At 38.0% G+C, this 214,220-nt stretch overlaps 11 protein-coding genes and 1 non-coding gene across 16 annotated transcripts; 9 read left to right on the top strand and 3 right to left on the bottom strand.

Annotated features, from left to right (window-relative positions):
- The first annotated feature begins 3,839 nt into the window (after window positions 1-3,839).
- Window positions 3,840-5,996, top strand: polr2j (RNA polymerase II subunit J). Its single transcript, XM_052103943.1, has 4 exons — window positions 3,840-3,925; window positions 4,402-4,491; window positions 4,603-4,777; window positions 5,866-5,996. The coding sequence occupies exons 1-4, from the start codon at window positions 3,873-3,875 to the stop codon at window positions 5,899-5,901; spliced, it is 354 nt and encodes a 117-aa protein (XP_051959903.1). The 5' UTR covers window positions 3,840-3,872; the 3' UTR covers window positions 5,902-5,996.
- Window positions 5,997-6,756: 760 nt separating this feature from the next.
- LOC127627516 (alpha-ketoglutarate-dependent dioxygenase alkB homolog 4-like) lies at window positions 6,757-9,835 on the top strand. Its single transcript, XM_052103929.1, has 3 exons — window positions 6,757-6,885; window positions 7,373-7,564; window positions 8,978-9,835. The coding sequence occupies exons 1-3, from the start codon at window positions 6,757-6,759 to the stop codon at window positions 9,494-9,496; spliced, it is 840 nt and encodes a 279-aa protein (XP_051959889.1). The 3' UTR covers window positions 9,497-9,835.
- A 2,786-nt stretch (window positions 9,836-12,621) lies between these two features.
- lrwd1 (leucine-rich repeats and WD repeat domain containing 1) lies at window positions 12,622-28,699 on the top strand. 2 transcript variants are annotated; one of them, XM_052106667.1, is made up of 16 exons: window positions 12,622-12,656; window positions 13,330-13,411; window positions 13,568-13,802; window positions 13,956-14,075; window positions 15,256-15,399; window positions 15,524-15,613; window positions 16,742-17,236; window positions 17,830-17,950; window positions 19,625-19,731; window positions 21,917-22,124; window positions 22,208-22,280; window positions 25,025-25,165; window positions 25,271-25,374; window positions 26,641-26,799; window positions 26,978-27,087; window positions 27,618-28,699. In XM_052106667.1, the coding sequence occupies exons 2-16, from the start codon at window positions 13,332-13,334 to the stop codon at window positions 27,765-27,767; spliced, it is 2,337 nt and encodes a 778-aa protein (XP_051962627.1). In that variant the 5' UTR covers window positions 12,622-12,656; window positions 13,330-13,331; the 3' UTR covers window positions 27,768-28,699. The 2 variants fall into 2 exon arrangements, with proteins under 2 accessions (XP_051962627.1, XP_051962618.1); XM_052106658.1 differs by having other exon boundaries at window positions 12,635-12,720.
- A 2,578-nt stretch (window positions 28,700-31,277) lies between these two features.
- On the top strand, window positions 31,278-60,754 carry LOC127632578 (3-methyl-2-oxobutanoate dehydrogenase [lipoamide] kinase, mitochondrial-like). Its single transcript, XM_052111240.1, has 11 exons — window positions 31,278-31,713; window positions 36,848-36,916; window positions 38,352-38,462; window positions 43,703-43,750; window positions 44,421-44,540; window positions 44,721-44,819; window positions 46,616-46,689; window positions 49,573-49,701; window positions 56,384-56,473; window positions 57,385-57,540; window positions 59,225-60,754. The coding sequence occupies exons 1-11, from the start codon at window positions 31,465-31,467 to the stop codon at window positions 59,367-59,369; spliced, it is 1,290 nt and encodes a 429-aa protein (XP_051967200.1). The 5' UTR covers window positions 31,278-31,464; the 3' UTR covers window positions 59,370-60,754.
- Window positions 60,755-64,366: 3,612 nt separating this feature from the next.
- orai2 (ORAI calcium release-activated calcium modulator 2) lies at window positions 64,367-74,126 on the top strand. Of its 2 annotated transcripts, XM_052093229.1 has the most exons (4): window positions 64,367-64,493; window positions 68,587-68,632; window positions 69,361-69,596; window positions 71,191-74,126. In XM_052093229.1, exons 2-4 carry the CDS (start codon window positions 68,593-68,595, stop codon window positions 71,761-71,763), a joined length of 849 nt encoding a protein of 282 aa, XP_051949189.1. In that variant the 5' UTR covers window positions 64,367-64,493; window positions 68,587-68,592; the 3' UTR covers window positions 71,764-74,126. The 2 variants fall into 2 exon arrangements, with proteins under 2 accessions (XP_051949189.1, XP_051949195.1); XM_052093235.1 differs by lacking the exon at window positions 68,587-68,632 and having other exon boundaries at window positions 64,377-64,493.
- Window positions 74,127-78,412: 4,286 nt separating this feature from the next.
- LOC127633996 (Z30 small nucleolar RNA) lies at window positions 78,413-78,510 on the top strand. Its single transcript, XR_007969297.1, has one exon. It is a non-coding gene; the product is annotated as a Z30 small nucleolar RNA (small nucleolar RNA).
- A 2,661-nt stretch (window positions 78,511-81,171) lies between these two features.
- pex12 (peroxisomal biogenesis factor 12) lies at window positions 81,172-85,594 on the bottom strand. 2 transcript variants are annotated; one of them, XM_052108797.1, is made up of 3 exons: window positions 85,263-85,594; window positions 83,299-83,834; window positions 81,172-82,217 (listed from the first exon to the last, which is right to left on the bottom strand). In XM_052108797.1, the coding sequence occupies exons 1-3, from the start codon at window positions 85,386-85,388 to the stop codon at window positions 81,833-81,835; spliced, it is 1,047 nt and encodes a 348-aa protein (XP_051964757.1). In that variant the 5' UTR covers window positions 85,389-85,594; the 3' UTR covers window positions 81,172-81,832. The 2 variants fall into 2 exon arrangements, with proteins under 2 accessions (XP_051964757.1, XP_051964747.1); XM_052108787.1 differs by having other exon boundaries at window positions 81,172-82,223.
- A 206-nt stretch (window positions 85,595-85,800) lies between these two features.
- ap2b1 (adaptor related protein complex 2 subunit beta 1) lies at window positions 85,801-133,660 on the top strand. 2 transcript variants are annotated; one of them, XM_052101900.1, is made up of 22 exons: window positions 85,801-85,894; window positions 86,320-86,374; window positions 86,511-86,616; window positions 86,764-86,899; window positions 87,559-87,804; window positions 90,185-90,375; window positions 93,612-93,833; window positions 94,077-94,197; window positions 96,510-96,605; window positions 96,843-96,958; window positions 98,748-98,913; window positions 98,995-99,093; window positions 102,846-103,105; window positions 103,534-103,726; window positions 109,498-109,539; window positions 110,045-110,191; window positions 114,797-114,942; window positions 115,927-116,056; window positions 119,055-119,139; window positions 119,333-119,419; window positions 127,074-127,228; window positions 132,105-133,660. In XM_052101900.1, the coding sequence occupies exons 2-22, from the start codon at window positions 86,338-86,340 to the stop codon at window positions 132,177-132,179; spliced, it is 2,856 nt and encodes a 951-aa protein (XP_051957860.1). In that variant the 5' UTR covers window positions 85,801-85,894; window positions 86,320-86,337; the 3' UTR covers window positions 132,180-133,660. The 2 variants fall into 2 exon arrangements, with proteins under 2 accessions (XP_051957860.1, XP_051957869.1); XM_052101909.1 differs by lacking the exon at window positions 109,498-109,539 and having other exon boundaries at window positions 85,875-85,894.
- A 6,315-nt stretch (window positions 133,661-139,975) lies between these two features.
- LOC127633055 (ras-like protein family member 10B) lies at window positions 139,976-162,534 on the top strand. Its single transcript, XM_052111927.1, has 3 exons — window positions 139,976-140,206; window positions 146,385-146,509; window positions 162,197-162,534. The coding sequence occupies exons 1-3, from the start codon at window positions 139,991-139,993 to the stop codon at window positions 162,465-162,467; spliced, it is 612 nt and encodes a 203-aa protein (XP_051967887.1). The 5' UTR covers window positions 139,976-139,990; the 3' UTR covers window positions 162,468-162,534.
- An 8,374-nt stretch (window positions 162,535-170,908) lies between these two features.
- LOC127624246 (GAS2-like protein 2A) lies at window positions 170,909-189,279 on the bottom strand. Its single transcript, XM_052098985.1, is given in 6 exon segments — window positions 170,909-172,538; window positions 182,211-182,469; window positions 182,907-183,003; window positions 185,515-185,622; window positions 188,477-188,703; window positions 188,916-189,279. Coding segments are annotated over 6 exon segments (2,685 nt in total).
- Window positions 189,280-191,391: 2,112 nt separating this feature from the next.
- On the bottom strand, window positions 191,392-195,492 carry im:7138535 (uncharacterized protein LOC797998 homolog). The gene is made up of 8 exons (XM_052105589.1): window positions 195,118-195,492; window positions 194,924-195,030; window positions 193,833-193,955; window positions 193,473-193,732; window positions 193,292-193,372; window positions 193,045-193,161; window positions 192,804-192,947; window positions 191,392-192,670 (listed from the first exon to the last, which is right to left on the bottom strand). The coding sequence occupies exons 1-8, from the start codon at window positions 195,159-195,161 to the stop codon at window positions 192,518-192,520; spliced, it is 1,029 nt and encodes a 342-aa protein (XP_051961549.1). The 5' UTR covers window positions 195,162-195,492; the 3' UTR covers window positions 191,392-192,517.
- Window positions 195,493-196,630: 1,138 nt separating this feature from the next.
- Window positions 196,631-213,661, top strand: hnrnpul1l (heterogeneous nuclear ribonucleoprotein U-like 1 like). The gene is made up of 16 exons (XM_052098635.1): window positions 196,631-196,720; window positions 197,120-197,358; window positions 197,877-198,239; window positions 198,688-198,877; window positions 198,960-199,033; window positions 199,268-199,407; window positions 199,497-199,596; window positions 199,730-199,842; window positions 199,967-200,233; window positions 200,660-200,782; window positions 200,864-200,992; window positions 203,654-203,822; window positions 204,521-204,799; window positions 210,562-210,743; window positions 210,870-211,037; window positions 211,491-213,661. The coding sequence occupies exons 2-16, from the start codon at window positions 197,154-197,156 to the stop codon at window positions 211,620-211,622; spliced, it is 2,634 nt and encodes an 877-aa protein (XP_051954595.1). The 5' UTR covers window positions 196,631-196,720; window positions 197,120-197,153; the 3' UTR covers window positions 211,623-213,661.
- The last annotated feature ends 559 nt before the right edge of the window (window positions 213,662-214,220 follow it).

A 214,220-nucleotide genomic window follows, 5' to 3' on the forward strand; every position in this document is an offset into this window, starting at 1 on the left:
AAAAACAGGAAGGCCAGATTAGAGTTTGCCAAACAACATCTAAAAAAGCCTTCACAGTTCTGGAACATCATCCTATGGACAGATGAGACAAATATCAACTTGTACCAGAGTGATGGGAAGAGAAGAGTATGGAGAAGGAAAGCAACTGCTCATGATCCAAAGCATACCACCTCATCATTGAAGCATGGTGGTGGTAGTGTCATGGCGTGGGCATGTATGGCTGCCAGTGGAATTGGTTCTCTTGTATTTATTGATGATGTGACTGCTGACAAAAGCAGCAGGATGAATTCTGAAGTGTTTCGGGCAATATTATCTGCTCATATTCAGCCAAGTGCTTCAGAACTCATTGGACGGCGCTTCACAGTACAGGTGGACAATGACCCGAAGCATACTGCGAAAGCAACCAAAGAGTTTTTTAAGGGAAAGAAGTGGAATGTTATGCAATGGCCAAGTCAATCACCTGACCTGAATCCGATTGAGCATGCATTTCACTTGCTGAAGACAAAACTGAAGGGAAATGCCCCAAGAACAAGCAGGAACTGAAGACAGTTGCAGTAGAGGCCTGGCAGGGCATCACCAGGGATGAAACCCAGCGTCTGGTGATGTCTATGCGTTCCAGACTTCAGGCTGTAATTGACTGCAAAGGATTTGCAACCAAGTATTAAAAAGTGAAAGTTTGATTTATGATTGTTAATCTGTCCCATTACTTTTGGCCCCTTAAAAAGTGGAAGGCACATATACAAACTGTTGTAATTCTTACACCGTTCACCTGATTTGGATGTAAATACCCTCAAATTAAAGCTGAAAGTCTGCAGTTAAAGCATATCTTGTTCGTTTCATTTCAAATCCATTGTGGTGGTGTATAGATCCAAAAAGATTAGAATTGTGTCGATGTCCCAATATTTATGGACCTGAATGTACGTATTTGTTAAATAGGTTAATAGTTCAATCCTTGCACAACCACAAGGTCTTTATATACAAAATAAAAAACAAAATCTTTGGCTCTGACTCATTATTCAAGTACATCAAATGTGGAAGGAGTGAAGAATCTTGTGAAAGTCATGTGGTTTGAGAGATTTCTTCACCCACACCTACTAGACATACTATACTGGCTATACTATCCTACTCCCATATGTAAACACACCCACATAAATACAGAGTTTATTTTGGTTTGAAGCCTATGATATTTCTCCTTCTATGTATTGCATTTGTAATACAAAACCAACAAAACCGCACCTGTTTGTACCAGAAAATATGTGGATTTTTAAAGGGATAGTTCACCCAAAAATAAAAAACAATCAGTCATTGTTTACCCACACCTGTGTTGTCATAACCCCATATGACTTTCTGTCTTTTTCTTAAAACAAAGAGAAAATTTTTGAGAAAATATTGTGCTCAGTGATGTCATACAATGGCGGTTTATGGTGACCACCTCTTCAAGCTTCAAAAGAATGTAAAAGTACATTTCAGAAGTCTAATAAATTATTACATAAGACTCGTGATTGTTATGAAAGTATACGATAAGATTTGTTGAGAAACAAACTGAAATCTAATGTGAAAATGTTCACTGACCGCTTATATCCTGTGATAGGGAACAAGAGCACAGAACTTGCTAAATGTGTCTGAAGAGTTTGTAGTCAAAGAATTTATGCATTTTTATGCCCTTTCTTATTTGTTTATTTTATACATTTTTGGACTGGTGCCAGTTCACAGTGGATGGCGTTACCCGCGCAATGCTGAAAATAGAAAACAAGTGAATGCGAATGATAGAATGTATTGTCGCTCATCACGGCTGCTTAGGACAAAAACTCTGATTGCCATACACTTAAAAAAATACTATCACCTTGCAGTACTGGCGATAAAAATGTGAAAGAAGCACTCAGACCTCCACACTTGGTGACAATAATTTTGAGTAGAAAACTTAATAACTTAATAACTTAATAACAAAACAAAAAGTTACCAAATATAACAACAAAACAACAATAAAAATGGTGAAACCATGTAATCTCATTAATTATTCAAGCCTAGTGCATGCTGGGAACACCAGCTTTGAAAAGTTAAGTAAAATTGACTTATTTTACTTACCAGTGAAATTTACTCAAATTATCAATAATTATGAAAAGCTGTTCTACTTCATGATTAATATATGATGACACATTGTAAAAAATAACAAACAATCATAAATAATATTTACATATTAGCTAGAGTATTCATTTTTACATATTTGAATGTAGAATTTACTTAATATTTTCAAGTTCACGCTTAGACTAACTTCTTCAATGTAGAAAGTACTTAACCTTCTCTGCTATATTAACTAAACTACTAAATATTTTTTTTCAGAGTAGAAAATATACCTTTTATCTGGTGTTCACACCAGATTTGAATTTCTTATTAATTTAAGCAAATTGCACGTGTTTTGGCACATGTGTGCAAAACAGTAAGTACTTTTCTCTACAATTTGAACAATAACTAAATGCACATGGCTTGCTGATCAAAACCGATGACTTGATTTCATAGAAAAAGGATATGCACATTTGTATGTATACAGTAAATGTATTTTTTTTAGCAATGTGTTACATGTAAACAGAAAATTGGCACAAAATAACATTAAAAAAAATGACAACAATGAAAAAACCTGCAGTAGTTCTGTAAAAAACAATAAATTGTACCTCCTCACATTACGTACCACAACAAGTTCCCATCTTCTTGCTGGACATCCTGTCGCTCTTGTTGGTCAGAGATTTAGCAGACATCACAAACTTTACATGTCATAGATATCAATGGTTCTTCATCAGGTTAGGACACTGTGTGTTTGCGGCTGCCGGTGGCCTACTTTATGTTTCTGTTTAATTTCCGAGTACTCCATAAAAAATAAGGCTGGACATAGAAATGCATCCATTCTTCGACTACAAACTCTTCAGACATGTTTAATAAGTTCTGTTCTCTGTTTTGTGTGCAGCTGTGTTGGTTTCTGTTGTCGCTGTTGCTGTGGAGGACCTGTTTTTAGATAAACAGAACATGTTTTCACTTGAACGCCCCAATTTCGTGAGGGTGCCGTGTGAACTGTTGCTCTCGTGCCCTATCATGAATGCGCACAGGAGATCAATGGTCAGTGAACATTTTCAATACAATACATTATTTTTTGTTTGTTTCTTACCAAATCGTATCATATGCTTTCATAACACTTGTGAGTCTATAATGTAATAATAATTTATTAGACTTCTGAATTGTACTTTTGCATTCTTTTGAAACTTGAAGAGGTGGTCACCATAAAGTGCCATTTTATTATCACTGAGCACAAATAAGCAATAAGCATTTTACATGTCATTGAGGAACTGGCTATTATTAGTCAAAATGATATGGCAAAAGACAAACAGGATGTAAATGGGAATATTCCCAAGAAAACGTGCTTTGTTTGAAACATTTCAATTAGAGTGATTTTTATTTATTTTTTTTTTTATATAAACTTTCAGAGTGTGTTGTAATGCATAACACCAAGGGACAAAAAAACGTGTTGAAAATTGGCGTACAGGTGGTCAGTTCATTAAGCGATGAGCTGTTTCCTCACAAAAGAAGTTTATTCAGCATACTGAAGCGTCTCCTCCATAGACATCCATATAAATAAACGGCCTCTTGTCTTCTCGTCTGTGTTACCGGCCACAGGTATGTATTTTGTTGCTAACCTTGTAGACTATCCATGGTAAAAGGGCTCTGGTACATCATATTATGATCTACGGCTCATCACAGCCCTCCAGCGGTCTTAAATCAACAACACTACTGTTCACATTAGGCCTTTTGCCAGTTATGTTGTGCGCATGCGCAGTGCAGTACGAGCTCGTTATTAGTAGAAGTGGTGCTGGTTTTCAAACAGGATGAACGCGCCACCAGCATTCGAGTCGTTTTTGTTGTTTGAGGGAGAGAAAAAGTAAGTGCAGTATATCGTGATCTTTACTATTAAGTGACAAACTGATAGCTGTCTGTAATAAAATAAAAGCTCATTGTGAACACAGTAGATATTCTTGCAAAGTGTTTAGCTTTCTGGCTAACAGCAAGTACTACGACTAAGCAGTCCATGTTAATGCACTACAACAATGTTAAAATTTGAGTTTTAATAACTTTTTTTAACTTTTACATTGAATGGGTAGATGGATTTACTGTACAAGACTGCACCTTTTATTTCACTGCATAGCATGTTTGCGTACATTAAAGAGTGCTGTGGTACTACTACTATGTTTTTTTTATGTAATGACAAAGAGAAAATGTCCCCATTCACAGAAATGTGTGCAATTAAATAAAACATCTGACTGTGGGGGAAGAATTGGCCGAGGTCAGTTTGACGGTCAGAGAGCTCAAACATGAAGTTCTGGAACTATTAACATTCTTGTTAAATTCCTTTTACAGGATCACAATAGTTAAGGACACAAAAGTGCCCAATGCATGTCTGTTTACACTGAATAAGGAGGACCACACGCTGGGGAACATCATTCGGTCGTAAGCACACAATTCTTGATCCACCATTCATATTTCAATCATTGTTCTTACGGTGCCATTATGTTGGAAGCTTATGTGTTGTAACCCTATGACACTTTCTTTATCTTTCAGACAACTGCTAAAGGATCCTCAGGTGCTGTTTGCTGGATATAAAGTTCCCCACCCTCTGGAGCACAAGATTGTGATCCGTGTTCAGACAACACCAGACTACAGTCCGCAGGAAGCCTTTACTAATGCAATCACTGATCTGATCAGTGAGCTCTCACTGCTAGAGGAGCGGTTTAGGGTATGTGCATGGCTGTCTGTTTTTATACATTAGTCGCTTTTACACTATCGGGCCAGTGCGAGCCAGAGCTATCAACTGCTCTGCCGGGGGCAATAGCCTCGAGCCACAAGAACAAATTAGATCTGCATTCCCACCATCGTGCCAATAGCCCCACAGCATTGCCCTAAAACCCACCCTTAATACTCTGCCCTGGTGCCAACGTCACACACCCACCCATTTCAGAAGCAAGGGGGAATTCAAGCTGAGATATCAGACTCTGGAGACTAGGTAGCCCTTGAAATTAACACTGAATTGTATGCCAGAATCTCTACTGATGTGCGCTAGATACACAGCCTGGCAAGTTCCGTGTCTATATACTTAATCACGTCTTCGTTTCCAGAGATGCTGTCGATCGGACTCATTTTATTCAGCGAAACTCTGCCTTTGACATTGAACCCACCTCAATCCCCAATTGTCTTCTTTGGCCCAGGGGTAATCGGTGGTCCAGGGTGCTTGGCCGTTGGCCCACAGGAGACACAATGAAGCCCCGGGAGTGACGGTGGGAACGCAACTGGCCCTGGCGCACTAGCATGCCCTCATTTTGTACAATAGTGGAAACGTGGCTATTGATTGGTGATGTGATTTAAATGACAGTATTGTTTATTAGTTGTTTGTTCTTAACCCTTAGTGTTAAACATAAATGGGTAATTCATCCTGCACCATTTGCCACAAATTAGAATGATTGTTGGGCTGTACTATTACTTTTACATGTAAGAGGACTTGTGCTTTTTGCATGGCGGATGATAAAACATGCACACACAAAAACATCCTATAGTTTTGTCATATCGAGAGACCAGAATATCATTGAGATTTAGGGATGGGCTCTTTTGACTAGGTCCAGTAAGCAATCACTAAGAACACCTAAGCAACTTGCTATAAATTGTCTAGATCATCGTCTGGTATCTTGGTGCCGAGTTCTACACAGACGAGCACTACTCACATTTTCTTGAGAAATTGTAAACATTTTGATTGAATATTATTGTCACCTTTGTTTTCATGAAGTCTGTATTGTGCATTTAGAAATTGATTTGATGTTTTCTTGATTTTAGGTTGCCATCAAAGACAAGCAGGAGGGAATAGAATGAAGAACCGTTGCAGTCTACAACTAATTCACAATGGACTGAATTTCCACACTTAAACTGGGTTCTTACAATGCGCTACAGTGTTTAAATAATCCCATTTATTTATTTTCTTCAAATATTAAGAGGGTGACTGACAAGCTCTCATTTAAATAATAAGAGACCTTCAACAGTCTGTAACCAGATTGAGGTTAAGAACTTTGAATGTGTCTTTCACGATTCTTAAATTTGAACATTCCAAAAATTTAATTGCACAGTAAATTCATGCATAAGAGAATAATTATTTTTAGAGGTCCCATTCATTTGTGATGTACTTTTGGTTTTTGCCATTAATAAATGTCCCTTTTTTTTCCTAGATTTTTTTTGTTGTTGTTGAGAAATGTAAAATGTTGTTTGATTTATTTGAGTCTTAACCATGGAGCTCTAAAATACCAGGAGAGAGCTATCTGTTAACATCCCTGTTCATCTCTATATGGGCTTTTCCACTGCATGGTACAGCTGGACTTGGCATGCTTTTTTGGGATTTTCCACTGTGGATAGTACATGGTACGTGAACCTTTTTTTAGTACCACCTCGGTCAAGGTTCCGAGCGAGCCGAGCCGATATTAAATGTGACGTCAAAATTCTGCAGATCACTGGTTGGTCAGGTAGAATCGTCACTACCAGAGTTACTGGATTTCCGACACACATCATGATATTTGGTATTTCGTCATAAAACACGGCTACTTTTGAATGGGTGTCTATGGAAAAACGTGCTTTTTGCCATCGGGTGGTGTAGCTACAGCATCTACCATCTTTATTGTGTAAATTGGGAACTATTTTAGCCTCAGGTAGTTGCTTCTAAGGGGACACATTAAAGTGATGCGCATTTGTGGCTTGATGGCTACCGGACAGAGGCAGCGTTTTGATTGTGGTTGTAAAGGAATACGAACTTGCCTGAGATGCGAGCAAGAGCAGTCTAAGCAAAACATACTGCATAAGAATGAGCTGGTAAGTAAACAGTACATTTGAGACAGACTTAAACCCTTAATCTCACAAGTTGAGTTCTGATGTCTGATTTGGCTTAAAAATCCTTACGATTGTGATTTTTAAAGGAGCACATCCTCTATTTAAAAGGTTGTACTCCTAAAATAATACATTGTAATTTTGCAACAAATATATAAAATTATTACCACTCACATGAAATGAAGACTTCAGTCATATCAGTAACCTTTTAAAATCTGTTTTATTCTACATGGAGAAGGTCCACACATGGTGGCTGCCATGTTAGAATCACTGAACTCGTCCTGTTTTTTGACACTTTTACTCAGTGACTAAATTGATCCTGGTTTACTGTAAATAGTGAATTTCTACTATGGCATATGTACCTAAAACTATTGTATAAATTATGCTACACCTTAGGTGTCCACAATGACAAAATTACCTGGAATCTGTAAATATGTTACATTGAGCACTTTTCCCAAATGTTCTGCAACAGATACATTATGATTTCACCTATGATCCCATGTCGAAGTCAGCAGTCCAAGAGGACAAAGGTGTTCAACAGTCCTTTGCGTTTCCTGGAGTGTTTTTGTGGGAGGATTTTGTCTCGGAAGATGAAGAGAAAGAGCTAGTCGCAAGAATGGACGAAAATGTCTGGAAAGAGTCTCAATCAGGCCGACGGAAACAGGTGATTTAGGAATACCTTTGCAATGTATCAGTTGTCTACATTTATTTTTCTTTATACATTTCTCTCTATTCCTCTTTCTTTCCTTTCTATATGTTGTTTACAATGATAAATACTTACAGCTCTTGTTTAATTTGCAATTGTGAAATGTAAATAGCCTCTATACAGCATCAATATTTACATAAATGTGTATATTTTAGGTGCTGTAACTGGTCAAATTTTTTTCATTTATTTTTTTATACCCTTTTCTCCCATTTTGGAATGACCAAATCCTACTACTTAGTTGGTCCTCGATGTGGCACGGAGACTTACAGCATGTGGAGGCTCAAGCTATTCTCTGCGATCCACTCACAACTTACCACACGCCCCATTGAGAGCGAGTACACCTAATCGCAACCACAAGGAGGTTATTTATGTGCCTCTACCCTCCCTTAGGAGACCTGGCTGGAGTCACTTAGCACACCCTGGATTCAAACTTGCGACTCCAGGGGTGGTAGTCAGCGTCAACACTCGCCAACCATGCGTTCAGACAAGAGGAGGCTAGAGCATCAAAATTCACTCTGGCTGCCCTGCCAACAACGCTATCAAAGATTCGTGGATGCTCTGACATAGTTGAAATAGGCGACAACGTTAGTTCGGAATGCTTGGATTTGTGAACTATATTTAAAGGGGCCACAAAACATCCAGACATGTTGACCGGTATCTTTTTGCCGACATATCACAAGTAGCGTATATCCTCATGAAATCTTTTAAATGTGAAAGTAAGAAATCGATCGATGGCAGAAAGTAATTAAAATTATGGTTGTTTGTTACCAAAATAAAATGCATATATCCCTGTAAACAAACAGGGACAGATTGTATATTGTGGGAAAACCTGCCACGGCAATAATTCGTTTCTCCTCCATTTTGTTTCCGAAGCTATTGTTTGGTGGGAACCAAAGTTTACACTGTTATGTTCTCTAGACTTCACTAGAGCAGAGCACTTCTATATTCCAATAGGTTGCCGCAGAACCACGTCCAAGCTCATTATCATAATGTTGCCCGCACTTGAACTTTTCTCTGATGCCCACACCACCCAAGATGCGCCGGCCATGGATGCGCCACTTCTCGCCACTGAGAGATGCTGGCTGCCATAGAAAATTAACTGATTGCGCTCGATTTGACGAAATTTATTGCATTTTGCAGTTCAATTAAATGCATTTGCTGTGCGATTAAAAATGTTAAAAGTACAAATATTCCATGTAGTCTCAATATGACATCATAAACTGCATGTATAATAATTATACACATTGTGTTTTAGATAATGTATAGCATAACAGACTTTAGGAAACTGCTGTCACTGCTTGACATGTCAACTTTGAGTTGATGCCGTCATAATAACATCCAACTAAAAATATATTTTTCCTTTATCTGAAGGACTTTGGGCCAAAGGTGAACTTCAAAAAACAGCGGGTCCGTGTGGGGGACTTCACTGGCCTCCCCGCGATCAGCAGTTACCTGGTTAATAGGATGACACAGGCACCTTTGTTGTCCTCCTTCAAACCAGTAGAACAGTGCAACTTGGACTATGATCCAATGAGGGGCTCTGCAATTGACCCTCACTTAGATGACAGCTGGTTAAGGGGAGAGCATTTGGTAACCATTAACCTGCTCTCTAACACCGTCTTCACAATGAGTTTGGATAGAGGATGGGGAGACATGGACAAAGGGGAGGTGAGAGTGGCAGTGCATCTACCGCGGAGATGTTTGGCTGTACTTTATGGAGAGGCACGGCTTCGATGGAAACATGCCATTCACAGAAAAGACATTCACAGCCGTAGAGTGTGCAGTACCTTCAGAGAGCTGTCGGCTGAGTTTCTACAGGGTGGGGTACAGGAAAAGTTGGGATCTGAGTTGTTAGATATTGCACTGAGCTTCAAGGGTGTACCACTGTAAGCCATCTCTGCCTATTTATGTCCAAAGTGAAATGTATGTTCAGTTTTCTTAACACACAACTGTAAAGTGATGATTTTTTTATTCTAATTTATATAAACACTATTTACATTGTACACCGTGTTCTGTTGGATAAAATAAGTTGGAGTTTTGAATGCAATCATTTAATTCAAGAAGCCTTTTAAACGATTAATCAACTATATTGAATAAAAATAGTTCTATCTGTGCCTTTTACATTAAATCTAAATATTTCACGTTTCGGTTTAAATTTGTGTGCTTGAAACATGACTTAATACCTGCTCAATATGGCAGAATTGTGTTGATGCCACAACCAAATAAAGAACAACTGAAGAAAAAATCAAATTAATTTTGTTTCCATTGACTAATTGATTTTTAATGATAACTTATAGAATTTTAAAGACAGGTCTACCATGAGCCCTGAGCTTGTTTATTGATGGTATGTTCTTCCATTGAATCCACCTGTATGCGTTACTTCAACTTAATTAAAAAATTGTGTTGGATAGCGGAATTCATGGTAGACAACTACAAAACCCATAGTCCTGCAGAGAAAAATCCACCAATCCAAGAACTGTGGCCAACAAAGCCCTCAAAATGAGCCCAGGAGCAACCACCGATTCCCATGACGCAATTGAGTCAGTCTCCCAAAACCCTTAAACTACATAACTCTTTTTCAGGACACTATTTTAAAGATAATTTTGTAAAAATCCAAATAGTTTTACAGATCTTCGTTTAAAAGGGTTTAATCAAAGTTTTTCAAGCTTGTTCAATGAACCATAAACAATTAATGAACATGTGGAACGGTCATTAAGACACTAACGGCTTACAGTTGGGACACTAAAGAGTCCTTTCTACTGACTCTGAAAAACACCAAAAGAAAGATGCCCAGGGTCCTTGCTCATCTGCATGAACATGCCTTAGGCATGCTGCATGGAGGCATGAGGACTGCAGATGTGGCAAGGGCAATAAATTGCAATGTCCGTACTGTGAGATGCCTAAGACAGCACTACAGGGAGACCGGAAGGACAGCTGATCATCCTCGCAGTGGCAGACCACATATAACAACACCTGCACAGGATTGGTACATCCGAATATCACACCTGCAGGACAGGTACAGGATGGCAACAACAACTGCCCGAGTTACACTAGGAATGCACAATCCCTCCATCAGTGCTCAGACTGTCCGCAATAGGCTGAGAGAGGCTGGACTGAGGGCTTGTAGGCCTGTTGTAAGGCTGGTCCTTACAGACATCTCCGGCAACAACGACGACTTTGTGCACAAACCCACCTTCGCTGGACCAGACAGGACTGGCAAAAAGTGCTCTTCATTGACGAGTCACGGTTTTGTCTCACCAGGGGTGATGGTCGGACTTACGTTTATCGTCGAAGGAATGAGCGTTACACCGAGGCCTGTACTCTGGAGCGGGATCAATTTGGAGGTGGAAAGTCTGTCATGGTCTGGGGTGGTGTGGCAGCATCATCGGACTGAGCTTGTTGTCATTGCAGGCAATCTCAACGCTGTGTGTTACAGGGAAGACATCCTCCTCCCTCGTGTGGACCCTTCCTACAGGCTCATCCTGACATGACCCTCCAGCATGACAATGCCACCAGCCATACTGCTCGTTCTGTGCATGATTTCCTGCAAGACAGGAATGTCAGTGTTCTGCCATGGCCAGTGAAGAGCCCAGATCTCAATCCCATTGAGCACGTCTGGGACCTGTCAGAGGGTGAGGGCTAGGGACATTCCCCCCAGAAATGTATGGGAACTTGAAGTGCCTTGGTGGAAGAGTGGGGTAACATCTCACAGCAAGAACTGGCAAATCTGGTGCAGTCCATTAGGAGGAGATGCACTGAAGCATTTAATGCAGCTGGTGGCCACTTTTGTTACTTTTTCCTTTGTTCAGGGACACATTATTCCATTTCTGTTAGTCACATGTCTGTGACTTGCTGAATCATTTGTGCGTGCTCTCACTTGTCAACAAGCTCACTGAATATTTTATAACATGGAAAATAAAGATATCACTGGTTGTATTGGATCTAAAATCAGTGGAAACCAAATCTACAAATACATCCTATCGTTTGTATTTGTTTGTCAGTAATTTGTCAAGTCTTTATAAAGTTCAATACGTGTGCAGCTTGTAAATAACTTCTGCAGGTAAAGAAATTTTCCAACCAAGAGTATCAAAACACGTATTAGCCTACACGAAAACACATACCATTACTTGGACAAACCATGTAAATAAAATAGTATATGAATGTGGTAATCCTATATCAAATTACCATGGTATTACCATCTGATACCATCAGAAATCATATTGTTATTATCAAGATGTGCTCAAATACACACACACACACAAGGAACTTGGCCTAAGTAGCATATCTAAATATGAATTTACGTATTTTTTTTTATTTTTTATGTGCACATAGGTATTGTGCCTACTTGTATACAGTATTGCACTAAACTGTAATATACTGTACCAAGGCTTTGATAAACATCATGTGAATAAGTCTTTTAGGTGTTTTGTCTGTGACAGTATGCTCTGTGCATCTGTGGTTGAAAAAAATTTAGTTTAAATGTTGCAATGCACTTTTTGGTGTGTACAGCTTGTAGTGTAACTTTCTACTTTCTAAGAAGTGTCGCTTTTAGCTTAGCTTAACTATTTTTTCCCAACATTGCTTGCACCTTTTTTTTTTTTTTTTTTATACTTTTTTGTGTCAACAAAGCGTGTAATGTTGAGACTCAACTCGATGCTGGTTGCTTAGGTTCATGGCTTACAACTCATTTATGGAGGATTTTATGAAAAGCCAATGCAACCAACAAATAAATAAATAAAATGAGAAAAATACTTCTGGAACCCAGGTGATTGTTTTTATTTATTTAATTATTTGTATTAAATACGTTACAAATACTTTCAACGCTTTAAATGTAATACAATATTTATACACTAGAGGGACCTTAATACTATATATTAAAGAAGTTACACATTTTAACAGTTTTGATTGCCTTTTGTTTCACAGGAAATCGAATTGAGTCAACCGCTCAGCTAGACGGCTGAAATAAGTGGGCGGGCACTGTTGCGCTCTATACGTCAACGTCGGTCAAAGTTCATTTGTATTTTCCCGGGAAAGTGTTCTGACTTCACACGTGAGTGCGACTGCTGTATATTATTTTTAAATATCTACGTCCTCGTATGCTCGTCAGAAGAAAGGTGTGTAAATTGCTTGATCTCAGTAAAGTTGTTTGGGTTTTTGCCAACGTCTCTAACAATGTGTATATCATTCAATGTAACTAAACGCAATTGTGTAAACATTCATGTGGCTCTAGATTGTTTTCATCACATTAATAAAGACGTTAATACAACACATAAACATAATCGCCTTCTTTATTGCGCAATCTTGCGTTATAAAATGAGTAGGTAGTGCAATTTTAATCACGTTTATTAAAACCTTTATTACACTTAATTCACGTTCATGAATCTACATTAAGGTAAGTACTAAGTGAGTTTAGACGTTCATAATTTAACTGATTTGTTCATTTGTTTATCTTTTAACATTGGTTTAGAAAGCCTAATGTTTAGTTTCCATTTTTCTTTGTTTGCGGGAAACACGATGTTACAGTTGCTCTGTATTCAGAACCAACCCAGGGTGCGAGCAGACCTCTTCTCCTGAACCTTTGCATAACAATACTATGCGCAATGTGTCTCACACTTACATACCCAATAGCAAGAGTTTTTCAAAGTCTTCGAAACCTCTGATCACTGCAGCACACCTTTATAAGGTCTGGAAAAACACTAAACTAACACGTTCACTCTGTGCAGCCATGGATAAGATAACAGAGACGATACTGCTAGAGAAATGTTCTACAAAGACAAACAAACTGGAGCAGATAAAGACCCTCAAGTAAGTGTTCATGTCAATAAGAAATGTATTTCGTATGGATTTTAGTTTATTTAGGTACACTGTGTTGTGCTATATTTAATTTCAATTTAAAACAAGGCTACTATTAAGCCCTTAAATAAAAAATCTGTCTAAACTATATTAAATTATTGTATACAGTCTCTCATGCATGGGTCTAAAGGGAGAGGATATGCCGGTGCCTCTGCTATCTAAACTACACAATCTGGAGGGGTTGAATTTGTCAGGGAACATGCTGCAGGAGTTTCCCAGAGGCCTTCGTCTTCCCTGCCTGAAGACCCTTGACTGTTCCAACAATGATATGGAGGATGTGGTGTCACTGGAAGCCCTGAGCAACTTAGAGGAACTGCGATTGGAGGACAACCTCTACCTCACAGTAATTAATAACAGAATTCAAATGCACATTTTAATACACCTAAAAATTGGATGTTGCATGTCCTAATAAGATTAATAGCTTTTTATCCAGAGAATGGTGTTTATAGATGTTGTAGGACTAAAGCTGTCTGTGAATTGTTGTATGTATTTTTAGGTCAATGATGAACACAAAGCGATCTTCCTGTTACCCAAGTTGAGGATGTTTAATGGGAAAGATATCAGCTTTAAAGCCCATCACATCCGCAATGGCAGCACTGAGATCCTCAGGAAGAGGGTAAGAACTGATTTTCTTCACTCATCACTTTAACTGTTTTTGGTTTTTATTATTGTCATAATGCAAACAGTTTATCTATGTGATACGTTTGTAAGATTTAGATTTATAAGATGCTGGTTGTTTTCAGCATATTTGTAAAGACCCTCATGAATTTTTTTTTTTTTTTTTTTTTGTTGTTAATGTCATCTAAATGTAAGTGTGCTCTTTAAAAGAATAGTTTCCCAAAAATGAATATTCTCTCATCATTTACTCACTCTCGTGTCATCCTGGGATGTGTATTACTTGCTTTCTTCAGCAGAGCACAAATGAAGATTCTCAGCTCTGTAGATCCATACACTACAAGTGAATGGTGACCAGAATTTAAAGCTCCAGAAAACACAGACAATCATACTAGAACTTATCCATACTTTCTCCTAAAAATCTTCATTTGTGTTCTGCAGAAGAAAGTAAGTCATGCACATCTGTCTTGCATGAGGGCGAGTAAATTATGAGAGAATTTTCATTTCATTTGGAGGCCGATATATCGGTTGTACTAATTAATCAGTATTTAAATGCTAATTACTATTTAATTACTAATAAGGCTGCTTTTTGAAACTTAAAGTTTAGGTTAGTTAATATTTAAATAAAGAGCATTCTAATGAAAATTCATCATTTCAAAATAAGAGTCTGCAGTGTTTCAGGTTTGATTAAAGTTAAAATGTCCATGTTATGCACCAAATCTCAATTTCTTAAGACTATTATTGGGAGTTTGGTTGAAAAATAAACCACATTTGTGATTTTTTTTTTAAATCTATTCATTTTGCACTCTTGTAGCCTCTATGTTTGTGCCTGTTATAGGAAGGAAAGACTAAGATTAATATCTGCCTTTCCCACCACCTTAGTTATAGGAATTGGCTAAATCCAATATCAGTCTACCGCTAATTTCAGTTTTTCTCTTCCAGAAAAAAATGAGACCATAATGTTTGTTGAATAAATGCTCTCTATTTCTGATTAGTAATAGCAAAGTAACCGCAAGGTACACGCCAGTGACATAAACCGAAAACTATTGGCTATATAAAAACAGGCAATGTTGTTATGACCTGACTCCATATGCTATTTCAATAGGAAACTACACAAGTCAAGTGATTTCAATTAGACACATTTGTATTGATTATAATTCATTTATTTTTGTAACCTGCAGGTGATTGGTGTATGGGAACGGAGCTTCAGTCTCCCTAATCCGGTTACGGCACAAAGTCTGGCTGCTGTTGAGAAGAGCTTTAAGTCTGCCTGCGCCCAAATCAAATACGGTCCCAGTTCTTTGAGTGATTACACAAAGTGGAGGGTAGGTTGTCTAGTTTTAATATTGTGTTCACTGATTCCTGTTACATACTGCATTTGTATGATGTCTATGTTGTCATGGTTTCAGTGTTGGTGCATTTCATCTAATTTAAATTCCTTTTTTCTAGGTTGAAATGATCGCAAAAGAATATTTAAAGTCACTGACGGGCAATGAAGAAGGCAGTACCACAGACACCACTGCAGTAACAGAGAATGAGGTAATTTCTTCAGTTTTTAAATGTGGCGTGTGCAATTATTTTCATTAAGTAATTTCTCTTATCCCAGCTATATATGCAGAGAGGCTAAAAGTAAGCCATTCATGGGTTGATTGGTATAGCATAGATGTCTTGTTTTATGCCTGGCCCATATTAAAGGAATATTCTGGGTTCACTACAAGTTAAGCTCAATCGACAGCATATGTGGCATAATGTTGATTTCCACAAAAATTTGACTCCTCCTTTTCTTTAAAAAAAATAAAATCTTGGTCATAGTGAGGCACTTATAATGGAAGTAAATGGGGTCGATCTGTAAACATTAAAATACTCGTGGTTTCAAAAGTATAGCCACAAGACAAACAAAATGTGTGTTAACATGATTTCAGTGTGATAAAATCCCTTTCTAACTTTTCTGTGGAATGTTATAGCCAATTTTACAAGACCGTGACAATGTAGGGTTTGTTAACAAAATGACTTTAAATATGACTTTTAATGTCATATTTAAATCAAATCAAATAATGAGTTTTAAGTGCATTTATAAAATTATGGGCTTCAAATTTCGACCTTTAAACCCTCCAAAAATTTTATTTTAAGTAACCTCGAGGTGCATTTACTTGCAAAACCCTCTACTGCATCAATGCATTGCACTATGAGCAACTTGCGATGAACATCGGTTGTGTGAATAATTTTTCCGCGCTGAGCTCTTATGATGTCTAGCGCAGTTTCATCACACTTTAATAGTGTTTGGCTTCCCATTCAGTTCATAACTACATAAAACAGAATGCACAATTAAGAGGAAGGATTGATGCAAGAGGAATATTTGGCATGCAGGTTCGAGGGACTTCAATGTATCAAATGACTTTAACAAAATAAAATGCATACTATTCTCTCTCGCTAGTGCTTGTGTGCAAGTGATTACATCGCATAGCAAGATTGGCACAACCAATGGTTTAAGTTGGGGCAGGACTACCTGTTTTGTTTGAAATGAATAATATTTTTTTGGGTGACACTTGTGGCTCAGATATTGCACACTTCACCTTTTAGGTTTGTGAAAAGGTTTTGCTTTAATTTAAAATGGAATAGTTTGGAGTAATACACATTGCTGAAGTTGTGCCTTTTTACACTATATAGACTCCTGTTGAGAGAAAAACATGTGACCTTGGTGCTAACGGTACCACAAGCCTTCAGAAGAGAACCAGAAACAACAGTGAGGTCAGTGCAGAGGCCAGTCCACGAAAGTCAAGCCGCTTGGCAAGTGCAACCTCCATTGAAGGCAGTCCGAGAAAATCCACTCGTGTACTCGGTACTCCACAGAAAACTGATCCTATATTGCCCAGTTCCAGAAAGCATGCCAGAATGACTAACGTGGCAACTCCAGAGGGTAGTCCGAGAAAAACATGCCGTCTGGAAAATGTGTCTCAAAAAGATGCTAGCAAAACTGGAAGCCCTAGAAAGGTGGCTAAGAGCACAGTCATCTCCAACCCCAAGTCAAGACTAGCTAAATGCGAAAGCCCAAAGAAAACCCCTAAAGATCAGCCTACAGCTCAACAGGGCAAAAACACTGCTGCCAAAACTGAAAACAGCACACCTCGGAAAACTCTCAACGCCAAACCCCAAGTTCCTCAGGTACAAAAAAACTGTTTATTTTCTGACCTTTGATAAAAATTGGCCCTAATGTTTACCCCTTTTACTAACATTAACTGGTCAGGTGGGATAGATTGCCATTTTATTTTAAAGCCATGTGCAACTTGCGTAACTTATAAACAAGGGTATGTTTAAAACCCTTGTTTTTGCGCAGTAGATGATTGAGAGGGGAGTGTATATAGTCATTTGTTGTCAGTATGCATGAGAACAATTTGCTGTTTAAACTAAAATGCAATGTGGTCACATTCTTTTCTGATAACCTCCGAAAGTGGTTTCAGTGATTGAATCACAAATGCCTTTTTGAACCCTGTTTACACCTACATTTAATCACCCAAGACATATGTTAAATTCAGGTGTTAACAGGGCCATTCTGACGATGGCTTTAACAATGTTTGCCTCCGGTATTTCCTTATTGTGCCTGATTATTGTATTTGCATATGTATTGTTCCAGAATAAGCCTTGAGTTGTGGATTCCTGTTGTTGCTTCAAATGCATTTGTATTGTTTACTGTCAGTTGCTTAACACTCAGTCATTAATGCAGTGTTAATGTCCGTCTCTCTCCCCTTCGGTTATAGGATCCGGTGAGTCTGCAGCCTTTGCATGTCCTCCAGTGCCATAGTCGACTTGACAGTCCAAAGGATTTCAGCACTCAGCTTTGGGCCTGCGCTTTTGAACCCCCCCAAGACTGCAGTGGTGGTGAGCACTATCAAGTGATGAAATTAAATGAAATCAGTGGTATACTTGCATGTATATTTGAGAGTACAATTTAAGTTTACAATAAAAAAGATTTCATATTAGCAATCTATATTTTTGGCAAGTCGTTTAGGACATCTACAAATAATTTTTCCAACAATAGTTTACAGACAGATTGTTTCACTTTTAAATGACTATATCACAATTCCAGTGGGACAGAAGTTTATATACACTTAACTGTGCCTTTAAGCAGCTTGGAAAATTCCAGAAAATTATGTCTAGCCTTTAGAAAATTAGCCAATTAGCTTCTGATATGTGTACTGATTTAGAGGTGTTCCTGTGGATGTATTTTAAGGCCTACCTTCAAACTCAGTGCCTCTTTACTTACATCAAGGTAAAATCAAAAGAAATCAGCCAAGACCTCAGAAAAACTATTGTAGACCTCCACAAGTCTTGTTCAGCCTTGGGAGCAATTTCCAAATGCCTGAAGGTATCACGTTCATCTGTGCATACTATTGTATGTACAGATGAACGTAAGTATAAACACTATTGGACCACGTAGCCATCATACCGCTCAGGAAGGAGACGCATTTTGTCTCATAGAGATGAATGTAGTTTGGTGCAAAAAGTGCAAATCAATCCCAGAACAACAGCAAAGGACCTTGTGAAGATGCTGGAGGAAACGGGTAGACAAGTATCTATATCCACAGTAAAACGAGTCCTATATCAACATAACCTGAAAGGCTGCTCAGCAAGGAAGAAGCCACTGCTCCAAAACTGCCATGAAAAAGCCAGCAACAGTTTGCAAGGGCACATGGGGACAAATATCGTACTTTTTGGAGAAATGTCCTCCGGTCTGATGAAACAAAATTTGAACCGTTTGGCCATAATGACCATTGTTATGATTGGAGGAAAAAGGGTGAGGCTTGCAAGCCAAAGAACACCATCCCAACCGTGAAGCATGGGGGTGGCAGCATCATGTTGTGGGGGTGTTTTGCTGCAGGAGGGACTGGTGCACTTCACAAAATAGATGCCATCATGAGCAAGGAAAAGTATGTGGATATATCGAAACAACATCTCAAGACATCAGCCAGGAAGTTAAAGCTCAGTCACAAATGGGTCTTCCAAATGGACAATGGGGGTCATTGTCCATTTGGAAGACCCATACCTCCAAAGTTGTGGCAAAATGGCTTAAGGACAACAAAATCAAGGTATTTGAGTGGCCATCACAAAGCCCTGACCCCAATCCGTTTGAGCATGTGCGAGCAAGGATTCAGACCTTATTCAGTTACACCAGTTCTGTCTGGAGGAATGGGCCAAAATTCCAGCAATTTATTGTGAGAAGCTTGTGGAAGGCTTACCAAACATTTGACCCAAATTACACAATTTAAATGTAATGCTACCAAATACTATGTAAGTGTATGTAAACTTCTGACCCACTGGGAATGTGATGAAAGAAATAAAAGATGAAATAAATAATTGTCTCTACTATTATTCTGACATTTCACATTCTTAAAATAAAGTAGTGATCCCAACTGACCTAAGATGGGGAAAGTTTTCTACAATTAAATGTCAGGAATTGTGAAAAATACATGAGTTTAAATGTATTTGGCTAAGGTGTATTCTTCATGTATAAATTTCAACTGTGTGTATCTGGCATTGTTTATATTTCGTTAGATTTGAGTACTGGGTCTCGGACAGTTGCCACATGTGGAGGGGAAACTTTGTGTCTGATTGACTGTGAGTCAGGACATGTGCTGAAGAAATACAAGGTTCCTGGTGAGGTGAGGAGCTCTGAATTCTGTGCAATACTCTTACCACCAGGTGGTGTATAATCCATCAGTCAAATGTATGCATTGCAGAAGAATACACTATATGGCTATACTTGAAAAGCATACACTACATCCATTCTCTCTGTATACTTCCAGTGCACTGTGCAAATTTTCAGTATGCATGAAATATTAACGATCTTCGAGTAAAAAAAAAGTGGTTAGCTATACTACAAGTTACTTATAAAAAGTTGCCAACTACATTGAAGCTTTTTAATGAAGAATATATTTTTAAATGTATAACAATACGATAATATTAAGGGGGATAACATTAAATTGAAAATTTTAGATGTATATTAAAGGAATATTCCAGGTTTAAAAAAAGACAGCATTTGTGGCATAATGTTGGTTACCACAAAAAAAAAATTCAACTCGTCCCCTTTTTTTCTTAAAAAAAAAAAAAGAGCAAAAGACTGGGTTACAGCAAGGCACTTACAATGACAGTGAATGCGGCCAATTTTAGAGGGTTTTAAGGCAGAAATGTGAAGCTTCTAATTTTATAACAGGACTTATTAATTATTCAGTAAAAATGTGTGTATTATTTGAGCTTTAATGTTGTTTAAATCGTCATTGGCACAGTCGTTTTATATTGTTATGGCAACAAAATTGTAAAATTGGCTATAACTTTACACAAAAGGTTTGTTAGGGATTTTATCGCACTAAAATAGTGTTAACACGAATGTCTTTTGGCCATACTTTTGAAATAGTGTGTTTACAGACTGGCTCCCATTTACTTCCATTGTAAGTGCCCCACTGTAACCCCGATTTTTGTTTTTTTAAAGAAAAGGGTCAAGTCTAAATACATTTTTGATCTTAACTTGTATTGAACCCAGAATATTCCTTTAAGGCAGCACAGGGGGCACAAGTGAATCGGGGAATCATTAATGTGAACTAGTTAATTTATAAGCAGTGCTGGGTAGTAACGGTTTACATGTAATCTGGATTACATAATCAGATTACAAAAATCAAGTACTTGTAATTGGATTAAATGACATCTTTAAAATACTCTTATTTGGACTATACATATTAACAAGGCAACCGCTTTAAATTGTTAATAATTTATTGATTATTTTCATATCAATATCATCATATTCTTACCCCTAAATGCAATAGTCTCACAGATGAACATTTTGAACATGTGCTCCTTTTACATTACAACAGTAAGATATGCACCTCAGCTAAGGAATAGGTAAAGGACTATTAATAAGTAGTATTACTTAAAATTAACTTAATTTCTCAGTGTTTTGAATAATAAACATTGGCCATGCACAGTCATTGCTGATAGATTTAAGGTTTATTTCATTAATTTAATATTTAATGCACTTATAAAAAAATAATACAAAGCTGTTTTTTTAGGCTCTTTTTTAGTTATACAGAATGAATACATATTCTTCCTCTTTGTACTTTTATGTTAACAGTATTAACTTACTCAAATGCATTTGACATAAAATAGAATTAGGTTGAAAAAAATCCAAAAATAATTGTATTAGATTACCCCAAAAATGTAATCTACGGGATTACATTACTGACTGCATTTTTGACACATAATTTGTAATCAGTATCTACAAGCAATCCGGCCAGCACTGTTTATATGAAGCATTCGAATGAACAGGCTTACTAAAATGAATTGCCGTTTCCAACACTTAATAAAAGTGAATCACTTATTTTAACTAGTACTTTTACATAAACTGTACAAAGAACTGATTCTCTTACATTAGTTGGATTTTTCAGATGTACGTATGAGAGAAAGAGAGAGAGGACTGTTTAGGTGAGAGCGGTTGATTACTGCCTCAGCAGCACCATTGCTGGAAAAGCTACACTATTGTGAAAATAGCAGAACTACTGAAAAATTTAGTTAAACTAGTGATGTTGCTACTGTTAGTTATTAACTCCACAACACTAACTGGATGGCACTCGCAGAATTTAAGAATTATCACGTGATTAGGCCATATGACAATAATGTACCAGTCCACAGATTAAATGTTTTTTGCATGAGTGTGTACTGTTTCACATAAAATAAAATAGTAGGCACTCTACTGTGTATACTGCACAGTATGCAGTACACTAAATTACTTGTTTTGCACATATGTAAAAGCCTATAAAAGGTCTTTGCATGTAACTCTTTATATTGTTCTTGTAGGAATTCTTCTCGCTGGCATGGTCCATAGTGCTAATGTCCCGGACTGGTGGCTCTGCCCGTCCCTGTAATATCCTGGCTGCTGGGGGTAAGAGGGGCCTGGTAAAGTTAATTCATCCCAGAGTCAATCTGGCATTCGGAGAATTTCGCGCCAGTCGCCGTGCCATTTCCATTGTGCGCTTCAGTCCCCGGAACACAAGCTTTCTCTTCAGTAAGTGAAAGATTTGATCAATGACTAGAATGAAAACTTATTTGAGTTATATATGTAAAAATAACATTTGTTTATATATGTAGCTGGGACATATGAAAATAAGATCATTTTGTGGGACATTGGTGGATTGGACCGTGACTACAACTTCAAAATGAGGTTAGATCAGTTATTTTCTGTGGATATACAGTCTACGTTCACTTGGGTTGAAGTCATAAACTCATGTTTTAACCACTCCACAGATTTCATATTAGCAAACTATAGATTTGGTTGTTTAGGACATCTACTTTGTGCATGTTTGAGTAATTTTTCCAACAATTGTTTACAGACAGATTGTTCAATGTTCAATTCCAATTGGTCAGAAGTTTACATACACTAAGTTAACTGTGCCTTTAAGCAGCTCGGAAAATTCCAGAAAATTATGTCAAGCCTTTAGAAAATTAGACAATTAGCTTCTGATAGGACGTGTACCTTGGGATGTATTTTAAGGCCTACCTTCAAACTCAGTGCCTCTTTGCTTGACATCAAGGGAAACTCAAAAGAAAGCCAAGACCTCAGAAAAAAAAAATTGTGGAACCTCCATAAGTTTGGTTCATCCTTGGGAGCAACTTTCAAATGCCTGAAGGCATCATGTTCATCTGTACAAACAATAGTACGCAAGTACAAACACTATGGGACCATGCAACCATCATACCACTCAGGAAGGAGAAGCATTCTGTCTCATGGAGATGAACGTAGTTTGGTGTGAAATCTGCAAATCAATCCCAGAACAACAGCAAAGGACCTTGTGAAGGTCCTGGAGGAAACATTAACTGATTAGACTCTGGTGGCCCGCACAGTCTCATTTGTCCCGCAACAGTCTCATAATGAACAGAAAACATTTTTACACTTCTCATCTAAAATATTTTTGCACTTCTCAGTCTCTTAATAACATAAAATAAAAGGTTGTGTTTTGCGCACTCTCTCGTGTGCCAGTCAGCTCCTCACCCGCTGCTGTAAGCTCACACACTGATGGAGTGTGTGAATATGGAGTATTTCTGGATCTGTTTAATGTTATTTGGTTGAGGAGGTAATCTTTGAGGTAATTAACATTAACTAACATTATATGTATCTATCCACTGCATTTATGCACTACTCCACACACAATTTGTAAAAGAACAAACAGATAATATTTCTGCCAAAGTTACTATCATGATGATTAACGTAAATTAACGTAAGTGTTACTAGGTTAATTGGCATATCGTTACACTACTTATGGCTTCACTAGCTAGCTATCGTTAGCAGTCTGAGGTAACATTAAAAGATAAAAAGCTGAAACTGACATCCCTAGTTTTTACCCTGCTTTTCAAAATGATATACAAAAATATTTTTTAAGAGATGTCAAACCCCAGATAAGGAAGAGACATGGTGTCTAAGTTAAATGAGGCCCTGAGAGAGATTAGTTAGCACCACAGACTCTAGCTCCGAGTGAAAATTGGGGGTTTGGTAGTGTCAATCCAGCTAACTTTAGCCAATCACTTTTGGCGAGGCAGGCCATGGCTGTCAATTAAACCCCAGCTGGTGGTGAAGAGCATCATGTATATGGGAAAAATTGGGGGCACTGTTTCTCACAATTCAATTTATTTCAAAGTTGCCTACTGCAGCTTTAAGAGCACAAAATTGTTTACAAGAGCCAACACAAAAGGTGCACTAAAGTGTGCTATCATAGTGCACCAGATGGAAGTATTTAACTTTAAAATGTACAAAATTGTCTTATGGGGAGCATGCTCCCAAACCCCCCTACAGGATCGGAGGTCCACCCACCATAGTCTCACAAAATCCTGTGGGAATCACTGAGACAAGTATCTATATCCACAGTAAAACGAGTCCTATATCGACATGACCTGAAAGACTGCTCAGCAAGGAAGGGAGCTGCTGCTCCAAAACTGCCATAAAAAAGCCAGACTACAGTTTGCATGTGCACATGGGGATAAAGATCTTACTTTTTGAAGAAATGTCCTCTGGTCTGATGAAACAAAAATTTTACTTTTTGGCCATAATGACAATCGTTAGTTTGGAGGAAAAAGGGTGAGGCTTGCAAGCTGAAGAACACCATCCCAACTGTGAAGCATGGGGGTGACAGCATCATGTTGTGGGGGTTCTTTACTGCAGGAGGGACTGGTGCACTTCACAAAATAGATGGCATCCTGAGCAAGGAAAAATATGTGGATATATTGAAGCAACATCTCATGACATCAGCCAGGAAGTTAAAGCTTGGTCGCAAATGGGTCTTCCAAATGGACAATGATCCCAAGCAAACCTCCAAAGTTGTGTCAAATTGGCTTTAGGACAACAAAATCAAGGTATTGGAGTGGCCATCACAAAGCCCTGACCGCAATCTGATAGGAAATTTGTGGGCAGAACTGAAAAAGCGTGTGAGCAAGGAGGCCTACAAACCGGACTCGGTTACACCAGTTCTGTCTGGAGGAATGGGCCAAAATTCCAGCAACTTATTGTGAGAAGCTTGTGGAAGGACACCGAAACGTTTGACCCAAGTTAAACAATTTAAAGGCAATGCTTTCAAATACTAACAAAGTGTATGTAAACTTCTGACCCACTGGGAATGTGATGAAAGAAATTAGTTGAAATAAATTATTCTCTACAATTATTCTGACATTTCACATTCTTAAATTAAAGTAGTGATCCAAACTGACCTAAGACAGGAAAGGTTTTCTATGATTAAATGTCAGAAATTGTGAAAAACTAAGTTTAAATGTATTTGGCTAAGGTGTATGTGAACCGCTGACTTCAATTGTACTTTTCCAGCACCAATCTGGCTGTTGTTAAAATATACCTTTACATGTTTGTTTAAAAAAACCAAACAAAATGTTTGTTTCATGACCAGTTTGTTCCTTTGATTTCAGTAAGCTGCTAGTACTGGAAACTTGCTCCAATCCTCTACATCTCTCCATGATCCCCTCCTCTCCAGACACTCATCTCCTCTTAGCCTGTGATGATGGGCTCTACAGCTTTGACATCCAGCTCAGTAAAAATACACAGAAGAGGTTTGGATTCTCCTTCAATACAACTTTTGTTGTAAACGCTCTGCTGATAATCTGTTTTGAAAGAAAAAAAGTTGCTTTCTTGAAATCTTCGTTTATGATTTTCAGGAATGAGGAGATGGAGATTGTGTTTCCTATTTACAAGAAAAAGGACAAGAAAAACACCTATCATACTATTGATGGCCTGAGCTTCCTCTCGGATGATGTAGTCGGTGAGTAAATGGTTAGTAAAATGTAGGACTGGTTTACCACATAACGCATTCTTCTATTTGTTTTCATTTAAAGGTGCACAATCTTTTCTTTTTGAGATTCACCGGCTAATAAAACAGTGGTTATCAAATTCATTATATTAATTGGATACATGTTGTAGAATGGCAATATTCCATTCCCAGGTGCATTTGTCACCCATGATACATTTATTGTGCAACTGTGAAAGTGTCAATAATTGGGAGGGCTACCGAGATAAAGTAATGTGATCTCAACATGTCTGCCACCATGAGGGTTTGACCACCCTTTTCCAGAATAAAACAGCTTTTCTAGGCTTTTCTATACCATATAATAGAGCCTTAAGCTGTCTCAAATGATGCCCTTACAATTTACACTGCACTCAGCCATGTAGTGTATGAATTTTCAAAGTGTATATCATCCCAAATGGAGCACTTCACTACATGGAAGCATTCGCCATTTAACAGCTGACGGAAATGAAAGTTTAAAACGCATGCAATGTGTTGCCGCTAGTTTTAGCTCGTTAGCCAACCTCAGTTCAACACTTGTATCTCAAACAACATACAAATTCACACATTGTGGTTTAGCTAGTTGCAACATTCTCCATTATTTACAATTGTTTTGCTAGACCAGCATCACGGTCAGGTAACTCTGCCCCTTCCAATATGTACGGCAAGCTGCGAGCACTGAGTGCATGAAGTCTCCAACATTCCACACTCCTGGTGCATATCAATCAGCTCCCTTGTTCAGTAGTCATGGAACTGATCAGGGAGTCTGCCATTTTTAGGGCTGTCTCAATCGCACAATTGTTCCCGTACCTCAACTTTAAAAGTGCGACCTCGTAATTGTGTTGCTTGTGATTGAGTCATAAGTGTTCCAACTCTCAGTGAATCAAAATCCTTGCCAGTGCACAAATTTATGTTTAAACACATACTTAAGTGCACCATTACATTTTCCACTTTAAATTGTTCCTAGTAAATGCCTAAGCTTATTTTCTATTTTAAATAGATTTTTAAGTGGCCATATTAAATATTCATTTGTAATATTTCATATTATGTAACATATTGGGAAATTTAATGTCCATCCAAATCCATCTTGGACAACAAAGTACTGCTTACTTGTCAATCATCCTATGTGCAAAAACAAGGGTTTTAAAATTTGCAAGATCTGTGAGGCTTGCAATGAAAATAACCATCTGATTTTAAAATTACACATTATTATGGCTCTTTTTAATTCTCTTATTTTCCTTCCAGCATCCAAGAGCCACATGCAGGGCTCCATCTACCTTTGGAGCTGGAGTGCTACTTGGGCATCATGGAACGGCAAAAAGAAAGTGGTGCCAGCTGTTGTACTAGCAGAGCTTCAGTGGTCCTGCACTGATGTCCCATACTTGTCTTTAGGCACCTGCCCAGGTATTCATCTTGTGTATGACATGCAGCACAGTGTATTATTTGCATGTCACTTAAAGGATGCAGAATCTGCCTGAACATTTCTCATTATTCATCGCTGTCAAACATCCTAGAAATCTAATGGATTGCAGAGATACATGCATAAGGAAGCTTAAGGCAAAACTGATGTTTTTTTTTGCAGGTTATGGTTATGTTGCATGTGGGGATGAGAAAGGAGGACTGTGGATGTACCATATCACAGACACCATGATGGAAAACTTCAAGAGTGGAAAAACAATCTCCGCCACTGAGGTAGATTGACTATTGTTGGCTAGGGCCTGTTTCACTAATCCTGCATATTCATTTTGGCATCTTTATTAACAGGTTACAGAAATGCACAATTGAGAGACAAAGCACCCAAAAGCGCCACTGAAAATACAGTTTAAGTGATCAATTCAATTTGTGCATTTCACCTGCTGAGCTCAGTTGAAAACATGTTATAATTTTACTGTAAATCCATATATTAACATCATCTCTTGACAATGCAAGCTTTGGATTGGAATGGCAAATCTGTTTGGTTCCAAATAAAACAAAGTAGGCAGTGTTGGTTTATTTAGCAGTTTTCAGTCATGCAAAATAGATGGTAATCCTACTGCCAATAATTTGGCATTATCTCTTACTAGAATAATCCTGTTATCTATTGTATAGATACCAACTAAATCCTTTTAGATCTTCTTTCAACAGGAGACAGAGTTGACCATAGAGGAGTGGTTGTTTTTCATGTTTGAATACAGAGTTCCTGGATCTCATGATCCTTTTCTGCTGTTATGATGTTATTTCAGGTGCTGAAGTGGCCATCACCGGTCAGAGCTGGAATGGGTGCAATAGAGGGGCCGTCTATAAACAGCGTTGCCATGGATCCTGATCTTCGTTACTTGGTTGCCCTTACAGACAAGAACATGGCCGTGGTGTGGAGGAGAGAGAGCCCTTGAGCAGCAAAAGATGTCCAGTTGCTAGCAATATTTCTCTGTGCACTGCAGATCAGGGGTTGAATTAGTAGTGCTTAGAATTCTATGGGGAAAGCGAAGTCTTAAAGCGATAGTTCACCCATAAATGACAACTCTCTCATCATTTACTCATCCTCATGCCATCCCAGATGTGTATGACTTTCTTTCTTCTGCTGAACACAAACAAAGATTTTTCTGAGAATATCTGCGCTCTCTAGGTCCATACAATGCTAGTTAATGGTGACCAAATCATGAATGCCAAGGAAACGGCAGATGTTAAGATTTACAGTGGAAAAAGGTGTTATATTTTGGTCTGTTCTTCCCCAAAACCAACTGGATCACTTAAGACATGGATTAAACCACTGGAGTTATATGGATTACTTTTAAGCTGTCTTTATGTGCTTTTCGGAGCTTCAAAGTTTTGGTCACCATTCACTTGCATTGTATCTTCGTTATTCGTTTGTGTTCAGCAGAAGAAAGAATATCATACATGTCTTGGATGACATAAGGGTGAGGAAGTGATGTGAGAATTAAAATTTTTGGGTGAACTATTCCTTTTTAAACTAAAGGAGTTTAAATGAAAATTGGTCCCATTACTTCATCTATTTTAAAGATTTGTTGTCTAATTGATCCATCATGTAATTTTTTTCCTGATACACTGTTACAAACGTTAGTAAGGCAACCGTGTAGTCTTAAAAAAAAAAAAATCTTTTTTTATTTATTTTTTTTTTATATTGCTTGTTTTAAAAATTTTTAAACATTGTTTCCAAGAAAATATATCAATTGGAGAGGAAAGATTATCAGAAGAGGAAAAATATGGTACAAATAAGAACTGCCTTACTGTGTTTTTCTTCAATGAATGAACTGGTGTCATATACCAGTATTATGTTTTAAAGGACTTGTAATGTTAGTGTCAAAGAAACAATAAACCAAACATTTGTGTCCTGTATGTATGTACTTGAATAACTACTACATTAGTTAATGTATTTTGAAATTTGCTGCCGTTCTTAGGTGTTATTTGCATTAAGACCATGTTTGATACAACCTGCGTTTAACATAATTCAAACCTAGGTGGGACTGTAGCCCCCTCATTTGTGGACTACAGCTTTTTGCAATGAGGTTTATTCATGTAGGATGGAAAACTTTAACATAACCATAAATACTATGGCAGTACAATGGTACAGTGATGTTGTCAGATGGTAAATCATGGTGCTTTGGTGCCGTGGAAGTCAGAAGTTTACATACACCTTAGCCAAATGCATTCAAACTCAGTTTTTCACAATTCCTGACATTTAATAGAAAACATTCCCTGTCTTGGGTCAGTTAGGATCATTATTTTAAGAATGTAAAATATCTGAATAATAGTAGAGAGAATTATTTATTTCAGCCTTTTTCTTTCATCACATTCCCAGTGGGTCAGAAGTTCACATACAGTTTAAGTATTTGGTAGCATTGCCTTTAAATTGTTTAACTTGTGTCAAATGTTTTAGATTGTTTCTCACAATAAGTTGCTGGAATTTTGTCACATTCCTCCAGACAGAACTGGTGTAACTGAGTCAGGTCCACATCATTTTCCTTGCTCATGATGCCATCTATTATGTGAAGTGCACCACTCCCTCCTGCAGCGAAACACCCCCACAAAATGATGCTGCCACTCCCATCCTTCACGGTCTGGATGGTGATCTTCGGCTTGCAAGCCTCACACATTTTCCTCCAAACATATCCATGATCATTATGGCCAAAGTTCAGTTTCTGTTTCATCAGACCAGATGACATTTATTTAAAAAGTAATGTGCACTTGCAAACTGTAGAAAAAAAACTTTTTATGGCGGTTTTGGAGCAGTGGCTTCTTCCTTGCTGAGCAGTCTTTCAGGTTATGTTGATATAGGACGTTTTACTGTGGATATAGATACTTGTCTACCCGTTTCCTCCAGCATCTTCACAAGGCCCTTTGCAGTTTTCTGGGATTGATTTGCACTTTTCGCACCAAACTACGTTCAACTCTATGAGACAGAATGCGTCTCCTTCCTGAGCAGTATGATGCTGTGTGGTCCCATGGTGTTTATACTTGCGTACTATTGTTTGTACCGATGAATGTGGTACATTCAGGTGTTTGGAAATTGCTCCAAATGATGAACCAGACTTGTGGAGGTCCATCATTTTTTTCTGAGATCTTCACTGGTTTCTTTAGATTTTCCATGATGTCAAGCAAAGAGGCACTGAGTTTGAAGGTAGGCCTTAAAATAAATCCACAGGTACACCTCAAAGTTGTCTAAAGACTTGACATCATTTTCTGGAATTCTCCAAGCTGCTTAAAGGCACAATTAACTTAGTGTATGTACATTTCTGGCCCACTGGAATTGTGATATAGTCAATTAACATCGAAACAATCTGCCTGTAAACAACTGTTGGAAAAACTACTCATGTTATGCACAAAGTAGATGTCCTAAACGTCTTGCCAAAATTATAATTTGCTAATTTTTAGTGTGTGGAGTGCTTAAATTTTTTTTTTAATGACTTCAACCTAAGTGTATAAACTTCTGACTTCAGTTGAATAAACCATATAAATGATTGCCATATTTATGTTCCATGATACATGGTATTCCAAGGTACTTCAAAGAATACCATCGTACTACTTTAATGATATTGCCAAAGTACATTACAAGTTTGGCACTTGGGTTCTGCCTAGACATCTTAGAAGTCCTTTGTGACATGATATATAATAATAAAAAAACTAATTTTCCATATAGCACCTTTAAAGATTGCTTCTACTATCCTAGTAGTTCCAGATTAGGATGCATAAAGGGCATCTATCTAATTTGACCAATAATTACCAATTGTGTTGGTGTTGTAAAGGTGCACTTAGATTTTTGTTTATGTTTTGTCAATATGGCAGTCGTCTTGGACTTATACTGGCATCTAGTGGCTTGGATGCAAAACTATGCAATAGTGACTGATATGCTATTGTAAACATTCACTATCCAAAATAAGCCATGATTACTTTAATCAATGAGTGAAAGTGTCCAATAACAGGATGGTTACAGAGATAAAAAGCCATAGTCATATTCAGCTAGTCATGTGATCGGCAACCATGAGGGGACCCTCTCTATGTAGAATAAAACAGCTTTTATAAGGTTACTGATAGGACTGGTGTATTCATCTCATGCGAGTGCTCATGATTTTATACATATGCTTAAAATTAAAAGTTATTTTGGAATAAAAAAAATGTAATTAGGGGGAAATACTGAGTACACCTTTAACAGAAACTGGCATTTAGTATGTAGTAGTAAAAGTGCCATTTACAATCTTTGCATACGTGAATAAATGTGAGTCAAAAGAAGTACCGTTCAAACTGGTCTCGGTCACAGCCGCACTGTCTCTCATTGTTCTTGCAGCGTCGTGACTGTTTTCTGTTGCTGCTGAGGTCGTACGGAACACTAAGCCCCGCCCCCTCTGACCGCTGATTGGCTGATCACATGAGTCTTCTGATAAACAGCACAAGCGACTGGTGTTTCCATCTCCTTCGTATTTCACATCCAGCGATGTGATGGTGTCAGGGACGTGCCTTTGTGCACGAGCAAAACCACTCTTTTAGATGGCGTGGTAGTCGGATAGTCGGTTTTAACTAATAAGGGGTTGTGTTTTGTGATTAGGGTTATTTCCGTTATTAGGTTGTGTGAAAATGCGAGGGCGCGTGACTGGCCAGGCCATGGAGCTGTTGGGCAGTGGCGGCTCCAGGATCAGGGTGACCCGGCTCTTTCTGGCCACATCAGCCAGAGCATTAGCTCCACAGTCGGCTGTTGGACATGACATCGACAGAAGGTTTCGGTCTACATCGTCCATGTCCGGTTACACGGAACTGGCTCGTGAGAGGTCCAAAACCGTCACGTCTTTTTACAACCAGCCTGCCATCGATGCATCTGCCGAGAAGGTCAGTCACCATTGTTTCCTTAAAACTACAAAGCACACTCCGATGTCTCCTAACGGCCTAGATGCAGATCAATACGTTGCGGTCTCATCCGTAATATGGCTGGCTTGATGTACTGAAAAATATGTTGTAACAAGCTTTAAAGGGTAACTAAACCCTAAACCAACTTTTTTTAGTTAATGATCTGTAAGCATGGGGCTTTATTAGTACTGGTCATTGATTCAAGTAATTTTTTTGACATTTGTGTATAAAGTGTTTTAATTCTACAATATATGGTGTAAAAACGTCTGAGTGCTGCCCTCTTCAGGTTGAACGGTGGCTACTGCAGTTGAATTTTCCTATTGGCTGTTGCGGTACTTCGTGACGTAAGCGGTGACAGCTGACGTAAGCAGGTTCCAGCTCACCACGCCAGATTCATGTACATGTCGTCTTGTGACCGTGTGAGGAATAATAATAACATAGAGTCTGACAGCAGCTGTCATTTAATCCGTCACTACGAGTCTCAGGTGCCCCCCCGCTCAGCTCCGCACTCGGTTCGTTCCCTCTATCCCCGCCGGGGTCTGCCCACTTTTCCAGCATTTTCAAATATTTCTAGTGGGTGGAGTCAGACTCTGAGCAGGTGTTTAGTTACCCTTTAACCATACAATATCTGTCCAATTGGCAAATTGGACAACTCCGGTCTCAGATGGCTGTAGTCAACCAGTGTATGGTTGTACAGTTTACAGTAATGACATTGGAAATGAGCTATTTAGCGGCAGGAAATGTATATAGAACTGAAACAACAATAATAATAACCCTAAAAAATACAGAAATAGACTGACATCTGACATTAATCTTTGCATCCAGCTAAAGAGATAATGGAAATTGACAACAATGGAAATGTTCTATTTTGAGTAATTTAGTTGCTATAACTTTCATTTTGATGTCCCTTCTTAAATAGAGCCCATGGGAATGGGGGATCATGTCTGATAAATCTGATTTAAATTATCAGACTCTTGGATTAAGCCCTTTTAGGAAGAAATTGTGTTTGACTGTGCAATAGTATGAATGTGTAAACTGACTGTGTGTGTCCCTCTCTCTCACACACACACACACACACATGTTGTGTTTCCATGTTTTATGGGGACTTTCCATAGACATAATGGTTTTTATACTGTACAAACTTTATATTCTATCCCCTAAACCTAACCCTACCCCTAAACCTAACCCTCACAGAAAACTTTCTGCATTTTTACATTTTCAAAAAACATAATTTAGTATGATTTATAAGCTGTTTTCCTCATGGGGACCGACAAAATGTCCCCACAAGGTCAAACATTTCGGGTTTTACTATCCTTATGGGGACATTTGGTCCCCACAAAGTGATAAATACACGCTCACACACACACACACACAGGGCAAACCAGGGGCGTAGAATACACGGGGAATGCAGGGGACGTGTCCCCCTCACTTTCAATAAAACCAAAGTTCGTCCCCTGCACTTTTTCACAGGGCAAATGTGTTTACGCTGTGTCTTTCATACAACAAATGTGTAAATGCAAAAGTTAAAATACACCTGAAAAAAAAATTGAAATCGATCTCAAATCGATTGAGAGCCTTAAAAATATATCTTACATAGGCGCTAATCGTTCCGTCCCCCTCACATTTTAAATGATTGTTACACCCCTGGGTCAAACTAAAGACCGCAAACCTTAGTGAGATTTACCCATTTGAGAAAGCAAATTTATTTGCAAGTATTTTAGTTATACATTGAAAACATGCATCATGCTTATCTCATCAGATATAAGTGAGTTCCCGGCTGTCATACCAGTGTTCGAGCAAGCATGTGCTTCGTATCCTTATGTAACCTGCCCTACTTTGAGTAGGGGGCTTTCACACTGGCCGTTTAGTCTGAAACGGAGCACGGTTCGCATGAAAACTTGGTAATGTGAAAGCTGACATGTGGTGCTGTACCCGAGACTACCTGTAGGAGGTAGCAACCCGTACGTGGGAACACACTTGTTCAGAAGTAAAATGACTTGCGCATGCGTGTTTGCCGATTTAAGCACGATGACATCATCAGTTGCACAAAAACAAACACCCACGTGCATCATGAGTGGCAGGAAAACATTGCAGGACACAGAAATGGTGAAGTGCTTTTTATACTGTTTGAGTGAGCTCACAGCCTCAACAAATTCCAATGTGATTAGACATCTAGGTCACTGCTCCTTCTGTCCTAATAGATTCATTATGCATGTAATTAAAGGAATATTTAGCAAAAAAAGAAAAAACGGTTTCATTTATAAGCCCTCATGTCATTCCAAACTGTATGATTTTCATTACTTGGAACACAAAAGGAGAAGTTGGGTAGAATGTTCACACTGCCCTTTTCCATATACTGAAAGCAAACATAAGGTAGGGGCTGTCAAGCCTCAAAAGGATTTTAAAAAGCACTGAAAATTAGTCCATATTAATCATGTGCAATAGGTGTGGGCGATATGACCAAAATCTTATATCATGATAGGAGTAATTTTATATCACAATAAGTATATACGACACTATGTAGTTACATTTTTCTAAACAAACCCATAAAAGTTTGTTTATAATGTATATTGTAATATGGTTATTCTTATATTTCAATGATGAATTCAGTTAATTAAATACTTTATAAATGAAAACTACAGGCACAACAACGAGGGTTTCCATGGGTCTTAAAGTCTTAAATCAGAGCAACAAATCTTAAATTCATAAATTAATATTATTTTCTCGTTGTGTTTAAGTAGGCTGACCAGACGTCCTATAAGAGGTGTGTCCCGGTGTCCCGATAATTCTCTAAACATTGTAATTATGTCCTGGGTTCAGCTGGTAGACTGACTGATTTTATTCGACTTATATTTGTTGTACTAATTTTCCTTCTCGCTATTGTCTTTGGTATCGTTTGCAGAGAAGAGAAGCAATTGTGAAGCGTTGCACGTTGATTTGTCTACTATTTTGTCATGTGGAATATATCTGAGGATGTGTTATGTCAAATAGCTTCTTCGGGCCAGTACTAAATAAAAACAAAATGTAATTTTTATGATCCCTCATTTAATTTTTTTCACAGAAAATAAGCACTTTATAGTTCAGACAAATAACATTTCTGAACTTTTTCCCCCCGACATGCAGATGTTCGGTTAAAATGTACACTAAAGTACAAGGGAAAGTGTGTATTTTAGCTGCTGTTTCAAGTCAGCATTTCTTAAAAGTTTTTAAAGATATTAATCCCCTTTCAACTTTTTTGTAGAAGTGCAAATAAACTATTGTCTTAGTTTAAATGAAGTTGTGGAAACAACAAGTATAATAATAATAATATATTATATATGTCTTTATAGCTATACAAGATCATAAAATGTTGTTAGATGAAGAAAGCGTCACACAGCAGGACACTGATGACAATGCTTAAAATGTCATGTCAATTACTCACATAAATGTGTAAATGTTTATTTAAAAAAAAACTATTTTTAAACAAAGTTGGCCAGAATATGTATGTATGTATATATATATTAGGGCTGTCAATTTAACATGTTAATTCAGTGCGATTTAATTTTATTGAAAATGACACGTTAAAAAAATGTACGCAATTAATCCCAATGCCCCCAGACTGTAATAAGGAAGATGCCTGAGAAATGCAAGCTTGTAGTACCACCTGTTTACTGCAGAGGGCAGTAATTCAAATTTCAGCTGTATGGCAACGTGCAGTTTATACAGTGAAGAAAAACATCATTCAGCACCAAAACAACACAAAAATGCATTACGTTCTTGCGTTCAAAACACTTCAAGGAGCGCAATCCCGAACTAAGAGATCTCAAGATGTGTTCTAAGTATTAAACTATATTTAACTTGACACAGTGACCTAAAAATTTTATATTTATGACGCAACACACCTGAGACACTACACAAGCATGTCTGACGCAGGTGTACATTGATGGGCTCTTAAACAAGCCCTCATAATAAATCTCCAACTGATTGAAAAATTCACTTGTGAAATGGATTGCTGTGAACTGAATGCCAATGATTGACTTATGATCAATGATATGGTATTAAACAATACATTGTATTCTAAAGCTGCTTTTATATTGTTTTATCAATGATGAACTTTTCTTCTACAAGAATGTAAAGCATTTTAATTATCTGAATATTTTTTATTATATATAATATTTAAAGATAACTATGTATAATTATTTTATCATTATATATTTAATTATTGTTATATGAGGGGCTTTCTCAGCAAATATTTGTATATGCGATTAAATACGATTAATTAATCAGGACATCGTGTAATTAATTCGATTAAAAATTTGAATCGATAGACAGCCCTAATATAAATAAATATATGTAAAAATAAATAAACACCTCTTAAAATGTAGATCTTTGCAGATATTTTGAAGATTAATTGCTCATATTTTCACATATTTAGTGAGTTTGTTGTGTCTTTATATCTGCAGTGATTTTAATTATTTCCCTAGATTATTCTTGAGGAAAAGTGAAAAGCCCAATGCCTTGTCAAGCACTGTTTCTGCTATCCTTTAAACATTGTAAGTCTCAAAGACTCCAATAGCTACAAATCAATATTTACCATGGCTGTATTTGTGTCAGGCGTAAGCATTATTCAGCAATCCGCACTTCTGCTCCCAGTAATGCTTTGCGGTATGAGTAAATTATGCAAATGACTATGTACTGCTCATAGCTTTACTGTTTGCAGATTTTATATATCCTTCTGTCCTGGCATCATGCAGATTTCTTTAATACGCGAATTAAGCGATTTCCCGCAGTTGAGTCACTTCGCACCACCCGACATTGCATTGACTTTGTATGTAATCGCGAAACGCTTGCTTTGCATTGTATGTGAGCGTGCGCCATTGGTGTGAACAGAAGGCCAAAACATAGCAAATTTAATGCGTTGTAGTATGGGCGTGGCCTGGCTCACAAATGTCACTTAACCCATAATTATTAGACTATCCTCTAAACAAAAGTTTAACATTTCCAATACAGGCAATTGTAGACAATTGAGTGAGTTGTTAAGAAAGGTATCTAGTTTTTAGTAGGTCTCCCATCAGATACTAAACCTATATTAAAAGTGGTAAATGCAGTGTTTTTAACTGTAACTTTCTCTTCACAGCCTTCTGTCAGACTCACGCCAGCCACTATGCTGTATGCAGGGAAGTCTCCTGATGGACAACATATTCTGGTAATTACGCTCCTGTCTCGGATCCTACATTTATCCCAACCCACATTGGTCTTGAGCAGACATGGGCAATTTACGGCCCGCGGGCCGTAATAGGCCCTCCGCATGGTTTAATGTGGCCCGCACATTAAACCATTTTATTTCATTGGATATTTCAGTTAACTTGCATTGGGACCTAATGCTTCACCACAAGTGTTTAACATGATCAGGGTTGCCAGATAAGAGACACAACACCCCAAGTTTGAGATTTATACTTGCGCAAATGGAAAATATTCTGCCTAATGTAATACTTATTTTGTGCAATCTGGCAACCATGCACGCGAGTGCGCTTTTTCTATCTCTCGCTTTCCCCTTTGAATAAACTTTGCAATCTGTAGTACAATATTCCGCTCAAGGAAAAGTGTTATACGGCTACTCTGTGTCCATTCTTGAGGCGGCTTGTGATGTGTGGGGCTACTTTGCAGGTAAACCTTCTTAGTGATTAAATTAGATATAAAAGTAGATCTCGTCACCATTGACATGCGAGCAAAAGCAAGCCAGGGATGAATAAGTATATGTATTTTTTATTTGTGCAATTTAGAAATGTTGAAGTCCCTTCTCACCTGTATGTTAATCTAACTCTTGCAGTAATCATGTATCAAAGTCATGCAGTTGTGTTATTCAGTTGTGTGCTGAAAGTCAGACCATCTAGGAGACCCACATCATCACCCTTTTAGCATGTAAACAGGTAATGTTTTAGAAAAAAACAAGTCAACTTGCCCTCTTTGCGACAATCATTAAAAGTTCTATCATTTTTTTTAATTAAAACAGACCCCTGATGTAGAGATTGTTAAATTAACAGGGAAGTAGAGATGGTAAAATAAATGTGTAGCTCAGCCTTTTTTTGTTTTTTTTAATGCCTGATAGAAAAGTATCTATCTGTGTAGGGCAATACAATACTTTAGGCAATTGCAGAATAGTCCCATTAGTCACAGATACACTTCAGAAAATTGAGTACACAACTATGTCTGGGCTTAAAAGTTACAAAAACCAAATCAATGTAGAACATTGTATCTCAAAAGGAATACAATGTGGCCCCCCATGCAATACTTAAAGCCCGATGTGGCCGCTTTACCAAAATAGTTGCCCACCCCTGGTCTTGAGTCTTTACAGCCATTTTATAGCACACAAATTGTGCTTTGCATCTGCGTCTCATTGATGGTAATACTATCGTCATGTTAATACCATGGCACTGAATGATTATTATATTTATATACATTTACTGTTTTTACATGGTACTTCAAATGTACTTAAAAGAATATAATTGTAACGCCATAGTACTTTTTGGTACTACTTTTCTTAGTGCTGAAGGATGTTTTTAGCTGTTTAGGTGATTAGAATTGCTCTTTACTTAATTATGATAATATTAAGTATTTGTATGTTACTTATTTTAATGCAGAGCAGTGCCAAGTACCTACACAAAGAGCTGCCTGTCCGTATCGCTCATCGCATTAAGGGCTTTCGAAGCCTGCCCTTCATTATCGGCTGCAACCCAACCATTCTCCAAGTGGTGAGTTCCCTTTCTTCTCTGTGGGATTTCTCTGTTCTCATTCATTCTTTTGTGGCAAGTAGTCTCATCGTCTCTCTTACAAGCTGGTTTGTTAGACATGCTCCACCCATGAAACTCTCAGATGGGATATTGCGTGATGAGGAGCTGCGGTAGGTTCATTTTGGTAGAGTGTTGTTCCGATGGAGGTCTGAATTGCTAAGCTGACCCACATATTTGTTTCAGTGCCATCCACCCCCCTGTGCTCATGATGGCTATAAATTGAGGGTTTGTAGTGTCATCTTACTGCAAGTCATTTGTATCCCCAAATTTAAGCATATTTTCTTTGATTGGAAGTGCTTTATCGATGCATGTGGTGATTTTATTTGGATTTTAATTCTAGCCTTGGAAATAGCTGCTCTCTTAAGTTTTAAAGTAGCTCAGCAAGCAAAGACGCTGACTACCACCCCTGCAATCGTGAGTTCAAATGCAGAGATTGCTGAGTGACTCCAGCCAGGCTTCCAAAGCAACCAATTGGCCCGGTTGCTAGAGAGGGTAGAGTGTGGGTTAACCTCTCTTGTGGTCGCTATCCACCTGTTACCTGAATGGGGAAGTGTTCCACGATTTGTCTGTTTTCAATTTCCAGTCTCCAGTTCTTTCAATCGCATCAGCGTATATTCTTAGCAGGTAATGTAAAGTTTAAGGTATTACATTTGTACAAATTGTCAAGTCGAGAAGCCAGTTTATTTTTATAGATTGTGCCTCACCTGAGTGTGTAGGTGACATGAAGCGATGATCCTAGGTTTGTTACATTGATATAATTAATTATTCTAGGTTGTTATGACAGCCAACAATGACACAAGTTGAGCCTGAAATTGGTTTTCACTCAAAATAACACTTACAGTTGAAGTCAGAAGTTTACATACACTTAGGTTGAAGTCTACAGATTTAATATTAGTAAACTATATAGTTTTGGCAAGTTGTTTAGGACATCTATTTTGTGCATGACACAAGTCATTTTCCCAACAATTTTTATAGTAGGGCTGCACGATTTGGGGTTAAAGTCATATTGCGATATGCGATTTCGATATAATAAACAAATGGTATCATGAGTCAACTTGCTTGGTTATCAAGGAAAATGCACAAATAGATTACTGATAATGCTTAAATGTGTATTTTTCTACTCAAAATTACAAACTAGCAGCAACAACAACAACTATAAATGCACAGTGTTTTCAAATTAAAATATTTTTACAAAATTAAATAATAATATCTTTGCATTACTGCAAACTTGGTATTTTCTCAATATTACACCTAAATAAAATAGAACAATAAATAAGAACATACAAATTTTCACGAAAATAAGATTGTCCAAACAAACAGGGACATTTAAGCAGGATGTAACATGTACTTTGTATAAACTCTTTTGAAAAGGAAACTGAATATAAAAGTTTGGTTCACTCAATCAAACCACTAAAACTTGTTGTTGTTGTTTTGTGTGTGTGTGTGTGTGTGTGTGTGTGTGTGTGTGTGTACACACACACACACTTTATTGTTGTTGTAATTTTAGTGTTATTTTTCACATAAGATTGATCTTATCATGATGATCTCTTTTTGATTTGCTACACGTTGCAAGCTGCAGACAGCGAGGTTGATAGATGAGCGTCTCCGTGTTAGAGTGTGCATCAGCCGGTGGAACTTTAAATCTCTCCCGGTCTCAACTCCCGCTCAGATTGGGTCTCTTCCGCGACTGGTTGAATCGGCTCTGACCGCACAGAGAATGACAGTTTTGGAGTTTCTGTTTATTTACATGTCACGCTCCCGTATTATATTAACTTTAATTATTGATCAAATAAAGCTGTGATCTGTGTTTCTGTGTTATTTTTTCTGGCCACCAGTTCAGTTTCAGTCTGCACGGCATCCATCTTCACCTGATTTCCAGAACACCGGAAACTCACATGACCACACATGCCACTCCCTAAACTGAGACTGACTGGTCATCTTTTTATTAATAGCTCTCGGAGAGAATGGGCAGCATTTAATGAAAGCGCAGCATTTGCTTATAATCGCACAGGCTGACATCGCGAGTGTGATATTATTAATAGTGCAGCACTAGTTTACAGACAAATTGTTTCACATATAATTAATGACTATATTACAATTCCAGTGAGTCAGAAGTTTACATACACTAAGTTAACTGTGCCTTTTAAGCAGCTTGGAAAATTCCAGGAAATGATGTCATGCCTTTTGGCAATTAGCCAATTCTGATTGGAGTTGTACCTGTGGATATATTTTACAGCCTACCTTCAAACTCAGTGCCTCTTTGCTTGACATCGTGTGAAAATCCAAAGAAATCAGCCAAGAACTCAGAAAAACAATTGTAGACCTCCACAAGTCTGGTTAATCCTTGGGAGCAATTTACAATTGCCTGAAGGTACAACATTCATCTGTACAAACAATAGTACGCCATGGGACCACACAGCCATCATACTGCTCCGGAAGGAGACTTATTCTGTCTTATAGAGATGAACGTAGTTTGTTTCGTGCAAATCAATCCCAGAACAACAGCAAAGGACCATGTGAAGATGCTGAAGGAAACCGGTAGACAAGTATCTATATCTACAGTAAAATGAGTCCTATATCGACAGCTCAGCAAGGAAGAAGCCAATGGTCCAAAACTGCCATTAAAAGAGCCAGACTACAGTTTGCATGTGCACATGGGGATAAAGATCTTACTTTTTGGAGAAATGTCCTCTGGTCCGATGAAACAAAAGTTGAACTGTTTAGCCATAATGACATCGTTATATTTGGAGGAAAATGGGTGAGGCTTGCAAGCCGAAGAACACCATCCCAACCGTGAAGCATGGGGGTGGCAGCATCATGTTATGGGGGTGTTTTGCTGCATGAGGGACTGGTGCACTTCACAAAATAAATGGCATCATGAGCAAGGGAAAATATGTGGATATATTGAAGCAACATCTAATGACATCAGCCAGGAAGTTAAAGCTTGGTCGCAAATGGGTCTTTGGGATTTGGGAAATGGGAGTTATTGGAGTGGCTATCACAAAGCCCTGACCTCAATCTGATAGAACATTTGTGGGCAGAACTGAAAAAGCGTGTGCGAGCAAGGAGGCCTTACAAACCGGACTATGTTACAGCAGTTCTGTCTGGAGGAATGGGACAAAATTCCAGCAACTTATTGTGAGAAGCTTGTGGAAGGCAACCCAAAATGTTTGACCCAAGTTACAAAATTTAAAGGCAATGCTGCCAAATACTAACAGTATAGGTGTATGTTAACTGACCCACTGGGAATGTGATGAAAGAAATACAAGCTGAAATAAATTTTTCTCTACTATTATTCTGACATTTCTTAAATAAAGTAGTGATCCTAACTGACCTAAGACAGGGAAGGTTTCTACGATTAAATGACAGGAATTGTGAAATTGAGTTTAAATGTATTAAATGTAAGGTGTATGTAAACTTCTGACTTCAACTGTAAATGTTCTCATCTGGATCGCTCGGTTTGGCAGTTTTTACTTGGTGTCTCGAGACCAGAAATAGAAAGCAGGCTGTTAGAATCATCATGGTGCCGCCCAGTGGTTGGTCAGGAAAACAGTTGATTAGGTTGTTCTCGCTCTCGGTGGGGTGCATGGTAAGATGTGCATAAATGCCGCTGTGAATGCGTGAGCCTTCACAAGTGCTAGGTGTAGCTGTAACCCACTCAGCAAGCCAAGTGACAAGATGCATGGGCTGATCGTCTCAGAAGCGGAGGCAACTGAGATTCGTCCTCCGCCACCCAGAATGAGGCAAGTCACTGTGCAACCACGAGCAGTTAGAGCGCATTTGGAATTGGACATGTCAAATAAGGGAGAAAAGGGGCTAAAAAAAACGCATAGTTTTGAACAATTTATGATTGCTGACGAAGCAGTTTGTCAGCTGTCTTGTATTTCATACAAACTACAAATGTAATGTTTCTTTTGATTGTTTTATTATTCTGACTTTGACTCATTATTCCCACATTTTGACTCATGTGGTGGTGTCCTGACCTCTTTGAGAGATTCCTCTCTTCCTTTTTCCTTATAAATAAATCACAACAATTACCATCACTGTCAATCATCATTCTCTGCTGTGATCTACATTGGGTAGAATGAAGAAAATCAGCAAGTAGCATTCAGAAAGACTATATCTTTAGAATGAGGATTCCCACCCTTTCCTGTTTACTACTTTCTGCAATTCCTCCTCCGTGAACTTTTACCCTGATCTGCCCTCAGCTATGCCCCAGAGGGAGTCTAGTGTTTGTTCGTTTTTTGAAGGAGATTACGTAGCACTTCATTGTTTGTTCAGTACATATAAAGGTTTTGTTATTTTAACAGCCATCACAACACAATACAGATCATTTTTTTGTGTGGTTGTCCAATAACTTGACACGGTAAAAAAATTATGATTAGACAATAAAAATGCAGTATGCATATTAATATAATCTATAATAATTTATACACGAATCGTTTTTAGCAATTTAACAATGAACAATGACCATTTATAACTTGTTTTATTTCTGTTTTTTGACACTAACAAAATAATTAGACTATAATAAAACATGCAGTATGAACAATAATAATTGTACAAATTTAATGTTAATAATGATCTATAATAATTATTATAATTAAATATTTTTTAGCAATTTAACAATTATAATTTTGTTTTATTTCTGCTTTTTGAAACGCTACAAAAATATAGAACTGGACTACAATAATAAAACATGCTGCTGTATGAATATTTTATTATTTTTATATTATAGTTATCATTTATGCCATCATATTTATGCAGAATTGTTACAAAATGGTCAAATAAATTTTCATCTTTGTTTTTGTTCTTTATCTAACTGAATGGCTGTTATGTAAAAAGTTATTTACTTGAACATAAACAATATCTGTCAAACCAAATATCAGGTCTACCTCTAGTTATTACAGCATGAACTTGGCTATAATTTCTTTGAGAAGACTTGTTATTTGCTTGATCAGATATGTCATCAACTGTCTAGAAGTGTATTTCTTTTTCTATTAAGACTGATCAATCAAAACCTTCAGCTTGTTTAAATGTTTTCTGGTCACTCCTTCCTCTTTTTGCCATGTGTTCCTAGAATCCATAAAGAATGAATGCCATGTGCTCATCGATGGATGGAGAATAGCCAGGAATGGGTTTCGGGGAATGATTTGTTACCCCTATATTTTATCCATACATTCTCTTTCTCTCTCTCTCTACAGCACGAGCTTTATATCAGGGCCTACCATATGCTGAGTGACTTTTCAGCCGTAAGTACAATTCAGCCAAACCTATCAATATTAATTCATTCACAGGCTGGTTGTTGACCAGTTTGCAATCTACCATAATTAAATTCTGTAACTGGAGAGGCCTGTGAGTTTGCTAAGGGCACCAGTACTAGCTTTAGAGGATTGTATATCGGCTCTCTTGAGTGAAACATAATTCTTTGTTGACTGACTATGTACAATGCTGAGTCAATGCTGTTTGATTTTGGTTATAACCATTTTGTTTGTGATCAAATGCTCAAATGTCACAATAAGTGCTGCTGGAAATATGTAGAAATTGAAGTAATTACTGTCATGAATTTTAGTGACTTAAGTGGACTACGTGACTCATTTACATGACTCTCTGGAAAACTTGATTCTGAATGGTCAATCACAGCAATCTTCTGTCAAATATTTTGTGTTATGGCCATTATTAACACATCACATGATAAAATAATTTCATTTAGCATCAATATCCATTGATGTTTGTATTAGGTAAGTAGCTGTGTAGTGTAATAAATGGAATGGTGTATATAGTCAGCCAGGCAAAATAACCCCTTTTTTTTTTTTTTTTTTTTTACGATTAATAACCTGCTGACTGAATGTTGAGCCTTACATACAAAAGTCTAACATAAATATTATTTTGCTAACCTTTCCACCAATGCTTTATCTTCAGATAAAAGACCAGGAGACTGAAGCTCGCTATAGCAAGCTTGTGAAACTGCTCCTTGATGACCACAAAGATGTTGTCACTATGCTAGCTGAGGGATTCAGGGAATGTCGTAAACACATTGTGGTGAGATGTTTTTCTTTTTTTTTTTTATCCCCCTCAGCAATCTGGCAATCTTTTCTTTGGTTTTATTTTAAACTTATGATTATTAAAGCAATCTAGTTTATCTAAGCATTATTGGTCTTTTAATCTCTGAGTCAAGTCCAGTTGTAACCTCAGTGGATTTGTTTTTTTTACTTTGTTTAGGAAGAATCTCTGGTTCGTAATTTCTTGGACACGACGTTGACATCTCGTCTGGGCATCCGTATGCTGGCCACGCACCACCTCGCTTTGCATGAGGATAATGTACGTCTCTTGTATAATGTTTTAGCCCCCTTTTTTTCATTGTGATATTTTGTAGGTATTATAAAAGTGTATCTTTAAAGGCGAAGCATGTCATTTCTTGGCCTCTTGTAACACCTACGGAATTGCAAAAATGATTATATTGCCAAACATGTTTCTTGAACAACCCACCCTTCAACCTTAGTCCACAAAACATTTTCCCAGTAGCACTGTGGAGTGTCATGGTTGTCTTTGGCAAACTTCAGGCATGCAGCAATGTTTTTGTTGTAAAGTAGCCGCTTCCTTTGTGGTGTCCTACCATGGACACAATGCCTGTTTAATGTTTTCCATATAATAGGCTTACGAACAGAGATGTTAACCGGTTTCAATGATTCCTTCAAGTCTTTAACTCATTCTCGGGTTCTTTTTTTACCTCACAGAGCATGAGTGTGCCCTTTGTCATCTTGTCTGGATGACCACTTCTAGGGAGAGTAGCCACAGTAATAAATATTCTCTATTTAATAGACAGATTGTATAACTGTGTACAGATGAATATCTAAGCTCTATGTAATAACTTTGTCCAGCTTTATGCAAAGCAACAATTGTAGATCGTAGGTTTTTTGAGATCTCTTTTTCTGCTGTCCACGTCAGCAGATGCTTCTTGTGAATAGAAACTCAAAATGTTATAATATAAAGTAGCTCTAACCTTCACCTCCAATCTTGTTTCATTAATTAGATGCCAGGTTTGCTTACCCTGCTTCTAATTAGCTTTTGTTGATGTCATTATCTTATGGGGTTCACATATTTTTCCCAACATGCACTGTGAATGTTTGATGAACAATACAAGAGCAATGCTATACTTTGTGTGTTATTAGTTAAAACCGCTTGTGTTTGTTCATTATTGCAACATGTATTAAGATCAAACCAGATTTGAAGACAAATTCATACATAAATACAAGTAATTTTTCTTGCCACTGTATAGGCTGTCATCTGCTCTGTGCGACCACCACAAAGCGGATGTTTTAACTTGTGCTGTGCTATCAGCGACTCCTGAAAATATACACACTCATACTATAGCGTGTAAAGTCATATATGAATACTATGTGAAGACACCCCCTTTCCTCTTTGCTTAATATCTTTCAGTTCAATATGCTTGCATGTAATCAAAAGTCTGGCAAGTAAAAACTAAAATGTATTAGCCAATGGCAATTCTTTCTCCAACACGTCCGTAGATGTACCTGCAGTGCAGTCTTCAGTTCTTTGCCCAGTGACATGTGTCTTGTCCAGACAGCCAAGTGGGCCACCATTATTTTCATATGACCCACATACAAAGGCTAAATATAAAAGAGCCCCACCGCCCATGTCTGCTGGCAAATGGCTAAGAGACATGCCGTAATACTTAATCTCTCTACTAGACTGTTATTTAAGACACATGACTGCTGAAATGTGTCTTTTGAAATGCTTTTTTTTTTTTTTTACTCTTTTGCTCACATTCTGAAAGCAAACTTACTTAAATTTAAGTTTTATAAGTGGTGCTTGCTAAGGCATGCATTAATATTGCTTGTACTTGCGGTTAGGGGTTTGCAGACCAGAGCCATATCTAGGAACCAGAATATCATAGAGACTTGGGGGTGGGCACTTTTGACTATCTATCAACCACCCAGAACACCCTTGCAACCATATATAGTATGCTAAAACTACTTTGAACATATTCACAACCAGAGAGCAGACCATAATATAATGTGCAAGGTAATTTGAATGGCTCTTTTATGCATGCTTACTATATGTTGTGTTTTGACAAATATTTTTCTCCATTTCAGCCTGATTTTGTTGGCATCATATGCCGACGTCTTTCCCCTAAAAAGATCATAGAGAAGTGGGTTGATTTTGCTCGGTAAGTTTGTCCTTAATTTTACTTTCAATTTGAACTCTTTTTCATCTGGCTTGCACACTGCTTTCTGTTTGCATATGTGTGCTTTACCAATCAGTGAGTTGTAACGAATCATGTGTGTGCATGTGCTTTGTTTGTCTAAAATAAAGGCCAAAGCCCAGACTAGTCATTTGTGATTTACCAAGATTCGTGTTATAAAGGTTATCTTCGAGCTACTGTCTAACATTTGCCAAGTGGCAGCAAAAACATTCATGTCATGAATGATCCTTCACAAACAATGACTTCAGAACACAAATGAGGAAGTCGACATGACTTTCTCTCTTTTGCTTAAGAGCAGCGATTTGCTGGGCAGGTTTTATAGCAACTCTTTTGTCCACTCAGATCACAGTTAATAATAATTCCTTTCTTTCCCCTTTGCCTCAGTTTTTTTTTACTACCAGTTTACTACCAATCAAGGCCAACTAGGGATTGAGGCAGGTTCCATGTCAAAGGCGCAGTTGCATGAATTTTGAAATGTACAAATCTGTAAAAATTTTAGTTTCTGGGCAACACTGTGGAGTTTTTGGCCTGATGGTGGGAATGCAGATTGACGTTGGTCTTGTGGCTTGAGGTCTGAGGCTGTTGGCACTGACTGGCCCGATAGTGGGAAAAGTGGCTATTGTAGAGCCATTTTTTCCATTCCACCTATTTTATTGCATACGCCCACAGTCCATTTGCTGACCATCTAATGTATATTGCATGTCCACTAATTTATTTTCTGGTGTCTTTATTAGGGGTGCATCGATATGGAATTTTTTGGGGCCAATAACGAAAATTCACAGCTCATTATGGCCTATACCGATAACCTATATTTTGTTGCGTTTCCTTTATTGTTTTACTCATGAGACAAACAGAATATGGGATATAGCATGTCGTTACTTACAGCTGATGACTAAAACTATCCCTAAAACAATGTAACAGGGTGCAGAGAAGTTTTATTAATTCTCACAGAGCGACATGAGCTTTGCTCTGGCTCACACATACGCAATGTTGATAATATTTGTATAATATACTGTATATTGGCTGCCGATCTATCGTGCATCCCTAGCCTTTATAGCTGGTCACTGACCAATACTGATGTTCAATTGTTTGAAATAATTTTTTCCATACTGCTAAATGATTGTTACAAATGGAACATAAACTAAACTTATTGCGATTGGTCACTTCATTTCGATTAGACCGTTTCTTCCTGTCTAAGTAGGTAGTTCTTGGCTGGATTATCCTGCAAACAGACTATATGCCAATAGTAAAAAGTCATTTGTCATTTAATGTCTCTTTTAGTACCCTTTCTGTTCTTTACAGTCAGTTGTTGATAAAAAACAGAAAGGATTAATTCTAATCATGCATAGGACATTTGAGATAAAGCCATTTGAGTCTCTCGTTAATATGCACAAATTTACAGATGCATTTTAGAGAAATGCCATCTTTCTTAAAGAGGCTGTACCAGTTTTGAACGAGCTCTAATGATGATGCGCGAGATCAGCACTGCAGCTTGCGCCTGACTGCGGAGAGGAAAAATTACACAGCTAAAAGTCTAAACTTCCCAAATAGCTTCAGGTGATGTTGATCACATATTATGAGGGACTTATAATGCAAAAATACTAAATAAGTAAAGCACTCTTGTTGTGGAATAAGTGGAGTCGGAGCATTTTAAAGGCACACTGGCATTACATCTTAAATGCAGTTATATTTAATGCATTATAGCTTTATTTAAGTTCAAATAATATGGAAGCAGATCATATAAATAACTACAAACTCTGAAACTGGCATTTTGCACGAATGTCTCGATCTAAGTGGGAGAGATTGAAACTGCATACGGCTGATGCACACTCTGTCGTGGGGACGCTCATCCCTCAAGCGTGGACGCTTAATGCAGCTAGATTATAACATGATGGCTCATGACTTAATGAATCATAATATATGTGTCACTGTGCATTTCTTATCATGAAGAAAATTGACAAAGTTTTATTAATACGAGAGAGTTTGTTCTTTGTACAAACTTTTTAAAATATCTAAAAATCCTTTAAAAAAAAGATTCATTCACCTGAGAAGCAGCATATAAGATATTTAAACTTGCTTTTAGAGAATAGATCTTGAATATTTTGTCTTACTGCACTCGCAGAAGTAAAACAAAGTGGAAAAAATACACTTATATACAAAATACACTTACTGTATTTTTATGATACATTCTCTTAAAGCAAGTCTAAATAACTTATATGTTGCTTCTCAAGTAAATGTATCTTGTTTTAAGGATTTAGTCAAAAACAATTAGATTTTTTCCAGTGAATTAAACTTATAAATTATTTTTTTTTTTCCCACCTTTAATTCAGTGAATGTAATTTAGAGGTATTTTTAAAAGATGATTTTGTCCTCTTTATTGTTAGTAAGCACGTTTAATACAACCTTTTAAGTCGGGACACAAGCAGAATAATCGGTTAAGAGCTAATGACTAATCTTTGCAATAATCGTTAGATTAATCGATTATCAAAATAATCATTATTTGCAGCCCTATTTTTTAACACGTGTTTATTCCTTGTGTTCTTTAAGTAAAAAAAACACTGTGGACATTGTTTTAATTCATCCATGAAACATTTTGAATCATCTTGGTAGCAATGGCTGTCAACCTTCATTTCATAGAAGATTCATTGAGGTATATTTTATTAAAAGGCTTAAAAATATCAATATTGTCCAGCCCTTCTTACATAACCTGGCAAGGCAGTTTTTAGCCAGTGCATATCTAATGGTACATGTCTGGTTTTGCATTTGCATGCATGCATCATGTTGTAAATGTTTGGAACAGTTTCTGTGTTCACGTATTTCCTAATGGCTCCTCTCTGTTCCCTTCAGACGGCTCTGTGAGCATCAGTACGGGAACTCCCCACGCGTTCGCATCAACGGCCATGTGGCGGCCCGCTTTCCCTTTATTCCACTGCCGCTGGACTATATTCTGCCTGAGCTGCTGAAAAATGCTATGAGGTAACGTTCCTGACATATACAGTATAGGTCATTGAGATACACACGGGACAATCTACCTGTTCTTCTGTTTTCTTAACCATTTAATTATGCTGTGATTATTGACAGAATTGCAGTTGATGCGGTTACATTGTTTGGACCTAAAGCCAGTGTTGGGTCATGGAACATGCAGATAACGGTGAACAATTAGCATTTTAATTGCAGTGAAAGCTGTTGCTGCATGAACAATGACCCATCTGCATGTGTGTGATGTTGGCTGCTTGTCAGTTTTTGAGGGACATTGTGACATTTACAGTCACTATAATAGCTTTCAGTGTAAGGCAAGGAAAATAGGTCAATTACATTTCACATGTATTGCACAAGAGGTCTGGTATGGAATTTCCCATTGGCGTTTCTTTCACCACAACCCCTGGTTGGCATGTGTAAGTCTTTTGGTGTTTGTCATAGATTTTGACATGGTAATGCAAGCATGGGTCATTTTTGTATAATTAAATTAGACTAAACTGTCAGGCACTCCAGTATTATGCAATGAAAGAATAGCATCCGACATCTTAATAAAGTTGAGGTTATGCTGTAACAAGTGTACTTTTGCATGGTACACTTGTCTTTCCTGATCTGACTTTATTGTGATTTTGTGATGTCAAACTTGTTTTGAAGCCAAGTACCTGTTCGGTGACTTTACTATTAATGTTATGTTCTTCCAAACCTTTTATATTTTTATGCTTTGGCAAACACGACTAATTCTATATCTGGTAATTCGGACTAATGATTTTTGCCTGGTGGACAAACAAAATGGGTGAAAAAAATCTCAGACTTGCAGTGGAAGGACTTGACCTATATCAAGGGAACACAAATACCGTGGAGACTTGGCGGTGGGGTTTTTTCCACCCAGAACACACTAACGACTGCATGGCAACATGCTAAAAAAACACTCAGAAGTGCAACTGATACACTGTAATAACTTTTGTTCTTCTGAAGGTTAGTAAACTGTAGGGCTTGGCCATAAGAAAGCTGAATATCCTGTGACCTCTGTAAAGCTCTGTTTCTCTCTGTGGGTATAATGCTGTCTTAGCTATGTTCAAATAAGGTCACTCAAATGTTGTTGGCATTAGATGCTTGCCAAGCTGTTCTTGTGAGAGAACGTTTAATCCATGTGCAGTAGTCTAGGGGTCTGTTTCAAAATCTTGTGAGCGTCCTCCAGAGGCAGCAATTTATGACATTATAACAATATGACATTGCTTTCTTGTTGCGTTTAAGTAGGGTGGCCAGACCTCTAAACATTGTAATTATGTCCTGGTTTCAGCTGGTAGGCTGACTAACTTTTTTCTACTTAAATTTGATGTACAAATTTTCCTTCTCGCTATTGTCTTTGGTATCGTTTGCAGAGAAGAGAAGCAATTTCGAAGCATTGCACGTTGATTTGTGGATACCTTTATTCTAGTCTTTCTGCAAATCTGCTGAAGTGTATCTGGTTACCATGGCAATGACGTCATAAGCTTGGCGTGGACTCTTTGTCATCCTGTCAGTCAGCGCAAACAGAAATGCACCAATAAATAAATGTGTTTTCAGCAACGAGGTGAAAGAAGCCGATCCATTTCTTCGTGCAATACGTGAATATGTAAGTGAGTATTTTTCTATAATGTTCATTTCCCCATGAGCACGAAGGTAAATCAGACAATTAATCAAACTTTCTGGTGCCCACCTAGGGAGTCGGTGCCCTACGCAGACTGCGTAGTATGTGTATAGGGATTGGCGGTACTGCTTTGAAGTATTTCCACACCGCTGACATCGGCCCTTGCTTGGTTGCGCCGTGATAATGGCTAGATCGATCGATAGAGAAACCTGAGCAATGAGGGGTGGGGAGGCATATATTTTTTGCCTTTTTTGTCTTTTGGCCAAAACATAAAATTTCATTTTCGGCCGAACATTTTCTGTGCATCCCTACAGAAAATGTCACATTTAGACAGCTACACTGCACTTTTAAGCTCAGATGGGCCAGTGGTGGCTCAGCGGTTAAGGCTCTGGGTTACTGACTGAAAGGTCAGGGGTTCAAGCCCCCAGCACTGCCAAGATACCACTGTTGGGCCCTTGAGCAAGGCCCTTGACCCTATCTGCTCCAGTGGCGCTGTTTCATGGCTGACCCTGCGCTCTGACCCCAGCTTAGTTGGGATATGCGAAAACAACTGCATTTCATTGGCTCTGTACCTGTACCTGTATGCACAATGACAATAAAGTTGAATCTTAATCTTAGATGTGGGGGTTGTATTTTGAATTTTTGGGTACAATGTTGTGAATTTTTGTGGAGTAATTTCATAATTACAGATGCAATATGACATCATATGGATAGGATAGGCCCACATGGAATTTGTACGTTTAAAAATAAAAAAAAAAAAAGCTAAAATGTGGTTAAATCATTAAAAAACTAAATCTAAAATAAAATATACATTTAGACAAGCTATATAGCCTTTACAGTTAAGTGCAGAAGTTTGAATAACCCTTTTGTTTTTTTAAGTTTCCACACCCTTTCAGAGTGTATTCAAATAACCTGTAAGAGATTATACTTGTTATTTGTTCAAAAGGGGATTTTTTTCTTTAGAAAAGTGGACATCTTCACTGCTCAGGACAAAGCAGGGACTCATGAACAATTATTACACAAACAGTCATTGATCATCGAGAAAGCAACACACCATATTAGAAACCAAGGGATGTAAACTTCTGAACAGGATCATCTGTTTAAATTTAGTTACTATTTTGTCAAGTGGAATATATGTGAGGATGTGTTATGTCAAATAGCTTCTTCGGGGCAGTACTAAATAAAAACAAAATGCAATTTTTATGAATTGATTCCTTACATTTTCTTAATTTGGTCTTAAAAAGTTCTTAAAGTCTTAAATTTAGCTTCATAAAACCTGCAGAAACCTTGATTATTCTATTGCTTTTGACGTGACCCACCGCCGCATCCAGTGTAGACAGGGTGTTACAGTGTCATGACATAAAAAATCTCAAAGACTTTCATTGATGGAATGTTTAAAAAAGACAACAGAATGCTCATCAATTCAAACTCCAATTGTCAAAAATTCTTATGTAAACAAATGCACAAAGTACCTAATTTTTGTTTGTGTGAAAGTATGCAAAAAATGTTCCTACTCCCTTAGAGATGTATTTAAATAAATGTCCTGAGACATCTCACTGGTCTCTGTGACAGCTGTAGACTTTGTAAACGGCAAACAAAAATGTCTCCACAGACATTGATGCTTTTCACCTTTGGCCCAATTTCCACCTGGTATAAAGATGTGTGTCGGGTGATCCGATCACATGTGGTCAGGTGAGACACATGGCTGTTTACACCTGGTCATTTAAATGTGTCTCCTGTGACAACTGTGTTTGGATTTGGAGGGGAGGGTCTCTGTTTCATGACAACATATATCAGTCATTGTCCGTGTATTACTGCAAAATATTAAAGCACAACAATGTCAGAAATGACTAGGTGCGAAATAAAACAGAACGCTGTTTCTCCCTGATGCAGCTGAAAGCACAAACACATGTCAAGCTCAATTATCCATTATTTTATTGTATTTACCTGTATTAAAGGAGCTTCAGATGTTTGTGCGTGTTTGATATCAGACACACTGAAGTAGATCCGTGAAGCTCTTCTGATTTTGCATGCATCTATTTTTTTATTTTATACAAAAATATAAATTTTTTACAGTTATTTCCTTTTTTAAAGCCACTCGTAAACGACAAAGTTTAAACTACTGTTTTAACGCAGCTGACTGACAGGTAAGGCATGGCGCTTCATTGCTGCCGGGACACATACAGGACGGATTAGCATTTACACCTCAAATGTGACGTGGACACATGCGTTTTTGACCACATTTGTATGTGGTTTTTGTGATCTGATCACAAAACATTTTAGACTCCATTTAAACCTGTATTTAGGGCTGACCACATTCAGGGTTGGGAGGGTTACTTTTGAAAAGTATTCCATTACAGAATACATGCTGGAAAATGTCATTTGTAACGTATTTTTTTAGATTACTCAAGGTCAGTAACATATTCTAAATACTTTGGATTACTTCTTCAGCACTGGTAGAATTTTTTTTTTTTCACTTGTTTTGACAATAAAACGCTGTCAGTACAGTAAGACAAAATACATGTTAAAAATAGATTCTCTGAAAAACCCAAATATCTTATGCAGAGTTGCTTCTAAAACAAATCAAATTCATCTTGTTTAAGGATTTTTAGATATTTTTTATAGGAAAACAATACAAAAATTATCATCAAGAATACGATTTTTGCCCTAATATCAAATTTCTTAATAGAAAAAAGAAATTATGTGCCAACATGAATTTTCTTGAGAAACAAAATATGATCTTGCCTGGTAACGTGCTTGTAAAATGCATATAATTTTAGCTTTGTGTAAAACTGACGATTTACACAAGGTTTATTTATATTTCTTCAGCTCCAAACTTACTTCAAACTTCTCTGTCTGCTCGTATGAATGTAACACATCATAAGAAAGTGTTTCACTGCTGTTCAAATGCTGTTTTATAGCATTATTTATATGAATAAATGTTTTCCATCTGAAAGGATTAAATATTAAATGAAACAAATGACAATAAAATGCAAAGTAATTTCTTCAGTAATCAAAATACTTTTTGAATGTAACTGTATTCTGATTACCAATTATTTAAATTCTAGCTATAGTGGAATACTTACTTATATTTTGTAATTTAAATACGTAATCCCGTTACATGTATTCCGTTACTCCCCAACCCTGACCACATGTGATCTGATCATCTGAAACGCATCTTAATTCCACGTGGAAACGGGGACATAGTGTTGGATTTGAAGTGGATCACTGAGGCTATTGTGCCACTGTTGAATTTGACAGCCACAGGAACAAACAATGCTGCTCTTTTGCTCAGTTTTTGTGCCAAAATTCTTTTTGGAGGGCGTGGTTTTAGAATGAGGGAGCATGGCTATTTCAACTGTTCGGTCACGTGAAAGCTTCAGAATGCTAAAATCGCTTACAGCACCTTTAAGTTGCCCTCTCTATCTAGCTGATGGTTTATCTGACTATGTGACAGTCTGTCTATCTGGCTAGCAAGATAACTAGCTGCTTATTGTATTCTTACTGTAATGTCTGTATAACCATCAAACTTAAACACGTTTAAACGTTCAGACAAGTCAAGTCAACATCAAACTTTGTCTTGACAAATTTTTACCTATCTAGTTTTTTTATTATCCTGCATAAAGTCCTTGTTGAGAAGTTTCACCTTGAACATTGTCTTGTTGTACCTTTTTAAAAGAATTCTTCCAGGATTATTTCTAGACTTTGAGAACATCTGGGGAATTCTGTTGATTTACCAAAGCAAATTATTTTGACTTGTACCTCAGTTTGTAGAAACAAGCAAAAATTATTGTGAGAAGGTCTCCTGACTTCTCAAGGAGGAAGCGAGGGCTGGGCATAAAATCGCGGCCCTGCGCAGCCTGTGGACCAGTGCAAACTTAAATGACTGGAGAGCTAGATACGATCGGCTGATCCATGCAACTGTATCATTCATGCGATTTTAAGCTACCAGAGGGGGGTGTGGTCCAAGCAGAAGGTGAAAGCACATCCCAACAGATAGTACTGGATGGTGAGGACCACCCACTTGATGGCCAAACACTCCTCGGTGGTGCTGTACTTTGTCTCTCTCAGTGAGAGTTTGCGACTAATGAATAGCACAGGATGCTCCTCCACCATCTGGGAGAGTGACGCACCCCTGTCCGATCCATCCGTTTGCAAGATAAAAGGGAGAGAGTAGTCAGCAGAGCAGACGGCACACATCGTTTTGTGTTGGTGATTTCCCACAGGTGTCAATCATTACCTCTGTCTCTCCTGGCAAACATTGCTCGGCCACGCCCCCATCACCACAATCATGTTTACAGCAATGCGCTTGAAAGTGTATGGGGCAAGACATTGCACTGGGACAAATGTTAAAATACACAATTTCAAAATATACACCATTTCAAAAGTACAGTCAGAAGACCTATACATTTTATAGTTTATAGATTAATATCGGACTAGCCTTTTCTGTGTTAATTTGCATCCAATATGTTAATTCTTGTCATGATAATGTCAAGACTGTAAACTCGTTACCTTTCAATTTAACAGCTCAAATAACCGATTTAGGTAAGGATGAGTTCATTCAAACACTTTAATATTAATACAAGATGCCTTGCCCATAGACTTCTATTTTAAGTTGTTACTGTTATCACAATTTTTGCTTCAGACTCCTCTTCAACCAGATGGTAGACAGTCTGTTCTTGGCTGGAGGTCAAGTTACTGTTGGCATAAAGCCACTCCAGTTTTCTCTAGTTGCACTGATAGAGCCCCGAGACACAGACTGCAGTTTCCTCACATACTCATTAAATTCCTCGTTCATTTGCCATCTCCAACAAAAGCACGAACTGTATGAGTGCATGTGCTGGGAGGTTTCTCCTTCCTGTACTTTTCGTCACATTTCTTCTTTGAGAAATCGTTCTCAAGGATTTGCTGTCTCTTAAAGTTGAACTGTGGAGAGTGGAGGAGTGAAAGGAGAGCTTTCCTAGTTATTTCAGGCCTTTACCGATTACCATTTTATTTGTTGATATAATGTTCAATTGAAATTCCTCACAATTTATTTCCTGTTGTTCACAGAGCCACCATGGAGAGTCACTTGGACACCCCTTACAATGTGCCTGATGTAGTGGTCACCATCGCAAACAATGATACTGACTTTGTCATAAGGTTAGTTTATGGTGTCCAAAATCAATCATTTATTCCCGAATTTACTTATAACTAAATAGTTAAATGCCACATAGGAAATTATGTGGAGTGTGACATTACGTAAATATTTAGTAGGAAACGGATCAATATTAAAGTCCTTTTTAAAAAGGGCTAAAATATTGATCTGTTTCTCACCCACACCTGTCATATAGCTTCTGAAGACATTGATTTAACCACTGAAGTCATGTGGATTATTTTATGCTGCCTTTATGTGCTTTTTTGACCTTTTATAGTTCTGGTCACCATTCACTTGCATTGTATGAACCTACAGAGCTGAGATATTTTAAAAAAAAAAAAAGTTTGTTCAGAAAATGAAAGTCAGTCACATCTATGATGTATGAGAGGGAGTAAATGATGAGAGCATTTTAACTATACCTTTAACAGCATATAACTAAGGTACTCCATACTGACTGTTTTTGCACTACATGCAAGAGAGAAACAGGACATTGTCAAAACAATTGAAACTGGTACTTTTAAGTAATATATGCAGGTAAGACAAAGCAAATGAAAACTAGATTTGTATTTCCCAAAAGTAAATGTCAGTGCTTGCAATGCAGCAAAATAATAGTGTTAAAGTTTATTAATACATTAATGAAGATGGCAGGTCAGAGCTGGCATTTCACAGGTTTTGTCTTCTGTTGGCTGTTCAAATAAACACTATAAATGGAAAGAAAAGCTCAATCATAATTCAGTTTCCACATAGATGTAAGAAAGAAGACCAGTCACAATTCATTACAAGAATGATAATGTGAGATTTTTAAACTAATCTTAAATTTCTTAGTCAACTTAAGAAGTTGACCACATTCCTGCTTTTTCACATGTTGTTTTGGTAAATGCTTGTAATAATATCAGTGTGATCATATTTTGTGCAGGATCTCAGATCGTGGTGGTGGGATTCCTCACAGCATTCTGGAAAAGGCGACGGATTACCACTTTAGCACAGCTGAGCAGAGTACACAGGATCCGCGCATGAGCAATCTTTTCGACAGCATTACTAACAGCGGTCCCCAATCTGGACCCATGCATGGGTAAGAGGAGTTGCATTTCTGTAAGATTGAAAACGGGCTACAATACAGAGCTTCTCAAATAATGAAATGTCGAGTTGTTGTATTTTAGACAGGTCTAATGCATAGGTTGTTGTTTTTGGGATCATGTTTCCTTTTTGCATGTACAACATGCTCTTCACCTCCTCACGTGTATATATTTACGTTTTTTAAAGATATGCACATGCAGCAGCTGACTTGCGTTCTTGCTATTAGATCAGTGTAGCAGCTGAAGTAGACTACTCAACCTGATCCAGATTCAAGCAGTTTGATCTGGATCTTTACATGTTACAACTTGCTATCTGTCTACAAACACGTTGGGTGTGTTTGATTTGAACTGCATCTCGATTTACCGTTCTGTGAAATTTGCCGGCTGCAGTCGGTGGAGGAGTTGAAAAAAGAGCCTTCAAGCAAAGAGACTTTGCGCTTCCCGTTGTCTGCTGAACCTACACAAGTCATGGAAGATCACACAATGTTTGCTTTCTTTATTACAGTCAAAGTGAAATTCAGACAGACAGATGCTTGAATTTTACACAAAATAAGCAGAAACATTGTTCATTTGAAAGGTTTATGTGCTAATTAATAAAGATGACAAATAAATGCCTGTATTATTTTAATACCAATAAAGGATGCAGAATTTTTTATAATTTTTAATTAATGTTTTTATGAATAAACATATTAATATGACAAACATAATATAACATGATGTACTGTTATAAAAACATGGATTTTTTTAGTTTTCGCCAAACTGGATGTGTCAGAATAAACACCTTGGTAATGGCAGACTACTTATTTCTGCCATAGTTTGACATAGCAGAAGTAGTAAGAGTAGTATGTGAAGCATGCCATTGCAAACGCAGCCCATGTAACCATTGTCACATTGTGAGTCTGGCCAACCATTAATAAGCTGTCATCATTCAGAGCTTGTGCAGCCGCGCTGGAGAAACTGTGCCAGATGTGCCAGGTAGCTGCTTTCGAATCACTCTTTCGGTACTTTGATGGCATACGCCACGGTGATGCCATTTTAACTCTGAAACAATTTCTAAACATCACGCACTGCTTCAAGTACAGTGCCGATCGGTCTGTGCAGCGCTGCATGAAGTCGAACACACCTGTTGGCTTGCCTGGATTAGTTGATGTTATCGGAAATGCTGTAGCATCATGGAACGCTAAATCAATTGGGTGGGTTTCAGATTGCTACAACCAGTGGTGATAGTCCTCCATATTTGGGCAGAGTCATGTTATCATTCACTCTAATTACATACGGCCACCAGGAGATGGCGCCAAAAACAACACAGACTCAATGATGACTCAGATGGCTCAGAATGAAACTCATTCTGTGAAATCTCTTTACTAAAATCATGCCTGCATGGTATGCAAAGCTTTTGTCATTGTTGTGTTTCCATGTCTAATTAGTTCTTATGTACAATTATTATGATTTATTTGATTGGAGATGTTTTTGGACACTCGCATAAATGATTTTTGTAATGCTATAACTTTTTATTATTTTTTTCATATCAACACAAACTTTCACACAAAATAATGAGAATTTTGCTCAATTTCAGGTTTAATTGATGTTTTCAATTGTATATTTGGTAAATTGGGCTGCTCTGTGGTGGTGTGTAATGGGATAGTGTAACACCTCAATGATATCGCTTTTAATCTCCAGGTTTGGCTTTGGTCTGCCTACGTCTCGAGCATATGCTGAGTACTTGGGAGGTTCCTTGTCCATCCAGTCGATGCAGGGCATTGGCACAGACGTCTACCTGCGTCTTCGGCACATTGATGGCAAAGGAGAGAGCTTCAGAGTTTGACATTATGCCTGATTCATTGGAGCTTGCGGGTCGGTCAATTTTAGGGGTGGAAGGTGAACCAGGAAGTTCTACTGTTATCACTTTTCACACATTATCCGTCGAACTCTTTTCCCTTTTACTCTGCATCAGCTTCACATTTTGGATTACGTTTTCTGCAGTCATTGGGTTTCATTGGTTTTACGTTGTGAACTGATACAACTTTGGGATTGCACTGCATATAAGGTGTTTGTGTTGTTCACTGTGATTTAAAAAGAAAGCAAACTTTCAGCCTTAAGAATGCTAGAGGATTTCATGTTCAAAATCCAGCATGTCACTATCCAAATTTAAGCCAGTGGGATGAGACGCCTTACACTCCAGAAACTGATAAAAGATGCTGTCAGCCTTCTGTGACTTCAACTCTCCCGACAGCCAAGTCCTGGTTTCTCTCAGAATTATGAATCATTTGGATTCTTTAAGGACGTGTTATTTCAAAAGGAACCGTTTGAGTTGGCACACAAGTGCAGAAAGGCTTTTAGCAAGCTGCTCTCAATATAGGTCTACTGCTTTACAAAAACTGACAAAATACTGATTCAAAATATGTGGTCTGATGTTCCAGTTATGATAGTTTTGACATTTCACATTAGCCATACGAGCTTAAGATTTTGTTGTATATTTCATGATTGAAATGGTGTGATGAAAGAAATGCTCATGCAGTTATTAGCAAAGTGCAAAATATTTTAAATAAATTACATTTTTTGTTTGACATTCTCTCCAGCCAATGGTGTTAATAGTGATGTTGATAGTTAAATGAATGCATTTTTGCACCCTTTTCAGCTGCAGATTTTTGTCTCCTGATGGGCTTTGTTCAGTTTGTGATCCAAAAGGGTGCCAGCTTTAGAGAAACTGACAGACAATGAGCTTTATGCAACAATAGTACAAGTCATTCATAACTGATCTTGTGCCTATGGTTTCTTTTTCCTCTACTTTTGAAATGAATCAAGGCGAGTGATTTTTTTTATGAAAGGGAGCCCTAGTATATATATATATATATATGCTCATTTTCTGGACAGAAGTCATGCAGATTTTTTGCCCTAGTTTGCCCTCTGCTGGTACAATCTGAGCATTGACTTTTGACTGTACATAAAGCTACACAAGTGAACATACTAATGATAGAGAATCAGGGTAATGAATGATGTATATAGTAGGATAACCGTTATGGAATGCAAACATACTAATGTGCACATATTAACATTAATTCCGTTGTTTAAAAAAGGCCAAATTGTGGCATGAGGCACCCAGAATTAAGTGTTGGATCATTTTATTGTATTCTTTGCTTTTGATGTTGAGTTTGTATTTCATAGATGCCAAATGCGCAGTTTTTCAGGCATTATAAAATTCTGTTTGAAGCATTTGTGTCCATAGTTTTTTTTTTTCCCCCGGGGGGGGGGGGATAAATATATGACTTGAAAATTATGTCAAAATAATAAGCAGTAGATGGCTGCAGAGTCTGTTTGTCTGATCGCATTTTATAATCTTAAATTTTGTAGGAATGTCGTAAAATATAGATTATTAAACAGCACATTATTTGATCGATATATTAAAATTAGCCGACAATTAAATTAGAAGCCTAATTTGTGTACTGAAGCACACTTACACAGATGGCAGTCCAAAGTTTTGAAGGTATTTGTACTTCAAGAATGAACAAAATGGCGTTGATGAGTTTGCAGGTTAATGTATGAAACTGGCGTACTGCGCCAACTGAACAAATAGAAATGGCGACATTTATTATGTAATGTCTCTGTAAGTAGCCGCGAATTAATATTACGTGTTCTCGTTCCCAGCTTGTCGACTTAAGGGAAACGAGAGGGCTTCTTTACCAGCTCTTCTTGAGGCCGGAAGAAAGCACTGTGTATGTCTTGAAACCCCATGTTGCTACATAGCACGTCGCTAACAACAGCAAAGAATTTACTTGACCAGCGTCAAGCCGCTAACTCGTTCCCGACTTGCCAGAGCGTGGAAAGCGGAAAGGCTGTTGTGTTAGATGACATGGAGGTGCCTTAAATCTCTGTGTTGTGAAATGGCAGTCTAGGGTCCTACTGCATGCCGTCAACAATAGTAAAAACAGGGTTAAACCATCCTGTTACAGAGATGTCAGAGAATTCATGACATATTTAGCCAGTGGGAGTCAATCAACAGACACCTGGCCGCCCATATACATGCAAATTTCTTGGGCATAGACCTTGGTGGGGCGGGAGTGCCAGAGATTTTACTGAGTAGGGAGAACGTCAAGTCATAATAAACAGCTGGTGTAGCTCTGGAAAGAACAGCACCAGTGGCGAAACTCGGAGGCGAATTAGTAATAACAATAATAAAGGCATCTATTTGTTAATTTTGTCTGATCAATTCAATTGTAAAGGTTGATGCTTTATAAAACACTCATTATATTATTAGTAAGATAACCCCCTTCCCCCGTTATGATTATACGTACATCTTGTCACAGAAGTTCCCTTTAGAACATCAAATAGTTCACAATCTTTTTTCTGGAGAACATCGACACCAAAAATGTAAACAAAATTTGATTTAACAATACATTAAGATAAGTTTGAAACACGTTGATGTTAAAAGCTTAGTAGAGATTCTTATAGCCAAACAATAATCCAATTTAATTTTAATAATGTTTCTGGTTTCCTAGTTATTATTATACCTAAATATTTAAATGATTGATGAGCAATTTAAAATTGTGCATGTATTTTGTCTTACTGTACTGGCAGAGATTTTATAGTCAAAACAAGTGAAAAAATCTACCAGTGTTGAAGAAGTAATCCAAAGTATTTAGATTACATTACTGACCTTGAGTAATCTAACAGAACATGTTACAAATTACATTTTACAGCATGTATTCGGTAATCTGTAGTGGAACACATTTCAAAAGTAACCCTCCCAACCCTGTTTATACCTATATCTCTCTCTCCACTGCCCACCCCAAGAGCCCTCCAAAAACTCCAAATACTTGCCCCATTGCCCAACAAACAAATCCAAGTTACCCAGTCTTCTAAATTACACTTCTTCAAAAGCCACCAAATCTGAGTTCCCAATACGTCACACATAAAACTCACCACAAAAAACATGGGTTGTGTCTCCATCTTCTGATGGACACATAACAGGGTGTGTCTCATTTCGAAGACTGTAGCTAGGTAGGACGGTTCCTCTATAGGCAGTGGTCCTTAACTTAGAATTAGCTTTGTTTAAACGAGAGAGCATTTATAGTACAAACGGAAACACACATCGCTCTCAACCTGCACACGTTCTCTGAGTGAGAAGGGAATCTCTAAGGTAAACTTTAGGAGACTTATAACGATGTAGAGAAAAAAGAATATGGATTTTGCAGCTGTACTTTTATATAAAATGTATTACATATTATACATTGTACTCTCATCTACTTAGGTACTTCAGTTTGGGATTTGAACATCATATTTTCGGGTAAAGGGGCATAATTTGTTTCATACTAATTATGTACTTTTCCATTGACACAAATAATTATTGTAAGTGCCAATGAATGATACTGCATGCTTGGAATTCCTGTAAAAGAAGTTTGTATTTGAAGGCTGCTTTCGGAGTGTCCTACTGCTTTTCTGAAACGAGACGTATGCTGCCAACAAATGCGACCTCCAGAGCACACAGCCTCCAAAACGAGACACAGCTACTGACAGGAAATGTCTGTATCTAAAAGGTGATTGGCTCTTTTATCTTTAAGACTTCCTTTTCTATATCCGCCATATTGGGCGTTCCAATGTCTCCCATTTTTTTGAACACAGGTGCTCTGTCTCAGTGTTAAATAGTCTCTGGCAACAATTTTTTAGGGGTCTCAAATGTTTCCAGTCCACTAGAATGACCGACACCCTGACCAGTGCCCTGACTATTGAACTAGGAAGCTGATTGAGACCTTAGAGCTCCTTGATTGAGACGCACCCAACGTAATGCAATATATAGATCTTGAAATATTCCTCAAAGTGTGCAGAAGGGTGAGTGTGTGAATGTGTGTGTGTGTGTGTGTGTTTATGTGTTTGTACGCGCAAGGACACATGCAAATATGTGCTCATCTAATTAATGGACATGCGCCTGAACACTCTTTTTTTTCAAGTATTTTAATTGATTTAATTTTTGTTATTTCACCATTTATTTTTAATGGCTGTCATTTTGTCTTGGGAACTAAATGTTTTTTGTGTGTTCAGATGCACAACGGCTGGGAACAAACAACAACAAATAAACAGACAGAATGCAGAAAAAAAACACAGAAGTACAACTTTATACAAAGGGGTATTAAAAAAAAGAGTCTCAGATAATACACTTATTCAAAAGCCACAGAAAAATAAGTCACTAAGATGGTTAAACATGCAAGGCTCTATTATACTTCAAGATACTTATAAAACTAAAATTTAAACTGACTCAAATTTGATAACTTCTTTGACCATCACATTTATGAATATAATATTTACCTAAAATAATGAAGTTAAAGGTGCACTCAGTAACTTTTGTCTTTGTGTCATCTTGGACTGACATCTAGCGGCTTGGAAGCAGCATCATTTAAAATCGATAGTTGTCAGTTACAAATGCCATTGTAGGAATGTATTATTCACATTCAGTCATGATGACTTTAATCAATGAGTGAAAGTGTCAAATAACAGGACAGTTACTGAGAGAAGTATTACTAAGGGAGTAGTATTTGGCTGGTCATGTGATTTTAACATGGCAGCCCCCATGTGTGGACCCTCTCCATGTAGAATAAAACATCTTTTATAAGGTTACTGATATAACTGGAGTCTTCATTTTAATGTGAGTGCTCGTGATTTCCTACATGTATTGCAAAAATGATGGTTCATGTGTTTAAGAGTTAAATTTTTTTAATTACTGAGTGCACCTTTAAGAAGATTTTTTTTTTTAAGAAGGTGAACTCAGGAGCTACGCCCATCATCACGTGACACACTTAGAGAGAGCAGGGGATCATGTGACACATTCTTGAGAGAGAGAGAGAGAGAGAGAGAGCGAGCGGAAACGTGAGTGTGCGGTAGAGCTGTCTGTACACGTCGAACACTCCGTCTATCCGCCTCACACAAAATACTGCACAAATACTTGTTGGCTGGAGAGGTGAGTGGGGTGTTAGCGGCGTCATTAATTTAGGACAGCTGTGCACGTGTGATCTGTGATGCTTTTATTTGTCTTTCTTGTTGAAACCCAACAGAGGTTCAGTGGTTGATACTCAGGAAGGGAAGTTGTGTTTACTATAGAGAGATAAGCAGATGTGGCCTTGCGTTCATGGTGTATGGCTCCGATTTGCAAGTTAAAAAGACAACTTCTCCATAGAAATGCATGTCTAGTGGACGTGTATATTTAGACAGCAGTTGTTGGCTTTCGATTCTTTTTCATGCAGTTTTATTTTGGTGTCAGGCTGATGATGGGCTTTGCGTCTGACGTGGCGCTCATTTGCTCTCCATTTAAATAACCAAATGCACCGCAGATACATTCATCTTTAAACATAACCCATATGCTCTTTTGAAATAATGACGAGTGTCGAAAACATAGGAAATGCTTTGTGGCCTCACTGTATGTTACAGTGACTATTCGTGTGATTTGAGCAATAAACCCTTGCAAAAAAAAGTGTTGTAGTATTCATTCGATTATTCCATTTAATCTGGCAAACCAAAAACGAAATAACGAATCAATGTTTTGTTTTTCTGTATGAACCAAATATGAAAATTTTCGTTCGTTTGATTGCTTTCAGCTCGAAACGGGAAATATAATAAACAAGGAAACCAAAACGAAATAATGGGTCGAATATACGTTGTCTTTATTTTTCTTTATTTGTTTTCCTATTTCCCACGGTGGAATCAATTCTGTTTCGCGCATGCGCAGTGGATAGTTTCAAAGGAGTAGGTCGCTGAGCGCCAAAAGCGTAGGGTTCGGTCCCAGTTGGTCAAACTTTCCAGTTCAAATGGCACTCGAACCATACATGTCTTTTATTGAGGACATGTTTATGAATGGAATGCCATATCATGAGATCTCAGTAAAGATGCAAGAAATGGGTGTCCAGCGTGGAAGCTCTGAGATCAGCATCCGGAGACTACTTGCCAAGCATAATATGCGGAGAAAAGGACACACTTCTGATTCAGACCTTGACATTGCTGTCTCTCGAGCAATAAATGAGGTAACGTTACGTGATATAAAAAAAAGTAAAACATGTTGCATACTAAACTAGGGTGACCAACAGTCCTGTTTTCCCAGGACATGTCCTGTTTTCACGTCCTGTCCTGGCCGTCCTGGCTGTTTTTTATAAAGTGATGAAAATGTCCTGGTTTTCAAAAACTGCTGGGAAAGATCAGCTCTACAGCCAAATATAGATGGGCAAACAAGGAGGATGAGGAAGAAAAACAGGATAAAGAGGAAGAAAACTAAAGATATAAATATATTTTGTTAGTTCGTTTTTGTAAGTTTGTGAGAGCTATTTTTGTTCAATTTGGAGGTATTTCTTTTAGTCATTTATTATTTATATATTTATTTTTCTAATACAGAAGAGACATTATTTCATTCATTATTTTTGAAACCTGGCATAATAAAACATGTTGAGTAACCTCTGAGAAGCTGAATTTGTGTCTTGTAATATAACAATTTTCTATCCATACAGAGGAGGCATAGCCTACTTTAAATGTATTGAAATTAATAAGGCATCTTCGAGTAAACTTCGAGTATCATTTGAGTATCTGTTTGCCGGGCCGAGTGTCCTGGTATTTGGTAATCAAAATATGGTCACCCATACTAGACCTATCACTAGTCTACATGATACGCAGGTAGCCTATACGATATATACCCACAAGGAATGGTCAGATATTTTCGTATACCCACTTAAAATAGTGAGCTGATACGTAACAACATTCGTGTGTGTGTGTGTGTGTGTGTGTGTGTGTAGTAGTAGTAGTACTAGTAGTAGAAGAAGAAGAAGAAGAAGTAGTAACAGTTCCTGGAAGCTTGCTCATTCAGCTGATACAGTACATAACCTCAGTTTGACAATGGTTTTGGACGATAAATGTGCTTGAGATGATGTGGACACTTTTTGTGTCCTCACTGTTAATAATATTCCATAATGAATGAGTGTTGGTGACATAACTGCACATAGGCCTATGTTCATTGTTACTGCTACTGATAAGCCTCAGCTTTCAATTATTGTTAATAATAGTTGCAACTTGCACTCTTAAATGTGCAATGAAAATTGCCAGCTGATAAAATCTGTGCTCCAGGGACCAGATTCATAAAACATCCAAGGCTTCATGTTGCGCCTAGTGCCATTTGAACTGGAAAGTTTGACCAACTGGGACCGAACCCTACGCTTTTGGCGCTCAGCGACCTACTCCTTTGAAACTATCCACTGTGCATGCGCGAAACAGAATTGATTCCACCGTGGGAAATAGGAAAACAAATAAAGAAAAATAAAGACAACGTATATTCAACCCATTATTTCGTTTTGGTTTCCTTGTTTATTATATTTCCCGTTTCGAGCTGAAAGCAATCAAACGAACGAAAATTTTAATATTTGGTTCATACAGAAAAACAAAACATTGATTCGTTATTTCGTTTTTGGTTTGCCAGATTAAATGGAATAATCGAATGATCGGATGATACACGGACCTGGTCAGTAAACAAAATTCCGAATGCTTGCATGGCTTTTTTACTGTCAGAAGTTTACATATACCTTAGCCAAATACATTTAAACTCCGTTTTTCACAATTCCTGACTTTTAATCATAGAAAACCTTCCCTGTTAGGATCACTACTTTATTTTAAGAATGTGAAATGTCCGAATAAAACTCGAGAAAATTATTTATTTCAGCTTTTATTTATTTGATCACATTTCCAGTGGGTCAGACAAAACTGGTGTAACTGAGTCAGGTTTGCAGGCCTCTTTGCTCGCTCACGCTTTTTCAGTTCTGCCCACAAATTTTCTATCAGATTGAGGTCAGGGCTTTGTGATGGCCACTCCAATACATTGACTTTGTTGTCCTTAAGCCATTTTGCCTCAACTTTGGAAGTATGCTTGGGGTCATTGTCCATTTGGAAGACACATTTGTGACCGAGCTTTAACTACCTAGCTGATGTCTTGAGATGCTTCCCATGCTTCACTGTTGGGATGGTGTTCTTCGGCTTGCTAGCCTCACCCTTTTTCCTCCAATCATAACAATGGTCATTATGGCCAAAAATTTCATCAGACCAGAGGACATTACGAAGATCTTTGTTCCCATGTGCACTTGCAAACCTAGTCTGGCTTTTTTATGGCAGTTTTGGACCATTGGCTTCTTCCTTGCTGAGCAGCCTTTCAGGTTATGTTGATATAGGACTAATTTTACTGTGGATATAGATACTTCTCTACCTGTTTCCTCCAGCATCTTCACAAGGCCCTTTGCTGTTGTTCTGGGATTGATTTGCAGATTTCACACCAAACTACGTTCAACTCTAGGAGACAGAATGCGTCTCCTTCCGGAGCGGTATGATGCTGTGTGGTCCCATGGTGTTTATACTTGCGTACTATTGTTTGTACAGATGAACGTGATACCTTCATGTGTTTGGAAATTGCTTCCAAGGATGAACCAGACTTGTGGAGGTCTAAAATAGTTTTTCTGAGTTTTTATTTCTTTTGATTTTCTGATGATGTCCACAGGAACACCTCCAAGTCAGTACACCATCTATCAGAAGCTAATTGTCTAAAGGCTTGACATCATTTTCTAGAATTTTCCAAGCTGCTTAAAAGCACAGTTAACTTAGTGTATGTACATTTCTGATCCACTGGAATTGTGATATAGTCAATTTGAAGTGAAACAATATGGCTAGATACAATTGTTTGAAAAATTACTCATGTCATGCACAAACTAGATGTTCAAAACGACTTTTCAAAACTATAATTTGCTATATCTGTGGAGTTGTAAAAAAATTAGTGACTTCAACCCAATTGTATGTAAACTTCTGTCTTCAACTGTACATGCTAATTCAGAGTCTTTCAAGAAAATGTAATCTTGAAGAAAAAAAAATATATAATAGAACTTCCAAAAACCTTGTCAATACCATGCCTCTTTCTGGTTCTTTTTTTTTAGTGGATAGTGTTTGTCTTTCATATCACAGCTCTGTAAAATGTATCTGCTCATATCTAAATCCCTTAAGATTTTTTTATTACTAATTATTTTATTTGTGTTAACCAGATATGTATGAGGAAAGACAGTCCTAAAGAAGGACAAAGCCAATCAGGTATTTATCGCTGAGTTTTTTTGTTTTTTTTCTAACTTTGGCCACATACAATATATACCTCAGCACATACGTATATACAATGGCGCCAGACTTTTTTTTTTTAACCCAGACTTAAAAATGTATGAATGTCATTGCATTGGATAAAAAATATGGACCTACTTTATATTAGATGTCTTAAACTACATGTACTGAAGCATTTGATACAATGTACTTATTGTGTTGTTGAATTGTACTTTAATTACACCGTTAACCTTACCACCTATCCCAAATCCTAACCCTACTCCTACACCTACCTCAAGCTCAGTAGCAGCAAATGTGAATCTTGTGAGAATTTTGTATAACAACATGTAGTTACACAAAATATACATTGTATTGTATGTATTTTAGTTCAAAGTAGTTAAAGATGCATAATATAAAGTGTGACAAAAAATATCAAACCGTGTGGCATCTGCAAATGTATATCTATTGGTTTATCATTTAAAACCTTACAAGGTCTTTTTTATGAAATGTTTTGCTTGAAATATGTGCTGTCTTTGAGATTAGTGCCACTTGGTTTGATATTTTGTTATCTAATGGACTGACATTCATACATCGTGTTAAGTGTGGCTGAAGTGTCCAAATACATTTGGGCCCACTGAAGATCTTATTTTCTTAAATCATTTAAACTTGCGTTATGAAATCTGTATGTGAAATTGCGATGACAAACTCTATATACCGATTATTCACAGTTACTATGAGCAGTGAGCTCAATGTGCCAATGGGCTCCCCAGCTCCCGGGTGCTCAGACAGGCTGCAGGATGGAGGTGGAATGGACTACAGAGATTGGGTTCGTCGCAGCTATCTGGAGCTGGTCACCTCCAACCACCACTCTGTCCAGGCTCTCTCTTGGAGAAAACTTTACCTCAGCAGGGCAAAGCTCAAAGCCTCCAGTCGAACTTCAGCCCTGCTTTCAGGCTTTGCAATGGTCAGTATTACATTCTGTGTTAAGTGGGAGCCCTTTAAATGTGTGTGACTCTTCAAATGCAGTTCTTTTGAATTTTGTTAATCCAAAAAAGAAAGACAATGACTATTGTGTACTCCATTTGAGTTGTAGATCAGTGAATGTATCAGAATATAGTTGCTAAAAGTGGAACTTTAAATGGAAAGCTTAATGCACACAATGTGTGAAGATGAGTTATCAAATTGCTTATTACAATTATATAAATTCTTTTCAACTCTTTCAACTGTTTACATAGAGGAATAAACCCACCCACAGGAATTACATCTGTAACCCATAACCAGAATTGAATCCATCTCGAACAGTTGTCCCACTCATTACATTAAGACTGCACAAAAGATAACTTTTTAAATAATAACTAGGTCTGGGAAATGTATTTTTCCATTTAATTTCTGCGATTAATAGTTTAAAATGTTTAACACAGAAAAATAATTATGAATGCAATGGAAAAATGCAATGAAAAATAGGTATGCAATGAATGCAGTACACGTTTTTGTTTTTTACTTTCCGAAACTTCAGTAAATAAACCAGTGCATATAAACTGGTTGATTGGATTTTTAAATGGTAACCAGGTATAGTGATGTAATCTGGCCAACGCAAACACAAAGAGCTGGACATCAGAGCACTTCATAAGAAAAGAAGGGATGAGATGCGTAGCCAGGAAAATTTGGGGAAAAAATTCAGCTGGGTGCATTCTGATCACACCTTTTAAGATAAATCAAGGAACTGTAAGGTTATATATCCTGTTGTTACTGAAGTAATACAGATGAGTGATGGCCAGCTAAAAGCTATGGTACAGTCAAATGACATGCTAATATGTACCTGGCTGTTTTGACCATTTGTATATGTTCTTCAGTAAAATATTTTTTTATCTCTTGTACATCTGTGTAAGTGCTCAATGACAATAAATTGATTCCTGAATTTACATCACTAGAGTTTTGTATCTTGTTTACATAAAGCAGTCCGGACTCGGCATGTGTCAGCATGTAAGCTTGTTTTCAAATCTGGTGTTTAAGCTCTTATTTATTGAATATTCCAAATCTATTAAGTGTTTGATCACATCGCATTTATTATATTTATTTTCAAGTAGACAATGTTACATTAAAAGTAAAGCTTTATTTGGTCTTGTTTTGTTTTTGTAAATACAGTGGCAGGTATCAGTGTAGACAAAGCAACAAAGTTATGAATAACGAGACCCTTCTTGATTTATAAATATAATATGCTATGAATGGATAAAATTACATAAAATTAATATGTACACAAGAAGCTTATTTAAGCTCTTTTTTTCTTACAAGAAGGATCCAATCCACCAGTTTATCTTCAGATTATCTTCCTGTAACACAAGTGTCGATGTTTTTTTTTAAAGTTGAAATTCTTTGTAACTTGAAACACCATCTAAGAAAAGTGGAGCTCCTTGCGCGAGACAAAAAAAAAAGGTCAAAACCGTGACCGGCAAAGAAACAGCACAGGCGTATGCGAAAATGTGTTCATTGTGAACTGCCCCTTAGAATAACCTCATTTCTAACATCCTCTTTCCACTTCATTATGTGATCATGACTAGGTGGCCATGGTGGAAGTGCAGCTCGAGATGCAGTACAACTACCCACGTGTCCTTCTCATCGCCTTCAGTGTATGCACCACTGTGCTTGTGGCTGTCCACCTCTTCGCCCTCCTCATCAGTACCTGCATCCTGCCCAACGTCGAAGCCGTAAGCAACATCCACAACCTCAACTCCGTCTCCGAATCTCCCCATGAGAGGATGCACCACTATATTGAGCTCGCCTGGGGCTTTTCCACCGCCCTGGGAATCCTATTGTTTCTGGCAGAGGTGGTGCTCCTCTGCTGGATAAAGTTCTTGCCAGTTGACTCTGGAGCACAATCCACGTCAGTTCTGGCAGCCTTGAAGCAGAACTGTAGCACCCCTGTAGTTCAACCCGGGCACAGCGGGTGGCAGGCGGCCTTGGCCTCCACCATCATCATGGTGCCTGTTGGATTAATCTTTGTGGTGTTCACCATTCACTTCTACCGCTCACTGGTGCGGCACAAAACAGAGCGGCACCACCAGGAGATTGAAGAACTGCACAAGATCAAGGTACAGCTGGACGGCCATGAGCGAGGCCTGCAAGCAGTGTGAGATCTGGGGATGCTCTTTTTGCACAGTGTTCCATTGCTTGATTCTTTAAGCTTTCAAGCACATTAAATCTATGCTCCTTTTGAGTCTTTTATTATAATTTTTTTCAGGCATATTTTCTTTTGAGAGAAGATGCCTTGTTGCCTGGTGGATGGATTTTCCATTTAGAAACTGAGAAAGCTTTACAGGAAAGAGGGAAGTTTACAAGATTTCAACAGCAAGGGCTAGTTATTTATATTTCTTTAGGCTGTAGGTAATTTGGCCGGGTCTTTATGTGCCATTTTCTAGATGTTCTGCTTCTACTATACGAAATGAATGTCATACATCAGTGTGCTTGAATATCATTTGCCTGTTTTGTGTTTATTAGATGGTTTCTTAACCAGCCTGATCTACATTGTGCCACATTTAAATTTGGCCAAATGAGTTCGACAAGTAGAGTTGGTCTTGGTTCCATTAAGGATCAGAGCTTCAAGACCTACACTGCCAGAATATGTGACTAAAATATACAGCTTTATGCTATACATGCCTTTATGAGTTTTCATTTGCTTTCGTAAAAACAAAAAAGTATGCTGTACACACTGGGTGAATGTCCGGATCATATTTGATCTTAAAATCAAAATAATATATTTAAGCCTATTTAAGACCGTAAAGATGTTGGCATTATGACATTATTTTCATGATTATTTCTAAATTCTCATTCTCATTATTCACATTACTGTAATAATAATGACCTTCTCCTACCGACTAAATTCACTACAACAAATAATTCCATTATGAATTTCATAATAGGGTTACCATTGTGGTTAAGATTGGCACTTGTTCTTAGGTCGAGGATGGACTTTCACGTTCAAGTGATGTTTGATTTAAGTGCTGCTTGGCTCCAGAAGCAGTTGCTATCAAATTGACAGTGCAACAGTTTTACACATGCTCACGTGGCATATAATAATGATTAATACAATTAATTAAATTGAACCAACAGAAAAATTATTAATTTATTAAATTGAGTTTGACTAACCATGAAGTTTAGTTAAACCTACTAGAGTCCATTCATTTGACCTAATCCAACTAAGTTATGTTGTCTTATTGAAAATGACTTAATCTGAATGAATGAAATTAAATTGCTTATAAAAACTCTCAAATTAAATTAAGGTAATGACTTCATTTTTGTTGGAGTGATGTACTTAACAATTTAAGTAATATTTAATTATTTTGTAATATATTACAGTAATGACAATGAGAATTGGAAGGGGGTTATTATGCTTTATTGTCTTGAATAAATGCTACAATGCGAGAAAAAAAAACAAAAAAAAAAAACAAAAGAGTGTCATAGTTCTAAAACTAGGCTTCATTTTATTTTGCTAAATACATTTTGTGGTAAAGTGGCCCGGACATATCTTGACCGTTCTTGTGAGATTCACCCTATACTATTGGTATTTGTCTGTGTTTGATAGTGGATCCCAAAACTGTAATATTATTAACTGCAGAATTGTTGTGCCTGCATTTTCCTCAATAACCATGTAAGATTCATTTGAACTGTTACCTAAGAAAGAAATATCACTCATACTACGTAGTGCGCTCATTTTTAGCTTAGGTGTGAAATGTAGATGCTTTAAACATGCACAGTGCACACTTAAGTTTCACTTTAGATTTTATTAACAAATTTGCATTTAATGTATATTATAATGCACTGTCACTTGTCAAGCACAAATTGAATGTTATTTGCTCGTGTTACTAGAAGTTTACGCTGTTGATGATAATACCCAGAAATAACCAGGGTCAAAAGTTGTTTGCTCCAATATTGTTTATATAACGATATTACTTTAAATGGGCACAGTTATAATATACTTGAGAAAAGCTAAGAGCTTGCATTGCATGCCAAGCTGAAACTCTTTAATGTGAACTGTGTGAGTTGGCAGTCCTATGTCAATCGCAAAATATTGTCTGATATTTAGTATGTCCATTTGATGGAAACATTCCAGTGGGAAAGAAGTCGGACCAATTTCTGCCTGCCTTTAATAGCTGAACAGACAAAACTTTGAAGTGCACTTGTAGTGTAGTCCATGGAAATGATCTGTGTGTCCTGTCTGTGTTTAGAGTATGCAGTAGAGTATTTCACAATGCAGAGTTAAAGACATAATTTCATGCCTTACAACCTACAAAGCATTATTGTATTGTAATTACAGTAGTGCTGTATTGATAGTATGTTAATGTCATTGTGCTGAACTTTCAATTGCACCTGCAATGTGTGAACGCTCAAACAAGGAAACTTTGACCAAAACTTGTGTGCTCTGGTTGTGGGGGGCTTTAAACAGCTGTTTTGTGTGTGTGTGTGTGTGTGTGTGTGTGTGTGTGTGTGTGTGTGTGTGTGTGTGTGTGTGTGTGTGAGAAAAAATAAATAACTGGGTCATTTTTTATCCTCCTGTTGCATTGCGCCTGCACTATCAGTAGAGAAAAGAAATTAATATCTTGTGCAAAAGCTAATGTTTTTTCCATCAAGTACATGTAGCCATCTGTTATGGAAATGTTTTGTGTAGCATGTTGTTTTCACTCTGTCTGTACTTATATGTTAATTTATGTCAAATAAACACAACCTGTTTTGTTTACTTCAAAACCTTGTATGTTGATGAGCCATTTACTTTTTTTATTATATATTATTTTTTTTATCATGAATATAATTTTGAGTAGAAAATAAACATCAGACCTCACAAAACAAGTTAAGGATTAAACATGACACATTATAAAGATAACAAACCATCATAAATAATAATTTACTTATAAACTAGAGCATTCATTATTACATTACGTTGGATTGAGTGCAAATGTAGAATTGACGTGATATTTTCAAGTTTATCTAAGGGTTGTCCCCCCCTAAAATATCATTAAAATATGTGTATTGTAAATAATATAATGATATATTCTTAAAATAATTGTTTAAGAAATAAAATAATACAAATGAAATGGGGCAACAACAAAAAAAACCTTGGTGTCCCCTTCAAAAATTACTCTTGAGAATTGTTATGTTTATTGTCCCCCCCAAACTTTTGATGAAATTTTCATCCCTGGGAAGGTTAATGTTATTAAAATGAATTGTATTCCAAAATTCAACCACCTCCTACAATCTCTCCCTGTAGATGTCCCCCTCTCTTATTTCAAGCAATTTGATATCATAGCGAAGTCCTTCATTTGGAATGGTAAACGTCCCATATTACATTTCAATAAGTTGCATAGAACGATTGACAAAGTTGGGCTAGGCCTACTCAAGATTTTGTATTATTAATATGTATTCGGTCTCAGACATTTGGCTCATTGGTTGCTTCCATCTGATAGAGCCCCTCGATGATTTTATATTGAACAGGAAGTTCTTGCCCCTATTTCACCATTGCAAAGCCTTTCTATCAAACTAACCAGAGAAGTTAAGGTACACCCCGTTATCCCACATTTGCACTCGGTATGGACAAAAGTGTCCAGAGTGTTAAATTCTGACATTTATTTAAATGTTGCTTTGAGCATATGGCTGAACCCCAAATTATGTATTGATAAGTCCCCTTTCTGCTGGACAGAGTGGATTGAGAAGGAGGTTAATAAGCTCGGTGACCTATATGAGAGTGGAGAGTTGAGATCCTTTGAAAATATTGCTAAACATTTTGGGATCCCCAAATCTCAGTTTTATAGGTATATACAACTGCGCCACCTGCTTTGTACTGTTTTTAGGAGTAGCGTACACCCCCCTAAATCAGCAGATACTCTAGGAGAGGTGATTACTGCTTTTGGAAAAGGTCATGCGGCATCAGTGTATTACTCCCTGTTAATTCAGAGTCTGGGGGACAGAGCTTTAACTTCTATCAAGAGATTATGGGAGAAAGATTTAAACTTAGTGTGTGGACTAGGATTCCAAAAAACATTAAATCTGCATCTAGAGATGCGTGGGTGCGTTTTATGCAATTCAAAATGATGTATAGATTTTATTGGACCCCTCTAGGTTGAATAGGTTTGGTCTTAAAGACACACCCACCTGCTGGCAATGCCAATCGGATGATGGTGTCATGGCCCATGTATTTGGTGGTGGGTTGAGATCCAGAAATTCTGGTTGACGGTTCAGAATTTTGTGTCTGACTTGGTAGGCACTCAGGTTTCGATTTGCCCCAGATTTTGTGTTCTGGGTGATGGGGCAGTCATCGATGTGGGGGATGGCCATTTGGTGAACTGGGTTCTGACCTGTGTGATGATCTCCAGGCAGGTTGGAGACAGGGGTTGGAGGTCAGCTGGTGCACCCCCATATCCAGAGTGTTGCACAGAGATGGGGAGGGTGGCGGCTTATGAGGAGGTGTAATTGGGAAGACAGTTTGACTGGAAATCGGGCAAGTATTTGGAGTTTCTGGCACTCGGGTGGGGCGTGGAGAGAGTAGTGTAGTATAGTTTTAAGTGAGTATATATATATATATATATATATATATATATATATATATATATATATATAAGATTTAATAAAAAATAATTATAAAAAAAAGAATGAATGTGCTTGGTATCTACTTTAGAAGTTTACTTGGTTAGTATCGTAGTTCGCTGCAGGGAACATGTGAATGGTCAGATTTCACAGCAGCTGTGACTGGCAGGAACACATGAACTGAAGCTGCTGCTGGTAAGTTTACACACTGTCTGAAAAAAGCCATTTCAAATTAGATAAAAAAAAAAGAAAAAGAGTATAAATTGGCTCTCTCGCTGTGATTTATGTTATTGCTATATTTGCTGTAATTTAGTTGACATGAAGTTGGCTGTTTTAGCATTTTAAGAATGGCCTGATAATTAACAGCCTGATCTTCACTGCAAGTGAGGAACAGGAGTCCATAAGTATGGTACTTGCATTAGTGTTCATCTGATATGACAATTTTACTTTAATTTAACATTTTATGTTTTACATATAGCCTATTTGGAAAGCTCTGTAAACATCACATTTTTCATTAGAAACTACAAAATTCCTTCTAGTTTACTTGAAGCTAAAAACAACTTTCAACTGTGTTGAATGATGAACATTATTCTGAAATAGTAATAGGAACCAATGGTAAGCATCCACTCTTGGAGGTATTTTTGCCCCAAGCCTCCTTAAAGGGATAGTTCACCCAAAATTGAAAAGTCGCTCATCATTTACTCACCCTCATGCCATCACAGATGTGCATGACTTTATTTGTTCTGCTGAACACAAAAGAAAGTTTTTAGAAGAATATCTCAGCTCTGTAGTACCATACAATCAAGTGAATGATGATCACAGATTTGAAGCTCTAAAAAAGGAGATAAAGTCAGAATAAAAGGATATTTTACATTATACTATTTGACTACAGTGGATTAATCCTCCTCTGCTTAAACAATATAATAAGTTTGGTTGAGAAACAGATCAGTATTTAAGTACTTTTTTTTTTTTACAATAAATCTCCACTTTCACTTTCTTTTGTTTTTGCAATTTGCATTCTTTGTGGATATAGCTACCTACTGGGCAAGGACTTACATATTGATTTGTTTCTCACTCACACTTATTATATCAGTTCTTAAAACATGGATTTAACCACTGTAGCCATGTGTATTACTTTTATGCTGCATTTAAGTGTTTTTTTGGAGCTTCAAATCTTTGGTCACTATTCACTTGCATTGTATGAACCTACAGAGCTGAGATATTCTTATAAAAATCCTCGTTTGTGTTCAGCTAAAGAAGAAAAGTCATACACATCTGGGATGGCATGAGGGTGAGTAAATGATTAGATAATTTTCATTTTGGGATTAACTGTCCCTTTACTTCTGACCCTGGTCATTATGATATTCTCTTTACCACAACAAGAAAAAAATATGTATATTTTTTAAATTGTGTAGCACTCCCTTGGTACTGCCTGACATTTTTGCTGATTTTAATAAAAACTAATTATACAACAGCATCTTTTGATCTCTAAAAACCAAACAAACAAAAAAATACTGTGTTATGGTAATGAGAATCATAACTGAAAATAATGGGAATAGTGAAGTAAAACATCCAGACTATGGTATTGAGAATTTGTTGGTAAAATGTGCTTAAGTGTCCTGAAAATAATCTCATGAGTCACATATAAGCATTTAAACAGCAAAGCATTGGAGAACTACCTATTACAACCTCTTTTGACCTGAGTGACACTAATTGGTTCTGTAAATTACCACAGTGATCCCCAGGGCATGATTACAAATTCAGGTGAAGCTGCCTTATGCCACAGGCTAATGATGATGAAGTGTGAACAGGTGTGCACCAAGAGTCTCACTAGTCACTGGAAAACTATATAGGCTGTGCCCAAAACCTATAAAGTGTTGTTTTCTCAGCCAGCATTCAGAGGTAGGACTGAATTAAGGCATGTGTGAAGCAAATATTTACATGACAGCCTGTCTACTGAGATGCGGCCTTCTGGTTGGTAGTCATCGATTTGTCTTTACAGTTCACTTATTTATTCTAGCTCTTTAGCCATGATTTGCCTTGTTAGCTGGTCTGAAACCAGTTACCTTCAGGTGGTACCTTCCTACAAAATTGTCTTTAAATCATTCACTGACTGGACTGCAGGCTTCAGTCTGCCAAAATATTTCTTTCAATTTATTTAACACTTATTGGCAAAATTAATGTACAAATCTAAAGCAAGCAGCCCTGAGGTGATGATGAGTGAATGAGAATATCTGACTTGGTATCTTTGCCCTTTGGCATCCATGACCAAGGTCTGATCTGAGTTTAATCTTCTCTCTGAGCTGAGACAGTTTCATGTTTGAATCCATTCTCTAGTAAGTCTGATAAACTGAAGCCCAGTGTGCACAATTTAATATGTACAAATGTAGGAAACCTGATTTCAATTGTAGTTGTGATCATTAGTGCAAAGTGCAGTCCTGATTTTACAACCGGAACCATTTCTTTAGTCTCTCACACAGAGCCTGTAACAAATGTGGATAATCGAGCAGACTTTCAGGAACCTTTCAGTGAGTCATGAGTCTGGGAAGATTCCTTGACTCTATTTTTAGACTGGGAGTATCAGTCCATCAGCTCTGTGAACCCTCTGGTGAAAATACTCCTCCAACGTCAGCATGGGTGATATTAAAAATGCCCTGGGCCCAAGGGTGCCGTTAGTATTTTTGGGACCTCTGACAACTTTGCAATCTGGTGCCCCCTATCTTATCGCTTATTATTATTATTATTATTAGCTATATTACTAGAATAAAATGACTATATACAGTAAATAAACATGTGTAGAATGTTTGTCATGTTAGTGAATTGGGACTTCATTTCTAATGGACATACTGGTTTGTTTTAAATGTGGTGTTTTGTTTTTATGAGCTCTTGGAATATCTGAAGGCAAACAAAACCAGTGCATTATAATAGAACCGATTTTATACAGGTGAAGAAAAATGATAGCTTGGCCTATAATTAAAATAAATAAAAGCCCTTGATTTTAATTCTCATTTGTAAGTTACCACAGGCTTGTCTTTGAATAGGCCAATGTAACGGATCAATATTTTAAGTACTTTTTTTTTTTTTTTTTTTTTTAAATCAAACCACAATTTCATTTTCTATCGTTTTTGATTATTCACATTCTTTGTGTTTATAGTAAGGACTTTAATATTGATCTGTTTCTCACCCACCCTTATATTGCTTCTGAAGGCTCGTCGTATGGATTACTTGTATGCTGCCTTTTATTTTGAGCTTCTAAGTTCTGGTCACCATTCACTTGCATTGTATGGACCTACAGAGCTGAGATTCCTCTAATCTTTTTGTTATGCAGAGAAGTCATAAACCCCTGGGATGGCATGAGGGTGAGTAAATGATGAGTTTTCATTTTAGTGTGAACTATCCCTTTTAATGTCAAACCCAGATAAAACAGCTAGCAAACAAACTTTTATCTGTTGGTTTTGGTCTCCACTAATCTGCTTTCCCCTTCCTGTCTGTGCAGAATTTATCACTTGTGTACTTTAGACACATAAACCAACATTGTATATTTCTTGTATAATTTCACAGAACTGCCAGATGCTACAAAAAAGTTAGTAATCCAATATGCAAAATATCTTTTACAGTTTGAGGGCTGTAAGTGGACCGAAACCCTTGATGTGTCTGTGCTGCTTAATCTGGACTTGAGTCTGCTGTAAATCTATGGGAGGGAAGGCGTTAGCTTTGCATTGCTTTGCTGTTTCACAATGTTGCAATAGATGACCGACACAAAATCTTTGCATAATATCACTTGCTTCTATATTTGATGCTCAACTGGAACGAGATCTGGGGAATTTGGAGGTCAGGGCAACGCCCTGAACTCTTCAAGTACCTCAAACCATTCCCGAACGATGTGTGCGGTATGGTAGGGCGCATTATCCTGCTGAAAGAGGTCACTGCCATCAGAGAATACCATTTGCCATGGAGTGTACTTGGTCTGCAACTATGTTTAAGGTGGCACGTGCCAAATTGATGTCCACATGAATGGCTGCCCAGGGTTTCCCAGCAGAACATTGCCCAGAGCGTCACACTGCCTACGCCAGCTTGTCATCTTCCCAGAGTACATCCTGGTGCCATCACTCCCTCAGGTAAACGGTGCACAAGTACATGGCCGTCCACGTGATGTAGAACAGGACTCCTCGGCCCAGGTGACCACCTTCCACTGCTACAAGTTATGGTTCTGACGCTCAAGTGCCCATTGTAGACTCTTTTGATGGTGGACAGTGGTCATCATGGGAACTCTGACCAGTCTGTGGCTACACAGCAGGGTGCAATGCACTGTGTGTTGTAATACATTCCTCCTGTAACCATCATAAAAACGATCTATGACTTGTGCCACCGTATACCTTCAGTTTGTTCGAACCAGACGGGATAGCCTTTGTTGCCCTCGTGCATTGATGAGCCTTGCGTGCCCAACACCCTGTCACCTGTTTGTGGCTTGTCCATCCTTGGACCATTACTGGTAAAACCCCACAAGCCTTGCTGTTTCAGAGATACTCTGACTCAGTTGTCCGGCCATAACAATTTGGCCCATGCCAAAGTCACTCAGGTCTTTTCTCCTGCATTCAACACATTGACTTTAACAACTGATTGTTCGCTCACCATCTAATCTACCCAGATTTTGACATGTGGCCTTGTTGGGAGAAGATCCTTGTTAGTCGCGTCACCTGTAAGTGGTCAATGTGTTGGTTTATCTATATATTTCTTCTTAGTTTGACCACATTTGAGTTTAAAAGCTACAGACGTGGAACATGTCAAATCTAAAATAATTGAATGGGTAAATGTGAAAGGCTACACAAAAAAATTAAAAGTTGAGTAAACTTAAGGGAATGTGAGTAACTCCACTTCAAGCAAATTAGTTGTACCAACTTAACAAGTTGTATTGTAAGTTCCATTTAACTCCATACAATAAATTTCACGAACTCAAAATATCAGTGATTATTACCTTTTAATAAACTTGTTCAGCTGTTCATAATGTTCTTGAAAATATCTAAAAATTATTAAGCAGATCTTCACTTGTACATAAGAACACGTATCAGCCCCACCAATACACCAAATACTTGGTCCAATTTACAAGGGTGGAGTAACAAGTACTTTAAACTTTTAGAAGTCAACACAATAACTGAAGAAATTAGCTTTAAAATTGAGTCTATCTGACAATTATGTCGGATTCTTTTACTGTGTGCGTGCACTACAGTATCTCCAAATTCAGGTTTCAATCAACAGTTTTAGCATTATATTTCAATAATAAAGCGTTTTAAAAGAGAAGACTTCATTCAGAGGTAATGTTGCATTAGATAAAGAGCAAATGTTCCAAAACTGTTTTGGGACAGAGCTATATTTGTAAAAGATGAGTACAAGCATGATTAACAGAGGATTACATCCAGTATGTACACAGCCAAATTAAATATTTACATATTTAACAAATTGATGGATGATAACCACTTCACAGTGAACTAATACCACAAACCTTTTAGCTTTCTGTTGGATAAAAACTGAAACAGAAATAATCATTTAAAATCAGAGAATTTGTATTAGTGAATGAAAAAGGTACCTGGAATAAAATGAACAGTATTTGCCTTAGACACTATGGCAAGTCTATCCATCAGGTGTGTATATTTTAATGAGGTGCTGCAGTCCAGATGGATAGCCAGTAAGGGGACATCTGTGGTTGGCTTTGACATACACATATATACACCTGTAACAAAACACATAGCCTGAAGTGGAAAGCGCAGTTTCATTGGTGCGCACTTTCCTGCAGAGCGGGCAGACTTTGATGTGTGTGGGTGAAGTGTCCTGGTTATGTAAGTGGAGAGGTGGTGGAGGGGTTGGAAGAGAGGTCAAGGACTTAACAGTGCTGTGGTTCTCTGATGAATACCACCACTCCAGAAACTGCAGAAAAAACACTCCGATCGATAGGCTGGTGGAAAGAGAAACAGCAACACCACCAACGGCTATAGAGATCAGGTGCTGAAGTTTCTCTCTAATGCTGACAAAGAAAGAAAATGTTTTAAGCAAATCTTTTAATACTTTGTAGCATACTCACCATGAGCAAAGGGGTGAATAACAAGAAATGCAAGTACATGTCACCCCAAAGTCAAATGAAAAAATTATATTTTGCATAAAGAAACTTAAGCCCATTTTTAAGACCACATTTTCTAGACAATTAAAGGGGAAGTTCACCCAAAATGTAATGACTCAACCTCGTGCCATCCCAGATGCATATGACTTTTTTCTGCTGAAGACAAATTTTTGACCAAAACTTTGAAGTTCCAAAAAGCACATAAAGGCAGCATAAAAGTAATCAATAAAAATCCAGTTGTTTGATCCATGTCTTCTGAAGTGATCCAGTTGGTTTTCGGAGAGAACAAACCTAAATATAACTATTTTTCCTATAACTCTTGAGAGCAGTCTCCAGCTTTTTGGAGCTTCAAAGTTTTGGTCATCCTTCACTTACATTTTATAAACCCACAGAGTTGAAATATTCTTCTAAAAATCTTAAGTTGCATTCAGCAGAAGAAAGTAAGTCATACACATCTGGGATGGCATGAGGGGATTTTTGAGTGAACTTTTCCTTTAAGAATAATTACTGCCCTCTATTACCATGATACGATCACAGATCATGCCAGAATTCCCAATTCCCACACCTTTGGACTAATTAATTTACTGGATAAGGAATTTTAAGAATTAATTTAATGAGACTGCAATCACAAAGTGCAATTTCTATACAATTATATATTTTTAGCTTAGCATAACTAGAAAAAGTTATATTCAGAATAGAAATTGTGCCATTTTATGATTTTACCAATTTCTGAAAATTTGAATCCATGAAATAGAACACCCTGACAGTAATAATAATAATTTGGGATGAAAAAGTGCTGACAAAAAAACAAAAATATCACAAATCTTAAAAATGTAATTCTTCATTAAATGCTATATAATCTATTTATATCTTTTCATTTTCTGGGAATTTCTTTGTGAGATTTACTGAATAGTCATATCAGACTTCCAGTACAGACTCACATTCTGGATGATTGTAATGATCACACATATGATAAACTCACCTTTGACTAGGGCTCAGAGCCAGGCCTGATGGCTTCAGATCAAGGCTGCGGATGTCATGAGCTGTGAGGTATGACAATTTAACCCCTGCCAGCCACAGAAGGGGTGAATGTGTCCTTGTTTTGCCAAAAACATACAAAAGCTGTTGGCAAAATACCCAGCCATCCCAGGCCATGCACACAAATGGGTATGCAGCCAAAAAAGCCCTGTACAACTTCTGTGTGAAGGATTGCGGTAAGCGGATAGAGAAGTCATCTTCATCTCTCTGTCGAGCCAGGATTTTTCCCAGTTTGGTGTGCAGGTAAGGTAGGAGAGCCAAGAGGAGCAGGGAGCGCAAGTGCTGTCTGCGGTGGAGTCCCAAGTGGGCAGGACGTGTGCTGTCTGTTCCAACCCGCTTCAGACCATAGAAGTTCTCTGAAAATGATGCGCTGGTGTGGGAGAGGAAATTATGCTGCAACAGCAAATCCAGGATGGCATAAATCTCATCAAACCTCCTCCAAAGAACTCCGTAACGAGCAGGGTTAGATGTGGCGAGGATCTGTGGAGAATGGCATGTTTTTTTTACACTACCCAAATAAGTACTTTGATGCTACCATGGTTTTTAGACATGGGACCATAGTAATACCATAGCTTTTTGGGCAATTATCATGGAAGCACCATGTATTCTTTTAGAACCCCGGCGTACCAAGTAATAAATACCATGGTACATGTATATATGGTAATGATTCTGTACTACCATGGCATACACCACCAGTAAAAATTGACAAATGACTGAATTTATTTCTCACTATCTTTTAAACCTTTTTATACAAAGATTTATGCTTAAACGCTTTAAATTAGTTTTGAGATAAATATATATTAGGCCTATACATTAATTTTATGCAAAACTGATTTTAAAGGGATAGTTCACCCAAAACTTTAAATGGCACAGTTTTTTATGACTTTATGTCTTCAGCTGAACACAAACGAAGATTTTTAGAAGAATATTCTTTGTAGGTCCATACAATGCATGTGAATGGTGGCCAGAACTTTGAAGCTCCAAAAAGCACATAAAGGTAGAATAAAAGTGATCCAAAAGACTCCAAACTGCAAAAATGTATTTCTTAATTATTATTTTTGTCTAGTAAAATATCTAAACATTCTCCTTCCTGTCCAGTAGGTGGCGATACGCACAAATAATGTGAATCACCAAAACTAAAAGAAGAAGAATGTGGAAGTGAAAGAGAAAGTGGAGATTTATAGTATAAAAGGACTTGAATATTGATCTGTTTCTAACCCACAATTAACATCACTTCCAAAGACATGGATTAACCACTGGAGTCTTATGGATTACTTTTAAGATGCATTTAAGTGATTTTGGAGTTTCAAATCTTTGGTCTCCATTCACTTGCATTGTATGAACCTACAGTGTGGAAATATTCTTCTAAAAATCTGAACTTGTGTTCAGCACAATAAAAATGCTATAATATATACACTGTTATATTTTAATATAACATAACACACAAAATAAAAGCCACTTGAAAAAGCAGAATAAAGAAAGTCATACACATCTGGAATGGCATAAAAACATAAATGATGAGAGAATTTTCCCTTTAATATGAGTTAGACAGGATAAGAATGCAACACGTCTCCAACATTCATGGGACCTCCTTTGATACACTTTAAAAATACTTTCAGGCTGCTAAAATCTAGGGTAAAACATGTAAGTTTTGATGTTTCAGAACATTTGGTCACATAATTCCCATACTTCTGTTTGTGTTATTTTATAGTACCATGGTATTACCATCTGACACAATACTACTGACTACCATGCTACTTCACTGTACTTTTTTTGTAAGGGTCGTTACAAATATTTTAACTATTAATCATTGCAAAATGAGTAAAAAAAATTATAAAAAAAGAAAGAACATTATCTGAAGAAGATGATCTGAAACATTAAAATAAAATGAGTACTGAGTAAGCATACCTTCACAGCATGCTGTAAGGCAGGTTTGACAGCACTCATCAAAGAGTCCTGAGCTAAAACTTCAAATATTGACGGTCTGTCCTCAGCTGCAGCTGCGGTTGTCAAGTGTGCCCCTCGCTCCGCCATCACAGATGGATCAGTGCAGTTGTTTGCGAGCAGATCAATTAAATACTGAAAACTTTGACTGTGACAATAAAAAAACGCGTGCTTATTTTTTCACAATGCGCGTTTTTATCATTTTGCAAAAATAAATAATTATAAAAATTTAGTCCAAAAAAACTCTATTTCACAACCGTCTATCCTTGTTTGTCCCGTCCATTTTCTGTGTAACAACTGAGTTCCTCCGACTTCTACCATCTTCCCTGTGTTTTCGTTCCGCCCTTCACTTTTGTCTGTGCTTTTGAATATAATAAACAAGCGAATACATTAATACAAAATAAAGCATTATACAAATTTACAATTATAAAACAAACCAATTAATAAATACAATTACAAATAAAAAATACAAATAAATAAATTGAATAAAAAAATCACCTCCCTTCATCTTGTTTTTCCGGGTGCGCGTCGACCAATCTGTGGCAGCAACCGTCCGCATCTTACATCTACATAAACCACATATCCTCATATCCTCGGTGTGTATCTGTTGTTTAGTGTTTTAATTAGTTGTCTGAAATAACATTTGGGCATGGCACACGGGTTTACGTTTTTTCGGTCGAGAAATTTCCTGCTTCCAGGGTTTCCACTAGCTTAGCATAGCTGGGTCATTTTTTTGGTGTCACGCGCAATTAATAACCATAATAGTCATTAAACATCTGAGGTAAACATTACTTATGATACATACTGTTCCTCAGTTTGTTACTGTGTGCTCATGTAGGATATAAACTAGACAACTGTCCTCAGGACATCATGTCGTATTACATTGCATCTCTTTTACAGTGGTATGCACTTTTATAAAATGGCTAGTTGCGAATAAAGTGTGTTTTTAAGTGATTACTGTTTATGTATGTCAAACGTTGACATGTTAAGTGCTTTATGTAATTGACTGATTTCTCTTCAGATCTGAGAAGCTGTCAGAATGACTGACTCAAAGTACTTTACCACGAACAAAAAAGGCAAGTAAAATTACAGTTTTTAAACCCAATTTATTTTTTAGGTTGGGAGATAGTTCAACAAATATCGGGCACCCCGCTCTCAGCATATCGGCCATATCGAATGAGCACAAATCATGTTTTTGCCCTCATGTTTCAGGTGAGATCTTTGAGCTGAAGGCCGAACTGAACAATGAGAAGAAGGAGAAGAGGAAAGAAGCTGTGAAAAAAGTAATCGCAGCTATGACTGTGGGAAAGGATGTCAGGTATGGCAGCTCATTTTACACCATTACACAACCAAATGCAATATACAACGTTATTGTAAAGCTGAAACGATATTGGGATGCATTATATACAGTATGTAATTAATATTAGTATGACAATTAAGCTCATGTTTTCACCTGCTTTTTTAGTTCTTTATTTCCAGATGTGGTGAACTGCATGCAGACTGATAACCTGGAGCTGAAAAAGCTGGTTTACCTGTACCTTATGAACTATGCCAAGAGCCAACCTGACATGGCCATCATGGCTGTTAACAGCTTTGTCAAGGTAAGACATTCCGTTATTGATATTAGTTCAGTTTTAATCACTGAGCACGTTTACGTGTATGTACATGAGATTTGAAATTTTCACGTTATTCTCTACTTTTGACGTCAAACCGTGAAGAGGCATGCACATGTCAATGCACAATCTCAATTTAGATAAGCTGGTTTGAACGGCAGTTAAGGTGTTAACATGCAACTTGAAATCGATGTGACGGGCCAAATCTACCTGTGTCGATCGATTTATTCTGACGGCGTTTATGACCTCACATCGATAAAGGAATGCCGCTTAATGCTGACACACATTGTCAGCTTATTAAGCATAATCGTGTAAGAACATGCATGTACATGTGCTCAATGTGTTCAGAAGTTAGAGTTGAATACTTGGGTATCTAAAAGGAATAGTGTACATTTTAAAGAATATCCCAGTTCTTCTTTTCAGTAAAATAGGAGTGGATAGCTTTCTAGCCTCATAAAGGAGGCAAAGTAGTCCATGCAACTTGTGCATCATATTCCAAGACTTTTGATGGCATGTAATGTAGGTTATGCTGAGAAACAACCAGAAATCCTAATTATTCCTTAACTCCTTGTTGGCATGCAATTGTTGTCAGTATTGATTTTGTGCAATTCCTTCACATTGTCTAAAGTTTCCGATCCCTCATTCAGGACTGTGAGGATCCAAACCCACTGATCCGAGCTCTGGCTGTGCGCACTATGGGGTGCATCCGTGTGGATAAGATCACTGAGTACTTGTGTGAGCCTCTGCGGAAGTGTCTGAAGGATGAAGACCCTTATGTGAGGAAGACTGCAGCGGTGTGTGTCGCCAAGCTGCATGACATCAACGCCCAGATGGTGGAAGACCAGGGCTTCCTGGATTCTCTTAGGGATCTGATCGCTGACTCCAATCCCATGGTTAGACAAACTTTTGTTGTTTCACTGAATGAATGGTAGAGGCCTGCAACCCGACCTGGGCCTAACGGGATCTGAGAAACTGTTAGGTACTTCAGGTTCGGGTTTGTAATTGATGATATATAAACAGGCCTACCTAACTTGCATCGCGCACGCGTGAATGAACGATATATGGGCCATTCACACTGAATGTGTTTTTGTGCGCGTGCATCTGCTCTGTTTTTTTCCTTGTTTTCCTGTGTAATCATGCACTTGACGGACGTTTTTATCTGTTGCACCATGTCTCCATCTTTCTTTAGCATTTCGTGTAGGACCGCAAAATGTTTAGACAAATGTCAAGTTAAAAAGTACTTCAAGTTTCCAAAACACATGTTGAGGCACCTGCGTTCTGTTTCATTCATCACAAAGATTCAACGTTGTGAAGAAGTTCAGGCTGCAAAGGACTTTATATGACTTTTACAGTGTTACACATGATTCCAGATTGATCTGCACAAGCAATGATTTTGTGCTTGATAAATGGTAAGCCAGTGTTTTTTTCCATTCTGCTCTGGTGTACTGAGGGGCCATCATGCTTTATTAAAACAGTGTATGTTTACTGTTTCAATAGCGTTTCCAATGTTGCCTTTGATGCTTCATAAAATGCAGCCTATTGCAAAAATACTTGATTGGAGAAGAAATTATAAAGAGAGTGAGTGATTTTGGGTGTGGTCTATAAATCTGTCAGTCCCTTTCAGCTCTGGTAGGGTTCAGTCACACAGTCTCTGGTATGGGTTGGGTTTGATTTTAAGGCCTGTTTGGACCTCTAATGAGTGGAGTTTTGCGGCCCTATTCAGCCAGTCACGGCCCGTTTGGCATAACGCTGTGGCTCATTGCAGCTTATCGCCAGCTGTTTGACTCCTGGTTCACGGGCGAACCACTGGGAAAAGTCCCTGTTCTCCCTATGGCCATTCTGCCCCTGGTTATATGGCATAAAAAAAATCGACTTTTATCAAAATTACAGACGATTAGATTTGTTTTACTTTTAAATGTACTCCAACATGATTCAAATGATATGTTCTATATTAGAATGCAAGGCAACCTGGTTAGAGAAATCCAAGTTCTTCTCATTATAGGAAAAAAAGATGTGGAAGAAAATTTTACAAATGCACCACAGGGGGAAGTTGTCAACTGAGCATATATGTAAAATAATTTTAAATCTAAAAAACCCAGATGTTCAGAAATAATAGATTAATACATTTTCAAAATAATTCTTAGCCAGTGTAGGTATTAATTTTATCTAAACTAAGTCTATTTAGAATGTTATCTAGAAATCATTATCCATAAATGTTGAAGTTTATATAGAAAGTACACATTGTATGTGAAACAATTTGTGTGTATATTCATAAACCCCTGCAGATAGAGAAGCACCCTCTAGCAATATGGAATACAATCATTACAATTCAACTAGCAAAGTTTGTTAAAATGATCGCTTGCCAACTGTTGGCTACAGATGCTGTACACTTGAAACATGTCACAGAACAAAGTAATAATTAGCGATCTATCTGAATCATCATGGCAAAAGGAGCGGCGGATATTTGATTCTCCCATATTGAGCCTCTGCATGATTTGAAATGAAATGCCCATAACTGTCACGTAACTAATGGCTTTTATTGGTAAAAAGAAAAGAAAGGAGACCATTCATCAACATGTGCATGCCAAGGCCAGTTATGGTCTTAAGCTGGTGTATACCTGCATGATGTAGGCCATGCTGAGCTACAATCACTACGATGCTGAGTGTACAATCGTACTGGGAATATTACCAATGTCTTGTATCAGTTTCCATGTTGTTAACCTGTCACGATCACAAACAACTTACAGTTAGCATAATGAATATGTTTTTGGGAGAAGAATTGTCAATTACAATGATTATTAATAATAAATGGAACTATTGAACATTTGTGTCTTTATCATATTGCTGTTGTCCACCTAAATGGTTAAATCACTGTAATGCACAGACGTTATTGCTTAATTTTATCACACCGCTGCCTTGACAAATGAAAAATGCTTGAATTTAGCCAAGTTGTAGATACTGATGTTTAATTAATGTTGTGCAGTGCATTTTAGTGATATAAGAAATAGATCTGTCCATGGTCTAACATTTTAGATCTTACACTTTACTTTAGCATTCATCGTAACATAGCGTGTGTGGCATAGCTCAGGTTGCTGGTTCAGTACCTGCAAGGAGCAAGTCATTACCATTGTGACCTTGAACAATGCACTTAGTGCCAGGATTCTCTAGGGGGATTGTCTGTTTAAAAAATGTACTGTAAGTTGCTATGGATATAAAGCAAATTCTTCTAAATGGCTACTTACTTACCTTTACTGTTTTCAAACTTTTTCACAGGTTGTGGCTAATGCAGTTGCTGCTCTTTCTGAGATCAGCGAATCTCACCCCAACAGCAACCTTCTGGATCTGAATCCTCAGAATATCAACAAGCTCCTGACGGCCCTCAACGAGTGCACTGAGTGGGGCCAGATCTTCATCCTGGACTGCCTGTCCAACTACAACCCCAAAGATGAGCGTGAAGCCCAGAGGTGAGGACACTAAAATAATCATAACCACTACTTTTTCCTTCTCTATAGGATTAGGTTTGATTATGGAGAGTAAATTTAGCTGCTTTGCTGGAAAATACTGGTATGACATGGTTTAATAAACATGTGACTATATGACCATGTTTACCAGTGTTTTGTGTGGAAGATTTGTTTATCTCTCAAGCTTTTTTTTATCCTTCAAAGGTCTAGATCAGTTAATCTTTTGACTGGCAAATTAAATTGTTGTCCTGTCACTGTAAATTTGCATAGAAAGAAACATACTAGATAAAAGGCTCTTATAAGGATAGTGTTGTCTGCCCTGATGGCTTAAACCTCAACCAGTAAATGTCAACATGCTGAATCTTGCGCTTTGATTGTCAGCTGAAGAAGATGAATCCTATAGACCAGAGTATTATATTAGTGTTTATCTTAAGGTTGAGAATAATGGAAATGCCATTACCTGTATGGTAATATTAATCACATTTCCTCACAGATCTACTTCAAGTTCATATTTCATTTGGGCGATGAGATTTTCTCCATATTTTGCTTGTCTGAGCCTCTAATTAATTGACGTATTGTATTTTTTTTTGGGCTATTATTAAGACAGAAATAAATATGTTTGGAATAAGCCTCTGAGTTGGCAATACAAAGTGCTTTCCAATTGGATTTATAGCAGAATTAGATTTTCCTGGGTTTTCTAGGGAACATCAAATTGGAGAAATGTATATTGGCTGTATTTGGATTTGTGTTTTAATGCAGGGTTTGATTTTGTTTTCCCCCTGTGCAAAATATTTCATAAAAACAGACCGTTTCTCTTTCTGATCCTGATAGAAAGTCATTGTTTGGTGAAATCCACATACATTCTGTTAGTAAATTGTAGTTACTGTCAGTTCAGCTGAAATAACTCAGTAGCTTTGTTTTCATCCAAGTTATGAATTTAATTTATGCGAAAAACTATAATATCACAGAAAAATGTGCGAGTAAAGCAGCGTTTCCATCCCATGTGTTCAAAAGAAAAAAATCGTTACTTCCGGAGAAATTGTAGCCACTGTAGCTCCATTTACACCATGTAGTAACATGCCTTTTCGTTGATCGGATCACTATTGGATTGCACTTGACCACAATATATGACAGGTGTAAATACACCCAAGACACATTGTGATCAGTTTGTGATTGGATCACTGAAACCACATTTGGAGGTGGTCAGGAACAGATTCTGACCACATTCAAAGAAAGTGTAAATTCAAATGCTCTTTTGTTTTCCGGATACAACTACTTCAGTAATTAATTATGTGATGAGGTTACGCTACAGTCATCCTTTGTTAAAGTGCTGCATTCTTGCCTTTTTCTGTTAATTCAAGCATCGCAATGTGAAGAAAACAACAGACACTGCCATCTTGCAGTCTTATCACCAAAACAGTGAACAATATTCCATGAATTATTCCATTGAAATACACTTGGAATATCTCATCTCTCAAATCCCCACTCGCTCACATCTCTCTCCTGTTTCTAATCACCCGTTAATCATGTTAAACCAGGCATCACTTGCGCATTTCAGATGAGAAACATATACAAAGCACCGAATGTGAGATGAATATCATTAGATTTGCATCGGCCAACCAAAATGTTCAATGAAGGAAAAACCCTGACATTTAAAGTTTAAAAAAGCATTTGAATTATCTATCCATCAGTGTTTGTAAAATTCGCTAAAAGATGGAGACTTGGCAGTTACCACAGCCGCTGATGTAATATGCAAGTAGTGTTTTACTTTTTTGGTAATTTTGATCGGATCTCTATCTGATCACAGTGCAGACACATTTGACAGCGAGGTTTAAATGCAATCCAGCTAATGAATATCCAGATACTATCTGGATATGAAATGCATGTTAATGCAAGGTTTCTGTGATTCTTTTATTAATAAAATACTATTGGTTTACTGCACTCAGACAAAACAATGTAAAGAACTTTGTCTCATGTCTGGGTGCGACAGCTGGGAGCACTGTGTGTGTGTGTGTGTGTGTGTGTGTGTGTGTGTGTGTGTGTGTGTGTGTGTGTGTGTGTGTGTGTGTGTGTGTGTGTGTGAGCGTGTATTTATCACTTTGTGGGGACCAAATGTCCCCATAAGGATAGTAAAACCCGAAATTTTTGACCTTGTGGGGACATTTTGTCGGTCCCCATGAGGAAAACAGCTTATAAATCATACTAAATTATGTTTTTTGCAAATGTAAAAATGCAGAAAGTTTTCTGTGAGGGTTAGGTTTAGGGGTAGGGTTAGGTTTAGGGGATAGAATATAAAGTTTGTACAGTATAAAAACCATTATGTCTATGGAAAGTCCCCATAAAACATGGAAACACAACATGTGTGTGTGTGTGTGTGTGATTTATAATGTATTTTTCAACAGTGTCAATAAACCTGCCTTTCGGCACAGTTTACGTATGTATTTTACTTATTTGCTCTTCAAACTCAATGCAGGCTTTGGATTTTCTAGACACCGCATTTCAGGATGACCAAAGCAACATTTCGGACGCAACTATAAGTACAGTTATGAACGAGTTATTCAGTCACATGACTTTTGTGATGTGCAACTTGTATTCCTTATAAATTCGATAGGAGTTTATAAGGTAAACCTGTTTCTATCGTAGTTTATGCACATTTCTTCTTAACGAATAAAAAATGTATCCACCACAAGCGAACATATTTTTATGTGCAATTTGGTATTTATTTGCATCTTGGTGCTTCCATCCAGCAGTTTTTTTGTGATATCCCAAAATGCGCATAAGAATACATGGATGGAAACCCAGCTATTACTGCAAGTTACTTTAACAAGGACAGAATCTTGAGGGACACTACACTTTGTATTTTATATCTGTGTATTTCCCACTAAAATAAACACATTTCTTTTTTGCGATGATAAAAACCAATTAATAAATGTGCCAGCGAACACTGTGGTCTGTTGATGAGAAATTCTATAATCGTGTGTTAATTCCATTGCTGAAAAGCTTAAATCCAAAAGTATCAGCATAGACGTTTTGCAATCCTTGTTCAGTTTGAGATCATTCAATTTGTTCATAAGAGAATTCTCAGTAATGTGAAAATGTGTATTGATTTATTTTGTGTTATTTTAAACTAGAGAGAGAATTGATATAAAAAAAATTGTTAGACAAATGCAATTTGTGGCTTGGGGAACTTTCATTTGTGGGAAAACAAAACATCCCTCCTCCTTTTATGTCCTTTTCAGTATCTGTGAGCGTGTGACTCCACGTCTGTCTCATGCTAACTCTGCCGTGGTGCTGTCAGCGGTGAAGGTACTAATGAAGTTTCTGGAGCTCCTGCCAAAAGACTCGGACTACTACAACACCCTGCTGAAGAAGCTCTCCCCTCCCCTCGTCACACTGCTGTCTGGGGAGCCGGAGGTGCAGTATGTGGCCCTCAGGAACATCAACCTTATTGTGCAGAAACGGTTAGACTGATGTCCTTATTTTTTTCCTGTCCTTTTTGGTCTGTTTTTGTTTTTTATGACATTAGTTTAAGAGTAGATATTTTTATGCCTGCTGTGCTAATCTGTTGGTCTTTATGCACATGGACACATGTTATACAGTCACTAGATGGCAATATTGACTTGCTGTATTCTTAATTTTGTGCATGGCAGCTCTGAGTGACTGGACTGAGGCATTGTTTTGATCAGTGATCTCTCTACCCACAGGCCTGAAATTTTGAAGCAGGAGATCAAAGTGTTCTTTGTCAAGTATAATGACCCCATCTATGTCAAGTTGGAGAAACTGGACATCATGATTCGCCTGGCCTCTCATGCCAACATTGCCCAGGTACTTCAGGAGATGCTTCAGTATATCTGTCAGGGTCTGAAATAAAGGAACACAACTGTGGCTTGACATGATTGTTTCTATACTTATCAAAGAAAATAGTGTAACAATCTCCTGCAGTGGACCCTTTTTTTAATCATTTAAAGCATGCACAAAGCACTAGATGGTGCTATAGGAATTGTAATCAAGCTTAAAATGAAAGCCAAGTAGACTGATGTCTAGATGGTTGCAATATTAATCAGCCAGAAGACTGTGACTATTCGCTTTGTTACAGCAATCTAGAATCCGTGTTCATGATTCGCATCAGGGTAAGCATCAAGTGCTGCTTTGATCTCCACATGAAAAGTGCTTACAGACACAAATGTGCTATTCTGCTTTTTGGTGATAGTTAAGACTTGCTGCTTTTAAAAAAAAAAAAATGTGTATCCTCTTTTCTCCCAATTTGGAATGCCCAATTCCCACTACTTAGTAGGTCCTCTTGGTGGCTTGGTTACTCACCTCAATTCGGGTGAGTTGCCTCCGCTTCTGAGACCATCAATGTGCGCATCTTATTACATGGCTCTCTGTGCATGACGCCGTGGAGACTCCGCACGGGAGGCTCATGCTACTCTCCACGAGCCATACACAACTTGCCACGCACCCCATTGAGAGCGAGAACCGCTGATCGCGACCATGAGGCGGTTGCCCCATATGACTCTACCCTCCCTAGCAACTGGGCCAATTTGGTTGCTTAGGAGACCTGGGTGGAGTCACTCAGCACACCCTGGATTTGAACTTGTGACTCCAGGGGTGGTAGTCAGCGTCAATACTTGCTGAGCTCCACAGGGCCCCTTTTACTGTGCTAATTATAATGTGCCTTACATGGGCTGAAAAATCTCTATTTCTGTCAGAAGTTCACTCTATGCTTGATTTTTACAACAAATAGCATTCAAGCTTCTTTCCCCATCGCTTTATCACTGACACTGAATCCCTGTTGTGTGTGTTTGTGATGTGCGCATCAGTGTAATGACATCGAGCAGACACATTACAAAGTTTTCACTCTTCCAACATGTGTTAATGCTGGTCTATGCTGTATTAATTGTAAATACGTTTATCGCGATTAAGAAAAATTAACACGTTAAACTTTTAAAATTAATCTCATGTGTTAATTTTGACAGATGTAGTTTTTACTGATCGGATTGCTGTCCGGTTGAAAAAGCACATTCCATTTACACTTGGCCACATCAATGTGTCTCCGCCAAACGCATATAAAATTGATCTTCAATTCCAGCGCTCCATTCAAATAAAACAGAGTTCACTTAGAGCATGTGAGGGGAGTGGATCGAGTTGTCGCTCCTCTCAAATATTTGCTCATTGCGATCACTCAACTTCAGTGCTCAAGTTCAAAAGTCATCGCTTTTGAAATGAGAAAGAAATTAGGCATCATTAACTATTTAATAAAGATGTTTGAATTACACCACATCTTGTAACTTGCATTATTACTGAAATGCCGATGCCCGGGGGAGACTGAGAAGCTGCCACCATGAAAGATAATAAGGACCGTTTCACAGCTCGCGCTGGTTTCCCTTTGCCTTGTCGCATGTAAAATGCCACATTAACAGTACAATACACAAACTTTTCATATTCACCATATCTCTCCCACTGCATCATCCTTAACTTCTGAATCAAGTTTGTAGTCTTACAACACTATGCCAGTATTCCCCATGCTGAAGTCTTAAAGAGCCGCGTATCTTTTGCGAAATGAGCGATTGGTTTATGCGATCGGCCAAATTACCGATCAAGTCATAGGATGTGAATGTCGGCCGACACTGATCGCTGGCCAATTGATCTGAGCATCCCTAATTACTGGCTTGCTAATGTAACCAGTTCTGTTGTATTTTGCCAGATATTCAAGTCAATTTCTTCTAATAATCCCAGATGCAAATGAACATGTTTAATACTTCATAATTAATCATCATAGCTAAATAGCATACATTTTCTGATGGGTCAGTTACGTGTGACAGCAGTGTTTAAAGACAGTCGACACTCTCATCTCTGTGATTTATACAGACATCGCTTATCCCATGCGAAACGACGGTAAACCTTACAGACATCCGTTGAAGCCTAATAAAATTATTTTAACTTTACAAATTATTTTTTTTTTTACATAAAACGAATCTGTGTTTTGAACTAATTGTAAGATTAGCTAAGAACACTTTTTCTCCCAAGCTTATGGCCTTGTGAGAAAGAGCTATTGATTTCCTGCTCTTTATCTGGTCTTTAAAAAATTGTCTATTTCTGTAGAATCCATTTAAAAAGCTGTTGCTTGCTTGCAGGTGCTGGCTGAACTGAAAGAATACGCCACTGAGGTGGATGTAGACTTTGTTCGGAAAGCAGTTCGTGCCATTGGCCGTTGTGCCATCAAAGTGGAGGTAAGATGTGGCTCATAAATCCTCATTAAACATCTACCTTGAGTTTAACCTTTGTACATGGAGAAATGTCTGATGTGGTAAATCTCAGCTTTATAACTTTTAAATAAGCATCTTTTACTACTTTTTTATTGTGCGCTTTTATCAAAGTGCTGGAGTGCCAATGTTACGAATCTGTTGAACTCTTGATTGTGATGTATAACTGCAACTGTACTGTCTGTTATGTCTCAATGTGTACAGCAATCAGCTGAGCGTTGTGTAAGCACCCTGCTGGACCTCATCCAGACCAAAGTCAATTACGTGGTACAAGAGGCTATTGTGGTCATCAGGGACATCTTTCGCAAATACCCAAACAAGTCAGTGCACATCTGTGTAACAGTCTAAAAACAGTGTAAACTAGTGTACAAGTTGAAGACAAGAATAGACTATAAAATGTATTCAATCTGTATGAAAACTTCAGTTATACAGTATCTCACAAAATTGAGTACACCCCTCACATTTTTGTAAATATTTGATTATATCTTTCATGTGACAACACTGAAGAAATGACACTTTGCTGTAATGTAAAGTAGTGAGTGTACAGCTTGTATAACAGTGTAAATTTGCTGTCCCCTCAAAATAACTCAACACACAGCCATTAATGTCCAAACCGCTGGCAACAAAAGTGAGTACACCTCTAAGTGAAAATGTCCAAATTGGGCCCAAAGTGTCAATATTTTGTGTGGCCACCATTATTTTCCAGCACTGCTTTAACCGTCTTGGGCATGAAGTTCACCAGAGCTTCACACGTTGCCACTGGAGTCCTCTTCCACTCCTCCATGACGACATCACAGAGCTGGTGGATGTTAGAGACCTTGTGCTCCTCCACCTTCCGTTTGAGGATGCCCCACAGATGCTCAATAGGGTTTAGGTCTGGAGACATGCTTGGCCAGTCCATAACCTTCACCCTCAGCTTCATTAGCATTAGTGTTTGGGGTCGTTATCATGCTGGAATACATGGAATACTGTGGCCCAGTCTCCGAAGGGAGGGGATCATGCTCTGCTTCAGTATGTCTCAGTACATGTTGGCATTCATGGTTCCCTCAATGAACTGTAGCTCCCCAGTGCCAGCAGCACTCATGCAGCCCAAGACCATGATACTCCCACCACCATGCTTGACTGTAGGCAAGACACACTTGTCTTTGTACTCCTCACCTGGCTGCCGCGACACACGCTTGACACTATCTGAACCAAATAAGTTTATCTTGGTCTCATCAGAACACAGGACATGGTTCCAGTAATCCGTGTCCTTAGTCTGCTTGTCTTCAGCAAACTGTTTGCGGGCTTTCTTGTGCATCATCTTTAGAAGAGGCTTCCTTCTGGGATGCCATGCAGACCAATTTGATGCAGTGTGCGGCGTATGGTCTAAGCACTGACAGGCTGACCCCCCACCCCTTCAACCTCTGCAGCAATGCTGGCAGCACTCATACGTCTATTTCCCAAAGACAACCTCTGGATATGACGCTGAACACGTGCCCATGGCGAGGCCTGTTCTGAGTGGAACCTGTCCTGTTAAACCGCTGTATGGTCTTGGCCACCGTGCTGCAGCTCAGTGTCAGGGTCTTGGCAATCTTCTTATAGCCTATGGCATCTTTATGTAGTGCAACAATATTTTTTTCAGATCCTCAGAGAGTTCTTTGCCATGAGGTGCCATGTTGAAATTCCAGTGACCAGTATGAGGGAGTGTGAGAGCGATGACACCAAATTTAACACACCTGCTCCCCATTCACACCTGAGACCTTGTAACACTAACGAGTCACGTGACACCGTTGAGGGAAAATGGCTAATTGGGCCCAATTTGGACATTTTCACTTAGGGGTGTACTCACTTTGGTTGCCAGCGGTTTAGACATTAATGGCTGTGTGTTGAGTTATTTTGAGGGGACAGCAAATGTACACTGTTATACAAGCTGTACACTCATTGTTTTACTTTGTAGCAAAGTGTAATTTCTTCAGTGTTGTCACATGAAAAGATATAATGAAATATTTACAAAAATGTGAGGGGTGTACTCACTTTTGTGAGATACTGTATATTTAAAGATCATATAAAACAAGTACCCACTTGTAACTGTAATTGGCTACTTCAATTCCTCTGTTACCTGAACAGGTATGAGAGCATAATTGCCACTCTGTGTGAAAACCTGGACTCTCTGGATGAACCTGATGCTCGTGCTGCCATGATCTGGATTGTGGGTGAATATGCTGAGCGGATTGACAATGCTGATGAGCTCCTGGAGAGTTTCCTTGAAGGCTTCCATGATGAAAGCACTCAGGTTTGACATAGGCACATTTGGATAGTGTTTGTTTTTTTATTCAAACATTTGACAGGTTCAGTATCCACTTGTCGATTTCAGGTCCAGCTGACTCTCCTGACAGCCATAGTGAAGCTGTTCCTGAAGAAGCCCTCAGAGACTCAGGAGTTGGTTCAGCAGGTGCTCAGTTTAGCTACTCAGGTGAGATCTGCTTGAGCATCACTAACTGTAGCTTTACATCAGAGCCCAGTTTTGATATCATCAGCTGAAAATCCCACTAGAGCAAGTATTTATATGTTTTTATTTTTAGGTGTATAATAAAAGACTATGTAGATTGACATATTTAATGTGGGTTATATAATGTAAATTATAGAGAAAGTACACTGCTGCTATAATAATAAACATAATACACTTGGAAACTAGAGATGCACCGATAACACTTTCTCTCCCAATCCGATTCTGATACCTGAACTCTCGGTATCGGACGATACTGATCCGATACCAGTGTTGTTTCATTTCTTAATCACTTTAGGCCTTGTCTACATTAATCCGGATTCATTTGAAAACAACATTTCGTTTTCAAAAGCTCTCCATCCGTCCACACTGCCATTTTCCAGTGTTTTCCAAAAGTTGCTTGTCCACACTGAAACTTATGAAAGCGCCTAAAAAACATGTCCATTACATGTACAGTCTTAAACGCAATTGTCCGGACAGCAATTCAAAGTAAACTTCACATTGCTTTTAAATGAAAGCAATGTGAAGGTTGTACAAAGTAACATTTATTTTGACCAATGCTATCAAAGTGAATATATCAGGCACAACAGCACTGCTATAACACAAGCTGCCATTTAGATTTTTTTGGTTGAATGGATCACATGACAACAAATATGTCATTGTTTTAGGATATATACGTTTTCGCAGTCCACACAATAACATGAAGACGGCGTTTTAAATTTACAAATGCCTTCTCAGTGTGGACGGAAGATCAAAACGCAGAGAAAAAGATGCGTTTTCAAACGAAAACGTATTAATGTGAACTTTGACTTTGTAAGACATCTTGGAGTGACACATGACAAGAAATGCTGTTAGACACAAAGAAGGACCTGAAGAAACACTCTTTATTATATTTTTAAGAACAGACCAAAGAAAGCCATTAATGCCCATGTCTGATTCGCTGTTTGTTCAGAGGCGTGCAGAACGAGCCTGTCTTGTGGAATAGGCGCTTGTGAAGAGTTATCACTCTTTTTCATTAATCTGTAAACTGTTTGCAAGAATAATGTTTTCTATGAAAATGCTGCAATCTCCAATCATTTCAGGAGGTGCTGTGGGTTTAGTTCACTTTATTTTCACGGAGCACTTCACAGGTAACCTGTATTGTGAATTCAATTCTGCAGGTTCAGTAATATTTCTTTGTATTAATGAAACAAAGGCAAAAGTGATTAAATCATAAAATAATACAAGACACGTTCACCTTGGTCCTAAGATTAAATTCTGTTTTATTTTTTTTGGCAGCATTAAATAAAAGAACAATAAACGCACCATTAAATTAGTCCATATAAATGCTTCACTAAATGAGTGGTGATCTGTTGTGTCACAAACACATGGGCTGATGATGCAATATGTGAGCAATCCACACAAACTTCATGTAGATGCTCCATAGTTCAGTTTGCTAATAAAATGCATTGAGATCCAAACTGGAGGAGCAATTCACCAGAGCTTGAGTGAAAAACATATTAAACTGAACTAGCCCACGCACAGACACTCTATGGTCACAGTCTTTCTGGAGTGCTCCGTCAAAATAAAAGAACAAATTAAACATTAAATGTTTAATTTGTTCTTTTTGATAAATAACTGACTGTAGACAATAGAAAGTATATTAAGAGACATTATTAAACAACAAATGGTTTGCTTGGATCTAGTCTTTTGTCAAGAATTTTAGTCTCGGTGCTGAACTTCTATGTCACTACATCATTCAAACACTGGTGAGTGAAATCTAAAAAATTCCCAGCCCGGCTCTAGACCTAAATGTGTTAGAGAGATTAATTTGTCTTTTTCATGCCTCATAGAAGCATCTCTGACTGCACTGAAAATATCACGATATATCACATTACATGGATTACATGTATCGCTACAATATCGTGAGAAATGTTCACGATATACCGATATTTGATTGTATCGACACAGCCCTACTTCATCCAGGTATCGGATACCGTAGTTTACATTTATAGATGTATTATTGGCAATTGCCATTAAGTTAGAAAAGATTGTTAAGGATTGTAAGAATGTTTTACTCATGCCAAGAATGTTTTCTCAATTTAAAGTGTTTTTTGAAGAGTTTTCTAAAGCTGCATGCACATTGTCCGAATTTTATGGCCCTTTACGATTGTTGCTTGTCAGACTGTATGATATGATCTTGTGTAAAAGCCATGGCACACTGTGTGACATTATGTCAGACTGTAAAACACCTGTACATAGCCTAGTCTTTGGTCCCAATCATCTTAATTGACTGTTGACTGGGTGTTTTATCTCATCTGGCTGTCATAGGATCAGTCACACTGCACGACCACGATGCGAAATTACTGGCGCTGTCACAAATTGGCGAAGGCTAAGATTCATTGCATCGGCTATTGATGTAGTCTCAGCCTCAGATGGCACGTGCTGCCTGCGGACCACCCACAATGCATTCTCTAACTGTCTGATGCACATTGCACACAAAACTAGAAAACACTTTCTCGATCAACTTGGCACAAAGCTGATTCGATACTTCCGCGATTAGACGCACACAGGACGTTTTATCAGTCCACCTGGAAGCCGAGTTCACAAGCTTCCACGTTGATCGAATGAGTGCTTTTGAGGATGAAATAATCACAGAATTTGCCCAAGTTAGTGACATTAATTCTTTTAAAGATATTCAGAGTTTAGTTTGAAGCACATAGCAGAAAGTAAAGCAGATGCTTTATCATTGTCTGAAATTCTCTATAATGTGGGTTTATGTGCTGGATTAGACTCTACATATTTTCTGCTATTCTCCCTGGTGTTGTCTGTGCTGTCGCTCGTGGAGACTCGCCACAGCATTATATAAAAAAAAATTCTCCCATGTCGGTCTTTTATTCTGGTAAAATACATCTCTGATAACCCCGCCCCGAAACACCCCATAATTACAAAACCGACTGTGATTGGTCGCTTAACATGCCAGTTAAATGGGTTTTCCGGTCTAAATGGGCAGTTCTTGGCCAATTGATGCTGCTATAGAGCACATACCTTTGCCGTAGTCATAGGTCTAGTGTCGTGAGACTAATGAACATGTCACACTAAGTGATGAAAGATTTTGATCCTACCACAAGAGAACTCATTTACGATCCTCTAAACTAGCCTCAGATTTCATTGCCAAAATCATATAGTGTGAACCCGACATAAGACTGCTTCAAGACAATAAATTGAAGAATAGGTATACGTAACTCATACCTTCTTGAAAAAAACATATTTTTTCTGTTCAGTCAATACAGGAAAAGGTATACTACTAAAATATGTTCATAAATACTGTTATTTTTGTAATCTGTAATTTTTCCGCTCAGATTTCAGAATCGGAATGGACAAACAAAAATCCTTTTTTTTGGCCTTAATTACATGGGTTTTTCTAATCCAGGAGCCACACACATGCATCGCTTTTTCGAACCAAACTTTACTGATTTTCAAAAACTTCTGTCATTGTCATGGTTTCACATTAATTTGTCCCATCATCTCTTTTTGTATTTTTTTGTGTCCATCGGGGGTCATCACGATGTTCTTTTGTCTTTTTCTCCTCATGTCAGTACACATCAACACTTACAAATTATCACTGTCATAAGCAAATGGTGGATCATAGTTTCACATCTCAGAGTAGCTCAGTGTAGCCCAGCTGTCAGTATCACATTCTCTGTCCATTTACACTGGCCTTTTCTCCACCCTCTCAGGACTCTGATAACCCTGACCTGCGTGATCGTGGCTACATCTACTGGCGTCTGCTTTCCACCGACCCTGTGACCGCTAAAGAGGTGGTGCTGTCTGAGAAGCCTCTGATCTCTGAGGAAACAGACCTGATTGAACCCACCCTGCTGGACGAGCTTATCTGCCACATCGGCTCGCTGGCCTCCGTGTACCACAAACCCCCCACTGCCTTTGTGGAGGGAAGCCACGGCATTCACCGCAAACACCTGCCCATCCAGCATGGCAGGTAATGAGACGCAGCAGACGTTTAAAGAAACCCTTCAGGGTTCCCAAGGGCATGGAAACCTGGTATACATATAAGGAAATTTTGTTATGCACGGCTCTACAATATTTTGTTGACTATATTTTATTTGTATTTATTTTTTTGTCAGTTTGATCTCTATAAAATGATTGCATTTTGTATACATTTGAATCAAAAACATTCATAGGTCAAAAGGTGTGGAACCCTGTTATCTGTTTTATTTCAATTTGGCACTCTTTTTTCACCCTGTTTTTCAAGAAGAATGTCTGAATCAGTCTCAGTCCAGTCATACAATGGGAGATTAAAATCAGTGTTGCACAGAACCTACATTGTCCTCTCAGTTAGAACAATGTGTGGCGTATCAGTCCAATCATTTGTTTAGTTACATTCAGCGTGTCATCCTTCTTTTTTAGTATTGACACTGGAGAGAGTCCTGTCAGTGCTGGCCCGACTGCTTCCATCGATCAACCCCAAGTCATCCCATCTCAGGGTGATCTCCTGGGAGACCTGCTTAATCTGGACCTCGGTCCTCCCGTCAACGTTCCTCAGGTGTCCTCCATGCAGATGGGCGCTGTGGATCTCCTTGGAGGTGGTCTTGACAGTCTGGTGGGTGTTTCTGTCTTTTATTCTCTTGTCTGTAGGCATTTTCTTGATTTGTTATCTTTCTTTTAGGAATGGCAATCAACCTTTGTAAAAAAAATTCCCATGTAATTCGCAAAATGATGACATGTTTTGACCATTTGTGCAAGTGTTATGAGTGTGCGATAGCTTGATGTGAACAAAAGGTCCGACTATGGCACATATTTCTTTGTGCATAACCCTTGTCATTTGGAAGCATTTAATCTAAAGCTGGTCTTTAAAGTGGGTCATCACAATCCAGCAGAACAGTTTTGAGCACATGCGCTCCCATGTTTGCAGAGGCTGGCAGCGTGTGGGCATTGCATCCTTTTCAACCTTCATTATATCAGATATTACATTTATTCTGTGGCGTCTCCTAGCAGCATTTAATAAAATGAGGTACAATTGCTCCAATCCTGCAAATAAAACTCTCCCCTAAGCAAGGAGGTAACTCTGCTGCTCCATCAAGTCAAGGCGGGCTCCCTCAAGATAATGTGCATGGCGTAGTGGATGGAAATGCGACAAAGTTTTAGAACATTTACAGTTGAAGTACACCTTACACCTTAACCAAATAAACTCAGTTTTTCACAATTCCTGACATGTAATCATAGAAAACATTCCCTGTCTTAGGGCAGTTGGGATCACTACTTTATTTTAACAATGTGAAATGTCAGAATAATAGCAGAGAATTATTTATTTCAGCTTTTATTTCTTTCATCACATTCCCAGTGGGTCAGAAGTTTACATACACTTTGTTAGTATTTGGAATCATTGCCTTTAAATTGTGTAACTTGCGTCAAATGTTTGGGTAGCTTTCCACAAGCTTCTCACAATAAGTTGCTGGAATTTTGGCCCATTCCTCCAGACAGAACTGCTGTAACTGAGTCAGGTTTGTAAGGCATCCTTGCTCACACATGCTTTTTCAGTTTGAGGTCAGGGCTTTGTGATGGTCACTCCAATACCTTGACCTTGTTGTCCTTAAGCCATTTTGCCACAACTTTGGAGGTAACTCACAAGAGGATATCTGATAAAACCGCATATGAACCCACACAACCCGACTGTTGCTAGTGGTGATAAGATTTTAAAGTATTGTCACAATCATTTATTTTTTTATCACATTTCCGACCATTTTAGTCACAGTCTGGAGCCCTGAACAAATAAGATATTTAGACGTGCTTTCAGAAAACATATCTGGAATATAAGTGTATTTTGTATACTTCTGCATTCCACTGGCAGAAGTATAAACAGTATCTTGTTTTAAGGATTTTTAGATATTTTGAAACAATAACAGGACCAAAACACTTTTTGCAGGGATTTGTTTTTCTGAATCTAACTTAAAAAAGATTTTTCCTTGTAATTCAGTGAAGGTCATTTACAGGTATTTTTAAAAGATGATTTTGTCCTCTTTATCGTTAGTAAGCACATTTAATAAAATATTTTAATTCGAGACAGAAGCAACATTTTTGGTGAAGTTCTAATAAATAGTTGCTGCAATAATCGCCCAAATAGTTGAATAATCGTTCTAATAATTGTTAGATTAGTCAATTATCAAAACAATTGTTAGATGCAGCCCTATTACTGATATTCTCAGCCCGAACATTTTGCCTATGAGTAAATGATGACAGAATAAAATTGTTTGGGTGAACTGTCCTTTTTTTGTTACAGCAGCAGCCTATTTAATTCTAAGGGTGGAAAATGGTAATTTGATAATTTTTGTTGCCTGGTCCTTTAGACTTTCTCCTCAGACATGTCAGTTTCCCTCCTCCTTGTGAATAATTGGATTTGTCAAGCAGGCAACTTGTAGCAGGAGGAGGCACCTCTTCCAGTCACTTTGTGAAGGATTTATATCAGGGCTGTACAGGTGCTGCTCCTTAGTGCAATCTCTTCTCCAAATTGGCAGTTACCCAGGCAGAGCATTGCACTGGTGCCCAGAATAAACCACGATACAGACACAGGCCACCTGTTGAGGAAAGATGCTGTGCTTGGTCAGGCCATATTGAACAGGGAGAAAGGCAAGATGTTGCAGACAGTTCCTTCTCAAGACTTGTGTTATGCTAACAATTGGAAACATTTTCTACCTTTACGCAGTCAAGGGTGAATTAAATAAGAACGAATTGCACTTAGTAAAAGTGCTGTTTATTTGCCTGCACTGATTTGGTGCCCCATTAACTAAAAGAACTAAGCAGCTCAGGCAATAGCACAAACGGGCCCACAAAATCTGCGCTGAATGCAATTTGCACAAAAAATTTGAATCTTGCGGGCCGGTTCTGAACAGCAGAGGACGCAACAGACCACCGTGATCTGGCACACTATGTCTGGACTGTACAGCATTACTGTGATCCTGACATCCAGACACCAGACATCTTTTTAACATGTTGAAAATATGCTTAACTACACCGCCCATATAGATGTATGGCAGATTATAAAACTCTTCTCCATCATTTAATCATTATTGATAGAATTACTGCTGCCGCTATGGATAGACATTTTAAACGACATCTAATTTAAATATAATTCTGTTTACCACCTGCTTTCCTCAGGCGGTAATAGCGCAATGTTAATTGCACCAGGTAACAAACTTTTGTGACCTCATTGTAGCAATATATTTACACATTACTGTGCTTTCATCCGCAAATAGCATCTTTGTTTTCGGATGCTAGCGATAGCATTATGTTCTCTGTAGTTCATCAGTCTTATGTTAATACACATTCTTATTTAATGTGTGTATAAAAAATAACTACACACTGTTACAGTGTATAGAATTCTTTAAAAATATTTATTTAACAAAATAAGTTCGATATTTTACTATGTATACTACTGCATACTGCATGTATACTATTATGGTCTCTGTAGTTCATCAGTTTTATTTGAAGTTGTCGCATATGCTGTTGGTGATTCTCGAGCAACTACATAAATGTAAACGTAAACATTTACCCCAAAATTTTAAACATCACCAACATTTCCGACCGTATACGTTCAGATACAAAAATATACCCTGCCATGTTATCAAACAAGAAGCCTATGTTTCCAGTGCAGCTGTGTAGATGTAATTTTTCAGCAAATGAGTCATTTGGCGCTGGTGTGTGAATGGTACTAGCAAAATGGAAAAAAGACAAAGTCATTGCATGTGTGAATAGCACAAATTACTTAATTAAATTACTAAAGACACAGTGCTATTTAAGTGCTGATTGTGCCCGTTTAAACTAGATTGCAGGGGTTAGTGAATAAGATGCAAGGTTTTGCGCTGAAATGCCACACGGAAAAGTGGCGCAACTATTTAGTGAACTCGCCCCTCAATGTTTAGGATTGACAACCATATTTTACTAACATGTGTGACTAATTGTTCTGTTGATACAACAGCCTCTAGAAGCGGATTGAATGCGGTCTGTACAAACACAACCTAAGTTGGCCCCCTTTTCTCCCATTAGCCATGAATAACTTGTTCTATTTAGCACTTTAAAAGAGGACTGGCATCTGTATTCTGCTGCTGTGTGAACATAGCCTTGGAGATATGACATAACTCACAGTTTAACACCAAAACAAAACTTTATAATTCAATGCTATGTATTCAACATGCCTGCTGACTGAGTCATTCCAATAAAATACCTGTGTTCTATGTCTTTCCACTTTGTTCACTTTTTACACTGTTAAGGAGAAATGTTCCCCGCTGAAGAATGTTAAAAATCGAGCAGAGTATGCAGTGCTTATCTGTTCAAGGTCAGGAGAGTGTTTCAAAGAGATGAACACTGCAAACTCAGCATGAGGGATGCATTTTAAAATGTGCTGTCTCCACGGCCTCTTCAGCTCGTTAACCACATTTAATGACATTTAGCAGGTCCAGGCCAGTGAGTCTATCCAATGTGGATCACATAATGAATGAGTCGGTGTGCCAAATTTTTTGCAGTGTCTTTTTCATTTTCTCTTGAACAAATACATTTCTACAGTTACTACTAAACCTAAAATTTTCCAGTGTTCCAGTCTCAGCATGTGGTTTGTGTCGTGGTGTTAGTGAGGCTTTAAAGTTGTTGAATCGTGTATATTTTCTCATTGAGAGACTCAAGGTGACTGTAATAGTGAAGGTCAATCAGTAAGGAATGTTGATTTAAGTTTTTACAAAGCCTTAGTCAACCTGAAATCAAAATGTACCTTATTTACTTTTGTTAATACACATTCCTAGTCTTATTGTGCTTTTATACATCAGTGCACATTATTAAAAAAAAAATCTCTGTAATATTTCTTTAAAATGAAACCGTTTGCTTTCCCTCTGAAAGGACTTTCCTTCACCAAGCCATCTGATTTTTTTAGCCGCTCCTTCCCTTTCAACCTCCAGTCATATAGAGACCACTTTTCAGAATTCAATCAATTCACAATGGGACATTTTCCAGTTGAATGTCCTGTTAGGCTCGAAAATACATGACATTATGGAATTTAAATAACTTTTTTCTAAAGTTAGAAAATAAGAAGAATATGGTTGTTTTATTCCCAAGGATGTTACTTGATTCACTGAGTAACATCTTTTAATATGTGTATAAAAAATAATTACACACTGTTAGTGTATAGAATTCTTTTTAAATGTATATTTAACAAAATAAGTTCGATATTTTACTATGTATACTACTGCATTAGTTGGAAAAGTTTGTGGACCTATAGATTAATACAAATATTTTCAGACTCTGGCATCCAAAACCAGAGGATTATTTTCAGTCTCTTTAAATTCCTTGACTTCTGCTAACAGACATGAGCTAATTTGTTAAACTTGATTCAGTCTTTGAAAAATCTGCTCCAGTCCTAAAAACATGATGGGTGACTGGCAGCCAGTGATTGCATGCAAACATGGGTACACCATCCAACTCTTTCTTCCTGCTTGGCACCACTCTCAGTCCCACAGCTCTGTCTTTTTCTTGACTCAACAGTTGAATTGTACAGCAGCGAGTTTCTTAGTCCCTGTTTACACTTGGTATTAAGATGTAGTTTTGGCAATCCAATCACACGTAGAACACAACTGTTTACAACTTGTAAAATATGTTCTCAGATTTCCTTTTTCAGGGGAGGGTCTCTGACTTAATGACAACATACATAATTTGTCAATCACTTGATGTCGGTGTGGTACTGAATGATAATAATGTGCAAAAACGTAAAAGAAAAAAAAGGTGCACTGTTTCCAATTACACTTGGATTTAATCTAAGAACAAACATGACATTTAGAGCAGAATTCTCTGTAATTTACTTGTATAAACTGAACTTAATGTGTGCGTGCTCCTCACACTGTAGAAGTAATATGGAGTATTTTGCATGTGTATGCACTTTCCGATTGGACTGTTATTTCCTTTCAACACCGCACATAAACAACACATTTTTAAAATCATGTTTTAGCGCAGCAGTAGATTGACAGGTGAGAACGCATTCAAACGACATGCTCAATATGGTCACATGCTTTTTCAACCAACTCCGAATGTGGTTTAAGTGGGAAAATTTCGAAAAGCTTTGGACCCCGTTCAGACCCCTGTCTTTAGTGGCATCCCATTTCAAATGGATCACCCAAAACATATCTTAAAACCTGGTGTTAAAGGGTTCCTTTTTTGGTCCAAAATTGAGGGTTAATCCCTAAAGAGAACACTTTTGAAAAAGTATTGGGACATCACTTACTTTGGCAAACAGGCAATCAAAATCGACTAATGGAGCTATGTCATTTTTTAAATCTCTCTCTCATCTCATGTTGATTGTGGGCCTGTATATGGGTCTTGTGTTTTCTGTTGTAGCTCGGGGGAGATCTGGGAGGAGGTGTTGGTGGCAGTCCTGCAGTAAGTGAGCTCCTCTCTCTTTCTCTATCTCCGCTCGTATCCATCTGTCTGCACTCAGCATGCTGTGCACTAAAGTTCATAAACGTCTGCATAGAGTGGCCACCTAGCAATGTGTTGGTCTGTTCTCTCCTTTTTTCTTTTCTGTTGCATGAACAAAACCTGTATTAGAACACTCCATCCTGCTTTGAGGTGAAACAACTGATATTTAGTTTGATATTTAGTTTGTCCATGCAAATCAAATTTGAAATGCTGATGAACTTCTGATGTGTTTGCACATAAATGCATTGTTATACCTTTGTTATTAGTCCCTAATATAAGAAAACGTCCTATTGCTAACATTCAGACGTTGTTGAATCTGATTTTTTTTTTTCATTCTCTTCTCCATTGGTGTTGCTCACATGACGAGAGCCTGTTGTTTTAACCTTTCAAGGGATCCAAAATTCTTGGTATAGTAGAGTGAACCCCTTTGACACAATTCGTCTAATGATCTATGTGTGTGACACAGGTGGGCCAGAACTTCATCCCATCCTCAGTGCCCAACACGTTTGCACCATCTCCTACACCTGCTGCTCTCAGCAGTGGACTTAATGACCTGTTTGAATTGTCTTCAGGAATGTCCATTGCTACAGGAGGTTATGTGGCACAAAAATCTGTGAGTACTGCTCAAAACATTGTTTCTGAAATCTTTAAATTAATAGTTCACCCAAAAATGAAAATTTGCTCATCATTTACCATTTTTCCATCCTGGATGTGTATGACTTTCTTCTGCAGAACACAAACAGATTTTTAGAAGAATATCTCTGCTACAATACCTTTTCAAGATCCAAAAATCACATAAAGGCTGCATAAATTTTATCCATATTACTTTCTAAGTGATATGATTGGTGTGAGTGAGAAACAGATCAATATTTAAGTCCTTTTTTACTATTAATCACATTCTGAAAGTGAAAGTGGAGATTTTTAGGAAAAAGGATTGAAATATTGATCCGTTTCTCACCCAACGCGATTGGATCACTTCAGAAGATGTACAGTGCCTTGCAAAAGTATTCAGACCCCTGACCAATTCTCTCATATTACCAAATTACAAATGGTACACTGAAATTTCTTTCTGATTGATATTTTATTTTAAAACACTGAAACTCAAAATCAATTATTGTAAGGTGGAATTGTTTTTTGTTGGGAAATATCTTTATGTAAAATAAAAAACTGAAATATCTTGCTTGCATAAGTATTCAACCCCCACACTTTAATATTTGGTTGAGCCACCTTTTGCTGCAATAACTGTTTTAAGTCTTTTGGGGTACATATGTACCAGCTTTGCACACAGTGACGAAGTGATTTTGGCCCATTCTTCTCTGCAGATTTGCTCCAGGTTGTTCAGGTTGGTTGGGTGGGTGATGCTTGTGGACTGCAATTTTCAAATAGTGTCACAGATGGTCAATAGAATTGAGATCAGAACTTTGACTGAGCACCTGTAGGACATTTATCTTTTTGTTCTTGAGCACTGCAATGTTGCTTTGGCCTTGTGCTTGGGAACATTGTCTTGCTGAAAGGTGATTTTCCTCTCAAGCTTCAGTTTTTAGTGGACCGAAGCAGGTTCTCTTGCAGTATTTCCCTATATTTTGCTCCATCCATTCTTCCATCAATTCTAACAAGATACCCAATCCCTGCTGATGAGAAGCATCCCCACAGCATGATACTGCAACCACCATATTTCACTGTAGGGATGGCGTGTCTTGAGGCATAGGAAGTGTTAGGTTTGTGCCACACATAGTGCTTTGAGTTTTGGCCAAAAAGCTCTATCTTGGTCCCATCTGACAACAAAACCTTCTCCCACATCGCAGCTTGGTCACTCACATGCTTTCTGGCAAACTCCAGATGTGCTTTCAGATTCTTTTTGAGTAACAGCTTCTTTCAAGCCACCCTTCCATACAGGCCAGCAGTAAGCAGTGCTCTTGGTATGGTTAACTGGTGCACCATTACGCCACTCACAGCCACTGAACTCTGTAGCTCCTTCAAAATGATTGTTGGCCTCTCTGTTGCTTCTGTCACAAGTCTCCTTTTTGTTAGAGCGCTGAGTTGAGACCTTTTCTTGACAGTGCCTGGGTGGTGTGGTGTAACTTCCGCTTCCTAATTATTGTTCCAACTGTGCCCACTGGGATATCCAAACATTTGGATATTATTTTGTACCCTTTCCCTAATCTATACATTTTATTACTTTTAGCTCTAACTTCTGTGGAATGCTCTTTGGTCTTCATTTTCCTTCAGATTCACAGCCTGACCAATGATCCTTCAACAATGGGTTTTTTATCCAGAAAATGTGATTGCAATTTTAATGATTCACAGGTGGATGCCAATGGTAAAGTAATTGTGTCCTCGTTAGGGCAATTTCTTTCATCGGTGTAACCTTGCAGCTTTGGGGTTGAATACTTATGCAAGCAAGATATTTAAAACCAAAATTTATATATATTTCCCAACATAAAACCAATGTTACCTAACAATAACTGATTTTGAGTTCCAGTGTTTTAAAATAAAATATCAAACAGAATTAAATTTAATTGCTCCATTTGTAATTCAGTAATATGAGATAATTGTTCAGGGGTCTGAATACTTTTGCAAGACACTGTATATTAAACCATTGGATTATTTTATGGTACCTTAATGTGGAGTTTAAATGGTCACCATTCACTTGCATTGTATGGACCTACAGAGCTGAGATATTCTTCGAAAATCTTAATTTGCATTCAGCAGAAGAAAGAAAGTCATACACTTCTGGGATGGCATAAAAGTGAGTAAATGATGAGAGAATTGCCATTTTTGGGTGAATTATCTCTTTCATAACCTCGTAAACAATCAAACAACAGAGCCTCGCAAGATTAACAATTTACAATTTGCTTTTGTACTCAAAATATCTGAGAAGTGCATTTAGCTGATTAGTGTTTGTTTACAGTCTACACTGATTCTGATGCAGGTAGAAAGGAAAACTCACATTAAGGCTCATGTAAGGCTAAGTATGTAACTTAATTTATTATGTAAATTGAGAGAACCGCATAGAAAATGTACTGCTTTACAATCCACTACAAAAGAACTCCTTCATACAGAAACATTAGCTCTGTTCCCAAACCTAGTAAGGTGTCTCTCCAGACAGCATTTTGAGGTACTTCTATTGGCTCTTTTCCACTGCACGTTACGGTTCGACTCTACTCGCTTTAATTTTCTGAGCTTGCTTTTCCATTGCTGTTTAGTGCCGCCTCAACGTGGGTGGGATTATAGACTGATCGTCATAGTTGCGCTTCCTCTACTGCAGTGACATCATCTTAAACGTGACACAAAACAATAAACAATAACACGAGCAATAGCTTTTAGCTTCAAGCTAATTGTGCTGCATAAAGCAGTTGTTGCATGATGATTTTACACAAGTGTAATGGTTAAATTGGCCTGGTGGTTTTAGAAGCAAACTTTCCGGTAGCTGGTCAACTAAATAAAGTGAGAGTTAACCTACCATCCTCCATCGAGAGTCCAGGGCACTCTCCCGCCCATTGCTCGCCGGTCTAGATAGCGTCCATTTGGTCAAACCAATTACACTTTTCCTTGATGGTTCTGTGGTCACTTTTGATAAAATGTTCTTCTTTTTAAAATTAAAAAAATTTTTTTATAACTTTTCCCAGCACTGTTGATAGGTCTGGTGGTAGCCGTGTGTGGCCAACAGCTGAGACACTTCCTGAAGACTTTTTCGTTTCGTTCGTCACTAACAAGAGGAATGTCTGCACCTTGTTTATTGACCACAGCATGGTTTTGCGCACAGCCATTTCTTTTTACAAATCGATTGTCACGTGACGTGTTAAGGGTCAGTGTTTAAACATTGATTTTTGTTTGAACTGTAAGATTAATGACCAATGTCTTTGAAGTCCATCCTGGATTAACTGCAGAAGTTCACATAGATACAATTGTCCTTGTTAATTGGCTGATGAAGGCTTTTGTTTGCAATTGTTAGTCTATGCATTCCATTTCAAGATCGTAGTCCATCAATAGACCGAGGTGATGCAGGCAGAGATCAGGGATGTGAAACGCAGTTCAACCTGGTCGGTAATTTCGGTGAGGTTCGGTGTGGTCCATCTTAAATCCAAGGTTCAGACAATGGCATATAAAGTATCCCATGTCTTATGGTTGGAGTTGTCATCAGTTCATCCTCTGAAGCCCATCATAATAGACTGAAGTCATGTTTGGCTGGCACCGGCTGCATTTAGTCATCATCATTCAGCGACACGTAGCAGTGGAGTCCAACACGAAGCAGGAATGGTGCTGGATCCAGCCGGTTCTGGTGACCTCAGGATAGGAGTCCTGAGGTTGAGACAGGGAAACCAATATAGTAATATAAGCATAGATGCCATTCAATTTATTGCAGAGATATAATTCATGCTCAATGTTTCTGGTTTCTGGTTCCGGCAGACCCAACTAAAGCAGCCTAATTGTGGGTTGGAGGATAAATTAGGTGTATGCCTGTCTAAATAGATGAGTCTTTAAATAGATGATGTCGACACTGGATGCGAGTGACATATTGCATCAAAAGCACATTATAAAGAACAAATGGAGCAGTGGAATGGTTAGAGACATCCATCTAACACTTGTAAACGTTGAAAAACAGTGTAGACGCATGCAAACCGTGTTTGGTGTGAATGGTCCCTTTGAATGTTTTGGAACAGAGCAATCAGAATTCACTGGAGCCCTTCTCCCTAACAGCCACTTAATTAATATTGAAGGGCCTTTTCAACAACTACTAGATGGGATGTTCAGCCCATTCTCATTCTCAATCCATCACATTATCTCCATTAATGCACACAGGTAGAAAAGCTCCCAGGAGAATGTGCAGGCATTATCATTAATAAGAGCTCCATTAGAGCTTTAGAGACTAGGTCAGTAGAGTAGGACAGAGCACAATTAGTCCTTATCAAGATGCTTTATAATTGACCTTGTGGAAGTTTCCAATACCCCAGATAATTGTTTATTCTGGGTGTCTCGTCTTGCATATGTGTGCTAATCCTTCAATTTAATTTGTTTTTCATCTTGGATGCCAGATTAGTCTTGTAAGCAATAGTGCTTGGGTGAGTGAGTGTAGGAGAATATCACACCCCCCATTTAAAGTGTCCTTCAGTTTAGAATGACTCTATTTCACCTCATAGATGGCTTGTAGCCTTAATAAGTAGACTGACTGTAAAATGAGGGAGAGAATGAATACTCATTGCTTTGTTTTTTGAAGGTTTGGTTGCCAGCAGTTAAGGCCAAAGGGCTGGAGATATCTGGAACCTTCTCTCGGCGTCAAGGCCACATGTACATGGACATGACCTTCACCAACAAAGCCCTGCAGCACATGACTGACTTTGCCATTCAGTTTAATAAGAACAGGTCTGTACTAGTGTTTCTAAAGATTACAAGAGTGCTAAGAATTATTCTGGCACATGAACTAGGATCCAAAATTAAGTTTTTGCCACATCTACAAATTTCTGGAAATGTGAGAATTTACCAGCCATTAATATATTTATTACCATCTGTTAAGCTCTTTTGCATAATTTATAACAACTTGTCAGTCTAATTGTGAGATCCAATGTTTTGTGATTTAGTTACTTATATCACAATCACGTATGGCAGGAATATGTCACCAAATTAAGTTCTGTAATAATGACAATGAAAGAGAAAGCACTTTATAATTCCTAGCTAAACTTCTGAAGTTACATTTTGCATGGAGGTTTAAAATAGAAGCAGAACAATCACAGTTCTTTTCTTAAGTGACCACTAGTATCTCTTTGATATGATTAGCTTGAATCGCTTTTGTCAGATTAAGAAAACCGTGAGCCTCAGACTCTTATTCTTTGACTGCTATTGAAACAAAAAAACAAGTACAAGAAAAATAAATGTCAACGAAAGAAATATTTTGTGATTTCGGCATCTTCTAACAGCTATTTATTTGAATAAACAATTTACCATCATTCGTTTATCATGGTAATTTTTTTCCCTCTAGAGCTCCAAGTGGCAACACTTGGGGAATACCCCTCACTCCACACGACCAAATCACAACAATTAAAATATGAGGAAAAAAATTGCAATGGAGATAGAAACTAGCTTACTAGTATATGATGCTGCAAGTGACACAATGACCCATGCAGTTTGTCACTAATTAATACAAGGGAAAAACGGCTAAATAATTCCTTTCAATATAATAATTCCATATATAATATTTACATTAAAATAATGCAAGACATATTTAAGGCTTGTAAATTGTATATCTACCATTGTCAGGTGTGACAACAAGTTAATACGGACATTGTGTGAGAGGCTACTAATTTATGTTGAATTTTTATATATGTGCCTTTTTCTTTACTCTTACTCTAGTTTTGGAATGATTCCCACCACACCTCTCCCCATTCACACTCCTCTAATGCCCAGCCAGTGCATCGACATTTCTCTCCCTCTCAACACCATCGGGCCTGTGATGAAAATGGACCCACTCAACAACCTACAGGTATATTTCTGCTCTTTTAAATGTGCTTTCCTATTCCCAAAACATCCACAAACACTCTTGAAGTCTGCTCTCTCTATTAATCATCCCACAGGAAATGACACGTTTGAAATGTGCTGTTAATGTATAAATGACATTATGAAACCGCAAGCGTGTTTGTCTGTCTGATTATTTCAGTCAGTTGTCCCATATGCTTCATTAGTCACTGAGATCATTAGTGTGGCTGCAGCTGCAAAACATTACATTTTATATCTTTAAACTCTACAGATAATGAGTACTTGCCAGCGGCGTCTAGCCTACTAATAACGCTAATCAATCAGATACAAATGTGATTATTAATCATCATCATTACATGAGGTGCCAGATTCTGGCATACAGTAGATGATATTGATTGTGCCCTACAAAGTCAAAATGCAGTAAAACAGTGAAACTAGGGAGAAAGGCTGCACCAATGTATCGGCTGCCGATATTTATATGGCAATTATTTTTAATTAAAAAAAAATATATAATAATTATCCCCTTTTTCCCCAATTTCAAATACCCAATTCACACTACTTAGTAGGTCCTCGTGGTGGCACGGTTACTCCCCTCAATCCAGGTGACGGAGGACAAGTCTCAGTTGCCTCCGCTTCTGAGGCAGTCAGTCCGTGCATCTTATAACTTGGCTTGTTGTGCATGACACCACAGAGACTCCGCACGTGGAGGCTCATGCAAATCTTTGTGATCCACACACAATTTTCCACATACCCCATTGAGAGCGAGAACCCCTAATCGCGACCTCGAGGAAGTTACCCCATGTGACTCTACCCTCCCTAGCAACCGGGCCAATTCGGTGGTTGATATTTTGTGGAATTGCCCAACATACGCATTGGTATGAATTTATAATGTTTTATTATATACAGTACATAGATGCAAAATGGAGTTGTGTTGTGACAGATGGGTTTGGCTCAACTACGCTCAGATTCAGAGAAAACGGAGTGTGAAAATCGCAGTAACTACAAAATCCAAACTGAAACCAAGTACATTTAAAGCCATTTTTTCTCAGTTTCAGTGTTAGCGTAGTTACTTTGTTTTTCCTTTGTAGGGCAGCGTAGTACTACAATAAAAGGATTTCAACATAAGTAATTGTGTTCATGTTGTGGATGGTGTGTCTAATCGTGTCTGTTCTAGCCTAGGCTAGTGGCTAGGCTAGTGGCATAGTGGCTAAAGCACAGGGCTGTTAATCAGAAGGTCGGTGGCCACCACCATTGTGCCCTTGAGCAAGGCACTTAACTCGCTTTGGATAAAAGCAAATGTAAATGATCCTACTCCATCAGACTACAGTGTGTCAATTCTCACTCCGTTTATCTCTGCATTGGTGTCCAGCAGTGTTCCTACCTGTTGCATCACACCATAATTGACACATCATATTTCTTCCACCATTTCCCCACATCTCTATTTCCCACCCTGTGACATCATGCTGATTTGCTTTTTTTTTCTGTGCCCCCTATTTTAGGATGCCCTTGTTCTTTCTATCACTCTCTTGTCCTGTCCTCTTTATTGTTGGCTTGTGTGGGGCAGCAGGCATTTGGCTATTCAGTAATAAACAGATCTGCCTGTGGAGCTTTTATGACTGCAGTGTGAATGGGTTCAGCTTTCTCATATGCTAAAGAGTCAACAGGGTGAACAGCAACTGAATGCTTCATAGAGAGGCAGGAAAACTGTGACCTGTCCATGTGCCCCATTATTATGAGGCAGCCTTAAAGGGATAGTTCACTCAAAAATATGAATTCATGAATCATTTACCCTCATGCATCCTAGATGTGTATGACTTTCTTCTGCAGAACACAAATTTTTTTTTTTTTCAACTCTGTAGTTCCGTACAATTCAAGAGGATGTGATCAGCACAATCAAAATAAACCTCTTTAGAAGCAGTCATAATTTTTGTTACTCTGTTTGTGCTGCAAGTGGTACAGAAATTACACACAGCAGCTGTAAAATACCCATCAGCACACAGTTCTAAATCCTTCATAATCAATATTACAGTGGAACAGTTATCCAGTACAACTTTAATACTTAACTGAAGGACCTTTCATGACCTGAGCTGACTGTTTTGTTATGAACTCTATTTGTAGCTGCACATGGCGGATTATGATGATGTTCCAATTAATTCCTTCGTAAAAGCTTTTCTTAACTAACATAGAGCAGCTTATTAAATGGTGCACCTGCTGGGATGAACAGAGGTGAAGATGTTGAATTCTAAACAGTAGACATATGATTAGCCCCAGAGACTACCTTCTCTTATAAAACTCTTTTGAGCTTATGCCTTTTAGCACTTTTTTATCTTGATCAAAGCAGTGCTTTTTTATTTCTTTTATATTTACAATAAAATGCTTGACTCAGCTTCCCTTTGAATCTGGAAGAAATAAAAGTAGCCTTACAAGGGAAATGTATTCTTTAGCTATTTTAATAAACCTTTAAAACCAAAACTTAACATGTAAGAGACCAGATTTATAGCTTGTTGCTTCATCTTAGTTTCTTTGATTATGATAACATTAAGTTCTTTGTTGTGATCACAAGTGGTCAGCTGAGACATGCATGCAAATGCATCGCTGGTATTAGTTCATGACTACATTGATTGCTTAGTAAATGACTATCACTGCATGCTGAAAATGCACAGAAAGGTAAAAAAATACAATTAAAAAATAGCATAGAAAATATGGCACTTTAACTCTCTAAATCTCTTGAATTTTGATCTTGCCACAAACATTTCAAGCAAATGTTCTATTATTTTAACTGGATACCTGTATTAAATTTACTCTAGATGTGCGTGCTACATAATTGACATTTGTTCATTTTGCTTCCATCCAAAATGTATTATTGTTACTTCTAATGTCCATTTCTGTGCAGAAAGCACCTATTCCATTTTGCATATATTAAAGAGACCGTATCAAGAGACCCTCATACATAGGAATACTGAAGTGTGTTTAAAAGTCTAACCACTCAACTCTTCTTATTGCAGGTGGCCGTGAAAAACAGTATTGATGTGTTCTACTATAGCACTCTGATTCCTCTCAACATCTTCTTTGTGGAAGATGGCAAAATGGGTACGAGCACTATACACGCACACATGCTGGCCGCTAAATACAGCATTCTGTTTCACAGTGTGAGGTGTTGGTTACGCTTGAGCTTGAACTTTATAAATAAGTGTAGTGATTGGTAGGTGCTGTAATTGAATTCACTTCAATCAGAATGACAACCTTTACCTCACTATATTTTGGTTGTTCCTCTTTGCCTCAGAGCGTCAAGTGTTTTTGGCCACATGGAAGGACATTCCAAATGAGAATGAACTGCAATACCAGATCAAAGAATGCCACTTAAATGCAGGTGAGATTATCTAGTCCTAATTAACATGTGTGACTTATAGGTATGCCGTGATTATACGGTTTTACTTTTAACTGCTATTTAAAATGCCACTGTAAGAAAGTGAACTACATGTTGCGCATGCACAATAATCTTACAGTTATGCACCTTTGAAGCACTCCGGTTACGTTGAAGCATATCACTGAGCTTGGGATGCACATAAGCGGTGTCGTTCCCTAGATTGAAGCATCTCTTATTATATACCTCCTATTTATATTTTGTGTATTTATCAGTATTCCTAATGTATGGCTGCCCTAAGCATCCACATATCCCCCAGAATTACATCCACTAAGAAGTTATATTGTGATATATGCATTTTTTGCATCAGTGCTGATGCATAATAAGAAAATGATCAAATTATTGTATAAATGGTTAACCTAGAATTAATTTTTCTCTGATGGTAATCTAACTATCAGAAACTCACACTGTGCCATCCCTAGTGACTCATGACTTAAAAGTTAAAGTCTTCAAATTTCTTAAGTTCAGTTTTCCAAATTTAAACCCAAGAAGTCTTAAATATCATAAATGTATATAAAAAAGTCTTATTTATCATCGTATATTTGAGGATGGAAAGACAGGAATCCCAATATGGCCTAATGTAATATTTAAACTACATAGGGCTATGATTTAATTAATTATATTTTTTGCATGTGCTGCATGATTCAAAGCTGCGCTTTTGGGCATTCTCCTAGCACGCGGGGGGCTCATGATTAGAACAACAACAACTAATCGATAAAATCAATTCATATCTATAATGGAAATCATCGACAACTAATTTCATTATTGATAAGTTGGATATGTGCTGCGAGCACAGAGAAGATCCGTCAGTGACATTTTACTGTTATTTTCGGTTTTATAATGTATACATGAATTCAGAATAAGGCACGTATTTCCATGTATTTTGCAAAACTGCTTATTTTTACCACATGCATCCACGTCCACGTCAGTCAAACCGATCGCAATGGATAATCATACTGTGCTTTCCGTTTCAATGTAATAAATTGCGCAGCTTTCATTGATGTCACGCTGATGTCTTAGTGTTCAAAGTGTGTGGTTTAAAGTGTTTTTGATCATTTCTCATCATGTAAGCTCATGTAATACAATCATCAACTTGTGACTCCAGGGGTGGTAGTCAGCGTCAATATTCGCTGAGCTACCCAGGCCCCCTAATTCAAACAAACTTTTCATGATTCAGGCTTTGTTCATAGTTTTGTGAGAATATAGAATCATAAATTCAGTAATGTAAATAGAATCAAATCCTTACACCCTTTATCATTTCTGTTATAAAAAATAACATTTTAATAAAATACAGGAAGTAAAATATCTTTTTTTTTTTTTTATCTGATTAATCGAAGACATATTTGAAGATGAATCGATTATCAAAATAATAGCTAGTTGCAGCCCTACTCATGATACAGTGTTCCAGCAGTTTTAGATCCGTTCACAACCAGTACCTGAAATTGCTGATGACAATCATAATTGCAGTTCAAATTGCAAATACTTTTCAAAATATCGCAATATGGCATTTTATCCAAATCGTGCAGCCCTAATACTTATCCAAAGTTACAAACAATAGGAAATTCATCTTTCAAAACAACTACCGACAGTGGTCCGGCGACAGGTTTTGGACACTTAAGGCTAATCAAGTTTGATCCATGGTGGCTCCACCTCGCAGCTTACAGGACTTGAAGGATCTGCTGCTAATGTCTTGGTGGCAGATACCACAGGACACCTTCAGGGGTCTTGCAGAGTCCATGCCTTGGCTGGTCGGTGCTGTTTTGCGGCACACAGAGGAACAGCATATAAGGCAGGTTGTCATAATGTTTTGGCTTATCAGTGTAGTTTGAAAATGCATTGATTTAGCTACGTTTGTGCCTCTCATCCTAACTCAGAGTTTTCTTCCACTGAAAATGCTCTCAATAACCGCACACTGTGGAAAACAATGACGTTAGGAAACTGAAAATTGAGTTTTCAAACGAAAACAAATTATTGTGAATGTGGCCTCCATTAGGATGATTTTGTACTAAAATATGTTGCATCATGAAATCTGAAATTTGCTTTGATTAGATAAAATATGTACATTTTGTAACAATTTGACAACTGCAAATATTTCAAGATTTGTATTGTAAAAAATTAACATTTAATACATTGCAGTGTTTATTTATTTATATATATATATACACACACACACACATACATGCATACATACAGTGAGGGGAAAAAAGTATTTGATCCCCTGCTGATTTTGTACCTTTGCCCACTGACAAAGAAATGATCGGTCTATAATTTTAATGGTAGGTTAATTTGAACAGTGAGAGACAGAATAACAACAAAAAAATCCAGAAAAATGTATGTCAACAAGTTTATAAATTGAATTGCATTTGAATTTTGCAATTGAATTTTTTAATGAGGGAAATAAGTATTCGACCCCCTCTCAATCAGAGATTTCTGGCTCCCAGGTGTCTTTTATAAAGGTAACGAGTTGAGATTAGGAGCACACTCTTAAAGTGAGTGCTCTTAATCTCAGCTTGTTACCTGTATAAAAGACACCTGTTCACAGAAGCAATCAATCAATCAGATTCTAAACTCTCCACCATGGCCAAGACCAAAGAGCTGTCCAAGGATGTCAGGGACAAGATTGTAGATCTACACAAGGCTGGAATGGGCTACAAGATCATCGCCAAGCAGCTTGGTGAGAAGGTGACAACAGTTGGTGCGATTATTTGCAAATGGAAGAAACACAAAAGAACTGTCAATCTTCCTCGGTCTGGGGCTCCGTGCAAGATCTCACCACGTGGAGTTGCAATGATCATGAGAACGGTGAGGAATCAGCCCAGAACTACATGGGATGATCTTGTCAATGAACTCAAGGCAGCTGGGACCATAGTCACCAAGAAAACAATTGGTAACACACAACACCTTGAAGGACTGAAATCCTGCAGCGCCCACAAGGTCCCCCTGCTCAAGAAAGCACATGTACAGGCCCGTCTAAAGTTTGCCAATGAACATCTGAATGATTCCGAGGAGAACTGGGTGAAAGTGTTGTGGTCAGATGAGACCAAATTCGAGCTCTTTGGCATCAACTCAACTCGCCGTGTTTGGAGGAGGAGGAGGAATGCTGCCTATGACCCCAAGAACACCATCCCCACCGTCAAACATGGAGTTGGAAACATTATGTTTTGGGGGTGTTTTTCTGCTAAGGGGACAGGACAACTTCACCGCATCAAAGGGACGATGGACTGGGCCATGTACCATCAAATCTTGGGTGAGAACCTCCTTCCCTCAGCCAGGGCATTGAAAATGGGTCGTGGGTGGGTATTCCAGCATGACAATGACCCAAAACACACGTCCAAGACAACATAGGAGTGGCTCAAAAAGAAGCACATTAAGGTCCTGGAGTGGCCTAGCCAGTCTCCAGACCTTAATCCCATAGAAAATCTGTGGGAAAATCTATATGCATATATATAATATTAATGTACATTTAATAATTATCAGATCAATACATCAGGGCTTTTTTTTACACCCTTAGTATCAAAGCTTGTTGTTCAAGGTGCACCAGTAACAAGCAGCAAAACAAGGTTGATTTATGAATGTAACATCAGAATGCTTTGATATTAAGCCATAATTTTTTTTTAATTGTTTGTTTTAAATGATGAAAACCTCCTTTTATTCTCCACTAAGTAGCATTAGATTTAAAAGCAAGCAGAATGAGTGTCTCAATGGAAGAAAAAATGAATTCTTAACATTTTGATGTTATTGTTTATAGTGAATTATTTAGTCTGTTGGCAATGTAAAAATCTTGTGGAGATTTTATGCAGAGATGTTTTGCAGAGGGCTGTGCACAGACTGACAGAGCTGGTTTATTTCAAGGCTTATCAGCTCGCTATTTGTATTCATCAACCTGGAGCGAATTTGAGCATACAGCAGCAGACAGAGAGAATAAAGGGGGAATGTGGGAGTGTATACAGGGACCAGCTGTATACACTCTCTGAAATTAATGATCAGCTCTTGCCCAGAGGTGCCTTAATCGCCAGCAGTCAGACAATCTTACTTCACCACCTTACTCTCGTTTTAGCAAGCACACACATGACACATGCAAGCTAGGTTTTTATCTATGCACAAAAAAGCAATTGCATGCTGATAACATGGTATGTCTTGTATACTGAAATGCTTACAGGTGGGGGTGGGCAATATGACCAAAACCTTTAGCATGGTTAATGTAATTTTATATCACAGTAACAGTATATTCAATGAAAAAGGTGTTATAGTTTTACACCATGTGGTTAATGCCTATTTTTGGATAATTTAGTAAATTCGGTGCTTTACAAATTTAAATTAAATCTCATTTGAATTTTTCTATTTGGAAATTAAAAGATAAGATTATTCATAAGAAAACAGTTAAACAGTATTGATGTAGATATAAAGATATGAGCACCCCTGTGACTGTATTTTGTTATGTTACAGCAGATTAAATTCGTTATTTAAACAAAGTTTGTTTGAAATCTTTGCACATTTATTCAAAATAAAAACATGATTTTTAACAACATAATGTACATAAGTATTCACAGCCTTTGCCATGACACTCAAAATTGAGCTCAGGTGCATCCTGTTTCCACTGATCATCCTTGAGATGTTTCTACAACTTGATTGGGGGAAGGGTATAGAACAGTTTCTGCAGCATTGAAGGTCCCAATGAGCACAGTGGCCTCCATCATCCATAAATGGAAGAAGTTTGGAACCACCAGGACTCTTCCTAGAGCTGGCCGCCCGGCCAAGAATCCGATGGTCACTCTCTCCACAGAGAAATGCTGTAGCTCTGTCAGAGGAGAACCTCCAGAAGAACAACCATCTCTGCAGCACTCCACCAATCAGGCCTGTATGGTAGAGTGGCCAGACGGAAGCCATTCCTCTGTAAAAGGCACATGACAGCACGCCTGGAATTTGCCAAAAGGCACCTGAAGGTCTCTCAGTGCATGAGAAAAAAAACAAAGATGGATCTCTTTGGCCTGAATGACAAGCGTCATGTCTGGAGGAAACCTCATCACCTGGCCAATACCATCCCTACAGTGAATCATGGTGGTGGCAGCGTCATGCTGTGGGGAAGTTTTTCAGCGGCAGGAACTGGGAGACTAGTCAGGATCGAGGGAAAGAAGAATGCAGCACTGTACAGAGACATCCTTGATGAAAACCTGCTCCAGAGCGCTCTGGACCTCAGACTGGGGCGAAGGTTCATCTTCCAGCAGGACATTGACCCTAAGCACACAGCCAAGATAACAAAGGAGTGGTTACGGTACAACTCTGTAAATGTCCTTGAGTGGCCCAGCCAGAGCCCAGACTTGAACCCGATTGAACATCTCTGGAGAGATCTGAAAATGGCTGTGCACCAACGCTCCCCATCCAACCTGATGGAGCTTGAGAGGTCTGCAAAGAAGAATTCTTTTTTTCTTTTTAATACATTTGCAAAGATTTCAAACAAACTTCTTTCACTTTGTCATTATGGGGTATTGTTTGTAGATTTTGAGGAAAATAATGAATTTAATCAATTTTAGAATAAGGCTGTAACATGACAAAATGTGGAAAAAGTGAAGCGCTGTGAATTCTTTCCGGATGCACTGTATATTTTGTGGCTAGACTCACAGGATTGACCGCTGTAGTGTTGTCAGTTGTGTGTGCAGTCAGTGTAAACTGGAGCTCTTTAGCCCAGTGAGGAACAGTACTGTACACTCAACATGAGCCTCACCTGCTTCTGTGGCTTATATAAGCACTGACTGTCACTGTCCCAGGTAGGGATGTGCACGAGTACTCTGGTACTCGGATGTGGCAGCAATGATCAATCTTGAAAACGATGATCGATGGTGATCATTCATGATGAGACTTTTCATTTAATTTGAAATTCAGTGACAATTACCTGACAGCTAAACACAAACGTGTCAAAGAGGGAGCTTATTTTTAATTTTGAGATTGATTTACATTGTGGTTATTAGGGGTTAAATTGATTGTCAGAGACGACTCCTAGCAACCAAACTGATATACAACGCTGTAATTAACCATGTTTTGAACAACTGTCTCTGCAAAACATTTGATAAACATGTTTTATTAACCTTTAATTTAAGAACTTTGACTTGTGAATGGATTTTATTTAATAAAAGTGAATGTTTGTCACTGACTGTGTACCTCCCTGCACTTGGTACTGAAAAGTTTGCGTGACGTACACACACCTGCATCTCGACGAAATGGGAGTTGTAGATTTCCACACGAGTATCCAAGTTAGAAGTCCGACATAATGTGTCATTCCATTGCACTTTCCCCAGTTGAATGGTAGAAATTCAGACTCTCTGAGTTGAATGGAACACTTCATGAATCATCACAGCAACAACAATATGGAGCATCATGGCTTTCCCCACAGGAGCAAAAACTTGGGGAACGCACATACTCAAACACCAGGCTTGTGGCAATGGACTCAATGTGTTGAAGCACCACATATAAAGAAGGCGAGTGTTTTAAACAGCTAGACAGAGTGCAGCAAAACGGAACAGGATACAGCATCTTCAAAACTAAACTTCAACTTAACACGCATATTAAAAACGCTGCCGTCTCCTGTTAAGCCAAGAGGCCTTCTCAGGAAGAACAGACAGACGCTTTATGCACATTCTTTCATTGAGTTGGGCAGCGAATCTTCACATGACAAAATATGTTGCATTGCATTTTGATTATTCAATCTTTTGTACATTTTGTAACGGATTATTTTATAACAGCCTATTATAATGAATTGACGATACACTGGAACAACAAGATGTAATGCAGCAGCCAAAGACATTTGTCAGACATGTTATTATATTATACAGTTATGTACATGTCATTGCCCCTTGATAACTCTAGTAATAAGTCCAAGCACTTGAGTAGACAACATTACCAAAATGCCCATCCTTAGTTCCAGGACTTTCTCTCTCTCTCTCTCTCTCTCTCTCATTCATACATATATGTAAATCTTATCCATTTTAATAGCTTTTTCCCAGTCCATATTTCTCTCTCTGCAAACACTTCATTGCATTTTATTGTGTCCCTTATACATTGCTCTTTCATTGTTTGTTCCCCATCCTTTTATTTCTGTTCTTGTCATTCTCTTTTGTCAGGGGCTTTATCATTTCCTATCTCTCTTTCCTTGCTTTCTGATGCTCTCCAAGTGAGATGATACAGCTCAGGAGTTTCATATTCCAGAACAGCATCATCAAGGATCAGGGCTTTCATATCTTGATGTGTAAAAATAGTTTTAAGACATCAAGGTACATTCAAAGATTCCTCTTAGTGTAGTACATAGAGTAGAACTAAGCTTTGAGGTGTAGTAATTAAACTTCTTATGTTAAAAGAGGTTTAGTATGTGTTTCCTTTCATAAAGAAAACTGTTGTAATATAGTGAGCAATAGGAATGGAATGTTAGTCATCATTGACAAAAATGAGAATTACAAAAAAAACATCTGTGTACATTACGATAATGATCATTTGTAGGGAAATGTGCTTAATTTTCATGAAAATTAAATAAAAATCCAAAAAAGTTGCATACACTAGTAAGAAATGTCTAGAATCTTGTTGATTAACCATGTGCATGTGATATTGGCAGATACGGTGTCAGGCAAATTGCAGAACAACAACATCTACACCATCGCCAAGAGGAACGTGGAAGGCCAGGACATGCTTTACCAGTCGCTTAAACTCACCAACGGTATCTGGATACTGGCTGAACTACGCATTCAACCTGGAAATCCCAATTACACGGTAATTACTCTAAGCACAAAGATTCACTCGTGTATGCTACTGAAGTCTGACTCAATCGACACATGCCAGTTTGACTCAAAAGAGGAAATAATATTTTGTCTTCTGACAAACAACACTTTTCACATTGTCCAGAACATATACAAGGACACACATCATCCCTAGTTTAATAGAAAACTATATAAACAAGGGTTGTCAGAATGTATGTGTTTAATACACATAACATTTTTTAAATATGTTTAATGCTGTAATTTGTGGCATGAATGCATTTATTCACTTTGACATTGTAATTGTTTCATTCTGACAACTCAATAACCACAATAATAATAACAAACAAACACCAAAAATACTGACAACCAAACACCCTCCCTCAAAAACCACACCCTCCAAAGACTTTTCACCAAATCTCATGTCAGCAAAGATGAACATGCCAAATGATTGACAAGCAGAGAGCGTTTCTGATAAACCACTCTCTGGCCTCCTTAACTGTTTTTTTTTTTTTTTTGCTGTTTACCCTGGCTGTCACAAAAGTGGGATTTTGATTGCCAAGTGTAAAATGTCAGTTATATCTGTCAGGTATTAGCAATATTTAACATGTGGTATGCAGAACATTTTGTTTTGCTTGCAGTGCCTTTCAATGGAGCCGTTCACACCTGAAGTGTTCTTGCCTTAAAAACAACTGCAGTACATGGAGTGTAATGGACTGAAACGAAATGTGGGTCTTTCAAGACCGTTTTAAAACTGTCTGAATTGTTTTTAAAAACACAGTGCAGCGGGATGTCAAAAACAACTTTTATATTGAATACATTTTTTTAAATAACGCAGAATAAAGAAATCTACCTCGGTTCCTGTACCTTTCTGATAAAAGAAACCGAATGCATTTAAGAATTATGAGATTATTCATTATTAAATATTTTAGTCAATTGACAGTCCTAATATAAAGACAAAAGCTGTTTTATTTTTATGTACAACACGCCACTCCAAGGTTTCACCGCACTGTTTGCATTAAGTAATTCAGTGGTCCAGATGTAATAGAAATCTGAAGATCAAGCTCTTTTAACATGATAAATGGATAACCCTTAAAGCCATGATTTCTGCTTGACTTGCTTCCCTTACGCATTAAATAGGAAGATCAAATGCCCTGTAAAGCATTCAGAATTGTCACTAAAGGTTGAAGTATTAATTCAGTAAAGTGATGTATCAGCTCCTTGAGCCCCAATGCCCTTTTGATTCTATTGTAGCCTCTTTTAAACTCATGTGTAGGCCTGTCACGATTATTAAATGATCGTCTGATTGCGGTTATTTAATCTAACCGTGGTTATTTGGGATGACCGTGATTATTGTGCTCTTCAAATTCCAGTTACATTTTAATGCCTAAATAAGGGAAGTTTAAACAAATATAAATAAATGCCATGAGTAAGTGCCATTCAATTGAACACAGAGCTTCACTGAGCCACACCGCGGACATCAACCGAGAGCAGCTCCTGTCCGGAAGAGCGTGTGAAATGCTTATCAAAGCTTATGATGCGCGCACCGTCAGCAGAGGCTCGTGCCAAACTAACAAAAAAATATCATTGAACAAAGGTAAACGTTGATAGTGAACACAAAGCACTCCGTTTTCACTTTAATTTAACGATTGGGTAATGACAAATGTTCCTGGTCACAGCGGGCTTATTCACACATTGTTAATGACACAGAGGAGGGGACACACGCTTCCTCTATTTCTGTGGAGTAATACAATTATTACATGAAATCTCAAAGGTTTTGCTTCATGAGAAATAAGGGCTTGTGGGTTTCATCAAAGAGCATTAATAATATAACTTGCCAAAGTGAATAAATTAGGACAGAAATGATTCACTATTGCTTAATTTAACATAATTTTCTATTATATAATATAAATATAATAAAAATATATTTTGTATTATATTTAAATGTTATATACAGTTGAAGTCAGAAGTTTACATACACTTAGTTTGAAGTCATTAAAACATTACAAAATTTTAACCACTCTACGGATTAAATAATAGCAAATTATAGTTTTGGCAAGTCATTTAGAACATCTACTTTGTGCATGACACGATTAATTTTTCCAACAATTGTTTACTGGCAGATTGTTTCGATGTTAATTGACTATCACAATTCCAGTGGGCCAGAAATGTACACAAAGCTAACTGTGCCTTTAAGCAACTTGGAAAATTCCAGAAAATGATGTCAAGTCTTTTGACAATTAGCCAATTAGGCTAATTGGAGTCAATTGGAGGTGTACATGTGGATTTATTTTAAGGCCTACCTTCAAACTCAGTGCATCATTGCTTGACATCATGGGAAATCAAAAGAAATCAGCCAAGACTGAAAAAGAATTGTGGACCTCCACAAGTCTGGTTCATCTTTGGAAGCAGTTTCCAAATGCCCGAAGGTACCATGTTCATCTGTACAAACAATAGTACACAAGTATAAACAACATGGGACCACGCAGCCATCATACCGCTCAGGAAGGAGATGCATTCTGTCTCCAAGTGATGAATGTAGTTTGGTGCAAAAAGTCCAAATCAATCTCAGAACAACAGCAAGGGACCTTGTGAAGATATTGGAGGAAACGGGTAGAGAAGTATCTATATCCACAGTAAAATGAGTCCTATATCGACATAACCTCAAAGACTGCTCAGTAAGGAAGAAGCCAATGGTCCAAAACTGCCATAAAAAAGACAGACTACAGTTTGCAAGTGCACATGGGAACAAAGGTCTTACTTTTTGGAGAAATGTCGTCTGGTCTGATGAAATAAAAATGTAACTGTTTAGCCATAATTACCATTGTTAAGTTTGGAGGAAAAAGGGTGAGGCTTGCAAGCTGAAGAACACCATCCCAACCGTGAAGCATGGGGGTGGCAGCATCATGTTTTGGGAGTGCTTTGCTACAGGATGGACTGGTGCACTTCGCAAAATAGATGGCATCATTAGGAAGTAAAATGATGTGGATATATTGAAGCAAAATCTCAAGACATCAGCCAGGAAGTTAAAGCTCAGTCACAAATGGGTCTTCCAAATGATGAGTGGTTTGGAGCGTGGCATGACAGTTAGTGCCAGATGAGCTGGTTTGAGTATTTCTGTAACTGCTGATCTCTTGGGATTTACACACACAACTGTCTCTAGAGTTTACTCTGAATGGTGCCAAAAACAAAAAACATCCAGTGAGCTGCAGTTCTGTGGACGGAAATGCCATGTTGATGAGAGAGGTCAACAGAGAATGGCCAGACTGGTTTGAACTGATAATGTCTACTGTAACTCAGATAACCACCCTGTACAATTGTGGTGAGAAGAATATAATCTCAGAATGTGGCCCTAACCAATGCAGTGTGTAGTATCTCATTTCTTAAACAATCATGTTGGAAGACGTATCCCAGGGTTGTGGAAAAGATGTTACTGTATTTCAGAAGGGGCAAATTATTGGCATGCATCAAGCAAAGAAAACATGTAAGGAGATTGCTGATATCACTGGAATTGGGTTAAGAACTGTCCAACGCCTTATTAAAACCTTGAAGGACGGTGGTGAACCATCAGTTTTGCAAATTAAATGTGGTCAGAAAGAAATCTTGAATAATCTTGATTGGAGATCACTAAAACACTTGAAGTTACATTGTCAAAAATCAACAGTAGAACTCACGGCTATGTTTAGTAGGACATTTAGAGCATTTCCACACGAACAATGCGATGAGAACTTACAGGATCGGGACACAAGAAAGCACTTGTTAATGAGGCTAATCAGAAAAAAATGACTTTTTGTTAGGGAGCATAAGTTTGGACTGTGGTGCAATGGAAAAAGGTCATGTGGTCTGATGAGTCCAGATTTACCCAATTCCAAAAGTGCATGAAGTGATGCACCCGTCATGCATAATACCCACTTTACAAGCCTCTGGGGGCAGTGTTATAATCTGGGGTTGCTTCAGTTGGTCAAGTGTAGGCTCAACAATGTTATGTGGCAATAAATTGAAGTACTGAATGACCAGGTTATACCATCAATGGATTTTTTTCTTCCCTGATGGCATATTCCAGAATGACAGCATTCTGGAGCATGAGGAATCATTTTTACACATGAACTGGCCACCACAGAATCCTGACCTTAACCCCATTGAAAGTCTTTGGGATGTGCTGGAGAAGACTTAAGGGAGTGGTTCGACTCTCCCGTCATCAATACAAGATCTCGGTCAAAAATATGTGCGTGTGTGTTGTCTGTTGTCCAATGTCTGTGTTTCTTTGGACAACATATATTGGAAAAGAGTGCTATGGATCTTAACCCCATTGAGCTTTTGTGGGATCTGCTAGACTGTAAGGTGCGTGAGAAGTGCCCGACGAGACAGACACATCTATGGCAAGTGCTACAGGAAGTGTGGGGTAAAATGTCACCTGAGTATCTGGACAAACTGATAGCTGGAATAACAAGGATCTGCAAAGCTGTCATTGCTGCACATGGATGATTTTTTGATGAGAACTTTTTGAAGTAGTTTAAAAAACAAAATTCAAAGTGTAATAGTAATTTTTCATGTTATTTATGTCCTGACTATACATTGTGATCAGTTGAATGCCACTTTGGTGAATAAAAGTACCAATTTCTTTCCATAAGAGCAAAATCGATGGACATGCAGATTGTCTGTGGTTGAAATGTTGTCTAATCATTTAGCTCTAATTCAAGAAATATCTTGCAATATCTTACATTGGTTTATTTAGTCACATTTGTAGTGAACTGATTTTCTGTCCTTGACTTTGTATGACCCTATACCAAAACAAGCACTTTGTTGCACATTTTTATCAGAGAACTCCATGATTATTCACTTCTTTTCAAATTAAAAATATTTTTTTTCTGTCTGTCTGTCTCTATTTTTAGCTCTCTCTGAAATGCAGAGCTCCAGAGGTGTCTCAGTATGTGTACCAGATGTACGATGCCATTCTGAAGAACTGAAGGTCTCTATAGTCCTTTACGCCCCGTCCCCCTGCCAGCCACCACCATTTCCATTGCCCAGGATCCAGTTTTACAGCTTTCTATGATTTTTTTGCCATTGTTTTCAGTCCATCCTTAGGTACCACTTTACTTCACTGTGCCCAGGATGTGAGAATCAACTGTTCTGTTCTTGCCAAATGTCTTGATGTTGAAATAGTGTAGAAGGGAATTTTGGTCCACAGTGTCCATGCGATTTATATATTTTTCATTTTAATTGTATGAATGCATTTTCTGTGCTTACACGTGCTCTGTATTTGCCATTTTAGATTCAAGAAAGTTGTACGATTTGAGTATGTAAACAGCATTGAGCTGACATGTCTTCAGGCTGGATGAGAACGTAGCAAAGCAGGTGTCTGACTTAAAGGCATTTCCAGAAATGTGATGCGGATGTACTTTGGATGTTACCACTTGAATACCATTATATTCTGTATTTCTCAAAAATAATTGACATCTTTTTTTATTTACACTGTGCATTCTGACGTTATGTGCTTTTGTTTTGTTCTCTGATTCACTTCAGTGTTGCTTCATGCAGGTTTAAAACAGTGCAGTATTAATTTGCCAGCTGTTTGAAATGAGCTTTGCATGGTTTGACCAACATGAACATGCCACATTCCTAATACGGTTGTTTGTAACTTGTTCAACTTACCCACTTGAATTAACTCCATTTATGGTTATACATTGTTCAAAACGGTGTCAATCAGTTTAATGTGACGATAAAGAAAAATATTCTAAACGTATTTTATATCAAGCTTATGAAAGTGGATCAACTAATATATATTCCCAGATGGGTTCCATCCATATATGATGTATTGTGCTTGTGAAAGTGAGTAGGATGTTTTCCAAGAGGTTTTGTGCAGCTCTGTAGATTTTAGTCTCCACGAGGTTAATATAACAATTATCTGCCCAAATTTTGTATACAACCTAGCTCAGTCTCAAGGTTGCTTTATATACTTCAAAACTAATACACTACAATAGGGATGCAACAACAACAAAAAAAGATGACCAATATAGACTATACAATACTAGGACTGATCACTATGATCTGTTGATTAGAGCATTTTCAGCTTGGTTTTTACTAAAACTTTACGATTCGTCTTCGTGGTTGTGCTGGTGACTAAATGTGAACTTAATTTTTTGTTGCCATAGATGCTATTGTGCCTGTGAACATGCATGCGAGCAGTGTCCAATAAACATCTGCCAGTAGAACACCTCACTGTGTATTAACCTTCCTATTAGTACCTTTATACTGTATGTGCAAGTGTGTGTTTTGTTTTTATGATTGCCGTTTATATTGCTGATGTGATCACAGTGCATATAAACTCAGAAATGTATCTTGTATTGGTATAAACAGACTGGAAAAGAAAATCTGATTGTTTCCCCTCTAGGTTTGCCCTATGGATAGTTGTAATTCAAAATAAAGTCAGATGTATTGGCCCTCAAAATCTGAGTATGCCTTCATTACACCCACTAAACCTTCATTAGACACTACATTATGCCAGTGTTTTCATTTTAATGTTCATGAGCACGTGATGTGTGTGGTCTGTGAGATCAGCTGTGCGCTGGAGGTGACGCAGGCACGCTGTGTCATAATCACTTAGGTCTGCAACAGCATCCCAACTGAATACTGAACAGCTCTCACACCAGACACAGTGTCCTGAGACTTGTCATGCATAATCATCATCTTCAGAGCACATTTTGAGCCTGTCTGTATTTTAAAACGTTAACATTAAGTGCATGCCAACGAACCGTTCCATTCAGGGCATCACATTAACACTGACAGAGCCTACGTTTTCTGTCTTTATATGGTTGTTTATTTATAGTATTTATTATGTGCCATCACATTCTGTTGGCCAAATGTATTTTTAACACCTGTAGCGGAGTAGTTGACAAATAGCACAGGGATTATGGTTTTCATTATTAATATTTTAACTTAACCCTACCCTGCGTCCATTCCAAAGGACACACGTTTTCTCTGGTGTTTTTAAATGAATATTCCAGGTAAAAAATGTTATCTCAATCGGCAGCATTTGTGGCATAATTTTGATTACCACAAAACATTATTTAAACTCTTACTGTCCATTTAAAAACACACACACACACACACACACACACACACACACACACACACACACACAAATGGAGGTTACAGTGAGGCACTTACAATGGAAGTAAAGGGTTTTGGAGGGTTTAAAGGTGGAAATCTGAAGCTTATAATTTTATAAAAGCACTTACATTCATTCTTATGTTAAAACTTGTGTATTATTTGAGCTGTAAAATTGTTTAAATTGTAATTTTGGGGTTTACGGCAATACGACATCATGGCAACGAAGGTGTAAAATTGGCTATAACTTTACAAAGAAAAGGTTAATAAGGGATTTTATCACACTTACATCATGTTAACGTGCTTATTGTTTATGTTTTGTGTCTATACATTGTAAGTGACTCACTAGAACCCAGATTGTTGCTTCTTTTTTTTTTAAGAAAAGGAGGGATGAGCCAAAACAATATTCATTACTCAAATGCTGTCGATTGACGTTAACTTGTATTGAACCCGGAATATTCCTTTAAGGGTTTTTGTCATCTGGTACCCACTAAATCTCAAAAAATTATTAGATGCTGCTAAATCTAACTTTTTGAACAAAAAAACAACTAAGCAATTTTTTTTTCACCTTTAAAAATAAAGCATGGTGGCAAAAAAACACAAGGCAAAAAATAAAAAAGCCATAATTCAGAACTAATGTCCATTGTAGTGGACAACAGAAATTACTAAATGACTAAAATGTTAAAAACTATTAAAACATTAAAAATTGTTTTAATAGTTATTAAAACATGCCATTATTACAAATATGCCTATAGTGGGTGGCTGTGGCTCAGTTGGTAGAGCGGGTTGGCCACTAATCGCAGGGTTGGCGGTTCGAATGTGGGCTCACACAACTCCACATGCCGAAGTGTCCTTGGGTAAGACACTGAACCCCAAGTTGCTCCCAATGGCAGGCTAGCTTACATAGCAGCTCGGCGCCATTGATGTATGAAAGAATTTGCATGTGTATGGGTGAATGAGACGCAGTGTAAAGCGCTTTGAATACCATTAAGGTTAAAAAGGTGCTATATAAGACCATATTAAATGCAAGCTTTCAATTATGTGGTTATAAAAATGGCACATGTAACAAGAATATATATATATATATATATATATATATATATATATATATATATATATATATTCACAGCGCTTCACTTTTTCCACATTTTGTTGTTACAGCCTTATTCCAAAATTGATTAAATTCATTATTTTCCTCAAATTCTACAAACAATACCCCATAATGACAACATGAAAGAAGTTTGTTTGAAATTTTTGCAAATTAAAATATATATATATATATATATATAAAAATCACATGCATATAAGTATTCACAGCCTTTGCTCAATACTTTGTTGAAGCACCTTTGGCACCAATTACAGCCTCAAGTCTTTTTGTGTATGATGCTACAAGCTTGGCATACCTATTTTTGGGCAGTTTCTCCTATTCTTCTTTGCAGGACCTCTCAAGCTCCATCAGGTTGGATGGGGAGCATCAGTGCACAGCCATTTTCAGATCTCTCCAGAGATGTTCAATCGGGTTCAAGTCTAGGCTCTGGCTGGGACACTCAAGGACATTTACAGAGTTGTCCCGTAACCACTCCTTTGTTATCTTGGCTGTGTGCTTAGGGTCAATGTCCTGCTGGAAGATGAACCTTCGCCCCAGTCTGAGGTCCAGAGCGCTCTGGAGCAGGTTTTCATCAAGGATGTCTCTGTACAGTGCTGCATTCATCGTTCCCTCGATCCTGACTAGTCTCCCAGTTCCTGCCACTGAAAAACTTCCCCACAGCATGATTCTGCCACCACCATGGTTCAATGTAGGGATGGTATTGGCCAGGTGATGAGGTTTCCTCCAGACATGACGCTTGTCATTCAGGCCAAAGAGATCCATCTTTGTTTCATCAGACAAGAGAATTTATGTTTCTTATGGTCTGAGAGTCCTTCAGGTGCCTTTTGGCAAACTCCAGGCGGGCTGTCATGTGCCTTTTACAGAGGAATGGCTTCCGTCTGGCCACTCTACCATACAGGCCTGATTGGTGGAGTGCTGCAGAGATGGTTGTTCTTCTGGAAGGTTCTCCTCTCTCCACAGAGAAATGCTGTAGCTCTGTCAGAGTGACCATCGGATTCTTGGTCACCTCCCTGACTAAGGCCCTTCTCCCCCGATCGCTCAGTTTGGCCAGGAGGCCAGCTCTAGGAAGAGTCCTGGTGGTTCCAAACTTCTTCCATTTATGGATGATGGAGGCCACTGTGCTCATTGGGACCTTCAATGCTGCAGAAATTGTTTCTGTACCCTTCCCCAGATCTGTGCTTCGATACAATCCGGTCTCGGAGGTCTACGGACAATTCCTTGGACTTCATGGCATGGTTTGTGCTCTGACATGCACGGTTAACTGCGGGACCTTATTTAGACAGGTGTGTGCCTTTCCAAATCATGTCCAATCAACTGAATTTACCACAGGTGGACTCCAATCAAGTTGGAGAAACATCTCAAGGATGATCAGTGGATCACAGCAAAGGCTGTGAATACTTATGTACATGTGATTTATTCTTTTATTTTTATAAATTTGCAAAGATTTCAAACAAACTTCTTTCATGTTGTCATTATGGGGTATTGTTTGTAGAATTCTGAGGACAATAATTAATTTAATCCATTTTGGAATAAGGCTGTAACATAACAAAATGTGAAGCGCTGTGACTACTTTCTGGATGCACTGTATATATATTAGGAATACTTCTTAAAGGTGCACTAAATCATTTTTTCCTAAAAAAAAGTTAAACTCCTAAAGACACAAACTGTAATTTTGCATATATATATATATATATATATATATATATATATATATAAACTCATTATCACTCACATTAAAATGAAGACTCCAGTTATATCAGTAACCTTATAAAAGATGTTTTATTCTACATGGAGAGGGTCCACACATAAATGGGGGCTGCCATGTTAAAATCACATGACCAGTCAAATACTACTCGCTTAGTAATACTTCTCTCAGTAACTGTCCTGTTATTTGACACTTTCACTCATTGATTAAAGTCATCATGACTGAATGTGAATAATATATTCCTACAATGGCATTTGTAACTGACAACTATCGATTTTAAATGACACATGATCAGTCCAAGATGACACGAAGACAAAAGTTACTGAGTGCACATGTAATATGTTTTCTAAGATCTTATTCATGATGGCGCCATATTTTATATTTGGCGAGCATGAAAACGAGTGTCTGAAAGAAAGAGGTAGATTTAATTAAATTGGTGTTGATGGTAACGAAACCTCGAGAAACGAAATCTTTCCTAAGTCATTTCAGTAGATGAAAAACGTCAGAGAGCACGAGTTTTCAAAATTAAATGTGATGTCGGACATTTATGCAGGTTCCAATCTCGTTTTCATTTCCGCCGAAAATTATAGTGGCGTCATTAGCGTAGCACACTACGAAATATATATACAGTTAAATATCACGTCAACTACTCTGCTAGCTATATATTTTCAGTATTCAGCCGAATAAACGTGTTGATTATTAACCGTAAATTAAGCCTAATAAACTGCAGCCCATTCGCACCTGGATACACACGGCCACATACAGTATTAGTGACGTGAGCGGACAGGTAGGCTACGAACCACGTGGTTACTTAGCAACAGAAGACAAAGATCGGGTTGCTAAGAGACAGCAGTGGTACTCGCGTGCTTGTATTTACTCTCAGCGCTCATAACTAATGATGAAGCGCGTCGTCTTTACGCACAAGGGAGAAAGAGCTCAACCATCCCACTCCACTACAAACCAGGCTCCCAGTCTCTCATTCAATTAACACGCTGACCGGTGATGCGCGAGGTTCATTTCACGCACAGGCGCTGAATTTTCAGTCCGTTCAGCGCTGTCGGCGAGGTCTGTATGACGTGAAAGAGCAGGATATTCCTCCAGGACAGTTTCGAGATTACTTCTGCACCTGAATGCGATCAGAAAGTGAGGACTCGCGAAAACTCGGTGCGTCGATGAGAAGGAAGAATGCAACTTCTTACCTGCGCAAAAGGTAAGTCACTGGAGTCATTGTGTGCGCGTTATACATTTGCACTGAAAAATAAAATGTTATGCTTTCTCGACATTCATTTAGTAAGGGTGGGTGGGGCATTTGCATGTATCGGGGTGAGATTATAGGGGTAAAATGAAGAACATTATATATACAACGATATTATGTCCTTATAATGGAGGGTATGCATTGTATAAACATTATGACTTATAGTGAGCCTCATCACATAGGGAAAAAAAGCTGAGATATTTTATTTTGAAGTTATACTCTTGCATTACCTGCATGCATTCTGCCACCTGCTTTACTTGAATAGCATACATAGGCTGTTGCCTATGTGTGGTGTTTTCTAATAATATCTGTGCTCAATTTAAATCCACCTGACCCCATTTACTGTAAGTGATTTATATCATAATATCATTGTAGTAGCCTATTTAAAGGGACAGTTCACACAAAAATTGAAATTCTCTCATTTACTCGCCCTCATGCCATCCCAGATGTGTGTGACTTTTTTTCTTCTGCTGAACACAGAATAATATTTCAGCTCTGTAGGTTCATAGTGTGAAGCAAGTGAATGGTGACCAGAACTCAGCAGGTCCAAAAAGCATATAAAGGCAGAATAAAAGTAATCCATGAGACTCCAGTGGTTAAATCCATGTCTACATAAATGATATGATAAGTGTGTGTAAGAAACAGATCAATATTTAAGTAATTTTTTACTTTCAATCTCCACTTTCACTTTCACAATCTTCTTCTTTTGTTTTTGGCAATTCACATTATGTGTGCATATATTAGCAACTAATTGGCAGGAAGGGGAATTTATAATAAAAAAGGACTTTAATATTGATCTGTTTCTCACCCACACCTTTGATATTGGAATTTTCCTTTTTGGGTGAACTATTACTTTAAAAACCATAAAATATAAGCACAATAGATGTGATGGAAAAATCCAATATTTCTGAGCAACTAACAGACTAAACACATATTGTCAAATGTCAAAAAATTAAATGTTGCGCCAAACTGAAAAGCTCATCTTATAGCTTCTTTTATTTTATTTTATATTTTTTTAAACTTACTTACAATTATTTAAATAAATATTTTGTTTCCCAGCATAATATACACAGACAACTTTGAGCCATTCATTGGTTGATTTCCCTGAAAAATGCAAACACTGGCTCTGTGTTGCTATCAAAACATTGCTCTAATTGTTTTTTAGCTTTCGATTGTGTAAGTTTAGGGTGGGACTATCTGTTTGCTGACCAGTGGCAGACAGTGGGAGTGTTTTAGGAAACCCATTTGAAAACAGTCATTATCTTTATGGGGGGAGGGGAACAGTAGATGAATTCTTTTAAGGAAATGTTTTTATTTTATTATTGTTTTATATATTATATTAATCTTTACATAATTATATGTGACTTCTTTTCAGAAGTCTTTTAAACACATTATTGTTAAAGTTGAAGTTGAATAAAAATGATCTTTTCTCTTTCGTAGAGACTGCTGGCATATGATTGGGACTTTGCTGTGGCCACCACGGCTTTCTGTGCTCAAGTCAGGACTATGTGCTGCCCATGTGCCACTCTAAATGCACTGGCCAGCAGTTTGCGAGAGCAGGGAGGGTGGGGCGGGCCACCGAGGGCGAAGCGGAAGCCGGGCAATGCCCCCTACCTTCCGGATCGCGGTGCTGGGTGCTCAGGGGGTGGGCAAGACGGCCATTGTTCAGCGCTTTCTGCGTGATGACTACAGTGAGGTGGCAGTGTCCAGTAAGGCACGGAGGGTGCATCTTTCTGCCGCAGTACTTAATGGACATGTGCATGACCTTCAGATCACAGATTATCCAGCCGTCAGCAGCTTTCCTGGCAGCACTCTGCAGGTACTGTAAAAAATATACAGAACACTGCAGCTCTTAAATGACCCTGAGTCAGGACACGGTTTATAACACAGAGGTCATGAAAATCAACAGGTTCTTCCTATGGTGACCAGTTATCCAAATAAACCCTTATTTATGTTACCAAACCTGTATCTTCTCTTTTTCATGTTTTTTTGGAACCTCTTTAATACCAACTTTTCTATCTATTTTAACTTTGGTTTCCTAATTGACACTTAATTGTGTTTAAATAGAATTTTACAGAAATTAGAAGGTTAACTGTTACTTATTTAAAGGTGCTGTAAGCTATTTCAGCTGTTCTTCTTCATGAGACTGGCAATGAATTAGCCACGCCCCCTCTTTCCAAAACTCTGCACTCCAAAGGTGACAAATGGGCTTAGTTGAGGCTGACATCATTCAGAAATAGTTGATAAAAACAACAGCAGTAAAATAGTGCCCACAACTGTTGTGAACAACATGGCATAAAAATGGCAGTAAGCCTCAATATTTCACTGAAACCACAATATAATGAGAACACGCAAAATGATTGACAGGTCGAAAGTGTCAGAGACTGCGGCCCATGGCCACATTTTTGTTTACTGTTTACAGAGTCTATTTCTATCACAGAGACCGGTGAGATATCTCATGATAATTCTTTCAGAAATATCTTTCAGGGAGTTTGAACTTTTTTTGCATATCTTTCCAAGAAAGAATTGCATACAGCACCTTAAATGCTTTAAAGGTTAATGCCTAAATACTTATTTAAACATACCTTAAATTACTTAAACTATTTTGTAGGTTAATATGCAGATGCAAATTTAAATAAAACACTCATAGATTGAATCCCCTGAAAAGCTATTGTCTGGCTATCTTTGGCTATGTCACAATCAAGACATTGCTCTATTTTTTGTGCATCTAATGGTATGACTTTTAGGAGGGACTATCTGTTCTCCGACTAATGGTAGATGGTTGTGCTGTTCAGGAAACTGACTGTTTTTGCCATTTCGCTTGGTGATGAGAGTGGGACAGAAATGAGACATTATTTGCGTAACTCTCCTCCTTTTGTGCACAGTGAGAGTTTTAATATTGTAGAATGATCAGCCTGATCTAATGAAAATTGTGTGACTGTGGCACCATTTTTGCAAAGTGATATTACGTGGTTCATTACACATATCATGATAATTCTGAGGTGGGATGTCCACTCTGTGGCACTAAAAGCGAGTAACTTTTTTTCTAAACAGCTGACCTAGGTAAATATTGTTTAAAATCATCAAAACATACCTCCCTATCCTAAACCTTAAACCTAAACCTAACCGATAGTGTCAAGAAAAGCAAATGTGACATGAAATATCAACACGTCATTTTATGGTGGGTCTATGAGACTTTCAGGTCATGTGTCGACTCACATTCTTTTCAGGTCTATGACCCGGTCCTTTGCATCCCAAATGCAACGTGCTTTCAATGTAGGTATAACACCATGCTACGTGTGTGTATGTGGGTATGTATGTAGGTGTGTGTCTGAGTGTATGTACTTATATGTATAATAATTTATTTTTATTATTCTTTTCTTTTCTTTTTTTCTTGTTTTTAATTATCTATGTCTTGCTGCTGTTTTTGTATTGTTGTGCACTAGAAGCTCCTGTCACCAAGACAAATTCCTTGTATGTGTAAGAGGATTTCTTTCATAACTTTACATTTATAATCGTATTCTCAACTGGAATTATTTATCAGAGTCAGCAGTTAGCTTGAGACAGAATTGGTTGTGATTTAGACAACTCCCAGATAGCACATGTACATCTCTGAGATGTCTGTTTTAGATATTTTCATCTAGCATCACAATCTAATTAACATCTGCTAAACATCTTAAAAAGATCAGATTTACAAACATTCTAAATAATACATTTTTCAAAGACATCTGCTGAATGTCTTATTGACATCCAAGACATACCTATTTACAGATGTCTTATAGCCGTATTGCAGATGAGCATACAACGTAAAAAAAAATATGTCTTTTAGATAGAGTATAAACACACACATCAAATAGACGTCTGGGTGATGTACTTGTGCTATCAGGGCTGTTTTTCTTTCCTTCATTTAAAAAGCTAGCTTTTCTGTCCCCTGAAATTCTGAGCAATATTACCAGAGTAACATATTAAATAAAGGAAAAAGCATCTTTCACTTAAACTTAAGGGCAGACATTTGGAGACCGCTGAGTGTGCTGTCAGAGTGCCCTCTTTCTGTCTTTACTTAGCCGATTTACACAAATAGATCAGGAGAATAAGAATAGGGTGCAAACTCGGCGGCCCTCATTATCTCTCATTTCTACATTAACCGTTTTACTTTTGTCTCTCTTAAAAAACATGAATCCAGAATTTCACACTGACTTTTGTAACCTGGTTTCATTGAATCATGAATCGCGATTAATTTAATCACGGTAGCCATCTGTTTATTTATTAAAGTTGCTTTTCCACACCATTCAAAATAATAGACTTCAGTCATGGAATTAGCCCACAATACAAAAAAACATTTCATTTAATTTCTGTGTACAAAGATGTTTTAAATTAAAAATAAATACACAATACTAGGAGAAAATCTTCAATGTGCTTTTCTGGAACATTAACATAAAACCCAATTATATTAAATTATTGTTTAGCTTACTTGCCAGCAAAATTCCCTGTATGAAATTAGGCTAAATAAATTAACAATTGAATAAAGCATTAAATAAAATAATGAACTGCCAATTGAAAAAAATATATATTTTTAGACCTATATATATATGCCTTTTCTTTACACAAACTTAAACAAGCTTTACCCTGTTCTGTAGATGAATAAAGTTGGCTGAATAACGTTCTCAGAATGTTCAGCACTTTATTCAAGACTATAAACTATCAGTACTATTTGTCCAATGCCGAGTTCACTTTCAGAAAACAAGCTTTTAAATATTTAAAATCGAATCCTCTTTTCCTCAGATCGCATTTGCTGAGCTTCTTCAGAAAATGTAAATTGCATAATGACAGTAAAATTAATTTGAGATGACCATCAAGTTCAGTTGGTCGATAAAAGTTGCTGGACAAATATGCGGGACATAATGCAGTTGTGATGGCGATGCTTTAGATTAGATGATTGTTCAAAATAGCCTATTGAATATCAGGACTGTATGATATGTAAACACTGATATTACACCACATCAATTTTTCTTTAATAGCTGTGCACATTGCATATACATATTGATGGATGGTCCTTATACTAAGACTGAAAGTTTCCCCCACTACTTGGTGCAGGTTGCCAGCTTGAACAGGGCCATGACGATTCGCTTTCGGGTCGGAACTGGTGGCAACCTGCGATAGGCGCAACATCAGGACCATTATTACAGTCCTATCAGAAGGGCAACTGTTCTCTTTTGATTGCAATTCCTCTTCTTCTGATTGCATTAATTTGTGAAATTAAAATGACAGTAAGCTGACTAATTTCAATGAATTGTCTCAATATTCTCCCCATTGTACCAAAACTTCGGAGGAAAAACATTAGGGCATCTGGGAGGCAAAAGGTACACAATTAACGATAAACACACCTTACTGTATGGAAATGGCAGATTTCTTTTTCGATAAACCAAAACTTATGCGACAAAGTGGTTTTTTTTAGCATGATGACATCACACACACACACACACACACCATTTTTATCGATAAAAGGTAATTGGAAACAGGCAGAAGATGGCAAATTTCCCAAATTGTTTTTGTCAATAATAGAAAAGTGGATGGAAACTAGGCTATTGACTACTATTCACTGATGATCATGCGAGTTGCCACATAAGTCGAAAGTGTCATAGAAGCACCACAAAAACACGTGGTTGCTTCAGCAATTAAGCTTTTCATCTCACATTTGCTTTTTATGACATCATCAGTAAAGTATAGGTTTATGGTAGGTAGGTAGGTTTTATTTATTTAACCCCTGAAGGTATGAAGGTGTTTTTAAAGATTTCCTGTTTCATGCCCAAAATTTTAGGCTTATAACAAAAACAATGAGGGTTGTTTGATATCATTTTAAAGAAAACTTAATGCATGATATAGATTATGATCAATTATGAGAATAATGGTGCATTCACATACAACATGAAGAACATTTTTGCCTTACATTTACATTTACATTTATTCATTTGGCAGACGCTTTTATCCAAAGCGACTTACAAAAGAGGAAAAACATCAGCGAATCATCTTAGGGAGACAGTGGTACAAAAAGTGCCATATTACAAAGTTTCACTATCATCAGAATAGTATACAAAACAGATTTAAGTGCAACAAATTTTTTAGTGACCGGTTAAGTGCTTTTGGAAAAGATGTGTTTTTAGCCGTTTTTTGAAGATAGAAAGTGAGTTAGCTTCCCGGATTGAGTTGGGAAGGCCTTGAATTGTTCGCGTGAGTTTGACCGCTGGATTATAAATGTGTGTTTAAACTCGTGTTCGGGCAAGTAACACGAATCCGCGAGTATTCCCCCTTCTCTTCCGGAAAAGGACAGGAGGAGGGGCTTCTACAACTTGGTTCATAGTAAAGTACAACCAGTAGCGGGAATCAAGTAGACGCGCATATTTTCAGAACTTACCAGGTAGTCCAACTTCCTCGCTCACTTTCCTCTAAGCGATGTCTTTTTTCATCCTGTCTCTGTACATGTATGACGTTGTGTCATACATTTCCGGGTCCCCACACAGCGCTACAACAATTTTTTCATACAGTTTTTCAGATTTCTACTGCTACTACATCAGTACGTCAGTGACATCCAGACAATCTCAATGCTGATAGACTTTCACGACAACGCATCATGCGGATTTTTGCGGAATACACGAATGAAGTGAATGAAGCAATTTCGCTTTTTCGAGTCGCACCGTTCACTTCTTGTCACATTGTATGTAATCGCGCCATGCGAAACACTTGCTACGCATTGTATGTGAACGCACCACAAGAACAATCACAAATAAACTTGAGCCAAACAATTCGTTTTTTCATGTTTTTTCTGATTTAAAATACATATCTCAGGGTGTAAATAAGGTGGCTCTTTTGTTTTGTTCCCAATTGCTAACCAAGAACTAATTACACATTCAAACACAACAATGACCAAAGGTATGCTCTTTCTCCAAAAAACTTCCATTTTGTGTCATTTGGGCCATCATCAAGTCTGTTAATTTATTTGGTACCATCTCCTGGTGGCCATATGTAATTAGAGTGAACAATCCTCTCTGCCCATATTTGGATGACTTCCACCTCTGGTTGCAGTGATCTGAATCCTAATATGATTAATTTAGCATTCCATGATGCTGGACAAGGAACTACATAAATTCTGATGAAGTCATCTGATCCAGGAAAGTGAACCTGTTTTTAGCCAGATAGCACATTATGTGCTGTGTGCACATTGTGCTTCTTGTGAATTATCTAATGATCTGTACATCTGATTATGTTGTGTGTGTGTGGGCTGGTTTTAACAGGAATCCCCTCCTCTAAGTAATGGTATGTGATATTTTATGTTCTGTTTATTTTTCGTGAAGTTATAAGTGAAAAAGTGGCTTATAGGCAACACCTGTTTATGTGTAACATGTATGTCAAAGACACATACTTAGCTATTACTTACTATATTTTTGTCTGTAAGTAAAACAAATATTGGGTTGTAATCTACTCTTTGAGAGCTTTACAATGACACATGGCTATTTGATCAGTTTGATATTTTTACAGATTACAATAAAATGTACAGTGCAAAATTATTAAAGGATTAGTTCACCAAAAGTGAAAATTCATTCATTGTTCACTCACCCCTGTGTTGTCATAACCCTTTATGACTTTCTTCCTTTTTCTTAACACAAAGGGAGAAATTGTGAAAAATGTTGTGCTCAATGATGTCATACAATGGCAGTTTATGGTGACCTCTTCTTCAAGCTTCAAAAGGACACAAAAGTATAATTCAGAAGTCTAATAAATTATTCTATTAGACTCATGATTGTTATGAAAGCATACGATAAGGTTTGGTGAGAAACAAAACAAAATCTAATGTATTATTTAGTGAAAATGTTCACTGACCGTTGATCTCCTGTGATTAATTTCACCAAATCTCATCTATAATATAAAGGTGCATGCATTCTGTAATCATCTGACGTTGATTGTGATGAATGTGTTGATAGATAATTGTGTTCTATGTACAGGAATGGTCAGATGTTTGCTGTCGAGGCATTCGAAGCGCTCATGTCTACATCCTGGTCTACGACATTTGCTGTTTCGACAGCTTTGAGTATGTCAAGACCATGCGGCAGCAGATCATAGAGGCCAGGTACGAGATCTGAATAATTACTTACGCCTTTTTATTCCTTCACATCATCACAGCTGCCTTTTTCCATCCAGTTCTTCTTTCATTCTTATATTCTTTCTTTTGGATTGACATCTTTTTTTCCCTATTCCTTGTTTTTTCTGAACTTTCTGTTCCCTACCTTTTCCAATCCTTGTTTCCTCTTTCCGATTCCTTCGATGTCTGGTGTTTGTTGTAACTGCACTGAAAGACGGAGACCCCTCTGTAATCACAGGCTGCCAGCACAGTGGTAATTTTTTCATCATTTGATCAAAATCAACATAAATACCTTCCCTTTCCCCTCCACTGATTGCAAAGGGCATTAATAGTTGTCGTCATCATCGAAAGCCATTTCAAAAGCCTGACATGACTTGCTTTGTACCAGACCAGGTGATGATGTTGATGATGATGATGATGCCTAATTGCATACCCCTTTTCTACGCCTTTATGAGTCAATACTAATAATATTTACTTTGAATAGTATGTCAAATGAGAGCACTCTTTTCTCTCCTCTGCCTCATCTGTGTTCTGGATCATTGTATTTTCTGATTATTATTTTTGTATTTTTTTGCTGCTCACAAGTGCCAGATCACACAGAGCACTGCAATGCAAATTATCTTCATCTGCCACTCGGACAGACTTCACAGATTTTTATCATATTTGATTTTGTTTCCCCGATAAATACTATTTGATATCATCTTGATATTAAAGTGTTTTTTTAATTACAAATGACAATTCGTAGCAACAGCGACTCTGGTGAAACTGGTGTTCTGTTTTTACAGCTGTTCTAATGAGTTGTGGAATTATTCTTAAAGGGATAGTTCACACAAAAATGAAAGCTCTCTCATCATTTACAAACAAAGATTTTTAGAAGAATATCTCAGATCCATACAATGCAAGTGAATGGTTATCAGGCCTTTAAGCATAAAAGTAATCCATACGACTCCAGTGGTTTTATCAATGTCTTCTGATGCGATCCAGTTGGTTTTGGGAGAAAACAGACCAAAATATTACACCTTTTTCATTGTAATGGAGCTTGAAATCATAATCGTGCCTAGAGACTGCAATGACAATATGTACAGTTAAAAAAAGTGTTACATTTTGGTCTGTTCTTACCCAAAACCAACTGGATGTAGTGGAAGCTTAGAAAGAAATGCCTGCATGCAAATAAAAGTGCAAAAACATAAAGTGTAAAACAACATACATAAATTAAGAGAAATGCCAAAGAGACATTTAAATATCTCTCCTGTGCTCTCACACACATACAGCATGCATTCAAAGAGAGAAAGGCGGTGTATAGATGGTTAAAATGAAACTGATCTAAATGGTTTTTAATGGCAAATACACACACCGAACACAAGATGACTGTAAAGAGCATGTTGACATGAAAATAAAGCCAAATTATGGATATTTTAGGCAATTTAGAAATCCCAACCAGAAGTCTTAAAAAAAACACAGGTTCGTGAAAAAGACTTAGATTAGATTCAACTTTATTGTCATTGTGCAAAATACAAGTACAGAGCCAATGAAATGCAGTTAGCGTCTAACCAGAAGTGCAAATATATATATATAAAATATGTGAGTGTATACAATATGGGTTTTTTGAGTGCAAAGTTATGAAAACAGTACAAGGTGCAAATGAAGAATTATAAAACTGAAGGTGCATTGTACAGAATGAGGTATAAATATTGAAATATGTAAATATATTTATATGGCCGGTGACCATAACAGTGCAAGCGGCATCAGGAGGTAGAAGTTATGTGCAAGAAATGTGCAAGGGAATGTGCGGGGAAAAAATTAATATATAAATTAATAAAAAAATACAAATATGTAGTTCCAGTGAGATGTAGTGTTCAGCGCCTGCGTTTAGAGTTCAGTAGGCTGACAGCTGAGGGAAAGAAACTGTTCCTGAGTCTGCTGTTGCGAAAGCAAAGACTCCTATAGCGTCTCCCAGATGGCAGAGGAGTAAACAGACCATGGTTGGGGTGACTGGTGTCTTTGATAATGCTTCTCACCCTCCTTAGGCAGCGTTTATTGTGAATGTCTTTGATGGAGGGTAACTGGACACCAGTGATGTATTAGGCAGTTTTCACCACCCGCTGGAGTGCCTTCTGCTCTGAGACAGTGCAGTTGCCATCCCACACTGTGATGCAGTTCGTTAGGATACTTTCAGTAGTGCAGCGTAAAAGTTCAGCAGGATGTGGGGGGACTTCCTTCCTAAGGAAGTAAGGAAGCTGTTGCGCCTTTCTGATCAGAGTGGAGGTGTTGTAGGTCCAGGAAAGGTCTTCAGAGATATGGACACCCAGGAACTTGAAGCTTGTCACATGCTCCACTTCGTCCCCATCAATGTAGATGGGAGTGTGTGTGTGGCCCTTCCTAGTCCGCCGGTAGTCCACAATCAGCTCCTTGGTCTTCTGGGTGTTGAATGTTAAATTGTTGTTGGCACAGCACACTGCCAGGTGCTGTACCTCTTCCCTGTAGGCTGTCTCATCATCGCCGCTGATCAGGCCTACCACTGAGCTGAGGCGATAGCATCCTCAGTTGACCTGTTGGGTTGTAGGCAAACTGATGTGGTCCAGTGTTGGGGGCAGACATGTTTTCAGGTGGGAGAGGACCAACCTCTCAAAACACTTTGCTATGATGGGAGTAAGAGCAATGGGGCGGAAGTCATTGAGGGCCACTGCAGCAGCATGTTTTGGTACTGGTACAATGGTGGCTGTTTTGAAGCAGGTGGGGACAATGGCCTGGGCTAAGGAGAGGTTGAAGACATCAGCCAGCTGTTCTGCGCAGGCCCTGAGCACTCGGCCCCAGATGCATGTAATATAGTGTTGCATTTTAAGTCTGGCCTAAACTGTAAAATATTGTTGTCAGGTAACCATGTGGAATCATCTAAATTAAATGAAGACACTGAACCCCATGTTGCTCCCAATGGCAGGCTAGCACCTTGCATGGCAGCTCTGCCCCATTGGTGGATGAGTGTGTGTGTGTGTATGGGTGATTGGGACACAGTGTAAAGTGCTTTGATAACCTCTAAGGTTAAAAAAACCACTATATAAGTGCAGACCATTTAAATTGTTATATTCAAGTTAAATATTTATAATAAATCAACCTGGTTACTCCAGAAAAAGTCATTTTACGGGTTAGATCAAGTAAAAATAGTTTGTTTTGGCATGTAAGACTAATTGATACACATTGTCTTGATACATATAAAGACAAATTCAAAGTAATACAATTTGTTTGTGTATTTCATATTTGTAATAAAAGTGTGCGAGAGAGAGAGAGAGAGAGAGAGAGAGAGAGAGAGAGAGAGAGAGAGAGCAGATTTGTGCATATAGAAACTAAAATGCATTTGTTTGTCTGGTTCTCCATCACATTGGCTTAAACAGTCAGTGTGGGCATCAGTGTTGAACCTGTCACTCAGGGGCAGATTTGTTGTAATTAACGGCATCAGCTGTCATGCTTTGCTGGCGTCAAGGCCTGTGCAGTAAGGCAGACAGTTCCAATGACCAACATACATGTTTTATTGATCCAAGCAGGGCATAATTTAGTCACCTTGGCCCGAAACTACCTCACAGATTCTAGCACACAATTGGTTGACATGGCTCTTTGATTCACAATCTGTTCCGCTAATAGAACCAATAGAAACAAGAGACCAAAGGCTGTCAGTCCTTCCTGTGATAAAACAGAGCTTTCTCGAGTGAGGAATTAAAAGAGTGTTGCTAATTACTCTCTGATAAGACAATAGCTGCCTGTCCTGCCTGTTCATATTCTGTTCTCATTTAAATGTAGTTTGCATGCAGCTCTGTCCATCTTCTTAATAGTGCCTATATCTGCTTCTTAGTCTACTGTGTGTCTCAAGTGTGCCTTTCAGATAGATAGTGTCAGAGATGCACTGCACATTCGGATTTAGAGGATGAATTGATGCACGCTGTGCTGCAATCCAAATTGACTGTCAAACTGCCTAAATATTAGTGGAATTATTTAGCCTATGTGGCATGCTGTCATTACCACAGAAAATAATTTAAACCTGTCTCTTAATCTGTAAAAACAAACAAAAAATATATCTACAGTTATGCACTTGCAATGGGAGCCTATGTGGCAAGGCATTGCACTGAAATATATACATTAAATATACATTCTTTCGATTTCTGTATCAGAATAGCTTACCAGCCTTTCAACTGTGTGTACAGCCTTCCAGAATTTAGGAATCTTACTGAAAGTCCAACTATTGCCTTTTCATGTAGGATGAAAGATATGGACATATGTTTATAACTATGTTATGAAAGCCTGATCAGTGAAATCTAATGATACAAGTTATTTTTGCTTACAAGTTACACTCTTACTGTCACAAGAATTTTGGCTTGTATGTGAACAGTCGTCAAACCATTTACAATAGGTAAAATGATGATGTTGAATGACAGAAAAAAACTCTTTAGACAACAGTGATAATTTATTTAAACCTATTAAACTAATATGAGGCTTTAGTAAATTCAGATAACATAATTCATGTTTTAAATGTATTCTACATATCTAATATTATTTTAGAAATATGTGTTACCCAAGTTAAGTAATTAAAAGTAATCAACTTACTTGAATGTCTTTATCTGTAATCTGATTACAATACTTTGAATTGTAATACACTACACCACTTTGTGCATTAAAAAGTAATTTGATTACAGTAATTAATTACTTTGTAATTAAATTACACCCAACACTGGTCATGACAGTGTAAATTCAGTAATCCTGGTACATGTTGCATGAAATCCATGAAAGAATAAGTGAAGGGATGTGATGTGACTATCTGTAAAGCACTGTTTACATGCACGGGGCAAACTGCACACACTCAGTAAAAGTTTGTCCACCAAAAGGAGTGGTACATTACTAAAAAAACTCGTTTTGCGGCTAAAATTAAACACGTTTTTGTTTGAAACAATTCATATGAATTCATTGACCAAAAAAAGAGCTTCACTTTTCCATCTGGAATACCTTGCCCCATTGTAGGTGTGGGCAAAATGGCCAAATCTTATATCACGATATGAGCAATTTTATATTAACAATATAACAATATATATCACAATGCACTAAAAGTTTACTGGAAACTTTATTAAAAATTGGTTTATACGTATATGTATATTAAATAACCATATTGTAATGCCTTTTTCTGAAACTTCAGTCAGTGAATTAAATACTTTATAAATGAAAACTACTTCTTTATACTTTTCTCTTTATATGGAACTGGACAAATACATGCAGATACAATGCAGAAGTTCACAATATGCCACATATCAGTCTGATATGTTGTTGATCAATATTATTATTATAAACTTTTCTCAAGAAACCCGAGATGTTCTCAAAGCAATGCGACAAAGAAAATAAAACATAAGTAAAACAATATCCAACGAAAATAAACACGTGCAAATAAAAAAAAGAAAGAAAAATAAATATTGACTGAATTAATGTGCAGTTCAACTTTTGTGTTTCAAAATATTCTTTTGCGTGCTTAATTTTGAGGCGGTAAAACAGATTACTTGTATCACGAGTGATTGTTGTAGTGCGACAGTTTGCAGATGATAAATTTCTGCTCTTTGCCGGCTTTTGTGAACCTACTATACTCCACAGATGCCGTACCTGTTTTATTAACACGCTCCTCTTCCTTTGACCCATCATGACTTGTCTGGGAGTCGTTGTTGGAGATTTCTTTCTCCATTAGGGTTTTTCCTGGGTTAAAAATGATTGAATAGTGCGAGTGATCCCGCTCTGTGCTCTCCTGTCTGTGGAGCGCAAATATCGGGAAGCCTGCTGGACTCACACGCACTTCCAAGCTCCAGAGACAGCACGCACCACAGTCACATGAAACATTTGCATTTCAGATTAGAAGAATATTTAGCACTTTTGAAGTGCCAAACACGAGATGAATGTCATTGAATTTGCTTTGGCGGTCGGAGAAAAATGTTCAGTGCCGGAAAAACTCTGTCCATGTTTCTTCAATTCTCTCAGTCCCGCATGAAACCCTCCCTGATAGATAAGCCCACACCGTGCACATGGATATTTACCTATCGCGATATACACAGTACAGCAAAATCTCTATCAATTGACACTTTGTATCGTCACCACGACAAATATTGTCATATCGCCTAGCCCTACCCCATATACTTCCAATGTAAGTGCATGAATTAACAGGTTTTTTGTTTGTTTTTATTAACTGATGGACGAATCAACATTTTTGTCTGTGGAAATCAATATCAAAAGCTCAAAGGAATATTCTGGGTTCAATACAAGTTAAACTCAATCACCAGCATTTGTGGCATAATTTGATTACCACAAATAATAATAATAATTTAGACTCGTCCTTCCTTTTCTTTAAAAAAGCAACAATTGATGTTACATTGAGGTACTTACAATGTTTTAAGGGTTTAAAGTCAGAAATGTGAAGCTTATAATTTTATAAAAAACAGTTATATTAATTCTTTGAGCTGTAAAGTTTAAATTGATGTTTTTTAGTCATTTTCGGGTTTACGGCGTTATGTCATCATGGCAAAAAAGTTGTAAAATTGAATATAACTTTACACAGAAAAGGTTAGTAAACGGTTTTATTACACTAAAATACACGCTTATTGTTTACATCTTATGTCTTGAAACAGTGAGTATTTTAATGTTTACGGATTGGCCCCCATTCACTTACATTGTAAGTGCCTCACTGGAACCCAGATTTTATTTTTATTTTTAAAGGATTGACGAGTCAAAAGAAATTTTTGTGGTAATCAAAATTATGCCAAACATGCTGTTGAATGAGCTCAACTTGTATTGAATCCAGCCAAACAAACACTACTTTAAAAAAAATTATAAAACAGAACAGTAAACATGAACAAAATACATCCTGTTCTTATCTTGCTCAAAAATGCATAATAACACTTAGTTTCAACAGTTGTTGACCCCATCCAGTTACATTTTGCAAATGTAATTGAATTTAAGGTTATTAATTTAAGACAAAATGTTTTAGATTTGCGTTGCTTTAAGTAAATTAAACAACCTGCAAAAATCCTTTTTTTTTTTTCCTTTTCTTTTTTTTTTTTTTTTTGGAGTGTATGAATAAATCAGAGAATGGATTTAGAAAATAAATGAAAAATGAATGTGGTAATAATTAAATTCAGTTTGCAGATTCACTCTGTGTTTGAGTCTGAAATGTGTGTGTCACGGATCAGAGGCCAGAGCTGTCACAGGAAATGACTGATGGACAGCACTTGTTGTTTCTGTCAATTGAAGACCCAATCACCTTGTGACTGACAGCACAGGGTCTAGGAAGGTTTGAGGCTAATTGTGTTTGTGACCCAATCTTCTTATCAGAGCACAGACACACATCAGTTCTCTGAGGTTTATCACTGTTTTGTTATGATTGCATGTCTTTTTTTCTATTTTCTTATTTTACCTTTATTTAACCTGTCACTTAAGAACAAGACTCCCACCCAAAAAATATTTCTGTAATTTTGTTTTTAAGATGTACGCATTACAATTGTATGACACATTTCCATCAAACTGAATTGAGTAATCTTAAAATAATGCACATATTATGAATTCAGAATAAATGTGAAGTATTTAATTAAACTAAATGAGAAGGATGAACTTTAAAAACATACAGTAGTAAACTAAATCCTTATATTTAAAACAATGTAATTTGGTGAATGGCAAAGCAACTGTATTTGCTTTAGCATTAATTTAACTCATTTTATTACTGGCAAAGTTAAGAATATTTAAAATAATCTAATTTAAACCATTTGTTTAAATCTTACTATTGCCAGGATTCTTTTTGAGTGTATTTACAATGTTAGCTTTAGAAGGTACTGTCCTGTTTATGGGGGGAATGGGAACAATTAGAAATAAATTAGATAAATACAAGAAATGAACAGAAGATAAATAAAAGAAATAAACAGTACATAGTAAAAAAAAAAAATATATTCAGAGCATAGATTAATAAAAAAACTGCTAATTCAAAATAATGAACAAAGAACACACAAAATATGATATATATATATATAAATAATAAATCAATACAAACACGTGCGGACAACACAACACCGGGCAAACTAAAGCCATCTAGTTTATATCTGCTTGGTCCAGCTCAGTGGAAAGCACATTTCTACTCTGTGATGTAAAAAAAATGGAAATCTGTCTTTTTTTCGAGCTTTCAGAGGCCCTGGTTATCCCAGACAGATCTCAGACTTAAGCTACACTCTGGGATCTCTCGCCGCTATTGGAGACATAAGGAAAGGCTGATAGCACAGACCAGCTCCCTGTTCATATCGCAGCTTCTCCTCTTGACAGCTTGTCACTATAGAGCTACTCTGAAGCAGTCTGCAGACAGAATACATGCATAAGACTGCTCATAGTTGCTGATGGGTCTCAGACACTGAACTGTAATTGGCAGGACATTTACATTTACATTTATGCATTTGGCAGATGCTTTTATCTAAAGCGACTTACAGTGCCCTTATTACAGGGATAATCCCCCCGGAGCAACCTGCAGTTAAGTGCCTTGCTCAAGGATACAATGGTGGTGGCTGTGGGGATCGAAACCCTAATTTTACGAGGGAGTTCATAAACGTTTTTAATATAAATGTAGATTTTGTATAATTTATCAAATAGTAATAGGACTATTATAATATAATACAATTATAATATTTACATTAAAATTAGTACTGTTGAATGCAAATCAGCAGGGGGCAACTCCAGCTGAACAGGAAACGCACAGCTGTACAGTCAACAAACCGACAGCACAAGATGAGGACGCACTCTCATGTTCAAACAGCTGAACGGCGTGCAAGTCAGAATGTAGGAATGTGAGACGTGTTTTAAATGTTTGAAACTACATTTGACTTAATTTAGTGTTTTTGGTACTAAATAACCAAATTGTGACGCTTCAAAAGCATCCGTCTGGCGCATGTGTATAGACACGTCTTTAGAAAAGTTATAATTATTCTACCTCGGACTGTTGGCCAATGATTCAATGATTTTATGTTCAAAGGAAATAAACAATACAAGCCACTTTATGTCTGTCTAATCAATTCTGTACATTTCTTCCACAATAATGTAATGTATTTTAATTATATGAAACATTATTTTTATTAAATATTATATTTTATTATTTAAAAATATTTTTTTAGTCATTATATATTAAATTATTTTCATTTTAGGGCCTTTCTAGGCAAACATTGTTATATGTGATTAATTTGGTTAATGGATTGGCACATCACGTTATTAATAAAACATCTATTGACAGTCTTAATTATAATATTATAAAAAAAATAAAAGTGAAAAAAAAAGTGACACATGATCAGTGACAATCAGTAAATCTATATACATTTGTATAATTACATACTGTATATCTGTGTGTTATATAACAATAATTACATACTTCTACAGATAATACAATTGAAGAACTGAATTCACCACAGGACACTAAGGCAAAATGGCACACCTGTGATAAGCACATTTTATAGTGTTGTTGATATTGTTGGTACCACCAGCTTAAGCACATTTTGAGTTTATGGACTATAGTATGAAGCAAAGTCTAAGCTTTCGAATTATATTTAACAATTATTATGTTCTATTCCAAACCATTGCCGAGATATAATGATATAAATACTTTCCTTTTTACTTTATTACATACTCAAAATGTGTCTCTGGGACAAAATGACTGAAAATGATGGAGCAGATCACAAATATACAGTATATATATATATATTGTTAGTTACGTTTTCTATAATCCAGAATGTTGGAATCTTATTATATTTAGGACATAATGGAGGTGCTTAGAAATATTGTATGAAGGCATGCAGGAACTTAGTAAAAAAAAATAATAATAATTTTGGCTTTCACAGGTACTTACTTTTACTAGTCGTAAGAACTTTGGCTTGTACATGAACACTTTAAAAGAGTCGTCAGATTTGAAATTATGACCTCGGATGACAACATTTATTTAGTTCCAACCCAGAGACCATTACAACGGATTAAACAGAAGCAAATCGTGTATTTAAACTGAGCTGAACATGAAGGTTTCATCTTCAAGGTAACAGGGATACAAGTTGATTTGAAAAGATCTTTCAGTGTGATAAAGATACCAAGACACCTTTTCTATCAACATGAAAAAGAAGAGTTTGCATGTAAACGAATGCTTGGTGATAAACTCAAGTGTTGTTGCCATGAATTTACCAATATTTATCTTGTTGCATGATAAATTGCAACACTATTTTGTGAGATTGCATCTGGAATAGAGGATGAATTGGTCATGCAGCCAACACTGAACCTTTCAGAGAGAGACATTTGTATAGACTGCTGGATTTGGCCCTGACTACATTCATTGTATAACCTGATGAAATTGTGACCTTAATTGATCCTCTTGAAAATGGCAAACATGAAATTTCACTCTATTAAATGCTTTACAGGCATGAAGAGATTTTGCTACAGCATGGTCTTTCTTCCCATTATAATAATGCAATGCTAAATAGTCATCAGAGATGATCATCGTCATATCTAGCCAGTTTGGTCCGGTTTTATGATCTGTAGGTGTAGATAATCTACACATATGCACATATGTATAAATATGTTCCTGTGTAGATAAATGATGAACACTCCAGTTGTTAACCTTCTAGGTGTCTGTTATTGAAACCTTGTGGCTCAATTTTAAAGACTGATAAAGTATTGGCTACAAAATAATTTATTGAACTTTTTCACTGTACACGCTCTGAAAAAAAGGTTCAAGGTTTGTCACTGGGTTGGTACCCTCAAGGGGACCTTTTCTGTACCTCTTGTTAAAACGTATAACTCGTTTTGGGTACATAATTGGGACCTATTGTGTACCTTTAAAGGTACATTTATATGTTTTGGTCCTCTGAGAATAAAAACAATACCTTTTTGTCTCCATAAGAGTACAAATATCAACCCAAAACCAAAGTACCACCCCAGTGACAGCCTTGCACTATAAATAGTACCCTTTTTCTGAGAGCAAACTGTAAATTCCCAGAAAAGAAAAAATAAACCTTGACATTTTGTTACAACTATATATAGGGTAAGTTGTCACAATGGATCCTACCATTAAACATAGGCTTACCTTAGGCTTTTCAGCTAAATTTGAAACAATTATGAAGCAACAAATTCATAAAAAAAAAGTAAAAGGTAACAAACAAAAATATCAAACCATTATTCTGTCCTACTAATACTGTAGTTAATAAATTATGTTTAATATTTAAACAACTTGACCAACATGACCCTTATCCTGAAAACATAATTAAATCTTTCAATTGAGATCTACTTTCATTATAAAGTTGACCTTTGCTCGAATCTATGCTAGTACAATATTGCAATTTTATTAATTATTATTTGAATAGAGCTTTTTATGCTACACATCTGTTTTAAAAGAGCTTTATAGAAAATCATGCTGTAATGTCTGCAGTTTCATTGAAAAGCATCATTAAAAATTATGCCTTAATCTCCTGAGACCCGAGCGTGAAGGCTGTGTGCATTTTCCATTTCCCTTTTTGATTTGTAACAAGTAGCACCTAATAAATATGTAAAATAATAATTATTATTATTATAAATTATAGAGCAAATCGTTTTCTTAACAATGTATGGCAACATATGTGGACAGCGGGACTTAGTTGTGAAATTTAAAATAATACCAAGCCATAAAAAGTCTGATTTATTTTTTGTCAAATTGGTTATTATATTTCCAGGAGTGTTGGTTATTCCTGTTTTTGAGACGTTACAGACATTACATCAGAAATTAGCATAATTAATTCTGATACAAAGTATTGGCCGGCATCATCCAATTACAGCAAACCGTGTTAAAATACATTTATACATGGTAAAGTCTGAATCTATGTACTGATTTCTATTATCCCCAAATATGTTGAGCAGTCCAAACATCATCTGCAGCCTGAAACTGAAGTTTTGACCAGATGTTTGGAGTGAATGCACATGTCTGCGTAGGAAATATATAGGATGCTCCCGATTTAGTGAATGTCTGATCCTCCAGTGTGCTGTCTGTCCGCACTGGTTTTAGAACAGTTCGAAATGCACCTTATTTTCATCTTATTTTAAACTCCATATAGTCTCTGAAAACAAAATGGTTCAGCTTTTGGATGAATTCTCAATGTATAATGCACAGTAAATATTGGATTTCTATTGAAAAAATTTGCTCATGTACACACTAGTGTGCATTGTTTTAGCAGCATGGCCTTTTGTGATAAATAGCTCACATTTTTAAATTGGCATATTTTATAAAACTAGAGACTCTAATCTTTTAACTCAATCAGGTTTCAATGTAAAAATTCAATCAGGTTTCGTACCAGATGCTGTTTCTCCCAAAGACAAATTCCGCTGTGTTCAGCCCCATGTTGTTTTGTCACATGACTCGGTGCGTCAAAAGTTGAACCCTTTATTGACACCCCAGAGTCTCCTGAACTGAGATCAGTCAGTTTAAATTCATTTAAATTATGTGTTGCACATAGCGAAGCAAAAATCCATCATCCATACATGTGTACGGCTGGTCGCACAAGGTTAAAATTAGTTGTATTTGGCCTCCTGTGAGGAAGCCAAAGATGGCAAACAGTTTTGAGCTAGTTATTTGAAACCAACGTACCAAACCACTGCTTGAAAAGTATGGGCTGAAATATGTGCCACCAGAAACTGAATTTGAACCATTTATATTTGAATTTGAATGGCTAAACTTGAATAATTGCATTGAAAAACTGAATTTGAATAACATAATTTAAAATTGTATTGTTTAATTAAAATTGAATTTATTCAAAAACTGAATCTGAATTGTATCATTTGAAATTGAATTTATTCGTTTGGAACTGAAGTCCAATAAAATTTGATCCTCACTGAAAATTAAACTCTCTATATATCTTCACATTCACTTCTCACAATTCAGATTCAGTTCTCAAATTCAATTTCAAGTTACTGAGACAGACATCCGGGTAGTTGGAGGATGACGGAAGAGCAATCGAGCGCAGATTGATAGATAGCGTTCATTGGCGCACAGGAGTCCTCTTGGGCCAATCAGCACCAATGTTTTGGAGCACAGTACGTTACCCGCCATGAAACTATGGAATTACGATTGTGTCAATAATAATGAATGTAACTTTATAAAACTGAACGTAACTTTTTCAGAAACTATCAAAAATATTCAATTACAAAAGAAGAAAAACACAATTAAAATGAAAAAAAAAAAAATGAACTCAGTCGCATCTAATTTAACAGGCTCTTCAAATATGCTTCATTTTTTGTTAATGTTTTTCAAAGATTCGTTTTCGCAAATCGTGGATTCTGAATACATTGCCACAGATTTACGCTTACGCCGCAGTTTTTCGTTTGCTGTTTTGAGACAAACCTCTCGTGGGGGTGGGCTTAACAGTGATCTACTCTGATTGGATAGTGAGCTTTTGATGGACAGGTGCTCTCTGACCCGGATGTACAGACGCCACTCAGTGGCGCGATACTGGAAAGCTCTCGCGTGATTTGTAGTTATGCAATACGTCGTGCTTTGTTGTATTACTTACTAACAATATGTAAATAATATTTGACCTATAATTATACAATTTAATATTATATGAGACCTTCGATCGTCTAATAATCGTCTTCGATCAGTCTGTAAAGATGAGCTCTCAGGAGAGACACGGAGCGGCATCATCTTCCTCCTCCTCTTGTTTTTTATTTATTTTCTTTTTATTTATTTTTTTATTATTTTTTTTAAAGCAAAGAACAGGAACATACAAAAGAGAAAGCATACGTACATCACATAATATCAACCAAAACAATAAAGATGACAAAAAGAAAAAAAAAATCTCAGGAGAGACACGGAGCAGCATCCTCTTCCTCTTGTCCTTCAAGGCAGCTTGAAGTAAGTTCGTGTGTTACTGAAGTAACCAATAACATCGATAAAACTTTTATTCATGTAACGTTACAGTGTGCAACAGTTCTGGCTTTATTTTGCAAATTTATTGTTGTATTGTAAATGCATGCTAAATAAAATGTTGCTGTTTTGTCATTGTCATGACTGCAAAACTGAAACCTGGCCATATCTTGGTCCACTGTTTGACTCTGCCCCGACTGCTGAACGGACTGCTGCTGACCCTGCCTTGTGCTGGTATTCCCGAGCGACTGGTTAAGAATTTCAAGGTTGTTATGTACAGATGCAGCATCTGCACCAAGATTTCTGCCTTGCTGTAGAATGAAGACCAGTTTGATATCTGCACTGTCTACATTGACACGTCCTTGAATATAATAACTGTGCAAAAGAGCAAACAATCAAACTACATAACATCATGACATGACATCAGTGCATTGCAAACTTGTGAATGACAATAAAAAATTATTAAAAAATATATAAAATTATGATATTTTATATGTGTTTATCAAAACATTGTGAATAAATATAATAAAATATATGCAATATTCCACCACTGTGTTGAAATTTAGAGTGTTTTCTGTAAAATTAGACAATTTCTATCCATTTACTCCAATATATGTGGGCAGGACGCTCTTTTAAATTCAGATATGCCTAATTCTCTAAAAAATTCAAAATATCCTGCAGAGCTGAAGTGGATAAACAATAAATTTGCAAAATAAAGCCAGAACTGTTGCACACTGTAACGTTACATGAATAAAACTTTTATCGATGTTATTGGTTACTTCAGTAACACGAACTTACTTCAAGCTGCCTTGAAGGACAAGAGGAGGAGGAGTGGAGCATTTGTTTAATAAGCAAGGTCTTTTATTCAGATATTCAGAATTTCTTTCTGAATACCAAATACCAGTAACCCCAAAAGAATTTGCCACAGTAATGGGTGCAAACGAAAAACTGCGAAGCGTAAGCGAAATCTGTGGCAATGTATTCAGAATCCACGATTTGCGAAAACGAATCTTTGAAAAACATAAACAAAAAATGAAGCATATTTGAAGAGCCTGTTAAATTCGTGCGACTGAGTTCATTTTTTTTATTTTTTATTTTAATTGTGTTTTTCTTCTTTTGTAATTGAATATTTTTGATAGTTTCTGAAAAAGTTACGCTCAGTTTTATAAAGTTACATTCATTATTATTGACACAATCGTAATTCCATAGTTTCATGGCGGTAACGTACTGTGCTCCAAAACATTGGTGCTGATTGGCCCAAGAGGAGTCCTGTGCGCCAATGAACGCTATCTATCGATCTGCTGCCGATTGCTCTTCCTTCATCCTCCAACTACCCGGATGTCTGTCTCAGTAACTTGAAATTGAATTTGAGAACTGAATCTGAATTGTGAGAAGTGAATGTGAAGATATATAGAGAGTATAATTTTCAGTGAGGATCAAATTTTATTGGACTTCAGTTCCAAACGAATAAATTCAATTTCAAATGATACAATTCAGATTCAGTTTTTGAATAAATTCAATTTTAATTAAACAATACAATTTTAAATTATGTGATTCAAATTCAGTTTTTCAATGCAATTATTCAAGTTTAGCCATTCAAATTCAAATATAAATGGTTCAAATTCAGTTTCTGGTGGCACATATTTCAGCCCATAGAAAGCCTTTATAGTTACTGAGATATAGCATCTGGTCTCCCCTATTCTATGCATGTGTCTATGTGGCTTTACATTCTATATTTACTATGTGTTTGTTTCTTTTCACAGGGTCATGGGCTCTGGGGAGACGCCCATTCTGATTGTCGGCAATAAGCGTGATCTGCAGCGAGGTCGCGTCATTCCCCGCCACAGTGTATCTGACTTAGTCCGAAAAAGCTGGAAGTGTGGATATGTTGAGTGCTCTGCCAAGTTCAACTGGCATGTTTTACTGTTGTTCGGAGAGGCTCTACACATTGTGGGTTGTGCCCGCTGCAAGCACGTCCATGCCACCATCCGTTTCCAAAGGGCACTCAGGAGAGAGCGTTGTGCCCTAATGTGAGCTTCCGATCTCCCTTTTGTAATGCCCATTCGAAAACAGATGTTTTGGGCTATGGATGCTCCATGAGTTCTTGGTCTGCTTGGAGAGCTGTGAAAACCCTCTTGCCATGGAACCTGTGATTCTAAAAATGGAAATACTTTAAAACAGTCCCTGTTGCTTCATTACCTAAGCCTTGAAACTGATGTCTCCCATTTTGGCCCAGAAGAAAAATACCAACATATCTGCATCTTTCCATAGAAACTACCAAACCACAACAGCTTTACAATAGTACAGTTGTGTCATTGCTTGTATTCAGGCCAGAACAGCACATCTAAATGCTTATGCTGAGCCTACGCTTATGGATCTTCCAGCACCTGTAAGGACAAGTGTCTCCCAGCTCTGGTATCCAAAGAGGCACGTTTTTCTGCAATACTCTACAAAGACTGTATGTTCTATGCATACTTCCATGTTGTAAAGGCATTTCTATTTGTCTTGCTTTGATAATGTGTCTTATTACACGGCTCTCTGGAATAGTCAAGTCTGATTGGTCAATGGTGCCATCTGGCGGTCTGAAATGTCTGAGTAACAACCGCACATCCGGGGATTAAGACATAGCAGACCGGTCAACCAGGTATTGCGAGTCATCTTTCCTACTCCTCGTATCACTCTGTGATCTCTACAAGTAAGATAATAAAATAATTTAAACTCATATCAATGATTCATATCCAATTCTTATTTATTTGGTTTATTATTATTCTTGTAATAAGCTGGATAATGAGCAGTCAGAGGGTCATTTTCACAAATAAGTACCAACAGAACTCCAGCGCAAACCGCAGGTGGATTTCGGCTGTTCAGTGATTTCTTCTCACATAATTACATAATTTCAATGCAAATCAGTATTTTATGTACATTTATTTATTTATTTGGTTTGTAGCTGTGTAAGAAGTGGGATAATGTACAGTGTTATTACAAAATAAACCCCTTCAGTGTGGGTATATTTATTTTACAATAACAACTGGCTTACTGTACATTATCTTTGATTTATCCAACAAATGTACTTTAATTTATGCCAATTTATGCCAAGGTTTAAACATTTGCCCAACTTTGAAATACCGTAGACACAAATTAAGTAATTGACCCCAGTGATTGGAGAAGAGGAAAATATCCTTTGAAAGTGAATGTGTTATGAATGATTGATCTGCCATTGTGGAACCATTTTAAGTTTCTTTCTCAGTTTTTGGTGGGGGAAAACACTGTTCTAATGAGAATGAGGGGCATAAATGCAGTAAAATCAATGCATTTTCAAACGAAGAATATAGCTGCAGGCCAAGCTCCAAAAAGAGGCGAGAGCGCCAAACACCAGCAAAGACATACAGAGCCCCTAACCTAACCCTTTCACTAAGGTGGAAATTATGCCCCCTTTTGGAGATGGCCAAACCCTCTTCTGGAGTAACCCCACCCTTTTTTAGAATTTCACATCACATAAAATGACTGACAGGCAGAATGTCCCTCAAAGTCCTCTGATTTGCTAAACAAAACACCTGACTTTGGCCCACGGTCACATTTTTGATTGGTATTTACATACACTTGTGCTGTCACAGAATCAGGACACCTTTTTCACTGATATCTGTCAAGTAATAGGGATGTTTTCTGTGTGCCATTTCATAAAAAAATTGAATAAATCAATAACAGCACCTTTAACGATTTTACCCAACACATCTCTGTAACAAATACACACCACATTTTGATCAAATACATGTTAAATACAAATTTCTACATCTAAAGTGTACAGTAATAAATGGCTGGACTCTCAAAATCCATTCATTCTCTTCTGTGTGATTTATGGAGAGAGTCTAACATCAATACCTACACCAGTATCTCTTCTTCAGAGGAAGTGTAATGTAACTGTCCTACTACCTAAAATGCACTCATTTAGTAGTAAAAAGGTGATTCCCATCAAAAGAACAGAACAGTGTGGAATATTTAAGTAAAGACTGTACTGGCTTGCACTCAAGCTTTCTAACCCAAATAAATATATATTTGCAATTCAGTAGAGCATTTTTATTAATGGCTTTTTGTTAGGCAAGCATCCATAATTCCGTTGCTCATACTTGAGGTTAGGGATTATAACAAATCCCTAACCAAAAATATTAAAATTCTTTATATTAAAATGGACTTCTGGTAGTGCACGAACACTGAGGGCAGTGTGAGAAAATCGATCTCCCAACAAATACTTTTTAAAAGCCTCCAATTATTCAAATAGCTATTCAATTTTGACAAAGAACACTGCAAAGGAAAGCAGGGCTGGGATGGAAACAAAGGCGAGACAAAAGAAAATCCCAGTATGCAAAGATAAGACAGAATCCGGAGAAGACGCGAGTGAAACAGATTCTGCCGCCAGCCGACATGCCACTAATGAGGGAGTAATTAGTTTGGAGAGAATATTTGAAGAGCTAAGAGAATTCAGAAAGGAAAATAATGAAAAATTGTCAGATATTAAGGAAGACTTGAACAACACAAGAGGATTGAGGAAGCCGAGGGCTGCATCGCAGAGGATACAACAGACGAAGGAGTTGTTATCTGAACTGCTAAAATTTCAGGACCTGCTCGAGGCTAAGCTAACAGATCAAGAGGGCAGGTCTAGGCGGGATAACATTCAAATATGTACGGAGTACCAGAGGGCAGTGCAAATGGTTAATCAGTGGTCAACTTCATTGAAGAATTGCTGAAGGATGTGCTTGGACAACAGAGGGCTCATAGAGCTTTGGTGCCAAAATCTACTGACTGACCCCACGAGACCCTGCTCCATTGTTGTCAAATTCCTGAGTTATTAGACTAAAGAAGAAATCCTGGGTTAGGTGTAGAGAAAAGGAGGGCTGAAATCAAGCAATGCTTGAATTACATTTGACCATGATTACGCCCCAGATGTCCTGAAGAATCGCAAATAATACATACAGGCAAAAAAAAAGCATTGAAGGAAAAACAGATCAGGTTCCAGACAACATATCTGGGGCCTTCAGGTGGATGTAATCCTACCACAGCAGATGCTACTGGAATGCATACAGCGCCAAACTTGGACAACGAAAAGGGGACGAGGCAGTCCAGTGGAAGTTTACCCGACACTGGACTTTGTGGAGTGACTGAAAAATGTCACAAATTTACATCCTGATCGCTTGAACTGATGAATACGGTAGTGCAATAACAGGATCGCATTATAAAAGCTCAGGCTGTGACTTTCTTTTAAAGCTTTCAGGTAACGTGGGAAGCTTAACTGCATTGATAAAAAATGGTGGCCCAGTACATGTTCTTGTGAATCATAGTCTGATGTTGGGAGATTTCATATGTGATCCACAAGGTGCCACTCTACGCTTTACTGTAAGTGAGGGCCCTCACTCCAATACACAGGATGGCACAAACGTTTAAATCAGTCATATACCGTTGAAGTCAGAAGTTTTTATATTCTACATTTAAACTCAGTTTTAATCATAGAAAACTTTCCCTGTCAGTTAGTATCACTAATTTATTTAAGAATGTGAAATGTCAGAATAATAGTAGAAAGAATTATTTCAGCGTTTATTTCTTTCATCACATTTCCAGTGGGTCAGAATATAACATACACTTTGTTAGTAAAGTTTGTTAGTTTGGCTGATGTCTTGAGATGTTGCTTCAATATAATCACATAATTTTCCTTCCTCATGATGCCATCTATTTTGTGATGTGCACCCGTCCCTCCTGCAGCAAAGAACCCCCACAACATGATGCTGCCACCCCCATGCTTCACGGCTGAGATGGTGTTCTTCAGCTTGCAAGCCTCACCCTTTATCCTCCAAACATAACGATGGTCATTATGGCCAAACAATTAAAGTTTTGTTTCATTAGACCAGACGACATTTCTCCAAAAAGTAAGATCTTTGTCCCCATGTGCTGCATGGTCCCATGGGGTTTATACTTGCTTACTATTGTTGTACAGATGAATGTTGTACCTTCAGGCGTTTGGAAATTGCACTCAAGGATGAAGCAGACTTGTGGAGGTCCACAATTTTTTTCTGAGGTCTTGCCTGATTTCTTTTGACTTTCCCATGATGTCAAGCAAAGAGGCACTGAGTATGAAGGTAGGCCTTAAAATACATCCACATGTACGCATCCAATTAGTCAATTAGCCTATCAGAATCTAATTGGCTAATTGCCTAAAGGCATGACAACACTTTCTGGAATTTTCCAAGCTGCTTAAAGGCACAGTTAACTTAGTGTATGTGAACTTCTGACCCACTGAAATTGTGATATAGTCAATTTAAAGTGAAACAATCTGTCTGTAAACAATTGTTGGAAAATGTATTCATGTCATGCACAAAATAGATGTCCTAAATTACTTGCCAATGTCTAGTTTGCTCATATTAAATCTGTGGACTGGTTAAAAAAAATAGTTTTAATTAATTTAACCCAAGTGTATGTAAAATTCTCACTTCAACTGTATAATATAAACAGAGTCCACAATTCCATTAAGAGAACAAAAATGTTGTAGAAATTACACAAAGATAAGGTACAGGTAGCGTTTCTGTAAGAGACACATCTAGATTGAACCGAACACTCTAAATTGTATAGAACTTGATTTAAATGTGTATTTTCGTCATCAAATGTGTAGGAGGAGGTGAATGGCTATTCTAATATCAAATTAGCTTAGGTTTGACCACCAGACTGCAATCAAAGATAAAGAGGGGTGTTACATTTTAATCTAAGGACAAATCGAGGGGGCTCCAGTTACGTTAATCAATGTTTATACACCCCATGGCAGCAGCAAATGTATGTTTTACCAGAACAATTTTAATTTGATCTCAACAGAGACACATGGAACTTTAATTTGTGGGGGAGATTTTAATATAACTCTCAACTCAAAACTAAATACCTCTAAATCGACAGAGAGACTCTTAATTCCTATAGTAATGAAACTTATAGTTCTATTAAGAGATGTAGGATTGATATACATTTGGGGAGATTTCCCAAAAAACAAGATTATACACATTACTCCCACCCACACTCAAATACTCGAGATATACTTATTCACATTTGGAAAAGACAGACATAAGATGCCTGGATGTAGCATAGGGACAATGGACCTGTCTGATCATGCACCAGTATATGTATCAGTGACTTTAAATACAAATAATAACAATACAATATGGAGATTGAATTCTAGCATGTTAAATAATGACCAGTTTTTATCACGGATGAAAACTGAAATTAAGCATTACTTGAAAGAGAACGACAATGGAGAGGTATCCCCGGCCATGCTTTGGGATGCTTGTAAAGCAGTCTTGAGTGGAAAAATAATTGCATAAACCACATTAGCTATGAAACTAAGACAGGAAAAGTTTTATAAATTACAAACAAAGCTAAAAGACATAAAAAAACAAGCTCAAAGACTAGACCTAATGCAAGAGATTGAAGAAGTAAAAGAAGAAATCACTGCGATACATCTCACGTTTCGAAAATGGCGCTATTATGAAACAGGAAGTAATTCAATGAAACTCATGGCTTGTAAGCTCAGTAAGCAACAAACTGATTTATACAATTAGAGACCCTAAAACTAAAATAAATAAATAAATAAAACCTCATAGATTGACAGAAATTCATAAACAATTCAAATATTTTTATAAGAAACTATACATGGAAAACACATCTAGACCGTAAGTAATAGCAAGGCATTTCTAAGTTCTTTAAAATTACCTAAATTAACAGAAGAACTAAATGAAAGGTTAATAATGGATATAACCCCACAAGAGCCTTTGCTAGATTAAATCCCCCAAAAATTACCAGGCATGGGTGGCTTTACAGCAGAATGGTACAAGAAACCTATCTTAGATACTTACGGAGAATATTTTTGGTAGCAACCAAAAAGGCTATTACTCTTAGATGGCTTCAACCTACTTCACCCACAATAGAAGACGGGAGAGGAATTGTACTAGAGACATATAAAATGGAAACTCTTACCTTCGCTTTAAGATTGAGAAAACAAAAGGGGGATTATTTATGGAGGAGATGGAGGGGATTTCTGGACCCAGAAATAAATGTCATAGTAGATGTCATGTCAAATTATGGTTGCAAAATAAACATAATGGAACTGTACAAATGTGCTATTACACTATAATGTACCCTTTTGTATACTGTTTGTTTGTATTTGTTCCTTTCTTTTTTCTTTTTTGTCTTTTCTCCTTGGAGGCAACTGAGATTTGTCCTTCACCACCCGGATTGAGTCAATAAGTCACCATGAGGACTTAAGAGCACATTGGGAACTGTGCATTCCAAATTGGGGAGAAAAAGGGAAGAAAATTAAAAAATGGACATGAATAATAACTCAAATCGTGCAGTTTGTTGACAAGTGCTTTCATAAAAGAGTTTCGCCTGGTTTTTGGTGACAAAAAGAATAACTTAGCTAATAAAAGGGACCCAAACCATATCTAGGGACCTACATCTAGGGGTTATATCTAGCTACACCACCCAGAACACCATACTAATGTACAACCATTCACTAACAACCTAGCATTGTGGCGGTGATTTTGGATGGGCGAGCACTGCTCATATTTTCTTCAGAAAATATACAAATATAGTTTTAGTCTGTCTTATTCATACTCTGATTCAGTGGACTTGCAAGAAGCAAACTTTCATCTTTTTATCCAAAGTCCACAACATTGAGGTTCTCAGAGTATCTTGATGTCACAATCCTTCAAAGATATCTTCAAAGTGCTCCTCTTCACTGAGAAGAGCCTAGAGATGGAAGGGGTTAGAGGGAGGGAGCAAGGAGAAGAAAGGGAGCACAGCTGCTGTAGTGTGACAGACTGCAGTTCTGATGAAGCTATTAATAGCTCCAGACTTACGCTAAGAGTTATTTATAAAGCCAGTAGCCAAAAACCCTGATGCACAAGGTGACTTGGAAACTCCAAGGAAGAAATGCTAATGAGATGTTCGGTGGTGCTGACATGTGTTGAGTTAACAAACAGCACACCATGACAAATGCCTATGCAGTAATGAAATAGGAACAAATTTGTAACTTGTTATGAAATCTAAAAACACAGAAACAAATTTGTCTGGGAACTGAATGCCTTTGTGTGCAAATCTGAATGAGGCATGAATTTTCATGTTGTAAACACCCACACAGTTCAGATGTCAGCTTATTAGTTTTCATTTAATGGGGTAGGTTCCGCTGTTTTGTTGCCCACAGCTACAAAACACCTTTTTTTATGGAATAACATCTGATCCTTAATATGTCTGCAGGTCCCCAGGAGCTTTGAATGTGAAATTGTGTGAAATATTTATAACAACAAAAATGGATATTTATTCAGACAACCTTTCCAAACATTTATCTAGGGCCCTTATTTGAATAACGCTACAAGTCAAAACCAAATTATATGTCAAAGAACTAATAACTTTTGCATATGAATAAAACATTTAATAAGTGCTGAAACTGATGAAGTAAACATCTTTGCATATAGTTCACAGAATTAACATAAACAGACTTGTTAGACCCCAAATAGAAATGTAAAACAGCATAAAGATCCCATATAATATTTGACATACACAAAATGGCAACATAATCGCTATGGCAATGCAACTATTACTGTCAAGACGGATGATATAAAAGAATGAATATGAAAACATTGTATACATAAACAATCAGCAAACCATCAAAATATCTAATACAAAATTCAAAAAGATTTCAAGCTCTGATGAAAGTTCTATGCTTTATGTAAAATATTCTGACTTGTAGGCTTTCTGTTAAATGCATATTAGTCATCACAACACATAACAATAAATTGAAAGTATAATGGATATGATAAGTTAGTAAGTATGGTCTTGACAAACTACATCTCCTTATGCTGCTGCTGCTACAGAGCAAGTATGAAGACTTGCTACTTCTAGAACATACTACATAAAGCATATAAGAAACGCTTAATCCCAGTTAAGCAGAAGCAGATCTAGACAAGTGATTCTGGGGAGGAGGAGGGTTCTAGTGAGAAATCTCGTAGCTTTTGTAGCATGCTGCAGTGAAACCGGCTTATCTCCAAATAACTGAAGCAATTTAAATGGTAGACAAAGAGAGAGTCCGGTAGTTGATAGGCAAACTGAGTATGTGTCAAAATACCAATCAGATTGGGCCATAAAGTATGCAAGTCGATTAGCTTACAGATTACATGTTCAAAGGACCAGGATCAGATTGCGCCATGTAAAGATTTTATGACTGACCTTAAAGTCATTTTTGAATGGTATGTAAAATAGTCCCTGACCAAAATATGGCTTTAGTGAATTGGCATTCATAGTTTCAGTACAGTACACTCCAAAGAATACAAAAAGTGTAAAAAGATGTCTGTTAAACTCGGGATTCCAGAATCATGATGTACATGCGGCTACTGGTTTGCCCTTTGGCACTTTGTGGCACTTGGAGTTGAGACACGGGATTTGGGTGGAGTTCAAGTGTTTCCTCGAGAGTTGTCTGTGCTGAAAGGTCCATGTGGTAAATTATTTCCTCTCTGGGATTAAGAATCACCATCTGTGCAGTTTATTCTGTGGTAGAAAACTGGTTTTGGAATCTTTGAGGGTTCACAGTCAGATCTGTGGTCACGTCTGGGTCGCACACATGGTCTTAGTTTCAGCTTGTAGATGGATGGCACTCTCTCTGGCTTCTTTAAGGATCTCCTTTGTTTGAATGAAGAACTCCTTTGCATTTTTGAATGTTCAGTTCCTACACTTGATACTTTGCCATGGATAACCATAGATTCTACATTTCGCTTGTCCACTGACATCTCATGTTCAGCAGTCTCCTTTGAATCCATGCTGGGCCCCAAGGAGGACCTCAAACTGGTCATACAAGGTTTGGAGACCTTAAGGTGAGATGAGATAGTGTGGTCTTCCACCACTTTACTTCTGAGACCCTGAGCAAGAGTATTAACCCACTTTTCAACAGACACCTTCTCCATCTTCCTTTGTTCACTGGAGAGCTCGGCAATGACTGCATCAAAACTAGCCCCGTTTCCACTGTTGGGTGTGCAAGATGAACAAAGATGTAGTGCCTGATCATGATTTGGTGATCTGTTGTGGACAGAGGCTTTACAGTGGTCAGGAGTCTCAAAGTGTTTTTCATCTGAGCTGCTGTTGACATATGAATCAATGCTTAGCTGTTGTAGATTGGACAAGATTTCCTTTTCCAGGCTCTTGTAGAGAATGGTTTCCTGAGCAGGGCTGAGAGGAGGAGGAGTGAAGAGATAACCACTCTCCATCCCACCCTCTTCAACACCTGAATCTGTTTTAGACTTCTGAGAATCAGGGACACTTTCAGAAGATTTACTTAAGTGAGAGGACTGCACCATGTTTGGTGTTGCTAGGGACAAGCACTGTACCTTATTGCTTACTGATCTACCCCCGCCTTTCTCAGGTTGGCATTTCTCATTTACTCCAACATTATTTTTCATTTTAGCTGGAAATTCCACCAAACCATCTCCCTGGGTTTTCTTAGTTGCCATTTTAGGTCTGGCCGGTTGAGCTTCTGGGATGACACCAATTAACCCTTTAGAAAGAGAAAATGTGCAAATGAAATCTGGACTTTTTTTGTGACTCCAATTGTCCTCTGGCTCATTAATAGTGATGTTTGGAGGTTTGGGGCACAAATGCCTATTACTAGGGGGACTAGAGTGCTGAATTGGTGTGAAACTCTGGATGACCCTTCCTGGGCTTGCACAATCTTGCCTGTCTGGGACAAGGTGTGCTCTGTTCTGGGCATCTTGTCCAACTGAGGAATGCTGTCTCAACTTGGAAACAAAATGTGATTTGGTCCAAGTTTGACCCAGATTCCTCTCAGGGCCTTGCTGGTGTTGGATCTGATTAGGGATCCTCTGAAGGGCTAGGGGAGTTTGAGGACTTTGTCTCTCAGGTTGTGGGGTGGTAGGACGATGGGTAACCCGTGGCAGACTGCTAGTGATGCGAGATGCTGGAGACATCCTTGTTGCCTCTCTACCTTTCCTACTTGAGGAGTTTGTTATCGAGCTGTCTTTACTGTCAGTGCCAGTGTGCTTAGGAGATGGAGTATGCGGTCTCTCCCTTAATCTGGAAAAATACCCATACAATGCCTTGTCAGTATCTGTGACACTGCCCTTCTGCAACAGCTGTGAAAAGTAGGATGTAACAGATATTGATGATTAAGCACATATAAGGCAGATTTTAAACTCAAGCCCATTTTATCCAAGTAGGTATAGCTGCAGGCTGGAAATCTCAAATGGGGTGGGATATCCAAAAGAGGGTGTGGCTACTCCAGAAGGGGTGTGGTTTCTCCAAAAGGGGGCTGCGCCAACTCTAAAAGGAGGCATCACTTCCAAACACAGTTAGGGTTAGGGAAAGGATTAGGTTAGGGCCTCCATATATCTTTGGAGCTTCCACCTGCAGCTATATCATTGTATTAGATCAAAATGGAGAAGATAATTGGACACTTTGTGGACATTTCATATTTTATGACCTATCCAAAAAACCTATTTAAGGGCCTACACGGAATCTACACACTTCAAAGAAAGCGCCACAGATTTGAGCAGATCTGGAATGCCTGTCTATAAGTTAAAATTTCTGCTGCTAAAATCATTATTGGATGAGAATAAGGTGAGAGCAGTCGTAGACTGGCCCCAACCCTCCACCCTAAAGGGGTTGCAACGCTTCCTAGGCTTCACCAATTTCTATCGCCGCTTCATCAGAGGCTTCAGCTCCGTAGCAGCCCCGTTAACAGCTCTGGTTCGGAAGGGCACGAGAGGGCTAGCTTGGAACGAGGCTGCCTCCCGGGCTTTTAAGCAGCTCAAGAACAGCTTCACTTCTTTCATTTCTTGAATTAAGCATTGTTTATAAATTCTTATTTTATTAGAGGAATTTAGTAGCCAAGACAAAAAACTTGGGTGGTAATTAAATGTATGATAGAGTGATGGTAACAATGGTAATAATAATATAAAATAATAACCCATGTAATTACATCCTTGCTGTTATGGCGCCCAGCTCTGCCAACTCCACGCACTCTCGCGCTCTCTCCCCTGAATACTAAGTGCCTCATGCTTCAGCACAGTATTGATCATTAAGCTTTGATTGCTGCCCAGATGTCCCGCATTAAACTCTCGCCCTGAGACTATATCTGCCTCGTTAACTCAGCATCCAGTGCGAAGTATTGTTTCACCCCATGTTGCATGTCTGAGCGTTTTCTGAGTGATTCTATTGTTCCGATCCCAGCCTGTTACTAACCTTTCTGCCTGTCTGCAGCCTGCCTAACGACCCGTGCCTGCTACCGGACTCTGATATCTCGCCGCCTGCCCCGAACCAAGCCTGTTTCACGCCTCTCTGTCGCGACTGCCGATCTCGGATCCAGCCGGACTCCTTCGCCTGAGTTTAACCCTTCCCCGGGCATCAGACTGGACCTTTCCCCTGTGTTTGCTCATTGATGAGAAGTTACGTTTCCTTGAAGTCTGCCCATTAAAAACATTGTTGCAAATGGATCTGCCCAACTTGTCTGATTCTTTACAGAATACTTCGCCGAACGAGGATCCAGCGACAATGACTGCTCTGTCGGCCGCTGTCACCAACCAAGCCTCTCAGCTGGCCGCCCATCATCACCAGTTATCCTGCCTGACCACACTCACGGAGGAATTGGTCTCAGCGGTACGAGCCCTGCAGAAATCCATCGCGGCACCCACGGCCGCTCCAACATTCACCGCGCCGCCTCTCTCACTAAACCAGCCGCACACGGCGAGCTCCAACCTCGTGCGCCCTGAGAGGTATGAGGGTGACCCAGGTAAATGCAGAGGCTTTATTCTTCAATGCTCTTTGTATCTCGCCCAGCAGATGGCCCTGCATGCCACTGATGCCAGCAAAATCGCCTTCGTGTGCACGCTACTCACCGGTCGCGCGTTGGAGTGGATCACCGCGGTTTGGAAACCAGATGGGTCCGCCTTCTCTTCCTACGGAGAATTTCTGGAACGTTTCCAAGCTGTGTTCGAGCATGCCAAGGAGGGAAAGGGAGCCGAGGATCTTCTCTTGGAACTCTCACAGGGGAGATCGCCCGCCTCAGAGTACGCCCTCAAATTTCTGACGCTAGCAGCCCAAACCAATTGGACGGAGAACGCTTTCAAGGTGGTCTTCCGAAGGGGTCTCCGACACGATTTGCAAGCGGAGCCGGCCTGTCGCGACGAAGGAAAGAATTTGGATCAGTTTGTTCACCTCACCATCCAGCTGGACAACCTGATGCGCTCACGACGTCCCAGTCTCTGTCCCACGAGCGCCATGCGCGTCAGCCCCGCACCACATGCTTCTAACTTGTCTGCTGAGACCTACGAGCCTATGCAGATCAACGCCTCACACATCTCCGAGGAGGAGAGGGAGCGCCGCCGGTCCCTGAACCTGTGTCTGTACTGCGGGGGTTCCGGTCATTTCCGTCTACACTGCCCTCTGCGACCTGCACACAAGGACAGAACCACGGTGAGTCTAACCCTTGACTGTTTAAATCCTCTCACCTGTGTGTCAGTGCCTCTAGAATTCACTATAAAGGGGCAACCTGTCAATGCCGTCGCCCTAGTTGACTCCGGGGCAGCCGGTAATTTCATGTCTAAAGTTTTTGCCCAGGTTCACGATGTAGCCCTCATTCCTTGCACACCTCCGCTGTCAGTAGAGGCTGTCGACGGACGTCCACTCGGCACAGGGCGCATCACGCACATGACCCAGGCGCTTCGCATGCGTACCGGCCAGCTCCATCATGAGGAGGTCCAGTTCTACATTCTCCAAGCTCCCCACACTCCGGTCATCCTGCGCTTACCCTGGCTAAGGAAGCACAACCCTCAGTTGGAGTGGACTACCGGGCAGAAAATCAGCTGGGGAGAGAGATGCTTTTCGAGGTGTCTGTCTGTCGTCAAACCCTTAAAGGTCCAAGGCATTACCGAACCCCGAGACGACGCCGTGCTATCTCGCCTACCCACCGTACACCACGATCTAGCCGAGGTCTTCAGCAAGATCAAAGCCACCAAGCTACCGCCCCATCGGGAATACGACTGCACCATAGACCTCGTACCCAATAACACACCACCCAGAGGCCGCATCTTCTCACTGTCCCAACCTGAGACCGAGGCCATGCGGAAATACGTGGAGGAGGAGCTCGCAAAGGGGTTCATCCGTCCCTCCACTTCCCCTCTGTCAGCCGGGTTCTTCTTCGTCAAGAAAAAAGATGGAGGACTGCGACCCTGCATCGACTACAGAGCCCTGAACGAATGTACCGTTAAGTTTCGTTACCCACTACCGCTGGTACCGGCCGCTCTAGAGCTTCTTCGCACAGCCAGATATTACACCAAGCTGGACCTGCGCTCCGCCTATAACCTGGTTCGAATCCGAGAGGGGGACGAATGGAAGACTGCCTTCTCCACGAGCACTGGGCACTATGAATATCTCGTCATGCCTTTCGGCCTTTCTAACAGCCCTGCCGTCTTCCAATCCTTCGTCAACGACGTCCTCCGTGACCTGCTCCACCAAAATGTAATCATCTATATAGACGACATTTTGATTTATTCTGACACCCTTGAAGCCCACATCCAGCATGTCCGCGCGGTACTTCAGAGGCTCCTTCGGTTCCAACTCTACGCCAAGATAGAGAAGTGTGACTTCCATCTGACCACGACAACCTTTCTGAGGTACGATATCCGCCCAGAGGGCGTGGTCATGGATGAGAATAAGGTGAGATCAGTCGTAGACTGGCCCCAACCCTCCACCCTAAAGGGGTTGCAACGCTTCCTAGGCTTCGCCAATTTCTATCGCCGCTTCATCAGAGGCTTCAGCTCCGTAGCAGCCCCGTTAACAGCTCTGGTTCGGAAGGGCACGAGAGGGCTAGCTTGGAACGAGGCTGCCTCCCGGGCTTTTAAGCAGCTCAAGAACAGCTTCACTTCTGCTCCCATCCTGCACCATCCTAACCCTGAGCTACCCTTCGTGGTGGAGGTGGACGCTTTGAACACCGGGCTAGGAGCGGTACTCTTTCAGCGCCAAAAAAAAACCCTCCCAAGCTGTATCCCTGCGGCTTCTACTCCAGGAAGTTGAGTTCAGCAGAGAGGAACTATGACGTTGGGGACCGCGAGTTGTTAGCGATGAAGTCAGCGTTCGAGGAGTGGCGCCATTGGCTTGAGGGAGCGACTCACTCATTCTCCGTGTATACAGATCACAAGAATCTGGAGTACCTGCGTACAGCCAAGAGACTGAACGCACGCCAAGCCCGGTGGTCTCTTTTCTTTTCCCGGTTCCACTTCACAGTGAGTTACCGTCCCGGTTCGAAGAACACCAAGGCTGATTCTCTGTCTCGCCTGTTCCACTCCGAAACGGAGGTCCTGACCCCAGAACCCATTATCAACCCAGCCCTCGTCCTCGGACCAGTTCAATGGGACCTCGAGACCGAGTGCGCTCAGGCCAACGCTGACCTCGAAATTCCCTCGGGCTGCCCCACTGGGAGGATTTTTGTACCAGAAACCCTCCGTGACAAAGTGATGAGCCACGTGCACGCCCTTCCCTGTTCCGGGCACCCCGGAATCATGGCCACGACCCAGCTCCTTCAGAACCGGTACTGGTGGCCCACGCTCACTCGAGACGCGAGCAAATTCATTCGCCTCTGTAGAGTCTGTAACACCCAGAAGTCTGCTCGGCTGCTACCCGCGGGCCTCCTTCAACCCCTGCCTGTTCCCCAACGGCCTTGGTCCCACATCGCGGTGGACTTCATCACGGATCTGCCTCCCTCCGAGGGCTACACAACCATTCTCACCGTCATCGACCGCTTCTCTAAGGCATGCCGACTCATCCAGCTCCCCAGGCTACCCACCGCTCTGCAGACGGCGGAACATCTGTGTAACTATGTCTTTCGGTTCTACGGGTTACCAGAGGACATTGTGTCTGACAGGGGACCCCAGTTCACTTCCCGCGTCTGGAATGCCTTCTGTGGGAGACTACAGATCAACGTGAGTCTCACATCGGGGTACCACCCCCAGGCCAATGGACAAGTGGAGCGCCTCAACCAGGAGATTTCCCGCTTCCTCCGCTCCTACTGCCATCGTCAGCAGGGGGATTGGCATAGTTTCTTGATGTGGGCCGAATATGCCCAGAACTCCATCCGCAAGCACTCTACCGGGATGACCCCTTTTCAGTGCGTCCTCGGGTTCCAGCCCCCACTGTTCCCCTGGTCAGGTGAGCCCACCAGCGTCCCTGCTGTGGATGATTGGCTCCGGCGGAGTGAGAGGACCTGGAACCTGGCCCACACTCACCTCCAGCGTGCGATAAGACGCGGCAAGGAGAGGGCAGACAGGCACCGCAGGGCAGGACCTGTTTACCAACCCGGCCAATGGGTGTGGATATCCACACGAGACCTACGCCTCCGGCTGCCCTGCAAAAAGCTAAGTCCGAGATTCTTGGGTCCATTCAAGATCGTCCGTGAAATCACTCCTGTGTCGTTTCGTCTTGACCTGCCCAGACACATGCGCGTCTCACCCACGTTCCACGTCTCCCTGCTCAAACCAGCCGCCGCCCAATCTGTAGGGCGCAGAGAGGACTCAGAGGAGACGGCTACCCGACCTATCCAGGTAGAGGGCGAAGAGACCTACCAAGTGCATCGTCTGCTGGACTCTAGACGTCGCGGCGGGCATCTTCAATACCTCGTTGATTGGGAGGGCTTTGGGCCAGAGGAACGTTCCTGGGTCCACGCCAGGGATATACTAGACCCGTCCCTCACTCAAGACTTTCACCGCAATCACCCTGATAGACCGGCTCCTCGACCTCGAGGCAGACCTCGCCGTCATCAGTTCCCTCGCGCCAGGAGACGCTCGCAGGAGGGGGGCTCTGTTACGGTGCCCAGCTCTGCCAACTCCACGCACTCTCGCGCTCTCTCCCTTGAATACTAAGTGCCTCATGCTTCAGCACAGTATTGATCATTAAGCTTTTATTGCTGCCCAGCTGTCCCACATTAAACTCTCACCCTGAGACTATATCTGCCTCATTAACTCAGCATCCAGTGCGAAGTATTGTTTCACCCCATGTTGCATGTCTGAGCATTTTCTGAGTGATTCTATTGTTCTGATCCCAGCCTGTTACTAACCTTTCTGCCTGTCTGCAGCCTGCCTAACGACCCGTGCCTGCTACCGGACTCTGATATCTCGCCGCCTGCCCCGAACCAAGCCTGTTTCACGCCTCTCTGTCGCCGACTGCCGATCTCGGATCCAGCCGGACTCCTTCGCCTGAGTTTAACCCTTCCCCGGGCATCAGACTGGACCTTTCCCCTGTGTTTGCCCATTGATGAGAAGTTACGTTTCCTTGAAGTCTGCCCATTAAAAACATTGTTGCAAATGGATCTGCCCGACTTGTCTGATTCTTTACACTTGCAGGGGTCTTTGCTGTAGTGTGTGGCATGGCTAATGAGATATTATGATGAAGTGGAACAAGTTTGACTCATAGCAACTGTTTAATTGCTTTACAGGCATCCTTAGTTTTAAGTTAGTTAATAAACCATACAGCATTCACACAATAATCAACGTCTCTCAATGTCTCAAACACGCACAAATGCACAATGTTACGCTTATGCCTTAAACTTTAGGGTGCTGTTGTTTAGATGTTCATGTTTCCGACACAATTAATATGTCTGTAAAAATTCCTCTTTGTAAGTTGCTTTGGATAAAAGCATCTGCCAAATGAATGAATGTAAATGTAAAAAAATCCAAGGGTTTAAGTGGATTTCTAGCATCCTTTAGCCAGATCTATGACTGAGAGAAAGGTTTTCTATTAGACAAGTCACATTTCAAAACTAGGTTCTGACAATATTATACACAGGAAAATGTATATATAAAATCAACATGAAATCAATATTTAAAGGTGCAGTATGTAAGTTTCAGAAACCCTTGTTATTACCCTTGTGTCCATTAAGTGAACTGCAGTCACCTACCTGTTGCTTGTGCTCGTGCACACACTCCATAGTGATGTGAGCGAGCAAGCATCGACCAAAACAATGACGTAACATAAAAAGAGACTGAACGTGATTCACCAGCACGAAGGTACCTCCAGGAATCAAATGCCCTGCCAATTATTTTACTCTAGCTTTCGCTTGACCACTATCACGTTCCCGCTTAGCCAGACAGGATTCAGTAGATACATTTTTTTGTTTGTCTTTTGGTTTACTCTGAGTTTGTGTAGGAGTCGGTGTTGTGCTGGGAGCTGGACGTTTGCTGGATTACTTCAAAAAAATTATCTTTGTAAACTTTACTCAAAATATAATTACTTGTTCCACCTCTCAAATGTCTTTCCTTTTCCACTGATGTCACCTGGGCCTCTTGGGCTATTTGTTCATTTTAAAATATAAATAATAATATAAATAATAATAATAATAATAATAATAATAATAATAATATATATATATATATATATATATATATATATATATATATATATATATATATATATATATATAAAATACAGCTGAAGTCAGAAGTTAACATACACATTAGCCAAGTACATTTACACTCAGTTTTTCACAATTCCTGACATTTAATCGTAGAAAACATTCCCTGTCTTAGGTCAGTTAGAATTACTACTTTATTTTAAGAATGCGAAATGTCGGGCCAGGGTAGCTCACGAGTATTATGCTGACTACTACCCCTGAAGTCACGACATCGAATCCAGGGTGTGCTGAGTGACTCCGGCCAGGTCTCCTAAGCAACCAAATTGGCCCGGTTGCTAGGGAGGGTAGAGTCACATAGGGTTACATCCTCGTGGTCGCGATTAGTAAGTTGTGCGTGGATCGCGGAGAGTAGCATGAGCCTCCACACGTGGAGTCTCCACAGTGTCAGAAGCGGAAGCAACTGAGACTTGTCCTCCACCGCCCGGACTGTGGTGAGTAACCGTGCCACCACGAGGGCCTACTAAGTAGTGGGAATTGGGCATTCCAAATTGTGGTGAAAAACAAAATGAATGTAAAATGTCAGAATAATAGTAGAGAGAATGATTTATTTCAGCTTTTATATCTTTCTTCACATTCCCAGTGGGTCAGAAGTTTACATACACTTTTTTATTTTTGGAAGCATTGCCTTTAAATTGTTTAACTTGGGTAACATTTTGGGTTATCTTCAACAAGCTTCTCACAATAAGTTGCTGGAATTTTGTCCTCCACAATGAACTGGTGTAACAGGTTTGTAGGCCTCCTTGCTCACACACGCCTTTTCAGTTCTGCCAACAAATTTTCTATCAGATTGAGGTCAGGGCTTTGTGATGGCCACTCCAATACCTTGATTTTGTTGTCCTTAAGCCATTTTTCCACAAATTTGGGGGTATGCTTGGGGTCATTGTCCATTTGAAAGACCCATTTGCGACCGAGCTTTAACTTCCTGGCTGAGATGTTGCTTCAATATATCCACATCATTTTCTTTCCTCATGATGTCATCTATTTTGTGAAGTGCACCAGTCCCTCCTGCAGCAAAACACCCCCAAAACATGATGCTGCCACCCCCATACTTCACGGTTGGGATGGTGTTCTTCAGCTTGCAAGCCTCACCCTTTTTCCTCCAAACTTAACAATGGTCATTATGGCCAAACAGTTCAATTTTGTTTCATCAGACCAGAGGACATTCCTCCAAAAAGTAAGATCTTTGTCCCCATGTGCACTTGCAAACTGTGGAAAAAAAAATACTTTTTATGGTAGTTTTGAACCATTGGCTTCTTCCTTGCTGAGCAGTCTTTCAGGTTATGTTGATATAGGACTTGTTTTACTGTGGATATAGATACTTGTCTACATGTTTCCTCCAGCATCTTCACAAGGTCCTTTGTTGTTGTTCTGGGATTGATTTGCACTTTTTGCACCAAACTACATTCAACTCTAGGAGACAGAATGCGTCTCCTTCCTGAGTGGTATGATGCTGTGTGGTCCCATGTTGTTTATACTTGATTACTATTGTTGTACAGATGAACATGGTACATTCAGGTGTTTGGAAATTGCTCCCAAGGATGAAGCAGACTTGTGGAGGTCTACAATAGTTTTTCTGAGGTCTTGCCTGATTTCTTTTGACTTTCCCATGATTTCAAGCAGATGCACTTAGTTTGAAGGTAGGCCTTAAAATACATCCACAGGTACGCATCCAATTAGTCAATTAGCCTATCAGAAGCTAATTGGCTAATTGTCTAAAGGCTTGACATTATTTTCAGGAATTTTCCAAGCTGCTTAAAGGCACAGTTAACTTAGTGTATGTAAACTTCTGACCCACTGGAATTGTGATATAGTCAATTAAAAGTGTAAACAATTTTTTTTAATGTAATCAAATTTTTTTAATGACTTCAACCTAAGAGTATGTAAACTTCTGACTTGTATTAATATATATATATACTGTATAAAATGTACAAACTTCATGTATTCATATAAATTAATATGATGTCATGAAATTGCATATACTGTATAATAAGTCCTGTCCTAAAAAAATGTTATACAAAGAAGTCAAATCATGAGCATATTGCATGGACGTTCTCACAGCAGAGTATACTAATGGGATATAATATGTTTTTATATAACTATTTCTGAAACACACTATAATCAGTATTTCATTTCTATGTGATATTCAGCAAATGTTAGTTGACACTAAAGGAAATGTTCACCCAAAAATGAAAATCTGTCATCATTTACTCACTCTTATGTTGTTCCAATTCTTTTTTTTTTGTGAAGTATCCCTTTAAGACCTTTGGTTACTCCCATTGGGCACTTACTTGTTAGGAGAGAGGCTATTTCTCCGGCGGCTTGGCTGATATTCAGGGACTGGGGAGTAGAATGAGTGTGGGGGAGAGGGTCCTGCTCTCTGAGTTTTGTAGGGGGCAGAAGGGGTCCAGACAACTGGCTGAAGAGGAGACTGAGATCGGCTCAGCAGAAGAGTGGTCTGAGAAGCACACTGGGCATCAGGTCGTGGTGTGGTTACCCTCTCTTTGACCTCATGCACTGGAGTGGCTGGACGCTGAGTCAACTTATGGACTGATGTGTATATGTATGTGGGAGAGAGAATGAAATGGAAGCAAGAAGTCATAACTGATCTTTTTTCTAGGAAATGCTGATCTGTTTCTATTAAAAAGCAGTACTTTTAGAACACCTGTATGTGTTCTGAATATGTATCATAATAACAAAGTTAAACTAATCAATAATAAAATACTATGCAGTATATTTCAACAATAAAAAAAACACTTCACTGTCTGCATTAGCGGTAATGTCATATTTGAGCCATTTGGGCACAAATTGTTGTGCTAAATTGTTTTGGCATACAGTAGCTGCCATAATGAAAATACATGATTTTTTTGTTCTCTAAAACATATTAATACTACATCTTGAAAATTTGAAAAATAATAAACTATTTATTATGAAGTTCTGATACAATCTTAGTGGTTTGTTGTGTGTTTGTGTCCATTTGTACGTACTGAGAGAAGTGCATCGGCAGGGATCATGCTTGTCAAGATAGTGCTCCAGGGTATCCCATCCACCGCCCACTCGCACCATAATGTGATTCCTCAAGACCTACACATACACACAAACACACATATACACACACACACACACACACACACACACACATATATACACACATACACACACACATATATACATGTCTTAATCAAAAGTTATAAGCAAATGCCATCTGCAGTTGATTACTGATCAAGTCTGTTTATAAGCCAATTTTTCCATGTTACTATTTACACAAAACATTTGCATATATTTCTGCTTGAAAAAGCATCTGACACATATATTCATATTTTCATTGACATATTATAGTAATAGGGTAATAGGGACGGCCAGGTTAATTGTAATATTTATTTTTCCTTCCAGTTCTCTTCATAACTCACAACCATTACAAATCTATATGCATTTCTTAGTCATAGTATGATTAAAATGTTTAAACTGAGTAAGACTTGAGATTAAGGAAACAATATTACATTTAATATAAGTAGTCAGTGGTGGAGGGCAATTGTAACACATTAACCACACTAAATCTTAAATTAAAGCACTCCTCAAAGTAATTATATCATTTATTTACCATATATTAATATTGCTGAATTGATTTCATCTTTATATGGTGCTGATTCTTTTAGCTGTCAGGAATAATATGAATTTAAATATGAAATCTTGTTTAGCTGATAGCTATTGTCACGATTGACGGTGAAGGCAGACACGGGACGAGGATCTACCTGCAGTGATGATTTTTATTAAATGAAAAGGCAACACGAAAAAACACGAACAAAGGAAACATCCACTAAGGGAAAAGGTAAAACAAAACACGGAGGTATACAAAGGGTTAACAAAACACGGAAGGCTTACAGAAGGGGTACCAGGGGATAAACCAAGACAGAGAGCACGGGTAACAGGCGTCCACATACATCAAAGACCGACAGGGGACTGGAGAAACAAACGGGGTTAAATACAGCGACACAGGAGGATAACAAACGATATTCAGGTGCAGACAATAACGCTGTGGCAGAGGTGATGAGGGCCGGGAACCATGGGAGATGTAGTTTGTTTACACAGACAATGAAACACGGGGCGGACAACAAGGAAAACGTGACATGGAACGTGAAGTGCTGAGTGAAACAGAAAACACGGGACAGACAACACGGGATCGTGACAGCTATTAATAGCTACCAGCGACAGTGTTCACATCTCCCATTCTTTTCAGCATTTTAATTAAATATTATCAAAATAATCGCAATTAATGGCATATTTTTTGTATTTAATCACGATTAAACGCTGAACTTTGACACTATAAATACTTCTTTTCCTGTCAAAATACATTTATTTCCATGTTAGGAAAGATAACAAAACAATCTGTAGCACTATAATGTTTTATTAACATTTTCCAAACAAAGCCTTCCACAATATAACAATAGGAATGCACTAAAATATCATCAGTTCAAGTAACATTAAACGTTTCCCAAAGTCTAAGCAGGAGATTGACTAACTAAAAGAACTAGTCTCCACATAGGCTGCATATTCATTGCAATGGGCGTTAAATCCCTTAAACTGTCATCCTCCACAATATTAATCTACCTATAGATGGTTGCTATCCATTTTGTTACAGCAATCGTGAAGCTGCGTTCATGATTCGTATCAGACCGTCAACGCAAGTGTCATGCGCTGCTATGAACTCCATGTGAAAAGCGCTTGCAGACAAAAACGTCTCATTCTGTGTTTTGGTGATAGTTAAGACTTGACGTGCTTCTGTGGTAATAAAAACGTGACTTGCATAGGCTGAAAAATACTTGATTTCTGTCACAAGTCCCATCTGGGCTTCAAATAGTGTTAAGAGGTCTTCTCTCAAACATTTTATCACTGACAGGGAAGCACTGTGTGTGTGTGTGTGTGTGTGTGTGTGTGTGTGTGTGTGTGTGTGTGTGTGTGTGTGTGAGCGTGTATTTATCACTTTGTGGGGACCAAATGTCCCCATAAGGATAGTAAAACCCGAAATTTTTGACCTTGTGGGGACATTTTGTCGGTCCCCATGAGGAAAACAGCTTATAAATCATACTAAATTATGTTTTTTGAAAATGTAAAAATGCAGAAAGTTTTCTGTGAGGGTTAGGTTTAGGGGTAGGGTTAGGTTTAGGGGATAGAATATAAAGTTTGTACAGTATAAAAACCATTATGTCTATGGAAAGTCCCCATAAAACATGGAAACACAACATGTGTGTGTGTGTGTGTGTGTGTGTTGTGTCCATCAGTGTAATGAGTCCAGGCGGAAACATTACAGTACAAAGATTCTGGCCTTTTCCGACAAGTGTTTATGATGGTTTATGCTATATTATGCTGTGTTAAACTTTTTTAATTAATCGCATGCATGAATGCATTAACAGCTCTATAAATTCAAGATGCTCTTGAATTTAAACTAAAGCATAGGGAGAGGCAGAGAAAGAACTATATAGCCTACACTGAACTAATTTAGTGTCTTACAATTGCCCATTGTTTTAATTGCCTCTAGTCTCCCCTACTGAGAAAATGACAGAAAGAGAGGAACAAAGAGAAAGATGTTTCAAATACCCGCACAAATATAAGAGTGTTGGAGTCTCCAACTCTGTATTTGCCCTCTGATACCTTCACCATGGGGAACTGGGTGGGACAAGTACAGCGGCTTATCAGGTACTGGACCTGCACACAAACAAACTCAAAGCTCAGTGCTCAAATGTTATTGGAATGACCCACACATCTCTGTCACAGAATTCTCAGTAATCTGCTGTGAAATACCACTTTTAAAGCCTCAATAAATCAGTGAGGAAAAGATCCACAAATAAAAATGAACAAAGGAACTCATAAATTATTTGTAATGGTGAAAAGAAGCATCAATTACTATTGATGGATGTTCAGCTTTTGCCCTTTATGTGTACTTGTATTCTTCAAGCACTCTCTTGTGTGCTGTATCTGTTGAACAGTGTGTGTTTAAAACTCAAGGCTGGTAAACAGAAGGTTGCATGTTCGATCCTCCAAGCTATTAGGTGTCACAAGTGTGCCCTTGAGCAAGACAATTACTTAATTACAGGTGGTTTATCACTAATAAGTCACAGCAAGTCACGCTGGATAAAACCATCTGTTAAATTACTAACACACAGCAACTGTGAAAAAGGAAGACTGTTCAATAAACTTAAAAGTGTGAGCCTCACAAATAAATGTCATATTTCAACCCAAATTCACAAGAAAAAATTAACAAATTATATTTTGCACACAGAAAATGAAGCCTATTTTTGGACTGTCAAGATTTGTTTGCATAATGACTGACATTATTTTCATGACAATTAATAACTTTCCCCCAAAATTCTTATTATGTAAGCCACATCAATATTACTGTAAGACAGTATTCCTGTCCAGACAATGATTTTTTTTGATGAATTTGTATTATATTAATAAGCATAAATAAAATTAAGTAAACACTACTATGAATACTTTAAAATTAAAAAAATATATTGTTTATAATTATGATATGTAAATAATAATTTTGATTGCATTGTAAGTAATGAGATATTTACACATTACAGTACTACGAAGGAGGAGGATATGATGAATGTTACAATGCAAATAAAATTAAATATTTTATATAAATCTTTCTTTTGATTTTGGGGTAAAATATGAACCAGCATTTCCTAATAGCATTTGTGAGATTCACCCAAATGTTTTAGTTTAAAAACCAGCAATCAACCAAATTACAAAACCTAAAGTAGAAAAAAACGAGAGAGAAAAATCACTAATTGTTTACTCACACTCATCTTGTTCTAAACCATTCTGACTTTCTTTATTTTTCTTAACCCAAAGGGAGAAATTTTGAAAAACAAATTGTGCTCAGTGATGCCATGCCACCTCTTCAAGCTTCAAAAGGACACAAAAGTATAATTCAGATGTATAATCAATTATTCAATGTGACTCATTGTGAAGGAATACGATAAGGTTTGGTGAGAAACATACCGAAATTGAAATGCTTGCAAAATGGTATGGTGGCCGTGAAGTGCAAAACAAAACAACAAATCTAAAAACACAACGGAACATCCTGAAACAAAATAAGTTAGAAAACACAACAGCAACTTAACTGAAAAAGAAAGGGTATTTTCTCACCTGATTGGGTGTGTGCTATTAGATATGCTGATTTACAGTAAATCAGATTTTCCCAGGATGTGGAATTATACATATACAATTTTCAATAATTTAAAAAAAAAATAATAATAATAAAAATAATACAAACAACAAAACAAAAACAATGTAATTTAGTCATTCACACCACTGGCAGTCTGCTACAACCTTTCTAATGTAAAAATTACATCTTAATAAATTTGAGTGTTTTTTTCTCAAATAATTGAATACTGTATACATATAATTAGATATACTTGGAAAATCTATCCATTGGCAGGAACCGGAACCTTTATATAATTTGTATTTATTTTTTTATTTTAAACAACAGAGTTTTCTAAGTTAAAACATGCAAGTTGAATGAACACTTGGACGCCACCAACAATTTAGCACAGTTTGTGGTCTTTAAGATGATCCCTTATGCACTAGATGAACCATGAGGCCACAGATGAACATCGTACCTAAAACTAACTTTTCCCGCTCACTGTTTTTACTCTTATTTTCCTGTTACTGTTTTCTCAAGAGATAAAACACTCCAAATGATTTCGTTTTTCAGTCAGTGACCTTTTGCATGGAATTTGATATAATAAGCAAACCAGTCGTAAAGAAAGGACTCGGTCTCATTCACACAGCCAATCTGGTTAGTACCTCCCCTTTCTGTTTTGACTGAATTGCTGTTGTGTTTTCTGAATTGTTATTTTGTTTTTGGATTTGTCATTGTGTTAATGGATTTGTTGTTTTGTTTTGCACTTTATAGCCACCGGAAAATGGGGCATTCAAGCGAAAACTCACTTGTTTGGTACAATTGGACTATCACAGGGATATTAATAACAGAAAACAAAACAAAGCTGCACATAAACCAGAGGACCGAATTTGCTAATCTTGTCTGAGGAGTTTGAAGTCGAAGAGGAGATGCATTTCTATGACCAACCTTATTTGTATTCGCTTGAATGCCCAATCTCACGAGCGGATGCAGTGTAACTGCTGCTCTCGTGCACTCTCATGAACATGCACAGGATAGCAACAGTCGGTCAAGATTTTGGTTTGTTTCTCACCAAACATTATCGTATGCCTTCAGAACAAGACATGAGTTGCATGCAATTGTTTATAAGACCTCTTAATTATACTTTTGAAGCTTGAGGACGTGGGCATTTTCCTGATAAAATTACACACACACACACACACACACACACACAACCACCCACCCCCACCCCTGGACAGAATTTCGGTGCCACCACAGAAAAAGAAAGTCATATTGATTTAGAACAACACCAGGGTGAGTAAATAATGGCTGAATATTCATTTTTGGGTGAACTGTCCCTTTAATTGAATCCAGTAAATCTTAATTTGCATTCAACACAACAGTAAACATATTTATTAAACACAGCACCATCTCATCCAGGTTCTGAGTGTTTATCAAGCGCCTCTGAGGTTTGGGCTGGACGGTCTCCTCCATCTCCTCCCGAATCTCCTCCTCTATCTCCTGCTCCATCTGGATGAGGACTGGGGATGCCATGCCGAAGCGAGAGGCCCGTCTGGCCAACTCAAGAAGGCACAACACAAAATTCTTCTCATTCTTACGCAGGACAAGGTCATCTGTCTCAAACATCAGTACATCTGTGATGGGGGCAGGGTGAAAGATGGCAACAGAAAACAGGATTATAGGGCATATAAGGGCAAACGTTTATAAAAATTAAGTTTCAACAATTACAGGTCACATTTTATTTACTTACAGCACTGTCCAGTGATATGGGTAAGAATAGCAAACAAATAATTTTCTGTAAAGCAGATAAAACATTTCTAATTTACATTTGCAGTTTAAGGAATACCTGGAATGTCCATTTCTTTTCGACACCAGTTGATGAAGTTCGTCACATTATCCCGGGCCAGGAATGTAGTTGGATGGGCAGAGCTGACAAAAGTGACCCCAGAAGCGGGCAGCTGCACCTCAGTGAGTCCGATCCTCCTCAGAAAGTCATCCGCCACGCGCGTCACATTATTGGCGTGTGCACACAGGAGCGCACCGGTCTCTAACACCTCCAAAATATTATTCACCTGAATGTCAATGTTGTAGAAGTCCCCCAGCCATTCTGCCAAGTCCTCTTTCATTGCGTACAGATATTCCTCACTCGTTTTGAAAGGCTTGATGCTTTGATTGGATGCGTGCTGAATTCCAGACATGATGGAGTTCATTTAATCGACACAAAAGCATCGAAATAATAAAACGTTGGGGGAAATAAGACTCTCAGAAAAGTTACGTTAGTCTACATCATCTAAAAAACTAATTTCTAATGGATCCACAGTTGTAAACATGCATGTATGAAACCGCATCAGCCTGACTGAGAAGACTTGTTTTGCAAACTTTCAGCGATTTTAATGTGTTGTCAGGGTGTAGTGAGTGCTGAATCGTCCTTGGTTACCAGATAGCGAATCCAAACACTCCAGTTAACCATTTGCTGTCCACACGTGTTCTTTGGAGAAAGAAAGGGTAACTAGCTTTCGCAGAGACAGGACATTTCTGTATGACATATAGAAAATAAACTAGTGATTGTAGCTGCGAATGCAACATGGCGTCTCTTACTAAACACTGACCCTGGACATGATGTGTGTTGATGTTTAGCAGTAACACTTGACCATAAGGTTACATTTGTTAATGCATAAGGTATCATGAACTATCAATGAACAACATATTTTTACAGCATTTATTACTCTTAATGTTTGTTAAAAAACAAATTGTTCATTGTTCAAGTTAGTTAATAGTGCATTAACTAATGTTAACATACTGTATACAACTTGTGATTTAAAAATGTATTACTATATGTTGAAATGAACATGAACTAAGATGTTTAAATGCTGTAAAAGTAATGTTCATTGTTAGATCAGAATAAAGGAGTCATGACATGAGGAATACAATTTTCCTTGATCTTTTAACATATAAGAGGTCATTGTACTATAAAAACATACTTTAAGTTTCAGAACTGAAAACTTCCTCCTCAATAGAAAAAGAGCATTTATTTAAACCAAGCTGCAAAATTGGCTCGTTTGGAATTCATTGAACTTGTGACATCACAAGGGCCAAATACATCTGCATATGCAATGCCTATTTTTCGTCACTGCATCCTTGACCCTGTCAACTGGTGCTCATTCAGTCAGTCACACAGGTGAAGAGAAGAAAGACTGGACCTGTCATGGGAGATTCATCCTAGGTGGACTTTCAGGACACCTTCATGTGCCTGTCTGATGTGATGCAACAGCTTGAAGCTGTCTACACCGGGCACGTCCACACAGACTTTCTAAACCATTTATTTGTGTTGTTGGCAGTAGTAGCGCCACCCCGTCAGTGCAAGATGGAACCGGACATCTGTTTACTGTCGGCGCGACGCACCACTAGGGATGCTTCAATGGTAGACAGCATCATTGATTATAATGGGTTCTATTGCTGTTGACGCAACGCAAATCTCACATCCGGTGTAGAAAGGGCATGAGTGTTAACAGTTGTGCTTGAGATGAACAGTTTAATATATTCTGATGCCATGTGTTGGATGTGCATTATGTGTAAACCCTCACATTTAGTTTTATAATGTTGTTGAGCTGGTTCATTCTCTTCCGATTGAGATTTAAAAATGGCTTTATTAGGGGCTGCATGATGTTAGCCAATCATGACAGTGGGAGTTTACTTTGAAGTTTTAAGGAGGCGCTTAAAGGCCAAAACTGAGCATTTCAGACAAATTGGAAAATTATCATTTATTACTAAATTATGGCTGTTTTGGTGCAAAAAAAAAAAAAAAACTTTACTAACATTATCAGTGGACCTCAGGGAAGATATTAAAATGATAACAAAAAAGCACTTCATGACCCCCTAATTAATGTTGTCAACTAATGTGAACAAATGAAACCTTATTCTCAAGTCTTACCAACATTTCTGTAATTTATTTTTTAAATATTCAAAATAAAACTTGTTGGTTTAATTAGTTCGTTCTCTTCAAAACTGAAATCAGGACCACAAGAGAATATTTTTAGACTTAAGGATTATTGTGCAATGTGCTTGTTTTATTTCTGTAGACACAGTTCTCAACTACATTCCCAGCCAGTCTTTCAAAGAAACAATCTTTCACAGCATTGGATTACATTACATTTGTATTTATTTTTTCCATGGTATTGAGTCTCAAAATAAAACACATATATATATATATATATATATATATATATATATATATATTATACACACACTGTATGTATATTTATATACACATTACCCTTTTTATAAGATTTATGTATTTTAATTTCCAGTACAAAAAACCCTGAATTTTATAAGTTTAAAATTTATTTTAAAAAAGTATAGATATAATTTATATAGATATAGATTTTTATAATTTTTTTACTCTAAAATTAAAATACTCAAAGCTTAAAATCATTATTTTGTGGAGTGTATATACAGTAATTTTTCAAATAATGCATTTTGGACATGTAACTTTTGATGATATGATGATAACATTTAAAATGATCATTCTTTCATCATTTACTCATGCTTATGCCTTTTCAATCTCAAATTACTTTCTTTCGAATCGTATAGATTACCTTTACACTGCCTACACACATTACACTGAATGCATATAATAATCTACATATAATGCCCATTGAAAATAACCACACAAGATGATGTGAAAACTAAAGACTCAAAATGTGTAAGAAGTCACAACATGTAGAGGTGAAAGTAAGTCAAGATGAATGTTTATTTAAGTGTAACTGATACTGTAAGTTCTTTATATACAATACTGTGCTATGATGCATGCTAATTATGTTCATTTAATAATGACTTATATTTTGGGCTGTTTTTAACGGAAACCTATTGTATACCTTCAAAAGGCTTAGAATTACATGGTACAAGTCACATGGACTAATTTCATGATACTTTTGCTTCCTTTCTGAAGCTTGAACGCAGACTTCACTGCCACTGTAATGAGGGAACAGGACAGAAATTCCTTTGGGTAAGAAAGAAAATCATTCCGGTTTTGAACAACAAGAGGGTAATTGATGACAGATATCCAATTTTTCTGTGAACTATTCCTTTACCAATGTGTTTTTTGAAAAAAAAAATAAAAAAAGTTTAAAGAAATGTTCTTGTTCAAACAAACTTTTTAATAAAACCATAGCTCTTGGCTTTGCCATTCATATTCATACATTTCACTGAAATGAATTTATTACATTTGTTATTCATCAAATTAAATTGTAAATTAAGTGTGTTTACTAATAAATGTTAAATAATTATACTTTTTTTTTTTAACAATGACCATAGTCTATGACCATTAGTGTCTATTTTATCTTTTTGGCCGCAAACATAATTGTCAGTGAAATATATTTATAACTGAAAGTTCTTTGTAGCTGGGATGTTACTTCCTGCAACAAAACTAGCACTTAAAAAAACAAATCTCTAATTCAGTTTATTTTTCTTTTTTCCTGAGTATTCTCGTTTTTTCTTTTTGTACTGACTGCCTTCTCCCTCCCTGCGACTGGCGAAGCTGGGCATTGGTGGCTCAATCTCTCCTGGACGTCCCCCCCTATCTGGCACACTGCCCATTAGAACCTGCAGAGTGAATGGATAGATCCAGGAAGAGGTAGTTAATTAATGGTTGTCTGAATATTTGAACAAACCTAATATGAATGTAAAAAAATTTTCTTTATGTGACTACTGGAATCAAAACTTTGGTGAAGGGCACCTTGTGAACAGCCGTTGAAGGCCCCGCTTTAACTGGCGAAATGCGAGACTGATCTTCTCTGGCTGCCAACAGCATAGCAATTGAGATAGACGTCTCAAGAGAGGGTGAAAATTGTGGCATGGAAGAAAGCACAGCATTGCGTTCCTTGAAAAAAACAAAAAAAGAGAAGACAGAATTTGTTTCATGAAACAAATATTAGATATACAATTAAAAATGGTTGCTAATGAGACTATATTAGTACCTGTCCCCTATCTCCCCAACCAAAAGACTGAAGTGTGACATAGAAACGCTTGATCATCATTTGGCGTCGACACTCATAATCCTTACGAAGAGCTTTGTCGATTTCATGAATCTTTTTCTAAGAGTGAAACAAAAAGCTTTTGGGATTAAAACAAACTTCACTCTATTTTTTTTACTTTATTCCACCATCCTGTAATATTCCAGAGCAGGCTTATATCTGGAATAGGTCAAATGTAATGCATGCATACCCACTGATCTGAGTTCAAACTGGTCTTTAGTAATGGCTCTGGCATTACACCTTCTGGAAGGGATGCAAGCCGTGACTCCACCTGAATGAATGATGGTTGAGTTATATAATAGTCAGCATAAAATGGCAATATGTAGTAATGGTTACAGACAAGTAACATTCATTGGCGGTCTGTTTCTTACCTCTGTACAGGCATCACTTATCTGAGAGGAGGTTTCTAAACCAAGAGTCTGAAACAGTCCTGCCAGATACTTTGTAACATCTTTCCAATTATCCACCTCAGCTTGACTGTCTTCTTGATACTCATCCTTACTGTCCAGAGTAAGACTTTCCCATTTTCTTTGCTCTTTGCCCTTGGACTCCAACTTCTGTTCTGCATCATCTGGATGAATCTCTCTGTACATCAGCATATGTGCTGCCATTAACTCTGCCACCAAGAACTCTGTTAATTCAAAGACAAAATACTGTATAAATATTACAAGAAAATCCACAACTAACTAAAATGCATGGACTGAGATCATCTATCACCTTTCTTAACTTACCGGTCAGTCTGTACAGCAGCAGTGGGCTAAGGTGCTCTGATGTGAGTGCACTTTGTGGACAGGACATCTCCTTAAGCACCTCCCTCAACTCCCCCACCAGAACTGCACCACCAATGCTCCATGCTGAAAAACAACAGCAAAAACTGGAAGCTGCATCTGAAGTGGCATTTAGGTGTATTTACAAACAGTTTAATGCTGTTTAAAGATGGCACAAATGCATTAACACAGCAATTACAATTGCATAAATAATGTTATGGGGTTAATATTTTAAAAGTAAAATTATGAAAATAGAAATATTAAACAAATGAAAATATGAAATTCTACTTTGAAATTCCTCCTCTTTCACTATACATCTTTAAATCAGCAGTCCTCTTTGCGATCATGATTTCAAGCTCAACTACACTTCCAATAGCGCCATCTAGCGATCCGTGCATGTGTATAGCACTAGGAAGTTTAATCGAGCTTGAAGTCATAATCGTGGCTAAAGATTGCTGTCAAGATTTTACAGTAAAAAATTAGTTACATTTGGTCTGGTCTAACCCAAAATCTATTGGATCACTTCAGAAGACATGGATTAAACCACTGGAGCCTTATGGATTACTTATATGCTGCCTTCATGTGCTTTTTTGACCATCAGAATTCTGGCCACCATTCACTTACATTGTATGGACCTACAGAGCTGAAAAATTCTTCTAAAAATCTTTGTTTGTGTTCAGCAGAAGAAAGAAAGTCACACACCTCTGTGATGGCATGAGGGCGAGTTAACTGATGTGCGTGATTGGTACCTTTCATTTACATTAGGGATTACATTGCAAACAAAATCTCTTTTAAAGACCGAAAAGTAAGGCTGTGTCTTTATACATTTACACTTGTTATTAATAAAAAGCTTCCCTAAAACTAGCAGGACATTAAAAAAAAAGTCAGCCTTCTTATTATCCAACAACATTGCAAAAACAGTAATATTTTTAGAAAATGTAAGAAACTTTTAATATGGCCAATAAAACACATAAACCCAAAAATACACTTGACAAATACAATACAATTACTCAAAATTGTAAAGAAAGACACATATTTCTGTTGGTTTGTGTTACCTGGCACACATGGGCAGCTTGCTCTTATCTCTGAGACCAACCAGGTAAGCAGTGGACAAGGTAATTCATCACATGTACATTTCCTCAAGCACTCACTGCTCTTATACCTACACAACATGAAATTAATTTTGGTAGTATATATGTTGACAATAAAAATGTTTTAATTGCTCTCTGTGTATTTCAAAGTAACTCACCCAAGAGATTTTATTGAAGCAATGATTCCAGTATCTCTCTCCATAGTAGGCTAAATGTTACAATAGAACATTGGTTTTGTTATTTCTGTACTTCCTCGTTCACTGTTGAGTGTCGAAGTTAAACAGAGCCCCTCTCCCACGGGTGAGCCTTTAATGTTAGCAAAACAAAGCGTAACTCGGTGGTACATTGACAAGGAGACCAGAGGCTGTTCTTTTTGAATGAATGTCTATGGAATAAATGCTTTAGTTTGCTTAATAAACTGCTTTTGTGAAGAAACAGATCATCTATTAATTAATTGACCACCTGTTCTTTAATCTTCAACATGTTTACAGTAAAAAAAAATTGGAGTGAACTATGTGTGAAGTGTGCTACGATCAAAATGCTGTTCTATAGAGAACACACGGACAATTTTGCGATAGATGGGTATTAGTTTACGGCTCTCGTTCATTTGTATCGTATCCGCAAACGATGATTTATTGTCGTAACATACTGATCGAGGTTCATTGACGTCATTTCCATTATATGATTGGCTTAGATTAACCACGTGATCCAAGCTAAAGGTTTTTAATCTATGGTGAGCCGTGGAGGTTGGTGTTTCCCACCGTAAACAGAAAATATCAATAGTCAAAGACAAGAACAGTAGATCAAAGTTGGCGCGCATTACAGTTCAGCCGTCCTTATCACTGTTCGGCTTCGTTTGGTTCTAATGTTATCATACATTACCGTTTACGTTAGAGAGATTAAAAAAAAAACATTTCGCTATTTATTATTACCTTAACCCTTGTTCGTCAATAAAAAAGTTACTCAGAGGTCCTTCGAGGACAGAAATGTCTGCGTCTAAAAACTGCCATAATAATATTATATATTAATATTATTTTTCACTTTCAATTAGTTATTGTTTTAACCATCAGTACTGATCATAACTATCAAATAATTTGATTTGAACCCTTTAAATGCCCGTATGGTTTTGTTTTTCACACACACACACACACACACCTTCTCAATACACACGTACTAAACACACACTGACATCCATACCTGCACATCCACACAATTTTAGCTGCATCATTTATTAATTTGGCCTGCAGTGCTCTATAAATACAGAAAACAGGACAAAGCACGTATTTGCGCCATAGGCTAAAAATGGCCCATCTGGTGGAAAATACCAGAAAATACCAAATACACACACACACACACACACACACACTTTTGGCAAAATGATCGAAAAAAACTCAAATGTCCCGAAGGCCGCACAAGGGTTAAATGAACATTGTACAAAATGATCTTGCTTACTAATACCCTATTTCAGCGTTTAATAATATTCTTAATCACAATAATTTTTGCTATATATTCGCGTCACAGCAAATGACAGTTAAACAAAAACAATGCTACATATGACAAATATGATTGGCTACAGCGCCAATTGACAGACAGCAGTTCCAACCAATTAGAAGCAGGGACCCACAGCTCCAACCAATCAGGACAGGGACCGGGACCCGCGCACACTGGTTGCGAGGCGCAGGAAGTGGTCAGCCACGGTCACCCTCCATCTTCGATACCGCCTTTGCGACAATTTGCTTGACTGAAAAACGGACAGAAAAGGTAAATATTTCGATTTCTGCTAACACAAACAGTAATTTATGTTTAGTTAGTGACTTACATACTGATATTAAATGGATTCTTCGTGTATGCATATGCATTTTTTGGACAGATTGCTTAACTCTACAGCATGCTAGTTATCGCGAGTGTTAATTCTGCAGTTTAAGGCTATGAAACTTGTCAGTTGATTGTTTTGACTCGTAACGGATCGATTTAGCTTATGCATGTTGTTGTATTTCTTTTATTAAAGCCAAAATTATCTTCCCATTGTACGAAATGACCGTTTATCTGCAGAAAAGCCTTCAGTTAGCTAGATAGCACGAGGCTAATGATGTAGCGAGTGTCCGAGAGCGCGCACAGTGACCAATCAATGATTCGCGTGTGTTTACTCTGACTTTACAGTTCGGAATACACTGCTATTGGAGGTGCATGAACCATGAGCGAGCTCAATGTTAAAAAGCTCAAAGTGAATGAGCTGAAAGAGGAGCTCCAGCGTCGAGGCCTGGACACCCGCGGGCTGAAGGCGGATCTGGTGGACAGATTGCAGGCGGCGCTGGATGTCGAGTCGTCGGGCGCTGCTGCACCGGGTGAGGAAGAACAAGACTTGGAGGCTGGAGATGCTAATGAGTATAAAGATGAAGGTAATACATCTTTATACGTACATTATTTGATTTACTTTATTTTTGTAAAGTCAGTTTTGAAGCCGCAATCCAGATTGTGATGTTGCTAATTGAGGTTTACTTCACATGGATTACGCGCGATTATTTTCTGTGAGGTTCCCTTACCAATGTGATGGACCTTAATAGAGCTCCCTTTCAATTGGAATCCTGCTTCCATGAACTATAAGCAATGGTTGTTTTTAACCCTCCTATTGCGTTCGGGTTATCTTTTACCCGTGAGAGGTATATCATATTTTAATACCACATTATTAATGAGAAAAAAATCTACAAACAATCATAAATCCATGAAAATTAATTGGTCAAATGGTGTGGGAAGCAAGAATGTAGCCAAATACTCAAGCTTGGGGGAGAGTTCAGGTGTGTGAAATTTGTATAAAAAGGGGTAATTAAAAACCCCATATTGATCAACCATGGGTATGAATATTATTATGTTTTTATGTCGTATAGACATTAAAGTAACAAAAAAATATTCATTGCAGGTGGGGAACAAGATTATGGAGAAGAGGATAAGGCAGAGTTTGATGATGGAAACAGCACAGACCTATTCCAGGGTGAGTACGATGATCAGGGAAAGGAGAATAATGAAAGCAGTGAGGACAGCACAGAGGCCCCCATGCCTGGTTTTGGAAAGATTGATGATGCAGAAGATGTGATGCCGGAACAGATGACAGAGCAGTGCCAAGATGAACATGAGTCTGAGGGCAAGCAGCCGCTCCAGGATTTGAAGCAGGAATATGAGGAAACACCATCACATCCTCAGACAGCACATAAGTTTGAAGAACCAGCATCATGCCAGATACCAGAGGGAGACTCAAGTCAACGCTCGCAGGAGGAAGGACCTGGTGAGTCTTGGCAAATGCTTCTTTTAACTTCAGGGTTCCTCAAAGTTAGAGAAATTAGTCTGAAGTATTGTTTTTTATATTCACTTTTAGTAGTTTTTGCTATATTTAGAAGTAATATAAAAGTGATTGTGTATAATAAGTCACGCTAGCGAGATAACATCTGTCTCTCTTTTGGGGGTGTTATTTGCACACTAATAAGTATAATTGTTTAAATCTATAAATTCTGAGAGATTGTTATCTGATGTACCAATGGAAATCTGACTAGCAATCTCTGTAAATTTATTTCTAAAAATCTATATCCAATGATCATGAATTTCTGGAAAAGTAATTGTTATAAGTTTAGGAACTTTTTATTTTTCTATTAGTTGTGTTTTAAGGTCCGCTTCTGTTACAGTGTGCAAAAATGTATTTGATGTTGGTTTTGATGTATTTATCCATATCTTTTCAGATGGTGATGAAGTGAAGGCAGAGTATAAGACAGATGAGGATGTTCCACAACAAGCTGAACAAGGCAACGATTGGGGCACTATGGATGCACCGGTCAAAACAGAGGATGATCGAAACACTTCGCAAGATCGCAAGAGGCCACATGATGACAGTCGTGGATATGGATACTACGAGCATCGTGACGACAGGAGGTAAGATGTGCCTCTTTTTGATTACGTTTTTTATTTTATTTTCATTGCTCAGTCTCATAGTTCTCTTTGGTTGTTGTCATAGGGGAAGATCACCACAGCCCCCAGCAGAAGAGGAGGAAGACGAGATTGACGATAAGCTTGTGGTCATTGACACCTGTGAGTACTCTGAAGGAGAGATGTGTTTGTGATGTAGTCCTTTGTATTTACTGTTTCTGAATTTTCATGTTCTCTTGTGTTGGACTCCTGGAAATTATGAATAAGGAAAAAGTGTTGGTTTAAAAGCGGTTGATTCTTTAATATCCTTTAATATTATTGTCTAGAGGAAAAAAAAACAATACCAAAGCCACATTACTAAATGGAACAATCTAAATTTGTGGTGTTTGTCTCTAGACAACTGTGACCTGCACTTCAAGGTGGCTCGTGACCGGTACAGTGGCTATCCTCTTACCATTGAAGGCTTTGCCTTTCTGTGGGCAGGTGCTCGAGCCACCTATGGTGTTAACAAGGGTCGAGTGTGCTTTGAAATGAAGGTAAGGAAGACACCACTTGAAAGAGTTCCATATTTATTTGCCTCAAATATGCTACAATGTGCATCTATCTGGTCCTTACCCCTGTTTAGATAAATGAGGACATTTCCGTAAAGCACCTTCCGACTTCTGAACCTGACCCTCATGTGGTGAGAATAGGATGGTCCCTTGATTCATGCAGCACTCAGCTTGGTAAATTACCAGTTACCATCTTTGAATATTGCATTAAGCAAGTAGCTTGATCAAACCTGCTGAATTAGTGAGGTTTCAGTTTTTTGTAGTGCATTACCATTGTAATTTAACAGCTCTTTGTTTTATATCACAGGTGAAGAAGCCTTCTCATTTGGCTATGGAGGGACTGGCAAGAAATCCTCTAACTGTAAATTTGATGACTATGGCGAAAAGTTTGGTGAAAATGACATCCTTGGCTGCTATATTGTAAATATTTTAATTTTCCACACTTCTATATTACATTCCCCCAAAACATACACCTAATTAAGAGCACCGAGACTGCATTATTAAAAAATATCACATCCTTTTTCTACATTTTTGTTTTTCATAGGACTTTGAAAGCAGTGATGAAGTGGATATAGCATTCTCCAAGAATGGCAAATCGCTTGGCTCGTGTTACCGTGTCTCTAAAGAGGATTTGGCTGGGCGTGCTCTTTTCCCACATGTATTGGTGAAAAACTGTGCTGTGGAGTTCAACTTTGGACAGAGGGAGGAGCCTTTCTTCCCCCCACCAGAAGGCTTCACCTTCCTTGAAAATGTTCAGTTGGAGGAAAGAATCAGAGGAACAGTGGGGCCTGCCACAAAAGCTGAATGCGAGGTTTGGCATTGCAATGAACCTTTGGAGATAAATATTCATTATAATTATGATCAATATTTTGTTCAATTTAGTTATACGATATTGGTTCACTTTTCATTCATTTATTTTTTGGAACCCATTCAACTTAAATATTTTTATAATTTGTAAACGAATAATAATAATAAATTATTATTGACTTTTAAAATTTTAATTACAACTGTAAGATTTCTCTCGTGCACTATCTCATATTATTTGTAGCAAGCAAGGTCAAGTATCCTTTAAAAGGCTTGCATTGTTTTGGTTTTTTTTCTCTTAAGTTTTGTAAGTTGCTTTGGATAAAAGCATCTGCTAAATGTAATGTAAATCTAAAAACATGTGAATGATCAAAATCGTAAGATGTTATTGAACCCTGGTTTGTAAAATGTTACTTCCACACTGTCCTCTAAGATCCTGATGATGGTTGGTCTGCCTGGTAGTGGAAAAACCACCTGGGCCATTAAACATGCTGAAGAGAACCCTGAAAAGAAGTTTAACATCCTAGGCACAAATGCTATCATGGAAAAGATGAAGGTATTGACTGGTTGACATAATCCCTTTTCTACTCTTCTGTCTTCAATCACACTCTAAAATTCACTCTTCTGCTTTTTTCAGGTCATGGGACTCCGACGTCAGCGTAACTATGCTGGACGCTGGGACGTACTTATTCAACAGTCTACTCAGTGTCTCAACAGGCTCATCCAGATTGCTGCCCGCAAGAAGAGAAACTACATCTTGGACCAGGTACTGTCATACTTGCCTGCTTCTGTGCTGTGCTCACAGCTAAACCCCTTCTCCTTCCTCCTCAACCCTCCCCCCAGAAAGACCTACATCCACTGCTGTTCACTGATGCACATGTTCATTAATGCACTTCTGCTTTCTCTGTAGCATAGTCCAAAGCATTGGTTAGCATACTGTTATCCTGAAGACTTGTTTTCAGTTCTTATTTCTTTGTCCTGAACATGTTGCTGAATTGTTTTGCTTAAACCTGTAAAAAACAGGGAAAGAATGCAGTATAGTATGTTGTCGCAATGAATATTTTTTACTTTATGTATGCCTTGTTTTAAAGAGATCTTTGCCACACTGTACAAGTAGTCCATGTCATTAGTAAGATGTTGAAAAACAAGTAATCACTGCCTGGTGAGTAAGAAAACACCTTCTGTTGCTATGGTAATTGTAATGAAACCAAGAGAAATTTGTATTAGATTTTTACTTTCATGAGAACTTTACTTGAATGTTGTGTTTAAAAATGAGCAGCAGGTAAGTGAAAAAACTAACTTGCTTGAAGTTTTTAGGTGGACTGTTTCAAGAGATTGTAAGGTAGGTAGGGTCAAAGGACATGCTAATGGTTCATTAAGGAGACTGTGAGTATGCATGGTAGGTACTAAATGTTTGTCCGTGTCAGGCATGCTGGTCGTGTGAACATCAGGTGAGTAAAGGTAAGGAAGGGGACCCAGGCAGTGCAGGAAGACGTTCATGCATGTGTTTGAAATGCAGAAGTGAGGGATATGTACTTTTCTTAGTGTTTTTAGATTAGTTCAATTTGTTCAGTTCTGTGTAGGTTCTAGCAGCTTATAGGACAAAGTGTCAGTCTTTCGTGTCTGGAAATCAAGAAATGGTTGTTGTTGTGTCAGTTAAACTTGAGACATGAACGACAGTGGCTAGAGCCTAGAGACCGCTGGTTTAAAGCCAGGCGCGCACTACTTGACTTGCAGTTGGCGCACTGCGTGCACATAACGACTTGCAGTCTTTTTTTGGTCTTGATGGTGTGCACACTATAGGTGTATGAACATTCTTTGCCGACTGAAGCCCCGTTTACACCGGGTATTGAAGATGTTTATTTGTTGATCTGAGCATAATTAGACCTGGATGTCTTGTGTTCTGAGTTCTGCCATCTTGTTTCAAGATGGCATACATCATTACGTTAATGTATACCTTCTATGATTGACCACGTTTACATGCACTTAAGAAAACATTTTATTCCAGGTTTTTTGCAGAAAGTGGCATTCTGAAACATATAAACGAGAACGCCGATTTCCTTACGCTGTTTAACACACCTAGGTTACTCCTTGATCCAGCTTAATGTCATCATGTTAAAGCTCCGTTCTATTGGGTGTTTGATGAGTGCACATGTGCGTGAACAGACCAAATAACAAATGTTGTAGTTTGGAGCTCAACAAGTCACAGCGGAAATCATTTTTAAATATCTTATAGTACATTGGGGAAAGCACATAAAATAGATAGATATAGAAACCATTACTGTAAGCCATGGTCTGGTGTCCATGAAAACGTAGTCAGCGATAATAATAATACAAATTATATTAAAGTGCAAATAATAGACATGAAAAAATACAATATGAACTGCCACACTGTTTCTAATTTTAGTGGAATACCTGATGTATGTTCTTCTCATCTCTGTCAGTGCGTGTTGATATCAGGGATGCTGAAGAAGATCTAAGTTCTTATGTATTTAAATGTATTTGCTTTTTCAAATTTTCCGATCGATTGATTATTTCCTTTTAAATCTGCACGTAACCGTCAACGGATCGCCTAAAGCATATCTTAAAGATACGATCATGAAATGTATTAACAAACTCATGCACATAGCAAACAATGTGAAAGAAGGTCTCGCACCATTTTATTGCACTGATTTGCACAGAACGGAACAGCTGAAAATGAGAAAAAGGGTAGGGAGACGTTGGTGTTCTATTTTATTTTCTTGTAATGTTTTTCCTTGGCTGTTACTCAGATCACTTGTCAGGACACGCCCTGACAAGACGTATAGATATCAAGCATGTTTGAAATCTGTCATAGTGTCTGTGACTAGTCTGGGTATGTCACAGAAGTGCGCTCAATACACCGCTATCGGTTGTGACACCTGTAACTTCTCGTTGCAAACCTGTCGCTGACTCAAAACATCAAAGGAGATGAGCTTGAGTCCTGTAGTTTGTGCTAGGCTTAAGACAAAACTAAGTAGACTGCAGTATGAAAATGTTCAATTAGAATTTCATTTCGGAAAATTCCTTGATAATGTTCTTTCTTGGAGCTTTTCTAGTAAGTAAAATATTATTCATAATTTCTCCATAAGCTTGTTATGAGAGAAAGGCCTCAGTTTAGGAAAAAAAAGTTACAACTGGTACTTTGAGTGAACCAGTGAGGGTCCCCTGTATATTGTTATTCATTCAGCTGTCCCGGATCTGTCCACCTATCCTGAATTCACGGTAAGTCAGGGGGGGTTGTGAGAGACAACCGCTAGTCATTCCAGAGCAGTAACTATAGACATGAACAAAAAAAACTCTCTCACTTTCATCGTTGCAGGAATCCAATTCCCCTCCTACGGAACGCAAAGCCGTAACAAAAGCAAATAATGAACAGCTTCTACTTCTTTCTTGTCACCATTGCTAGACAAATGTATATGGATCAGCCCAGAGACGAAAAATGCGTCCTTTTGAAGGTTTTCAACGCAAGGCTATTGTAATTTGTCCCACGGATGAGGATTTAAAAGAGCGAACATTAAAGCGAACTGATGAGGAAGGGAAGGATGTTCCCGATCATGCTGTGTTAGAAATGAAAGGTAGGAATGCCATGGATAACCAAAACAAATGTTCAAAACTACACACCAGATCTGCTTTTGCTGTTTCTTTTATTTGTTTATTTTAAGACTTGGAAGAACTCACCCGTCCCTCCTTCTGTTAAAACCTTTTTGCCAGATAAAAGAGCTTCTCTCACCTTATTCATCGCCCCCTGCCCTGTTAACCACATTCTCTTGCATTGTCTTTCATGTCATTGCAACCACCACTGCAACCAGTTCAGATAATCAGGATTGAGGAAGAATATCTGCAGTTGGCTCGTGCTCTCCAATTCACTTTTGGCAACAGAGCAGTTTGTATTGGCCATATTATTAAACATTGAATAAATTACTGAACAGCTGTCCTCAGCTAGGTACTTCCTGATTTGCAGGGACACCTTTTGTCATAGCACTCTTTTTCTGGCAACTGTTTTTAGTTTTAATTTTCATCCCCTACGATTCCCCCCTTACATTGTCTACATATTTCTCTGGGACAAGTGTTCTCTTACACAGCTAAGGAAATGTTTGTCCTAGAGCATGTTCAATTTTATCACCACATGTTCCAGTTCTCTCTCTTTCTATCACCTTGTTCTGTCCCTTCCCCTGTGTTTTTCTGTCACCATTGTATGGTGCTGATAATGATTCTCTTTGTCTTTTGCCGGTGCGGCTGTTCTTTCCCTCACTGCGTCCCTCTACTCCCGTAGCAAACTATGTTCTGCCCGACGCTGGTGAGTTCTTGGATGAAGTGAGGCTTGTTGAACTGCAGCGGGAAGAAGCCGAAACTCTTATCAAGCAGTACAATGAAGAAGGCCGTAAAGCTGGCCCTCCCCCGGAGAAGCGTTTTGATAACCGTCAAGGTGGCTTCCGTGGCAGCCGTGGTAGCTTCCAGCGTCATGACAATCGTGGTGGCCCTCAGAGTGGTGGGAGAGGTGGCTATCAGAATCGGGGTGGCACTGGAGGTGGAGGTGGAGGCTACCGAGGAGGTGAGAGTGAATTTCTGAGTTCTTTGGTGAATTATTCATTTATTCTGTAGTCAAAAAGTTTTATAGAATGACCACTTTAAAATCGATAGGTATGCACTTGGGCTGCAACTAACGATTATTTTGATAATCGATTAATCTAACGAATATTAGAACGATTATTCTGCAATTATTGCAAAGATTAGTCATTAGCTCTTAACCGATTATTCTGCTTGTGTCCCGACTTAAAAGGTTGGATTAAACGTGCTTACTAACAATAAAGAGGGAAAAAAAATAATCTTTTAAAAATACCTCTAAATGACATTCACTGAATTAAAGGGAAAACATTGTTTTTATTGTTTAATTCAGTAAAGAAATTCACTGCAAAAAATGCATACAGCAGTTTTTCTCTTGTTTTAAATTTTTAAAAATGTTTAAATAAAACAAGATACATTTACTTGAGAAGCGAAATATAAGCAAGTTGTCTAAAAGCAAGTCTAAATATCTTATATGCTGCTTCTCAGGTTAATGCATCTTTTTTAAAGGATTTTTAGATATTTTAAAATATTTGTGTTTTTAATATTATATTCAACATTCTCAGGAAAAAAAAAATTCTTCTGCAGTATAGCTGCTAAAGAAAATCTACGCTGTTTTATGAGTTTTACATCTTTATATTGGAAAACAAAACAAAATAAAATCACAAAATGTATTTTGTAGCCGTGTATAATGGGGCAATTAATTCTTCAGTTAAAACTAGTGTATTATTTCAGCTATAAAGTAGTTTAAACTAGGGCTGCACAATCAAAATAAAATCGAAACCTCGATATGACTTTGTGTGATTTATTAAATGGCAAAGGGCTGTGATTTAATTAAATAAATAAATATTCTGCTCCCTTCAAAGTTTATTTGCTCTGCTCTGTCCAGTCTATATTAAGTTAGAGCATTGTTGGTGTTTTCAGAGCGGGTCTGTGCTCCACAACTCCACCTCATGCTTTGAGTAACAGAAGTGATCAGAGTTCGGTTCCGTTTGATTTTGTGCGCTAAACGCTTTATTTACACTAAACTGGCGCGTCCTGCGTGAAGCGTTTTTTATTATTATTATCTGCGGTAGCAGCATCTCAGTCTCCGCAAGGTATCATAATAATATCTTAGAATACAAGATGCGGTATAATTAAAACATCTTTATTAAATGATTGCTGAGCAAACAGCATTAACAGCAACACCTGTAGAGTCCAGAAACATCTCTTTCTCCAGTCTCTTTTTATTTGTTTACCTCTCACGAGAGAGCGAGAGCATGTCGCCCTTATTACACTCCCCGCGGAAACAAGTGAAAGCGGAACTAATATTACCAACATCCAACAAAATGAAAAGGAATATGCTGCCCTACAAAGGCAAAACGCTGTAACATCATGTTTGGTCAAAAATGAGTTAATGTCATTTTTGGGGTATTCAAGACCTCCTTATGTGAATAAATATCATGAGTCAATTTGATTGTTTTAACGAGAAATTAAAGGGCTATGACAACCGTAACATCCAAAACCATACGAGAAACCACAGCAGAACGCCGTAACAGTTGTTACGGCTCTTAGCCTTTGTTCCGGCACGCTGAATTTGAGTTTAAGGTGTTCTGACTTTGTTTCGCCTGGCATCAAGAGAGATGTTACGGTACTCTGGCTTTGTCATACTGTCAAAGATTACCGCTCTTTTATTGTCACCAAAGCGCGTAACATACAAGCGACACTTTGAAATAAAGTGTAGACTGCCGACTGCTTGTCTGTATTATTACTCTGTGATAGCGATGTGATAGGGCGATGGTTCAGATCTGTCAATGTCAGTGACAGCCCGGAGCTAGCTAAATTTAATCGGTGTCACGTAAATTAGCGCTAACGTTGACGCTGACACTCGCCTTACATCAGATGCTGAAAACCAAATATAAAATACAGAGGCATCCTACCTTTCCATGCAATCCGATATAATCCATAGAAGATATAATCCATAGCAATGCACGTCATCTGCCGTATCCACAACAATCCATACGTGTTTGAGCCATATTTCCTTCTTGCAGGTGTTCACGTCAGATTTTACAGCTCATTATCGCTAACGTCCGTACAAAGTAGGCTAACCTAAATAGTAAAAGTAATTCCAACTTTTTTTCGGTATACTCTGTCTATATTATCTCAGAATTAAAAGGTAGTAATCCAAGTCAAGTTCGTTGACTGAGCATCTTGAGCAGTTTGGTGGCCCTTAACCCTTTAACTGTCACCCCTCCCCCTTTTTTCGCATAGACATGAAAATCACTATCCAAACTTAAATGGTTGTATTTCAAGAATGCTTTGTCATATATACCTATGGACAAGTTGTGTTCCAAATTTTAGGTTGATATCTCAAAAATGAGCTTTCAGTAAGATTTTATTTGGAGCAGTAAAAAACTTGGAATGAGCAGTCTCTAATCTCTAATGTATTGGTCCAATGTTTAATTAATTATTACTCTATATCTTGCATTTAAATACATATACCTTTGTATTCAATTATAATTAAATTATCTTTATTGTGAAAATATGTATTGGATTTATTCATACTGTACATACTGTACTGCAAAGTAACTTATCTGTTATACTGTTTAACTGTGTTAGTGTTGCCGCACTATCCTGATCATTATAGCACTAAATAGGAACAACCAAAGGTCTTCTATATAATTTAAAACAAATACCATGATGACTAGACCTTGGTTAGGTGTTCTTATAATGGATGTAAGTATGGTGAACAGCAAGTAAATATTGATTATATGTCAGTTACGGCCTTTTGCCTTTGCATGACTCATGATACAAAGGCAGAGTACAGTAACTGCAAAACAAGGGTCAAAGGTCAATTTTGAGCAAGATTTTTTGCATACAAACATTTCTTCTGTATAGCAACTAGTTGTGAAATTTTGGGAGTCCTACCTATAATACTTTTGTCTGGACAAAACAGAAACTTTAAAGTCATTTTTCTCAGTTTCACACTCTAGTGAGTTAAGGTCTTTTGCTTTTGCAGGGCAGTATGCATATAATAAATCTATATCAAATATTTAGTTACTATAATATATTGCATTGCTAAATTAAATATAATAAAATAATTAATAAAAATAATTGCATTAAATGGTGACAAACTAATAAAAATTTTCACTTTAAATTTAACTACACCAATGGGTTATCAGTTCAACTTCAGTTTAGGGTTGGGCAATGTCCCCTAAATTGGCAGTTGACGATGTTGACAGTAAAACATCGCGATGGACGATGATATCGTCGGTGGGGTAAGGGGGTGGGGGTTATATAATTTCATATAATTTTCAAAAATTATACGAAAAATTATAATTTCGTTATTTTACTAACCCAACTAATGACTCGTCGGCGCTTTATCAGTAGGTTGCACGACACGTGAAGCATTTTTTTTTTTTTAGCTTTCACTTAAGAAGAGTTGTGCACTTTTTATTTTAATATATCTCTTTACATAAATACTATTTTCCACTTAAAAACTATAATTTCGTTATTTTACTCACTGATGAGCAAAAGGTCGAGGCACAAATGACCATGTACCTGCAGGAAATGGCCATTGATGGGGAAGAGGACCCGCTGACTTGGTGGAAAACAAACGACAAAAGGTTTCCGTTCATGGCAAGATTAGCACGGAAATATCTGTGCATATGTGCTACCAGTACTCCATCAGAGCGGGTCTTCAGCACAGCGGGTAGTGAAGTTACTCCAATCCGCAGCTTATTAAAACCAGATAAAGTGAATATGTTGGTATTTCTGGCCAGAAACATCGAAATTTAAACATGGTCTATGGTGAAAGATATTAGACTTCTTTACGCATTTTTCGCCATCTGTTGCGGAGCTATTCAATTTTGCATATTATTTTTTAAACGTTCATTTGTGTAGTTCATATGACCACTTTACAATATTTCAATAACATAATTTATTTTGTAGCCTGTGCTGAAGTTAATTGTGCTGCTAATTATAAGTGAAATGTTAATGCCGAGTTTCGGTCTGAGTGTTGTTCCCGTTTCATTTGTTGTTCTTCTATGTTTTAATAAATATGTGTTATTCATATTCACCTTGTTTCTTTCATTTGATTTGACATTATGGATTTATGGCCAAGGAAATTTTTCTTTAAAAGTATTAACCAGACAAAAGTTATTTGACATTCGCTGGTCTGGGTTTATCTTAAACTGCCGCTTCAGTGTATACAAGAGCTATGTGACAATGAGCAAGATTTTCTGAGACACTAACTACTAATAATTAATTAATAAAGGCTATTTTCTTGTAGCCTACAACATAAAATATTTTAATCTAAATGTACAGTGTAAGACATGTAAAAAAAAGACAAGAAGCTAACAATGTCAAGATCAATATTTGTGTAGCCTGCCTGACACGGTATTTTCACAGACTAACACGTCACGTCTCTGGCATATACTACAGTATTTAAAATAGCATATATGCATTAGTTATATTCTCAATTTAATTTACAGAGCAATCCCTGCAAAGTTTTTAGGTTAACTATAGAAGAGACTAGGATTAGTGAGTCACACTAGCAAGACTCGCAAAAGGGGGCGTGGCATCACGATGGTGGCTCTACATCGTGATGTTGGTCAGCCATCACGATAGACGACGATATCGTCCATCGGCACAACCCTACTTCAGTTTGACATTAAGCCTCATTCTTTAGGACTGTCTTATATACAGTAAAGAATAGTTTGTATAAGCCTACTAGTTTTTAAGGCCTAGAATAAAGAGTAACATTTATATTTTAAAATTATATTTTGTGTATTTTGAATTATTGACTGACAGCAAACACTAGGCAACAACTATGGTTTTTACTGACAGCGAAATTTAGTTAACAGTGACATTGAGCAGAAAGCTTACATATAACAATTTGACAGCTGCTGAAAAAAGTTAAATGATCAGCGTCGATTGATGAGATGGAGATCGGTATCTGATGTTAAATTCCTGATTGGAGCATCCCTAATATTCAAGTTGACTGTGTTTCAAAAACTAATGATGATGATTAGTGGGCTGAGACCCTATCACAAAATAGACAAAAACAGGTACATGGTGGACGGTAACATTTGAATATGAAAAATACTTTTTCACTGTTTATATATTTATTTGTTTGTGGTTTAACTGGAAAAAGGTCTCAGTTTGGTTCTTTTTAAGAGGGCTCAAGTGTGAAAACCTCAGTAGCCTTTTTGCAGTTGAACATGTGGGAAACATTACCATCATAATCACAGTTCAAATCGCAATATTTTTCAAAATAATCGCGATATGACTTTTTATCCAAATCGTGCAGCCCTAGTTTAAACCCACATTTTTTTCAGTCATTTTAGGGTTTGTTGACATGACTTGTAAAATTGGCTATGACTTTAAACAGAAAAGGTTAGTAAGTGATTGTATCACACTAAAATAATGTTAACAAGCTTGCTGTTTGTGTTGTTGCTATACTTTTGAAATAATGAGTATTTTTATATTTACATATTGGCCCCATTCACTTCCATTGTACCTGCTTCACTGTAACCCAGATTTTTTTATTATTTATTTTTCTAACCTCGTGCGAGCCCACTTCCACATGCCTGGACGTTGTATTTTGGCTTCGCTATAAGCAATGCATAATTTCCTGATCACCCTGATGCAAATTTTTTTTTATAGTGACCTATTCACAATAGTATCGCTTAGAAATTTGTCTGTGTTGCCTGTTAGATGGATACTGCCTATTAGAGCAATTTGCTGATAACTTTCCTAATCTTTCATTAGGATATAACCGTGGAGGGTACCAACAGAATCGCTGGGGAAATAACTACAGAGATGGAGGCTCTGGAAGCCGTGGTGGAGGCTACAACCGCAACCAGCAGTCTGGAGGAAGCTACAACCACAACCGTCAAGGCTCTTACAACAAGAGTAGCACTGTAGCCTCTCCAAGCTATAACCAGTCACAGGTATAGAGAAAGGACTTGCATTACCGAAGACTTAACAAAAATCATATCTTATGAATCTGACAGGCCAGTAATCATTCCCTGCGGTTTAGTATTTATAATTGTTTATTTTTCTCATTTTTATTTTAGCCTCAGTCCTATAATCAAGGCTATAACCAGAGTAACTACAACCAGGGTTACAACTATGGCAGCTACAGTCAGTACCCAGGATACAACCAAGGCTATAGTCAAACTCCAGCAGCCACAGGACAAACCTACAACCAGCAGCAGCAGAGCTACAATCAACAGTACCAGCAGGTGAGCTTATCAGTAGTAGATGTTATTATTTTCACTGTTGTAAGTGCTCATATTTTGAGTTAGGGATTTGAACAAATCCCTCACCCTTTGGCACATAACTCATCCTGCACTGTTTGTGCTACAGACATGAACGATACATCAAACCATACAGTTTGTTGAGGAAAGATGTATTATTACTGTACGACAAAAAGGGAGGAAAAAAATCCCATAGACTTGCATTGGAAAAGGACCCAAGCCTTATCAATGGACCATAATATCATATAGACATGGGAAAGGGCAATTTTGACTCGCAACCATCCAGAACACTTTAGCAACTGCATTGCAACACCCTAGCATTGTGATAGCGAGTGTGGATTTTTCTTCAGAAATCTTTTTATATCTGAAGCTGCATAGCAGTCATCTTTTAGCATTGTGTTGTTTATGCATGTATTTTTTTGTTTTTGTTTGACTCAGTATGCTCAGCAGTGGCAGCAGTACTACCAGAACCAGAGCCAGTGGAACCAGTACTACAACCAGTATGGCAGTTACGGCAACTACAACCAGCAAGGCACCCAAGGTGGTCAGGGCACCCAGGGAACGCAGTAGTAGCATTGCAGCCACTTGAGACGTCCCTCCCATCTCATTCCCTAAGCAGCATTCCTCATGCTCCTTTGCCTTTTTATGTTCCCTCTCTTCTTTCCCCATCTTGCCCTTTTTTGCCTGCTCTCTATAGAAATTAATTCTCTCCCTATTTATGCCAAACTTAAAGGTAACCACATTTATGTAGACCTCCATTGCTCTGTTTGAGTTTTGTTGGCAAGTATCCCTGTTTTGATTTTATACTTAATTTGTTTACATGCTGCTTCATTATTATTTTTTCTCCCTATGTATTTGTAGATGAAAAGTTTGGCATTTGAAATTAGTATGTGGTATTGTCTGCCCCAAACAGCTCCCACACAATGATGTGCTTGACGGTTTCAAAATCAAGCAGGATAATTTTGAGGATGCTTTGCACGCTTGGATTACATCTGATGTATAGAGGGAGAGAGACGGGGTGTTTGTGTTCCAATAGTTTCACCACTGATTTTATTTTTCTATCTTTTAAGATTAAAGAACCACATTTTGCAGTGGACGGTTATGGGTATTGTTCTGAATGATCATAGGCCTGTATTTACTCATTCATTTAAGACCATGTAACACTTTTGACTAGCTAGATCATATTGGAAATTTTAATAAATTTTGAATAACACTTCTGATGTCTCAAACCTGTGAAGGTAATCATTTTCCTTTTAATACCATTTTTTAAAATGATTCTGATTGGTCTGATGCACATCTGTTCTCATGTTGCAGATCAGTAATGATCAAAAATAGTTCCTTGTGTGGATATGTTTTTACCCTGTCATGTCTGTAAAGCAGTATCTGCAGATGGTTTTGTGTCGAATCAAAACATTATTTTGTATTTGAGAATATAATCTGAAGAACCATTTTGTGGTGTTGATTTTTTTATTATTATTATTAAATGAAAGGTGCAGAATCAATTGCAATTTCTAATATAAAGTCAGTTTCCCTGCTAAAAAAACACATCAGTTTAAGGTGGTCAAGCTGGTTTTTATAAACTGTTTTGGGTTACTGGTACAAAGTGGTCCAGCACTATCGGGCTTCGAATGCAATGCACAAAACAACTTCTTTCTGCCCAGAGCTCTTTGTTTCAGCCAATGAGGGATTCAACACCCCAACATGATAATTGAATCTCATGATATCAGAAATATATCCAGATTATAACTATTTCATATGTTATAGCCTACTATTACGATGATTAATAATCTTAATCATCAAAGCAAATCTAAATTGTTAAATTATTGCTGGTGAATTTTCTTTGTATTCAATGATCATGTTTCCACTAAGATTAGGTCAAAATTGCAAAGAGTCTTGTGGCAGTTGCAATAGCTGTTACATGATTTTTGCCTTCTATTTAAAGGATAAACGATCATAAACGTGTTGATCCCTTCCTGATGTCCCACTTTTGCTTAACCCAATCTATATATAAAGCATTTATATTATTATTTACAAATAATATGGTTTATTTTAGAATTGTATCGCACTCTAATAACCTCATTAAATGTCATAACAGGGTGGACATGCTTCAATATTCTTTACCCTTAACCAGTATGACTTTCGAAAGGTTTAACATGCCTTTTTTATGAAACAAGTGTTATCAGTATATGCTGGCAAACATGTCCTTTGATTTTTCAGTCATAAAACATTTTAAATAGTCAAGACCCCAATTAAAATGGCACCATTCTGTAGCCTAACCCTTTATGAATTAGTATGAAATGGGTTCACTTCATAATGATTTTTAAAAAAAAATTATAAAATATATTTGAATTTGTTAAATGCCTGAAGAAAAAAAAACTTCAGCTGGTACACCAATTCTATGACACTTAATTATTTATCTGCTAATTTTATTTTGTCATTTTGTTTTCTCAGAACAAGTACTGTTGCAAGGTTAACAAGTGTGCAAAAAAGATTAACAAGATAAAATTTGTAATAAAAAAAAATGGTAGAAGAAGATGCTCAAATATATTCTAACATGTTTTATTTAAATATGTCCTTGGTGTCACATTGTTTAATGTTTAAGTGACATTTTTATTGGAGAAAAAAATAATGGTATGATTTATTGAATTTAGTCTGATCAGTGAAGTATATCTTGCAATGCCATTGACATCATCTTAGAAAATTAATCTTTTAAGAACAATTTTTTTTCAAGGTGTTAAATGTTTACCCTCTTTTATGGGCGAAATGGAAATTTTTAAATGTTGGAAGTCGGAAAGTGAATTTATTTTGAGAATGACACAAACAAACAAAAGAAAAGTTTCCTTTTTCACCATTCTGAATGGGAAAGGTATGGGAATTTATGTGTTTTAAAAGATCCTTAAAGCTACAATATGTTTGTAAAAAAAAAAAAGAAATAAAAATGGATGGATGGATTTATTTGTGAGCTGATTTGGTCCTTAAACTGAACTACTTCTCCTTCATTGGAGATTTCTTCCTACAATGTAAAGGAACATTGATGGGTTCTACTTTTGCACTGGAATATGCTCATTTATATATATATTTTTTCCCCCATTTATGTTTTTAACACTAACAGAAACCGCCTGACCTTACGTTCTCAGTTGAATATGACTATACAGGTCTGTGTTTTTT

This window comes from Xyrauchen texanus, chromosome 3 (genome assembly GCF_025860055.1).
Source record: "Xyrauchen texanus isolate HMW12.3.18 chromosome 3, RBS_HiC_50CHRs, whole genome shotgun sequence".
Classification (NCBI taxonomy): domain Eukaryota; kingdom Metazoa; phylum Chordata; class Actinopteri; order Cypriniformes; family Catostomidae; genus Xyrauchen; species Xyrauchen texanus.

What these genes read in the sequence shown, in the direction of transcription:
- LOC127632578 (XM_052111240.1), top strand. Translation starts at nt 31,465, where the DNA reads ATGCGAGGGCGCGTGACTGGCCAGGCCATGGAGCTGTTGGGCAGTGGC. An exon ending in CTGATGGACAACATATTCTG is followed by an intron (nt 36,917 to 38,351) that starts GTAATTACGCTC and finishes ATTTTAATGCAG; the next exon opens with AGCAGTGCCAAGTACCTACA. An exon ending in TGCTGAGTGACTTTTCAGCC is followed by an intron (nt 43,751 to 44,420) that starts GTAAGTACAATT and finishes CTTTATCTTCAG; the next exon opens with ATAAAAGACCAGGAGACTGA.
- im:7138535 (XM_052105589.1), bottom strand. Translation starts at nt 195,161, where the DNA reads ATGGAGAGAGATACTGGAATCATTGCTTCAATAAAATCTCTTGG. An exon ending in GCTTCAATAAAATCTCTTGG is followed by an intron (nt 195,031 to 195,117) that starts GTGAGTTACTTT and finishes CATGTTGTGTAG; the next exon opens with GTATAAGAGCAGTGAGTGCT. An exon ending in CTTCAACGGCTGTTCACAAG is followed by an intron (nt 192,671 to 192,803) that starts GTGCCCTTCACC and finishes TTCACTCTGCAG; the next exon opens with GTTCTAATGGGCAGTGTGCC.
- lrwd1 (XM_052106667.1), top strand. Translation starts at nt 13,332, where the DNA reads ATGGATAAGATAACAGAGACGATACTGCTAGAGAAATGTTCTACAAAG. An exon ending in CTGAGATCCTCAGGAAGAGG is followed by an intron (nt 14,076 to 15,255) that starts GTAAGAACTGAT and finishes TGTAACCTGCAG; the next exon opens with GTGATTGGTGTATGGGAACG. An exon ending in AATACAAGGTTCCTGGTGAG is followed by an intron (nt 19,732 to 21,916) that starts GTGAGGAGCTCT and finishes TTGTTCTTGTAG; the next exon opens with GAATTCTTCTCGCTGGCATG.
- orai2 (XM_052093229.1), top strand. Translation starts at nt 68,593, where the DNA reads ATGAGGAAAGACAGTCCTAAAGAAGGACAAAGCCAATCAG. An exon ending in AGAAGGACAAAGCCAATCAG is followed by an intron (nt 68,633 to 69,360) that starts GTATTTATCGCT and finishes GATTATTCACAG; the next exon opens with TTACTATGAGCAGTGAGCTC. An exon ending in TGCTTTCAGGCTTTGCAATG is followed by an intron (nt 69,597 to 71,190) that starts GTCAGTATTACA and finishes GATCATGACTAG; the next exon opens with GTGGCCATGGTGGAAGTGCA.
- hnrnpul1l (XM_052098635.1), top strand. Translation starts at nt 197,154, where the DNA reads ATGAGCGAGCTCAATGTTAAAAAGCTCAAAGTGAATGAGCTGAAAGAG. An exon ending in AGGTGGAGGCTACCGAGGAG is followed by an intron (nt 204,800 to 210,561) that starts GTGAGAGTGAAT and finishes ATCTTTCATTAG; the next exon opens with GATATAACCGTGGAGGGTAC. An exon ending in CAAGCTATAACCAGTCACAG is followed by an intron (nt 210,744 to 210,869) that starts GTATAGAGAAAG and finishes TTTTTATTTTAG; the next exon opens with CCTCAGTCCTATAATCAAGG.
- pex12 (XM_052108787.1), bottom strand. Translation starts at nt 85,388, where the DNA reads ATGGCGGAGCGAGGGGCACACTTGACAACCGCAGCTGCAGCTGAGGAC. An exon ending in CCTTACAGCATGCTGTGAAG is followed by an intron (nt 83,835 to 85,262) that starts GTATGCTTACTC and finishes CATTCTCCACAG; the next exon opens with ATCCTCGCCACATCTAACCC. An exon ending in GCTCTGAGCCCTAGTCAAAG is followed by an intron (nt 82,224 to 83,298) that starts GTGAGTTTATCA and finishes TTTCTTTGTCAG; the next exon opens with CATTAGAGAGAAACTTCAGC.
- ap2b1 (XM_052101900.1), top strand. Translation starts at nt 86,338, where the DNA reads ATGACTGACTCAAAGTACTTTACCACGAACAAAAAAG. An exon ending in GTGTTGGTGGCAGTCCTGCA is followed by an intron (nt 109,540 to 110,044) that starts GTAAGTGAGCTC and finishes TGTGTGACACAG; the next exon opens with GTGGGCCAGAACTTCATCCC. An exon ending in ATTCAGTTTAATAAGAACAG is followed by an intron (nt 114,943 to 115,926) that starts GTCTGTACTAGT and finishes CTCTTACTCTAG; the next exon opens with TTTTGGAATGATTCCCACCA.
- LOC127633055 (XM_052111927.1), top strand. Translation starts at nt 139,991, where the DNA reads ATGCCCCCTACCTTCCGGATCGCGGTGCTGGGTGCTCAGGGGGTGGGC. An exon ending in TTCCTGGCAGCACTCTGCAG is followed by an intron (nt 140,207 to 146,384) that starts GTACTGTAAAAA and finishes TTCTATGTACAG; the next exon opens with GAATGGTCAGATGTTTGCTG. An exon ending in CAGCAGATCATAGAGGCCAG is followed by an intron (nt 146,510 to 162,196) that starts GTACGAGATCTG and finishes TTCTTTTCACAG; the next exon opens with GGTCATGGGCTCTGGGGAGA.
- LOC127627516 (XM_052103929.1), top strand. Translation starts at nt 6,757, where the DNA reads ATGCGCATTTGTGGCTTGATGGCTACCGGACAGAGGCAGCGTTTTGAT. An exon ending in TACTGCATAAGAATGAGCTG is followed by an intron (nt 6,886 to 7,372) that starts GTAAGTAAACAG and finishes GTTCTGCAACAG; the next exon opens with ATACATTATGATTTCACCTA. An exon ending in AATCAGGCCGACGGAAACAG is followed by an intron (nt 7,565 to 8,977) that starts GTGATTTAGGAA and finishes CTTTATCTGAAG; the next exon opens with GACTTTGGGCCAAAGGTGAA.
- polr2j (XM_052103943.1), top strand. Translation starts at nt 3,873, where the DNA reads ATGAACGCGCCACCAGCATTCGAGTCGTTTTTGTTGTTTGAGGGAGAG. An exon ending in TTGTTTGAGGGAGAGAAAAA is followed by an intron (nt 3,926 to 4,401) that starts GTAAGTGCAGTA and finishes TTCCTTTTACAG; the next exon opens with GATCACAATAGTTAAGGACA. An exon ending in TGCTAGAGGAGCGGTTTAGG is followed by an intron (nt 4,778 to 5,865) that starts GTATGTGCATGG and finishes TCTTGATTTTAG; the next exon opens with GTTGCCATCAAAGACAAGCA.